The sequence below is a fragment of the Theobroma cacao genome, chromosome 5 (genome assembly GCF_053813885.1).
Source record: "Theobroma cacao isolate CCN51 chromosome 5, ASM5381388v1, whole genome shotgun sequence".
NCBI lineage: Eukaryota > Viridiplantae > Streptophyta > Magnoliopsida > Malvales > Malvaceae > Theobroma > Theobroma cacao.
Window position 1 is genome coordinate 43,229,597 of NC_142643.1, and position 255,690 is coordinate 43,485,286.

Here is a 255,690-nt window from a genome sequence, read left to right on the forward strand (position 1 = left end):
CCAAACACTTAACCATGTCATAGTAATAATAGAACAAAAAAATGACATGTTAAATTGAATTTTTCAATCCACTAATAATATTGTTGATAAGAAATATTGGGTGTCTTGTTGGACCAATTTGGTGATGGGTCGCCATCATTGAATCCACCATTAAATGCTATTTATGAGCAACTATCAGCTAAATTTGGTAGATGGGCATGCTATAAACTAGAAAACATTGTTACTTACTGGTATAATACCTAAAAAATCTTTTCAATTATTTAAAAAAATTCAAATGTCACTTATCATTCTATACCACTTGATATTGATGTGGTGTGTTGATGTAAATAATATGACATATATGATATTTTTTACTTTTCATATTATCATTATGTGAATATAAAATAATAAGTAGTATTGTTATTAATGATAATTACTAAATTCTTAATCATAAAATCTTATTTAATTAAAAAACATAAATATAAAAATTTAATCAAACTTAATAAAAGAATAAAATTTTATTTAAATTTTTTTTCAAGTATTATACCTTATTTAATTTAAATTTTGAAAATAGGTAAGAGTTTGTTTGTTAATAAACTCTAAGTTCTAATTAAGTTCAAACCATTTTGTGAGTGTTTTATAGATGTCAAGCAACAATGGCATAATGTCAGGAAGCCTTGGCATCTTTCACCTAATTATGGGTTCAAAGTTACGGCATAGGCCATTGATGCTTAAAGCTACCCAACATCATGTGAAATTTTTATGATGTTAGGAATCTTTAGCACCTTTCACTTTATATAGTTTTGACGTTGAAGTTTCAAATCATGACAATCTCATTGTTATCTTGATAATAAAAATTTATTTAATTTAAATAATAATAAAAAATAAAATTTATATTAATTAAATGATTTTTTTAAAAACTTTGATATAAATTATAAAGGCATAATATTTAAAAAATTTCTTAAATTATTTAAAAATTCAACAAAATTTTATATATTTTTATGTTTAATCAATTTTTTATATTTTTATTTTAAGTTAAATAAATCTTTATATTTTTATTTTGAATCAAATAATATTTGATAATTAATGATTGATTTAGTTAAAATATCACTTATCATTTTCTGTTACGTAGTATTGATGTAGCATTAATGTGACATGTTGATATATTATAACAGATAATGATATGACTTATTAATATGATATGATGATATAATCATATCACATTTTTCATTTTTCATATTAGTACTTATAAAATGATAAGGATTATTTTGATTAATGATAATTAATTAACTATTAGTTATAAAAACTAATTTGTTTTAAAATAAAAATATAAAAACTTGATTGAATGTAAAAAAAAAATAAAAATTTATTTAAAGTTTTTTAAATAGTTCAAGAAATTTTTGGAGCATTATGTCAATTCTAAATCATATAAATATGACTCTTGGGCCTTCGAAAATAATTGATTTGAAAACGGTCCAAAAATGGTCTTATTAGGACAACAAAAAACGTGCTTCAAGAATAAGACAGACACACAGCAAATTACTAGACTATCAATCTATCATCAGTTCTGTATAAGAAGGGCTTTAAATTGGGCTTTCTCTTCTGTCCTTAACCCTGTTACAAACTCAGATCCAATCCATTATCTTTAAACCTTTTCTTTTTGGGCTTTGCACTGGGAATATGGGTCGGATTAATGGATCCAAATCCATTATTATAGCCTTAATTTTGAAATTAAGTTAATTGAAAATTTCAATTACACTGGCAAAAGCTGTCTGTTAAATTATGTCTAGCCAAAACCCCAAAAATCATCTTCGAACACTGTTCTCTTCTCTCCTTCAAGCTTGAAAGCCCTCAACTGGGGTTTTTGAATTTTTAAAATTAGTTTCCTAATTAACGGATTTTTTCTTTCTGCCCAATTTTCATTCTATTAACTTCAGTTTAATAATCTTCGTGAAGAAGAAGAACAAGAAGAAGAGGAAGGACTGGAGAGATGGTTGCACAGAAAAAGGGCGCAACCGCTAGGGTGTCGGAGGACCCCGAGGAGCTCGCACGTCATCCATTGCAAGCCATTCTTTTAGCCGATAGCTTCACCACCAAGTTCCGTCCAATCACCCTTGAACGCCCCAAGGTATCCGTATAAAAATCCGTATTTATATTCGTATACTTATTTACTCAAAGGTTGTTAATTGTTTTAGTTATGAACATCATTTCTTTTGTTGAAGGTGTTGTTGCCATTAGCGAATATCCCGATGATAGACTACACATTAGCGTGGCTTGAATCCGCGGGAGTGGAGGAGGTTTTTGTGTTCTGCTGTGCTCATTCGAAACAAGTCATTGATTATTTGGAGAGTTCGGATTGGTCTTCTCAGCCGAATTTTTTGGTTGCAACGATCGAATCTCACAATTCCATTAGTGCTGGTGATGCTTTGCGTTTGATTTACGAACGCCATGTGGTAATGTTGTATTTTTTAGTCTTTTTCAGAAATGTGTTAATAAGATTGAAATGCATTTTAATTGAAATTAAACACTGTCAAGTAATGTGGAAAATCTACTTCATAAGGTTGTTGAAATTTAAAGAATCATTGCACCAGTTTGTTCACAGGTGCTTCTGGAGAATAGAAACAAATATTATAGAAAGCAAATGTCTAATGAATACCAAATTATCCAACACCATGTTAAAATTTTTCGACTGCCAAAATCCATGTGAAATTGACAACAGGCTTATGTTTTAATTAGAAACTCTTGGATTATCATTACAACTTTGGCATGACTTGAAGGCCTATGGATGTAGCTATCGGATTGCCTCTTGTGTGATGTTTGGGTCCTACGTTTCTGTTGCCTAGACTATGCAGATGCGTTAATGTTGGAATTTGGAGCATTGAGCTATTAATCTTTGACCATCATGGATCACCTCTAATTAAATGTGAACAGTCACCATCATTAGCATTTCACAGTCATTGCTGTGGGCAGTTAACGTTTTTTCTTTTCTTTTTTTTTTTGTTTTTTTAAATGTAGACAAGTTTTCTATGTAAAGGTAATGAGGACCACATTACTAGAGTTCTTTTTGGTTGAACCTCATTTCTCAATAGGTTTAGATCTTTTGTAGAGTTTATAGTTGGGATGCTGCTTTTTTTTGTAGATTTTTGGTGATTTATAATCTCATGTTTGGACCTTCCTTACAACATTCATGATTTGGAGCTTGTTTCACTCATTACCTCCTGTTTTTTCTTCTTATCTTTTCAGATACATGGAGATTTTGTTCTTATTAGTGGAGATACAGTGAGCAACATGTCACTTACTCAGGCACTTCAAGAACATAAGGAGAGAAGGAAAAAGGACGCCAATGCAATAATGACCATGGTTGTTAAACAGTCAAAGCCTTCTCCAATTACTCAGCAGTCTAGACTTGGCACTGATGAACTCTTTATGGCTATAAATCCCGACACGAAACAGCTTTTATGTTATGAGGATAAAGCAGAATATTCAAAAGGGTTTATATCTCTTGACAAAACACTGATAGCTGATAATCCTTCTACCGTTCTGCACAATGATAAGCAGGTTCATTCTTCAGATCATCCCATGAAATTCTCTGGTTGTTTTTCAGATTACCCTTTATGCCATCATTAATTCTTCTCACACACAGACACTAAAAGGGAAGTTGTTAATATGTTAGTGAAAAATTTGATCTTTTTTTGGTTTTGGTGTAACTCTTTGCAAATTCTAGTTGCTTCTCATGGTAGTGAACAGAATCATTTCTAAATAATGATAACATAGATATAATGTGTGTGAACTTTTACTTGGTTGGCAAGTTTTTGATGCCATAAAATTCTTGCTTATTTCAATTTATAGGCAGCAGTCAATATGTCTGTTTCTGTGCTACTATATATTTGTTATGAAGTTGTTTGCTTATCTCCAATGGCTCTTTGTAACAATACTTTGTTCTTCATTCATTATTCACTCTGAAATTTTGATACATTTTATTGTAGACAGTCTTTACCCTCTTTCTCTATAGGGTTTTAACTGTTTTGATTGGCACTTTGATTCTCCCAGAATTAGAAAGAATTTTAAACCTTGACTTCAACCTAGGCCCATTTTAAGATTCTAACTTTTTCCATGCTACAACACTTGAAACCTTTTGCTACTGGTACCTGCATTTGTAAACAATGTCTTTCAGTTGGTGACATTAGTCAATAGCCCAAATTCTTTATTTTCATTTTAACATATTACCTGGATAAAGGTTAAACATATATGATATATGCTATTTCTCTTTAGTCGATAATTGTTCACTAAATAGTTAGGTTTTGGTTTTGCAGGATTGTTATATTGACATATGCTCTGAAGAAGTACTAAGTCTTTTTACAGACAATTTTGACTATCAACATCTACGACGTCATTTTGTAAAAGGATTGCTGGTTGATGATGTACGTGCTACGTATTATACTCTTTTATCATCCCTTGCCTACAACAAAAAGAAAATATGTGCATGAACACAAAGGAAAGTTAAAAAAAATAAGACATGGAAGAACTTGGAGGGTTGTCTTTATACACCCAAATGTCTGGATAAGCATAACCATATGATAGCTGTGCAGGAAGCTTTATTCTAGATCTTTGCATTAGAATTTAGAAAGCAACTTTTTTTTCCCCTAAACTATCATGCTTCCTTTAATTTTATATTTTTTCATGCAAGCATCTTTGCTTATTTTACTGCTTCTTGGATTAGGTAAACATGTGTTGCAACTTCATAAAAACAATGAATTATTGTTTCTTCACTAAATGTAGGCATTTGTAGTCATTATAATGCTCAGTTTTAATTGGTATATTTATACCCCTAAATACTGATAAATTCACAAAAATATAAAAATCAACAAAATTACAGGAATTATAGAAATTCCTAGGATTTTGGAATGAAAGTTACATACATTTATGTGTATCTTAGTATAATGCTATGCAAGTAACATACAAAAATGTCATACATTGTATATGATGTAGTACTTATGATAAACAGAAGCATAGAACTTGAGAAATATTCCATTTGCTAATTGCGACCAGACTGAATATTGTAAGATTCAGTATGTTATTGCTTTCCAGTCCTAACGCTAATTATTTACGGCTGCAGATTATGGGTTACAAGATTTTTACTCATGAAATTCACTCAAGTTATGCGGCTAGGATAGATAACTTTCGAAGCTATGATACCATTAGCAAGGACATAATTCAGAGGTGGACTTATCCGTTTGTGCCAGATGTACTCTGTGGAAATTCTGCAATAAGAGTTGAGAGGCGGGGAACTTACCGAGCATCAGGTATAGGTAGAAAGGAATTAAGGTTTTGTATTTGACTGCAATAAAAATTTTCACGCTTTAAACGTGTAGGTTTGCATCACTAATATTTTTACCTATTTGATTTGTTTTTTATTGAGGAATTTCACTGGAAGTGGTTAAATTAACATTTTCTTTTTCTTATAACTTTTTTTTTTTTTTCAGAAATCACACTGTCACGTTCTGCACAAATAGGTCCATTCATTGTCATTGGACAAGGCACCGAAATAGGGAATGACACAAAAATCTCTCATTCTGTCATTGGAGAAGGGTGTACTATTGGATCAAATGTTACAATAGAAGGCTCCTATATATGGAATAATGTTACCATTGAAGATGGCTGTGAATTAAGGCATGCAATAGTATGTGATGGCGTGACAATGAAGTCAGGAGCAGTTTTGGAACCTGGTGTTGTTTTATCTTTCAAGGTATGCATCCCTTCAAACATTTTAGATCCATTGTTGACGTGTCAAATCTTATAATATTAGTATAAGGATTAGTTTCAAATAAATGGTTATATGCTGTCATAAGGAGTTGCATCATGCCCCAAGATATATGCTGGTTCAAATATTAATAAGTGATTTAGACTTAAAATTTTGGGATATATTGCAGCAATATCATTATGAGCTGTCTCCCAACTGAAGTAACTCAAAACTTTTGAGTTTTGTTGGCCTTGTTCTCATTCCGGTCTGGAGTGCAGCTTCTAATTTCTTGCTACTATTGAAACATCAGGTCAACCAGATTTACTCTTTGTGGGATTTAAAACGTTTTACTATGTATGCACAAAAAAGGCTCTACTTAAAATGTTAGTAATTGCTATATGAGTAATTATTATTTTTTGTGGTTATGCTTCATCCTCCTTTAATACAATGTCATGTCTTATTACAAAAGTCAATCTAATCCCTACCCTTCCCAAAGTCCTAGCTACACCCTTTGAGTTTGTTTATTATTATCTGTTTTGCAACCTACCCATGGTCATTCTCGCTCTTCTCCCAGGTCCTATTGTTAATGGAAGCCGGAGGTTCGAAACAGTATGCCTAATATAGATCCTTGTGTTTTCCTTTTTCTTATACATTCATCAACATTTTCTCCAGTTAATAATGCTTTTTCTATAGTTCAAAGGAATTGTTCTCTGCTTATTTGTTGATTGCAAGAGATCTTAACTTTCTTTTCTCCAGGTTGTAGTTGGACAACAGTTTGTTGTTCCTGCGTATTCAATGGTTTCTTTACTTCAACAGCCAACCCAGCAAGATAGTGATGAGGAATTGGAATATGCTGACAGTAGTAGTGGCAATGTAGAGCTTCCATGTAAGTTCCAAGCGTATATAAGTTCCTAATTTCTTCTCTTGCTTTTTTTGTTTTTTTTTTCTTTTTTAAAACAATTGTTTAAGGTCTTCAGTGGATACTGTGATACTGCAACTTGATTTTATTTTAAACATAGCACATGAGGTCTACTTATTTGTCCACTTTTTATCAATGAAATCTCATCTAACATATTATGTGTCTAGAATCTATAGATATGACATATTATGGGCTGGTACTTTGTAGTGACAAATGAAGAAGCCTTTCCAATATCATGCAGGTTTATGGATTTAGATATATCAGTCAGAACTAATTTCTTCGTTGATCTATTCTTTCTTTCAGTTGAGGGCAGTGTTTTATTTTTCTATTTCTTTTGGTTGTCACTATTTGCAGTCTATCTTGTATATACTTGACATCGGTGCCTGAGACATATTGTTTCAACTTTTTTCTTGGAAATAAAATTTTGCAATTTATTTATAACTGATAAGCAACCAGAGCTTTATGCACCTTTTTCTTGCAAAAAAGTACATGGGAGTTAGACTCAAGAGTCTATTTTCAAATTTAATTAAAACTACCATTCTTCTGTTCTTTATCATCTTTGAAATTCTTGCTCTTGTATATATCCCCTTTATGAAGTTTCCCCGTAATAGATAAAAAAATAAAAAGGCAATATAAGACACATATAACCAAAAGAAACAGGAAATGTGTTGGAATTGGTTGCATATAGCAAAGTGTTTTGATGTCTAAGAGAAGGATGCTTGTCCTGCTGAAAGAAATTCTATTGAGTGGTGGTGTTGAGTATTTGCAGTTACAATATTGTATGTGCGTAAATGTGGTCTGAATGAGAATTGCCCTGTAAGAAGGTGGGATTCTAGTCATTCGGCATAATTTGAGAGAAAGTTGTCCGAAGTGGTTTCATTATGGACAGCATAGGTGTAGGAATATGCTGATTAGGTTTGGTTGAATGGGTGAAAACTAATGACAGAACACAAATCACTTTGGTTGAAACTTGTGGAAAACGATTTGATTCTGTGCAGATTGTTCAAAAAAAAAAATATTATGTGGTTTGTCCTACCTTTGACTACAGTGAGGTTAGTTGGCTTGAGTCTAATTTTTGTCATTTGCTGTGTCTGATTCTTTGAGATGCTATATGCATTGCATTTTTTAGTTGTTTCCTTATTTGTTTTATACTTCCAGATTACATGGTTAGTACTGCCTTTCTCGCTTCCTCTTGGTATAAAATATTGGTGCACATGGATATGGAGATGTGGAGTTTCTCTCTGCTGCTAAGGAAGTAGAAATGAAATATAGCTTGATTTTGGTTATTGTTTTTGGCAGAGTTCTTTATATTTCAGCACATACCTCTTTCTATGTCCTGTTTATTGATTGATAATTTGTGCCCATGATCTTTTTTCTTTTATACTTGTGGTAAGCTATGGTTTATCTTCTGTAAAAGAGAGATCTTCATCATTATATCTCCGTATAGAAGTTAACAAAGCAATTATTGATGCAGCAGCTAAATTGAATGGGGATATAACATCTGATTTATCCGAGACACGACATGGGCCCACATCTGAGGTTAGATCTTTGGCTTGCTTCTGATATTACTTTAAGGCATTGTTACTGGTTTCGCTTGCAAATTGGTGCAGAGTGAATTTGGAGAAAGTATGAATTAATAATGTAATTCAAGAGTATTGTGAAATAGGAAAAAAAAATTCATGATTTATCTATCTTGATATTATTAAATAGCACATCATGTTGAATATGAATGTGTCTATGACATAGACTTTTGTTTATCTCTTTCTCTCTCTCACACGCTTCTTTGGCAATTAAATAATAACCCTCATGATGCAATTGTATATGGATTATCAGCTTGGTACCGGTGGAGTTGGTTATATTTGGTCAATCTTTGAAGGAGGGCATGATGAGGAATGGAGGCATTCAGTTGCACCCATTCCCTCAGATAAACTGGCAAAGATAATGCTAGATAAAGATGAGGATGAGGAATTGTTAACTCAAGATGGCAATGTTCTCTCACCTTCAGGAGAGCTGAAATCTGATTCTGATGCTAATGATTCCGAAGATGGTGATAATGAAGGCTCTAGAGATGACTATGTTTCCTTTGAGAAAGAGGTAGTGTTTTGACTGGATTGCTGGTAATAGGATGTAGTGCAAAGAATTATTTACAGTTTCCATTCTGGTTTGCAGGTGGAAGCGACCTTTTTAAGGGCTGTTCATGAAAATGTCAAAGTAGACCATGTAATCTTAGAGGTGAATGCACTTCGGTAAGTTCTGTTTATTTAAATCTCTGAGCAAGTCAAGGCCGTAAACCTAGTGATGGACCTCACAACTAAAATTTTTTAATCTTTTCCTAAATTGTCTGTGTTAAAAGTCCTCTCCTTTTACATTATTTGAAAGTATAAAACCTAAAATTGGAACTTTTTCCAAAAATGGATATAGTTTGTATCATGTAAGTTTTGCTGTTAACAATGGCTCTTCTTTTTGCTATTGCTTATCATGGTTTACGGGTGCATGTTAAAATGGCTTCTTATTTAGCAGGGCCACATTTTTTTTTGAGTTATATTTTGTCTGATTCAGCCTTGTTTATCCCTCCTAGTCTGATGCCTGTTTAGCAACAGAAAGGTGCTTGACAAGTTCAACAGAATTACCACTTATCTCTCACAGACCATCCTTGATTCCATCTCCCTGGGGGGATCGCCAATAACTTTTAGCATTGATTTTCTTCTTTTATTGCTTCAAAGATCTGTTCAGACTTAACTTTTGTTGTAATTCTCATTGAAGATTAGTTATGGACTAATATGTTGCCTGACTTGTTTCCTACTATTTCTTCAGATTGTCTTACAACATGGCATCTGTGGATTGTGCTGGAGCAATATTTTACTCAATGATGAAATTGGCAGTAGAATCTCCACATAGCTCTTCTAGTAAGTGTATTATTAACGTATTCATTTCTTTTCGTTTAATTTGTTTTTCTTTCATGGCTAGTTTGGTGGCACTATCTTTTACACTGAATTGATGCAAAGAAACCCGATTTGATCATGCATGCTTAAATGATTGAATTCAATATTCATACGGATGCATATATGTACACACAAGTAGGCTTCTAGCTTCCATTTTTACAGACCTAAAAATTGCAAAGCGGTTGTAATGGTCACATTAGTGGACAGTGAGTTGTTTGCATCTAAAAAATTTTGATCTAACTCATCCATCCTAGGAGCCCCAAATTACAGCATTTTCTAAATTATTATAGCACCATTAACCAATTCCTTCTTGTCATGAATGTTGGTCTCATTGGAATGCTAGAGGGGGGTGAATAATACTAAAAATTTTAAGATCAGTCTTTTTTGAATTGTAGACTTTTAATCAATTTGAGAGAGAGATTTAAAGCTTGTAGTGGCTAAAAGACACCAAGTAAGGAAGGGTAGAGAGAAGTGAACAATGCAAGAGAATTTATAGTGGTTTGGTACCCTTGACTTACATCCACTACCTTGATCTCTCAATCAAGGATTTTCAACCTAACTTCACTATTCCAGTGGAATTAACAACTTCCACCAAACTTTTACAAAGTAAGCTTCTAACATAAGCTTTAATCTCTTACAATGACTTTTAGAGTTCTTCCCACACTCTAAATTCTCAAGAAAAATGAGTACAATTTCTGTCTTTATAAATATGGAAAGATTACAAGTAAGCTTAAATACTTTTTCTAGAATAAAAATGCAGAGCAGGTGTTTTTGGTGTGAAGGATATTCGACTTTTTGCTCAAAATGGTTCTTTTTTGGTTCAATCACCCTTCTTTGACCGTTGGAGCTTCCTTTTATACTTGGGGGATAGATTTTATTGTTCAAAACAGATTCTAGTCGTTAGGGACAACTTTGATGCCATTTTAACCGTTATTTTGTCTTCTAGTATTTAAATTCAAATGGGTATACAGAGTTTGGCTGACTGGTTACAGGCAGCTTTAACCGATTATAGCTTTTCTGTCTTACACTATCTTGCTGCTGTGTACTTTGCGTTAACTGATTACAGGAGACTCTAACCGAGTAAGAGATCTCTGTTTTCATGATTCTTTACTCAGTAGGCTTCCCTTAATTGGTTAACTCTCTCTTTAACTGATTGACGCTTCACTTCCTTCAATCTTAACCGATTAACACAAGCTCTTATCAATTAAAAAACTTTTGAATTTGAATTTCTCTTTTTTGGCTCCCTTCAACAGTCATACTTATTTGAAATTTGAATTTTGGCGCTTGGAGGTTCTTCAAGTTTTGTGCTCTAATCAATTAACCCATGCCTTAACTGATTAGCACACTTCTGTTTTTCTTTGTCCGATACTTTCTTAATCAGTTAAGCCTAGTGCTAATGAATTAAGATTTTTTTATTTTGCTTCAACTTGTTACTCGGTTATGTCTTCACTAACCTTTTTCATCTTTCTCACTTTTACTGATTAACCTATCTATTTTGTGACCTTGCCTTTAAACACTAATTTTATTGAGGAGGTTAAGTTTTTCCTCTACACTTAAATAGTGAAGTTAGACATTAATGAAAGAGGAATGTTATGTTATCATAAAAAACATATGAAGTCAACAATGATATGTTAGGTCTTAGTGATTTATATTCTTAATCTTTAAATCATGTTCAAGTCTGTTTACCATGGACCAAGTTTAGTGGTTGCATATTGATTTTGTAGTTCAATTTTAGTTGTCTTACTGGCAGTCACACATGATGTGTTCAAAACAACAATGATGATAGCCCTCTAATCTTCTCAGAAGTTGTGTAAAATCTTTGTTGACTTTATAATGCTGTTTCTTGATGATTTTGATTGGTCTGCTAGAGTGACAACACTGGTAGCATGGAGCCATATCCTTGGATTTAACTTGAAAAATTATTTGGAAAATGTTGAAGCTGTCTCCCATGTGTTAGCAGAATTGTTAGCCATGAGTGCAAATACTGTGCAGTATAGGACAGAAGTGGACAGTAGATGATTCTCCTAACTATACTTATTTTACCTTAATCGTCTTTTCTGCATTTCTGCTGAGTGGTTCAATTATTTCAGCTATGTATCTGCATAAATGTGCATGCTTGCGAATTGTCTATAATACAAGCGCACGTCTTTCTCTTGTCAATCCTTTGATGCTCTTTCCCACTGAAAAAACACCAATAGATCAGTTTATCTTTTATTTTTGACATCAGCCTCCATGCTTAACATTTTTGTAACTACTAAGTCTTCAATCTATTGCGCAGGTGAATTACATAGAAATGCTGCAGATGTGATCACGACATGGCAAAACCTTTTGAAGTCTTTCCTGCATGATATAGATGAGGAGGTTTGTGTTGTTGATCTGGCAGAAATTTCCATATGTTGTATCTGATTAAATAATAATTATAAGATGAAGAAAATAATATTTGTTGTGGACTGATACATCTAATTTCATTTTTTGTATCATTCATTAGATGGGTGGGGTAACTTCTCAGTTTTTGTACCATGTCAAAATCAATGCACACTTTTCCTGTCATCACTGCCTGTCTATCTATAACTGTAATTTTCTGGGGATTATCCTTGCCTTGTCATCAATCTAGACATGGCTAGAACTGATCTAAGATTCCTTATGTAAATGAGCCAAGCATTCATATTTGCTGATTTGACAAAATAAAGTTGGTGTGGTTCATGCCAAGACAGCAAATTTTAAACATTTGGCTCATTTTATTGGGGGAACATGAGGAAAATGATTTAAGGAACCTACAGAAAAGTCTTGTCCTTAGGCATTGTCATTTTGCCTGTTAATTGTTTATGCCCTTGTTATTTTGGCTATTAATTATGCCTCAATTTGGGATGGCTACTTTTGATTTTGCGTTTTCGTCTGGAATTTTTTTAATCTCTATTTTGATTGATGAGCTTTAATGTGTATATATTCTAATTGTGCTAATATTTTTTATGGTATTGCCTGACAGATTGAGGTTATCTTGAAATTTGAAGAAATATGCCTGGAATCTGCGAAGGAGTTCTCCCCATTGTTTGCACAGGTATTTCTAATGATATACCTAGATGTAGTGGGGTTTAAATGTGTAGAGAGAGATAGGTTGATAAGATCTGGCTAGTAAGGTTTCACAAAGTTTCTGTAGCCAATCTCGCAATTAAATAGCTAACCTTTTAACGCTAAACAACTAAAAGCATATTGTAATTACTCCATGATTTGTCTTAGTCAGTATTCAATAACCTTTTATGGTAAACCTGATTTGATTGATAAATGAGAATAGGTCCAGACCTAGACGGCAATAGCGGGGTAACTAGTCTAGCTCCTATGTTTAAGATGTCTTAATAGGTTGGTGATGAAATTTGCATGGCAATTGCCCTTTATTTGTGTATTTGCGTGCTTCTTGACTAGAGAAAGCAGCATGAGATCCAGATTAGTATACAAGAAAATGGAGCATATGAGTTTGAATGTAACATGCTGTTCATGTGATTTTTTCCTTCACAGATTTTGCATCTTCTTTATGATAAAGACATTCTAGAAGAAGATGCTATTTTAAGGTGGGCTGATGAGAAGGAAGGGGCAGATGAATCGGATAAAGTTTTTGTTCAGCGTGCAGAAAAGTTTCTACAGGTAAGAAATGAGCTAATAATGTTTATAAGGGTGTGCATCTGGCTTCTATGATTGTCAAATGAACATCACTGCTCTGCTCATGTATCCCCTGGCTTTTATTGTAGTGGTTGAGAGAGGCAGAAGAAGAAGAAGACTGAGACGGATCATGAGTGGCTGCTGTTCTCAAGGAATTCTTGCATGGCCAACCCTTGGTGCATTTTTGCAATTTTGCTTTCATGTGGCTAATAAAATAAATCTTCCAATTAGCCATCATGCATGTTGTATTGAAACAGTGCAAGCTGTCCATATATGCATATTAACTTATCCTGATGATTTTATAATTCTTTGTTTTTAACTAGTTTAATAATCTTTTTTTGTCTGACATTCAAAATTTCATAACTATTGCCTTTTCTTTTTTGTAGACGAAGAAAACAATGGTGTGCTAAAATAAATTAAACTCACAAATAAAAGTAGAATAGGCATTCAAATTAAACTCAGAGGCACATGTTTTAGAATTTTATTTGCATGTGCATAAATGGCGTCATAAATCATGATTTACAACTAGAAAAGAAACAGAGTGACAGAAAAATGGAAAGGGGCTGATTAAAAAGGTCGTGGCCCAGGAGGTCCAGGTGGCCCACCGAACATTGGCCCACAGCAGCTTTCAAAGATGCAGCAACAGCACAGCACATAAAAACTACAAAAAAGAGAAAAGCAAAAAAAAAAGTTAGCCTAATAATAATAATAATAATAATAATATTAACATAAAAAACATGATAAAGAAGTGAAAATGCACTAATTACGAAAATTATTGATGATTCTCTTGATATAGGTGGAAATGTTTCTTAAATATTTGAGCTCAAATTGTGATCCAGTTTAATGTATTATTTCATATATTCACTTTTAAGTTCATGCATACCACATTTAGAACTTGTGTTATATAAATTAATAATTATTTATAACAGGAAACAAAAGAACTAAGCTCAAGTGCAGCATTACTTTAGAAATATGAATTTGATTTAAGGATTTTGTTTTTTACATAAATTAACTATATATTGGTAATTTTTTCCTTTCTTAAGAATTGATGGTGTTAGGAATCCAAGCAACTCTAGCAATATTATCAAACAGCAACATACTACAAACTCAATTTAATCTCGCAAGAACAACATGATCATTATCAAGCAACATAACCCAATGGCTAGCTTTGGGAATGAAATGATACCAACAACTCACCATGAAGATATAAGACGGCAAATACCACCACAAAGAAAATCAAAGCAGCCACATATTCCGGGAGGCCCTGGCGGTCCTCCTGGCGGCGGTCCCCATCCTGGTGGCGGCATCTCTCTTTCTCTTTCTTTTCTCCTCTTTACCCTCTCTCTCTAGAAACGTAATGAAGATGATGAAATTGAACAATGCATGTAGTTGTATATTTATACACTTAAATCCAATAAAAAGGAAAGGAACTTACTGGCTAAGGATTCCTGAAAGTTCCTAGTGTACCCGGTGTTGGACCAGTAAGTATAATACCATCTGCTATTCTTACTTTCAAGTTCCACCTACTCTTCAAACTTGAAACAGTTTGTATGCAAAACGTGGATGCCTTCAAATCATGGCCATCAACACAGTACACATGGAATTGGGTCATTGTTATTATTGGCAATTGCAACAAATTGGGTGGAAGGAATGAACATATTTTGTGATGAACTTCTAGTAGACAAAGTGATTTTTACTTTTGGAATTGAATATATGGGCACGAGCGGTTTACCGGTACAATATAAAAATGTTTATAATTATTGTAAGCATTGGCATGCTATTCCAAGATAATGTTTAATCTGTGGGCTACAACCATGTGATCAGGCTGGACTTAACTAAATACTTGTGATGAAATTGGTTGGCATTTAGTACCTAATTGATAATCAAATGATTATATATATATATATGAATATGATTTGGTGATAATTAAAACCAACCAGCAGACTGTTGTAGCCATTTAGGTAGGCGTGTCGGCAATATGCTTTGCTTATCTGTTAAGTCTCCAATTCATTCTTAGACAGTGTAAATGGAAAAAATTGCTTCACACTTTAGATTCAAATAATTCAATAAGGTTAGGCCAATAGTTTCAATGAGTTGGATTTCATTTGCTTTCTGGTTAAAGCAATTTCCATGATGAAGGGCAATTGATTATCAATTTACTTTAGTGATTTATTTGTTTTTTGGTTATGGATTTTTTTAAGGATTATAGGCCCATTCAAAACCTCCCAAACCCAAAATTTGAAGCCCAAATAACCCCAAAAAACCAAGGAAGAAGAAGATCCCAAAAGCCCAAGGAAACAAACCCTTTAGGCCCTTTTCTCACTGGGCAGTTGTGAGGCAAATACCACGTGGCAGCTATTTACGGGCTATCTCTCCCATAAACCTCTGACTCTCTTCCACTCTCAACAAAAACTCCCCTTCTTAAAACCCTTCGAACCAAAAGTCTCAAGCTCAGAGTCTCAGGGGCCTCTTGTGGAGGGGTTTTGGATTTGGTCTCAGAAACATTGAAAAAAATAATAATAATTAACAAAAGGGGAGAAAACGCAATGGCAAATTCAAACCCTCGAACCAATTTGCGTTGCCATCACTGCGCTGGCCCTCTTTCCAAAGAGATGGTAATAATGTTTACTTTCATCTTTTTCTTTCTATTTTTTTTTTCAAATTTTGTTTTAATTTTAGAAGTTTTTTTTTTCTCTTTCGTGTTTTATGGTGCAGGAAACAAGTGAATGGACTGTTGCTCCACTTGTGAGGGATAGTTTTTCTATGGTAAGAATTCCCTTCCCTTTTCTTCTCTTTTTTCCATTTTACATATTTTTTTCTTGTGGCAATTTCGGATATGTTTTGCTGATGCTAATTCTGACCCTTTTTTTGGTATTTTATTTAATGGGTTTGTGGAAATTTGGATAGTTTTTCAGTTTAATAGAACTGGGTTTCCAATATTACAATGTTCTTGCAGTTTTTGCTTCTCTATTTGTTGGTACTTTATACTTCTAAGGGGTGCCGTAGTTTGAATGTTTGTTCTTGTTATTTTAGATTGGCTCTGCTGTTGGCGGTACTACAAGTGCATTCTACGGATTCAACCATGGTATAATGTTCTGTTTCTTCTTTGTGGGCTCGTTAGATGTAGTTCAGTTCATGTGATTTGATCATATTACTGTAACTTAAGTTTCTGTGTAACTGTCCTGGCTTCTTCAATGGTCTTTTTTAGTGCATTGCCTTCTATAGACTTTTGCCCTTTAAGAAACTTTCATTTAGGTGATAATTGTTTCCACATTGCTTCAGAAGAGTTAACTTTCAAATAAGTCTTTGACATTTACAATTTCTGTCAATGATTGGTTTTTAAATAATTCAAGCACAAATGAAGTTCACTAGCTAAGTTTGTAAAATATGTTTCACTCGTCTTACCTCTGACATATGAATTATGAATCTTACTCTGTTGGTATATTGTTATAATCTATTTATGCGTTTACTATGCATGGTTGTTGCTGTTGGATGTCTAATTGACATACTTTATAAGACTATAACTCTATCCCACCATTTCAGTAGTTATTTTTGATGCACCACATGTAAAGAACAGAGTTTAGTTTGTATTTCTGACTTGTGTTTTTTGGCGCAGTGATGCCACTTGTCAGGAGGTGGGTTAAAGGACCCATGTGGGTACATTTCCTCATTGGAGTAAGTTCTTTAATATGCCAAATTTCTTGCTATTTTAATGCGTGTTTTGAGTTGTTTTCCAATCTTTGGACATAGATTTACATTTTAAGTCTTGAGTAGATACTTGAGCAGAGCTTGATAGTCATCATATGATCTTGAATTTGCTAGTAGTTGGGTTTACTTTGCTGCATTTTAGACCCCTTCTTCTATGATAACTGATGAGATGCAAACTGTCCTTATTTAGTTGCTGTACCTTGTTTGCAATTATGACCTGATCAAGGGTGATTCCTGTCCATTAATGCTTTGGATGAGTTGTTTGTCAAGGTTAATACATTTTCATTTTCTTGTGGTGCTGCCTGCTTGTCAAGAACCATTTGGTTTATGGCTGTTCCTGCTGGTTCACCACTCACCTTTCTTGTGGTGCTGCCTGCTGAACTTTCTGTACTGCATACTATGTTCATCTTTCTCATCAATGGAAAAGGATAACTTACAAAATATCTTTATTTACATACAGGCTCCACCTGTTATAGTGTTCTCTTCTGCTTGTGCAGGGTTGGCAGGTTAGAAATTTTCTCTTCAATGGCTATCTTATGTATTTGTGACTTAAAATGATTTGCGACTTTCTTAATAACATTTTATGCAACAAAAAAAAAGGTTTGTTTTTAGTATTATTTTGTCTCTTTCATGTTTGCTCAAGCTCCTTTGGTATCATGTTTACTTAACTAGTGAATTAAAGTTTCTTAACTTAGACTGTAAAGAGTGTCTTGGAAAATTTTGTGCTTCCTAAGATTTCCTGATGTTCATTCCCTTAAAATATTGGACAAATATGTTCTATGATTGTCATGGGAATGCCTCGGTACTGCACAAAACCTAGTTATTATTAAACAATGGTCAACGATCTAAAGTTTGACCTTCCTCTGCCTGAAATCCACTTTGCAAAAAGTATGTTTTTCTCTCTCTTCTTCTTGCACCCTGACAATTTTAACTTGTCAGGATCCATGTTGAGTTTACATTTGGTAGTTCAAGTAACTGCTGTCCAAATTTTGACAATCTGTCTTGATTGCATCTTTGGCTAAATAATTTTTAGGATAGATACCGTTTACAAGTTTTGTTATTGGTAGGTTATTCGGTTAGCATTTTGGCATTTGCATTGGGAGTATATATTATTTATTCTCTGAGAAAATAGAATCATTTCCTGTGAAATCTTGTTTCATGAAATTATAATAGCTTGATTTTAAATCATATTAACTTGTTTTTATGGTTGCCACTTGATATCTCTGACAGTACCTCTCTTGAAAAACTCTACAGGTGGTGCTGTTCCAGCCCTTGCTCAACTTGCATCTTCGTCTTACCGTGCTGCATTCTCATCTTCTTCATTGCCTCCATCTTCACAGGAAGATAAGATGCATAAGTCTAGGACTTCTAATATTTTGTAATTATATATATAGTTTTCTCTTTTCATAAATGCTGTTTTTGATAGATAAAGGTTTACCGTTGAAGCTAGTTACCTTGAAATGTTGTAATGTTTCTGGATACAAGCTCTTTCCCTTTTGGGTTTTGTACTTTGGCTCATTTTGTAATGTAGGTTTATGTTGATATTTAATTATTTTTCTGTTATGATTATTATGTTTTGTATTATATAATAAAAAGAATTTACATTTTTTTTTTGAATTAATTATTCTCATCTCTCAACCCTGTTTAGAGTTTCTTTCGCCATTTATAAATAAACAAATACCACATTTTGGCATGATAAAACCCCTGTTCCCGAACTCCATCCTCAAAGTGCAGGAATCGGAACTAAGAATGTAAAAGACCCAAATCGGGGAGTTACCTTCTGTGTCATCAATGTTACTAAATTTTTACCCCTATAAATTATTTTTTTTTAAAAAAATTAAATCACATAGCCATTCTATATTTGAAAAAAAATACTTGATTAAGTTTTTTTTTTTTCATTCAATTCCATATTTAGATATCTTAGACATTACCTATTAAATATTTTATTAAATACTTGATTAAATTAAATTTATGTATATTATTAATAAAAATTAAATTAATAAATTAAAATTAATTCATAAAAAATGAATTAAAATTTAAAAATGATATTTAAAATAATTAATAAAATATATATTAATTATAAAAAATTTATTAACAAGAAATGATATGTATAAAATTAACAGTTAATATTAACAAGTTCCGGTAATTGATATTCCATGATCATTGCTTGAACTCTATTATACTCATGATAAATAATAATTTTGCTATCCGAAAGATAATTTAATCTTATTGATTAAGTTCAAATCGGATAATGTAAACTAATCGATTATAAGTCATCGACTCACATTAATATAGTAAAATAAACCATTAAAAACAACATCTCCTTTCCCCATGTCCTACATGGTTATTTTCTGATCCGTTGAAGTCCTGGGTTTTATCGCCACTGTTGTGTCTTTTTCTTTCTTCAGATCAAGCCAGTCTCAAACTTAAAAACCTTCACGTCAAAAACAACTCAAAAAATTTTCCAGGCATCGTCAACTTTAATCCCATTCTTCGAAAATGAAACTCACCCTTTCTTTTATCTCTCCTTCTTTAACCATCTCCTCCTTAATAATTCCATCCCATGCATCATCTTCTTCGCTTCCTTCCAATTCCTTCCTTGGAATTGCTCCTCAAGGTACACATTTTTTTCTCTTTTCCCTTTAAAGTTTCATCCTTTTGGGATAATATATTTGTAATGAAAACTGGGTTATTTGTTTGTTGGATGAAATGAAACCAAAAAAAAAAAACCAGATGAAGATTACTTCAAAGGAGAGATAATAAAGTGCAAGAATGGATCAAAGACGTTCACAAAAACCCAACTCAATGATGATTTCTGTGACTGTTCAGATGGCACTGATGAGCCAGGTCCGTCTCTCTCCTTTTTTTTTCTTTTAATTTCTGAATGCTTTGATAGATTTTTTGGGTTTTTGTTTATTTGAAGTAATAATGAAACATGCTGGTTGAGAAATTTGGATGTCTTGTTTATGTTAGAGTTTACTTGTTTTTTTTTTTCCGTGCTTTTGCTGTTTGTCAATATTCTTTAATTTCTTAAAATGTTTGTTTCAGGAACATCAGCCTGTCCACAAGGAAAGTTTTATTGTAGGAATGCTGGGCATTCTTCTTCTTTGCTGTTTTCCTCCAGAGTCAATGATGGCATTTGTGGTATGTTTTGTTTTTAGCAATCTGAAATCTTTGGATCGTCTGTTTAATTGTTTTTGCCTTTTGAATCCCCTTAGTTTCTTTGTTTGAGCACAGGAATGTTATCTTTTTATATTTTATTCTGGTGTACTCAATATGATTAATATAGCTGAATATCTCCCACTTTTGTTATTTGCCTTTTCTAAAACTTGTTGAAGTAAATTTTCCCTGCCTTGCGTGTGGCCTTTTGGATGTGTAGTTAGTTCTATTGATTATTTTGATATATGAATAAAAAGAGCAGATTGCTGTGATGGGAGTGATGAGTATGATGGTAAAGTGAAATGTCCTAATACATGCTGGGAGGCTGGCAAAGTAGCCAGGGACAAGTTGAAGAAAAAGATTGAAATGTATCACAAAGGTGTTGCCTTGCGGAGAGAAGAAAATAAGCAAGCAAAACAAGCAATAGCCAGAGACAGAGAAGAATTGTTGGCACTGAAAAATGAAAAGGACGTTCTTGAAAATCTTGTTAAGCAGCTCGAAGGTATAATTCTGATTTGTTTGTCCTTAAATATTTATGTTTTATGGTCTATATCTCTATGATGTTCAGCAAATGTAATCATTTTTATCATGATTATTCCAAAAGAGCTCTGGCCTTCTACCTAATGTATATTTTCTAAATTCCCATTATTAATGCCTTATATGAGTTTAATAGTATTATAGAAGCAGTAAACAATATAAATATAAAAACTGTGCATATGTCTGGGAGAAGATTGCTTCCAGGTCATTGTTGCTTCATGAATTCATATATATGCAAAATAGCATAACTTTGCTAAGTGATCGATAATGTATTATGTCCATGCTAGATATCTTGTTTATTTAATTTCCAAAATATTACATGAAGGGCAAATTCAGAAGTTGGAGCAGGAAGAGCACCTAGAGAAAGAAGAGAAGATGAAAGAAGCTTCAAATGAGAAAGTTGAAAAGGAAAAGAGTGAAACTGAGGAGAAAGTTGACAGCCAAAAAGAACCTTTGAAAACATCAGATGAGGAGAAAATGGGGCTGTCATGGAAATCTCCATCCAATCAGGTTGGATGTAAAAGCAAGTCAAATTGATCCCTTCCTTCTACCTCCTACTCTTAATTTCTTTTTCAATTATATGTTTATATTTTCCCATACCTCATTTCTACTTGTGTTGTCAGCTAATGTTGCTTTCCCTTTCCTTATTCTATCTCTCTTGGTCTTTCTGTTTTAGAATTCAGCCTATCTGTTCATGTTTTTCTCTCTTTTTAGTTTTGCTTGAAAGATTTTCCCTATGCAAGTTTGGTTCCTCCTTACTTAAGGGAAAACTGAGAGAAAAAGGATATGCAAAATCTTTGCTAAGACAATGAAACTGATTGCATGATGAAGAACTAAGAACAAGATATTGGCTAAAGTGTGAAACTATGAGGAAAATGTATAGTGTATTATTGAGGGATAGCAAAAGCATGGTTCACAACTAGATTGCTTCCTAAATCCTCTATAGCGACAATCTTTTAGGAGAAGTAATAATATAGATGGAAATGGTTTATTGACTCTAGATGAGTTTTTAATAACACCCTTCCCTCCACTTTTCCTCTCGCACTTTGTTCCATTTGACTGAACTAGTGTCATATTATTTAAACAATGATAACTGAAAGTTGACGTATCCAAACTTTTTGCTAATGACTCTTTTGAATTTCAATGCGGAATTGTTCACTATTGATTGAATATTGGATACCATTAACTCTTGGAGGAGTGTCAATATGATCTTGATATTTAAAGCGTAAGCATTGTAGGTTAACATAGAAAATCTAGAAGGTTAAACTTACAGATGGGCAAACAGTTGGGTCTTTTAACACTATGATCTGCTTGATTTAGTGCTAGGGAAATAATTTGTTTGAGAATATTGTCATTACTGTATATTGAATCTATTGGTTTCAGAATGAGAAAGATGAATTTCAAAGTACTGAAGGATTGTCTAGAGAAGAGCTTGGTCGTCTCGTTGCATCACGCTGGACTGGGAAAAAGACTGAGGACCAAGTTGAGGAGATTGATACAGCTAAAAGGGACTATGTAGGCAACAGGGAGAAAGAAGAGAGTGCACATGATGAACATTCGATTAATAATGCTTTACAATTCAATGAAAATACTCAAAAGCATCATGAGAAAGGCAGAAATGATGCTGGAGATGAAGAGTCTGTAGCAGATGATGTTGGTAGTTCGAGCACCCACTACAACATTCGCTTAGAAGATCGTGAGAACTCCTCAGGTTTTAGCTCTTCTGAAGCAGTTGGGCAAAGTATCACTTGCATGTTTATATCTAGTAAACTTTTTCATTTTTGGTTTCTTGATTCTTCAGATATAGCAACTCCAAGTCATCAATCTTGGTTGGTTAAGATACAAGAAACTGCTCAGAATATACTACAGTCAGTTAACTTCTATCCAACCCCTGTCCCTAATTTAGGTAAATGAATTTACGGTTGCCTATATTCAATGTTCTATAAGAATTAATAAACACATAATATGCATAATATCTTGCATTTTGGTTTTTCTAGATGCAAATCAGGTTCGGAATGAGTACAATAACTACACTACAAGATTGGATGATATAGAGTCAAGGATTTCAACTTTGACAGAAAAGGTCAAATATGATTTTGGTAAGTCATAGATATAATTTGGTGACTTTTATATCATACATAAGTTATACAAGAATTGTATTAGTACTTTTTCTCCACTTGTTGACTTTTGCTTTTAAATTCCAGGAATAGATAATGAATTCTATTTATTCTATGATCGTTGCTTTGAGTCAAAGCAGGACAAGTAAGAATAAAGCTTACCTTGTGCTTGTGCTAACGCTTGGTTTTATTACTCTCTCAATGTTGTTGCTTTGGGAAATGGATTTTTTGGTTTTAGGTATGTGTATAAAGTTTGTCCATTTAAACATGCAATACAAGAGGAAGGCAGGAGTGAAACCCGATTGGGGTATGTGTTTCCTTTTCTTTTCATAATTGCTTCCATAAGTGCAGAATGTTGGGGGTACCATATAGAATTTATCTGTTGTCAGAGTTACCATATATTTTTGCTGCAAATTAGATTGATCACAAAAAAATGGTTGTAAATAACAAGGCAGAATAGACGAAGATGCTGAAATAATTGCTAGAATATTACTTCCTGTTCTGATTTATGGATATGATAATTAGTTGCATAATAATATCTCAGAAGCAAAGAAGAAATATGAATATGGACAGCTCAATAGAGATTTTGAAAATCAATGATTCCTTTTGCAGAGTTATTGTCAACAATTCTACAGTATGAGGTCAAAATATATCAAGTTTAGATTGCAATTAAGTAGTTTGACAGAATGCATATCTTTAAATGGATAGATGGGGTCGCACTGCTTTGACCTTCAATCACGAACAAGTAGATGCAAATAGGTGTTGATACAACAACATTCAAATCTAAAAATGTTGAGGGTAGTGGGAAAACATTGACAAAAGAAAACGATGGAACTGGGAGAAGACGGCTTGTGGGTTCACTTACATCTTCAATATGAATTTCAATTTAAGGCACAGCAATCTCTTGGAAAGGCCAAACACTTGAGAATTTTGTAGTTTGGCTGGTTGATGCCTTTTTTTCTTCTCAATAAATAGTTCTGTTCTAATAAAATTTAACCTTTCCCCCTTGTTGTAGCAACTGGGAGAAGTTTGGGAGTTCATATAGAATGATGCTGTTCTCAAATGGAGATGGATGCTGGAATGGACCTGATAGAAGCTTAGAGGTAAGATTTATATGTTTTTTTTTTTTAATTAAAGTATTATATGTTGAAAAATAGTGATATTGTACAGAACCGTAAAAGTTTTCCTCCATTTGCGGTCCATGTTAGCTATATGAATGGTATTTGATTACAGATTAAATTATGGGTTGATCCTGAAGAAAAGTTGCACCACTTTGAAATATAATCAAATTGGCTGAATCAAGCTGGCTGAAAGGCTTGTCATTGAGAAGCATTCTTTTTAGATGCAAAATTCTGAGCAGTGATCCTTTTGTTTTTACAGGTCAAGCTAAGGTGTGGACTAAAAACTGAATTAACTAGTGTGGATGAACCAAGCCGCTGCGAGTATCTCTCTCTCTCTCTCTCTCTCTCTTGTGCACACACACACAAACAGGCACACATGTGCGGCATGCACTTGAAAAATTATGCCATCTAAGTCTGCTTTGTCATGGCAGATATGTTGCTCTCATGTATACCCCTGCCCTTTGCCTAGAGGAAAAGCTCAAGGTAATTTTTATTGCAGAAGAAGCTATCATGTATTTTTGCTTTTATTCTGTATCTTCTATAAAATGGTGGATCTGGCAGGAACTTAAACAGAAACTAGAATCAATGAACAGAGAACAACCATGGAGTCATGATGAGCTTTGATTTGCCAACATCTACTTAAATCCCGGTGGGTATTTGGACAGTCTATTCATTCTTTCAATGGTAATTCTTGATAATCGTACTTGGGGTTGGTTATCTGATTGTCTTCCATGCTTTATTTCAGAGTGGCCAACTGATATCTTTGTCTATGAGCTAACTTAATGTAACAGCTGTAGTTTCTCCAAAGAGTGGATCTGAAGCTTGTCTATGAGCTAACTTCATGTGACAGCTGTAGTTCTCCCAAAGAGTGGATCAGAAACTTGAAGCAGATTGCAATTTGCAAGAGATACACCAAATAGTTTACCTTCTTAACTTCCGACAACTGTTAGTATCATGTAATTTTTTGTATTTCTTTTGCGGCTGAGAAACAGGATCAAGATTTTTGTCGTGCCTAATAGGTTAGACGGTGTTAGATTTCCTAGAAAGACGTGTATCATTTGTTTCGAACTCCATAACATTCTCTCCGGGAACAAGATGAGCTAGGCTAATTTTGAAAATACAAGAATTGAGACTTGATATCATGGTCTTGTCTTCGTTTCCTAAGGAATGGTGAATGTACTACATGAGTGGAGCTATTCACGCTCTCTTGTTGTCATAACTGCATCATTTTTTTTTTGCGAAGGGCCAAAAGTTATAACAGACATATGAACAAGTGAAGCTACTGAATGTGGAGAACAAATGGTGGGACAAAGCATTTATGTTTTTTAATGATTATGCTTCACTCGCACGCACTGAATAAATTCCAGGATGCCAAAACTTTTGTTTATAGGCAGCGATACCCGTCTTTCAGCACTAGGTCTTCTGGTCTGATACCTTACCTTCCACCGTCACCCCCGAACGAGGCTACATTCTTAGCCATTAATGTTGTTTCTGGATTGAAACATTGGAGTAATGTTTGATTTCCTTCTTGAAAGAGAGAATTTTTAGTTCAAAAGATTTTGATGCCTGTTGAGGCGTTCCCCTCCCCAGATGCCATTCAAGAGTAAAAGAAAACACTTGCTATGATATGAAAAGAAGAAAATCCTGACCAGGAAGCATATACCATTAAGTGATCACAAATATGCTTAGGAATATGTGGCCAATTGAGCTATTTGTTCAAACTATTCCAAGTCACACTACTATAATCGAATGCCAGAAATTTTAAGAAAAGTGGGATTTTAAAGAATTATGCTTGACATTATTATAGGGAACGAAACCTAGCTATATACATATATATATATATATATATATATATATATATATATATATCATTTTATATTACACAAAGAATGGTGTTAGTTGTGCTTTTGTATATATTCTTAATTCTTGGCTCTGTCTTATTGGAGGCTATAGCTCTTTGAAAAGCTTTCACTTTCTACTGACTGGGGCAGGCGTTAAATTGGAATATAATATATACATATATATATATATATATATATATATATATATGTATGCATGAGAATATCACAACAGCTAATCATAAATAAAAAAAAATTAAACCAAATCTAAGGTCAGAAATCAATGATAAATTTGTTAATTTTTGGACCAATATATAATCAGAAGACCAATAGTTTGATGTTTTATAATAAAATCAAATAAAAATATTGATTCTATTTCTTTCTTTTTTTTCCTTTTATAATATTTAAAACATATTGAAATTCATACTCTTTAGGCAATCTACTATTATATATAAACTTATATAGCCAGCAACATAAATATTGAAACTTTAAACATACGTAAGTTGTCAGTCAAAGTTAGTAATTTTTAATTGTTCAAATGGTAAAATCATAGTTACTTATATATAAAGAATATTTATTTGGAAAATAATGAAAACCGGTAATCAAATATTTATTTACTTATGAAATTCATCGTACAAACAAAATTGTTAAATGCAGTTATTTATTGAGAAAATTATGAAGAATAACCTTTCTTGATAAGGGCATTTTAAAAATAATCATCAAAATAAATTTAATTATTTTTAATTATATTTAGCCATAACTTTACAAAAATACCTTGAAACTATTTCAAATAAATTAAACCATTCATCAAAATTTTTCCCTATTTGTGTTGTCGATTTCACTCTCACCATCCCATTCTCTCTAATTTTATCTATTTCTCTCTTCGGTATTTATCTGCTATGCTCTCGATTTCTCTCTCTCGCGCTTTCAGATTTTTTTTTCTTACGTTTTTAAGACACTAAGTGATGGTTTTGATGTGCTTGAGCTGATGACTATTTAGAGAATTTGATTTTTAGGTATTTTGAATAAAACTAAAACGGTAGAAATGATTACAGATGCTTGAAATAATTTTTAATTGGATTAATTTGAGACCTAGACACCAATAAACTCAAAAATTTGAAATTTATAAACTTAGGTTTTCAAAGAAATTTTTTTTCGATTTTTAGTTGAAATAGGTGTTTTAAATAAGAAAATTTGTATTTTGATTTATGAAAACATGTTGAAAACACTGTAATCGGTATCAAATTGTAAAAAATAAAAAATAAAAAGAAATAAAGAGAGTTGAGAGGATTTGAAGTTTTGATTTATAAGTAACAACAACATTTTGGTATTAAAATATAATAAAATATTTTTAAATATGACGTGCAATAATAATTTTTTTTCATTATGGCGTGTAACAATAATATTTTTTTTCAACATGGTGTGTAATAACATTTTTTAAGCATGGGGTGTAACATGTTTTTGTATATGATGTGTAACAACAGTATTTTTTTTAACATAACGTGTAATAATTTAACCATGACGTATAACATATTTTTGTACATGACGTGTAATTTCATTAAAGATAATTTTATCCAATTTAACTAAAAATAGTTAAAATTATAAAAGGAGATATTTTTAAAAATATTTTATCTTTAAAGATTGTTTTTAAAAATATCCCTTATTTATTACTAGTTATTACAAACAATGTTTTGGTTTGGTAGGGAAAGAAGACTTCAGTTAGGAAAAGGAAATAAAAATTTAGAACTTTTTTCCTTGACCTCCAAGGAGCCTGACTCTCTTCAGTCCTTTGTTTAGTGAAACACTATATATATATAAAACACAACCTCTAGCCAAAACCATCCACAATAATTAAAACCCTAAATTCCTCCAAAAACTTCCCATTACGACTCCCCCACGAAACCCTAAACCTTGGTTGCTTTTGTGTGTTTTTTTTTTTTCGTCATAGCTATGGAGAACGTGATTCTAACAGGAGTAGAGGGAATGGTGAGGCCAAAGACAAAGATCGTTTGCACCTTAGGGCCAGCTTCGAGGTCGGTTGAGATGATTGAGAAGCTTTTGAAAGCTGGCATGAACGTCGCTCGTTTCAACTTCTCGCATGGTTCCCATGCATACCACCAGGAAACCTTGGACAATCTAAGGACTGCCATGAACAACACCTGCATTCCTTGTGCTGTCATGTTGGATACTAAGGTACCCTTCTGTTTTTTTTCTCTAGTGTTCCTTCTCAAGATTCTCATTATAACCTGTTTTTGATCTATGGATTGTTACTATGATTAATGTTGTACAATTCTTTGGCCAAATATTTTATTAAAAAGAAGTTGCATGCGGTTCGGTTTGAATGACAGTCTTTTCTTTATGATTGAACTTTACTGAAAAGGGTCTTTTTGTTCATAAATATAATATGGAGTATGGACCTCTATTTTTCTTCCCAAGTTTCAAAACAATGGAAAGAGATTCCGCCAGTTCATGTTCTCTCTACTAGAAGGCATTTAACTTATATTAGATAGAAACTGTCCGTCATGCTTCAAGCTGATCTTTTTATTTAAATAGCTTTCTTCTTTTCAATGAATTTTTATTTTATTTCAGAAAACTATTAATAACTTGCTGCACTGCCTTCTTTTTAATCTTCTCAAGGATAATGTTGTAGTTACGTAATTTGCTTGTGGAATTTTAAAAGTTCTAGGGCATAATATGGGGAATTTGTCGAGGCAATGCTTTTTTACTTTTTTCTTTTCTGCAAATATTTTAGGGACCAGAGATTCGAACTGGCTTTTTGAGGGATGGGAAGCCCATACAACTCACTCAGGGTGAAAAGATTACTATTACCACTGACTATAGCATAAAGGGTGATGAGAATCTGATCTCCATGAGTTACAAGAAGTTGGCTGAAGATTTAAAGCCTGGGAGCGTTATTTTGTGTTCCGATGGGACAATTACATTCACTGTCTTGGCTTGTGACAAGGAATTGGGATTGGTCCATTGCCGTTGTGAGAACTCTGCAGTTCTGGGTGAAAGGAAGAATGTCAATCTTCCAGGAGTTGTGGTTGATCTTCCAACCTTAACAGAGAAGGACAAAGAAGATATCCTGCAATGGGGTGTTCCAAACAAGATAGACATAATCGCCTTGTCTTTTGTTCGTAAAGGTTCAGACCTTGTAGAGGTCAGAAAGCTGCTGGGAGAGCATGGAAATAGCATTATTCTCATGTCAAAGGTTTGTCATGTTTTTAACAGACAATAAGACTTGTAGACCACATGCTGACAAACTTAGCACTTAATGTGTTTTTCTCCATTTTAACATTTTTGTTGTGCATTGGCAGGTTGAAAATCAAGAAGGAGTTGCTAATTTTGATGATATTCTAGCAAATTCTGATGCATTTATGGTTGCAAGAGGTGATTTGGGAATGGAGATCCCAATTGAGAAGATATTCCTGGCTCAGAAAATGATGATTATGAAGGCCAATATATTGGGAAAGCCTGTGGTAACTGCAACTCAGATGCTGGAGTCCATGATCAAATCTCCGAGGCCAACTCGAGCTGAAGCTACCGATGTTGCCAATGCAGTTCTCGATGGTACTGACTGTGTGATGCTAAGTGGAGAAACTGCTGCTGGATCCTACCCTGACCTTGCTGTTCAAACCATGGCCAGAATTTGCAAAGAGGCAGAAAACTTTATAAACTATGGAGATCTTTTCAAGAGAATAATGGAAACTGCATCCACGCCTATGAGCCCATTAGAAAGTCTGGCTTCCTCAGCTGTGAGGACAGGCAATTGCATTAAAGCATCTATAATTTTGGTCCTAACCAGAACTGGAACCACAGCAAAGCTAGTGGCCAAGTATAGGCCAAGTATGCCTATTTTGTCTATGATCATCCCAGAGATAACGACAGATTCCCTTGACTGGTCATGCAGTGATGAAGCTCCAGCAAGGCATTGCCTTATTTTCAGGGGTCTGATCCCTGTTTTGAGCTCTGGCTCTGCAAAAGCTTCTTACAGTGAGTCTATTGAGGAAACAACCAAGTTTGCCCTTCAACATGCAAAGGAAAGAGGACTTTGCAAACCTGGAGATTCAATTGTGGCATTGCACCCTTCAGTGATTAAGATTTTGACAGTTTGATAGAGAGTTTAGATTTTAGCGGCTTCTAACTGTTGATACCTTCTTTCTAGCTTAGGTTGGTAGCTTCTTCAACAAACAAGTTTGATTGAGTGTTGGAGGACAATTTCACATGAATGTTATGTCATAGCAATCTTTGTAACGAAATATTTAATCAATTCATCCTTTTCATTTCAATTAATTTTCAAGAGCTTATTGATACAGTATACAAATCCTTTTGAGTTCTGGTTGTTCTGAATGCCAATTCTGGGATGTTTAGTGATGGTCATATTTGCACGATATGCTGTATGGCTTTCTACTATGTCTCTGGTCCAATTTTCTGGGTCGATGCTAGATTTGTCGGGTGTGTGGGTGCGCTTATAGTGGCTGAATTTGATGTAAGGTTGACTGATTGTTGATGTCCTGTTTTATGTAGATTCAGTGATGGTAGGTTGTGAGAGGGTAATTATCTTTTGCATGGGCTACCCCATTATTCTACCAGATGTAACAAGCTGGTTTACCGGCACAGATCAATGGAATATTTGCTTGTCAAAAAATAAAACAAAATCTTTTTGTTTTTTGCTTTTTATTTTTGGAATAAAACAAATTTACAACAGCAGCAAAGAGACCACCTCAATGCAGCAAAATATATGCTGCAGAAAGTTTTCAGGCTAGGCCAGAAGAGGCATTATTAGCTTAGGTAATCCTGTACATTACATAACAGGAGTAAGAAAAAGTGTCAAGTATCTTCTGTCTGACCTGCACTTGCACTTCCTGGCATGGCCCCTGATGAGGGAGCTGAAGTAGAACCATTTTGCGATCCTGGTAAGGTGAGCAAACCATCATAAGGCCATGGAATAGGGATCCAATACCTTCTTCCAGTTCCTACCCCGCTACCACTTTGGGTATCATTAGTGCCAACTCTTCCTTCACTATTTCTGCTCACATTTGCTTCAATCTTGGAATCATCCGAAGGCAACTGGTACCTGCATACTGGGCAAGAGCTGTGAAGTTCCAGCCACGGAACAATACACCCACCATGGAATTTATGTTTACATGGCATCTCCTTTGCTTCACTTCCAATCTCAATATCTTCCAAGCATATAGAACACTGCACATTGTCCTCTACAGTCACAGTTGGCATTGCTTCAACTGTCTCTTTCTGTGCTGGTGGGGTTCCATAGCGGTTAGGGTCATTCTCTGCCAAATACCGTAACAGCAGATCCCAACCAGGTCCAATCAGGTAATCACCAAAAGAGCTGGCTGCCCTATGAGTTGAGTTTTGTCCTTGGTTAAAACCAAATGAACCTTGAACAATTAAGGCCTCATCGTTGAATGGATCGAATAAGATCATTCTGCCACTTCTCTCTCTGCCATTTTCAGAATTCTCTGATTCAGAAGCTGCTACAGTACGCATCTCCTGAAGCATCCGAAGAGCTGAAGCAGAGGTTCTCCTCCTCCTCCTAAGCAAGGATTCAAATTCTCTTCCTAGTTCATCTTCCACTGCATCTTGTGAGTTGCTATCATTGATTTGCTCCCTGCCTGTGATACGCAACTGCGCAGAACCTAAACCACCAATCAAACCAAGCAAGATTGGAGCCCAAAGGGAAAGAGTGTTCATTGATCCTAAATCAACTCCATTGTCGTTGGAGTATTGTCTCATGCTGGTCATTTCTTCCACAAATCCGGTCTCGCAAAAAGGGCATTTGGTCTCAGGTTCTATCGTTGGATTCACCATCTGAGAGCACATGTAACACCAATATCTACCTACCATCCTATCCCCCATCTTTCTCTACAACCTACTTCAATTTCACAAACAAAAATATAAGTAGACAAAGAAAGAGAATAGGGCTAAGAAATTAAGATAACAGGAAACCAAATAACCTACTCAGAACAAGCTACTTCCCATAGTGAAAACCTCCACCAAAGAACCCCTTTATGTTCCTATATTCTCTTCATAATCATCCGCAACAAACTTACCTTGACCTTCTCCTAATGCACCAAATTTCTTTTTCTAATTTTATGGGAAGAGATAAATGGATGCTTTGTTTCTTCTTAGAAGTAAAACTAAGAATTATATTTGGCAGCTCCATTATACAATTAAAAAATGGCAATGGTATAGGATTAGAAAGGAAGAGAGGAAGCATAAAAAAAAAGGCAACCATGTCAAAGGAAACAGTTCAGAGAATGAACAAGATTAAAGTTGAGTTCTTCAATGTTGAGAATATAATATTTGATTAGCAATTTATTTCATTCAAAGAAGAATAATACAACAATCATCAGGGGAAAATTATTCGAAGTATTGTTTGCTTAATATTATTTTCAAACACCGACTTATGCATTGTAAAGGAAAAACAAGACAAATTAAGAAAAACATTAAGAAATTCAGATATCATTAAAAAACATGGTGAAAAGAGAGGATGTTTCTCTGGTACCTTTTAGATAGAGAATGAGGGAGTTGATGTGAATTATGATTTGGAAAAGATCATGAAATGAGCTCAAGAGGTAAAAGAAAAGGGTAGACAAAAGGAATGGTGTCCTCTCTTTTTTTTATTATCTAAACTTGCCCTGTGGAGGACGTATTTAATTCAATACTTTGCCAATCAGTTTGTAAGCTTCAACTGCATACTATAGTTAATGTCAAAACAGTTTGTACTTAAATATAGAGTTTTTGTTCGCTTTTCTTGTAAGGAGTAATGGGGCAATTGGTTGGTAGTATTTCACCTTCCATGAAGGTAACTCAGCACCTCTAATTTACTTTTGGAATGTTGAAATGTGATCTCCTCACAAAATGACAAATGGCATTGGCCACTGCAACATTGTAAAACCTCCCCTTAAACTCCAACGGTTTGTATTGTGCTCTCTTTGGCCTTAACTTCCTTCTAGGTCTGGGCTTTGGATAGTGGTCTTTATGGATCAACCCAATCCATTACCAGCCCAAACTATATGGATATTTTAGGTATATTAATGTGGCAAAACTAGGGCTTTTCACCGTACTATAAAATGGGGAAGGGAAGCCGAAACCTAGGCAACTCACTGCTTGATCTTATCTGAGCAGAGAACTCAGGGCTCCCTTCTCTCTGAGCCACCCTGCGCCTTAGAGCGTTGCTGGAGGCTCTGCTTTAGGGCAAAAAGAGAGTGGGTTTTTAGCCTTTCTGTTTTCTGCAGTGAAGACTGCCCGCAGTCAGAGCCCTCAATGTCAAATACTGATCATTGCTTGGGCTGTGATGGCCTTCGCGGGCTAAATCCCAAGTTCAAAATTTTACTAAATTGTCAACTGTAAACTCAGCAGTGACGGGTCCAGGATATCAGTTTCACTGGGATAAGAAAATCTTCAGATTTATCTTGAAAAAATGTCGGTTTCTGAAAGTAGTTTAGATGGGTCCAAATCTAAGGGCGAGTTTGTTTAAAACTGAGACAAAATAAGATAAAGGAACTTCTATCCATTTGGAGAACATAAGAAAATAATTTAGGATTGTTTACATGGCCACATTCATTACCTTAGTCATTGACAGGGTTTCTTCTCTGCCGTCCAATATTTATTACTGAAATAACCCTTTGATAACATCAACCGTGATCATTATCATTATCCCAAATAATGAAATAATTTCACCAAATACTCGATTGTCTTTCATTGCCAAGTGGTTTCACCCTTAATTGCCATGATGGTAATTACCAAAAATCCTTTTGTTAGGGGAGAGCAGCATAATTAGCAATTACTGGTGGAGTCATAGTAATGATAGAAAGGGTATTCGTTGGCTCAGAGAATAAATTTTCTTTCTCGAAAGCTGATGGAGGAATGGGATTCCAAGATATGGACAATTTTATTAAGGTTGGAGACTCTTGACGAACACAGTTACTGCGGCACGACCATTCTGGAAAGCAAAATAAATTTCATAAGAAGAAGCAGCGTTGCGTCGGACTAAAATATTTCAAGTCGGCTGTGGGCAGTCCGTAAGGACCCTGAAAACGTTATTTGCTCTTTCAATTACAGAGCAGCAGACAAGACAATTCTGGTCAGGTACGCGCACCTGAAACTCAAGCTAATACCGTTGATGAAAACATTTAGACTAAATTGGGTGGGGTGCGCCAGGCCAAAACTGTAGTGCAACGCTTAGGCGACGCGCGAAAGCTCCAGCAGCAAGCTACTGTGGTGAGCCCTCCCCCTCAAAAAATTAATTTAATATCATGTGGACCGATGGCCCACGTATCAGATATTAAACTGATAAGAACAGATACTACACTTGATCTTAGCCAAAAGGCCGAGAAAGGTATGCCTGAACCAACCGAAGCCCACTTGGTTTATAGGCAATCTCCTGTCCCTTCTTGTCTTTGCTGGCCTGTGTGGGACGGTCACATGAAATTGGGTGCAGCAAACGTTAAAAACATAAGAACCCTCTTTGACCAAACTCTGTTCTGCATGAAATCTCCCTTTCAATTTCAATTTCATTCAAGTTTGAGAATGTTCATTTTGTGTTGAAATCTACCTCTAGGACCATGGTTGCTGGTCAAGAAATAATTGGAATGTAGAAAACTATGTCCTTGTAACATATTCATTTACAAACTAGTATAAGAATTAAATAGCATTTGAGTTCTACAGACCAATGAGGAAAAAGCATGTTAGCCATCACAACTTAGACATGTACGTCAGTAAGTGATTCAATTAGTATTTGGATTATATTTGCTCATTTCTAATATGGTGATCTTATCTACATAAATATCTTTTATCACTGTCAAAGAAAATATAAGCAAGTGAAAGAGGAAACAACAAAGGGCAAACGCTTTTTCTTGTGAGGAGAAAAACAAGCTTTGGTTTTGTAAGCCTTGTTCCCTGTCTATGTTGCTGCTTTGTTGATCAATTTGTTCATTGTTACAACAAATATATCATTTTTGCCACTACACTCTCTTCATATCGAAATTAGTATTAGAATTTTCTTAATTTATTAATCTTAAAAGAATCACAGAAAATCATTTTTAAAAATTTTTCATGTTGTCATGAATGTTGGTAATTAATTTTATGCGTAGTCATCCAAATATTCACACATATAAGACCTCAAGTACAGTATTTTCAAACTTGACAGTATAAAAAAAAGTTGCATAGCACCCTGATCATTAACAAACAAAGTTTACGTCGACATTGGTCCAAGTTTGAAAACAAACTGCAATCTTACAAACAAAATTAAAATCAACATACGAGCCTTACAAGAGAAGATGTACCTATAGAACCTCTTCATCACACTTCCAACAAGAACTAGTTTGCTGCAATGAGAAAACTTGTCAAACATTCTTTAACATAAGCTACTACTTCCAGACTTCAAGTCTGTTGAAACAATCCTTTAATTGTTATTCTACCACAAACGTGACTGAAGATACCTAACCACATTTTCATCCAGTTGGAAAGCCTTACTAAGAACATCAGGATTAATGCGTGATTTTGATCCGAACACTGCATTTGCAATGGTAATTACTCCAGGATTCTGGCTGCTAAGACCAGCAAAGGCAATTGCATTAGTTTTCCCTATGTTGAACTGAAAGTGAATTAGACCAACTGGGAAAACGAAAACGTCTCCAGGGTATAGGACTTTAGTGATGAGATGATTGTTCGGATTAGATGTAACAAAGCCAACATAGAGAGTGCCTTCCATGACTACTAGGATCTCGCTAGCCCGAGGGTGAGTGTGAGGAGGGTTTAAGCCACCATAAGGTGCATAGTCAATTCGAGCCAGAGATATACCAAGAGTGTTAAGTCCTGGTATTTGTTCTACATTGACTAGAGTGACATTTGATCCTAGTTGGTTTGATGTGTTTCCTGGCATGTTGAGTCCTGAAAAGAAGAAGTCTTCTGCTTTGACGATCTTTGGATCCTTACAGAACTTACCATTAACAAACACTGCATTAAAATGATAGAAATGTGAGTTGATGTACATCATGCATTGCAAAAGATAGAGATTCTAATTAGAGAGTATAACTGTTCACAAATTCTGGTTCTTTGTAGAATGTCTTTAATTTAGAGTTTTAGACATTAATTTAAATACTTTCAACAAAAATAAAGGGAGAACATAGCACCATTTTGGGCGTCCCTGAGGGCTACACAAAAGTCCTGAAGAGGGCTAGGATCAGAGGCAGTGGCAAATGAGAAAGCCAGAACCAACAGGGAAATTGGTACAAGGATTTTAAAACCTTCCATTGCAAAAAAGGCAGCTTTCTAGCTCAAAAACTTCCGAGTTTTAATGCTTGGTGAGAGGCGAGAAATCTTGATTGAACAACTTGCCCATTTATAGTTGGAGTCATTGAACTAGTCTTAGCTTGTTCTTTCTTTATTAAAATTTCTTCCCAAGAAGCAGATGCAACACTTGCCAAGTCTAAAGTGATCTTTTTCCTGCTATTTTCTGGATTTACCTCATGGAGTTCCTTCTTCCAATGCTTCACTTCATTGACTTCAACACAGTTCTGAAGTTGCAATGGGAAGCCGGCGCTGCAGGCATTCAACTTACAAATGAAATTAAGTTGACAATGGTTAATGTTGACATCTTCTAGACTTCTATATACGTATTTATTGGAGTAGTTTACATAGGAAGCTTCTCTATTTAACACATGGCATTTATGTCAGCTAGCAAATAACTTTGTATATTTACAAAAAAAATGAAAATCGAAAAGGACTGTTGATGAGTCTTTCATACCTCCTATTTGAATTCAACTCTTCAATTCAAGCTTAATTAAGATACTCGCTTTAACATGGTGGTTTCTTGATGAAAACATTTTATCTCCCAAATTGTTTGAAACAGGTCAATAACACATAGCTGATAGGAATTTGTAACTGTAACAATTCAAATGAATGGTGCGATTAAGGAGCACTGAAATAACAGAAGTCTGAAGTCCCATGCAGATTCCGGACCTTGTGGCTGATCACAATCTCAGATTCATACTAAAATTTTAACACAAAAAAACCAACAGCCATCGACAGAGGAAGCTAGACTCTCACAGAGCCATCTGGAGTAAGAGATTCAAGTAGAATTGATCCCAACATTTGTTTATTTTTCTTTGTAAATCAGAGACTTTTATCACTTGAATTTAGAACATTGAAACTGGGATTGGGGGAGGTGCGCCAGGCCCGAGCTCTAGTGCAACGCTTGGGCGACGCTCGAGAGCCCCAGCAGCAAGCTACTGTTATGGGCCCTCCCCTTCAAAAAATTAATTTAATATCATGTGGACCGATGGCCCACGTATCAGATATTAAACTGATAAGAACAGATACTACACTTGATCTTAGCCAAAAGGCCGAGAAAGGTATGCTTTGCTCAGACCAAGCCCGCTTCTTTTAAAGGGAGCTTCTCACCCCTTGGCACGTCGCGTTTGGTAATGTGGGATTGTGCTCGCATGAACCTGAATAGGCTACTTCTGAGGCCCTTAGTGACTTGTTACGAATCAAAGCACAACCAAAGAAATGTAGAAAATTGTGGATTAGGTGCCAGAGTAGCATCTGGGGTTACTGTCTTTGGGCGATTGTAGAGTTTGGGCGTTTTCATTTGGCATGGAAACTCCCTTGTCAATTATGAGCGCAGTCAAGAAATGATGAGGATATAGAAGAACTGTCTTTGGTGCAGATTGATAGTTGGTGCAAATTCCCATTTTAAGTAGGTGGAAGAAACAGGTGAACTATAACTACTTGGAACCTTGAACAGATTCTTTTCTTAATCATTGTTATAATTGGCTCACCATGGTTGCCTTGCATTGAACAACAATGAAGAAATAGATTGCAGGTTCGGGAGAATTCTATAGTGTTTGCATTGGAAAAACAAGGTTTGCTCGTTGCTGGGTATAAAAGAGCAGCTAAACATCTTTGACTTAATTGCTTTGCTAAAGACTATTAGTGGCAGAATGGCAATGCAGGAATCACACCAAATTCATCAAAACTGTTCACAATAACTTCAAGTGCTTCATCAAGAAAACAGCTGGGAACTTGGTATACACAGGCATTGTTTTTAGAAACCACTTTTCTTTATTAAGGTAGTTGTTAGTATTACCTCAAAGAAAAAGATATTTGATAGAATTGACCTTAAAGAAAGTAAGTAATTATATATATTTATATGTGCTTCAGTCGATTTGGACACACTTAACTGAATATGCAAAATATAGTTGGGGAGGGGGGGGGCGGGCATTAACGAGTTGCCAATCCACGAGTTAAATAGCTCTATGTATTTTTGCAGTATTTCCCACATAACAGCTCTCTTCTTAGCTTTGTCTTGCTAAGCAATTTGTGAATTTATTTTGTTCTGGCATATAGGAGTGGAACTTTCTTAACAATTTTACCAATTGAAAGAAGCACAAGCAAGGGTTCATTGGAACTAGGGATAGCTAGTTTTATGTTATTAGTCTAGATATTTTACAAAATTGATACCTTGAACTGTGATTATGCTTAAACTCTTCCTAGTTTTATCACTTTGTTGAGGGTTGTGAAATCTTGAATAGGAGCATGCTAATTTACAGGTTGGAGTCATTGAATTTCATTTATTTTTGGGCTTCAAAAACCAGAAGGTAGACCAATCCTGCAATCATTTTCTTTTTCTTTCATGTTTTTGGGTGAATCACTTTGATTAGCAATCCTCTGGTCATTGAATTCCCTCTCTCCCTATGCTTATTGCTTGTATCAGTAGATTTTGAAATCAAACTAGTAATTTTTCACATATTATTGAATATTTCCGTTCTTTCTTAACTGTGATTATGAATTTAAAATGAGCCACTTCATTGTCATTAGCATAATTCTAAAGCTGCTGTGGGCAACCGGCTGCAATTGTAATCAACCTTTTGCCGCTTTACTACAATTAAATATAGTAACATGCCAGCTATGCTTCTTCAATTCTATAGGGCATTCAACTAGGCATCACAGCTTGGAATTCATATGGCTTTCATGGGCTATTTGATCTGATAATATTGAAATCTGTCAATATACACATGAATAAGACAGTGCAAAATTCTATTTAATCTTTGACCACATGGATTCTTATCCAATGGCATGGCATGGCATGCATATAAAAAAATCTTCTTTCTTTCTTCTTTCTGCAGCCAGGCTGAATGATAGTCACAAGAAGTTGAAACTGTAACTGGTTTTTTCACCTAATGAAACTAGTTAAATCTCTAAAACAGTTAAAACTCTGGAGGGTATCCAGTGATGGGTCTGTATCACCTACTAGTCCAATTTAAGCTAATTAATGCCTTTAGTCCTTTTGAATTTCACCTTCCCCATGTAAAAAAAAACCATCTAATATCAGGAATTGTAGCAACGTTCCACGGGCAGGCAAACTTGAGCTAGAACTCAAAATAAAAAATAGTAAGACTTTGAGTCCTGATGCAGCAAAACTGCAAAGACTTAGAATATTGCCTTCATTGACAGAGCTAATCTTGAAAGTGTTCTTGGACATTCAAAGAACGGGCTGCAGGCCTACATCAAATTATCACCAGTGGGGGTGGGGGGGGGGGGGGGGGGGGGGGGGGGGGGCGGGGGGGAGAAGAATTATCACCGGTACTCTATAGATAGAAAATTATGGATATCTCTGGTTCACATGCATAACCAATTAACCATCTTTATTTTCCACCTGGCCCAATCGGTGGTTAGGCCTTGCACTCATTCATAGCCTTATTTCTATGGTTTTTTAGATGAAAACATAAAGGACAAGGAGATCCCAATTCAACCACAAACCTTTACATTAACCACTGTTAAATTAACGGATCAAAAGTCAAGAATGAAGACCCACCTTTTCAGTTTTCCCCAAACTTGCCCCCCTGAGATGAACTTGTTATTTCCACAAGAATATTTTATTAGGAGTTCCGAGTCTCCGCCTATAAATAAACCTCCTTCCTGCAGCTTCCTCGAAACCCCCTTGCCCTCTTTCGTGGCATCTTCGTCGTCCCCTCTCTCTCTCTCTCTCTCTTTACTTTTCCTTTTTCTTTTTTATCAGAGTCTAGAAGCTGATGATTTAGACGCTAGAATCTTTCAACTTTCTTTTATACATATGGTGAGATATCTGCTATAATTTCAGTTTTACTCTCTCTTCCTTTTTTTTTTTAAATTTCATTCATTTATCAATAACCAAAAAACAAGGTTTTACAAAGATTTCAGTTTCACTCTCTCTTCCTTTTTTTTTTTTAATTTCATTCATTTATCAATAACTAAAAAGAAAAAAGAAAAAGGTTTTACAAATTGAAGGTTGAAGCTTTTAAGTGTTTCAACTTTCAAGTGATAAGGCAAAGCTTTTTCTTCCACTTTTTTTGCCACTAATATTTGGGGTTGTTGCTTCTTACCGGAGGCTGTCTCCGTTTGAATGTGTGGGCAATTTCGATCAGTCCTGTAAGCCCCATCATGGTCTTTAAGCTAGGACCGATGGCAGGGCTTGGACCATAAAATGAAACTTATGTGCTGAAGCATAAAATGAAACTTATATTTTACACTTATTTTAGTCTTGAATTCAAAACCTTGATTTTTCATAAACTTTAATCCATAAATATTTCTGGGATATGATATATCTTCTATTGATCTTGAGACTATACAATATCTATGTATAACTTATCTTTTTTAGATTATATTCAAAGGGAAAAAATTTTATTCTTAGATCAAATTCAATCCTGAAATGAATGAATTTTTCCCCCCTGATGTGAGAAACGGCCGATAAGTTGGCAAAGGGCGTAGGTTTGAAGTTCTCTAATTTATGATTCCCTGGTTTCTGAAAATTCTGGTCTTACTGCTAGGCCTAATTCTTTTGACTAATCCTGAAACTTAAGTGAAGCCCTTTCTCTTTTCAAATGGAAGTGTTGAGTCAACTAAAATATCACTATTGATGAATCATTGCGCATTGATCACTTTCGTAGGCTTATTTTCAATCGACATTAATCTCGATGGTGTCGTTGTTATCATTGTCAGCCATCGCTCGATTAATGTAAGGGTTCGTGCGATAGATTGATAATGTATGTTGTCTTTTTGTTTTTCTTTAACGAAGTTTATGTTTAACGTAAGCTATTTTCCATCTGATCCCATCATCACTTCATCATTGATACATGTTGTTTATGATGAAGACAAAACTTTCGCTCTCCAGACCCTACCATGTCAATGTCCATGATGTTCGTCCGCAATCGTAAGATTTCTACAGGCTTGAAGCAAGTGATCGTGCGATGATAGGCCGTTCGTGGTAAAGTCAAGCTTTCAGCCTCAATCCAACTGCCAACCATAATCTCTTTGTTGGCAGTCACTCCATTTGTAGGTACTTACCGCTAGTGATCGCACGTTATATGGACCTTTACCTCGATTTTCATAGAATTTATGCAAGCCTTCAACGATTCACACGATGGATTGACAACATTGATTAATGTGTTCTAGAATCTTCAATCTGTTGGTTAATTTATCCTAATGCATTTTCCTTCCTGCCAATAAAAAAAAAGTAAAACCAAAAAAGAAAAAGAAGCAAGTTGCTAAGCATAAATCCACATCATTGATTCATTTCTTAATTTATAAATTCTTCCTTGCTGACCTCTCCCCCCCCCCCCCCCCCCAAAAAAAAAAAAAGAAGAAGAAGAAGAAGAAGAAGAATAACACATGATTAAACTTTTCCTTCTTTTGTAAATAATTGCACAAGATTAAGGGAGAAAAAGAAGAAAAAATAGATTGGAACAGACTATATATGAGCCCTTAGAAGAAGAGCAACAATATAACTAAGCCAAATTCGAATTTTCATAATTCACCAAATAAGTATTTAATTGATTTTAAACCATGTTGAGATTGTTTTATAGTGAGGGCAATTACAAAGATCATGAAATCTTTGGTTTTGCAGCCCTTTTCACTACAGACAAAACATGAATGAGTTAAGCCATATACTAATAATGGAGTTTTTTTTCCTCTGACGTTTTGAAAAAATTGATTTGGTTCTTTCTTATTAAAGGAGACAACGAGAATCTAAACTTTGTTCAATAGTTAGCATATATATATATATATATATATATATATATATATATATATATTGCACAAAAATTATTATTCAAAATCTTATGCGAAGTTAATTTTAATGTGACATTAGAATCTAAGGATGATATGTTGTTATTGTAGTGCACTGAAAACAAAGAAAAAATATACTAATAGTATTCAGAATATGGCCATATCCTTATTTTTAATTTACAAAGTAATTTAACCTCCTTATAAGCTTAGTTCGGCTTAATTTACATTTCTTTATAAAAATATAGTAGAGGGGTTTTGTGACCTCTAAACCTCTATGGCTCTACCTTTAATGCACCAATTAAATGACATTTGAAAAATTATTTTTGCCTTCGATATATGAAAAGGTGTAGATGGTCATGTAGTTGAACATTTTTAATTGACCTTGAAATAATGTTTGTTGTGTGTGTATATATATATAAATTATATTTAATACTTTTTTCACTAGCAGTACTCTGCAAATAAATATACTGTGTTTAACTTAGAAAAGGTAAAAATATGAATGTTGAAAAAAATAAATTGTGAGATAATAACCTAATACTATAATGCCAAGGAATTGATAACGACCCGAGCCTAAGTTACTTTTCGAAGAAAATGAGCTAACGTCATCATACTTTCTGCCTATAAAAAGCAGAGCACATCGTTTTAATTGGAAAGCTTCTATGACGAGAGGGATTGCAAAGATTCATGCAAAATCAGGGCACGTCAAGCAGAGGGTAGTTGAAAAATCCCCGTTTACTTTATAAAATTTGTTCAACTGTTGAATTCTTGTAAATTTCTCACATCTTCGTTTATTCTTTCCCCAGAAAAGATCAGATATGAAAACACTGCAATCAGAGATGGAAATGATAAGCGAGGAACAAAGAGGCAAGGCAGGGAAAAGGTTAGTCCAAGGAAAAGTGCAAAAAGACAACAACCAATGTTTACTTTGGTTCATTGCTTTATTATTATTATTATTATTATTATTCTTTTGGGTGATACCAAAACCTGTGGAGCTGTGGCCTCCTGGTCGGATAGGTCTGGGTTTTTGGTGTTTTCAACAGTTCAAAACCCGATCAGGTTAAGTTCAGTTAAAACTTTAAACAAAGATTAAACCGAAATCACCGGACTTGTCTCCCTGGAGAACTTCAATCGATCCCCGCCGGCCAAGTTGGAATCAGAAATGGATGGCGATCTTTGCCGCCAAATTTCACACTATGAATAGCAAAGCCAGGGGAATGTTCGTCGCGTCCTTACTCCCATCCCAAGCCATAGAATTTTCCATTTTCTTTCTTTTTTAATGCGATATAATACCATCTTTTTTATAAAATATAAAGCAGACATTGTCTTCAACAGTAACAATCAAGGAAGGAGTGAGATCTTCTTTTTCTTTTTTGTATTAACCCTGTTTCCCTACATTTGAGTTGATATTACATCACTGCCTTGTGAGTTGTGATTAAGTATCACCTTTGAAATCTTAATTTAAATGAATTTATGGAAAAAAATTATTAATTTCAAATGTGGGTCCTACTTAATTAATTTTTATAATAAATCACAAGAGGTTAAAGCCTAAACTATCTTATTATTATAATTATTTTTCTCAAATCAATTGAAGAAAATAAAAAAGACATGTGCTTTCTACATTGATTTGCATTTCTATAACTCCAATCTGCTTTCAGGTCATATGGGAATCAAGGCAGGAAGAACTTTCCATTTTCGAGCAGGGAAACCAGCAGGCTCGGTAAGATTAATTTCTTCGTCCAACATCCTAAAAAATTATTGATATTTTCTACAAGGATTACTTGTTTCTATATATACTCCATAATCATCCTTAATTTAATAAATATCTCTTGAGTTTTTAATTAATTGTAAAAGAGGACTTTCGTTAAGGAACAAACAGCAGGTCACATCCTTGAGGGGGAAAATAGCGTGGTCTTGAGGCCCAAAATAATTTTGATGTCTTTTGTCTTCTCTCAAAGAATGACTACTAAACTTCCAGTTTTGTTGATACTTTATTTATAGTTAAATATAAATATTTATATTTGTGGTACCTAAACTGCCTACTAAACATGGGCAATGGAGGATGTGTATCTCAAAAGAATTTTTTTATCCTTTTTTAAGTTGAAAGTTTATTTTGAGTAAAATATACTTACTTTTAACTTTTAGTCATAATTTCATATAAATTTATTAATTTTAGAATTCTAAAAAAAATCTTTTACAAGATATATAAATTCAACAGTTAATTAATAATTAACATTTCCATTTGTTTGATGATGTGATAATATTAAAAGGATAATTTTACTTTTTATTAATTTTAAAAATATAATTATATAAAATTTTTAAAATAAATATTTCAATAAAATATCAGATCTGATGAGTGTTTATTTCAAAAATAATGGAATTATGTGAAATTATAATTAGAAGTTAAAAAAGTGAGAATATTTTACCTTTTTATTTTAGAAATAGAAAACTCAATAAAGTAATTATTTAATTTTAATTATTCCTTAGCTAAAATTCTTTACCGAAGCAAATATGTTCTGTCTCACTCAAATTTTTAATTGTCGGTCGTCTGCAAACAAGTTAAAGGGGAGTGCCCCAGAGTTGTTCGAAAGAAGCTGCGCCTCCAATCCAGGCTCCTGCAGGCTGAGGTGATGGAAGCCGACTTGGCAAAGTTGGAAGTGCAGATGAGGGACTCGGCTGAGACACTAATGGCAGCAAGAGAAGCAGCTGATCTGACCGAGTCAGAATTCGCACTGCTCATCAGGAGAAGAAATGGGCTGATGGATAACCTAATGAGGAGAAAGAATAAGTTTTTGAAAATGAAGGGAATTGAAGCTTTCCTGATGCTTAAGCTTGGTTTCCTTTGAATGGGAGAATAAGTGAATTAACCTTATATTAGAACCAAATATTAGAATGTACTTCAGCTTAATGTACGGTTAATAACTGCTGAAGTACTAGAGACTTTGACTTGGGTTTTATGAAGTTTATGTTTGCTTTTGTTTCTGTAATAAACCAATTAAAAGCGCCATTTTTAAACTGTTGTCCGAAACAACAATAAACCAATAACATAACCCAAAGCCCATACAGAAGCACGCCACAATTACAGCAATTAACTGCAAAATTCCTACAAGTTGGAGCCATTGAAAACCTTACTTTTATCTTTTTCTTTTCTTCAAAGTTGGATTTTATTACTGGACTAAACATTGGCATGCCATAACAAGTCTTTAACCATATTGGTAAAAGACTCCTCTTGGCATAAAGGACTAGCTTTTGAGGAAACTTAAGCTTGCACATTTACAAAAGGGTCAGCTGTTCAAAAAGGTATTCGGCAGCACAACAAAGAGGTAAATATCCCCTGTACAAAAGAAAGATCGGCTAACACTATCTCTAGACTAATTAAACTTAATTCCTACATAATTCTACATGAACACAAAAGGGTTGACCTCCAAGACAGCTGGTCCCATCATAACAAGAAGTTCTCATGCTTACAAAATCGTATTCAGGCCAACATCTGGAAGACCAGTCCTGACCTCCTCTGGTCAGCCACTATCCAATGAGAGTCCCACTGCTTCAGCCTGTGAGCAGTAAAAAACCTGCAATCCAGTCCACCTTACGATGCAAAGCCACTAGCCACCTAACCCAACGACCACAACCTAGACAAACCTACCAAACCGTACCAAACCGTACCAAACATAAGCAGTCATCCTAAAAAACAGCCTTGGCACTCCTCTATTTGGCCTTAGCCTCACCTCCACCCCCATGAAGCTCTCCCCAAGGTACCTCACTGTCACCCTCCCCACCACCCCCGCCTACTTAAACACCCTCCTCCCCGCCATAGCTCAACCCACCATCCACAAAGTCAAAACAGATCAAAAGGAGACCATGCACCTGGGCCAAACCCACTCCTGCTCTCCTTTGCAACCAGCAGCCACCTTAAGACACCAAAGTACACTCATGTCTGAACAAACAATCAACAGAAGCAACAAAAAAAGCAACCCACACAGGCAACAGAATATCAGCCCACGAAGATCATTACACACCAAGGCAAAACTCAATGTCTATACAACACAAACCACAAAGGCAACAAACAAGCAAACCACAAAAAAAAAAAAAAAAATATAGGTAGTGCCAGAGTGAAACAAGTCCTAAAACTCAAAATCTGTTGATGGTGGTGGTGTTTTTTTTTTTTTTTCTCTCTCTTTTTCCTTACTTTTATCTAATGTAATGTAATTGATTGTTGGATTCTCTTTCTACACCAAAAAAATCAAAATTCCATATATAGTTGGATTCACTTTGCTACTTGAATTTTATTTTTACTTTTAGATGAAAACCCTAAGTTAACTTAATTCTGAACTTTACAATCAAAGAATCAAAAGTCAAGAGTCAAGACCGACCTTTTCAGTTTTCACCAAAACAAAATTCCAGACTCAGGCCCCACACGCACCTCCTCGCTTATCGATAACTCTGGTAGCCTCCTCGAGGCCCCTGCTCCCTCCTTCTTGGCAGTTTCCACTTTTTTACTTTTTATCATTATTTTTCCATGTACATGTGAAAAGAAATGAGGACGATTATTATAGAAATATAATATAACAATTTGCTCCTTTTTTTTTTTCACATTCAATAATTACAACTATACAACTATACAACGAATCATAATTTTTAGATAAAATAAAACAATAATCTAATTTGATAGCGGCAATAAGATGGTACTTAAGTACTCTTACAAAAAAAAATTGATTAGGTTAATTAGCAAATATAATTCACACTCGAATATTTAATTTATTAATTGGTGTAAGATTTTTCTACTTAAAGAGTAGAGATTGAATCCCATTCTCTCAAGTCCAAAAAAAAATTAACAAGTATAATTCATAAAAATTATCATTTAAAATCTGTTGAGAAGTTAATTTCAATAATATTAGATTCTAATGATAATATATAGTTATTGTAATGCGAACAAAAAGATCTACTACGGTTTTCAGAAAGTGGCCATGTCCTTTATTTTTAATCTACATTTAAAGTAATTCACACTCCTTCTTATAAGCTTAATTAGGCTTATTTCCCTTTTTTTATAGATGTAAAAGTATAGTAAAACGATTTTGTGACCTCTAAATCTCTATTCCTACCTTCAATGCACGAATTAAATGACATTTGAAAATTTATTCTAGCCCGAAAAAGTGTGGATGGTCATGTAGTTGAACATTTTCAATTGATCTTGAAATAATGTTTATTGTGAGTATATATAACTTTATTTAATTATATTTTTAGTATTAGTTTCCAAATAATCATTATTGTGTTTAAGTTAAAAATAAAAAGAGGTAAAAATACCTATATTGAAAAAAAAAAACTAATAAGATAGCCCTAAGATAGTATCACTTACTAGCCGCAAATGGATGACTTAAAAGTCTGATTACTGACTTGCCGAAAGTAAATTCAAGTCTCAGCAGCACAGAAGCTTCGATATGACATATTCATGCGAGACAAATCCCATCTTCACGTTAAAAAAAAAAAAAAAAACCCGCGTTCGTTATAAAATTTGTTGAATTCCATTTCCTATACAAATGAATTCTTTGTAAGTTTTACACATCTCTGTTCATTCTTTCCCCAGAAAAGAGAAGATATGAAAACGCTGAAAAGAGGCAAGCCACGGAAAAGGTTAGTCTGGGAAAAACTGCAAAAACAGAGTTAGCCATATTTACTTTGTTTTTTTTTCTTTTTGGTTCTTTTGGGTCATGCGAAACCAAAACATGTGGAGCTGTGGCCTCACTGTGAAATCCAGATGGGAGAGTTTTGGGTTTTTGGTGTTTTAAACCGAAATCTCCGGACTTGTCTCCCTAGAGAACTTTGATCGATCCCCGCCGGCCGAGTGGAATCAGAAATGGACGGTCATCTTCGCCGCCAAATTCCACAAAGCCAGAGGAATGCTCCTCGTGTCCCTACTCCCATCCCAAGCCATTAAATTTTCCTTTTTATTTTTTTAATGCAAAATATTTTTTTTTATAAACTATAAACGAGTCATTGTCTCAACAGCAAGGAATTAACGAATAAGGAATGAGTGAGATCTCTACGTGCTAAGTTTAAGCATCCCATTCCACCCGTTAGTTTGATCCAATCTTCTTATATTTGCTGTTCTATTTCATTTGCTTCATGTAATTAATAAGTATATTATATATTTTGAATTTCTTTTTATTCGTGATTCTAATTTACATAATAAGAAGTAATCTTTTCGGTCTATTAATTTCACTTCTTAATTTAAAGTTTGAACTAAAATCTCAAAATTTAAATTTAAATTTTAACCATAAGATATTCTATTGAAGATATCTTAAGGATTAATATATAATATCATGATATTCATCTCTTTAATTTCTTTAAATATTGTATTTTGTATGGTACTGTTAAAATACTATTATTTGTATTGGGTTGTTACACTCGAGCAAATTTTTGAACTATTTGTCGATGTTAATATATTTTAAATATTCTTAAATCATTTATTAATTAATTAAAGTTTAATTATTTGTACTTCTAAAAAAAAGTTCAATTATTTATGTTTTTAGTTTTATATTTAAAAAATTTTGCTGAAAATATATTCAAATACAAATACTACATACAACGTATATGATCACTACTTTTCTTTTGCAGGGATATGATCACTAATTAATCTATATTAAAAGTGATTACAAATTCGGATTATTTCAATTGAAGTGTCATTCAATTGGGCCCATTATAGGTTTTTTTTTTTTTTTAGTTTTTATAGGATGGCCTCTTTAAGATTGTGAGTTTTTTAAAACTATTTTTATCTTTTCAATATCAATTTTTCCTTTGTCTTAAGGGCATTTTCCGATTTTTAATATATTTATATGTTATTTTGGTCTTTTTAATTACCGAGCTTCTACATTTTTTCCTGCCTCGGTCTCTCTACCCTCTCACATTTTTTTCTTGATTTCATCTTCTTCTGCTCTTTTTCCATTGCATTTTTTTATTTTGTTTTGTTTTGTTTTTTTTGGTGTTTGTTGTTGCTCTTTGATTTGTTGAGGTGTTGTTTTTTTATTTCTTTACTTTTTTGTATTTTGATTTGTATTTTTTTCTTTTTTCTTGTCCTTTGGTGTGGTGTTGTTATTGATTTTTTAAATTTTAACTTTAGCTTTTGCTTCGTAGGTTAGTTTGGTTGGTTATTTGTTTTGATTTAGTTGTTTACTCAATGTTTCAGATTTGATTTAGTTTGGTTTATTTTTTTGCTTTATTGATTTACTTTAGTTGTATATATAAAGAATTATTGTTCCTTGATTAAAAAAATCGACACCCACTAAAAGCAGGGCACCACTCTAGCAACTAGTAACCAATGAGTTGAATATCTTAATTTAAATTGAATTCTAAAAGAAATCTTAGTTTAAATGGAAAAGGAATTGTTAGTTTACAACACGGATCATACTTAATTAATTTTTACAAAAAATCACAAGCAATTACAGCATAAACTACCTATTTTTATGATTATTTTTCTTAAATTAATTGAAGAAAATAAAAACGTGTATTTTTTCTACATTGATTGCATTTCTATGACTCCAATCTGCTTTCAGGTCATACGGGAACCATGGCAGGAAGAACTCTTCATTTTCAAGCACGGAAACCGGCAGTCTCGGTAAGACTAATTTCTTCCTCAAACACCTTAAGAAATTGATGATATTGGGGATTAAATTCCTAGATTTGATATGGTTCAACTTTGTGATGAACATTTTAAATTTTATATTGTTTTGAAACTTTTTAAATTATTTAAAATTTTTAAATAAATTTTTATTCTTTTATAACTTACAATTAAACTCATTTACTTTAATTTTTAGTTAAATAAATTCTTATAATTAACAAATTTATCATTTTTTTATCTACGTGACACGAATGTAGTATTGAGATAGATGAATGTATCATATGACTATATCATCATAGTGCATCAATATGTTACGTAATCATCCACTATAACATGTCAGTATGTCACACCAGTATCATGTGATATAAAATTATATGTAGTATTTCGACTAAAGATATTTAGTCAATGATTAGTTATAAAAGCTCATTTAACTTAAAATAAAAATATAAAAAAGTGATTAAACATAATAAAAACATAAATACTAATTTAAATTTTTGTGAATTGTTTAAGAATTTTTATAAATATTATACATTTGTAATTTTATAAATAACATTTCCAATTTTATCTTTAATTTTCAAAAAGTCAAATTACAAACTTCTAAATAATATATATACGCCGTAATGCCCCTTAATTAAATAAATATCTCTTTGAGTTTTTAATTAATCGTAAAAGATAACTTTGATAAGGAACAAACAGCAGGTCACATCCTTGAGGGGGAAAATAGCATGGTCTTGGTGCCGAGAATAATTTTGATGTCTTTGTCTTCTCTCAAGAATGACTAATAAATTTTGAGTTTTGTGGATACTTTATTTATAGTTAAAAATTAATATTAATTTTTGGGGTACTAGGCTACCTACTAAACATGGTCAATCGATGCTGTATATCTCCTATTTGTATTTTTTTGGCTCAGCAAGACAAAGGCCTGCTTCTTTTTATTTTGGTAACAAAAAACCCAATAAAGTAGTAATTGTTCAGTGTTTAACAATTTATCATACAAATCCATCAAGTTTATACAAATTTTTTGTTTAAATATTCGTTAACACTATTCTTTACTGAAGCAATTATTTCTTCTGTCTAACTCAAATTTATTTGCAGGCCGCTGCAAACAAATTAACGGGAGCAGCCCCAAAGTCGTTGGAAAGAAGCTGTGCCTCCAATCCAGGCCGCAGCAGGTTAAGCTGACGAAAACCTATTTGGTAAAGCTGAAAGTGCAAATGAGGGACTCGGCTGAGTCGCTAATGGCAGCACAAAAAGCAGCTAATCTGACCGAGGCAGAATTTGCGCAGATGATTATGAGAAGGAATGAGGTGATGGATATCCTGCTTACGGGAATGAATGAGCTTCTGAAAATGAAGGAAATTGAAGCTTTTCTGATGCTCAAGCTGGGTCTCCTTTGAATCGGAGAATAAGTGAATGACCTTATTTGGAATGCAGTTAATAAGTGCCGCAGTGCTAGAGGCTTGAGAGTTGGGTTGTATGAAGTTTATGTTTGCTTTTGTTGCGGTATATGGACCATGGGACCGCGTGTGCTTTGTTTCAATTTTAAAACTTAAACGAGCTTTGACTAATATGTACAGGGACTCGAAGCTCCAAACCTAGAATTTTCATGCCATCTAAAAGTCTTTGGTTAATATGTTCAATATCTGGGGTGACATATTTGGTTAACGTGTGTGATGTGTCACTTGTACATTTTAAGTACTATCATGTGCTCCATGGCTTCAAGCCTGGTTTTGTTATGTTCACGTCCTCTTTTGTTAGGAGCAAAAATGCTGGTCCCACAACTTCTATTGCCAACGGGTAAAAGCGTCACTTTTTATTTTTTTTTTAAAAAAGCAAGCATCACTTGCTCTTAGTCAAAATAAGAGGCTTGTAAATAACTTCTCAAATTTATAAATTAAGAGTAGCTCGGTATGATCCTCTACCCCTCTCTCTTTCTCTGTCCCTGAAATTCTTGCTAGATTGTGAGATTTCCCTTTGATTTTTTGGTGTCAATCTTGTTTACACAGCAAACAAGGGAGAAAAAGTTATCTTATGAAAATTAAGCGTTGAAGCTGTGGTTTTTAGGCCTTACTTAGTGAAGCCACCAATTAGACATGGTTGCCGCCTTCTCTGCGTAATTGTACAGACTTCACTCCTCTCACCATCGCTTATGCCATGAGAGTCTTTTGCAGTCAAGCTTAAGACTTGAAGTGGCATGTCGAAGAGGTGATCAATAAAACCTACTTTTCAAAAAAAAAAAAGCGTTGAAGCTGTGGTGTTAATTGGTTGAAGATTGGCGTCTACAGGTGGGTATTTTAAGCTATACCGCTCTGAATAAGGCCTTTCTATCCTGGCAATTAAGTTTCGGGGTTGCCGGCAGCTACAGCGGCAACCCTGGTTGGAGTGACGGCATTCGATTTTTATATGGGGATTGTCTCTACCCGAGATCTGGTACATATGCTTGGTCAAAATTGAGGCGAAGCCATCTATATAATACATTATAATTTTGATCGGTTGAAAGCAGAAATATAACCTTTTATGATCATAATTATATGTTCTTCACTAGTACAAAATTTTCCGACCAAACCCTGCCCATCCTTACCCTCATGTTATGATCTTTTTCCATTTTGAAGCTTAGATAAACAGTTTGAAGTGTTTCCTTTCAAATGAATTAAAAAAAAATGAAAAAGATGAATACGTGGATATCCATATCAGGGAACGTGCTTCGGTGTATGGGATTAGTTTAACGTGCTCCTGGGCTACAATCTTTCAACTACTTATAATTGTTTTGTAAGAGGCGTGTTTATATTCTTCTGGTTGACCTCAATTTTGCAGGGATGGTAAATAGCAGGATAATTCATTATGTTCTTCTGCTGAGAAACAATGATATTCTGGTAGTGAATGATGTTACATGAGGCCGGTACTCTGCTGTAACAAGTCTTCTGCCATTGTTGGAGGTTAAAGACTTCATCAGCATTTTGTATCTCTGCTGGAATTAGTACATAACATATTGGAGGTTAAAGACTTCTTTGTACGGTATAGCTTTGTTGGGGCGGTCTCTTAGAGATGCCTGAAGGCATCTATATGCAAGACTTACGTTTGCTTGATTTTCTCAAGCATTTATCTAATGAGTTCGATGGCGCCTTGGTAAAAAATTAAAAAGGAATTTTTAACCAATTCAAATCCTCTGTCCCCATTTTATGACTCATCTTTCATAAATTTCCACATTTCTATATTTATTTCTGATTTTTTTCTTCTTTCTCTACTGGCAGATGGTAAAGTAAACTTCTTTCTTCTTTTACTTCTTGTTGTAGTCTTCTCCATATGTTGTTGTTCCAGCAGGGAAAGCAGATGAATCACGGCTTTCAAGTCTGGTGCGTAATTCCATCGTCATCGGTGACCAAGATAGTTGGCCTCTGGTCAAAGCTGTTAGAATCAACCTTTTCTAGACAAATATTTCATATGTTATTTCAGTGTCTGCTTTAGCTTCTTACAGAATTTAAAAATAGGCAAAGTTGCATTGTTTAAGATATGCCTATTGTGAGTTATAAAATTTCTTGGAGTGAACGTCCACAATTACAGGGTAGTTGGCTTTCAAGAAAAAGGAGTTGGTAGTTGTCCCATCGGGTGATTAGGACGATCGGGGTGAGGATCACAGCAAGGAGTGGGTAGAGGAGGCTGCTGAAGCGGGAGTTTCATCACCGGAGATCGGTTTAGTACCTATTTGATCTAGATTATTTTTAGCTTATTTATTTTTTAAAAGTAAAAATTGAATTAAATAGTATTTTGTAAGAAACTTTTAAAAATTTTTTTAAAGAGTAAAATTTTTTAAATAAAGAACTTAAAAAAAGGTTTCAAATAAAAGCTTTCTATTCTCTTATTCTTTTAAAAAAAATACATTAGGTTTTTAGGAGAGTTTTTTTTTTTTCAAAAAAATCCTTTCTCAAAAAATACTTCTTACCTCCCTCCTCATCGATCTCCTTCTTCTCTCCCCCTCTGTAAATCATCATCCTTTCAGTTTTTTTTTTGTTCTTACAAAAATTTAAAAAAAAATCTAAAATTCAAAACTACGTTTAAGTACTATTTCTTCTTTTTCTTTTTATTTTGTTTTTCATTTTATTTTCTATCGTTCTTTTTTTTGCTTTGAAAACTCTTTTTATTGTTTAATATTTCTCAATTTATTGTTAAATATGATAATTATGTGATGTTTATTTGTTCTTAACTTCTTTCTGGTGTATATAATATTTGTTGATTATAACTGAAATAATTCGTCAAAAAGTCAATTATTGTTCGTAACATCAATTTTGTTCAACTCTAAATGTCACAAATTTTAAGCCAATCTTTGAAAAATAACAACAAATATTATTTTTATATTCTTCTTTTATCTTTAAGCAATTCATAATATTATAAGAAAAATTATCTTTTTTCACACTCATCTTTTTTTGTTTGATTCAATTCTTTTCCTAATTTATTAAATACTCTTTATAGTAATTTTAATCAAAATTAAAATTTATATAAGTTCTTTTACTAAATAGCTTATTTATAAAAAAAGTTTATAAAAAATAAATTTACCAAACAACTTTAACTTAATTTTAAAAGTTATTATTTTTTATAAAAGCTTTATAATAGTTTTTAAGTAAAAAAAAAAAAAAACAGGTCAAACATGCTCTAAGATTGGGATATGGAAGATAGAGAAAGGGGAGAAAAATATGAGAGAGAAAGAAGGGAAAAAATTAAAATTAAACATGTATTAATCAGTAGTTAAAAAATAGACAATTGATAATTTATGAGAAGTGAAACATAATAAGGGACAAGAGATGGGACAGAGGATTTGGATTCAAAATGAACTTTACATTAAGCATGCATACAGACATTTATATATATATATATATATTTGAAAATGACAATTTGATTTTAGCCACTAGAAGATTACAGCAGATTATAGGCTAACAGTTTCTTCAAGCCAGGCGGGGAAGAAGTGAACTGATAAGGTGGACTCAAACCTCTCCCAGGCTGACATGCGACACGGTGCATACTCAAAGCCCACAATGTGCGAAACTGACATGCTAAAGAAAGCAAATAGGTACTCTTTTCTGACTTTATGACCCTCTACCTTTTGATTTGAATATCTTGTTTGATAGTGGTTTAGGTTTTGTTAGGTAGGTTTTAAAGCCTTTCTTTTGTTTATTTCCTTTTTTTCGATCAGCAACGGGGCAAAAGCCCTAAAGAAAATTAACAATCTTCAATTCTAGGAAAAAGCAACTCCAACACATCCGCCATTAACAGGTTAATGGCTGCATTTTTCTGCAGCACCCACATTAAAAAAAAAAAAAAGGTCATGGGAAATGCATCCTTGTTGTGCAGTTATTCCGACTTGATCTATTCGTGTGTCTAGCACCCTTAGGGTGATTGGGGATGGTGATAGTACCTTGCAATGAGTGTCAAATAATATTTGATCAAATTAATTAGGATTAAAATACTCTAGAAATGAGTTCAGATCATCTTTAGCTTACATGAATATTTTCTTTAATCATCTAATGATGATTAAAGATGATGATAGATAGTACCTTTATAAATAAGTATTGGACACTATTCGATGAAACATGCTATTTGGTTTTTACTTAACTCAATTAAGTAAAATTAAAATATCTTATAAAAAAATTAGGATAATTTTCTCTCAAGATGAATATTTTTGTGAACTTAACTCTAACAACAATAGAAAACAGTGCTAATAGATTATAAATGGGTATTCAATATTATTAATTTGATCTGATAAAATAAAATTAAAATATTTTATAAATGAATTTGAATTGCGTTCTCTTGACATAAATATTTTCAGGAATGTAATTCTACTAGCGATTAGGGATGTGCTAATGCCAATTTGAGTTTGTACAAGGCAACCCTAACGAGGTTGATTCTATGGTATAAGTACTGAATATCCATCAACATTTTACATGATTGTCTTGGCGTCTTTTATTTTTTGTAGATATGGTTATCTCGATGCCAATATCGTGCGGAACACTCAAGAGTTCTGTGGACTTATGTAGGTATTTGCCTTATAGTATAAAATTATTAATGATTGTTACTTACAATTTGGTTTAGTTTAATGCATTACCCTGCAGCACAAGAAAGAAAAATAATAAAAATATTAATAGGGAAAGCATGGTTTCTGGTAAGCAATCACTTTCATATGATGCTTCATTAAGATCTAAATGTTTTCAAATTGTAATAAAAAAAATGTGTAAAGATTAGAAATCCTGTGTCTTCCAATTTGAGAATCCTTTTTATGATTTGCCAATCGTCGCGAGCAGTGGAACGATTCTCGGCAGACTCGTTAAACTGTCGTGCGATGAATCGTTAGAGGCAGCGGTCTCGTTGATCATGCCAATGTCAATTGACTGGTCATATCCATCTGGATTTGATGAGACTGCCTCAAAAGATAAGATCAAAAAATTTGTTGGGGGAGAAATAGAATTGAAGGGTAATTGGAAGGGAAAAATATTGGGTTTGTGTGCGTCACGGATTGCATCAGATTAGATAAGGCTAAATTCGTGCATGACCAATTCAGTCTAGCCAATCAGGTAATTTGCTTACCTCAACAAGCTGGACGTGTGTTTTTCGGCTCTATATTGTAAACCCCATCTGTTGCATTGACAGTGTGGGCTACCGGAGCTAGTCCAAGTTTTTTCTTAGAGTTGTACAAGGACAGCCCGAGTCACGTCGAGTCTTAAATAATAATTATTTATTTATTTTAACAATTTTCTCCCCTATGAATGAAATTCCAACTAGGAAATTTAGTTAAAAACTTAAGAGACAAAAACAGCAAATATGATTTTCCTTCACATAGTTCATTTCCTTTTTTAATAAATGAAATATTATCTTTTACCCTAGTACGTACCTACCCATTTCTTTGTTCTTATTCCCCCAATTTTTAATGAATTATTGTTTCATCTTCAAATTTGCTGGCTTAGTCCACAGGAGCCAACTACCCACTCCTTTGTTCTTATTCCCCCAGTTTTTAATTGAATTATTGTTTCTTCTTCAAATTTGCTTGCTTATTCTATACGAGCTACCCACCCCTTCTTTTAGTCAATTCTTTTATTTTTTTTTAACATTGCAATTCATTTCTCACTGGTGAACCAAATTGCTGAGGGTCACAAAATTCAATTGAATGAATTTTTAACTAATTAAGCAAAAATCATGCTTAGGTCTGGACACCAACTCATAAATTCGACTTTCTCTGGGCTTTTGTATTAGAATTTAAATATAAAAATTAGATTTGGGGTGATTTTTTTTGTCCTAAAAAATAAGGTATTTTTAAAAATAATTTTTAATTAAGATAAAAGATTTTTAGATAAAATTATCTTTAATGAAGTTTCCTCATATCAAAAGCACGTGTTGAAAAAAATGTTGTTATACGTCAGTTTAAGGTATTTAACTCTAAAAGTTTATATTTGAGTGAAATACAAAGATAGAGATTAAATTACAAACCATATTAAAAAAATATTTTTACATACCATGTTGAAAAAAAAAATTATTACACTTCATATTTAAGGTGTTTAACTCTAAGAGTTCATGTTTTAGTGAAATACAAAAATAGAAATCAAATTACATGCTATGTTCAAAACAATGTTGTTACATGTCATGTTAAAAAAAAATTGTTACATACCAGTTGTTTAACTTTAAGAGTTTATATTTTAGTAAAATACAAATATAGAGACCAAGTTACACGCTATGTTGACAAAAACATATTCTTACGTGTCATGTTGAAAAAAAAAGTTATTATATTCTGTGTTTAAAGTGTTTAACTCTAAGAGTTTGTGTCCTTATGCAATACAAAGATAGAGACTAAGTTACACATCATGTTGAAAAAAAAAATTGTAATATGTCATATTTAAAGTGTTTAACTCCAAGAGTTTATATTCTAATGAAATGCAAATATAGAAACCAAGTTAAACGCCATATTTAAAAAATATTTGTGTTACATGTCATATTCAAAAATAATTATTACATGTCATGTTGAAAAAAAAAATTGTTACACGTCATATTTAAAGTATTTAAATCTAAGAGTTTGTGTCATAGTGAAATACAAATATAGAAACCAAGTTAAACATCATATTTAAGATATTTAACTCTAAGTGTTTATGTCCTAGTGAAATATATAGATAGAGATAAAGTTACATGCTATGTTTAAACCATATCATATGTAATAGATTTGTTACACGTCAAGTGCAATAGAGTTGCTACATATAGGCATAACATGTAATAACTCTGAACAATGTTCTAATTTACAAATTTCACTTGCAACTTCAACCCATCAACTTTAGAGTTCTGTGAATGTAAACCAATAAACTTAAGAATATACATTGATGTCATTTTTATTCTTTGATCTGTAGATTGACGACGATATGATGAAAAATAAACAGAGAGAGATGGCAATGGTAGTAAAATTAACTAGAGCTGGATAGCGGGAGAAAGAAAATCGAGAGCATAACAAATGAATACGAGAGAGAGAAATCTATAAAATTAGAGAGAATTGGATGACGAGAGAAAGAAATTAAGAAGGGAAGTTTTGATAAATGGTTTAATTTGTTCGAAACGACTTCAAGGGAATTTTTGTCAAGTCATAACAAAAATTGGATAAAAATAATAGTTAGGGATTATTTTTGAAATGGTTTTATGAGATTGACCATTTCTCACAATTTTCTCATTAGATTTTATTTTATCAACTTATTATTATATTTTGAAAAGATTGATGATCAATGACCATGTGAACTTTACGATAAACATCTAATCTAAAATAAATTAATAATAAGTGGAAAGACTTTTGTTATATTTAAGTTCTTAAAATTATTTAAATTTAATTGATTGAATTTTTTTTGTCACCACTCCAATGTTTCTCCTCATGTGTAGAGACCACGGACTTATCATTTGACATAAATCAATGAAAAGAGAATCTATGGAAGGGACAAGGAATAGGGGCCCTTGTTATAATTATATGTATAAGCTTAATTTAACAGATGTAAGATTTCTTTTCTCAATTCTCACCTCTTCAATAATACGAGAGCATTAAAGTGGTGATAGTCTCACATCTCTTAAATTGGGGTACCTTATCATACAAATATAACATGCCTACTTTACTTATTACAAATTAATTTTAATTTAGACGTTTGTCCTAAAAATTTAACAAGAAATTAGAGCATGTGTTCCCTTATTTATTGGCCCATCTGTGAGTTTCTCTTTTGTAAATTCATGCCACGTGATAGGTTTATGGTCCTTACACATGAAGGGAAGTTTTAAAGTGGTTATAATCCCATATTAGTTATATTGGGAGGTGTATTGGACGTATAAACATAACAATGGTCCATGATCTATTGCAAATTGGTTTTAGGTTGGAGGTCCATCTAAAATTTAATAAAAATTTAGTATCGTACTAGAGCAATCACGTGACATGAATTAACAGAGGAGGGATCCATGGAAGAGCCAAAGAATAATGCCTGCTTTGATATCATTTTGAATTTTTAAGACAAGTATCCAACTTAAAATCAATTGTAATAAGTGGATAGGCCCTTGTTATATTTATATGTCCAAAATATTTGTGATTTATATTTATATGTCCAAAATATTTGTGATTATCACCTTTTTAATACTTCTCCTTACATAAAAGGATCACTATAACCTATCACGAATTTTTAAGATAAGCATCTAACCAAAAATCAATTGGCAATAGGTGGAAATACATCCAATTTAATAACATGTTAAATTTTTATTAAATTTTAGATAAACATTTAATCAAAAATCAATTAGCAATAAATGAAGAGACTCTTGTTTTATTTATATATTCAGATACTCCAATTTAATAGATGTGGGACTATCATTATTTTATTACTCTCTTTCACTTAGAAAGATCACAAACCTATCACGTGGAATAAATCAATCGAAGGGAGACACACATTAAGGCCAACGAATAGGGACAACGCTTAACTTTGATACCATTTTAAATTTTCAAAACGAACATTTAATCTAAAATCAATTGATAATAGATGTAGATGCCCTTATTATATATTATATCATCAAGATAACTCTATATTCATAGAAATGAAACATTATCACTTTGATACTTTTCTTTACATGAAAAGATTACGTACTTATCACATGACATAAATCAATAAAAGTAAAACCTACGAAGGGGTCAACGAGTGGGTAACACTTATATTAATACCATGTTGAAGTTTTAGGACTAATATCTAACTTAAAACCAATTGGTAATAAATGGGGAGACCCTTGTTATATTTAGATACCCTTAAAACTCTCAATTTAAATTGACATGGGACTATAATTAATTTAATATAATAAAAATCTCTCGAGTTATTATCAATTAATTTTAAAATAGAAACACGTCCTTAAAATTCAGCTAATGATCTTACTATTTGTCTACATGATACAAGAACTTTAATAAAATAAAAACCCCGTTATGAATCGTGACGTCCTCTATATATACAACTATCCACACCTCTTATAATAAAACTCTCTGTTCCGTACAAGAAGAAACTCAAAAATTCACAGCAATGGCAGTAAACGTAAATCAGTCTCCTCTCACAATTGTTAAAACACAATCATCGCAGATCAAGCAAAGGGTGCTTCAAGAACCCTATTCGTTCATAATTTAATTTCTCTTTCATACCCCGACTACTACTACTACTATTATTATTATATCGATGCTGTTGTTCATTTGGATTATTGTTAATTTTGTTCCTGACTGACGCCCGTCTTTGCTTTCTTGCCCCAGAAGAGAAGGAGGCTGCAGGCATGCTGTCAGGTGGAAGTAATTAGAGATGAACAAGAATGTAAAGAAGCGCAAAGGTTAGAAGAAAAATGCAAAGCCATTTCAATCTGATCAATTATTCCAGCAACTCCGCCTTCTTTAGTAGTTGACCTAACAACCCGAATCCCAACTTGCAACCATTTCTCCCTATACAGAAAACCCATCCCCAGCTTAATTCGCTTCAGCTTGATGTTTCAATGAAAACAATGAGAGCAAAAAGATTTTACTCATATCATAAGCCTTAAATTACTTGACTTCCACCCCATGATTTCTTTTCCTAGCTCCTCCGTGGCTTATTATTTGGTTTGGTTTAGAGAATTGAAAGCTTTGATTTCAATTTGGTTTTTAAAGTTTTTAAAAAAGAGACCAAACTGAAAACTGAATTTTAGTAATAACAAGTATTATATAAGGTTTATAATATTTTGATATATATATATATATATATACTATAAATAATAATATTTTTACTAGCAGTATATTTATTTTGTGCTTGTAAGAGTTTTGTAGCGATTAATTTTTGCTTAGGTTATTAGTAGCTTATTTAAATTCTTATGTTGCACTTAATTGAATTGTTGGTATTTAACTTGAACGCTGTGGGTCATTTTAATTTATTAATTAATTTGAATGTTAAATTTAGAGTCTGTTTGGTGTAGTTATTTTTCATTTACAAGTTATTATAAAGTTCTTATGAAAAATAATAGCTTTTAAAATTAAGTTAAAATTATTTGGTAAACCGTTTAGTAAAATAAATTATATATGCTCTAATTTTGATTAAAATTATCATAACGGATATTCATATAATCTTTAATCACCTAATAAGTCAAAGTATAATAAGAATACTTATATACGATTTTAGATATTAAATCAAAGAAATTTATAAAGAAACGAAATAATTCTTAAACTTGTATAGTAGTAATAATATTAAATATTTTGATGAAGAAGAGAGAAAACTTTTAAATAGTATCTGATTGTAGCTTTAAATTTTGAGTTTTCTTTTCTTTTAATCTTTGTAAAAATAAAAAAATCTTAAATTTTACAAATCTATTGTTAGGTCTTCTATTTTTTTTTCTAGTAGTTTTTGTAAAGAGAGATAAAGGAGATGGAAATAGTGATTTTACGTTGGAGAAGGATGATTTGCAGAATAAGGGAGAGAATAGGGAGATTGATTGAGAGAAAGAGGTATTTTCTAAAAAGCTTAAATGTTTTTGAGCGAAGAGAAGAGAAAACTCTTATTTGGAGTTTTTCTTTAAGTTTTTTTTTTAAAATTTATTCTTTATAAATAAGTTATTTTTTAAAAGTTTCTCAAAAATCTTATTTGATTTGAAATCTGTTTTTATGAGATAGATAAGCTAATAAAAAAAAAAATCAAACAGGCACTTAGTAGAAAATGCCATTAAAAAACTAGTAGAAACATTTTTTAGGCTTATTAAAAAGGTCCAATTCGGACAAGAGACCAAAAAAAATCAAATTTATTGTATCAATTATTTATTTTCATGTGGTTTTTGTTGAAATTTGATTTTTTTTTAAATTACGTTTTAAGACAATTCAAGCTCAAGTCCGACTGATAATATTTTTTTAAAAAAAAAATTACGTTTGAAGCAACATTTTTTATTTGGTTTGGGTTCTTGATTGGATTCTCCATTGCATGTTTTCTTTCGTTTTTGTTTTTTGGTTAGAAAAGGGGTTGTTTTGACATATGACAATTTGGTTGAACTTGGGATTATGGGTTAGAGAAGATGTGCTTGACAAATTTTTGAGTGTATGTTGTTTCTCTATACAGAGCAGGTTTTTAGGTAGAGGGTAGAGAGCTTTCTTTTGTTTCCTTTGCTTAGGTTTGGGAAGGAAATTGATATTCACATTTGTGAAGCAGTTTTCCCATGCAATTGTATATGTTTTTTATTTTGCACAAGTTAGAGGTCTTGTGCCACTAGAAGTTTTTAACAAACAGTTAAAGATTTCAAATGACATGGTGACTTAGTGTTAATAAAATCACATTTTAAAAAAAAAGTCAAACCGATCATGTCATGCGAGTCGTACCTATCTTCAATTTAATTATATGCTTTAAAAGAAGGATTAATCCAAAAATGGAGTCGTCTACCAATACAACTAATTGGAAATGTGGGTTGGTGTTATTTTTTCAATTCCTATCATGTCGGGTTCTGGTAAGTTCTAAATAGATTCATGTTGAGTTGGAGTACTCCAGTTATTCCAAGTTTGAGACACCCTTTGGTATATTTTGAGGTTGAAAGTGGCTTTTGAGTTCACAGCTCCATATGCCACACCTCTCAAATGAAACACAATCAAAATTTTTGACAGTGATTTCCAGCTTAGCTAGATAGCTATACATAACATATGCATGTTTGAATATATATATATATAACAACTAGATAGCTATTTAATTATTTTCTTAAAAAAGGTAAAAAAAAAGAAATGAAATAGAAAAAAAATTGAAACTTATGATTGGTAGTATATTTTTCTCTGGTGTATATTTGTTTTCTTATTCAAATTATAATACTAATAGAGGTGTTTATGAATCGAGTCACAGTATTAAATATCTCCCGTTAAATGTTAAGTTTAAGTTTCATAAAGTTTGCATTTAGTTATTTTATTTTTAGAAAATATAATATTAAGTTAATATTAATATTTTAATAATTTAAATATATTTTTTATTTTAATATTAAAGATATATTATTTATTAATATTAATGGAGTTGATTCAAACCCAAAAAATTCATGGCAAACTCGACCCAAATTGAATCGAGCTCATGGGCCTGGGTAGATATCCTAGAAGCTAACAAAATAGAAGATTCACACCTTCTTCTCTACTGGGCATGATATAATTATATATGAGAGAAGGAAAATATTAAACAGAGAAAAAGCCTTATAATTGCAAATTTACAATCATATATCTATGCTCTCTTCAAGTAGGTATTACTAACTTCGATTGAGTTGAAGTAGCTCATGTCAACCTTTATATCACATGACAGAAAAATCATGAAATTAGAGTTATCCATCCCCAGATGAAAAAGATACACTCAGTCAAAATTATATCCATGTATATATATATATAATTATAATTATATATAATTGTATACTAAAGAATATTAAGAACAAGTGCATTTTCTTCATATACAGTGATCGGATTATAATTAATTTGTAACTTCAATCTGTCTACAGTTCATATGGTTCCTTTTCGAGAAGAGAAAAACAGAAATGTCCATCTTATTCTTCCTCCAATGGCATGAAAATAGGTGAGTTTTATTCTTACATTGAGAAGTCAAAGAGGTGGACATATTAAGTCATTTTAGGTTTTGTTTTTCGGGATATTCCTTTTTATATTTAGTTCCAGTTCTAGGTCATTGTCTTTCAGATCAGTTTTGCTTAAAATCAATCGGGAGGGTTTTCTAGTTCTTTTGCTTTCGGGTTCGAATGATTTCTGATTCAAATCATTCTAGATAGGTTCTAGTCAGTAAATTTAATTGTTTTGAGTGTGTTATTTCAAATTCCAATTTCTCTTTATCTTCTGTTTACTTATTTGGTTTTCTACTTAATTTTAAACGTTAAATGCTTCCATAACTTACTTTTATTCAGCATTGACATATACTCAACCAAACTAGTAAAAACCCACTTCGGTTGGAATTAATGTTTTTACAAAAATTGGTTCGAATAGCTCAAAAGCAAAGCATGCATCCACTTGCACCTTTCAATAATTAAAAGTTATATGTATAAATTAGTAACAACGTGCATGGTTTGAGATTTCGTTTTCAAAATTGGGTCTACTGCTCATAATATAAGCAAGACTCTATTTATCTACCTATTATCTTTCATGAAAAAAAAACTAAAGATTGAAACACACACATACACGATTGCAATTTTTTTTGTTTCTCACCTTAATCAATTATGAAAAACTGTGTACACAGAAAAGCGGCCAGCAGGAGAAGAAATAACTGCACAAGCAAAAAGGAGCGCCCAGCCCAATTCAGGCCTTAAGGTATCGTATGACTAATTTTTATTTCTGAGCCTCCAACTTGTTAGAACATTATGTTAAACTATAAACTTTATTTGTGGTGTTTGAACCTTTCATTTGCCTGCCCTAGCAGAAAGCAAAGAAGCGCCTAAAGAGAATGAAAATTGAAGTGGCAGAGAGGAGAGGGGAGACAACGTTGATGATGGAGTTGCTAAAGAATGAAAAAAAAGAGACGGAAATTGCTGTTGGAAAGATTCAGAATGATATTGAGAGAATGAAGAGAGAAAATCTGCTAAAGCTCGAAAAGGATGAATGCACCCGACAATTTGTTAATCATATGCTGGTTATCTTTGAAGCCGAGGACAACCTCATGGTTGATTAATTATCGACTTCAACTATTGGACGAATAAAAGTTTGTGTTTATCAAGCAGTATACACAGAAATCACCATGTGCTGCTTGATAAGTGTCTCTGAAAAGTTCTGGCTTTGTTTCTCTGAGGACCGTGTTTGCTGCTGCATAGTAAAAATCCATCCGTTTGGGTCACCATTTCTACTGCTTTTCTTTTCCATGACAAAACATTATTGCTCCTACTGTTCACCCAACCTTAAATTTTGACTTGATACAATTTTCTTTTTTGCACTTAGCTTGACTAAATTAGTAAAAAGAACTGGAATTCGATTATTAATGCAAATAAATAGCAAAAATCGGAGCGTTGTACAAGGCAGCTGGTTCAAAGAATGGACTATAGCAAATCAATCACTAGATTAACCAAGCAACAGGCCTATAATTGTAATTGTGGTTCAATATCAACTAGGTCGGCTTGGTTTACAGGCCTAACCATCTAAAAATAAGTACATCAAGGGATGGAATTTGCTTGCTAGTTGCTGCTTATTTGCTTAGGACATAAGGCCCAACTCAGTTAACAAACAGCTTGGGCTTGAGTTCAGTTGGGTGCTTCAGGTTCGCCGTGGTAGTTCAAAGCTTGGGCGAGCCTTGAGAAACTCAATGGCCTATGTCATGCTACGGTGACGTTTCACCTAAGTTTCTAAAACGTGGACCAAGTCTCTTAGATGGACTCGAAGTCAAAACCTTTTTAGCGTTGTTATGTTCACCTAATTGTTTACGCGACACTCACATCTAGGTCCCACGCTCCTCTTGCCAGAAGGTGGTGCTCCGAGTCATAAAAGAGGCGCATAAATAACTTCCCCAACTATATATTTGGGGTGTTTAAGAGAGTTCATATTAATTTTTGTGAAGTATTATCTGTTTTGATTCACTAGTTTTATGATTTTATTCTATAAAAAGAACCTCACAAGTTGAATGTGTTGTGAATTTTTATATTTTTAGTATCATTATAATATATAATCGATGTAAGATTTATGATTTTTAAGTATTATCTTGATGATGTGAAATTTATGTCCACGCGAGGATAGTTAATATTCAAGACACTAATTGTTAAAATCCATATTAACCTTTGTGAGTTATTAACTGTTTTAACCAATTAGCTTCATGATTTTATCTCACAAAAAATATCTCATAAATTAAAAATAATATAAATTTTTATATTTTTAATATCATTCTGGTATATATATCGATGTGAAATTCTTAATTCCTCTTTTTTCTTGTTAAGAATTTCTCTTCGATGTTTCTCTTTGTTAGAAACCTATCTTTTACCTTGATAGATCTCGAAGATACAAAATTTGTACTACTTTTATGGTAATCTTTATATGTTTCTTAGTACTTGTATTTTTTGAGCTACGGTACAGCATATTCATAGGGGTGGCATAGGCGTTTGCTTACTTGTATATAGCTAAAGTCTGGTACAATATAAGCGTAGGGGTGGCCGATGCTCTTACTTATATATATATATATATATATATAGTTACGTATTTTCCTAGCAAGCCATCTTGACCACGACAACAGTATGTTGGGGATCTTTTATAATTTAGAACCATCATCTAGCTTCTGTTTTAAATGTCTTTTCTGATAAATTGTTTAGGTTACTTTAAGATAGATTCCACTTCCAAAGCTTTAATTGTTTAATAAAGTGGCCGGGTTGTTTGCTGTTACCAGCACCTACCCTTGTTGGAGCATCAGCAATCGATTTTCACTATCACCTTGTCACAAGCCAACATCTGATGATGGGTTGGATCGGAGGCAGAGGGAGGGGGGCCTAGTAGGGGCCCCCGCTCTCCAAAAATTCCAAAATTTATATATTTTATTTTTAAATTTTATATTTATTTTTTAAAAATTTTATAATTTCAACTTTTTAAATATTAAAATTTTCATTTTTACCCTCTCAAACTTCAAATTCTAATTTCGCCAATGAGTTTGATGATCCCATCAGACCAAATGGCAGAATCAAGAGATTTGCTTTGGTCAAATTTATGGCCAAGCCATCGGATAGAAACCTAATGATTGGCGCCATCGAATTCGAGGGATATTAACATTTACTTGGTTATGTTTAGGATTATGTGTTTCTAACCGAGCTAGCAAGCCCCGTCTTGACCTTGGATGATAACCATCTTGGCGGCCCTACTGGCTTTTACTACGTTCTGTTTTTGCCCTTTCAAAATTTTTTCTGTTTTCTTTTCCCCCCATGACATAAAACTTAGGAGGGTATCCGGTGATGGGTCTGTATCACCTACTAATTCCAATTTAAGCTAATTAATGCCTTTAGTCCTTTTGAATTTCACTTTCCCTATATAAAAAACCATCTAATATCAGGAATTGTAGCAGCGTTCCACAGGCAGGCAAACTTAAGCTGGAACTCAAAATAAAAACTAGTAAGACTTTGCGTCCTGATGTAGCAAAACTGCAAAGACTTGAATATTGCCTTCATTGACAGAAGCTAACTTGAAAGTGTTCTTGGACAGTCAAAGAACGGGCTGCAGGCCTACAGCAAATTATCACCAGTATTTTTTTTTCGGGGGAAGAATTATCACCAGTTCTCTATAGATAGAAAATTATGGACATCCCTGGTTCACATACATAACCAATTAACCATCTTTATTTTCCAGCTGGCCCAATTAATCGATGGTTAGGCCTTGCAGCCCACAGCCAAAGTCTATAGTCTACAGATAACAATTGCACTCATTCGTAACCTTAATTTTATGTTTTTTTAAATGAAAACATTAAGCACATTTAATTCGTCGAATAGATAAAAATAAAATAAATTAATTATTACGTGAGAATAGAATGAAATAAAAATAAAATATAATAAATATTATATAATTTGGTATGATGAATGAAATAGAGCAGGAATGATTATTATGACTTATTACAGTATTTGACTGGTGATAATAACTTTGAAATAAAAAAAAAATATAAAAAGATAAAATACATTTTATTATATAAATAATTATTTTATTTTATTTTATTTTTAAATATTAATATTTTATTTTTAAATATTAATATTTTATTTATAATCTAATCATTAATATTATAAAATACTAATGTTTTATTTATAATTTAAATATTATTATAATTATTTTTAAATTATTTTATTTTTAAACATTAATAATGTATAATTTATTTAAAATATTAAAATTTGATTGTTTAAATATTAATATTTTATTTATATTTTAATCATTAATATTAAATATTATCATGATTATTTATTTTTGTTTTATTTTATTCTTAAATATTAGTAATTTATATTTTATTTATAATATTTATAATATATAATTTAAATATTAATATTTGATTTATAAATTAATTATTAATTTTTTAAATATAAAATATTTTATTTATAATTTAAATTTTATTATGATTATTTATTTTTATTTAATTTTATCTTTTAAATAGTAATAATTTATATTTTTAAAATATTAATAGTTGGTTATTTAAGTATTAATATTTTATTTATAATTTAATCATTAATATTATAAAATACTATATTTTATTTATAATTTAAATGTTATTATGATTATTTGTTTTTATTTTATTTTTTAAATAATAATAATTTATAATTGATTGAAAATATTAATAATTGGTAATTAAATTTATAATTTAAATATTATTATGATTAAAATATTATACTTTTAATAAAATTTTAAATTCAAAATATTTTATAATATATAATTAATAACTTAACCTTTTTATTATAATAAGATTTATTTTTCTCTATTTGCATTTTTCATTTTTTAATTTAAATTTCACTTAATAATTTAAAAATTAATATTTTAAAAAATTAATATTTTTTATAATTTAAATATGTTATAATTAAAGTATGAAAATATTAATATTTTTTAATTTTAATTTAAAATATTAATTTTATAAATTTAAGTTTGTAATTTTTAAAAATAAATAAAGATATTTTAGTTCAAAATATTTAAATTTTATTTCTATAAATGTGAAATAGTTAATATTATGAAAAAAGATGATATTAGCTATTCTAAACTTTTGTCTAATTTTAAAGAATAATTATTTTTTAAAAAATAATTTTTTTTAATAACAAATCAAATAAAAAAATAAAATTTTATAAAAAATAAAAAAAATACTTAACTATTCTTCTTACCAAACAAGACCACCTAAGGATAAGGACAAAGGTTACATCAACTACTGTTAAATTAGGGGATCAAAAGTCAAGAGTGAAGACCCACCTTTCCAGTTTTCACCAAACTTGTTATTTGCGCAAGAATATTTTATTAGGAACTAGCACGCCAGCTCCAGGCCTCGAGTGCGGCCTATAAATAAACCTCCTTCCTGGCAGCTTCCTCGAAGCCCCCTTGCTCTCTTTCCTGGCAGCTTCGTCCTCCCCTGTCTCACTCAGTTCGATTCCTTTTTCTCTTTTATCAGAGTTTAGAAGCCGATGATTTAGACGCTTGAATCTCTCACCGTTCTTTTATACATATGGTGAGATATCTGCTACAATTTCAGTTTCACTTTCTTTTCCTTTTTTTTTTAATTTCATTCATTTATCAATAACCAAAAAAAAAAAAAGGAAGTTTTACTAAGATTTCAGTTTCACTCTCTCTTTTTTTTTTTTTTTAATTTCATTCATTTATCAATAACTAAAAAGAAAAAAGAAAAAGGTTTTACAAATTGAAGGTTGAAGCTTAAGTGTTTCAACTTCCAAGTGATAAGGCAAAGCTTTTTCTTCCACTTCTTTTGCTACTAATATTTTGGGTTGTTGCTTCTTACCGGAGGCTGTCTCCGTTTGAATATGTGGGCAATTTCGATCAGTCCTATAAGCCCCATCATGGTCTTTAAGCTAGGACCGATGGCAGGGCTTAGACCATAAAATGAAACTCTTGTGCTGAAGCAAATTTGTGTTACGTGCTGAAGCATAAAATGAAAATTATATTTTACACTTATTTTATCTTGAAGCCAAAACCCTGATTTTTCATTAACGTTAATCTATAAATATCCTCTTACCCTTCTGGGATATGATATATCTTCTGTTGATCTTGAGACTATACAATATTTATATATCACTTACATTCAAAGAAAAAGTTTATCTTAGATAAAATTTAATTCTGAAATGAATGAACTTTTCCCCTATGATATGAGAAACGGCTGATATGTTGGCATAGGCTGTAGGTTTGAATATCTCTAATTTATGATTCCATGGATTTTGAAAATTCTGGCCTTACTGCTATGCTTAAATTTTTTGACTAATCCCTAAAGTTATGTTAGGCCCTATATTTTTATTCAAACGGAAGTATTGAAATCAACTTAAATATCACTTTTGATAAATTATTGTTCGTTGAACACTTTTCATTGGATTATTTTCAATCGACATTAATCACGATGGTGACTTTGTTATCATTGTCAGCTATCGCTCGATTTGTGTAGACTTTTGCAAGGGTTCGTGCGATCGATTGATGATGTATGTTGTCTTTTTGTTTTTGCTTTAACGAAGTTTATGTTTAAGTGGAGCTATTTACCATTTGAACCCATCATTTCATCATTGAAACATGTTGCCTATAATGAAGGCAAAACTTTCGCTCCCCAGACCCTACAATTTAAATGTTGATGATGTTTATCGGCAATCGTAAGATTTCTAGAGAGTTGAAGCAAGTGATCGCGCGATGATAGCCCGTTGCTCCATATTTAATATACTTTTGCAACTGTTTGCATATTAATCAATATATTGGTTTTTTTAATGAATTAATGTTTATTTATGGCTATATATTCCATCGTCTTCGTGATAAAGTCAAGCTTTCAGCCTCAATCCAACTGCCAACCATGATCTCTCTGTTGGCAGTCACTCCATTTGTAGGTACTTACAGCTAGCGATCGCACGATATATGGACCTGTACTTCGATTTTCATATACTTTATGCAAGTTTTCACACGATGGATCGATAGCAATGATTAATGTGTTTTTAGAATCTTCGATCTTTTGGTGTATCCTAATGCATTTTCTTTTCAGCCAATGAAAAAAAGTTAAAAAAAAAAGAAGCAAGTTGCTAAGCATAAATCCACATCATTGATTCATTTCTTAATTTATAAATTCTTCCTTTCTGAACCCCCCCGCCCCCCCCCCCCCCCCCCCCCCAAAAAAAAAAAGAAGAAGAATATTAACACATGATTAACTCTTTCCTGCTTTTGTATATAATTGCACAAGATTAACGGAGAAAAAATAAAGATTTGAGCAGACCATTTATGAACCTTCAGAAGAAGAGCAACAATATTAAGCCAAATTCAAATTTTGATCATTCACCAAATAAGTATTTAATGGATTTTAAACCATGTTGAAATTGTTTTATAGTGAGGGCAATTACAAAGGTCATGAAATCTTTGGTTTTGTAGCCCTTTTCACTACAGACAGAACATGAATGAGTTAAGCCATGTACTTGTAATGGAGGTTTTTTTTCCTCTAATTTTTTGAAAAATTTGATTTGGTTTATTCTTAAAAATGGAGACAACGAGAATCTAAACTTTGTCCAATTAGTTAGCATATATATTTCACAAAAATTATCATTCAAAATCTTATGCTAACTAAATTTTAATGTGACGTTAGAATCTGATGATTATATGTTGTTATTGTTGTGCACTGAAAACAAAAAAGAATATATTAATAGTATTCAGAAATTGGCCATGTCCTTTATTTTTAATTTACATTTAAAGTAATTTAACCTCCTTATAAGCTTAATTAGGCATATTTCCTCCTTTTTTTGTCCTTATAAATAAATAGTAAAAGGATTTTGTGACCTCTAAACCAGTAAACCTCTATAGCTCTACCTTCAAAGCACGAATTAAATGACATATGAAAACTTATTCTAGCCTTCGATAAATGAAAAAGTGTGGATGGTCATTTAGGTCAACATTTTCAATTGACCTCGAAATAATGTTGTTTTGGGATAGGGTTTGAACAAATCTTGCGTGTGTATATAACTTTATTTAGTACTATTTTTAGTAGTAGTAGTTTCCAAATAATCATTATTGTGTGTAATTTAAAAAAAGGTAAAAATACCAATTTTGACAAAAAGAAGAAAAATAACTTTTAAGAATTTCAACTCTTACTTTGATAGTAAATAAGTTGAAGTCACGACTTGTTGATGCCTGTCCATCCTTATATAAAGGCAGAGCATTTGATTGGAAGGCTTCTATCACGGAGAGAATGACCAGAGGGATTGCAAAGATTCAAACAAAATCAGGGAACATCAAGCAAAGGGTACTTAAAAATAATCCCATTTACTTTATAAAGTTTGTTCAATTCCATTTCATACAAAATCCGTATATTTTTTTTTCTGTTGATTTCTAGTTAATTTCTCACATATCTTTTGATTCTTTCCCCAGAAAAGAGCGGGCATGAAGACGCTGAAAAGAGGCGAGGCACGGAAAAGGTTAGTCTGAGAAAAACGGCAAAAACAGAGTTGCCCATATTTCCTTTGGGTTTTTCTTTTTTTTTTTTTTTTTTCTTTTAGTCACCCATATTTGTCAATGTTAATATAATCACATCACTCCCTTGTGAATTGTGAGTAGTGATCTAAGTATAAATTTTGATTTAAATGGAAAAAAAAATCTTAATTTACAACATCAGATCATACTTGATTAATTTTAACGATAAATAACAAGAGGTTAAATCCTAAACTATTTATTTTTATAATTATTTTTCTCAAATGATTTGTGAAAAATAAAACACACATCTTTTTCCCCATTGAATTCCATTTCCATAGCTCCACTTTAATCTTTCAGGTCATATGGGCATCAAGGCAGGAAGAACTTTCCATTTTCGAGCAGGGAAAGCCGTAGTCTCGGTAAGATTAATTTCTTCCTCCATCCTAAAAAATTGTTGATATTTTCTATAAGGATTACTTGTTTCAATAGACATCCTTAATTTAATAAATATCTTTTGACGTTTTAATTAATTGTAAAAGAGGACTTTGTTAAGGAACAAACAGGCAGGTCACATCCTTGAGGGGGAAAATAGCATGGTCTACGGGCCCAAAATAATTATATGTCTTTTTGTCTTCTCTCAAACAGTGGCTACTAAACTTTGATACTTTATATGTAGTTAAATATAAATATTTATATTTGTGGTACCTAGACTACCTACTAAACATGGTCGATAAAGGATGTGTACCTCAAAAGAATTTTCTTATCCTTGTCGAAGTTGCAAGACAAAGGCATGCAACTTTTTATTTTGGTAATAGAAAACCCAATAAAGTAATTATTTAGTTTTAATTATTCCTTAGCTAAAATTCTTTACTGAAGCAATTATGTTTTCTGTCTCAATCAAATTTTTATTTGTTGGCCGTTTGCAAACAAATTTAAGGGAAGAGCCCCAGAGTTGTTGGAAAGAAGCTGCGCCTCCAATCCAGGCTCCTGCAGGTTGAGGTGATGGAAGCCGAATTGGCAAAGATGAAAGTGCTGATGAGGGACTCGGCTGAGTCGCTAATGGCAGCAAGAGAAGCAGCCGATCTGTCCGACTCAGAATTCGCACTGCTCATCAGAAGAAGAAATGAGCTGGTGGATAACCTGATTAGGAGAAAAAATGAGCTTTTGACAATGAAGGGAATTGAAGCTTTCCTGATGCTTAAGCTGGGTTTCCTTTGAATCGGAGAATGAGTGAATTAACCTTATTTTAAAATGTACTTCAGCTTGACGTATAAAATTAATAACTGCCGGAGTGCCAGAGACTTGACTTGTCTTTCATGAAATCTGTGTTTGCTTTTGCTGCTGTATCATAGTATGCCAAATTTCTAAAGTTTAGGCATTGACATAGGAACATGTTATAACCAAAGCCCCACGCTAAAACATTAAAAAAAAAAAAAAAAGGAAAAGACCTTTGCGTCATTTAGGGAGGGCTCCCAAAGAAGGCTAGGATCTGAGGCATTGGCAAATGAGGAGACCAAAGCCAACAGTAAAAAAATGATACGAGGAATTGAACACCTTTCATTGTTACAACCTATAAGTCAGCTTTCTAGCTTAATTTTTCGTAGTTTTATTACTTGTTGAGGTTTGAGAAATTCTGATTAAGAGCATGGCAATTTTCTAGTTCAAAATATCCTGATTAAGTAGACTAGATAAGCATTGTATTTTTCAAGCCAAAGCATAACGTGCATATCTGGTTGCTTTCAAAATTCATTGTCCAAGACCACAGCAAAGAGAATTGATGTTGCAACTAAAGCTGTCTATGAAGCCCTGCCCAGTTGGAGATGGGCCTACACCGAATAACCGAAGAGGCCCGAAAAACCTAAGCTATGAATGGGACCGATATTCTTTGAGATAATCTGTTTCTTTAGGGCTTCATCTAAGACCAATCTCTGATCTTCACTCTATGGCTGCACTTGAGCATTGAAAAATACAAAATAAACAGCTTTTGTTACGTTCACGTCTTCTTTTGTTAGGAGCAAAAATGCGGGTCCCACATCTCCTTTTGCCAAAAGGAAAGACATCCGCTTGCTCTTAGTCAAAAAGGAGGCGAGTGAACAGCTCCTCCACTATAAAAGGGTCTGACAGCAAAGAAATTCAGCGATCATTAGCTGGGATAAGGACCCACTTCCGAGGTTCAGTTCTTTCTCCAGTTATGAGATTTCCCTCTGTTGTTTGGTTTGAATCTTGTTTACACCGAAAAAAAAGGAGAAAAAGTCATCTTATGCAAATTAAGCGTTGAAGCTGTGGTGTTAGTTGGTTGAAGAATGGTGTCTGCAGGTGGAAATTGTAAGCTATGTCCGCCCTGAATAAGGCCTTTTTAGTGTGTTCCTGGCAATTACAACTCGGGTTGCCCTGTTACCGGAGGCTAACCCTGGTCGGAGTGTCGGCATTCAATTTTTATATCGGGTTTGTCTCTACCCGAGATTTTGTATATATATTTTTGACTAATTGATTAGTGTACGACTTAAAAGTAAATTTTAATTTTTTTCTTTTTAATTATAAAAAAAAATATTAAGATCAAATTATCTATAAAAACCAATTATAATATGGATTGGTGGAAAAACAGAAATATGAACTTTTATGAACATAATTATACGTTCTTCACTAGTGCAAAATTTCCAAGCAAGCCCTGCCCATCCTTACCCTCGTCTTTATGATAAAAGTTAAAAATGTTTCTTTTTCAAGGTATTAAAATTATAGAAAGGAATACATGGAAATCGAGATCAAGGAAGGAAAAATCAACCCAAAATTAAGCATATATATATATATATATATATTTGAAAATGACAATTTCATTTTAGCAACAAGAAGATTTCAGCAGATCATAGGCTAACAGTTCCTTAATTTAAGCCAGGTGGGGAAGAAGTGAACTGTTAAGGTAGAGACAAAACTCTCCCAGACTGGCATGCGACGGGGTGCATATTCAACGAAGGCACAATGTGCGAAGCTGACATGCCAAAGAAAGCAAATAGGTACTCTTTTATGACTCAATGCTCCTCTACCTTCTGATTTGAATATCTTGTTTGATAATGGTTTAGGGTTGTCAGATAGATTTTAAAGCTTTTCTTTTCTTTATTTTCCATTTTTTGGTTAGCAATGGTGCACGCTAAAGCAAATTAACGAGTAACAATTCTAGGAAAAGCAACTCCTACTGCATCCGCCATTAACAAGTTAATGACTCAACGTGGAGCTTCATTAACTTTAGGAAATGGCTGAATTTTTCTTTAGCACCCACATTAAAAAAAAAGGTCATATGATATTCATCCATGTTGTGCAGTTGTTTCAACTTGAATTATTCGTGAATCTAGCACCCTAATGGTGATTGGGGATGGTGACGTTACCTTTTAACAAGTGTCTAATATTACTTTTTTTTCTTTGAAAGGTAAGCGTCTAATATTACTTGATGAGATTAGGTAGGAGTAAAATAAAATACTCTAGAAATGGATTCAAATCATCTTCCTCTTACATGAATATTTTCTTTAATGTAGCTTCAACAGTTGGCTGGGTTCCTTACAAATATGCATATGATAGATTAGGATACTTTCTAAACCTTGCAAATCAAACCCCTGAATATTTTCTTTCACACAGCACCAATAATGATTAGGGAGGGTGATGGTACCTTATAAATGTGTATCCAACATTACCTTATGATATGTCATAAACAGAGTCAGGATCAAGTGCTCTCAACATGAATAATTTTGTGAACCCAGCTCTATGGTGATCGAAGATGGTGATGGCAGATCAATGAATTTTCAAAAATTTTCCAAAAAAAAAAGGCCAAGAGAAGTTCTATCCGTTACAACCATCTCTCCTTGTGATGAACAGGTCATTCTCCATCAATAATATACATGATTATCTCAGTGTTTTTTATTTTTTTTGTAGATAGGGTTATCTTGATGTCAATATCGTGCGGAAACACTAGATCACTGTGGACTTGTGCTGGTATTTGCCTTATATTATAAATTGATGATGCTTGTTGCATGCAATTCGGTTTAGTTTAATTCATTTCCCTGCAGCACAAGAAAGAAAAGAATAATAATAATAAGAAGAAACCATGTTTCAGGTAAGGGATCACTTTCGGATGATGCTGTATTAATAGCTAAATGTTTTCAAATTGTAATAAAAAAGACTAAAGATTAGAAATCCCGTAACTTTCAACTTAAGAGCCCATCAATGGGCGGTTTTAATTATGATTTGTCAATTGTCGCAAGCAGTCGGACGATTTTCGACAGACCTGTGGAAATGGCGCGCGATGAATCAGTAGAGGTAGCCGCCTCCTAAATGCCAACGACAGATCATCTCCCTCTAGATTGGATGAGACTGCCTCAATCAAAAGATAAGATAAAAAACTTTCTAAGAATTCAGTGTGTAATTGGAAGGAAAAAAATATTGTTTCTGTGTGTGTCACGGATTGCATCAGATTAGATGCGGCTAAATCCGTCCATTACTTATTGGATCTAGCCAAGCAGGCCGTTGCCCTCCTTAACAGGCTAGATTTGAATTTCGCTTGAGTCGGCAGGATGAGTTTGATTGGCTTTGCCACAAAATTAATTATTCTTATCATTGTTTTAACCGACACAAAACATATAATAGTATATACAGGTATGTACGCTGTATGCATAACGCATGCATGTATAATCAGGTATTAGTCAAAATTGCTCGGTCAAGTATGTGAAAATGGATTTTGAGGGATGTGAAAAGAAATCTGGTTTGATATATCCTTAGGTGAAAAGAGGAAAGAATAAACCCAAAGGTAAACATGTGTCAAAAAGATAAAGAATTGTCTTCGAAAAATCAGATAACATTGCAATTAAACTGTGAAGCAATCAAATCTAAAAGTTTTAACTCATTAAGCAAAAATGGGGTCGAAAGAGTACACTCATAACTTTGACTTTTCCAAGTTTGCTTTTGTATTGGAATTTAAATATAAAAATTAGATTTTATTTTATCTGCTTATTATCATACATTAGAAACCTGTGATGATCATCCTGCTATTTGTTTAAATGATGTATAAGAACTTTTGTAAAATAAAAGCCCTCTAAGTCTCTATATATACTACACCCTCGATGCCACTTTTCAGTCAAGGAAGAATCTAAAAAATTCACAGCAATGGCACTAAACACAAAGCAGTCTCCACTCACAACAGTTCAAGCACAGTCATCGCAGATCAAGCAAAGGGTGCTCAAAGATTCCTATTCATTCATACTATTACTTATTTTCATTACTCAATTCTACTACTAATATTGTTATTATTGTTATCATATCGTTGCTGTGTTCATTTGGATTCTTGTTCCTGACTGACGCCTGCTTTACTTTCTTGCCCCCAGAAGAGAAGAAGGCTGCAGGTATGCTGTCAGGTGGAAGTAATTAGAGATGAACAAGAATGTCAACAGACGCAAAGGTTAGAGAAAAATGCCAAGCCACTGCAATCTCATCAATTATTCCAGCAACTCCGCTTTCTTTAGTGGCTGACTAAACAACCCGGAACCCAACTTGCACTGGTTTCTCTCTATACAGAAAACCCATCCCCAGCTTCGCCTCAGCTGGATGTTTCGATGAAAACAAAGAGAGCAAAAAGGATTTCACTCAAACCATCAACCTCAATTAGTTGGCTTCCTCCCATGATTTCTTTGCCTAGCTCGTCCGTGGCTCATTATTTAGTTTGGTCTAGAGAACCAAAAAACCCCGAGCTTTGGTTTCAATTTGGTTTTTAAACATTTTGACCAAACTGAAAACTGAATTTTAGTAGTAAAAAGTAAAGGCTTATAATATTTTGGTATATATACTATAAATTTTTTTTATTTTTTATTTGTAATATATTTATTTTGTGCTTGTAAGAGTTTTGTAGGGATTACTTTTTGCTTGTGTTACTAGTAGCTTATTTAAATTCTTGTCTTGTACTTAATTGAACTGTTGGTATTGGACTTGAACTATGTGGGCCATTTTAATTAATTTGAATTTTAAGTTTTAGTAGAAATTTTTTGGAGGTCGAAGTGCCCTATAGTTGTTTGTATTATGAGTTTTTTGTTAATTTTATCCCTTAATCCAAAGTTGGTTAATTTAACCATGTATTATGAGATTTTATACAATCAAATCTCCTCCCCCAACGTCGTTTAAATTGACTGTTAATGGTGTTGATGTGATTTTAATATGTCAGATTATGCTGATGTGACAATGATCACATGGTACGTTCGATTTTTTTTTTGCGAAAATGTTTTTTTCCATGTTAGTTTTTTTATGTTATATCATAAAGACTAAATTAAATAAAAATATAGAATACATGAATTATATTGAACAAAATTATAGAGTACAATGATTAAATTAAACAAAATTATAGAATACAATGACTAAATTAATTGTTGAAGTACCTAAAAATAATGTTTATATTGACACAAGATAATAGTGTATCAATTAATTATTCTTCTTTGGTTTTTGTTCAAATATGATTTAATATAATCTTTGGGATAATTTAAGTCCGGCCCACCACTTGCAAAAGCTTTTGGTTGTCTTGCCTAGTGTTGCTAATTGTTTGTCGAGCAGCTCTTATTTTTTTTGTAAGTGTATAGGGTTACTTTCTACCAAAATTAGTTTTCTTATGTCAAGAGGAATCTTTTGCCACTCTACTTCAAGACTTGTTGTGACATTTTAATTATTGGCTCAATAAATAAATCGTTTTTTTTTTTAAATCCAACCCATTACGTACATGATCTTCACTTTAATTATATACTTTTAAAGAAGGATTAATCCAAAAATAGAGTCCTCTGCCAATACAATGAATTGGAAATGTGGATTGGTGTTATTTTTTCCGATTCCGATCATGTAGGGTTATGCTAAGTTATAAATAGATTCATGTTGGGTTGGAATACCAAAAATTATTTGAAGTTTGAGACTTCCCTTGCATATTTTGAGGTTGAAAGTAGCTTTTGAGTTCACACCTCCATATGCCACACACCTTTCGAATGAAACACGATCAAATTTTTTTACAGTGATTTCCAGCTCAGCTACATAGCTATACATATGCATATACATGTTTGAATATATACTTATGCATATATATATATGATGATTAGATAGCTTGTTAATTATTTTTTTAAAAATTAAATAAAAGAAATGAAATAGGCAAACAATTGGAACTTGTGACTGGTAGTATATTTTTCTCGTGTATACTTGTTTTATTATCCAAGCTATAATACTAATAGAAGTGTTTATAGAATAAGTTGAGTCAAGCTTAATGAATCTCTTTTTTAATGTCAAATTTAGGTTTCGTATAGTTCATCATTTAGTAATTTTATATTAAAAATAAATGATATTTTTATATTGATTTTTAATATTTTTAATATTAAAATTAATATATAATATTATTTATTAATATAAAAATATTTAATTGAGCTCACTCAAACTTAAAAGTTCATGTCCAACTTGACCCAAATTAAATTGGGTTCATGGGCCTGGGTGGATAATCTCGCCCTTGCACACCTCTGATGGTACACTCCTTTATTATCTTTTTGTGTGCAACTGATAATACACTCCTTTATTATTTTTTTGCTAATACTATTTATGGTATTAAACAGAGAAAAAGCCTTATGATTACAAACTTACAATCATAAATCGTTGCTCTCTTCAAAATTAAATCTGATTTTGTCACAGCAACCAGGTATTACTAATTGTAAAGTATAGAAAAGAACAAGGGCATTTTCTTCGAATATACTGATCGGATATTATATTTGTGACTTCAATCTGTATACAGCTCAAATGGTTCCTCTTCAAGAATAGAGAAACAGAAATGTCCAACTTATTCCTCCTCTAATGGCATGAAAATAGGTGAGTTTTATTCTTAAATTGAGAACTTAAAGAGGTGAATTATATCAGATAATTTTGAGTTTTGTTTTTTGGGATCACTATATATAATATATAATTCCAGTTTTAGGTCATTTTCTTTTGAAATCAAATTGGCTTAAAATCAATAGGAAGGGTTTTCTAGTTCTTTTGTCTTAGTTTTTTTGTGTTTGGATTCGAATGATTTTTTATTCAATTCATTCTGTATAGGTTATAGTTGGTAAAATGTTTAATAAACGTGTTGGACAGGTTTAATATGAAATTCCAATTTCTCTTTGTTTTCTTATTACTTATTTGGTTTTCTACTTTTACGTTAAATGCTTCCATTGATTTTGTTTTATTCAATATTGAAATATACTTAACCAAAAGCAAAGCATGCTTCTACTTACACCTTTCAATAATTAAAAGTTAAATGTATAAATTAGTAACAACGTGCATGGTTTGGGACTGCCTTTTCGAAATTGGGTCTACGTACCGCTTATGATATAAGCAAAACTCCATTTATCTACTTATACTTCCATGAAAAAAATAAAAAATAAAGATTAAAACACAGGACTCGATTGCAATTTTTTTTCTTTCCTCTTAATCAATTATGTAAAACATGTATCACGACTGTGTACACAGAAAAGCGGCCAGCAGGAGAAGAAATCATTGCACAAACAAAAAGAAGCAGCTCTCTGCCCAATTCAGGCCTTAAGGTATTGTATGACTAAATATTTATTTCTGAGCCTCCAACTTGTCAGAACATTTTCTTAAACTATAAAATTTATTTATGGTGTTTGAACCTTTCATTTGCCTACCCTAGCAGAAGGCGAAGAAGAGCCTAAAGAGAATGAAAGTTGAAGTGGCAGAGAAGAGAGGGGAGACAAGGTTGATGATGGAGTTGCTAAAGGAAGAAGCAAAAGCAAAGGGGATTGCAATTGAAAAGATTCAGACTGATAATGAGAGAATGAAGAGACAAAATGTGCTAAAGCTCGAGAAGGATGAATGCATCCGACAATTTATTAATCATATGCTGGTTATCTTTGAAGCCGAGGACAACGTCCTCATGCTTGATTAATTATCTACTTCAACTATTGGACGTATAAAAGTTCGTGTTTATGAAGCAGTATGCACAAAAAACACCATGTGCTGCTTGATAAGTATCTATGAAAACTTTCGGCTTTGTTTCTCTGAGGACCGTGTTTGCTGTTGCATAATAATAATACAAATCCATCTGTTTGGGTCTCCATTTCTACTGTTTTTTCTTTTCCATGACAAAACATTATTGCTCCTACTGATCACCCAAAATTAAATTTTGACTTGATACAATATTCTTTTTTGCACTTAGCTTAACTAAATTAGTAAAAAGAACTGGAATTCAATTATTAATGCAAACAAATAGCAAAAATCGGAGTGTTGTACAAGGCAGCTGGTTCAAAGCATGGGCTATTGCGAATCAATCACTAGATGAACCAAGCAACAGGCCTATCATTGTAATTGTGGTTCAATATCAACTAGGTCGGGTTGTTTTACAGGCTTAACCACCTAAATTCATCAGGAATGGAATTTGCTTGCTAGTTGCTGCTTATTTGCTTAGGACAAAGGGCCCAACCCAGCAAACAAGCAGCCAAAGCTTGACTTCAGTTGGGTGCATCTGGGAAGGCGTGGTGGTTCAAAGCTTGGGCTAGCCTGGAGAAACTCAATGGCCTATATCAAGCTACGGTGACGTTTCACCTAATTTTGTAAAACAATATGTGGACCAAGTCCCTTAGATGAACTGAAGTCAATGCCCTTTTAGCGTTGTTATGTTCACCTAATTTTTTTTGGGGCACTCACATCCTGGTCCCACGCCCGCCTTTCCAAAAGGTTGTGCTCTTAGTCTTAAAGCAGGCGCGCAAATAACTTCCCCAACTATATATTCGGGTGTGCGAGGGAGTCATTCTTGCCCAAGGGCCTCAAAGAAATTTCCGCTCTCTCTCTTTCTCAGTCTCTTTCATTGTGTCCTAGGCCAAAAGCGCCTTATTTAGACGCTCAATTCTTTCTAAGATGGTGAGATTTCTCTTTTCAGCTTCAGCAATTGTAGTTTGGCTTCAGTACTATTAGTAGTTGCAATAAGTACCCTATAGGCACTTATCTTCTTCACTTATTGAAGGAGAAAAATAAGTTAAAAATAGTATCTTCCACAAATAGAAATTTTTTTCTTGGTCGAAGTTTAGTGTCTGCAGGTGGATATATAAACTAAGGCTAAGCTATGTCCGCCAAGAATAAGGTTCCGGGTTGTTGCTGGTTAACAGAGGCTACCCTGGCTTGAGCATCAGCATTCGCTCGCCAGCTCTGCTTTGGTCAAACTTAAGACCAATTCCGGGGATGGAAACCTATCTTTTGGCTTGATAGATCTGGAAGATTAAATTTGTACTACTTTTATATATACGGTTATCTTTATATGTCTCTCGTGCTAGTATTTTTTGAGCTACGGCACAACATATTCATAGGGGTGGCATAGGCGTTCGCTTACTTATATATATAGCTAAAGTCCGATACATGATAAGCGTAGGGGTGGCATACGCTTTCGCTTATATATATATCGATGAAGGTCAGAAGTGGTGGCAAATGATCTTTTAGTTCCGTATTTTCCTAGCAAGCCATTTTGACCTCGATAACAATTATGTTGGAAATCTGTTATAATTTATAACCCTCCTCTACCCTCTGTTTTAAATGTCTTTTCTGATAAATTGTTTAGGATATTGTATGATAGATTTCATTTCTGAGGCTTTAATTGTTTAATAAGGTGGCCGGGTTGTTTGCTGTTACCAGCGCCTACCCTGGTTGGATCATCAGCGTTCGATTTTCACTCCCACCTTGTCCCTTGCCAACATCTGATAATGGGTTGGATGATCGATGATTCTGATCAGACCAAAATAGCTGAATAGAAACCTAACGCGATTGACTCCATGGAATTCGAAGATATTAACATTTACTTGGTTATGTTTAGGATTATGTGTTTCTAACCGAGCTAGCTAGCCCCGTCTTGACCTTGGATGATAACCATCTTGGCTACCCTACCGGCTTTTACAACGTTCTGTTTTTGCCCTTTCAAAATTTTTGACTTAAAACTTGGTATCCCTTCTTGGGTTGCATATATATACTTATATGTATGATATATATTTGTTTAGGATAAGATTATCGTCATGAATTATTTTGAGCTTTACAGAAATAGAGAAATTCCGTTGGAAAGGAGATATGAGTATGAAGCAATCCTGCGCGGTGGAGTTTATACTTCTTTCCCTTCGAAATGAAAAAAAAGGGGTATTGGTGGGGTAACATGGGTGGAGGGCCCTCAATGGAATTTAAACTCATAAATTGTTACTTCTAATGCACTCATACGAGGCAGGAAGCCAATACTCTGTCTCATGCTTTAGTCAGGATTGAGTGCAATAAGGATTGTCATAGAGTTTGGTGAGGATGATTCCCTGAACTTTTACGTAATCTGGAGTTTCTTTGATTGTCCATAGCTTTTTAAAAGTTTAAAAAAAATGACTGATTTAATTTTAATTAATAAATACATGAAACTGATTTTATCTTTTTGTTATCTAGTCGGATTTAAATCAAGTTTGAGTATTAGGTTTTAATTATTTTTTGACATAAACTTAGTGTTAATTTTTAAATGAATTCAAGTAGTGTAGTTTTTAATCAATCATATGATTCTGGTGATGTCAATAATCATGAGCACCCCTTCAATACACTTGGACTTAAGCAAATATGTGCCCAATAGTGATGATCTATGTCAGTGCTTACAATATAAATTGATGATATCAATTTGTCACTTACAATTATTTGTTTTAGCTTAATGCATTACCCTACAGCACAAGAAAGAAAAAACTGAATAATAAAGGAAGCAAGTGGCTGGTAAGAGATAAGTCTATGCTATTGATTCTTGTCCATTGACATAAAGTTCATGAGACTTTAAACTTGGAATTAAAAAGACCCTGTAGCTTTCCACCGACGTGGGGAAAAAGAGTCTACGAAGAAGATAAGGAAAAAGAACAATTAAGAGAAAAGTTATGCCGAATGGACGGTTATGATATTTTAATTTTCGCAAGTAATCGAACGATATCGTCAGACTTGTGCTAGTGATCGGTCGACCAGAAGAGGTTCAGGCCGACGACTTTGCATCTCTTCTCTGCATCTGAAGAACAACTGTAATGTTAGATGAAGTATGCTTTCTTCAGTTGGACCTACCGACCCATCTTTTTGACTAACTGTTACCTTTTTGCTTTTTTGTTTTTTTAATATTATGGGGGTTTGATAGGCTTTATCTTTTCTTTGACATCTACGTGTACGTATATGTAAACATGTATATACAACACAAAGAAAATCATTTCAAAACTGTAAATTTTAAAATTTTATCTCCAATATGTAAAGTATTAATCTAACTATGGCAATGGCCATGAACTCTTCAATTTCGTCAAGTACTCAAGCGAAGCTCAACTCTCATACGTTTGACTTTTAAAATTTGTTTTTGTATTATGTAGTTTTAAATATAAATTTTTTCTTTTTTACTAACGTAATATTTAAAGTTGATGGGATCACCCACCAATAGATATACAAAAACTGTTTTTTAGGTACATGTTAAACTGTCATGGAGAAAATCCAAGTTTACTATAAACAAGCCGCTCGTGTTGTCTTGCCATTGAAGATATTCAGAAATTCACAGCTTTGATTGCAGATATGAAGCAAACGGTGCTCAATTAATTAAGCAAAAGTTATATGTTTCTTTTCGTTAGTGTTCATCCTTTCTTTTATGTGAATTATTATTCTTAATTTTGTCTTGTTATCTCAGAAGAGACGGACGCAGGTAGGCAGAAAAACTTTAAAGGCAAATCAAATGGAGGTGATTAGCGAGGAGCAACAACGTGAGCAAGAGCAAAGGTTAGAGCAAAGTGCCAGGTCTTTGAATTATTCGCTTTCTTCTCCCCCAAATGCAGACACATAGATGGAAATTCGCCTTCATTAAACCTATTGGTTGCCTTGGGTTATGTATATCTATTGAATGATGATTTTTTTTTACTACGAGCTACGTCACCTTCTTCTTGTCAATAAGGGATTCAAGGTTAAGGTGAAGTAGCTGGTAAAAGAAGTCAAGCAACGAAATTAACCCAACCTTATAGTTCTTGAATCCCTTCAAGCTCAAATTACTATTTCAATAAAAGAAACTTTTTGTTTTGTTTTTTGAGAAAATCAATAAAAGAAACTTGTATGTAAGCTAAATTACGATTTCAAATACTTTCGCAGAAGCAAATGCTTCAAATAGCTTAAGAGTTAAGACCTAAAACTTATTCGCATGTTTTAAGGAATTACAGCGTCATATGCAATCCTTCTTAATGATTATAGAAGCTCTTGAAAATAAAATCTGTTTATGTTTTTTTTTTCCTGAAAAAACCCATCGTATTAAATGCCTCCTGATGTATATATGTCTTTACTAGGCTTTTTATGTTCGGACGAAGGAGCACAAATACATTTTTATTTTACTTAAATTTAAGAATATTTAAAATAGTATTTAAATTATTTAGTAAATTCTAAATAAATTTCTATTCTTTAATTATATTTAATTAAATTCTTATATTTTTATTTTAAGTCGAATTTTATTTCTTTTTGAACCAAATAAATTATTGATTTAATAAAAATATCACTTTTCATATTATATTATATGACGCTAATGTAACATATTAACATGTTATAATAAATGATGATATGGTATGTTGATGTGAGTATATAATATTTTTCAATTTTCACATCAACTGTAGACACATAAATTAAAAAATAAAAGAAATATAAATAAAATAAAATAAAATAAAATAAAATAAACAAAAAAAAATGAAAAAAAAATCGGGACGGCTCTTTAAAACCCTACACAAAAGAGAAACAAACACAGCAGTTAGCCACAAAAAGGGGAGAGAAAGAACACAAAGAAAAACAAGGAGAAAAGGGTGAGATCCGGGAGAAAAGGGAGAGGCCGACGGAAGGGGAGATCCGAGCGAAGAGAGAGAGAGATCGACGGAAGGTTCAGATCTGAGCGAAGAGAGAGAGAGGCCGACGGGAATAGGGAAGAATCGTCCAACGGAAGGCGAAGTGATTCTCCGGGTAAAAAAGACAACCGAGAAAAGAGGGGAGGACGCCGGCGCCGGCGAAGGGAGAAAAAAAATTTTTTAAAGAGAAGGGAGAGGGTGCAGTCTAGAGAGAGAAACAAAAATGAATAAAAAAGGTTGAAAAAGGATTTTATAGCCAGAGGAAGCACGCCTAAACGGCGCCGTTTCAGTGAAGTGAAGGATTCCAAGGGTCGACGCCTAAACGACGTCGTTTGAGGGAGTCTTCTGAGCCCAAAACGGTGCGTTTAGGAGAAGCCCAAGCGGACCAAGGAAGCGGGCCAGGCAGACCTCCGCGCAGCCCAGACCACTTGGGCCATCCTTCCGGCCCAAGCAAGGTGAGGCCTTACCCATCTCTTGTGGATTTGGGCTCATCTAGTTTAGTTTATTTTAATTATTTGTTTAGCTTTAATAAAGATATGTAAATAATAAAAAAAATATTAATATTATAAATATATTTCAAGGCTTGCAAAAGAATAAAATAAATAATAATATTAATAGTAATTCATGATGCAAATATACGTATATATATTATATTATATTTAAAAAATAAAAAAAAATAAAAAAAATAAAAAAATAAAAAATAATAATAAAATGATGATAATAATAAAATGAAAAATAAATAAATAATAATAATAAATAATATAATTGGAATAAATATTTGAGTATTACCACCAAAAAGGAGGTAAAGAGTTGCCTCTTTTCGGTGGATATTTTCGGGTGCGAAGTTCGAGACGGATTTTCACCGAAGCGTCGGGATAAGTCCGAACTCTAAACTCCAATACCCGTTAAGTCAAATAGTCATTGTTAAAAAATAATATATGTAGGAAAATTTTGTTACATTCGAATTAATTTAAATAAATATTACTAAATAAAGTTAATCCAATCGTTTAAAAATTAATTAATTATTTATTAGATAAGCTTTGAAATCAAGTAAAAAATTGACCAACAACAAATATGGATTTAAATAGAAGACCAAAAAATAAAGTATATATATAAATAAAAAATAAAAAATAACAAATAATCAAAAATTTTAAATAATCAATAAACGCGTACATGTACATACCATCCTTTTATAATGTCATTGCATGCCACTCTTATTTTGCAAATGGCGCGGGAATCCCGATGATGGGATTTCCCCGAGGAGCTCGTAGAGACGAGTTCTTCCGGGGATATCTCTAGGTGAGGAGAATTTCGAGACTTCACCAAAGCGTTGGGATAGTCTTCGAATAATTTTTAAATAAAAGATTACCGACTCCATCATTTAAAATAAACAAGTCACGACATCATTCTACGCTTGCATCATATGCATACGCAAGACCAAAGTGAAAAACTCAGTCTGACAATTCAATAAAATTTTTAATTAATAAAATAGGGATTAAACTAAGAAAAGGCTATATTAAGATAACTTAAGATTAAATGGTACCGTTCGTAGAACGGGCGTCACGGAGGTGCTAATCCTTCTCCGTGCGTAACCGCACTCCCGAACCCATTTCTAAAAAACGTGGACCAGTTCTCGTTCTTTCGACGGACCTAAAATTAATTTAGGACTTCGTCGATTAAGAATCGGGTTAATAGGTGACCAATCACACCTTAAAAAAAGGATTGGTGGCGACTCCCACACCTTTGAGATTTTTAATTATCGCCCGCGTCTGGCGGACGGGTTCCCGGACCCGCACGTCACGACAAACACCACGTGATTATAAAATAATAAGAGGTATTTTGATTAATGATAATTAATCAAATATTAATTATAAAAATTTATTTGATTTAAAATAAAAATATATTAACTTGGTTAAACACAATATCAAAATAAAGATTTATTTCAATTTTTTAAATAATTTAAAATTTTATTCAAGTATTATACCACATTTACCACTTCTCTATGAAAAAAAATCCATCAAACTAGGACCATAATGGGTGATTTTCTACATATTTCCAATGAAGTTATTCGAGTATCTATAATTCCCTTTTCTCTTACAGTTCATATGGAACCTTGTCAATAAAACAGAAGCAAGGTACTAAGTGTTTGTGCAGTCGCTTGATTGGTGAATTGCAGATTGCTTGGTGGTAGAAGGCTTCTGTTGTAGTCCATGAGAAAAAGGGTTTTAAGGTTTTCTTGGGTTGTTAGTCAAGAGTTTGTGCTAGAAGTTAGGTGTTTTTGTTTTAAGTTGATTGTTTTTGGATGTAATGGCATGGTTTAGAATTTCTTGAGTTGTGATCTTTGCATAATCTGAGAAGTTTTTTAAAAGTTGGAAAGGTCAGTTCTTTGAGGGTTCTAATAGCTAATGTGGAGTCACCAATTTTTTTTTAAGGGGTCGAATCCTTTTGTAATTCTGCTGCTATCTTTCTTTATAGTTTGATTGATATGCCATTACAAGTTTTTTATTTTTAATATTCAAGACTTGATATGACATTCAAGCTATGTGAAACTAAAAATTTCGCTTTTTAGAAAGAAAAAAAATTCTCCATCCTCTTTTGGCGGCATCACTAGTACTAATAAGATTTCTCCATTACCAAACACCGGGCAAATTGGTCAGATTTCATCCCAATCTCTCTTTGCTTTCCAATTATTTGGTTGATTGAAATTTATTTTCAACTTTCAAAACATAGAAAACCAAATATTAAGCTAACCAAATAAACATACATATATCTTGACTCTACATAGAGAACCCAGAAGGAGAAATTAGGATGATAAAGAAAAAGGAGGAAAGCAGCCCCAGAGTTTTAAAGAAAAAGCTACACAACTCAAGCGTACTTAAGGTATATTGCTGGCTGCCCTACCGGTAATTAGGATTCTTTTGATCAATTTAGTTTATGGTTAATTCTGAATTAATAATCTTGAGTTTGCCTTGCCAAAATGGAAAGCAAGGAAGTCTATGAAGAAGCTAGAAGTTGAAGTAATAGAGAAGAGAGGATACACAATGTGCTTGAAACAGTTGCTAAAGGAAGAAGCAACAGTCAAGGAAGGTGCAATTCAAGAGATGGAAACAAAACTTGCACGAATGAAGAGAAAGAAAGAGATACTTTCTTCAAAGAATGAATGCGTCGAGCAGTTTATTACTTGTATGCTTGTTGTTTTTCAAGCTGAGGATCGCTTCATCTGAGATTCTACTACTTCTGCAAAGCATGACGAGAGAAGAAAATAGATACTTTTTAAGACGGAATAATCATGAAGTTTAATACTTCCAATCTGATTCTCATAGCTGTGTGGTTCATTTCAAGTTTGCTTTGGATATTCCCATGCAAAAAATAAATGCTATTAAAACTCTTTCATAATGCTTTACATAGTTATATTTTTTGCTTTATATTCTTCCTCATGAGTCTTTGCTAACGAAAAATTCAATTAAGACTTAATTTAATAATTGTCATCTTTATAGAAACAGATAAGGATCGAAATTCAATTGGCTCCCTCCTTTTAAAGTTTCTTACAAGACTACTGGTCCTTGGAACAAAAGCTATAGAACCCAATTCAAATCGGGCCCAGAATACATAACTTTTTTGTCGGATAAGGGAATCCTATTCTCAGACAAGAAAGAAAGGAAGATAAAGCTAGGCTGTCACAACCCAACTTGATAAGAACTAGTTAAGTATTCCGAACCACAAGTTGTTCTTGTTTAGTCCAGAAGTCACGCTCAAGCTAAAACCCCTCTATAAATTCAACCCATGTCCTCATAGATCCCCACTCCTCTTTCCTCACACCTTCGTCCTCAATGTGCTACTTTTCTTCTTTCTATTCTTTATATCCTGCTCCCCAATTTTGACTCTCAATTCTTTCAATTTTTCCTCAAAATTGGTACAGTTCTTATATTATTGAAGTAGTGTTGTTTTGATGTTTGCAGGTTATATGTATATAATAAGTATGGCAAAGCTGATTCCATATTTTGTTACTATATATTACTATTTGGATTGATACTTGTCACCGGAGGCTCTATATGTCCAATTTCGAGTATGTATATTTGGTCTTACCTGTACGTTCACAGGAACCGAAGCAAGGTCCGATGGCAGGGATTGGACGAAAATGGCAAAAACCTGAAAGCCTGAAATTTCTATACAGAAGAATTACACCAATCTTTTCTGAACTTTGATCTTTTTAACTGACATCTTCATATTCTTTCCAGCTTTCCAGGTTTAATTTCTTTATACATAATTAATTATTTTGACATTTTGGCTTTAATATAGGCATGGATTCTTTTACTGATCATAAAACTTAAATAAAGCCTGTAAGATGAAAAGGTGAAAATCAACCCGAAACAAGAGTATATATCAAGGCGGGCAAGTAGACCTGAATGACACTGCAATCAACCCGAAACAAGAATATATAGCTTCCCTATGCCGATTAAGAAAACCTGTGATGACTCTCCTATAGATAGTTTGTGCTTTTCAAAGGATTGTAAAATCATCAATTGAACCGAATAGCTTGACTAGTAGGAAAAATTTTTGTTAGGACTCTCCTCCACTTTGTGATTTATAGGGGATTGGCAGATGGGTTGTAAGGCTTTTGCTTGAGTGATTCCCTGGTTCTTTGTAGCTCCATGGGGAAAAAGTGGAAAAACAAGTAGCTAGTAGCCTCTTTTATCTTCTGATAAAGTATGTTTTGGTGAAGTATTGTTTATTAATATAATATGATGATGAATTCGTTTGTCACATTCAATGAACATTCAGGATAGGGCCAATGCTTATCTTTGTTAGCGCACGTCAAACCTTTACTAGTCGCGAGTTTGGGCTCAATGCTAGTCGATGATTGGCAGCAATGAAGTCAGCAACCGCGCGATGAGCGACTGAGCAGTGGCATTGCGACGGTAGGTATATTTGTCACCACTCCATCACAGCTAGAGTTAACCTTTAATTTCCCATTCTGTCTTTCGTGGCTTCTTTTCTGTACAAAAGAAATAAAGCAATAATCGACGAATTTCACTTTTGACAATCCCACTTTTCATTTTTTAATATTTTAAATCACTATATTACAAATGTTATGATCTTCTAGAGAACCTCATTTCACTATACTTTTTTTAATTTTTTATTTGATAAAGAATATGTATTTTTATTTGAATTTTTATAATTAATATTTTAATATTTAAATAAATATTTTTTTATTATATTTTTATTTTAAATCACATACGTTGATTAAAAATTAACTATAATTAATCAAAAAGTCATATGTCACATAATATTAATATGATGTATTAACATATTATAATAAATATAAAAATTAATATATATATATATATTATTCATCTACTTTATTTACAAAACCTATAATTGTAATTCGTATGCAGCTACATAATATAAAAATAATATTTTATAGTATTTGACAAATTTTTAGTGTGGTTAACTGTTGCTACTTGCTATATAGATGTTTGGAATTTTTATCTTGGTTTTAATAAGTTACCTAGGTTTAATTTAAGTAATACCTTTTTTTATGCAAATGAATTACTTGATAATTTTTTTTTCATTTTTTTAGTATTTTTTGGCCAATGAAAATGTCTCCTTCTTGGCAAAGTTACAAAGATATTGCCGATATAATATGCGTCAACTTCACTCTCCCAAAAAAACATAAAATCTTTTTCTTTTTTCTTCTTCTTCTACTAGCGTTCGATCAGCGTAACTTAGTCGGAAGTGGATCGTTCGGTCCGCACGGTCGAGAAGCAGTTAGCAGTGCATACTCCAAAAAAACCCATAAAATCTAAGACCCTTTCCCCCTTTTAGCTTAAATCTAATCAAGTAATCCTCCAAGAAAAGAAACATTTCTTGCTTTTTTGGGCTAAAAATCTCTCTCAAATGGCCGTTTTTTTCTTTCACCGTTTTGGACTGAATCGCTATCAAAACATGGTCAGATTACTCTCTCTTCGATTTCAGTTAGAGTACTTTTCTTTCTCTGTTTATCATACTATTGATCCAAAAAAGGTTGAACTTTTATGAATTAAAAGCTTTGCAGCTGAAATTAAACTCTTATAGTTTTGAAAATTGCTTGTCCAAACAGGGTCGTCGCTTGAGGGCTATGAGAGTGAGACTGGCAAAGAAGAGAAGGGCTATCAGGCGTATGAGACAGTCGCTAAGTGCTTCGCAAATCGCAGCTGAACAGATTGAGCGAGACCACGAGCGGATGTTTGCAGCTGAACAGATTGAGCGACGGAACCGGCGAATTATTGCAGAGAATGCTCTCATTGATCAATTGGTTTACGATCTTCTGGCTGAGCTTGAAAACGATCCTTTAATCAGGAGCGCTGCTGAAGCAATCCGTGCTGAGAATCTTGATGGAAGGAACATTATTATAAACCAAGCTCCACCTCCCGGCGGCGGCCGCCCTCGGCGGCGCCGATGACCATCGTAAGTGGTGTGATGGCGGGCTTTATTACTCTAGAGGTGGTGGTGGAGCTTAAGGTTTTATGGGTTTTTTTTCTTGCTTTTTTTTCCCATAACCCCACCCCTCCTACCTTAAAAGCAATATTCAAATTTGAGAATTTTTCTTGTTTTTTTGTTTTTTATTTATACCATAATCAAGCCCGCCCTTGCTTCTACAGCCACTGCTTTAATGATTATATAATTATGGATTTTGAATTTATGGCTTTTTAGAAGTACTTCTAATTATTGGGACTTGTTTGTTATTACTAATACTTGGCTTTTTGTTGATTTGTTATTAAATCGGTTAAAGAGCATTTAAGGAATATTTTGAGTGGATTAAATTTAGAAGTTGCTGCTGATACTAGGTGGTTGGTAGAGTATAGATTTATTATAGGAAGTTGGTGTGCTTGGAGGAATGGGATACAGGGATAGTGTTGGACTGAGCGATAACTAGGGATTTGCTCCATTTTAATTATTCTAGAGGGATTCAATGTGATTCAATAATGGATAAGTACTTCCAGAGAAGTGATAATTAAATTGGGAAGGAATTAATGCTGGGCTAAAGAATTTGTTGTAAAGGTTAGGCTTTAATGGTTGTGAGTCATTCAGTAGAGTAGAATTCAAATTTACTTGGGTTGGTAGGTCTATTTAATTTAAAAAAAATTAAATTGTTAACTATGGGCTTTGAGATTATGGCCAAGGTAGAGATGAAAGGGGTTATGCTTGTTGTGTGCTTGGGTCGGTGTAAAAAGCTATAGCCACACTAGTCAAGTGTTCTAAATGGAATAGCTACTGCCTTGTTTGGTTTATATATTGACTTAATTGAAGTTATTTAGGTAGAGGTTTAATATAGTTGTACTTATGTGATTTAACTATATACATGATGCTAAAGGAATACAAAACTTTTGATTACCTTAGTTGATGAGAATGAAATTTTTGTTGGATGCTTGGGATTGTTTCTTTGCAGGTATAATAAGGTGAAATGCACAATTTTCAGGGGAAACTCTTGCAAAAATTTTGTAGGACTCTCCCCTGAAATCTTGACCATATTGAGATAAATACGAAAAGAAACTTCTTTTCGTGACCAAAAGAATTGTGGAGTGACCGTGCCATGAGAATTGTGGCTTATGTGTGTTTGACTTAATGATTGCTGGTGTTTCTTTTTGGTTTTTATTATTGCTCTTTTACCAGTACGTAAACTTTGAAGATAAAAGGGGAAGGTTCGAGGACAAAAAGAAAAGAGAACAGTGGGACCCCAATCTCACTCCCTTTCATTACCTAGGCTAAGTCAAGTGAGCTAGTCGGCTTTGCCACTTACATGCAAACACATAATTGCATAGTGAAACACCATTTGATTGGCATTGTCCTCCATTTGTATTGCTTATTCTGTCTCAGCACTAATCAATATCAGTTTATTTTTAGTACTACTAGTATTTAAAAAAAAAAGAAAAGAAAAGAGAAAGACTAGTCATTACACTTTTTTACACAAGAGTTAAGAGAAGAAGGGGAAAAAAAGCCAAGAGGGTGCTTAATTAAAGAATTAGAAGATTGAAAAGATGGTATCCGAACAACTGATTAAAACCAATTTCTTTTAGTAGTGGTAATTTTTGTCAATCACTTTCGTCAATAGGAATCGGGCATTATCCCTTAAAGCTATAGATTAATATATTTAAATGCTTGTATCAATTTTATCCATAAGGGGCAAGAGAAAATGACATATATACGGTCGTCAATTCCCTACTCTCATACTTCAATTCAGTTGAATTAGTTTCAAGTTAATGTTTGAAAAGGTTGGGGCATTCAATTTCTAGCATGTTGTTCAAACTCAAAAGGTCCAGAGTTAATTACTTTTAAATGGTTTTTAATTAAAAATAATAAATATAATCACTGTTTCATAATACTAGTGTTTAATATGTCAAAAAAAAATGACCCTACGTCCAAATTATAAAGCTTAAACTTACCTTGCAAGAAACTATACGACAAGGGTTCTTCCAAGTTAGAAGTGTTCGTTACAACAAGGGTTCTTCCAAGTTAGAAAGTTGATGTCAATTTGTTCACTGGGCTGATGCAGCCTTGTCTCGGTGTTTTGTGACGATCTTTTCTGGTGCTGCTGGTGTGTTACTCGTGTGGTCTTTTGCTGCTCTTCTGTTTTGCCTCTAATGGTGGGGCCAGTGGGATGGTTCCGAGGGCATGCTAGTAATTTTGATAGAGCTCTCATTGCTATCTCTCAGTGTTGTTTCAGCAAGCTTCAGCTTAGTATAAATTTTTGTTGTTGCCTCTCTGGCTGCCTTCTGTCTTTTGTCTAGGGGCTGTCTTGTCTTTGGATAGCTGCAGCTTTTTCCTGATAAGCAGCTGCTTCGTTTTTTGTATATGGTTCGGCCTCTTTTTTGCAAGCTAGCTGTCTTATGCTAATACGAGTCTTCTACCTCCATGGTTCAAGACCCATCAGGGCATCCTACCTGCATGATTAATAAATCAATCACTTTTCACAAAAAAAAAGAAAAAACTCACGAACTTGAACTAATTAAGATTGAAATTTAGACATTATTCTTTCGGCACAAATTCATTTTAATTCGAAAAAATATTATATATTAAATAAATAATATATTTGTAAAATTATAAATTTTAATTTTAAAAAACTGGCCCTTGATTTATGGTTCAAGATGTGAATCCGGTTTGGTCTGGCCACAAACATCGGTATTCCACGACAACGTGGACCCATTATATATGTAACTGTTTATGGCTTCGGCAGCAAGGGTAGGGCCTAGGGGTGAAATGTCGGTTTTGTGGCTAAGACTGTGGGACCGCCCAACCCATATCAAATTAAATGCTCTCTCTGTGTGGCTTTCAGTATCATTGGCGCAAGCCAAATGACTTTGATAACCGTAAGATACCTAAGAACGTGACATCTAAGAGGCATGCGTCTCATATTTTGGGTTTGGTTAGAATTTTTTTAAAATTAAAAAATTCTCTTAAGAGAATTGATAAATAAAATTAAAATTAAATAATATATTTGATATTATAACAGCGTGTACAAGAAAACTAATGTGATAGGATAATCGTTAAATAACTTTTAAATTTATTTATTTACTTTATGTTATTTAAAATAGTAACAAGAGTTTCTCACAATAATATTTTTATTTTGTAATTAGTAAATTCTGGTATTACGATGTTTTGGTAATTGAGTAGTGATTTGAATATCATGCCATGCATGTACTCAAACTTATATTAAAAAACGACTAGATAATTTAGAGTAATTAATTCGAACAAGTTGTCGATCCAATTTAAGTAAACTTTGTTAGTTACGATTTTAAGTTTTAGATCCAATTTCAACAAAATTCTAAATCTGATTTGCACCCAAAGAAAGAAACGCAATAGTAGGATTTCCAATCATATCATATCTTTGTCGAACTCCACGTGGGACGACATCCACAAGCAAACCTGATGAAACCTTGTCCTCACATATATGAGGAATTATGTTAGAAAAAGAAAACCACAAGTACTTTCTTTATCACCGATATACGCGGGTTCGGCACAAAAAGAAAGGGGGGTTCTCTCTCTTTTTCGATACAGTACAAGAGGCCACAGACAAAATTCTCACACCAATCAAAAATCAATACACCAATCTCACTCCACCTTTATCTCTGTGAAGCAAAAGCCAAATTGGGGTCGTTGGCTTTGCCAGTTGCATGCAGAGACATAATGCATAGTGAAACGCCCTGCGATTGGAATTGTTCTCAGCACTAATCAATTTCAGTTTATTTTTAGTACTATTAGTATTGAAAAAAAAAATGAACAGAAAAGAGAAAGACTAGGCATTACACTGTTTACATAAGAGTTGAGAGCAAAAGGGGAAAACGCCAAAAGGGTGCTTAATTAAAGAATTAAGAAGATCGAAAAGCTGGTATCAAAACGACTGATTAAAACCCATTTCTTTTAGAAGTGGTAATTTTTGTCAATCACTTCCGTCAATAAGAACCGGGCATTATCCCTTAAAGCTAAAGATTAATATATTTAGATGCTGGTGTCAATTTTATCCATAAAGGACAAGAGAAAATGACATATGGTAGTCAATTCCCTACTTTCATACTTCAATTCAGTTAAATTAGTTTCAAGTTAATGTTTGAAAAGGTTGGGGCATTCAATTTCTAGCATGTTGTTCAAACTCAAAAGGTCAAGAGTTAATTTAGCAAGATTTAATTACTTTTAAATGGTTTTTTAATTAAAAATAATAAATATAATCACTGTTTTATAGTATTAGTATTTAATATGACAAAAAAAAAAAAGGATTCCTAAATATAAAGCTTAAACATACATTGTAAGAAAATATACAACGACAATTCTTTCAAGTTAGAATTGTTCGAAGTTATTCATCAGCTCATGAACTTGGATTAATTAAGATTGAAATTTAGACATTATTCTTTTGGCACCAATCCGTTTTGATTTGAAAAAAATTATTATATGTTAAATAAATTTAATATATAATATACAACAATATTTAATTTTAAAAAGCTGGCTGATTTAAGGTTCAAAATGTGAATCCAGTTTGGTGTGGCCACAAATCTCGCTATTCGAAGGTGACGTGGACCAATTACCTATGTACGTACTGGTGGCTTCGCCAGCAAGTCTAGGAGCTAGGGGCTAGGAGTGAAACGTCGGCTTCATAGCCCCCCCCCCCCCGCCCCCAATCATATCCAAGCAAATGCTCTCTCTGCGTGGCTTTCGGTGCCGTTGGCGCAAGTCCAATTGCTTTGATAATAATTTTGATTAAATGATATTTTTAATTAATTTTGATTTAAAATTAATATAATAAATTAATAATTTATAAAATTTATAAAATAATATATTTTTAAATACATATATTTTACTTTATATATAAATTAATAATTTTTTATATATCAAAATTATATATATACTTATCTCAATTAAAATTTTTTTGTAAAATATGATTCAAATGATATTTATTTCGTCTTGAAATTCATGTAGCTTTAGATTTCATTTTTAACTTTTTTTCGTGTATTAAGAAGTTTTAGTGTAATAAGAGGCAGAGTGGCCCTTGTGAATGGAAAATTTTAAAAATTTCTTTATATTACATATATTTTTTAATGAGCTCTAAAATATTTTTTTATTAAATTATTAATACAATATGTTATACATATTTTAATGGACCCTTAAAATAATTTTTTATTAAATTATTAATACAAATAAAAAATAATAAAATAACTATATAAATCCATTTAACGTTACCTAACTCTTAAATTTTCTCTTTTTAAGTTTCTTCACATCTCTTTTCATCTTTTTCTTTTTGTGTTCTTTCTCTTTTTTTTTTCATTGTAAAATTACAAAAAAGTAAAATTTTGTTATCTATCTTTTTTTATTTATATTATTATTATTATTTAAATTTGTTTATTTTTTTCAATTTTATTCTATTTGATCATATATTTTAAGTTTTTATAAATTTTTTTCAAATTTTTACGAATCATTAATTATATTCTTCTTTTTTGTTATGTAGTTTTATTTTTTACTTGTCATATTTTTTTTTGTTATGTGTTTTCAATGATTTTGTCTTTAAAAATTAAAAAATTATTACGTAATTCTCAAATATATGGTAGAGCATTACATTATTGATTGTTGCTTAAAATTTTATCAATAAATTATTTTTTATTAATCTTGATTATATAAGATATTTTTTTAATGTGTTTTATACTCTATGTTTAGTTGAAAGAAAATTATCTTTGAGTATTTAGTCTTTAAATAATACTAATATATCAGAAGAAATTACTAATTTTGTATATCATATTTAATTATTTATATTTTATGTATTATTTCTCTTCATCTTTGACCCCCTAATAAAAGTTGACTAGTTCCATCTTCTAGGTGTAGTGTTCTCGTATTGCATGAGAAAATTGATATTGATTGATAAATGCTTTGATGACCTCCTAATCATGTTTAATATTGTTCCTTGGCTCATTTGTAAGTTAAACTTTTTTGACACTTATTATTACAATTGTTTTTGGATACAATTTGGATTTTTTATGTTGAATCCACACAATACTTTATACATTTTATCTATTATTATTGATTTCTTTACACTTTTGAGATGAAAAATCATTACTTTAGTTTTACTATTTGTGATACTGTATGATTTTTTTAGATGTTTTTACATGACTTAATATTTATGGGTATATTAATTAAGTATACATCTAATGTAATTTTAGTTTGTTGTAAAAATAGATAGATTCATGACTTCTATTTAATAAGACTAATTACATTTATAAACTTATGTTGATTAAACAAATATATAGAATAATTATAATTCGTAATAGATAATTTGTTAATATTTGTATAATCACAATATACAATAGATGTATTAATTTTAATGTTTTGAAAAAAATAAATAAAGAATATCTTCATAAATTAATTTTTTGTTAATTAATATATAAATTAATAATGATTAATTTATCAACTAAATAATGTTTTAATTAATTAATAAATTTTCATAGTTCCAACAGTCTTAATTTATAAGGTTTTACTGTATCTCATATTTTTGGGTTGGGTTAGAATTGTTTTTAAATTTAGAAAAAAAAATCTCTTAAGAGAATTGACAAATAAAATTAAACTTAAAAGATAGATTTCAATTATATAAACATCTAAAGTTTCTTTCTCTTCTTGAAGCCCATCCAAACTTGCTCTTTTTCTCCACCTCTCTCTCTTCTTCTCTCTCTTTGTTAGCGTTTAGTTGTCGTGGAGAAAAATAAGTTAGATATAGTACTTGAAACAACCCATAAAATCTACTACCGTTTCCCCCTTTTAGCTTGAATCTAATCAAGTAATCCTCCAGGAAAAGGCAACAATTTTTACATTTTTGGGCTAAATCTCTCTCAAATGACGGGATTCTTCTTTCATCATTTCTGCCTGAATCGCTCTCAGAGCATGGTCAGATAACTCTCTCTTCGATTTCAGTTAGAGAACTTTCCTTTTTCTGTTTATCAAATTATTGATCCAAATAAGGTTAAAACTTTTACATATTAAAAGCTTTGCAACTGAACTTAAACTCTTTATAATTTGGGAAATTGCTTGTCCAAACAGGGTCGTCACTTGAGGGCTATGAGAGTGAGATTGGCAAGGAAAAGAAGGGCCATCAGGCGTATGCGGCAGTCGCTAAGTGCTCTGCGAATTGCAGCTGAACAGATTGACCGACGGAACGAGCGAATGATTGCTGAGAATGCTCTCATTGATCAATTGGTTTACAATCTTCTGGCTGAGATTGAAAACAATCCTTTAATCAGGAACGCTTTTGAAGGAATCGATGCTCAGAATCTTGATGAAAGGAACCAAGCTCAACTTCCCCGTGGCGGCGGCGGAGTCGATGACCGCCGTGAATAGTGTGATGGTGGGCTTTATTACACTAGAGGTGGTGGTGGAGCTTAAGGTTTTATGGGGCCTTTCTCTTTTCTTGTGTCTTGTTGTTTATTTATACCATAATGATGGCTCCCCTTGAGTCTATAATAACTGCTTCAATGATTATATGATTATTGATTATGGCTTCTTATGGCGAATTCCTGTGTTGATGTAATTGCAAAAGGAGGGGTGGATAAGGAAGAACTGTTTGTGGCTTGGATCTAAGAAGGTCGAACAGGTACAAGATAGGTGGATTCACTCTGTTTGGGCCGGTGTATGGTGCAGGTTGAGGATTGGAAGCTAATGTCTCTGTTGACATGTGCATGGAATCTGCATTCTGGTTCTGCTTGTGTTGTTTGCCTGTTTAGTGTGTGGTGCATTGCAGTTATTGACGAGGATGTAATCTGGAACTGTCTATTGTCGGGGTATCTCCTCCTGTTGGTGGTTTACGAAGCTTGTGGCAGGGGCCGTATGCTGTTATTGTATTGGATTCTGTTATATGTAGGGGGGATATTAACGTGGGATTAATGTTTGTGTGATGTAATTGGGGGTCTGCTCTTGATATGTAGGTCTGCTTTTGTGAGGTATTTTGACATTGGCCGGGTGTGATATTTTCTGATGTATTGGCCTTAAGCCGAGAGGCTTATGCTGCTGATGTTATTCATCATGATCAATAAAATGAATTGGCTTATCAAACAAAAGTTCCCGATTGATCAACTTAATTAAATTTTCTAATACAGTGGTTCCACACATGGAGTGGCAACTACGTACAGGGCATGCTTAATTAACTTTGCTAATTACTCTAGTGTTGTTGACAAATCATGCAGATTAATATTTTCTAATGCTAGATATTATGGAAAGAGGGACATTAGAAACCCATGTTTAAGAAAAAGATTAGAAATTTCTATAGCAAAAAATTGAAATTTTCATTTTTAATATAGAACTTCTTGATTTGTTATTGATAATTGGAAATTGTTTACAACTACTTACACTTGGTTTTGTGTTGATGTGTTATTAAATGGATTAACAAGCATTTAAGGAATATTTTGAGTAGATTAAATCTAGAAGTTGCTGCTGAAACTAGGTAGTTATTACAGCAAGTTAGCGTGCTTGGAGGAGCGGAATACAAGAATGGTGTTGGATTGAATAGTATGTAGGGATTTTTCCCATTTTAAATTATTCTAGATGGACTTAAATTAGATTCCAAAAATGTTTTAATTTAGCTTATTGACTTAAATGAATATTGAGCATTGAAGACGGTATTTAAGGGAAGGGTTGATCCTTCCCTTACCACTGTAATTGCTAAGCTATCTAATAGACTCATAGATGCTTTCTTTTCGGATACAATAGGCCAAAGAAGAGGGAAACACGGATCTAATTCCACCGCTCAGCCTGAGTGAGGTAGGTGGCAGAGGAAGAGTGACTGGTTAACGTTTGAAAAGGTTGGGTTTTGAATTTCTAGAATGTTGACACAACTTGGCATATTCTCAATACTTTTAAATGGTTTTTTTAATTAAAAATAATTAATGAGCTCGTGGCGGCGAGGCTAGGGCCAAGGGTCAAACCCAGGCTTCATGGCTAAGGTTCCCTAGAGGAGTGACGAAATTCCCGCGCCAGGTGGATAAGGCATTGACCATTTAACTAAGCTTTGGCTTTGACAACCCCACCCTCCAAACCATCTGTCGTCATGGCTCTCACTATTGGCTCATTGCATGTGAAGCACGAGCTAAATGACTTGATAACTTCATGTGAGCTTTTTGAGTCACCAATCATAAATGGTGTTTTTTTTTTCAGCTAAGTTGTTGGAGACAATTAGTCTGTCATGATTGAACTGTGACAAACATGTACATTTAAGATAACCTACGCATGTGACATCTGGGCTGCATCTACGTCATATCTTTGAATAGTTTGGTTTCTTTTGAATTTTCATTCTTTTAAATTAAAAAAAAGTACTCTTAAGAGAATTAATCTTTTTATTTTCCCCACAAAAATCATTTTATGATTTTTTAAAAAAATCATGTTTTATTTATGTTTTTTCTTTTTAAACAAAATCAACCTTACATACTAGATTTGATACCAAAAGAATTAATGTGATATCATAACATTAGAAGATTTATTTGCTTTATGTTATTTAAAATATTAGCAAGAGTTTCTCATAATAATATTTTTATTTTAATAATTAGTAAATTCTGGTATTGCAATATTTTGATAATTAAGGAGTGATTTGAATGCCATGGTCTTGCATGTACGCAAACCTATATAGAAAAACACGATTAAATTTAGAATAATTAATTCGAACAGGTTTTAGATCCAATTCAAGTAAACTTTGTTAACTTCGATTTTAGGTTTTACATCCAACTTTAAGAAAATTCTAAATCAAAATTTAGACCAATTTTAGGAGTTGACGATGACTTTCTTTTTCGTTGCCTCTTCTTTTCAAACCATAGTGTATTTTTGTCTTAAGTCCACGTGGGGCGACATCCACTATCGTGTTACATTGAAACAAGGGACACGTGGTTCCGTCTCAGAAGCTAAACTCCAAAGGTGGGGCCGCCATCTCTGGCGTTGCTGACCACAAATATCTGAGGCACTTTGTATTGCTTCCCATCTCTTCTTTTTAATTCTTCATCAGTATCCAATCACACCTCAGTTCTTGGAACTCTTTCGTCTCACCTTTGTCTTTTGACCCAATCTTTTTCCCCGATGGTTAGATCTCTATCTAATACAGTGGTTCCCAATTGGTCAACTTAACTAAATTTTCTAGTACAGTGGTGTTGGATTGAATAGTATGTAGGGATTTTTTCCATTTTAAATTATTCTAGATGGACTTAAATTAGATTCCAAAATTGTTTTAATTTGCTTTATTGACTTAAATGAATATTGAGCATTGAAGACGGTATTTAAGGGAAGGGTTGATCCTTCCCTTAAATACCATCTTCAATTTTCTAGCATCAATCCTTCCCTTAAATACCATCTTCGATCCTCAATAATAAATAGGCATGAGAATTGTTGTTTATGTGTGTTTGGCTTAAAATTTGAAATTAAAATGAAAAGGTAATGTCGTTACACTATAGTAACAAGTCACGACAAAATCGAATTACAAAGCTAATTTTGCCAACGAAACTGTCCATCTCTTACCACTGTAATTGCTAAGATATCTAGTATACTCATAGATGCTTTCTTTTCGGAAACAAGAGGCCAAAGAAGAGGGAAACGCGGATCTAATTCCACCGCTGAGCCAAAGTGAGGAGGATGGCAGAGGAAGAGCGACTGGTTAACGTTTGGAAAGGTTGGGCTTTGACTTTCTAGAATGTTGACTCAATTTGGCAATATTTTTTAATTAAAGATAATAAATCAGCTTATGACATTGGCGGCGAGGACAGGGCCAAGGCCCAAGGGTCAAACCCATTTCATAGCCAAGGGCTCGCTAGAGGAGTGAAGTGATGAAATTCCCACGCTAGGTGGATAAGACATTGACCATTTAACTAAGCATTGGTTTGGACACCCCCCTCCCCCGCCCAATCACCAAATCATCTCTCCTCGTGGCTCGCAGTATTGGCTTATTGCATGTGAAGCACAAGCTAATTGACTTTGATAACTGTCATGTGCCGCTTCTTCAGTCACCAATCATAAATGATGGGTTTTTTCAGCTAAAACTCTTGGAGACAATAAGTTTGTCATCATTGAACTGTGACAAACATGTACATTTAAGATACCTACGCAGGTGACATCCCGGCTGCATATACGTCATATCTTTAAATAGTTTGATTTGGTTTGAATTTTCATTCTTTTAAATTAAAAAAAGTACTCTTCAGAGAATAAATCTTTTTATTTTCCCCATTAAAATCATTTTAGGATTTTTAAAAAAAATCATTTTTTATTTATGCTTTTTCTTTTTAAACAAGATCAACCTTAAATAATAGATTTGATACCAAAAGAATTAATTTGATATCATAGCATTAGAAGATTTAGTAAGTGTACTTATCCGTAAGTATCTTTTAAATTTATTTATTTGCTTTATGTTATTTAAAATATTAGCAAGAGTTTCTCATAGTAATATTTTTATTTTAATAATTACTAAATTCTGGTATTGCAATATTTTGATAATTAAGGAGTGATTTGAATGCCATGGTCATGCATGTACGCAAACCTATATAGAAAAACACGATTAAATTTAGAATAATTAATTCGAACAAGTTTTAAATCCAATTCAAGTAAACTTTGTTAATTTCGATTTTAGGTTTTGCATCCAATTTTAAGAAAACTCTAAATCGAAATTTTGAGCAATGTTGACGATGACTTTCGTTTTGCTGTCCTCTTCTTTTCAAACCATACCCTATCTTTGTCTTAACTCCACCTGGGACGACATCCACGACCGTGTCACTTTCAAACAAGGGACACGTGTTACGTGCTCAAACGCTAAACTCCAAAAGGAGGGGCCGCCATCTCTGGCGTTGCTGACCACAAATATCTAAGGCACTTTTTATTGCTTCCCCTCTCTTCTTTTTCATTCTTCAACAGTATCCAATCACACCTCAGTTCTTGCAACTCTTTCGTCTCGCCTTTGTCTTTTGACCCAATCTTTTTCCCCGATGGTTAGATCTCTATCTCTAAGATTTCATTTTCTGTATTTGGTTTTATTCATTCATCAACAAACAAAGGAAAGTGATTAGTTTTCCCAAATGTTATTGATCCAATTAAATTAAGCTTGCATTTTAGTGGGCAATATGAAATTTGAAGCTATGCAGGTGGTATTGAGCTTATGAATGTGGTACTTGCTCAAAATTTGAAGCTGAACTGTTAATAAATGTTGCTAATCTGCTTTGCCTGATCGAACAGGACCCCCGAGATTTCATTGCTGTTGCTCTGGAATTTGAATTGGAGATGCAGAGGGAGAAGAAAAGGGAGATGGAAGAGTCTCTAAGGGCTGCCCAAGTTGCTCTAAGAAAGAAGGAGAGAGGGCTTTCTGTGCGTAGGAGAAAGACGCAGGGAATGCGTGCAAAGGAAGCGGCCAAAGAGAAATTGATTGTTGATTTCATGGTTTTCGTTGAAGCGGTTGAGAATAACGATCTCGAGACTGCTCAGAAATTTGATGAAAATGCTATGATGAAAGCTATTGTTACTATGATGGGCAGTAACGGTGGCGATGGCGGCGACCGTGGAGGATTTGCAGGCGGATACGGTAAATTTTTTTTTAAAAAAAAAAGCCCGAAGAAAAAATCACGTGCCGTTTTCCAGAACTCGATCGACCTGGCTGGTTGAAAGGGAAACCGGGCACTTGTTTGGAACACATTATTAATTAAACTGGTTGCTATCAAAAGTTGGTACAAATTGGTTGATGGATTTTGGTTTTTGCTTATGCAGGAGACGGTAACGTTACTGAAATCGGTCTGAATCCTGAAGAAAAGGCTGTGATGGATGCAACTGTAGCTACGGTGAACGTTGGCAACTATGGCGGCCACGATGGAGGATTCGTCGGTGACTACGGTAAAAAGAAAAACCTGGAAAAAGAATAATGCTTTACAAACTGGATTTGACACTGGCCAATTGAACCAGTTGGATTAAAGCCGATCAATTATTGGGTCAGAACATATAATTAAACCGGTTGTAGTCAAAACCAATCAAAAGCCTTTACAAATTGGCTAAAAGTTTTATGGTTGTTGTGCACAGGAGGGATTAGCAACAATCTTGAAAAGGCTCAGAATATCGATGAGGAAGCTATGATGGCAGCCGGTATTGAAGAAAGAAACAGTGACGCCAGTGAAGGCAGCAACGGCGGTGGATATGGCGGGTGTGTCAGTGGTAACCGCCGCGAGTAGACTGATGGTGGGTCCTGTTAATTACTTTCATATGGAAAGATACGCATGTCCTGTTTTTTGTATTAGTTTATTGTTTTAGTTTTACAACTTTCTTTTACTTCGGGTGTGTTGATAATAATTGGATCAAATCTATATAGTGGGATTGATTGAAATATAGATATCCCAGCTTTCACTTTATTAGTAATAGCAAGTTGTTGATGGGATAGTGTTTGATTGAAATATCCATTTTAATTGTTCCTTGATGAATTTAAATTAGATTTTAGCTTGATATTCTTAGAGAAGTAATATTTATATTGTGAAGCACTTAATGTTGAATTTTTATAAAGGTTATGTATTATTGGTTTTGAGTTACTCAACAGAATGGAATTGAAAATATATTTGTGTTGGTAAGTCCATTTAAGTGAATGCCCAACAAAGTATTTATATGGAGAAACATTGATTAGATAATTAAATTGTGAAGTATAGGCTTTGAGGTTACGAGCAAGTATTCATGATTTTTTTTCCCTTTTGCTAGTTCAATAAATGCATTAAGTCATTTAATAATGATGTTGTTCTGGGGAAAAGAAAAGAAAAAAAAAGGAAGAAGAGAGAAAAAGAGTAAACACAGAAGACAAAATTCTGGGAAATATTGGGAGGGAGTGAGGTGAAAAAGGGGCTCAGTAGGGGAGAGTGCGAGAGCTGACCACTGATGCTGGTGGCATGACTGAAGCTGAACTTTTTAGTCAGTGGGGGGCAGGGTCAGTAGAGACATGGCAAAAAAATGAGGGGGTGGAAACGTAGTGAGTGTTGGAAGAATTTTTCCAACTTCGTGATGGGCTTGTGGCATTTCATGAAGCTAGACTAAGAGGGGTTGAGATGCAGGATAGGATTACGGGGAGAGCAGGGGATCTATGGTCGGGGGTAGGTATGAGAGATGCAGATCAGATGTGTGTTGAGGAAGACAAAATTGGGGAAAGGAAGGGCGAGAGTGAAGCAAGGTGCAGGAGGTGTCAATGGAGCGGTAAAAGATGAGCCTTTGTGGATGGGAAGACCAGCCTTTTTCTTCAGGCTGTTTGATTGTGTATCATAGTGAGCTGCTGCTCTGTTTTTTGTTATGAATGAGAAAACCCAGATTCTGAGTTTTAGAGCTCCCTGATTTTGGCATGGGTTGCTATTGCTAAATTAATGCTGCCGGGATTGGCAGTCCATGAACAACCTTGATATGATGTTAAAACCGGGTAGCGCAGGAGGAGGAGGGAGGGTCAATACTGGTGACCCGGTTTGCGATAATGGATGTTTTGATTGGATTCCGTTTATTGGTTTTTGTAAGCTCAGAATAGTTCCGTTCTCAGCATGTGTAGTTTTGTGTCTGTTAACCAGTTTGACAAGGTATAGGGTGTTGAGGATCCATTCTTTTGGGTTCACTGAGTTAGGATATAACTAGCTGGAACGACTTGTGGGTTGTGTCTTGCTATTGCTATCTGGAGGTGAACAAATTAAAACCGCAATGATGTCTGAGCGGTAAAGGGTGTTGAATGTACAGAATCCAAAGCCCTCAAGCCAGCCCTTTTAAACGCCACCAGTAGCCTTCTGCCTATAAGGCTCCAGACCTCTAATGACATGCTGGATTAGAGATTTAATGATTGTATGGAGTAAGGACAACTTCGAACAATGGTTGCTGATAGTAAATACACCAATCAAGTGTTCCAAAAATGGAAATAGCTACTGCCTTAGTTTTAATTCGGTTCAATTACTTGATTGTAGGTTGAGGTAATTTAATTAGAATGTTGTAAAACAGATGGAAAGGAGAAGTTCATTGCTAATTGGAATGGGTTCATTGCTAATTTAACTATATGACGCTAAAGGGATTAATACAACCTTGTGATTGCTTGAATTTAGAATGCAACTCTTTGTTGGATGCTTGGGACTTGAGAACGGACTCTAATTTCTTTGCAGGTACCGTAAAGGGAAATGTCCAATTGCAGGGAAAACTCCGTCAAAATTTGTATAGGTCTGAGTCTCCCCTGAATTAATATAACATGCATTGAATGAATAGCCATGCATGAGAATTGTGGTTTTATGCGTTTGGCTTAAACGATTGCTACAAGTATTGTTTGGGAAATAGGGCAAAAACGGTGCTTAGAGAAATGAGGAGCATGAAAAGATGGTTATGGAAACAATTTCCTTTAATTTTATTATCTTAGTAATGCATTGTATCCTTCAAGCCAAAGAATAATGTGCATATAGTGGTTGCAGTCAAAACTCATCGCCCATAATCTGACCTACACTCCATGGCTGCACTTTGAGCACTAAAAGACACAAAAGTTTTTCCACCTATATGCAATTTGCAAGGGCAAGTATTTTCGGTCTTGTGAAGACTAGAGAGGACCAAGTCAAATCTCTCTTCCCATTTTAGTCATTGTACGTTTGCCTTGAAGAGAGCAGCTGTCAAGCGTTGGATTCTTTAGTTGGGATATATAGTTCTTTACTGTTTAGTAGTACCAAAAACAAAAATTGTTCATTACTTTATTATAATATCAGGAGCGAAATTATGGTCAGAGAAGGATTTGGACAACACTTCTATCAGACAACTCAGTAATACTCATTCTATGTAATTTCACATACAGCATGGCATATTACATAAGAAACTGAATCGTAACACCTTACAACGTTAGCTCTCTGTTACAACGGTGGAACCCAAACATAACCCCACCAATTCGCAATACAATACCAAACCGACCATGCAAATTCACAATTGATTAGAATATGCAAAATCACTTCCTCATGCAACCCACATCAACCAAAAATAATATTATCATTCTCAAAAGAAATGCCTCTAAATTTTAAGAAACATGTAGTGGGAATACACTCCATGATTACCATCCACAAGAAACTTTGTATATATTTTGGGAGGTGCTGTATACTTCCAAATAGAGAAGAATCATATTTTTTACCCTCCCTGTCGAAGTTGATTACTCAAGGCTGCATTGGCACTTTTAACCAAGAAAAGGTCTTCGCTGTCCTATTCTCATAATAGTTGATCCCTCTTACTACTCACTAGGAACACTCCTTGAAGTGATTGCAATAGCTCGGCAAGTGCATCCTTTTCACTTTCGAAAAGGGCCCTCTTAAATTCAAACTTCCAAATCCCATTACCTTCCCACACTACCACCACCCTCTCTTTATTTTTTACAAGGAAGAAATAATCTAGGGCAAATTTCATTCAAGGAAGAGCTTGAAATCCACCTATCAAGCCAAAAAGAGAGAGAAGGACCATCACCCAACACCCATGGGCACCCTCCCAAGCTTACAATTTTTTCAACCCCGTCCATCTCCAATAAGCAAACGATACTTCTCCAAAAACCGATCATTCTACCCTTATGTTCACATGAGGTAAACCAACTCAATGCACCCTCCCTATATTTTTTAGCACAAAAATCTCCTCCAAATTGAATTTTGTTCGGTCCCATTTTTCCACCATTCCTTAGCAAAGCGATATTCTTTTGGACTGAATTTGAGATTCCCAATCCACCTCTAGCCTTGGATTGACACACCGCACTCCATTTCACCTTTGCAAGTTTCTTTTTGTTTTCACTTTCCCCCATAAAGATCTTGTTTTCTCTTATTGTTTAATCACCCCTGTTGGTGCTTGAAAGATGGACAAGTAGTATAAAGACAAAGAGCTCAACACCGAGTTAATGAGAGTAATTCGCCTACTACTTCTCTCTACACCTCTCCCCACATTTTTTTATCCCTTTCACCCACATTTTTCCAACCCTAAGTATGTGAACAAAGTTTTGAAAAGTTTTTTGTGGATCTGTAAAATATTTTTTACTCTTCTTCAAGTCACATGTAAGAGATTCACTCTGTTACCTTACTGGGAGAACCATAGAAAAACATAAGAGAGCTCAACACCAAGTTAATGAGAGTAATTCGCCTACTACTTCTCTCTACACCTCTCCCCACATTTTTTTATCCCTTTCACCCACATTTTTCTAAGCCTACGTGTGTGAACAAGGTTTTGAAAAGTGTTTTGTGGATCTGTAAAATATTTTTTACTCTTCTTCAAGTCACATGTAAGAGATTCACTCTGTTACCTTATTGGGAGAACCATAGAAAAACATAAGATTTTGGTTTGAAAAGGAAAAATTCAGAGTGTCCTTTTTTTTTTCATGTGAAGTTTACTTTTATTTTTTAATGAATGGCTCTTAAATATTGAGACTTTTTTCTCCATTTTCAGTTTCACGTATTATTTCTTTTTAACGTTTATCAATAGGAAGAAACACAATTGTTTTTGCGAATTATTGGCATGAATTACTGTATAATTAATTAATTATTAATGTTGCCTTGTTGGAAATTTTATTGATCTTGACGAGAGGAGCATTGTTATGAACCAAGCTTTATTTAATTAGAATTTCATCTGATGGTGGTCCCGTTACTCTAGAGGTGGTGGTGAAGCTTAACGTTGGTAATTAAAATAAATTGATAATATCAAATAAAAGAATGACACCTTGTCCCTTATATAATTTAAACAAGTTGATCCGATGTTTTACATTTTTTTAATTTTAAAAAAAGAAATTTAAATTTTTTAAAATATCAGATATATATCATTAAATCGAATATTCGATACATTTTTTTACATTTGATTTTGATTGCTTGTTAGTGATTGAATATACTACTCTTAATGCCTTTACATAAAAAAAATTGTATAAAGAATATTATCCCTTTTCTTTTGGATTGCTCAATCCATTTTACACTCCAACCACCCAAAAAAAAAAAGGGAAAAATGGATGGAGCCAGGCTGTGACAGAGCCAAAGTCAAGACCCTATTGGTTAATAAAGAACTTGTTAGGTAAAACCAGGTTTTGCCCTAGGCCTGCTCTTGGTGGAAGAAAATGACACGAGGTTGCTGATCTTATCCCAAAAGACTTGTCAAGCAGTACCCCCTACCCTGGAACGCCTATAAATTGGATAACATTTTTGCAGTAGCTGCGCATAACACTTTCCTCCGCCTCTCTTTCCTACTACCTTCTTCCTCCTAAAGACCTTTCTCATTATTTTTCTTTCTTTTCTTTGCATCGGCCTCTCTAAGATTTTTGACTCTCAATTCTTTCAATTCCATTCTCACTTGGAGACGAGTGAGAAACAAATTGAAAGAGTTAAGTATCAAATGAAAGAGAAAAGAACCGTGGGGAGCGTTTCTCTCCAGTAACTTGTATTTTTCAATATCTTTCGTTTTTCTTTCTTAATCACTAACTGAGAAAAGAAACCAGTTTGCATCAAAACAAATCGTTTTTGCAGGTTATATATAGCAAAGCTGTTACCCTTTGGTGTACATTACCATCGGACTGTTGCTTGTTACAGGAGCCTATCTGTTCGAGTAGTTTGGTGACTTGATCTGACCACAGGATTTCAAGGCAGGGCTTGGACCAAATGCCTGAAAACCTTAACTTGTGTGGACAAAATCACTGACAAAAGTTTCTGAATATCATATATTTGACTGAAATCTCCTATCTTCTTTGCTAGTAGAGAATAAGCTGGCATCTAATCACATAGGTTCTAGGTTTAATTTATCTAATTTATAAATATTAGTTTTTTCGGTAATTTTGGTCTTAATTATGATGGGCTTATAATTTTATTATTTAATGCTTAAATAAAATGGTTAGTCTTTCTGTCTCATTTTTTTATTTATTTTCCATTTTTAGATTATTCTCAAATTAGGTCTTTTCTTTTCATTTGTTTTCAAATTTGCTAATAATTTTATTTTTGAAATTTAAAATAAGAACTGTAAAAAAAATTAAATGTTCAATATATATTTTATTAAAATTAAAAATTTATTTTTCTTTATTGTTGTTTTAGGTCAAATATGTAAAGGAAGAGGATGAAGATCGGAAGGAAGATTTCTTTATTTGAAAATAATGAATTAGTGTTCAACATAAAAAAAGTTTTTACCTAAGTTGGAAAAATTAAAATCAAACCTAATTAAAACAGGAATATATTGAATTTGAAACCAACCAAGTAGCTTTCCCAACCAGTTACGGAATCTGTTCAGAGTCTCCTCTGAGCTTGATTGCTGTTGATCTCTTTGCATAAACTAGTTAAAGGAAAAAGATATATAAAAACTTACGACACATTTAGTTCACGAAATGTCATAAAAAACATAAATTTAACTTTTTTCGAACTTATTTTGGTAAAGCATTTATTTATAACTCCATGATTATGAATTCATCATTAGGGCACTTCCAATCAAAATAAGGTTGATGTTTATCTTTGTCAGCACGTCGTAGGTGCTCATATAATAGAAATGAGATGAGATTAATTTAATTTGACATTTTAGGTAGGTTGGAGTCGTAATGCTTCTGCCTTTGCAAAACAAAACAATGCCATCGGATTGTCCTAACATTGGCTTGTCACCGTGTGATGGTGGAAATGATTTCTTGACTTTTTTGACCATGCCCTAAACCGTTAAGCAATAATTATCAATCTACTTGCTATGCTTTGTTTGTTTTTTATTTTTTTTTGAAAAGCATGATCATTTTATTTCCATAGACGAGTCAGTTCCCCCTTTAAATTTACATCAGGGATTCATCAAGCGGGGTCAATAGGATATTGGTTAATATGCTCCCATTGAAAGCATAAGTCCCCAATATCCTTTGATTTACCACCTGTTCATCAATTTCAACCTAAAGCCTGACAGCATGTCCAAAAACCACCCTACAAAAAGAAACCACAAACAGTTCCTGTATCAATCAAAAACAAAAACATCAGGAAACATACTTCCACCTAAACGTTCCTTTACAGCCATTCAACACCAGAAGCCATACACCCAAAACACAAAATACAACCCTAAAAACACCCATCCAAACCCATCCTTGGCAACCAAACTCAAAGCCCCTTCCAGCAACGGCTGTGCTTTTTTTGTTGCCTTGTTTGCTTCTTAAATTTATTATTATTATCTTATCATCTTTTCTTTATATCAATTTGGACCATACATTACATGATTGGTTCCTAGTTCTATACTCTATTATAATTATATAATTATAATTAATAATTATAGTGCTCCCTACTAATCATGATTCAATTGTGCCAAGCATGTGTTTTCTATACACACCAAGAAACACAAGGATGAGAATAAAAAACTTTCCAATTCCCTACCAAAATTTGAAAATTTTATGATCTCCTAGCCTCTATCATACTTTTGTTTATTTAATAAAGTCTACACTGCCTATATTTATTGTTTATGAGAAATTAGTAGCGTGGTTTGCTATATATGTTCAAATTCTTTTAACTTTTTAGGAAAAAATATTACCCTTTTAAATTTTATGGAATTATGTATTACAGTTAATTATTACTTAAAAAAAACAAAATACCAGTTGAGTTTCCCTCTTTTACATTCACTAGTACTATTTTTATAGTAGTAAACTGGTGTGTCTCAGGAAAAAAGTAATGAAAAAAAATTAGGGAAGTGACTTAAGAATACTTATTTTTTATTTATATAATTTTACCTCATGTATTTAATTTTATGTTAAATTGTAGATTATAATTCATAAATCATAATTCTTAAAAAAGATTAAATAATTAATCATAAAAAAAATTTAAATTAAAAATTTACGAAATACGTTACATGAAATTAGACAAAAATTTTTGCTCAAATCTATTTGTCTTTTTTTTTTCTATGATTAGTATATTAAATTTTTTTTGCGACATACGATCTTTGTGTTTAGAACGCTCCACGTCAGACTTGGACGCGCGATCGTGTCTAAAAGCCAGAAGCAGGTCGGAAGATTAAGTTCTGGAAAGAAGGGCCCCACAACAGGCTTCCCAAGCCACAAATATCTAAACCCTTTTGCCTTTGGCCTTTTGCCTTTTACCTTGTAGCTTTGGGGTTTTAGACTCTCCTCTCCCCATTTTTCTGATAGTAACTAACGGTCTCGGGATCACAACATCAGTTCTTTCAGCTTTAATTTCTTTTGTGCTGAATCTTCCTGAAATGGTTAGATTCCTTTTTCTATAATTGATTAAATTCAGTTTCAATAATTCCTTTTCATTTATTATACATCAAAATTAGAATACCATGATCATCTCACTAGCTTTCCTTTATTTTTCTTTATTTGTTTGTTTTTTGTTTTTAAATACAAAACAGGATCCACAGGCACGATATCTGGTTGAGGCTTTCATGCGCGCTTTAGAGGTTGTATTGGCAAAGGAAAGAGAGAGGACAAGGCTCATGAAAAAGCGTCTAAGGGCCAGTCAAGCTAAACTGAAAGCGAAGGAGGGAGAATGTTCGATGCTTAGGACGGAGAAGGATCGACTGCTTGCACTCAAAGAAGAGGAAGAAAAACTGGTTGCTGGTTTCCTTGAAGCGGAAGGTAAGGAGTACTTTAATGATCAGAAAGCTATGATCAACAGTGGCGGCGGCGGCGGCGGCAAGGGTGGAGGATTTGATGGCGTTTACGGTAAAAAAATCTAATATAACCTGGAAAACAAAATAAATGTTTTCAAAGCCAGACCGGTTGAACTGATTGGATCGAAAACAGGTCACTTGTTTGAGCCGAAACTTATCATTAAACCGGTTGTGGTCAAAACTCAGAGCTCCATTAAGATTGACTAATGGTTTTATGGTTGTTGTTGGTGCAGGAAGGGGTATTAACTATCTTGAAAACTCTCAGAATCTTGATGAGAAAGCCGTGATAGCAACTGTTAAAGGAACAAACAGCGACGGGAGTGGTAGCAGCCACGGTGGTGGAAACGGAGGCGGCGGCGGCAAGGGTGGAGGATTTGATGGCGTTGACGGTAAAAAAAATAATATAACCTGGAAACAAAATAAATGTTTTCAAAATCAGACTGGTTGAACTGATTGAATAGAAAACAGGTCACTTGTTTGTGCCGGAAATTATTATTAAACCAGCTGTGGTCAAAACTCAGAACTCCATTAAAATTGGCTAATGTTTTTGTGGTTGTTGTTGGTGCAGGAGGGGGTATTAACGATCTTGAAAACGCTCAGAATCTTGATGAGGAAGCCGTGTTAGCAACTGTTAAAGGAACAAACAGCGACGGGGATGGTAGCAGTCACGGTGGTGGAGGCAGCGGCGGTTACGGTGTTTAACCACCGTGAATAGGGTGATGGTCTATCCCTTTACTCTTCCGTTAAGGAGAAACCTCGTTTCAACTTGTTTACAACGTACTGCTTGTACTTTGGTTTGTTTAAGATACTGAAGAAATGTTTTATGTGTGTTAATTATTAAACCTAGTAGTTGCCACTGGAACCATTTTGAGTGATTATCAGTAGTAGTAGTAGTAGTAGTAGTAGTAAGTTGGTGCTTGAAGAAATGGGGATGGTGTTGGATTGGATTGAATACTAAGCTAGCTGCAACCTCCATTTTAATTGATTCTAGGTGAACTTAAATGAGATTGTTCTAGCTGAATATTTCAGTGGAAGTGAAGTACGTACTTTCTGTTTGAGATTTTACGAAGGTTCAGCTTTTCTTGTTATTAGTTGAAAGAATTTAAAGTTATTTGGGCTGATAAGTTCATTTAAATGAATGTCTGGGAAGGTAATTTATTGGATAAACATAGATATCGTATGTTAATTGTTAAGATAGGCTTTGAGATTATGAGCAAGTTGTAGATGCAGGCAAATTCTTTTTTCTTTTTCTTCTTTAGTTAGTTCAATACATGCATTCACCCAAAGAATTTTTTTTTTTTGTGATAGGAATACTTAATAAGCTATATTTTAGAGATGAAATGCTTATAAGGACAACTTCAAACATCGGTTTGATAATGGCTGTTGCCTAACTAGAATGTTTAAAATGGGAACAAAAATATAAGGAAAGGACAGAACATTAAGGGGTTATATCACTGATGAAGCACTGTGAGGAAATCTTGGAAGTGTAATACTATAATGAGTTACTTTTGATAATATATATGATCCCAAATGAATACAACCTTGTGATTGCTTTAATTGAGAAGTGAATTTTTGTTGGGTGCTTGAGGTTTGAGAATGGACCTTCTTTGCAGTTGTAATAAGGTTAAATGTCTGATTTTCAAGGGAAACTCTGTCGAGATTTTTGTGTAGGCCTAGGTCTCCCCTAAAATATCGACCATATGAGATAAATACCAAAACATAGGCTTAGCTAACAAGAAGAAGTAAATTCATGACAATGCTACCATCATGGTTAATCCAATAACCATGTGAATTACCAATGGTTTGTAAGGACATCAGGGTGCTTAGAGAATTAAGAAGATTGAAAAGATGGTTATGGAAACATGCAAGTTCCTTAATGTTTACATTGTCTTAGTTGATAAACAAGAGACAGGCATTGTATCGTTCAAGCCAAAGATGAATGTGCAGATGTTGCTGTCCAAATTCATCGTCCAAAACCACAACAAAGAGAATGTTGCAACAAGATCAGCTGCCTATGCAACACCTGCCCAATTGAGGGAAAAACCTTAGCTATAGTGGGATCGATCGTTATTATTTAAGAAAAACTGTTTCTTTAGGGATTCATCTAGGAGTAATATCTAATAATCGTGGCTGCATTTGAGCGTTGAAAAGATACAAAATTTTCTCAGCTTCATGCAATTTGCAAAGCGCAAATATTTTCTAGTAGTGGAGAGGACCGAGTCAAACTTCTCTTCCACATTTTAGTCATTGTGCGTTTGCCTTCAAAGAAAGAGCACGTGTGAAGCTTTGATTTAAATATCATAGCACATTTGCCTCCAAAATTGTCTTTCAAACTTGGACAACGGAAAATAACATATTCTACTTAATTTCCTACTCTCTTGCTTTTTCCTCCATTAAAATTCATATTCCCTTATTTAAAAGAAAAAAACCAAAGGAAGCCACGAAAATAAAATAAATGAATATGTGAATAGGTACATAAGAGTAAATTTAGATTTTTTTTTGGTTAGTATATATGAATTTAAAAAGCTACTATACTAAATAATTTTAAAATATGGTAATATATTTATTTATATATTTTGGAGGACAACCGGTAGAAAACACATGTGCCGTATGTAGCACAATTCAGATTACACAACATCCTTTCAGGGGAGCTCGAACAACCACAATTAAACAATGCAGTCCCACAGTATCATAAGATAATGCAGAGTAGAAATGAATAAAGATACCAAGGAGGGCACGCATTTTCTCCATGCGTAAAAGATTTCTGTTCGGTCCATGTCAAATTTTGCAAGGTCATTGGCAAAGACATTGGCTTCTCTTTGAGTCTTTCCAATTGTTACTTTTATTTGGAATGTGCGATTTATCCCTAGGACTTAACTCCAAGTTAGAGACGGAGCAAAGCTAACGTTATTTTGGAGTCCGATTCAATGATCATTTAATTCGAATTAACAAAGGTGAGGAGGAGAATAAGTGGACTGCATCTTTAATTGTCATGAACTCGGCAAAGTTTGAATTCCGGATGTCCAAAGGACCAAAGAAAATACAAAAAACAAAACTAAGTCCCTAAAAACACCACCTCAGACTACGGATCCAGGTTTACCCTGGCAGACCTATCAACATTAAATTTAGACTCTCCATCCATCTAGTGAAAAATTTCATGAAACTCCCAATCAAGTGTGACTTGGAGTCCAGACAACGTTCAGTTTTCACACTATTAACGTCATCAAAAGTGTCATTTCTTTCATCGGCTTTAATCTTTGTTTCATTGGCTTTCCTTCCCACACACATGTTTACATGTGTTACTTAATCATTAGCTAGATCTTAATTACGTGGATGATGATGAAAAGCATATGAGAAAGTAGTGAGTTAATTAGAAAAACTAAGAGTACCCGCGTTACCTAATGGGTTTGTAAAATTTTATAAATAATCGATTTTAAAAATTTTATATATAAGTTTAAAGTTATAGAAGACAGAATTAATTATAAAGTAAATTTAAGTCGTTTTCATTACTTTAAGTTATCCTAGTATTTGTATGCTGTGTGCAATGTTTGTTTATCGTCACTTTAGAAGTTAATTAACAAAGATAATCAGTTTTCAACGCAAAAAATTCAACTCTATTAACTCAATTTGTATGAATTTCACAACATTGTATGAGTTTCATGGCATTGAAGGTATATAACAAAAAGAATTTTTTAAAAATTTTTTAAAAGTTTTTTTAGAGTAATATTTTTTTTGTTTTCACTTTTTTTTATCACTTGTTTTGCGGTTTCAAAGCAGGGGAAATAAATAACCAAAAGAAAAAAAATCTCTAAAAAGAGAAGAAGCAATGAAAGTTAAAAAAACTCTAAAAAATGGGGAAGTAAAATAAGTGTGAAACAAGGAAAGGAAAGGAAGGGCACAAAAACATGAGATTTTGATTAGAGGATGTGGTGAGGAAAAAATTTAAAAATTGAGCTCAAGAGAAATTAAACCTAAACCAATTAATGGTTTTACTAGGAAGCTTACACTATTCTAAAAGAAGTTGTTTAATTTAAGTAGGGGTGGTAAAAATATATATCTTAAATTTTATATATATTATTTTTAAAAAATTTAAAAATTGAGAGGTGGCAGCTGCCGCCCTTCTCCCTCCACCCTCGAGTATAGTTACTAATTTTATTATTTACCTCATATCTTTTTTGTATAAATCGCGTTTCTCAACATCATTTGTTCTATGATTCAACTGAACTTGTTCAACTCTGGTCATTGATCTTATAAGTCCAAGAGTAACATTATATAGGGTAGTTGTCAATACAAAAGCAATAAAGTATATTTAGACACATAAAACCGCTGAAATAAAATGAATCACAAATATATGAGAGAAATTTTGGTATTTAATAGGCATGAAAGTTTTCGTAACTAAACTTACTCGTGAATATAATGACATTAGAACATATGCAAAAACATAAAACTAATTAAATAAGACAATTTATCTAATTAAAAATACACAAAATAAATAAAAAATTTGTTGAAAATTAAACTTCACATCCTCATCAAAAAAAAAAAAAAAAAGAATTCACATGTCTACTGGTCCTTTGCTATTTGCTATGAGACAAACCTGGTGTGACATATATAATCTAAACATCAATGTGTTTGGATGAGGGAATGGAATAGTCATTCCTTTCTTATTCCTAAACCCTCTCTAATAAATTGTTTGCTTCAAGAATGACCAATAGACCTTATCAAAGAAGATCTTGGTAATAGCTATTCCACGAGTAATGAATAGATCCAAAACTTTGTTTGACAAAATTACCTTTAAATAAATTTAAAAATTACCATAATTTAGTAGGGAATAGGTTAAAAAATTTATTAGACAAAATCACCCTTAAATAAATTTTAAAATTACCATAATTTATAATATAGATTTTCTTCAATTTTCAGATCTTCTTTCTAGTGCTAGAACTTAAGCTCAATTAAACTCTTAAAATTGAGTTTAAGTAAGTCTTAAAGTAACGAAAATAAATTATAAATGAGGAGAAGGGACCTATTTATAAGCTAATGGTCTCCTTTGTTAGATAAGATTAGGTTACAAGATAGAGATAAGGTAGTATAAGATAAGAGATAAAATTCAAATTAAATGTAAATCCTAATCTTATCTAGTAAATCTACATCTAAATCTAGATATATATTAACAAATCTAAGAGTTCAAATTAGATTACACTATGTGGGTTGGGCCCGTTGTTTGGCCTATTTGGATTGCCTGGTTTGTCTGGGCTATCTAGCCTGCTTGGACTGTTTGGCTTGCCTGGACTAGCCTAAACTCTTGAGACATGACATCTTCTACTTCTCTCCTTTGCTTTCTAAAATTCCATAATGGAGGACGACAGTGGCACCATGTCGACTATCGGAAGTGCCGATTAGCATTCCCTCACCATATCTAGTTGTGGAAATGTTGATTTGACACTATTTGGCCAGATCCAGTCGTGGGAAGTGCCGATCTAGCACTTTAGTGGCTATTACGCCAACCACATCTTTGGTGATCAACTAGTGAGAAGAAAGAAAAAACAAAATAAAATAAAATAATAGAATGAAGAAAAAAAAAAAAAGAAGAGTTAAAAATTAATATTTTATATTTTAAAATTAAAATTAAATATTAATTATAAAAAATTAATATTTAAAATTTTAATTATAAATTTTTAATATTTTCATAATTTAAAAATAAAATTAAAAATAAAATAATTATATATTATAATAAAAAATATTTTTGTCATTTATTATTTATTTCTTAGTTTTTTCTAAAACTATTCCTACCAACCAAGTAATAGAATGAGTCATAATAGTAATTCTTGTCCTATTTCATTTTGATGAACCAAACTATATAATAATATTCTCACCCTATTCCATTCTATGAACCAAACATACACTAAGGGATTCTTTATTTCTTACCTCGAAAACTTCAACAACAATGATTAATTTTTGGAGTACATTTTGAATTAAAGATGATCACCCTAAAAGGATCAAGAATATTTATATAGTATTTAGCAATAGCATTGTTAATTTTACTAAAAATATTGTACGTCCACTCTAAATAAAATGTTCACTTTCCAAATGACAAAATTTTAGGATTAATGATCAATTTTGGTTTTTAACTTAACAACTATTACTCTAAAAAATTGTAGAAATAAAAAAAATCATTTAAAGTTAGTATTTCATTAAAAAGTAACATTAAAAAAACTATTTTTATTTTGAAAAAGTAGATATTATTTCAAAATTAATATCTTGAAATAGAAAGATAGATATTCAATTTGAAAAGAAAAAGGTAATAGTTAAATTTCAATTAAAATAAGCTTAATTAGACTTCACTCTTCTTTTTGAATTTTTTTCCTTTTAAAAATTAAGAACTTACCCTCTATGTACATCTCACCGAGGAAACCTATCTTCACATCCTTCCCCTCTAAAGTTTTAAGTAAAAATGAGCCACCAGACCCAAGCAAAAAAACAAAAACAAGGCAAAGTCCAAAAAGCGAAAACGCGGTTTCGTACATTTGCCTTTCACTACACGTAAAGAGGTTACTAAGACTCCCGGCTCACTATGCTCTATATATATATAGCCACTCACTACCCATATATAGCATCTCTCTCCGCCTCCTCTACTTTGCAATTTTTAACACTTAATTCTCTCGATCCTCTGTTGTTTGTTTTTGACGACTGTTTCTCAGATGGTGAGATTTCTCCTTACAATTTTAGTTTCAGTGTCTTCTTTGTTTCATTTTATCGAAATCTAATTATTCATCTAAAAAGAATAACTGGCAGGTAGTGTATAATTCTGTTATTGTCCTGTCGAGCGTCCATCCTTGATCCGACTCGCTCGCCTTTTTGCATTTTTTAACATATAGTATAAATTTATTCAGAATTTTTCCTGTCCAATACAGGATGCAGGGAACGTCCTTGAGGCCATGAAAGCTGAATTGGAAATGATGCGAGAGGAGAAAATATGCATGGACGAATGCCTAGCAGCTGCAGAAATTGAACTTGAAGAAACTAAGAGAGTGATTGAAGAGTACAAAGACATGGAAAAATTGGCTAAGGATTTGCTGGACTTTGTCCTTGGAGCAGGAGGGAATGACGTTCACGACAACCGTCAGGTTAATCTTGACGAGGAAACCATCAAGGCCTTGCTAGAGGAAACTGTGAGGGACTTTGCAGAAGAGATTAACAAAGCTCACTCTCGCGGAAGCCGCCCGTAAATGGCGGCAACGGTGGAGGGTATGACGATGGTATTGGTGACAAGAATCTTGATGGAAGCAATACTGATGTGACCGGTGGTGGTGGCAGCAGCAAGGGTGGCAACAGTGGTGGCCGCCCTGAGTAGGGGTGAGCGGTTTAGGAGTTTATCTGGTTGGGTCAAGGTTGTGGTTTAGGAGTTTATGTGTGTTGGTAACGTTAAATTTTTATTTGGGTCAAACTTGTGGGTTATGTGTTAGTTGGAAGGTTTTAATTTATTATAATGAGTGCATTTAAGAAGTTAATAAAAGAATGAAATGCTATTAAGTTAAACTATAGTTCTATATATATCTCTCTTATTATAATGAGTGCATTAAAAAGTTAATAAAACAATGAAATACTATTAAGTTAAACTATAGTTCCATTTACATAGTTCCATTTATGAAATTCCCGTGCTTAGGAAAATTATCCTTAAATTTATATCTCTCTTATTTCGATTATCAATTTTCAATCGGTAATGACTAAGTTAGCAAATTAATTAAAAATTCTTTGAACATTTGTTATGTCAAGAAAATCTGTTCATATAAATAAGCATCCGGCTAATTTGTCATGTCATGTGAAATGGCAAATGGCAACCATTTTCTTTTTCAAAATTTAATTTGTAGAACTTGGTCTTCTTATTTAATCCACTCTAGCTAGTTCCTCCTTAAAATCAGTTGTTGCCATACTTGGCCCAAAATCTAATGACCACATTCTCCCCTCTCAAATTCCTATTGCCTATTTCCCATTAAAAATTCATAAAAAGTTAACCCAAGAGAGACGTAGAGAGAAAGAATTCTCAATTTTTTTTAAAAAAACAAGAATTTGGATATAATATAATGAAATGGTTATAATGTAACATGTCAAAATGGGATGGATGCATGCATTTTCATTATTTAATTTAAACGGATTCTATTGGCATAATAACATGCATGCCGTTACGAATAGACAAGTTTTTTGATATGGAAGTATTGGAATGTCCACATTAATCTCACGTCTGACGTCTGAGGAGACCTGTTATATCAAAGTATTGAAAAGACACGTTAAATGGTATAGATGACATGTTATATCCATCCATTAACATTTATTTGAACGGATTTTATTAGTCTGACTTGGAAGGGATGATGTTAGCTAGCGTGAGACGGTAATTAGCTAGAGTGTCGACATTTATTGATGACAATTAGTTGTCAATCACATTTCCCCAATAGAATTTGGATTAGGATTTAGGAGTGTTAGCAGGAGACAAAAACTTTTGAGTCAATTTAGATTGTTTGCCCCACTGACAATTAAAAGATACCTTTGTAGTTCAATCTTTGACAAATAAAAGTAAAATGTTTGGATCAAATGTAAAAAAAATGGCTGTTGAAAATTTTTGAAACAGTAAAAAGTGCACGGTACTTTGCTAACTTCTTTTGGTTTGAATTTCTTTATCCAAATATGGTGTCTTTATTTTTACCTCTTCATTTAATTTAGATTGTCTTTATTTTATAGTTTCACTTTCCTTTCACAGATTTATTTAGTTTGTTTATTTTATTGCTAATTTATTTATTTTTAGATTCTATCAATTATTGTTTATTCAATTGTTTGTTGTATAAAAATTGATGAATAGAATAGTTTGATGAAAATTTTGTTAGAGATATTTTTTAAAACGTGTTACATTGAAGTTGTACAGAAATATATTTTTTTATGAGATCTTTATTGCAGTACTGATAGCAATTTCTGTTTAGATGAATTAGTTAGTGAAGTCCTTTGACAATATATTGGTTGCTCTTTATTATTTTATCTGAAAATATTTAGAAAAAAATTATGTTCAAAAATCTTTTTTCCTTTTTTTACAAATACTTAATAAAATTTTAATATTTTAATTCATTAAAAGGATTCAATCAATTGTTAAGGATTTGGTAGAAATCTAGAGCTTGGGTAACCAATGGGGTAGAAAAAGGGGCAGGGATTTCCATTTGCCTTTGAGCCACGTCAGAGACAAAACCTTGCCCACTTGCTCCGAAGCCAAATTTTTTCTTAACCTGTTGGCCTCACACGCCTAATTTGCTAATTTGCTCCGAAGCCCACGTCAGTTCCCACGTGTGACGTGTTCCCTTCTCTTACGATTGAAACGCCCTCACACTCTGATTCCTGGCCATCCTACAAAGTACCTTTGTTATTGCAAGTATTCGTTACTCTGTTTGCAGAATCTTTCTGACATGTCTCAATAGAATAGTATTTCATTGAAAAGTAATATTAAAAAAGCCAAAATAAGCTTAATTAGACTTCACTCTTTCCTTTTTGACCTTTTTTTTTTTAATTTAGAACTTTTGATCCTAATTGATTTAATGTGTTTCCTGGCTTGGTGAGTCTTGAAAAGAAGTCGTCTTTGGCTTTGACGGCCTTTGGATACCTGCAAAATTATTTTTTATTTTGGAAATATGGATATTATTTTAAAATAGGAATATTACTATTCAATTAGGAACTTAGCTAAATTAGACTTTTTTTTTAAAAAAAAAAAAGAACTTAACTAAATGTATATCTAAGCAGTAGATAAAAAGTCAATTTTCAAACAAAGAATCAAACATTTAGAGGAAAACACGAAAACCTTATTCTTGTTGTCATTGAACCACCTATCGAATAATAAGAAATTTTAGATTGAATGCGAACACATCAATTTATAATGGACATTTAAACTTAAAATTCAATATAGAAGTTAAAGAGTAGCCACCAAAAGCTTAGATTATCCTGATGAGCCCTTAGGAAGCAGAAACAAAATCTCAGTGCACTCAATGTGGAATTCTAGAAACATCAATAGGAAATCCATTTTTCAAAATGAAAACCAACACAAAAATGCGTTTTCCTACGTTGCATTTCTCTCACACTTAAAAGAGCTTAACACGTTATGCAATAAATTTCTTTCTTCCTTAGTTTATTAGGCAATTTTTAACACTCAATTCTTTGGATTTTCTCTTTCTGGTTTTTGATGACTCTTTCTCACATGGTGAGATTTTTCTTTATAATTTTACTTTCAGTGTCTTCATTTTCTGGTTTAATTGAAAGTTAATTATCCACCGGATAGAGATAGGAATTATGATATATTGAAAGTTATTTCTAAAATATAATTACGAAGTTGATCATTTTCCACGATTTATTCTAAAAAAAATTGTATTTTATATAATAAAAGTTTAGGTAATACCTACACTACTTTTTGTGGTTTAAACTTCTCTTACACTACATTTAGTGATTTATTTTTTCACCTCTGTTCAAAGAGAGAAAGTGTGTGTCCGATTGGCTTTTGTCATTTTGACATTTCTGTATACCGACGAGAGAGAGTTTGACTTTTGATGGAGTTGTGAGAAACTTGTATACTCTTGAAAATGTATTGAGACATTGGATTGATGTCTGTCAAGTAGCTTCTTAAATTGTCCTAGTTCAGTCAAGAGTCTTTACGATCATTATTATGTCAGCATCACGTTAAAATCCCCACTGACCACCTGACCCTCCTGTTACAAACTATTGTTCCCCCTCTCTCTGATTCCCCGCCATCGTCAAAAGTACTACCTTTTCTTCTTGTTCTTTCCTTACATAGCTCTGCTATTGCAAGTGTCTGTTACTCTGTTTCCTAAATCTTTCTGACATGGTCAGCTTCCTATCTCTATGATTTCAATTTCAGTATTTGTTTTCTCAAATTTCATTTTCCAAAATACCAGTATGTTTATCCAAATTAAGCTAAAACTTTTACAAATTCGAAGCTTTTCTGGTGAAATTAAACTCATTTTATACTTGGTGGCATTTGGTAGCACCAGCGGTGCGGTTGAGGTTCCTCACCGCCCTTACCCTGATTTTCTCTATTGAACTGGGTCGTTTAATTTTACTGTTTTTTTTTAATAGAATCTGTTCAAACAGGACGCAGGAAATTACCTTGAGGCGATCGCTATGCGAGTTGCATTGGAATGGGAGAGAGAAAAGACCAGGGTTATGAAAGAGTCGTTGAGAGATGATGAAGTTGCACTTCTAGAGAAGGCGCTAGAACACTCCATGCTAATGGGAAAGAAGGAGGAAACGCTTGCAGAGATAGAATTACGGGAAAAACTGATTGATGATTTCATGGTTTTCATTGGAGCTGTTGAGAATAACTATGTCGAGATTGCTCAGAATTTTGATGAGAAAGCTATGATGGACGCAACTGTTGCTATGCTGAACAGTGATGGCAACTCTGGCGGGAACGGTGAAGGACTTGGCGGCGCTTACGGTAAAGAAAAGAAAAAAGTTTCTGCACTATTTTCATAATCGGAAAGTTACTTCTGTTTGACCCCGTTGAACTGACTGGATTGACAAAAAGAACACACGTTCGTTCCGGAACTAAACATTAAACCGGTTGTGTGGTGATAACTCTGTTTCGAATTCGCTAACGGTTTTATGGTTGTTGTTGGTGCAGGCGGGCATAACGATCTTGATGTGGCTATTGAAGGAACAGAGCGTGACGGCGGTGAAGGCAGCAAAGCTGGTGGAGAGGGCGGCAGTTGCAACGGTGACCGCCGTAAGTAGGGTCGTTGGCGGGAGTTGCGATGGTGACCACGGTAAGTAAGGTCATGGGTCATTGGTGGGTTATGGAGAACTCGTTTTTGATGATCTATTTTTGTAATAATTAATCTTGTCTACATGCACTTGTACTTGGCTTTGCGCTGATTAAACTTGGATTTCTTGAAGTGCGTTGAAGGTATGTTTTGTGTGGATTTAAGCCTATAAATTGCTGCTAAAGTGATTGAAATATGACTTAATGTTGAATTTTCCTTAAAATTTGGCTTTATTTACTCAAATATTAGAGTAGAATTGAAATGTATTCGGGTAAAGTCCATTGGAGTGAATGCACAGTGAGGTATACATTAGAGAAATATAGATTAAATAATTAAACTGTTAAGTATAGGCTTTGATGAGATTATGACCAAGTTGGAGAGATGTATTTTTTGTGTGTGTTGATTGGTGTGAAAAGGCTAGAAAATTCATGATTTTTTTTCTTTTGTTAGTTTAGTAAATGTGTTAAGCAATTATGAGGTTGTTCTGTGGTGGAAAAACTTGACAAATATGGGAGATTAAATTGTTGCAAGGACAAATTAAGACATGGGTTGACATTAATTACTCAAGTCAACTATTTTGAATGGGAATAGACTACTGCATCATTACTATATTGAGTTACTTCTGACAGTTTAACTATATGATCATGTAAAATGAATACAACCTTTGTGATTGCTTGAATTGAAAATGAAAATTTTCTTAGATGTTTGAGGTTTGAGAATAGACTTTCTTTACGGATACAATATGCGAAAATGTCCAATTTTCAGGGGAAATTCTGTCCAAGTTTCGATGTGCCTATCCCTAAAATCTTGCCTATCTAAGATAGATACCAAAACATATAGGAAGTACTAGAATATAGCTAAGAAAAAGAATTTAAATTCATGACCATTTATAACCAAGGGTTTATTGTGTTTGAGTTAATGGGACCCCAATCTATTTTTTCAGTTCACAGTAATAATGGGTAAGGATCAGACAAAGACCTATTTTTAATGCAAATTGTCCTAGTGATGAAAATATGATTAACCATTTTGCTGAAATTAAAACTCTATCTATTCTACTTCTCCTCTCATCCCCTCAAAGCATGTACATCTCTTTCCTTTTAATGAAGATTTGCAAACTCCCCTTCTTCGATAAACCTGTTGAACTCTTCCACAAATGTTCTCACACAATGTTGTCTCTTACTGTATTCATTTCTCCATCTTGGTCTCTCACTTTAATGGCATCTTTATTCTATTTTTCCTAACTACCGTTTTCACAATCTCTCTTTTTGTATCATTCCCCACCACTCAACATTCCAAGACAATAATCTCAAATTTTCCTACAATTGTATAATTCCTCACTTTAATTAGCCGTCCGTCACTATCTCTTTTTCTGCCCCCTTTTTCTTTTTTCTTGTCTCTTCCCTGTTTCTTTGTTTTAGGATTTTTTTCTTTTCTTTTTTTTTTTTAAATGGGCATGTGAACCTTCGATTTTTAATTCAATTCAAGCTGAAATAATTGGTTTGCTTTAATATTTAGGCTATCTTTTTTAAAAAAACATTTCATCTACCGAATAGTTTGAAACACGTGGGCAACACTTTGTTGATTGGAGTTTAGAACTGAAACAATTCAAATGAATGGTGCAATTGAAGGAGTACTGAAATTACAAAAGTTCAAAGCAGATTCCAGAGGCTTTTTAATCACAATAATGTTGCCTTCATATTAAAATATTAACTCAAAAATCTCAAACGTTTTAGGAAGGACAATGTAGTAAATGCCCAAGCTAAAATGCAACTAGAAATCTACTGTGGGTGGACCTTTCCTCTTAAAAAAATTAATTTAATATCATGTGAGTCCATGAAAAAGTTGATCAAAGACGAACGGTATTATAATTATTTGAAAAAAATTTGTTTCTTTTAGGGATTCATCTAGGGCTAGTCACCGAACATCATGGCTGCCTTTAGGCATTAAAAAGATACAAAGTTTTCCCAACCATATGTAATTTAGCAAGGACAAATAATAAAGAGAGGACCAAGTCAAAGCTTCCTTTTTCCACATTGTCGTCGTTATGCGTTTGCCTTGAAAGAGAAAAGCAAGTCTCAAGCGTTTGATCCAAATAACATATGCAATTTGCACTCACAGCATCACATGGTTACATTCCTAGTAATCTAAACAAGAAAAAAATATCAATACTTTAAGTTCAGTTGGGTCCAATTTTTATACTGAAAATTATTGCCTATACTTTTCTGCTTGGACAAACACCTGATCAAACCAAAAGAATAATAAAGAGAAATTAATAAAAAAGAAATATGTTATAACCCGTCCTATTGCCTGGTCTAAGCTGAGATTTATATATAAAATAATGATAAGTTGTTGATTGCTAGACTCAAACTAATTTGGTAAATATTTAATTTTTTGTATGATATTTTTAGTTTAAATATTGAATTATTACTATTACATCAAACGCAACTTTTTTTAAAAAAAAAATTTAAATTCATCAATTTGGTCAATAAAATCTATCACTTCAACACGACAAGGGCATTCCTGTGACTTTTCACGTAACAAAACTAAATGGGTTTGGACACTTGAATATTGAAGTGGGAAAAAAAAAGGATTAAGGTAAAATTCATATCTCCAGAATCTATATCTTGTATGTGTTTCAGGTTGTTAGACATATCTAGCATATGTGTTGGTTGTTGTAGAGATGAATAGTACTAATGGTCCATCTTCTACAATGCCTAAAGGACACGTTATACATATAGATATAAATATTCCATTATTTAATAATAATTCAAGCAAGATTCAGAAAACCCTTTTTGCCTGGTAACATATAAATGGTTCTAATGGTAGGCAACCAAATGGAAATGGCTACCTATTAATAAAAATTTCTTAGGCCCATCTGATTCCTTGCCGCCTTAAATACCAACTTTTCTTCTTTTTCTTTCTTGGTGTTAACAGTGTCAGATATATCTTTAGCTATTTCAAATAATGCGTTAGCTAGGCCGTTAGAAATGGAAAAACTTGCAACGATAATAGGATGAAATGATTGCAACTTGTAAGGCAATTTGAAACAATGGTTATTATAAAGTTATTAATTAACCAGTACACTAGCCAAAGTGTAATTGCGAAGTTACTTCCTCCTTGCTTTAATTCGGTTAAATAACATGGTTGGAGACATGAGGTAATTTACTTAGGATGGTTAAAATGGAAATAAGTCAATAATGTAACATATATAAAGGGGTTGTATTAGTGACAAGAGGTACATCTAATAGTATTTTTTTTCTATTTGTCATTGGGGAAAAGGTGACAACTGCCAAATGGTATTAACTACTTATAATTTATAAATTCCACAAGAAATCATTTTTTCTCAGTAGTGTCATAATGTGGGGTTCGAGAACTCGACTATTCAATGTTGAATAGTTGGGAGTCATCTTCAATATTTTTTATAAAGTGTGATTAATTATTTATTAAATTTATTATATTTAATGAGATCTTAAATTAATTTTAGATTTATCTAAATAATAAAACCTTAACTTACGAATTTCAGAATTGGTATTACGATTACACATAAAGAAGGATTACTATTCCGTAACATCTGTTTTATGAACAATATCATTTAATAATATATTATTTTATTTTAATGTTAACTTTTAATTTTATTCTTATATTTCTTTAATCATTGTTTATTATTCTATTTTTTATTTTATTTGCAATCTAAAATCCATTATTCAATTTTATAGGTGTAACGTGCATATGATGCAATTATAGAATGCATGGCATAAATCTCGATAATTATTAAATAAAAATCTTTTATTGAGAATATTTATCGAATTCGCCTATCATACTGATAAGAATAAAGATATTCTCTCACCTAGAAAATTACTCAATAAAACTCGTATTCGTAAGCTTATCAAGCAAATTCCATCATCGGGGTGACCATTTGCAAGTAAAAATGATGTTTTCGTGAAATGCCAACCTTAATAAAAGTAAAAGTCTTTTATTAAGAAACATTTTCCAAACCCTCCTAACATATTAGTGGGATTTAAAGTTATTTTTTCACCTAGAAGATTTTTCAAGAAAACTCGCTTTAGCAAGCTTCTCCGAAAGTCTCATAATTAAAGCCTCAACTCATATACAAAATATATAGAAATGAATACAAGGACATATAAATGATGTAATGATAACATGTTATAAATTTTTATATTAATCATCATTTATGCCATATATTTAATATTATTGTTATTATTATTTTTATTAATATCCTTTTATTTATATTAAAAAATATTTTATTTGAATTAAAATATTGAAACTTAATATTAAAACCTTCTCATCATATTGGTAGAATTTAAATTAAATCTTTCACCTAAGAAGATTAAACCGAGATTGCTACTTTTTTCTTCCCAGGTAAAAATTTCATATTTTGTATGATCCAAATAACATGTTTTATATCATTATGTATATTTTTTAAAAAGCATAAGTATTTTATATTTCTATTCTAAGCCTACAACATTCTCTATTTTTTATTAATTGATTTAAAATATTATTCGGATTAAAAAATATCGAGACTTAAAAACTAAAGCCCTCTCATCATATTGATAGAGCTTTAGTTAAATCTCTCACTTTAGAAAATTAATACAAAATTACGACTTCTCACGTCTCGAGTAAAGATTATGTAATCCAAATATCACATTTTATATATATACACATGTGTGTGTGAAGGAAATAAAAATATTATTGTATTTACATAAAAAAAAAGTTACCAAACACTGTAAAAAAAAAGTTACCAAACAGAGAAAATCAAATAAGAAAAAAAAACAGATAAAAATCAAGGCCAATAGCCAGCTAAACCAACATTCAAAGGGAGGTCAGCTACCTCACAGGCCAGTGCAGGGCCAAAGATTCAACAAGACTTTTATTTGTTTGTGCGGCCAGAAAGATCGCTATTCCACGACAACATAGACCCATTACACTAGGGGCTAGGGGTGAAACGTAGGCTTCACGCTTAAGACAGTGGGCCCCCAAGTCAAGTCAAATGACTTTCAAATCGTATTAAAGATAATACGCTTGTCATGACTGAACCGTCACAAACATGTACGTTTAAGACACCTAAGGAAACCGTATTTTCACTGTCAGACCTCCACAGAAAATAGGGACAGGGACACTAAAAGATAGATGAAGGAGGTGGTATGGAGTTCAGGGGACAAACTTGCAGGTGAACGGCTAGGATTCCGGGCGGCCAGAGGAAGAAATAAACTGAAAACGAAATAGTCATTCCGTAAGATAGATGAATAACTATGATAGAGTTGATCCATGAAAATAGAATAAAATATAAATTGTTAGTATAAAGTATTTTAATATTTGGTTGGCAATAACACGTATAAGATAAATTATAAAACTATTTATTATTATAATATTTAGTTTTTAAATTAAAATATTTATTATTTTAATAATTTATTATATATTTTTTAAAATTATGTAATTTTATTGCTAAGATTCTTAGCTAATTTAGTAATGGATTTTATGAGTACAAATAATAAAAATACCTTTTATTACAATAAAATACTTTTAGGATAAATACTTTTAGAAATAATTTAAAACTAAGTGATAACTGATAAAAGTATTTTTATTATAATATTTAATTTTTAAATTAAAATATTTTTATTTTAATAATTTATTATAAATATTTTTTTGAAAATTACATAATTTGATTACTAAGATGCATAGCTAATTTAGCTATGGATTTTATGAGTACAAATAATTAAGCTAAAACAGTAATTAAATACAAGAAAATAACCCCATGCTCCTAATAGCTGGGTCTTGAATAATAGCTGTCCAAATTCAAACAGACCCCAATGCTATTGTCTATTCTCATGTGTGAATTTGGTCACATTGAAAATATTCCCAAGTATCGCACAGCACAATCACGTCCCCTCAGCTTTTTGAATTTCAAGTAAAGAGTTGGAATCCTATTTCAATTCAATCTCTCAAAATCAAAAGCATGCAGACATGATCGAATATAACCTTTTCAAACTGTTCAATTTGAAAGAGAGACACGTGACAATCGACAATCATGAGTCCAATATTTCCAAGAATTCCACATCACGCCCGACTCTATCCTTTGCTAACTTGTTATCTTCTACATTATCTTCTCGTAAAATGTGTGATATTTTCCAGCATATAATTAATGATTGAAAAACATAAAGTTGTACCATACATTGCCTACATCTCCACGGAGCTTATGTAGGCTTAGTAATCCATAAAACCACATTGATCATGGTTCATGGAGTCACTTTCTATCCATAGATTAACTCCTTTATTCTTCTTATAATTTGCAAATAAGAAAAAACCGTCTTTAGTTGTTTAAAGTTTCGCATAATTCAAGTCACACCCATTAATTGATTTAAAAAATTTAATAAGAAAGGATCTATTGTTATCTCATAGTAAACTTTCAATTCCAGCTGGTCTCACGTTCTGAGAAACAGTACCATCAACATTAAATTTAACCCATTCTTGTAGTGGAGTTTGCAATTGAACATTTGGTCTAATTGATATTGGTCTTTGTAACAATGTCACTGTATTTGGACTTCGAAACATACCACCTATTTTTTCAGTCAAGTTCGGCCAGATTTGTCTTACTCCAAAGCCACATATAACTTGATTAAATCATAAATTTGAAAAGCATCCCAAAATTTTCTATCAAAAACTATCTCATTACGAAATAACCAAATTATCCAACCAATAACATAAAAGGCTAGCAGCCATACCTTGTGATTATTACAGAAGCACAAATTAAGGACCCTCCATGATAGGAAAAAATTCCTATGAACTTCATGAGCAACCCATTTTATTCCCAAATCATTGCAACACGTGTTCCATATTCTCCAAGACTCGTCACAAGAGAAAACTGATGAAGAATGTCCTCTGCCTTCTTTTTACTCAAAACACAATTTACCTGGTCATCTCTAATCAATTTTCTTCTTAATAGTTCTGATTTAACATGAATTGTTTGCTACATCAATTGCCAAACAAATACCTCAACTCTGTAAGGAGCACATCCAAGCCATATCTTTGACCATAAATCTCTGTTCGCAAAGTATTGATTGCATACAAGTTGACAAAATGATTGGGATGAGAATTTTTCACTTAACGTAGCCTCCCAAATAACACCATCGTTAAAATTTTTACCAAGTGTAAACAATTTGAGAAAACTCTGAAATTCCCAACCAAAAAGATTCCTTCTAAGTTCTGTTTTCCATTGTCATCCACCATCATTCCAATTCCTATTCCTGTAATCACAAAGCTTGCCCTATTTTTGAATTGACAATGCAAACATCTTTGGAAATTCATTTTTTAGGAATTTATTATAAATATTAATAAATTGTTATTCTAATGTTAATATGATTTTTTATTTTAATTTATAACTTATTAATTATTTATATTTCATTTAAAATATTAATATATATAATTAATGAAAATTACCAATATTTTAATCATAATATAATTTAAATTATAAATAAAATATTAATGTTTTAAATTGTTAACGATTAAATTATAAATAAAATATTAATATTTAAATTTATAATTATTAATATATTATAAAAAGGAAAAAAGTTTAAATTTTTTAATTATATATTATAAAAATATTTTAAATTTAACCATTAATTAAAATGATTAATATTTTAATTCTAACAACATTTAAATTATAAATAGAATATTAATATTTTAAAATATTAATGTTTAAATTATAAATAAAATATTAATATTTAAATTATCAATTATTCATGTTTAAATTAATTTAATTTATTAATGTTTAAAAAGAAAATAAAAATACATAATCACATATTATAATAAAGTAATTTTGTCTTTTTATTTTCTATTTCTTGGTGATTAGAAAATTATTTTTATCAACCAGATATTGTAATAAATTATAATAACAATTCATATCTTATTTTATTTTATCAACCAAACTACATAATAATATTTTTATTTTATTTTTACTTTATTCTATTTCATTTAATTTTATTCTACGAATCAAACATGCAAATAGAGATTTTTTTCATTTTAAATTATTCTAGGTGGGCTGAAATTAGATTCCAGAAATGTTTTAATTGGTTTATTGACTTCAGTGAATAGGCATGAGAATTGTGGATCATGTGTGTTTGGCTTAAAATTTGAAAATAAAACGAGAATGTATAGTAATATATCTTCTTTAGAGGGAAAAACGATTGCTTTCTTTTCGGACACAAGAGGCCGAGGACGAGGGAAGCACCAAATCTCATTCCACCGCTAAGCCTAAGTGAGGTGGACGTCATAGGAACAGTGACTGGTCAATGTTTCAAAAGGTTAGGCTTTGAATTTCTAGAACTAGTGCTACCCCGTTCCGCCTGGGTGTTGAAATTTTTATATCTGAATATATGTTAATGCTGGTATAATCATATTTTGTTAATTACATGATTTTAATAGTCAAATAAAATTCATATTGAGAAAATATAATATATTTAAAGTAATTATTGATAAGCTACATTTGTTTGGTTCTCATATGCTCCAAAGAATAGCTATTCCTCTAGAATGGTTATTCCCTAAAATAAGTTAAAATTAAGAAATAGCTAATAGTCCCCATGGTATTAGCTATTTTCAAAAAAAAAATGATAAAAGATCAAAATGTTCTTTTTAAGTTTGAAAAACTAAATATTATATATTATAAAATATAATATTTTAAATTAAAATTATTAATATTTGAATTATAATAACATTTAAATTATAAATAAAATATTAATATTTTAAAATGATAATGATTAAATTATAAATAAAATATTAATATTTAAATTATTTATTATTAACATTATTATAAAAAAGAAAAAGTTTAAATTTTTAATTATATATTATAAAAATAACATTTTAATTTTAAAAATTAATTAAATTTATTTATATTTCACTCATAATAACATTTCAATTGTAAATAAAATATTAATATTTTAAAATGTTAATGATTAAATTATAAATCAATTATTAATATTTAAATTATCAATTATTAATATTATTATAAAAAGAAAAAAGTTTAAATTTTAAAAATATATTATAAAAATATATTTTTAATTTAAAAATTGATTAAAATTATCAATATTTTAATCATAATATCATTTAAATTATAAATAAAATATTAATATTTAAATGATCAACTATTAGTATTTTAAATTAATTATAAATTATTAATATTAAAAAATAAAATAAAATAAAAATAAACAATGAGAATAATATTTAATATTTTGAAATATTAATTATTAAATTATAATTAAAATATTAATATTTAAATTATAAACTATGAATATTTTAAATAAATTATAAAAAAATTAATATTTTAAAAATTAAATAAAAATAAATAATCAAAATAATATTTAAATTATAAATAAAAATATTAATATTTAAATGATCAATTATTAATATTTTAAATAAATTATAAATTATTAATATTTAATAAATAATATAAATAAAAATAAATAATCATATATATTATAAATGATATTTTTATCTTTTTCTACTCTATTTTTTTTTATTTCAAAATTATATTTACCTTTCAAATACTACAATAAATTATAATAATTATTCTTAATATATTTCATTTATCATATCAAATTACGTAATAATTATTTTATTTTATTTTATTTTCACAAAATTTTATAAACCATAACTTATGGTTTGTAAATCTGTTGAGGATATTCATGGTTTGGAGTTACCGTAAAAGACTTTTATATACTATAATTTTCTTCAGTGCCGTAGATTTATTAATTGTGGACTCTATCATTTTTAAGAAAATCAATGTCATTGGATGAATTTTTTGACGTAATTGCCATCCTGATGATTTTTTTTTTTTTTTCTTTATTGACAATTGAAAGCTTCCATTTAATAGAACTTGGCGTGGCCATCTTTTTACTCTACATGTGAGAGAACGAGGAAGCTCCTGCAGACTCTACTTTTTAAGTATGTTACAGATGTTCACTCAATTTGGCATATTTTAAATACTTTTGAATGGCACATTTCCAGGTTTACCCTTGTCAGAGTCAGACCCGTCCATACCAAATTTAAAGTGTCCATCTACTGAGAAATTCCACGAAACTCCCACTCAAGTGTGAAAAGAAGTCCAGACAAAGCTCAATTTTCACACTGTTAACGTTATCAAAAGTGTCATTTCTTTCATCGGCTTTAATCCTTCTTTCATTGGCTTTCCATCCCATACGCATGTTTACATGTGTTAATTAATCATTAGCCAGATCTTAATTAAGTGGATGATGAGGATAAGCACAGAAGCAAGTAGTGAATTACAAACATATTTGAAAGAATTGTATCTTGTTTGCATTTATTTAAATTTTTTAAAAAATTAAATTATTTATATGAAAATTTAAACTTGACTCGCTATAATGATGATAAATCCATCACAAAAAGAGCCATGATTAAACCAACAAGGAATACAATTCGTATCACTGAACATTCATAAACAACAAAACCTACAAATAGTACAAATTAAATTAGTAAGTATAGCTTGATGGAAATTGCTTTAATAAATGGTTGGCACCTTTGATGAGCGGTTTGCGCATATCATAGTGAAATATGTATGATATTCTTTTGATGAGACAAATGTGGTGTGGATAAAACTTCATTGACAATAGTGTTAAATTTTTTTAGTACATAATGACATAAAGATTATAGGCCTTGTTATTGAGACAAAACTTCATTATTAATGACGGATAAATTTTTTTTAGTTTTAGTTTAGGGGTTTATGGGTTTTGGGTCAAAGTTGTGGTTTAGGGTTTATGTGTGTCGTCAAAGTTGTGTGGTGTCAGGGGTTTAAACTCGTGTATGAATCAAACTTGTGGGTTATATGCTATGTGGGAGGGTTTAATCTATTATCATGTGTGCATTTAAAAAATTTGTCCCCTTCATATATGATCCCTGGTGATGACTTTAGTTGCGAATATCATTTCATGCCAGCAATTTGGGCTGAAACATACTGTATAGTCATTTCATGACTAGAGAAGCATGCCTTGATCCTATGGGGTAAATAAATAAAATTAGTCGCATTAGCAGACAAAGAGTTTTAGTGTGACTCAATTAGATTTTTACCGTACTCATTGACTTAATTAGATTTGAATAACTAGGAGGCAAGGTTTTTTTTTTTTTTTGAAAAGTAATTGATTTATATATCTCGGAGCTAGAATGCCATGGAGATAGAAGACTCATCTAGCTTTGCAAAAACGATAATGTCCGAACCAAATAGAAAAACGATCAACTGCTCATCAAACATGAGGCCACACCTGGCACACTAATTAAGTGATTAAAGCGCGGAAGCAAACATGAGCCCACACTTAGGATCCCACCATCGGCCCATCAGCCACGTTCAGCACGTGACACATGCAACCTATGCTATGTTATATATATATATATATATTCGCCTGGCCAGCCACTCACAATCTATATTTAAATCTCTTTCTTCGTCCTCGACTTGGCAATTTTTAACGCTCAATTCTTTCGATCCTCTGTTCTTGGTTTTTGACGACTCTTTCTCAGATGGTGAGATTTCTCTTTATAATTTTAGTTTCAGTGTCTTCTTTGTTTCATTTGATCGAAATCTAATTATTCATCTAAATAGATTAACTGGCAGGTATTGTATAGTTCTGTTATTGTCCTGTTGAACGTTCATCCATGATCCGACTCGCTAGCTTTTTTGCATGTTTTAACATGTAGTATAAGTTTATTCAGAATTTTGCCTGTCCAATACAGGATGCAGAGAACGTCCTTGAGGCCAAGAAAGCTGAAATGGCAATGATGCAGGAGGAGAAAATATGCGTGGAAGAATGGCTAACAGCTGCGGAAATTGAACTTGAAGAAACCAAGAGAGAGCATGCAAAGTATAAAGACATGGAAAAATTGGCTAATGACTTGCAGGACTTTGTCCTTGAAGCAGGAGGGAATGACGTTCACGACAACCGTCAGATTAATCTGGACGAGGACACCATGAAGGCCTTGCTAGAGGAAGCTGTGAGAGACTTTGCTGAAGAGATGAACAAAGCTCACTCTCGTGGGTGCCGCCCCGCAGATGGCGACAACGGTGGTGGTGGCAGGGAGGGTGGCAACGGTGGTGGCCGTCCAGAGTAGGGGTGAATGGTTTAGGGGTTTATCGGGTTGGGTCAAAGTTGTGGTTTTAGGGGTTTAATAACGTTGGGGTTTTTGTTGTTTAAACTTTAATCATCTTTGGGTCAAACTTGTGGGTTATGTGTTAGTTGGAAGGTTTTAATATATGATAATGAGTGCAGTTAAGAAGTTAATAAAACAATCAAATAGTATTAAGTTAAACTATATAGTTCCATTTATGAAAATTATCACGCATAGGAAAATGATCCTTAATCTTATATATCTCTTATTGTAATTATAAATTTTCAATTTTTACCAATTGCACATAATTAAGTTATCAAATTAATTAATCCGTAGAACTTAGTCTCTCTATTTAATCCACTCTACCTAGTACCCCCTTAAAATAGATTGTTTCCATACTCAGGCCCCAAATCTAATAACCACATACTCCCACATCTCAAATCCATATCGCAGATGTTGTTTCAATTGATTATGAAATGGAATCAATAAAAGGTGAAGTTTTTCTTTTGAAAGGCGAAATATCAACTTCCATTACTGAACAGGGTCATTACAAAGGGCTACTGATAAGAGGTAGTGATGCAATAAGCACATGAAGAGGGAAAGGACCCCCAACTTGGTGTGAACTGTGTATAGGAACCAAAAACAATCCAATTTAGTTGCACTTGGGATCAATTTTTTTTTAAAAAAATAAAATACTTTCACTTCTTAAAATTTTAATCGAAATTACATGAAAATTTATTAATTTTTAAAATAAACACTCCATTATAAAAAAATATTTTCTGTTAAATACATAGATTCTGTCGTTAGTCAACCGATAGAATATATTTCCGTTAATTTAATGGTGTGCCAAAGGTTAAAAAATAATTTTATCTTTTAATTAATTTTTAAAATTACTATTATATAATTTTATTAATTAAAAAAAAAACTTTCATACGAGGAGCACCAAAACTCCCCTGCCTCCCTTGGGAGCACCGATTTGATGTTGCCCTCCTTTGGGGAACACCAGTTGGTGCTCTCCTTCGTTGGGTGCTATCTTTTTTTTTTTTAATATAATAATAATTTTTTAAATTAGTAAAAAATAATACTTTAATCTTTTCATAATTTCTTTTATCAATATTTGTACTTTTAAGATAGAGTGTTTATTTTAAAAATTAATAAATTTACTTAAAATTTTGATTAAAATTTAAAGTCGAAGTATTTTATATATAAAAAAAAAGAAACCCTTCAACAACCCTCCCTAAACATACAATTCAAAATCTCAAGAGAGTCCTTTAGAATCATCCCATAACAACCAAAAATCCCGCAAGATTTCTGTAGATACTAGATTTTGGTTAATACTGTTACTCTAAAGAATTATGTTATAACATAATATTGTATAGAGAACAACCAGAACAAGTAAAGTGTTACTTCACGCAGAATAACTATAACAAGTGAAGCGTTACTTCACGCAGAACAAGTGAAGCGCTACTTCACGCAGAACAAGTGAAGCGCTACTTCAAGTATTACTTAAAGCAGAACAATTAGAAAAAGTAAAGTATTACTCCATATGGAATAACTAATACAAGTAGAACAACCACTTTGAATAGAATAACCGCTTCACTTGGATGACAGTGAAAGTAACTCAGAATAAGTGACAGGGTTCATGGGTTACTTTCATCTTGGGATGTTTCAGAGAGTTTGGCTTGGTGGCTGAGATATGGAGGTAGTTAAGAGGTCTTCCTCTTAACCCTTTCCTGAAGTACAAGTGTTTCACCCTCTTATCTTATTCTCGTATACTTATTCATGTACAGCTTATTCTCTTGTACCTATTCTCATACAGCTTCTTCTCTCGTACCTATTCTTGTACACCTCTTTTCTATTACCTTTACTTGAGAACAAATCTTACTACATTCAATTACAATAACGGTTACTTACATTAATATTCTTCATAATAATGTCATTCATTAGGCGCATTAAAGCCTATTCTTATGTAACCGTCACTTTTAACACTATATATAGAGCCTCACAATTCATTTTGAAATGACTCTTCTTTCCCTCTCCAAGCTAACACATTCTCAACTTGAGAGCTTCTCTCTCTAAATTCTCTCTCTAATTATCTTGTACTCTCTAAGTCTCTTTAAGTCTTTTCTTATTGTCTTCCACCTGTCACAGCACTTAGTACTTCAGGAACTGCTTCAATCTTCCTCTCTGCCTCCTCTGGCACATCCTTTTACTTGTTTGCAACACTTCCTCTCCCTATCACAAGAATCCCCTTTACAATTTCTATACTCAGAATCAGCAAAAACAATATCTGCACTTTTGTAGGAATTCGCGTTTAGCTATACCGCCCGCACACCCTGCGGACAACATCATCACTAATCCTCTAACTCACACTTTAGGCAAGCTTTACCTTATTGTCAACCACATTCCCATTACAATGGTTTGCTAGCCCTCTAGCTATAGCTAGCTAAACTGGTGCTAACTTGCGTTGGTAAACCAAGTACCCATCAACAGTGACATGCAGCAGATAGTATGGTATGAGACATTTTTTCCTCTTGATCAGTCGTGCCTCTAGCCAATCCCTTTAATCTCCAATACACAGCTTCTACCTTTGCTATTCCCTCCAATTTTTTTAGCTTTACCAAGATCAAGCTTTTTACAGAATTTTCTGTCAAAACAAGGCTTTTTCCTATCTTCCTCCAAAATCACCTTGTCAAAGTGACTCGTTTGTTATCTTTATTCTCAAGTTTTCCTCCCCTTTCCACTATTCTCTTCTGCTTATTGCCTTTCTTGCTTCTATTTTTACTTCTTTGTATTTCGTTTCCTGATAACTTGTCCTCCACCTCTCTTAGTAATCTGAATTTTTTTCTCCTTATCTTTCCAACCAGTGGTAGTTTTGGTGTGGTGTTTTTACTCACTAAATCTAGTGAGTTTAATGAAGACATCCTGCCGAGTTGAATCTCCTTACCCTTTTCTTCATTTTTTGCGTTGGGACTATCATTGTTGTCTTTCAAACCTTTTCCATACTCTATGGGCTCCCTCGTATTTGTCCATGGGACCTATTGTCTTTGTCTCTTCTGTCACGGCCTCACGAGTTTCTCAACATTCTTACCCTTTTTCCTTTCTTTTCTTTTCACGGTACTTGCTGGTACAATCAACCGCTGCAATGTCTGCTGCTTCAAAGCTATTGATATCCTTTCACTTTAGCCGTATCCCCTAAAACCATGTCAACGTCATACTTTACACTGTCTTTTTTTCTGTCACACCTGCATGGGGAAGCTGAATACTCCAAATTTGAATTTTGAAGTTGTCTCCGTTCTCCTTATTCAACCTCTAGCGCTCTCCTACTATCCTTGTACTGAGCATAAGGACTATTTTCTTTGACATTCTCCAAAATACAACCTGGGTTTTGAGAATAACTTGTCCCGGAGGACAATGCTACCTTATACCTATATCGTCAATCTTGCTGCTACTCCTTAAAGCTGTTAGAAATTGTTTTTCCCCTTTAACTTCATAAGCATGGACTTTGACCTCTTTACCAGCCACCAAAAGATCAATACATCCATCTATAACTGTGTTACTTTCGATAAGAACCTGCACAACACCAAAACTGAAATCATTTTGCTCTTGCATGCTTTCTTCCATTAATATCAGCTCACCCCAACCTTCGGCAATGGCCTTGAATGTGTTATGGTTCCATACATGCAATGGAACACCTTGAACTATCACCCATTTGCTTTGGTATTTCAGTTGAAAGTCTTCTGTCCAACGTTCCACATAAATGAACCACTTATTTAACCAATCCCAATCTTTAATCTTCAGCTCTTCATATAGTTCTTTGTCTTCAAATGATAATAAGAACTGTTTGGGTGACAAGCATCTCACCGCCAGCCCTGATATCCCTTCCACTCTAAACAGCTCAAAAATGATTGAGGTGTCTGCTGCAAATTTGGTTGTTGCCACTAATGATTTTTCCCTGACAGCTTCCTTCTCTTGCTTTTTTGAGGATTTTCCTTGCTCACCTGCACCTATAACTACTTGAGCATAGGACATCTTAGATTGGTTAGCCGCTCCACCCTCATGTTTCCCTCTCTGTTGATACTCAACTCACCATGCGTTGCTATGCCATGATTCCCATCATATGCCCTTCTCCAAAATGCTCCTCGGCTGCCTTATCTCACCATGTTTGCTCCCAATTTTTTATTCAACAGCCACATTCCATCCAGGTTTTGAATGGCTCTTCTTGCTTCTTGATCAAAACCATATCTGATAAAACCAAACCTACTCCATTTTGACTTCTTTTTCTTCCTATGAACACATCTATGACCTTACCAAACTGTTCTATCCTTTTCAACCACCACCAATCAACTCTTAATGGGATATTATGAACAAACACTAAAAACACCCTAGTCTATCCTAATCTGATCACCATGAGAAACAAGGTATATATGCAGTAGCATCCGTTCACGCAGATTCTTGCATGCGATAGAGAAACTCAGGCTCTTCCCCAAGTAAAAGAGCCTTGGCTATGGTATTTCACTCTTTCCCTTCAATAGAACGTGAAGTTAATTGAAGGAATTAATGCATCATCGACCTATTTATCCATCAACATTTATTTGAATGGATTTTATAGTCTGACTTTGATGTGACCTGAAAGGGATGGACAATTAGCTAGCATGAGATGGTAATTAGCTTCAGTGTCGACATTTATTGACCATTAGTCTCATTATTTGGATTGAAATATAGTGTACACCAAATATTGTGGTTAATTCCGGAGATGGATTCATTGATTTGGATTCAAACACAATATTAGCAGGAGACAAATGATAGTTTTTTAGTTCAATTGTTGACCAGGTGGGTTAGCTTTGTTCATTTTCTATGCCTTTCCTACAGGGTCATTTTTTCTTCCTCGAGGCTGATGTCTACTGGACTTTTGTTAGTCTGCACAGTAGTTAGTTTGTTGCTTGTTTAAGGGCTCCTTCCAGGATACCGTTTGCATATGCAAACACAAATGCGAATGAACAGGGTAACCTCGCCCCCCTACTAGTTCAAATAATGCGTTAGGCCATTGGAAATGGAAAAACTTGTCAAGGTATTAGGATGATATGGTTGTAACTTGTAATGCAATTTCAAATATTGGTTGATATTAAGTTACAAGTTAACTACACTATCCAAAGCCTAATTTGGAAGTTGCTTCCTCCTTGTTTTAGGTAATTTACTTACGATGATTAAAATGGAGATAAATCAAGAATCTAACATATATGAAGGGTTCTCTTAGTTGTGCTGCTTTGTTTGTTGGATGCTTGAGGTTTGAGAATGGACTTTCTCTGCAGGTGGAATGAAGGGGAAATGCCTGATTTTCTGGGGAAACTCAATCAAAATTTTGGTAAGGCTCTCCCCTGAAATCTCAACCATATATGATGCATTGCGAAAGATAGGAACCATGATATACAGGCTTAAGCTAACTAAAAGAATTAGATTCATGACCATGTATACCCTGAGTTGAGTGAATTGCCAAGACAGAAAAGGTTTATGTGTTTGGGATAATCATCGCTAGTTTGATTTGTCTGACTGTTGGAGAAAAGGCCGAAAGGTGGCTTAGAAAATTGGGGATGAAGAGATGGTCATCAAACAACAGAAAACAATTTGGCAAGGGCCTAGACTAAATCGTAAGAGGAGAAAATTCTTTAGTTAGTTCAATAAAAGCATCAACCAAATGGGCATGTTTGACCTATAGTGGGAAATGAATACTTTGTGTTTGTATGGGTTTTACACAGCCCTTTGCATTCACCCTATTCCCCCATCTATCCATTAGGAATTGAATACTATGTGTAATAAATTCAAATTAAAAAACAATATCATTTGTATATTCTTTTTTTCATTTTTTTAATGTTCCAAATTGATATGTTTCCTGTTTTAAAAACTTTAATGTTCTTAATTTTTGGGGTAAACTACCCCCACCTTCTAAGTTTTAATTGAAATTTCAAGTGGATCCATTAGTTGTTTTTTTTTTATATAATTGGAGGAGGGGAGAGAGTGGATCAATTAGTTTTTGAAATAGACACTTTGTTCAAAAAATACAAACACCGTTAATAAAGATTAAGAAAAAACTAAAATACCTTTTCTTTTTGTATTAATTAAAAAAATTATTATCATATTTTTTAAAAAAATTAAAAAAAAAAAGAGTATCGATTGATGCTCCCCAATTCCCCAAGAAAGGGGAGCCCAATGCTCCCTTGGGGAGCCTCAATCATGCTCCCCTTAGGAAGCACCAAATCTGGTGCTCTCTTGGAAGTCCTGATCTAGCTTCCCATCTAGAGAGGGTTTTTTTTTTAATTAATAAAATTATATAATAATAATTTTAAAAATTAATTAAAGATAAAATTTTATTTTTACCCTTGTCAAGTCATAAATTGAGGAAAAATACTAACGATTATCTAACGGTTGGATTTAAGTGTTTACCAAAAAATATTTTTTTGAGACAAAATGTTTATTTTAAAAATTAATAAATATCTGTATAATTTCAATAAAAATTTAAAAATAAAGATATTTTACTTTAATTTTTTATATTTTAAATAATTATTTCATGATTTCTTTTTACTTTTTGATATTAAAAAGCATAGAACGTTGATTTTATAAAAAATTAAAATTTTTATATAAAATATTACTAAAATCAATATTTTTTTCTCAATATCGACCAGAGAGAGAGATTGCATTCACATTCGCTTTGTTGAGGAGAGACAGAATTGATTTTTGTTCTCTTGAAAATGCATGGAGAAATGGTTTTTATATAAAATGAATCTTTGATTGATGTCAGTCAAAGAGTTTCTTAAATTGTCCTACTGCAATCAAGATTCAAAGTATTGCGTCAGGCTTACGTCTTGCCCACCTGTCCCTCCTTCAGATACTATTGTCCCCCCTCTCTCCGAGCCCCTGCCATCCTCAAAGGCAACACATTTTCTTCTTTTTCTTTCCTTACATTACGTAGCTCTGTTATTCCAACTGTCTGTTATTCTGTTTCCTAAATCTTTCTGGCATGGTCAGCTTCCTATCTCTATGATTTCAATTTCAGTACTTGTTTTCTCAAATTTCATTTGCCAAAATACAAGTACGCTTATCCAAATTAAGCTAAAACTTTTACAAATTCGAAGCTTTTCTGGTGAAATTAAACTCATTTTATACTTGGTGGCATTTGGTAGCACAGGCGGTGCGGTTGAGGCTCCTCACCGCCCTTACCCTGATTTTCTCTATTTAATTTTACTGTTTTTTTTAATAGAAGCTGTTCAAACAGGATGCAGGAAATTACCTTGAGGCGATCGCTATGCGAGTTGCATTGGAATGGGAGAGAGAAAAGACCAGTGTTATGAAAGAGTCGTTGAGAGATGATGAAGTTGCACTTCTAGAGAAGGCGCTAGAACACTCAATGCTAATGGGAAAGAAGGAGGAAACGCTTGCAGAGATAGAATTACGGGAAAAACTGATTGACGATTTCATGGTTTTTGTTGGAGCTGTTGAGAATAACGATGTCGAGATTGCTCAGACTTTTGATGAGAAAGCTATGATGGACGCTATTTTTGCTATGCTGAACAGTGATGGCAACTCTGGCGGGAACGGTGAAGGACTTGGCGGCGCTTACGGTAAAGAAAAGAAAAAAGTTTCTGCAATATTTTCATAATCGGAAAGTTACTTCCGTTTGACCGGTTGAACTGACTGGATTGAAAAAAAAAAACACACGTTGGATCCGGAACTAAACATTAAACCGGTTGTGTGGTGATAACTCTGTTTTTGGAATTCGCTAACTGTTTTACGGTTGTTGTTGGTGCAGGCGGGCATAACGACCTTGATGTCGCTATTGAAGGAACAGGGCGTGACGGCGGTGAAGGCAGCAAAGCTGGTGGAGAGGGCGGCAGTTGCAACGGTGACCACCGTAAGTAGGGTCGTTGGTGCAAATGGCGGCAGTTGCGATGGTGACAACCGTCAGTTGGGTCATTGGTTATTCGTGGGTAATGGAGAACTGGTTTTTAATGATCTGTTTTTGTAATAATTATGAGTAACTTGTTTTCAGATACCTATACTTGGCTTTGTGCTGATAAAACTTGGATTTCTTGAAGTGCGTTAAAGGAATGTTTTGTGTGGATTTAATTCAATAAATTTCTGCTGGAAAGTGATTGAAATATGAATTAATGTTGTATTTTCCCTTAAGATTTGACTTTATTTACTGAAATATTAGAATACAATTGATATTTATTTGGGTATATTCCATTTAAGTGAATACCCAGGAAAGTATTTAATAGAGAAACCTATGTTAAATAATTAAACTGTTAAGTATAGGCTTTGATGAGATTATGAACAAGTTGGAGATGTATTTTTTGTGTGTTCATTGGTGTGAAAAGGATACAAAACTCATGATTTTTTTTTTCTTTTGCTAGTTCAGTAAATTTATTAAGCAGTTATGAGGTTGCTCTGTGCTGGAAAAACTTGACAAATATGAGAGATTAAATGATTATAAGGACAAATTCAGACATGGGTTCACATTATCTACTCTAGGCAACTATTCTGAATGGAAACAGACTACTACATTATTACTATATAGAGTTACTTTTGACATTTTAACTATATGATCAGGCCAGATGATTACAACCTTTGTGATTGCTTGAACTGAAAATGGAAAATTTCTTGGATGCTTGAGGTTTGAGAATGGATTTTCTTTTCGGGTACAAAATGAGGAAATGTCCAATTTTCAGGGGAAAATTTCGAAATGCCTATCCCTAGAATCTTGCCCATGTGAGATAGATACCAAACGATAGGAAGTACTAGAATATATCTAGGAAAAAGAATTTAAACTCATGACCATTTATAACCTAAGGGTTTATTGTGTTTGAGTTAATGGGGCCCCAATCTATTTTTTCAGTCAACAGTAATAATGGGCAATACAAAGACTTGTATAATGCAAATTGTCCTAATTATGGTGAAATTAGAATTCTATCTGTTCTACTTCTCCTCTCATCCCCTCAAAACATGTAAATCTCTTTCCTTTAAACGAAGATTTACAAACTCCCCTTCTTCAATAAACCTATTGTGCTCTTCCACAAATGTTCTCACACAATGCTGTCTCTCAGTGTCTTTTTAATTCTCATTTCTCCATCTTAGCCTTTAATAGCATCTCTATTCTATTTTTCCTAACTACCCTTTTCACAATCTCTCTTTTTGTATCACTCCCCGTCACCAAACATTCCAAGACAATAAATCTCAAACTTCCCTACAATTGTATAATTCCTTACTTTAGCCGTCCATCACGATCTCCTTATCTGCTTCCTTCTTTTTCTTGTCCCTTCTCTGTTTCTGTTTTAGGTTTTTTTTTTCTTTTCTTTTTTTTAATGGGTTTGTGAACCTTCTATTTTTAATTCAATTCAAGCTGAAATAATTGGGTTGCTTTAATATTTAGGCAATTTTTTTTGGGAAAGCATTTAGTCTACCGAACTGTTTGAAATAGGTGCCTTTTTTATCACAATATTGTTGCCTTCATATTAAAATTTTAACTCAAAAACCTCGAACGCTTTAGGAAAGACAATATAGTGAATGCCCAAGCTACAATGCAACTAGAAAGCTACTGTGGGTGGACCTTTCCTGTTAAAAAAAGTACTTTAATATCATGTGAGTCCATGAATAACTTACGTATTAACTATTAAATTAAATTGATAAGAATAAATCTACACTTGATCAATGAAGAATGGTGTTATAATTATTTGAAACAAAACATTGTTTCTTTTAGGGATTCATCCAGGACTAGTCACCAAACATCATGCCTGTCTTTAGGCATTAAAAAGACACAAAGTTTTCCCAACCAAGGGCCAATAATAAAGAGAGGACCAGGTCAAAACTTTCTTTTTGCCACATTATAGTCTTTGTGCCTTTGCCTCGAAAGAGAAAAGCAAGTCTCAAGCGTTTGATCCAAATATCATATGCAACTTGCACTCACAGCATCACATGCTTACATTCTTAGTAATCTAAAGAAGAAAAAAACTCAAAAGTTAAAGTTTGGTTGGGTCCCATTTATAGACTGAAAAGTATTGCCTATACTTTTCTGCTTTGGACAAACACCTAATCAAACCAAAAGAATAATAAAGTGAAATTAGTAAACAGGAAATATGTTATAACCCGTCCTATTGCCTTGTTTAAGCTGAGATTTATATATATATATAAGTTGTTGATTGCTAGACTCAAACTAATTTGGCGAATATTTAATTTTTTGTATGATATTTTTAGTTTAAATATTGAATTATTATGATTATTATTATTATTATATCAAATACAATCTTTTGAAAATATTTTAAATTCATCAATTTCGTCAATTATTATTAAATTTTGATGAAATCTATGACTTCAACACCGCAATGGCATTCATGTGACTTTTCACATGACAAAAATAATTGGGTTTGGACACTGGAATATTCAAGTGGGAAAACAAAGGATTAAAATAAAATTCATATCTTCAGAATTTAGATCTTGTAAATGTTCCAGGTGGTTAGACATATCTATCATATGTCTTGGTTGTACTAATAGTTCGTCTTTTTCTATGCCTAAAGGACACGTTATATATAATATATATTCCATTATTTAATAATAATTCAATAAAGATTAGAAAACCCTTTTTGTCTGGTAATATATAAATGGTTACCTATTAATAAAAATTCCTTTGGCCCATCTGATTCCTTGCATGCCACCTTAAATACCAACTTGTCTTCTTTTTCTTTCGGTGTCCGACATAGCTCTGCTAATTGCAAGTTCTGTTACATTTTTTGCTGATTTTAATGAGTTTCTGTTTGCTCCTTTTTTGTTCCCCTTTTTTAAGAACTTCTTTATGCTTCTAATGTGAAAAGCAAGAAAATTCATCATTTATAATATTTATCATTATCTTAAGATGCAGTATGATATTAGTAAAAAATAATATGTATTTATAATTATATTATATTTAATTAAATATCAAAATATATTGTACGATACGCGATATGTATTTTACAATACGAAAACATATGATATGATACCATTGATACAATTTTTATAAATTTATATTTTATTAATTATTAAAAAATTTAATTTATTATTTTTTTTGTCTTGAAATATGAAAAATTATATTTTATGAGTTTTAATTTTTTAAAAAAATAAAAAAAATTGAATTTCTTTTTAATTTAACATGATAAATGTTTTTTAATTTTTGATTAATAAAGTAATATGATAAAATGTATATTTTATTTAAAAATATATATTACCAAAGAATATGTTGAACGTGTAAATTAAAAAAATAATTATCTTTTCCATTTACATTTTATAGTCTTTATTTTGTTAACAAAATAATATTTTTTAATTTTTTTCTTTATTTTACATAAATAAATATTATTTATAATTAATTTAAAAATATTTTATCATATCTTATAATACGATACAATACAATATTGATATTAAAAAATAAAATTTCGATACATGATATGTATTTCAATTCAACAACTAAGTGATTTTTATCTTTAGTTAAGTTCAAGTAATGCATTACGCCATTAGGTGTTTTATTAGCGATAAGAGGTACCTCTAATATAATAGCATTTTCTTCGATTTGCCATTGGGGAAGACGTGTCCAACTGCCAAAATGGTCCACCCTATTAACTGCTTATAATTTATAAATTCCACAGGAAATCATTCTTATCGCATTAGCTTTCTTCTTCAAGAGTGGCTGCCGCCCTCAGTAGGGGTTTTATGGGTTTTGGTCAAAGTTGTGATTTAATTAGCCATATTGTGGATTATGTTCTGTTGTTGGAGAGTTTAATTTACTATCATGGGTGCAATGACGTATTTAATTAATAATGAAATCCTATTAAGTTAAAATATATAGCTCCATTTATGAAAATTTTAAATTCCGTTACCATGCATATACAGTAAATTAACCCTTAAACTTGCATCTCTCTTATTTTATTAATCAAATTTCAATTTTACCATTGACAATGATTAAGTTATCAAATTAATTGAATTGTATCAGTTATTGTTATGTCAATGAAATCTATTAAAAAAAACGTATAGATGAAATGGCATGGCATCCACCTAAGTTGTCATGTCATTTCGGATATCTCATGGGGACCATGTATTTTGTATTCGTCATATCAAATATTGTTGATGGATTATATGTTTTTGGGAAGAGTGGACAATCGGACATATAGTGTGACAACAACCCTGCATTTGGTAGGAATAGGAATTTAATACTACTAGTAATTAGAGTCAGAAAACGGGATAAGTTCAGTTGGCACTGAAATTTATCCCTTCAAAATGAGAGCGGACCACTCATGCTTCCATTGGTTATCAATGTCGTTTCACGAAAGCAATTTCGATTGAAATTATATTACTACAAATTGTGTGGATGGATTCATTGTGGGGGCCATGGGGTCCACTTTAATCCAAGAAGAAAAGGATTCGTAGTATTAGTAGATGACAAATATTTTGTGTGTGTAGACATTGAAGGCTTGTTTTGAGCGTGCCTATGAATATTTAATTGATTGCCACGTGTCATGCTTAGTTGGTTAATATTTGACCTTCAATTGGGTTGGTTAGATTTTCAATTGAGGCATGCAATTGGGTATTGCTTGCCTCGGCTATTGATTGACTTGGTTAAGGATTTGAGGTAATTTACTGAGGATGGTTAATTAAGAACATGACATGTATAAAAGGGTTATATGAGTTATGCTGCTTAATTTGTTGGATGCTTTGAGGTTTGAGAATGGATTTTCTTGGTAGGTGCAATAAAGGGGAAAGGTCTGAGTTTCTGGGGAAACTTTGTCAAAATTTTGGTAGGACCCTCCCCTGTAATCTCAACCATATATGATATTAATTAATGTTGAAATATATAGCATTAATCTTAGATATAAGCCTTTGTTTCCAAAATGTTAAAAAATATGTTTTATAATTTGTCTCTCTTACCATCCTTACTTTTCCTGAAATAGGACATAAGAGTATATAATTAAATACAAATGTGTTTAATTTTCACATACATAAAACAAACTATATGCTTCCATTAAAAAGTTATAATAGTGTAATAGTTTCAAATGAAAAAACAATACTGTCATAGGAACTTTAGCTACTTTATACTCCCCTCTTTATCATTTTTTTTAAATGTTCCAAATTGTTATTTCTCTTTTTTCAAAAACTTAATATTCTTAATTCTTTTTTATTTCAATTTTTTTTTCATGATTTTTTATCCTATTTGATTTTTTTTTTCCAAATTGTTATTTTTTATTTTTTCAAAAATTTAATATTCTTAATTCTTTTTTATTGTAATTTTTTTCATGATTTTTTTCTTATTTGATTTTTTTAATTCAAGAAAAAAATTCAAACTTTATATTTTAAGTAAAAAGATTATACATTAACCAATAAACCAAATTATCGGGTACTTTTTCTTATATGATGTTAAGAAGCATAGAACATTAATTTTATAAAAATTAAATTTATATAAAAATACACTAAAATCAACAATTTTTTCTTTAATTCGGTGAATATCAATTATGAATAAAAAAGTAATGTTAGTTGCTATGCAAACTTTTGTTTAAATTAGGGAGATTCCTTTTTAACCACATTTACATATGGGAGAGAGAATGTCCCGATTCCCAAAATGATGTTAGTTCTCCACTTCTTTTTGACATTTCTCTTTACTGACCAGAGAGCAAGAGATATTGCATTATCCTTTCCTAAATCTTGTCATTTAAGGCTAATGTCCCCCATGTGTTACTTCTTGACTTTTGTTTATATGACATTTCTCTTTGCTGACAAGAGAGAGAAACTCTTTTGATTTTCTTTTCCGAAGGATTTTGTTTCTTTTTTGCTATCATCCAATAATGTGTGTGGATCCCTAATGCTTTCTTTAGTTGTCAAATCTTTTCACATATATGTACTGAATAAATTGGGTGGTCGATGCCGGAGAATGATGGATTCATCCTGGGGGCAATGGGCTCTACTGCAATCCAACCAAAAGAAATAAAGATTAATAGTATTAGTAGTAGACATTTTTTGTGTGTGTAGACATTGAAGGCTTGTTTTTTGTGTAGGTAAAAATATTCTACAAGTTGCCTCTGGAACAATTGGGGGTTGATTATTAAAATAAAAATACAGCTTTATTAGTAGTAGCAAGTCGGTGTTTGTGGACATGGGATAGTGTAGGATTGGCTTTTAATTGATGATGCGTTTCAAGACAAGTTACTTTCTTAATGCTTGACTTACTCTATCAAAATTTTGATAGGGCTGTCCCCTGAAATCTCAACCATATTATAAAGGCTTAAGCGAACTAAAAGGATTAGATTCATGATCAAAAGAGAAATGTATGGCTACGCGAATTAAAGTTTCTGGGATAATGATTACTACTTTTATTATATGTCTAGACTGTTAGGGAAAAGGCCAAAAGGGTCTTAGAAAATTGAGAAGGATGAAAAGATGTAACGTCTGGACTTTTTTAGTTTTTATGACATTTCCCTTAACTGACAAGAGAGAGAGAGAGATATGCTTTTGATTTTTTTTCAGAAGGGTTTTGTTTCTTTTTTGGTATCCAATAATTCGAGATTACGTCCTTTGAAAAAAGAGGAAAGAAACATACAAGTAAAAGATATAAACATGATTTATTAAATTAAGAATAGAACACTTAAAACAGTAGAGGTTATTCTGAAGTATGAAAAGTGAGATCATAATCACAGAAATAGACTTTGAGTTCTGGTGGATTGCAAGAAAATTCTCTACTCTTAAAAATGTCAAGCACATGGGATTTTTCTCATTTTTTGTAATTTGCCAAATGTATGCTCTGTTTCTTTTGTTTGTTTTGGTTGCTTGAATCTGGTTTTCTGTATCATGGTGTGATTTTTTTTTTTCGAAAGTTGTATGATGATGTGATTCTGGTTAAGGCTTTTTTCTTATATTGTCAGGACCATTCAGGTTTGGTCAATCCTGACCTTGCCAATTGCCATTTTTTTGTATCAGACTTCTGATACTTAATAAAAAATCTGATATATCGAGAGAAAAAAAGTACTTGTACTTGCTTCGTGCTGATAAAACTTGGATTTATTGGAGTGCGTTTTTGCAGCAGGAAAGTGATTGAAACATAGATACAGGTTTATTAGTAATAGCAAGTTGGTGCTTGCAGAAATGGGATAATGTCGGAACGATTGCGTAAGAAGCTAGCAGGAACCCATCCTGATTTATTCGCTAGTACGAAGTCCATTGAAGAGAAATGCCCAACAACTAGAGCTGCCCATGGAAACCTGGCCCAATTTGGCACGGGTTTAGACCAAATAATTGAAAGAGAATCCAAGCCCGATTGAGAAGTGCCTTTTGACAGTAGAACAAATAAAAAACTCGTACTTGGGGTCCTGCGTGAACAAAACGACAAATGCTTGCCGCTCCTTAGTCAAAGAAACAAGTCGTTTATAAATACGTTTCCAAACCTTTCGTGCCTATAAATAGAGCCAAATGTTTTGCATCCTTGCCACTTCCTCCCTAGTGAGAACGCCTTATTTCTGTCTCCCTTGTTATTAGGATTAGAACAGGCCATCAAGCTCAATTCTTTCTCAGATGTTGAGAAAGGAGTGCTTCTTTTTTTCTTCTTTTTTCCAGGAGAAGTTTTGGTGTTGATTTGATCCAAGGGTTAGTTTGTCGCAGTTGTGTTGAGCTGAACCTGGGTGTTCAATTATCAGCTCGTTGCGTCAATAGCAGCCTGCCTGATCAGTTCGATCAAGCCATTAGGTTCAATTTTTTTTGTTGGGATGAGCAGATATTTACAAGCCTAGATCATTCATAATATTTCTCGATCTAACACTATTAACTCATCATTTCACAATAGGTCCTATGTTCAGTGATGCTACCAAAATCTTGTGAGTAACTGGCTCATTTTAGGCTTCTTTATATGTATAAAGCTGTTTATTGAGCCTTGATATATATATATATATTATTTTACAAACATTAGAAGGTTGGTCATAGAATGAAATTAGGCCGAATCATAGGTACACTTTTGATCAATTTTAAGGCCAAGCAAAGTAGCCAATTAAAGAATTGCCATAGGCACGCATCTATCCCTGCATGCATTTTGCAATTTAAAACATTAATATTCCCTCCATCTTCTTTGTTTTTAAACACCTAATGTTTTTATTTTTATTTGTTATATTGATGAGTTTTATGATTATTTTTTTTTAATTTTTTAAGTCTTAAAAACTATGAATTCTTTTTTTAATTTTAAAATAAAACCATTAAAATGAAATGTTTCCTAACCTACCTAATAAGTTAAACATATAAAAGAGAAAATGACAAATATGATAAGAAATCAAACAATTTCGTTAAATAATTAGAAAGTCTTAAAATTATAAAAAATCTTTTTGTTCTTCCTTTAAGGATAGATTAGAACCTAAAAAACGGAAAGAAAGAAAGAAAGAAAGAAAGAAAGAAAGAACAAAGGGAGAAAAACCAAGGAATTCATCATGGAAAGTTTGTGTGAAACCGAGAGAAATGACCCAGAAAATTAGAGTTGGCTGTACAGTAGGCTTTCGGTTCAGTTGGACGGCATTTTCCTTAAGCATCCTAACAGAGCATGTCATTTACTACTACTCATGAGGTTGGTAATAATCGCCTATCTATCTGGGAAGCAATCGCTCGATTGCGGTAAAATCGTGCAAGCATTGGCCCTATAGACGGGCGACTATATTAGCAAAAGCAATTACTCCATTTGCTTGACTTTTCTGAAGATGCATGTGCATTGTTTTGCTCCATTTTGTCTACCATTTGCCTTCTGTCAATCTTTTCTCGATTTCACTTCATTTTTTCTTCTCGAAAGTCTTGGTCGGTGGCATATTTTGACCGATGACAGCTGGTCAGTGGTCTTATGCAAATTTTTCTACAAGCAAATCGTACACCTTACTATAATTTTTTATATTTTTTCAACGAATTAGTAGATAGAGGAGCTACAATTTTTTTTCACTTTAATATTACAATTGTTTATATGTAAGATTATGCCAAAACTCACACTTATATATGATTAAAATTTTATTAATATATATAATTATTTGATGATATCTTGCTGTCAAGTGAAATAATGAGCATTAGATTTTTTTTAAATGAAAACAAACCTAAATTTCTTTTCTTTTTTTTTTTTGAATAAATTGATACAAACGTCCACTCTCAATTCAACTGTCCATCTGTTGGATTTCTTCATTCTACTTTTCTTCTTCCTCTTTTGTTTCTCCCTCCCACCTTTCTTTAAATAATTTCAAGATCGGTTGATTCTTATTCTCACAAAATTTTCTTTTCCAGATTGAAGTAAATCGAAAATCAATTTTTTTTTTTATAATACTTACAGGCTTTCTCCTTTGGGTTGATATTCCGACTGATTTTTTTTTTTGTTTTTTTGCCGTGTCATGGATGTTTATAATTTTTCTTTCACAATATTAATGACATTTTTTGACATTTTTTTAAAAAATAAATCGCTATGGCTAATTGCAAAGAAATTGAGAATAATTTCTATTTGAGTGTTACTTACATCTATCGCTTTTTCTCCTTGCTTCAATATTTAATTAATAATTTTTTAATTGTAGTTAATCAAAGATAATTAAGTGAATGAGAGTCAATTTAGTGTTAATTGTATGATTTTGTTTACACTTTTTTTTTAAAAAAAGTATATTTATTAGCCTCGAGAACTAATATGTCATTTTAAATCTTTTGCTTAATTGGTAAGAGACTTTTCATGGTATAAAGACCTGATTGTGGCAAAGAAAACCTATACAATTACCAAAAAGAATTATTGCTCAAAAAGCTATTGGTGGTTATTGTGAGTATGGTGACTTTGTTTCCAATGGCATTTAATTCTTTTTAGGTGATGGTAGTAAAATCAATTTTTGGGAAGAGAAATGGATCACGGCTTCATTCTCAAATCTGTTTTTTCACGAGTCTTTGCACTTGCACTTAAAAAAGACAAGAAGATTTGTGATTTTGGGGAATGGTCCAAGAATAGTTGGGCTTGAAAAATTGAACTTCAAAGAAATGTCTTTGGTTAGGAATGTGAGTAGTGGGACTGCTTCAAATCTCTTCTTCATGATCAAGTGATGGACAAAGATTTTCAAGACAAACTCATTTGGAAATGAACCCCTCAAGGTAATTATTCTTCCAAATCTTTATGTTGCCAAGTTTTACTTACTAACACTCATGCAGATCACTGGAAGATGATATGGTCTGGTCTAGCACCTTTCAAAATTGAGGTCTTTTGTTGACAGTTCATGGAAAGACGCTTGGCTATTAGAGAGACACTTGCAAAGAGAGGTATGATTAATTCCAATGCTGCCACTTGCCTAATATGTAGAAGTGAGCTTGAAACGGTACATCACCTTTTCTTTGCTTGTGAAAAAACTTGGTTAATTTGAAAATTATGGTGTGCTTTGTGGAATATTGACTGGGTCTCACACCATAACCTCGTTAATTGTTTCCTTAGCTGGTTTGGGTTTGCTAACAACTTAAAAAATGGTATAAATTGGAAAATGGGCTGGTATGCTATAACTTGGGCAATTTGGATTGCTAAGAATGACATTGTCCTTAGGGGCAAAGAATAGGACGAGTGCTTGGTGGACTAACACTAAATGGCCTCACCTTAACCTTCCTATTTGCTATCTTGTAAGATTCCTTAAAGTCGATTACGTCCCTAGTAAAGTCAGCAATGTTAAGAAAACTAAAATGTAGACTAGACCACAAGTTAGGGTCCTAAAATTCAACATTGATGGAGCTTCAAGAGGCTGCCCAGGAGATTTTGGTGTTGGTGGCATTGATAACTCTATGATATAGAGTTATTTGGGCTTAATTTTGAAAGTAATTTAACTTAGTTCTTGTCGTAATGCATAAAAATTAATAGATTTTATTTAATTATTTTAAATTAGTTAATTTAGGTAAGCAATTTTAATAAAAGAATGAGAGCAATTTTGAGGTACAGACCTCCACTGCATATATTTCGGTATTTTAACCATAACTCTCTTTACAGAGCTCCAAATGAAGTGATTCTTAAGTCATTGGAAAGCAAAGAGAAAAAGCTAAAACTTTCATATTTACCACTTTGCCTAGTTTGGCCTCAAAGGAGGCTAAAAATCTTATCGAAGATAAAGTATTGTAGTAGTCATAGAGTAATTACGATTTTTACAAATTAATTGGTCGATACCGTAACCCATGTCGTTTAATGAGGAAATTTTGATTGGAATTGACTTCTTTCTTCACCAACTTGGCCTTACTTCAAAGCTTTATAAAAATAGCCTTTCGGAAGACTTTTAGGAAAGAGCAAAACACCATACTGACAATTGAGAATCAAGCTACATAGTCATTAAAGCTCAGAAGAATGTGAAGGATTCAAGAAGACTTGAAAGATCAATGTTACAATTATTGAGTTTATCTTTTTGTTATTCTTTTATTTTCTTAGTTTGTTTTTATTATTTGAACTTCAGTTAATGATGATGTGTGACTTGATGAGGAACTAATATATTTATTTAATACTATGATTGAACTCAATATGTAATCTGATTTATTTATCATTTTTTTGCTTATGTTTGATGGATTTAAGTCGTTTATTTTATTTTGTTCTTAATGCTTCTAATTGCCTGATCACCAATTAAATTAAATTAGAAACAAAAGTTAAACCTTGACGAAAGAGATTTAGATAGATTTTGAATAGAATAACGTATGATCGAATGCACTTAGTTGATTAGGTGGTTTAATTTGCATATATGGTAGATATACACCTATAGCCTTACATAGTCAAAATTAGATAACAAAATTAATGAATCTTTTTTGAATTTAATTTGTATAGATATATAGTAAATTAATGGAGAGAGATATTTTTATGAGAAACTCGACAGAAATTTATAAATAATTTAAAACTCTAGATTAACAATTTAATCCATTAAACTAAGTTAAGAGAGAGATAATAATTAGATGAACTATTGAGAGACATTATAATTTTAAATTTGGTAGTTAAGTGAGTTTTATTTATCATTTAATTTTAATTTATTAATTTTAATTTTTCTTTGGCTTTGGGATTTTTTTTGGAGGAGGGGGTTCTCTTTTGGGAGGAGCCTTTTCTCCTGGGATGGGCTTCCTGATGGGAGTTTCCCCGGTGGGTGGGGTGTGAGTCCAATGGGGCAGGTGCCGGGGGGGGGGGGCGTGGTTTGGGGTGGGTGTCTTTCTGCAGCGCTCTTCCTTTGGGATTGGATTTTGCCTTGTCCCTTGAGAGAAGGCTGACAAAAGTTCTTCAATATCATCTATTTGACTGAACTCCCCGATCTTCTTTGCTAGTAGAGAATAAGCTGGCATCTCATAACATAGGTTCTATATTTAACTTATTTAATTTATAAATATTAATTTTTTTTGGTAATTTTGGTCTTAATTATGGGTTTATGATTTTTAATTTAAAGCTTAAGCTTAAAACAATGGTTGTTCTCTTTGTGTCTCATTTCTTCTGTTTATTTTCCAGTTTTAGATTATTCTCAAATTAGGTCTTTTCTTTTCATTTTTTATTTTTCAAATTTGCCAATAATTTTATTTTTTGAAATTAGAAAATAAAAACTGTAAAAAAAATTAAATGTTCAATATATATTTATATTAAAAATTAAAAATTTATTTTTCTTCGTTGTTGCTTTAAGTCAAATATGAAAAGGGAAAGGATGAAGATTGGAAGGAAGATTTCTGTATTTGAAAATAATGAAGTGTTCAACAGACAAAAAGTTTTTATCTAAGTTGGAAAATTAAAATCAACCCTAACTATAACAGGAATATATTGAATTTGAAACCAACCAATTAGCAGCTCTCCTAGCTAGTCACAAAATCTGTTCTGAGTCTCCTCTTAGCTTCATTGCCGTTGATAGCTGGCTAAAGGGGAAAAAATGCTTGAAACTTACCACACCACGCGTTTACGAAATGGAATAAAAGTGAATTGATTTAACTTTTTTTGAACTTATGTTTTGATAAGGCATTTTTATAACTTCATGTTTATGAATTCAACACACTTCCAATCAAGATAGGGTTAACATTTATTTTTGTCAGCACTTCGTACATGCTCATATAATAAAAATGAGATGAGATTAATTTAATTTGACATTTTAGATAGGTTGGAGTCGTAATGGTTTTTGCCTATGCAAAACAAAACAAAAGGTATTGGATTGTGTCACCATGTACCATGTGATGGTGGAAATGACTTCTTGACTTTTATGACCATGCCCCCTAAACCGTTAAGCAATAATTATCGAACTACTTGCTATGCTTTGTTTTGTTGCCTTGTTTGCTTCTTAAATTTATTAGAATTATCTTTTCACCTTTTTCTTTATATCAATTTGGACCGTACCTTACATGATTGGTTCCTAGTTCCATACTTTATTATAATTATATAATTATAGTGCTCCCTACTACTCATGATTCAATTGTGCCAAGCCTGTGTTTTCTATACACGCCAAGAAACACAAGGATGAGAATAGAAAACTTTCCAATTCCCTACCAAAATTTGAAAATTTTATGATCTCGTAGTCTTTACAGAAGACCTGCAGTACTGCAAAATTCTTCTGCAGGAGAGGTAAGGCAGTCCACAGAGAGAGGGGACTAACCTTCTAACAAGAAACGCTATACAAAATATTCTGTACATAAGAAAACTCCATATCAAGGTAAAAAATAAAAGGGCAGCAAGGAGAGGGAGAGGCTGTGCAAACTACTCATCCTGGTTAGGCAGCCCAGTGGAATTAATGTGCTGCTTCGTCAATGACCCATAAAAAATCAGTTGGCCTTATGACTGCATCTTTGACCAGGGAATCAGCCTCACCGGTCGTCCATCTGGATGTGTTTGATGTGCCAAGTATTAAATTTAGCAAGTGCATTATGAGTTTGCATAACCAAAGTTCTTAATCGCAAAGGCACATTAACAGTACTAGATATGCCAACTATTTATCGTACTTTTGTTTATTTAAAAAAATCTACAGTGCCTATATTTTTTGTTTATGAGAAATTATAAGTCTCAATATCTTGAAAGCAATTATAACAAACTAAAGGACCTAAGCATAAATTGTGTACTCAAAACATAAAAATAAACAGGTTTTACAAATTAACCGCTCACACAGTTCCAACCATCTTTTGCCTTAATATCTTTTCATGCTTTACAATGAAGATGAAAATCTGGCCAGTACCACACATGAGGACTGCATCAGCTAAGTTTCACTTCCTATATGGATCAGAAATATGAATGACGAATTTACAAATACAACTTACCGTACTGCCCAGGAATCAAAATGCATGCATCTCATCCTCATCAAGTAAAAAGCTGAAAGCAGATATTATTAGCCAGCAAATTGGAGGCTATTATCAGCATGTATAACGGAGAGAGAGAGAGAGAGAGAGAGATAGCTCCTTCAATAAGGCAGAAACAAAGAGATAAAGAAACTAATTAACAAAGAAAACTCTTCAAACTAAAAGGTCTTAAACATCAAACAATCTATTTCTCTAAAATACAAACCTTTTCTCAGCAATAATATCCTTCAACATTTGATAGTTATAAAATCCGACAAGCACCTGGAAAGAAACAGCAGAAACAAATGCAAGGGTGTGCAGTATTTCATTCTTTTGCATTTAGATGAACAGGCAAGAAAGTTTCAGATTTCTACAGTAAATAACAATTTAAAAAAAATAAGATAGTGAAAATCAACGAAAAAGAGTCCACTGAATAAACAGCTAATCACTCACCTTCCATGATCCAAGTAATATGTCAAAAGGGCAAAAGTAAATGAAATCCATAATAAAACCCCGTCAATTCCTCGGCAGCGATGTAGGCGGTGATTGGCACGAAACCCAAAAACCTTAACAGGGAATGAAAAGAAGAGGAAGAGCAAGAGAAAGAGGCAGAAAGCAAGAATGAAAGAAGCATGTACGGGAAAGAGGACTAAGTGGGAAAAGGAAAGAGAGAGGCGGCAAAAGCAAGGGGAGACAAATGACAGAGGCGGCAAAACCAGTGGGGGCTGATCAGTGAAAAAAAACCAAAAAAGAAAAAGTTGAAAGCCCGAAATTACCCTCCCATTTTTACAGTAAAAATGCGAAAATATCCCTAAATTTGTAAATGAAAAGTCGAAAATGCCCTCTCCAAATAACCAAGACACCTATCAACCAAACAAAAACCCGAAACTATTCCTGACAACGCCACGTCGAGCTCTGAGGTGGTTTGCACGTTAAAATCATTGTACATAATAATAATAAGATAAGATAAGATTCTTTTAACTTTGTAGGAAAAAGTATTACCCTTTTAAATTTTATGGAATTATGTATTACAGTTATTACTTACTAAATAAAAACAAAATACCAGTTAAGGTTCCCTCTTTTACTATTGCTAGTACTATTTTTATAGTGATAAACTGGTGTGTCTTAGTAAAAAAGTAACGAAAAAAATTAGCAAAGTGACTCAAGAATACTTATTTTTTATTTTTATAATTTTACCTTATGTATTTAATTTTATGTTAAATTATAGATTATAAATCATAAGTCATAATTCTTAAAAAAATTAAATAATTTAATCATAAAAATTATTTTTTAAAATTAAAAATTTACGAAATACGTTACATGAAATTATACAAAAATTTTTGCTCAAATTTATTTGTCCATTTTTTTTCTATGATTAAGTATATTAAATTAATCTTTGTCTTTAACCTTGCACGCGCGATGGTATCGCCACTCTCCACCATAAGCTGGTCGGAAGAAAAGAGGAGGGTCCCACAACAGCTTCCCAAGATACAAATATCTAGCTTATGGCCGTGTAGCGTTGAGGTTTTAGTCTCTCTTCTTCCTTTATTTCTGACAGTAACTAACAGTCCCAGGATCACAGCATCAGTTCTTTCAGCTATAATTTCTTGTCTGCTGAATCTTCATGAAATGGTTAGATCCTTTTTCTATAATTGATTAAATTCAGTTTGAATAATTCCTTCTCGTTTATTATAGATCAAAATGAAAATATCATGATTGCCTTAAGTTCAGTTGAATATGGCGGTGTTTTACATCACAACTAACTAGTTTTTCTTCTTTTTTTTTTATACGAACTCGTTCAAACAGGATCCACAGGGACAAAATCTCGTTGAGGCTATCTTGCTCGCTTTGGAGGTTGCATTGGCAAAGGAAAGAGATAACACAAGGCTCATGGAAGAGCGTCTAAGGGCTGGTCAAGCTGCTCTGAAAGCGAAGGGGAGAGAACGTTCGATGCTTACGACAGAGAAGGATCGAGTGCTTGCACTCAAAGAAGACGGAGAAAAACTGGTTTCTGATTTCCTTGAAGCGGATGGTAAGAAGAACTTTGATGATCAGAAAGCTATGATGGACGTTGTCGTTGCTATGATCAACAGTGGCGGCGGCGATGGAGGCAAGGGTGGAGGATTTGATGGCTTTTACGGTAAAAAAACTAACATAAACTGGAAAAAAAATATATGCTTTCAAAACCAGACCGGTTAAACTGATTGGATCGAACACAGATCACTTGTTTGAGCCGGAACTTATCATTAAACCGGTTGTGGTCAAAACTCAGAACTCCATTAAAATTGGCTAATGGTTTATGGTTGTTGTTGGTGCAGAACGGGGTATTAACTATCTTGAAAATGCTCCGAATCTTAACGAGAAAGCCGTTTTAGCAACTGTTAAAGGAACAAACAGCGACGGGAATGATAACAGCCACGGTGGTGGAAATGGCGGCGATGGCCGCAAGGGTGGAGGGTTTGATGGCGTTTACGGTAAAAAAAAACTAATATAACCTGGAAACAAAATAAATGTTTTCAAAACCAGACCGGTTGAACTGATTGGATGAAAACAGGTCACTTGTTTGAGCCGACCTTATCATCAAACCGGTTGTGGTCAAAACCGAGAACTCCATTAAAATTGGCTAATGGTTTTATGGTTGTACTTGGTGCAGGAGGGCCTATTAACGATCTTGAAAACGCTCAGATTCTTGATGAGGAAGCCGTGATAGCAACTGCTAAAGGAACAAACAGCGACGGGAATGGTAGCAGCCACGGTGGTGGAAACGGCGGCGGTTACGGTGTTTAAGCACCGTGACTAGGGAGATGGTCTATCCCTTTACTTTTCCACGAAGGAAAAACCTCGTTTCAACTTGTTTACAACGTGCTGCTTGTACTTTGGTTTGTTCAAGATACTGAAAGCTTGTTATATGTGTGTTAATTATTAAACCTAGAAGTTCCCACTGGAACAAGTTCGAGTGATTATCAGTAGTAGTAGTAGTAGTAAGTTGGTGCTTGAAGAAATGGGATAGGGTTTGATTGGATTGAGTACTAAGCTAGCTGGAACCTCTATTTTATTTCATTCTTGGTGAACTTAAATGAGATTGATCTAGCTGAATATTTTAGAGGAAGTGAAGTACTTTCTGTTAAGATTTGACAAAGGTTCAGCATTACTTGTTATGAGTTCATTTAAATGAATGTCTGGGAAGGTAATTTATTGGATAAATATTTATATATTTTATGTTAAGTTAATTGTTAAGATAGGCTTTTGGATTATAAGCAAGTTGTAGATGTAGGAAAATTCTTGATTTTTCTTTTCTTCTTTAGTCATTCACCCAATACAATTCTTTTCCGTGATAGGAATACTTGACAAGCTATATTTTAGAGATGAAATAGTTGTCAGGACAACTTCAAACATGGGTTTGATATTAGCTATTGCCTTGTTTTACTTGGGTTATAATTAAGTGACATTGGTTGAGGTGTGTGAGCTCCTTGTGCCCTTGTTGTTGATGATTCAGGTTGGACAGCTTGGGACTGGCTGCTTCTTTGCGACTTTGGGGTCCTTCTTTTTTATTTAACTTAGGTGATCCACTTGTTTAGATTAGGATTATAGTTTTCTCTCTTGCTCTTTTGTTGCCCCATTTTTGTTGTCAGGGGCGTTTTTTTTGTGCTGTCAAAGGCTTTTTGTGCGGCTCTTCTCTCTTTTGTAAGCTTGCGTTCTATGCCAGGAGGAGTCTTCCACTAGTACGGTGCTAGACATGTTAAGGCATTCAAGCTTTTTGCTCTAATAAAATCTACCTTTCAAAAAAATAAAAAGTGACTTTGGTTGAGGTAATTTAACCAGAATGTTTAAACAAAAATGTAAGGAAAGGACAGAACTTTAAGGGGTTGTATTACTGATAAAGCACTGTGAGGAAATCTTGGAAGTGTAACCCTATAATGAGTTACTTTTGATAATATAGATGATGCCAAATGAATACAACCTTGTGATTGCTTTAATTGAGAATGGAATTTTTGTTGGGTGCTAGAGGTTTGAAAATAGACCTTCTTTGCAGGTGTAATAAGGTTAAATGTCTGATTCTCAGGGGAAACTCTGTCGAGATTTTTGTGTAGGCCTAGGTCTCCCCTAAAATATCGACCATATGAGATAAATACCAAAACATAGGCTTAGCTAACAAGAAGAAGTAAATTCATGACAATGCTACCATCATGGTTAATCCAATAACCATGTGAATTACCAATGGTTTGTAAGGACATCAGGGTGCTTAGAGAATTAAGAAGATTGAAAATAAGGTTATGGAAACAAGTTCCTTAATTTTAACATTGTCTTAGTTCATAAACAAGAGACAGGCATTGTATCGTTCAAGCCAAAGATGAATGTGCAGATGTTGCTGTCAAAATTCATCGTCCAAAACCACAACAAAGAGAATGTTGCAACAAGATCAGCTGCCTATGCAACACCTGCCCAATTGAGGGAAAAACCTTAGCTTGTAATAAAACTCATCCTAGGGGATGAGTAATAAAACTAGCCGTATCAACAGAAGACAAGGAGTTGTAGTGTGACTTAAGTCTATTGTTGCCCCCCACCAATTGACCAAACACTTCTGTTCAATAGATTTAAATAAATTTGTCGGCTGTAGGATAACGCTTTTAATTTCCAAATAGAACTTAAAACTTCCCATGATTACCAATTAAGTGATCCAAGTACGGAAGTAAACATGAGCCAACGCCTAGCACCCCACCATCACGTGAACATGCACCCTATGCTTTCGAATTACCAATTTAGTAAGTACAGCTTTAGATTAACGGTGGGAATTTTTTTTTTTTTGAAAAGCATAAGGAGATTTCATTGATAAGAATGGGAAGAGGACTTCCCCTTTACAAAACCCATGGCAGACTTCCATAGTAAAAAAAACAAAAAGAGTATTGGTTAGAATGCCCATTCCCAGTAAGGGTATACTTTCCCAATACACCCATTCAAAGCCAAGGATCAAAAGACTTAACACCAAGGCAATCAGAATCAAACAAAAAGACACAAGTAATTAGTAATCAACAAGGAGCAAAAAGAGCAGAAAAGTGATTCAGGAACCAGGACAAAGTCGACGCATAAAAACCTTTAGACCAACCAGCATAACGCTTCCTCTTCTGAAGCCACATTGCCTCTCCGCAAGGTAAAAAAGGAGGTGACCTTCCTCATCCGGGCCCCGCCGAACCATCAGTAGCTAAGCTCTCAAACTTGCCTTGAAAACAATAAGAAGGAACACCAAGAATGTCCAATAGTTCTGCTCATCAACATTAGTTATCCATAAAAGCAGTCCAAAAACAAGGGAGACAAAAACTCGATCCATTCAGTGCCAGAAACCATAAGTAATCAAAGAAGTGTCACCCATAGGTTATAGACACAGAAGAGACAGATCCACAAACAAGAACACGAATTTTCAACCTTCATTGGCGAGAGTAACAGGGAAACATCTGCCCAAAAAGCGACAAACTTACCTAGGGTGGTAAATTTCAACGAGGTCAACTTCTCTGCCCACTCCCTCCTTGGCCAGGGGATCGGCTTCCTTATTCCCTTCCCTTGTGTAGAGAGAGTGTGTGTCCGGTGTCACTTTTGCCTTTTTGACATTGCTCTATGCTGACAAAAACCAAGATTCAAAGATGCCTTCCAATTTCTTGTACTTGGCTTTGTGCTAATAAAACTTGGATCTCTTGAAGTGCGCCATGTTTAGTGTGGATTTAATTCTATAAATTGCTGCTTGAAAGTGATTGAAATATGAGTTAATGTTGAATTTTCCCTTCAGATTTGGCTTTATTTACTCAAATATTAGAGTAGAATTGAAATTTACTCGGGTAAAGTCCATTGAAGTGAATGCCCTGTAAGGTATTTATTAGACAAGTATAGGTTAAATAATTAAACTGTTAGGTATAGGCTTAGATGAGATTATGAACAAGTTGGAGAGATGTATTTTTTGTGTGTTGATTGGTGTGAAAAGGCTAGAAAATTCATGATTTTTTTTCTTTTGCAGTTCAGTAAATGTGTTAAGCAATTAATTATGAGGTTGTTCTGAGTAAGTGGGATACGTTTTTGGCGCCTGCTTATGTGCAGAGCTCTTGTGAATTTTTGTCCCTTTTGATGTTTCTTGTTTTGGTGCTGTTGAGTATTAGATATGGATTGAAATGGTACTTGATCTCACAGGCAACTAGGATTGCTCTTTGCCAAGTCATGTCCCTGGCTGTGCAGGGGTGATGCTCCCACTCCTGTCCCCTATCCCTTCCTGGTGGGGATAGACTTTAGTAAATTCATATTACTAGGCCTTTCAAAAAAAATTATGAAGTTGTTCTGTGGTGGAAAAACTTGACAAATAAGAGAGATTAAATTGTTTTAAGGACAAATTAAGACATGAGTTGACATTAATTACTCTAGGCAACTATTTTGAACGGAAATAGACTACTGCATTATTACTGTATTAAGTTACTTTTGACAGTTTAACTCTATGATCATGTCAAATGAATACAACCTTTCTGATTGCTTGAATTGAAACTGGAAATTTCTTGGATGCTTGAAGTTTGTGAATGGACTTTCTTTACGAGTACAATACCAGAAAATGTTCAATTTTCAAGGTAAATTCTGTCAAAATTTCGAAATGCCTATCCCTAAAATCTTGCCCATGTGAGATAGATACCAAAAGATAGGAAGTACTAGAATATAGCTAAAAAAAATAATTTAAATTCACGACCATTTATATCCTAAGGGTTTATTGTGTTTGAGCTAATGGGACCCCAATCTATTATTTCAGTGCGCAATAGTAATGGGACCCCCAATCTATTTATAACATCATGGCCGCATTTAGGCATTAAAAAGGATACAAAGGGCAGATAACAAAGAGAGGACCAAGTCAAAACTTCTCTTTTCCACATTATAATCATTGTGCGTTTGCCTTGACAGAGAAAAACAACTCTCAAGCGTTGATCCACATATCATATGCAATTTGCACTGGCAGCATCACATGGTTACGTTCTTTTTTTTTTTTAAAGAGCAGAATTCATTTCATGTCATGATAGAAGAAACAAAAGACAGACACTAGAGGAAATAAATCTCCAGCCACCAACAATACAGACCTACCGAACCCCAAAAAATACATCTGCGGGGACAAGATCCTCCTGCAAACCCCAGCATCCGACATTTACAACCCCCCATACCTCATAGAGATTAGCATAGCCTCGTACCAAACATTCAGACGATCTAGCGAACTGAACAAAACAGAAACTAACCCCTGTGCATCATAGAGAAAGCATTCACAGAAAAAAAATCAATACTTAAAGTTTGGTGGGTCCCATTTTATAGACTGCAAAGTATTGCCTATTGCCCTGTTTAAGCTGACATTTATATATTAGAAAAATGATAAGCTGTTGATCGCTAGACTCAAACTAATTTGGTGAATATTTAATTTTTCGCATGATATTTTTAATTCAAATATTGAATTATTATTATTATTATTATTATTATTATATTAAATGCAATTTTAAAAAAAAAATTAAATTCATCAATTTCATCAATTATTATTAAAATTTGATGAAATCTATCACTTCAACACCGTACAGGCATTCATGTGACTTTTCACGTAATAAAAATAAATGGGTTTGGACACTTGAATATTCAAGTGGGAAAAAAGAAGCATTAAGGTAAAATTCTTATCTTCAGAATCTAGATCTTTTGTGTTTGTGTTTCAGGTTGTTAGACATATCTATCATATGTCTTGGTTGTTGTACAGATCAATAGTACTAACGGTCCATCTTTTTCCATGCCTAAAAGACACGTTATATATATAGAGATATAATTATTCCATTATTTAATAACAATTCAATATAGATTCAGAAAACCCTTTTTGTCTGGTAATATTTAAATGGTTCCAATAGTAGGCAACCAAATGGAAATGGTTACCTATTAATAAAAATTTCTTTGGCCCATCTGATTCCTTGCATGTCACCTTAAATACCAACTTTTCTTCTTTTTCTTTCTTTATGTTAACAGTGTCAGATATAGCTCTGCTACTGCAAGTGTCTGTTACGCAGTTTGCTGAATTTAATGGGTTTCTGTGTGCTCCTGTTGGTGTGGAAAGCAAGAAAATTCATGATTTATATATCTTTAGCTAGTTCAAATAATGCGTTAGCTAGGGCATTCGAAGTGGAAAAACTTGCAACAATATTAGGATGAAATGGTTGTTACTTGTAAGGCAATTTGAAACAATGTTTATTATTAAGTTATTAATTAACCAGTACACTAGCCAAAGTGTAATTGTGAACTTGCTTCCTCCTTGCTTTAATTCGGTTAAATAACATGATTGGGGACTTTAGGCAATTTACTTAGGATGGTTAAAATGGAAATAAGTCAAGAATATAACATATATAAAGGGGGACAAGAGTTGCATCTAATATAATAGTATTTTCTTCGATCGGCCATTGTGGAAAAGGTAACCAACTGCCAAAATGGTCCACTCTATTAACTGCTTATAATTCAAAAATTCCACAGGAAACCATTCTTTCACATTAGCTGCTTTCTTCTTTGTGAGTGGTCGCCGCCCTGAGTAGGGGTTTATGGGTTTGGGTCAAAGTTGTGATTTAATTAAACCCATCGTGGATTATGTGCTATTGTTGGAGGGTTTAATGTACTATCATGGGTACATTTATAACGTGATCAATTAATAATGAAATACAATTAAGTTAAAATATATAGCTCCATTTATGAAAATTTTAAATTTCGCTACCCTGCATATATAGGAAATAAATTAAGAATATAACATATATAAAGGGGTTGTATGAGTTATGATGCTTAATTTGTTGAATGCTTCGAGGTTTGAGAATGGACTTTCTTGGCAGGTGTAATGAAGGGGAAATGTCTGATTTTCTAGGGAAACTTTGTCGACTCTCGATCCCCTGAAATCTCAAACATATATGATACTAATTAATGTTGAAATATATAGCATTAATCTTAGATATAAGCTTTTGTTTCGAAAATGATAACATTATCATATTGTCTTTGTAAAAAAAAATATATGTTTTATAATTTGTCTCTCTAACCATCCTTACTTTTTCTGAAATAGGACATAAGAGTAAATAATAAAATACAAATGTGTTCATTTTTCACGTACATAAAACAAACTTTATGCTTCCATTCGAAAGTTAACTAGTGTAATAGTTTCAAATGAAAAAACAATATTGTCATAAGAACTTTAGCTACTTTATACTTCCTCTTTATCATTTTTTTTAAATGTTCCAAATTGTTATTTTTCCCTTTTCAAAAACTTAATATTCTTAATTCTTTTTTATTCCAATTTTTTTCATAATTCTTTTTCCTATTTGACGTTATAAAAAGCATAGAACATTAGTTTTATAAAAAATAAGATTTATATAAAAATACAATTAAATCCATAATTTTTTCTTCAATTCTGTGAAAATCAATTATGAATAAAAAAGTAATGTTCATTGCCGTGCAAATTTTTATTTTTTTAAATTAATAAGAAACATTTGAATTTTATTTTTTAAATAAAAGATTATATATTAATTAATAAGTAAAATACTCGAATAACGTGTAAATTTTTATTTAAATTTGAGAGATTTCCTTTTAACCAAACTAGAGAAATGTACCAACCTAAACCCTGTGGAGTGCAAGTTTTTATTATTCATATTTCAGAAGCCATGCAGAAATTTCAAACGCTTTTTTTAAGGCTGGGCGCATGTGACTGACAGAGGTCTAAACCTCCCAGGTTCAAAAAGTGGCTTCACCGACTATGGGCAAGAGGGATCTGAGTTTAACAGACTCATGGGCTCTTGTTTTTTCTTTTGCAAAGTTTGACTCACATGGGTTGAGAGATTGAAAACGTGGCCATTCTCCTATCTTACATGTGGCAGAATGAGGAAGCCTGTTGGGACTTTCTTTTATGTAATAGATATATATGAGAGAGAATGTCCCGATTCCCAAACCGAAGTTACTTCTCCACTTCATTTTGACATTTCTCTTCACTGACAAGAGAGCAAGAGATACTGCATTGTCCTTTCCTAAATAATGTCCCCCATGTGTTACTTCTTGACTTTTGTCTTTGTGACATTTCTCTTTACTGACAGGAAAGAGAGAGAGAGAGAGAGAAATTCTTTTGATTTTCTTTTTAGAAGGATTTTGTTTCATTTTTTGCATCAAGTGTATCACATCCAATAACGTGAGTGGATCCCTAATGCTTTCCTTATTTGTCAACACCTTTTCACGTATATGTACTGTATAAATTGGGTTGTCGATGCCGGAGATTGATGGATTCATCTTGGGGGCAATGTGGTCTACCGCAATCCCGCCAAAAGAAATAAAGATTAATTGTATTAGTAGTAGACAATTTTTGTGTGTGTAGACATCGAAGGCTTGTTTTTTATGTAGGTAAAAATATTCTACAAGTTGCCTCCGAAACAATTGGGAGTTGATTATTAAAACATAAATACAGCTTTATGAGTAGTAGCAAGTTGGTGTTTGTGGAAATGGGATAGTGTTGGATTGGCTTTTAACTGATGATATATTTCAAGACAAGTTATGTTCTTAATGACTTGACTTATTCTGTACTGCTTAATCTGTTGGATGGTTGAGGTTTGAGAATGCACTTTCTTTGCATCTGTAATAAAGGTCAGATGAAACTCTGTCAAAATGTTGGCATGGCTCTCTCCTGAAATCTCAATCATAATATAAAGGCTTAGGATAACTAAAGCACTACTTTTATAAAATGTCTAGACTGCTAGGGAAAAGGCCAAAAGGGTTTGAGTAGGGACTTTTTTAGTTTTTATGACATTTCTCGACTGACAAGAAAGAGAGAGAGAGAGATGCTTTTGATTTTTTTTTTCAGAAGGATTTTGTTTCTTTTTTGGTATCCAATACTTTGAGATTACATCCTTTAAAAAAGATAAGAGAAACATACAAGTAAAGATATGAGCATGGTTTTTAAATTAAGAATAGAACACCTTAAAAGGGTATAGGTTATTCTAATTCTATATCGTGATCTGAGGCATGAAAAGTGAGATCATAGTCACAGCAATAGAATTGAGTTTTGGTGGGTTTTGAGAAACTTATCTACTCCTGAAAATGTCAAGCACAAGGAATATTTATAAATTCAATCATTTAATAACAATTGTTTGACTGGATATTTGTAAAGGCCTTCTTGTCGGTCACGAATTGAATGTATAGATGGTTCCAATATATATATCTTTGTCGTATAACCTCTTTTACATAGGATAGCACTTCTAGAGATAGTAATGGGTATTTTGTCATAGGGTATGATATCTAACTCGCTTATATTAAATTAAGGTAGTCCATAATCAGGTTTAGAATGGGTTACTTGTACTAGATTTGGGTATCACCCTTTGAGTATCTACTATCTAAACCTCATTATCATTTATAAATATTTTATTATTATTTCAATAATTAAATTAAAAATGTATAATTTTTACAAATTTTACAAGTAATTCTTTTTTTGTTAAAAACTAATAATATATGAAAAATATGATTACTCTAATTATTAATGTGATGACATTAATATTTTTAAATTAAAAAATTATTAAATTATTAATTATGTTTAAATAATATGATTATTATATCATATAAAAACATAAATATGTTTACTTTCTATTTTATGTTAATATTACAAAATTTATAACTTATAAAATTATTAATTATAATATATATACCATTGTTTATATAAACTTATATTATATATATATATATATACTTAAAGAGAGCTTTTGATATTAGAATAGTTTTGGAACCTAACTATTTTTTTTAATTTCATGAAATTAAGGACAAATCCATATAGTTAATTAAATTAATTCATAAAACTATGATTATTAATTAACTTGTAATGTTTTTTAATATATGTAGTTTATATATTATGTTCATTTATAAGAAATATAATTACTATTATATATACACTAAAATATTTTTAGTATATATATATATATATATTTTAGTATATATATACTTTAAAGATAAACATATTTACTTTTTGTTTTATGTTAACATTACAAAAATTTTAACTTATAAATTATTAACTATAATATATATATATATATATATATATATATATATATATATATATATACACACCTTTATTTATATAAATTTATAATATATAAATCTAAAGAGAAGTTGTGAGATTAGAACAATTTTATTTTTTTTAATTTCATATAATTAAGGACAAACTTATATAATTAATTAAGTAATTCATGAAACTATAATCATTAATTAACTTGTAATATCTTTAATTTATATACTTTATATATATTAGGTTCATTTATAAGAAATATAATTACTATTATATATATTAAAATACTTTTAGTATATATATATATATATATATATATATATATATATATATGAACTTTAAATGTAAACATTTTTACTTTCTATTTTGTGTTAATATTACAAAAATTATAATTTATGAAATTATTAATTATAATATGTATATATTTGTTTGTATAAACTTATAATATATAAATTTAAAATGGAAGTTGTGAGATTTGAAACCTAGTTTTTTTAAAAAATTTCATATAATTAAGGACAAATACATAGAGTTAATTAAATTAATTAATGAAATTATGATTATTCATTGATTTGTAATGTTTTTTAATATATATTTTTTATTCATTAGATTTATTTATAAAAAATATAATTATTATATTTATTAAAATACTTTTAATATATATACACTTTAAATATAAATATATTTACTTTCTATTTTTTATTAACCTTACAAAAATTATAACTTATAAAATTATTAATTATGTTTGAGATATTAGTTTTTAATTATTTAAATTTAAATTTTACTATTTGTGTTTTTTATTAATTTAATTAATCGGTACTCTAACGTTCAACGCTTAGCACTCAGAAGCTAAGAGAAAGTGGGCCCCTTGCCTAATGTGCACACCTCATCCGATTCCTTCTCACTCCCGAAAACGCCGCCCCCACCTGCTCCCTTGTCTTACTATTTAAACTCCTCCATCCTCGTCTCCAAGGTACGGTCTTTTCTTTTTCTTTCTTTTAAGTTAACAGTTTCCGACATAGCTCTGTTCTTGCAGGTGGTGTGTTATTCTGTTTGCTAAATCTTTCGGAAAATGGTCAGTTTTCTATTCCTATGATTTCAGTTGCAGTACTTGTTTTTTCAATTTTCATTGGCCAAATCATTACAACTTACAAGTACGTTTATCCAAATAAAGCTGAACTTTTCCAAATTAAAATTCCAAGCTTTGCGTGGCATTTGGTAACAGGGGCGGTGCGGTTGAGGTTACTCACCGCACTGACCCTGATTTTCTCTATTGAACTGTGTAGCTTAATTTATCTGTTTTTATTTTTAATAGAGATCTGTTAAAACAGGATGCAGGAAATATCCTTGAGGCAATCGCTGTGGGGCTTGCATTGGAATGGGAGAGAGAAAGGACAAGGCTTATGAAAGAGTTGCTGAGAAATTATGAAGGTGCTCTTCTGGAGAAGGCTCTAAAGCGCTCGATGCTAATGGCAAAGAAGAAGGAAATGCTTGCAGAGATAGAAAGCCAGGAAAAATTGATTGATGATTTCATGGTTTTCATTGAAGCTGTTGAGAATAACGATGTGGAGATTGCTCAGAATTTTGATGAGAAAGCTATGATGGACGCTATTGTTCGTATGCTGAACGGTGATGGCAACTCTGGCGGGAACGGTGAAGGATTTGGCGGCGTTTATGGTAAAGAAAAAAAAAAAACGTTTTTGCATTATTTTCATAATTGGAAGGTTACTTAGCTTTTGAATTAAAAAAAAAGGATCACGCGTTGGTGTCGGAACCAAACGTTAAACCGGTTGCATTGAAAACTCTGTTTTGGTTTCGCTAAGAGTTTTATGGTTGTTGTTGCAGGAGGGAATAACGATCTTGAGGTCGCTATTGAGGGAACAGGGCGTGACTGCGGTGAAGGCAGCAACGCTGGTGGAGAGGGCGGCAGTCGCAAGGGTGACTGCCGTGAATAGGGTCATTGGTGCAAATGACGGCTGCCCGCCGTAAGTAGCGTCGTTGCCGATTGGTGGGTCTGGTCGCATTTAATGATCTATTTTTGTAATAAATATGAAAATTTTGTTTACTAGTACTTGTCTTTCACTCTGCGGGGTTCAATCTGTTTGGAGGAGTGGTGCACTTATACGTTGGCTGGATTGGAAAAAAGGATCTAAGTTTTTTCAGGTGATGTCTAGGGTCTGTCCCTTATTGGAGCTGTTAAGGCATTGGCAGTTTTAAGTGTGTCTGTAATATGCCAAATGTATGCTCTGTTTCTTTTGTCCGTTTTGATTGCTCGAATCTGGTTTTCTGTATCATGAGGTGATTCTGTTTTGATTGCTAAATCTGTTTCTTTTGTCTGTTTTGTTTGGTCAATCCCGACCTTGCCATGGTTTTGTATCAGACTTCTGATACTTAATAAAAAATCTGATTGATCGAGAGCCAAAAGGTACTTGTACTTGATCCGTGCCGATTAAACTTGGATTTATTGGCTTGCGTTTTTGCAGCAGGGAAGTGATTGAAACATAGATACAGGTTTATTAGTAATAGCAAGTAGGTGCTTGTAGAAATGGGCTAGCGTTGGAGCGATTGAGTAACAAGCTAGCAGGAACCTTCATTTTAATTGATCCTGGTTTATTCGTTATTACGAAGTCCATTTACGTGAAAGCCCAGCAACTAGAGGTGCCGACGGAAACGTGGCCCAATCTGGCACGGGTTTAGACCAAATAATTGACGAGAACATCCTTTGCTCCCAAGCCCGATTGAGGAGTGCCTTTTTTGGCAGTAGGAGAAATAAAAAACTCGCACATAGAGTCCGACGTGAACAAAACGACAAATGCTTGCTGCTCCATGGTCAAAGAAGCAAATGGATTATAAATAAGTTTCCAAACCTTCCGTGCCTATAAATAGAGCTAAATGTTTTGCATAGCGAGAACGCCTTATTTCTGTTTCTCTTGTCATTAGGGTTAGAACAGGCCATCAAGCTCAATTCTTTCTCAGAGGTTGAGAAAGAAGTGCTTCTGTTTTTTTTTCTTTCTTTTTTCCAGGAGAAGTTTTGGTGTTGATTTGATCCAAGGGTTAGTTTTGTCGCAGCTGTGTTGAGTTGAACCTGGGTGTTGAATCATCAGCTTGTTGCTTCAATAGCAGCCTGCCTGATCAGTTCGATCAAGCCATTAGGTTCAAATTTTTTCCTTGGGATGATCAGATATTTACAAGCCTAGATCATTCATAAAGTTTCTCGATCTAACACCATTAACTCATCATTTCATTATATATATATATCTGTTTATTGAGTCTTGAATTATACTATATATATATATATATATATATATATATAACTGTTTATTGAGTCTTGAATTATACTATATATATACATATATATATTAGTTTACAAACATTAGAAGCTGGTCATAGAAAGAAATTAAGCCAAACCATAAGTATACTTCTGATCAATTCTAAGGCCAAACAAAGTAACCTATTAAAGAAATGCCTTAGGCACCCATCTACCTAAATATGCATTTTGCAATTTAAAAATTTAATTTTCCCTCCTCCTTCTTTGTTTTTAAACACCTAATGTTTTTATTTTAATTTGTTAAATTGAGTTTTATGATTTTTTTTAAAAAAAATTTAAGTCTAAAGATTATGAAATTTTTTTCAATTTCAATAAAAAACCATTAAAATGAAAAATTTTCTAATCTCCACAATAAGTTAAACATATAAAGAAGAAAATGACAAATATGATAAGATATCAAACTCATTATGGAAAGTAAAGGTGAAACCGAGAAAAATGAGCCACAAAAGTAGAGTTGATTGTACATTTATTCAAGGCTTTGGGTTCAGTTGGACGGCATTTTCCTTCAGCATCCTAAGAGCAAAAAACAAAGCAAAGCATGGGCATTTGCTACTATGCATGAGGTTGGTGTAATCGCCTAGCTATCCTGGGGAGCAATCGCTCGATTCTCTTAAATTCGTGCGAGCATTGGCCCCATAGACGGACGATTAGCAAAGCAATTACTCCATTTGCTTGACTTTTCTCAAGTTGTACGTGCATCGTTTTGCTCCATTTTCTTTGTCTATTATGTCTTGCTTTTTTTTTTTTAATATTTTATCTAATTGAATTAATTTGTTCTTTCCAAAAGTGTCGGTCACTCGTTAGACCAACGGTGGCGTGTTTTGACCAATGAACCATTGGCGTGTTTTGCCCGATAACAGGTCGGTTGTCTTTTTGAAATTTTTTCTAAAGCCAAAACTTACACCTTATTATAATATTTTATTTTTATTAACGAATTAGCGGATTCAGTTGGTACAATTTTTTTTCTCTTTAATATTACAATTGTTTGTATGTAATATTACAATTTTTTTCTCTAATCTATTTAAAAGTTTATATTTTTTAATTTTTTTAAATTTAATCTCTTAACATTTTAATTTTATTCAATTTAATCTATATATTATATATTTTTATTTAATTTAACCTTTATAGTATGGTACAAAAAATTTTTGATTTGTCATGTGATACTAACATGTCAATACCACGTCATCATATTAATACAACATGATATTGTCACGTCATCATGTCTGTGTCATATGACATACCACATTATCATGTGGATGCGATATCATCAAAATATGTCACATCAATACTGATATTAACACTGATATCATCATTTTAAAGGTAAAATTAGATGTGAAAAATTAAATTAAAGTAATTTTTAAAATTAAGAGATAAAATTGATTCAATTTTTAGTACATGAATTAAATTAAATAAAATACATAAGTATAGAGACTTTGTGGTTATTTTAATCGTTTTTTAGGTATAGGATTAAGATCTTGTGGAGTTTGCTTGCTGTCAATTCCTTATTGTGTAGGGTCGAGATTTTGTAAGTATATGGATGTTTACCCATGTCAGATCATTTTCGGCCGAGTAAAATATTTTCTCAAACAGACTAAAAATTTGATATGACATATTGATAATGGAAGAATAAAGTTATACTTTTGAAAAAAAAATATTTGGTCTTATTGTTCATCAGTTGGTTTTCTTCGATCTATTGTTCTTCTTCCTCTTTTGTTTCTCCCTCCCACCTTTCTTTATATAATTTCAAGATTGGTTGATTCCTATTTTCAAAAAATTTTCTTTTCCAGTTTGAAGCAAATTAAAAATCAATTTTTGTTTGATGATAGCAATAGGCTTTCTCCTTTGGGATGATATTCTGACTTTTTTTTCTTGTTTTTTTTTTTGGCAGTTTCATGGACATTTATAATTTTTCTTTCACAATATTAATGAAATATTTTGACATTTGAAAAAAAATTACACTGCTAATTATAAAGAAATTGAGAATAATTTCTATTGAGTTTTAGTTATATTTATTGCTTTTTCTCTTTACTTTAATATTGAATTAATAATATTTTAATTGTAGTTAATCAAATATAATTGAGAGTTAATTTAGTGTTAATTATATGATCTCGTTTACACCTTATTAATAGTTTGTTTTCAACAGCCGGTTCGTGATAACTAGGCAATTTGTTGCCAGCAACTGAATTTCTCTTGAACGGTGGCCTAATCCTAATGCGCGACGTCGCACAGTAAACCAATTTCTCAGCTTCGGATTTTTGTTGCCTTTAATTTAGCCTTTCTCTCAATAATTGAAATTATAAGGAATAAAGCCATCTAGTTTGGATGATATTATATTTTTTTTAATTGCAAGTTTCTTAAATTTGATTGATTAAAATGTCCACAAAGACCTTGTACTTATACATTTTGTTTAATTTAATCATTGTATTTAAAATCAAAGCAATTTAATTCATTGATTTTTAGAATTATTTTAATTTAATCTATTTTCTTAATGATATCTAATTATGTCGTTAAAAGGGATGACGTCAACATTAACGTGACACAATTTTAATGATGTGACATGTCATGTGGCACGTATCTGATAATGTAGTAGTGCTATGTGGTATTAATATGCTAAAATGACAATACTGACGTGTCGATGGCATGTGACAAATTAAAAAAAATTGTGCGAGATAATAAGAATTAAATTGAATAAAAATATATGATACAGAAACAATGAAATAATGAGTGAAATTAAAAGAATCAGATAAGAAGAAGAAGAATAGAAGTAACAATGAATTAATGGGTGAAATTAGTTGACTAATCAATGAAATTAGTGAGAAAGGAGAATGGAGAAAGAAGAAGAATTGATGAAGAGAAGAAAGGGGTTTGTAGTGCGGCAAAAAAGATCCAAATGAAAAGAAAACAAAAGAAAAAAATAAGATTTGGGTGTTATTAAAATAATTATTTAAAATTATTTAAATAAAATTAAAATAATTTTTAATTATTAATTTTAACGAATTGATAAACGTGTGATGAATACACGTTTAAAAATGATAATACCAAATGCTTTGTCTTGATTTTGAAATTTGCTTCTCCTAGTTTTTTTTTTTCTTTATTTTGTCTTGACGATTCTTTGTTTGAAATAGGGGCTGTTTCCGTTTCTGCCTTTGATGGCCCTGCTTATCTTGGGTTTTTGGGTTTTTTGGATTAGTTGTTGCTGTGTTGGTTGAAACCTTGAGTTCTTGTCAATTTTTGTATTGCACTCTAGGTGATGGGTACAGGGCTACCCTTCTTCTATGTAGCTCACAGTAGGAACGGAAACTGTAACGGAACTTGTCATGCTGTTTCCCCTTCAATATGTACATATCTTTTTTCACAAGTCAGATGTTTTATGTCAAGGAGAATCTTTAACAAACAGTTAAAAGACTTTTAATGTTATGATGATTTAGTGTTGATAAAATAATTTAAAAAATATAATTAATTAAATATATTTAAATGTTTAATATAATTAAAAAATAAAATATAATAATTTTAAATTTAAATTTATTTAATTTTATATTTTTTCGTGTCATATTATCATATAAATTACCAAATCTAATTACTATGATACAAAAGGCGCAGTTGTAAGAACAATAGACAAAACCCGCTTAAAGAACAAAAGTCAAGTAATGCCAAGTACTCCGTCTTCTCCGCCACATCACAATAAGATTCCTAAACCCGACACAAAAAACCAAAGAGAGAGAGGGGCCCCTCAGAAGCCAAAACATAAAAATTAAAAAATTAGATAGAAAAAAAAAATCCAAGCTCAACCAGAGCTATGTTAGTGTGTTGATTTGTTTGTTATTTGTTCATTGATTTCTAATATATAGATGTAATAATTTGTTAATGGTTCGGAGAAGAAATTATTAAATATTCCTTCCTATTTTGAAATATGCCAAAATTATCCTTCGACTTATTTTTGGTGTATAAAAGTTATTATCTTTTTTGGATTTTATTTCAAATATATAGCATTTTCATTTTTTGATATATTGATATATTTTGAACTTAGAATGAAAATAGGTAAAAAATATAAGTATTTATTTTCTAGCTGGAAGTAATTTAAATTTTTTATGAAAATCTAAAAATTATCTTTCCGTATAAATTTTTAAAATTGAATTTCTCACAATAATGTCAGACTAGGTCTCAGTGTATTAGACCCACAATTTTCGCAGTGCCTTGAGGCTAAAAATTTCCTTGGTCAGCGTAGTTTCCCACCAAGTACAAGCTAAGTTAACATTTTGAACTTTGGTTTTGTTCTAGCAGCAGTCTTTGAGTCATCTTTGTGTGCTCTGCTGGTTTTTAGGTGGTAATGTGAGCTGGGGTCTTCTTTTGATTGGCTGCACTATTTTTACCTATAAATAAAAATTTATTTAAAAATTTTAAAATAATATAAAAATTTATTTGAGCAGTATACCATCTCATGCTAATGCCTTTGAAGAAAGAGTTTAGTGGGGTTGCCAGGCCTGAGTTTGCAATCACTTTATCCTAGCTTAAAATCAGCCAAATAACACATTATCAAATGCTAGGATTTGCAATTATATAATAATTATTATTCTATTAGAAGTTAAAACCAGCTGCTGGGTTTTGAGCAAGTCAAATCTTGCCAACAGAACTTGATAACAGTTTGTTATTTCCGCTTCTATTTCTGTTAGGAACAAGCCTGCTCCTACTACAATGAAAACAGCAGACGCCTGCTCTTTGTTGCAAAAGAGGCGCCCAAATAACTATTTCCTCTTTAAATTCGACAACAATCCAGCAATCTTTCTGCAGGAGCACTACCGCCTTCTCCACCCTACCTGGCTGCTCTCTCTCTCTCCCTCTCCCTCTCTATCAAGTTCTTCGAACTGGTGTTAGAAACATTGATCTCTATCAAGTTCTTCGAACCAGTCTTAGAACCTTTGATCTTTCAATCTCTTCTTCGATGGTGAGGGTTCCTATCTATAATTTTGACGTTCTATCCTTACAATTTCTTTCTCAAATAATAACATCGTTTTCTTATAATTGTGTTTTATTCAACGAAAGAAGAAATGATTTCGTTTTCACAACATAAACAAGCTTTTTTTTTTTTACCACGCGTTTTGTTTAAGTGAAAAATAATTATTCCAATTTTTTTAGCTCAATCAAATCTTTAATTATGCTGATCGGACTAACCATTTTATTTTTTTGTAAAGTAATGACTTATTAAGTTATTTCTGATGAATTTGGAATTATTATTTTGATTCTGTAGGAAAAAAATTATTTAGATCCCAAAAGAAAGGGCTAATTGGTTTTATGACCATTTTGTCCATGTATCTTTTATAAAATTGTAGTCTCATCTGGATCTAAGATGAGAAAAGGTCTACCAGCCACGTTATGTTAGCCGACAACTAGCTTGGGCCTGTTAGTAGTTAGATCTGGTCGTTGGCAGTGCCCTGTTGGCTCGATAGCGATCAGATCTAGCACTAAATTGGTGCGTTGGTGGCATCTAGCCACCATATAACTGTTTTTCCTTTTTTCTTTTCTTAATTGTCTTCCCTCTATTTGGTTCCATGAATAATTCCATTGTTAATCTGATACGTGACGTTATGGCAGATCTTTTTCCGCTTCCTAATTGATATTATTGTGGGGGTTCTTACTTACCCGGTTACAAATATTGAGTTTTTTTTTTATATTTATTTATTTATCATTTTTATACTATATTTTAGGCTGCATATAACTTGTAATTGATAGATTACTTATTAGATTTCATAATTTTTTAAATATAGATTTTATTGGATTGCATTGTTTTCACTCTATTAATAAATTGCATGTAATTTACACTCAAGCATTGCATTTATTAATTAATGCATAATTGTTTGTTTAAAGAGTATAATTTAATTTTTTTAAAAAAGATAAATAAATAAATAAACTTGGATGTTATTTAACTTAGTTAAAGTAATGATTGAATTAAAGTAATGATTGTCAACGCATTGGGATGAAAATATATTTTTTGTTCAATTGAAAGCAATCCACACACAACCATCCTAATGACCAGTGGCGTGGCTTTCCATTGTTGTGGGGGCTATAGTTTCCCAAAATTTTTAAAATTTTCTATATATTATATATCTTTTTAATAAATCTCTAAAAGTAATTTTTTATTAAATAATTAATATAAATAATAAAATAATAAAATAACTTTACAATCTCATTCAATTTTATTCTAATTCTTAAATTTTTTCCTTAACTCTTTAAGTTTCTCTATACCTATATCCCTCCCTTTCTTTTTTTCTTTCTCTTCTTTTTTTGTCTCTTCATTGTGAAATTATAAAAAAAGTAAAATTTTTGTTAATTTTTTATTTTTATTTATTTATTTTTTTCAATTATATTCTTCCTTATATATTCTAAGTTTTTATAGATTTTATCTTTTCCAAATTTCTAAAAACCATCAACCATATTTTTTTTATTATGTAGGTTCTATCTTCCACTTGTTATGTTCATCCTTTTTTTTGTTATGTGAATTTTATTTTTAATAATTTTTATTTTTTAAAATTAAAAAATTATTATGTAATTCTTAAATATAAGTTCTAATGCTGCATTATTAGTTGTTAGTTAAAATTTTATCAATATATAACTTTTTTTATTAATCCTAATTGCATAAGAAGAAATTATCTTAAGTATATTTTTTTGATGTACCTTACGTTTTATATTTAGTTAAAAGTAAATTATCTTGAATATTTATTCTTTAAACCATCTTAATTATATAAGAAGAAATTATTAATTCTATATATCATATTTAACTATTTATATTTTATGCATTATAATTTAATATTAAGTATTTTAAATTTAAATAAGAATAAAATAAAAATATTGTATGTTGACTGTATTAATTTTTAGTTGTTATATTAAAAAAGACAAGATTTCGAAATAAAATGGATAATGAGTTTCTTGTAAATAATTTAATCGTTTATATTAAGAAAAACATTACCATGGTGGAATAAAATTTTTCTAGAGGACTATTATAAGTTTTTTTTATTTACATGTTATATAAAATTATTATCTATTATGAATTTTTTGATTATTAATAGTTTAGTTCAACATATTAGTTTTAAAAAATTTTTAATCTTTATTGTTCTTCATCTTTGACCTCTCAATAAAAATTAGTTAATTCTACCCTTGCTAATGACTTGCGAAAGCAAAACCAACATTTTTTAAAATGTTTTAAAAATATTCGTTATAATTAGTATTAAGCTGCTATATATATATGGGGACGAAGCGTCCCTTCACAATAGGGGGTCGTGGCCTCTTCAAAAATTTTAAAATTTTCTATATATTATTTATATTTTTTAATGAGCCTCTAAAATAATTTTTTATTAAACTATTAATATAAATAAAAAATAATAAAATGATTTTATAAATTCATTTAACTTTATCTTAACTTTTAAATTTTTCCCTTTTAAGTTTCTTCACACCTAAAAAAAAAAAAAAGTTTCTTCACACCTCTTTCAATCTCTTTCTTTTGTTTTCTCTTCTCCTTTCTCCTTTCACTGTGAAATTACAAAGAAGTAAATCATTTTTTATCTTTTTTTCAATTTATATTTCTTTATTTTTTTCAATTCTATTCTATTTGATCATATGTTTTAAGTTTTTATAGATTTTCTTCTCCAAATTTCTACGAATCATCAACTATATTTTTTTTTCTTTTTTGTTATTGAGTTCTATCTTTTACTTGCCATATTCTTTTTTTTTTTTGGTTATGTATTCTCAATGATTTTAGTCTTTAATAATTAAAAAATTATTATATAATTCTCAAATTTACGTTGTAGCGTTGCATTATTGATTATTGCTTAAAATTTCAATATTATATCATTTTTTATGAAGATATTTTTTTATGTATTTTATGTTTTATATTTAGTTGAAAGTAAATTATCTTTGAGTATTTTGTCTTTAAACAATACTGATTATATAAGAGAAACTTATTAATCTTGTATATCATATTTAATTATTTATATTTTGTGCATTATTTCTCTCCTTCTTTAACCTTCCAAAAATTATTAACTAGTTCCATCCCTATATATATATATTTATATTCTCAGCGTGCAAGTTATACTTTGTTATTAGTATTATTTCGATTTTTGTTTTAGTATTAGCAACAAAAGCCTCAAGTTTTTTAATTTATAGACATTAGAGTATGCAATTATTTTTTTTATTCATATATTCTTTTTATGGATTTTATTTCCATATTAAGTCTCTAGTTTACTGGATGGTCCTTAAGCAAACAAACAATCATGGACCAACAATAAAAATGAGGATTTAATATTTTTTTTGGAAAGCAATGAATTAATTGATTTTAATAAACTGTATAGCAAAACACCATGGCAAAAACCCAACACTTGTAAGTCAAGCTGCCCTTTACAGAACCTCCGATGGGCCATTACGAAGAGATATCGTTGCCATACACCAAATTCAAATCACACACCAAGACTTAGCAACACAATTTACTTTACACGGCTTTGATCGAGATACAGCCTAAACCCTGCCAGACAAACACACCACAGCTATGCATCAACATGACAGATAGAAGTATAAGATCAGCAGAAGCAGAGTATTGCAACTAGGGATATGTAATTGGTTATCAACTTATCTCATATCGGGATTTATATCCGTAAGTATCTGACTCTATTATATAGGGTTCGGGGTACTTTATATTTGGGTTTGAGATGAGTATGGACAAGAATTTTGTTACTCATCTTGAGTTGGAATATGGGATGGATATTACTCTTTAAATATTCGATAACCAAACTCAATTATATATTTATACTTTCCAGGGGATTGGGGGGATCAAACTTGGGCAATGCAATTAGAAAACCAAAAGCATTGCCAATTTAACCAAATCTTCTTTTTTATACCATATGATTAGAATTTATATTCATTGTTTTCTCACTTAACCAAAGAAATATATATTGTTTTTTTTTCTCAAACCCTAACACAACCCTTTTTACAGCTTTACTTCCTTCCTTCCTTTCTCCTCCTAGTGGGCACACTTTTTTATTTTTTTGAAAATTGGGTAATTTATTAATCAAGAGGAATGAGAGAGCTCCCTAAAACTATACGATAGCAATTAGATTTTAAAATGCTATGTTACAATTGTAGCTCAAAATCCTAGTTCATCATCTCAGCATCATATCCGTAAAACCTTATTTCAAACCCAAAAATAGAACATACCTGTACATAAATTCTAAAAAGTATGTAGTTTTCCAACATCCTATGGGACTCATCAATGGAGCTCCAAAGCAAACCAATAAGAAAAACAAAGGATATCAGAGGGCAAACTTAGGCTAACAAGCCTTAGATTCTTAGAGACAAACACCTTCAACTTTAACCCCACTAGGATTCATGATTTTATCCCATAAAAAGTGTTTCACATATCAAAGTTGATTTGAACACTTAAATACTCAATCTCACTCTAGTACACAACTAATGTTAGATTCGTGACTCCCATCTAAGACCGTGACACTTAGCATGTCAGCATCCTAGCAACTCCTTCTTTTGCTAACTTATCAGCATCTTGATTCCCTTACCTTAAGGTATGATTGATCAGCCATCTTTTTACTTCGTGTTTCAAACCTTCAATTTGCAGCAACCATTTTCTCATCCGACAAGGGGCTTTGTTTGAATTTTGCACCTAGTGCATTGCATTTACTAAGTCGCTTTCAATTATGAATGCATGAGAACTAACGTATTGTGAAGCTACAAAAACCAGAAGAGCTTCTTTGATCACAAGCAAGTCAACGAGGATTGAATCATCTACCCCAATGGAATTTGAAACGATGTCCAAAGGACCCCTCATGCATATGCCTGAAGATCCCCTTCCCCTCTAATTCTAGCATCTCTCGAGCATCCATTGACTGAGGCGTCAACATTAAATTTAAAGTACGCTTCACTTGGTTGGCACACTTTGCTCTTCCTTTCCTTTTTTTGGTGATCTTTCTCTTTTCTTCTCCTTGTTTTCTTTCCACTTTTCATTAAACTTCTCCTTTTCACTCTTGGAAAACATTTTCCCATTATAAACCATATCATTTTTATATAACCATATAGACCATAAAATGACAAAGAAAGCAATCCTTCATACCTTATCTCTCCTTACGCAAGTCTCAATGATGTTCCACACCATTAAGAAACAAATTACCTCCTTCAAGATTGTCTAAGTGAGCCTTTACAAATTGCACCATAATGACTAGATTTTCCAAGTTTCAAAACATGTAAAGAATAAATGATTTACCATTTCAACCTCATTATGGAAAAGAGCACAAATGGTCAAGTTGCTACACAACAACCCTCTTCTCACTAACTCATTTTTATGGAGTTTCTACCTTTAAGTACCTACCAATAAAACACTTAAACTTCAAAGGAGAAAATCAATCCATATTGATTTTCGTAAGTCCTAATTTTCCCTATTCTTATCCTACACAATTATGTAGAAAGAATTTGCCAAATACACACCACTAATAGACCATTTCCATATAAGTTTGTCTTGCAAGACTTTTATAAGGAAGGTATCTCTAGGGGCCTGTTGCCATTGTATCAATTGGCTAGTTTGACAATCGAGTTCTCCTTCTCATCATCATTCCCCCATTATCCCGACTTGTTTAAAGTGTTAGCCTTGTTAATCGCAAACGTGAAAATACGTGAAAAGGCAATATGGAGTATCATTCCATTAATCCACTCCCCCTACCACCACCTTAGAGAGATGTTACTACTAGTACCAACCACGAATCCCATCCCTACAAACACAAAACAAAATTAATTGTTAGTTAAGAATAAAAGGCTCGATATGTTTTAAATATACCGATACAAAGGGATTGAGCATACCCATCTAATACACCTACAGGTGCTAAATAAAAGAACTTTACCCTCCAATACAAACCCGACCTTCTTACGACTATTTTCATGTGGAATCAAAGCCAAAGGGTTTCCACCATTATGAATCTCCATAGGTTGTTGTGTTCCTCCCCATATCAGAGGTTCGTAATCTTAAGCCCTCTATACCCTTTGTGCATGTGTCACAGATTCTACATTAGTAAATGACGGGGTGAATCTTGGATATATAAATATAGATTTTCTTTCACTTATTAAACATGTTTTTTGGGTTGGAAATGTGAATCCGTTACAAGTAGTATCAGAACAAACTCAAATCTTCACTTCTATGAGACTTCTATGAGAGATACATAAGGGTTAAGGTAAATTTGGATCGGCGTAAGAATCCCTCTTCTCTATGGGTAAAGACCCTTGCCTTAACCTCACCTCATAGAATTTCATCAAACGCATTAAAATTTCATTTGTAGGGGCCAATGTACTTATTAATGTAATTAATTATTAATTTTAAAATTACATGCAAAGGAATTAGATGTGTAAATTTTCAAATACAAAACAATGTATACTCTTCGATAATTATATAGTGTTTTTGACAAGTTTAGAAATTTTATTTCAGAATCTTTCAATTGTCTTATGAAAAATTAGCAAAGTTCCACTTAGTTGACTTTCAAAATTTCAGGGGAAGGAGTAGTACTGCAGTCCAGTTTTAAAAATTTAACATATATTTTGTGTTAAGAGCCATAAATATAGAATTTTGACATTTGAAAGGGAAAGAATTCTTTGATAGTTTAAGAATTAAAGTTTAAATTCTAAATCTTAAAACTTAAACTCTTGACCTTAAATAAATCGACAACAATCAATTCTAAATGTCTTTAAACGTAATTTTGTAATAAATTCCAATTATTTTGGATTATATAATTTTCAAAACGTTAAAATTTATAAACTTTAAAGTTTTTTTTTGAAAGGTAACTTTAAAAATTATTAGTTTATACATTTACAATAAAATTTCTCAATTACACTTTCTATTTTCTTTAGTAAATGTGTTCTTTAGCTGCACATTAATTACCAAAGGAACCATTAACTTTGACTATGAATTAACTTATATTAGCTACACATTCATTTTTCTATTTTCTTTGGTACATGTGCTTTTCTACTTGTTCCTTCTTCTTTTTTCTTTTTTTTTTATAAGTTTATTAGTAATAAATAGTTTTGTATATTTTGCTTGCCCAATCAGGATGTACCAAACGTTCTTGAGGCTGTGGGGGTTGAATTGGCAAGGACGAAAGCCGAGAATAGACGCTTGGCGATGCGGGTAAGGGCAAAGAAACTCTCAGTTAAATGGAAGAAGAAAGAATTGCGGAGGATTAGGAGAGTGAACCAGCTACTTATTGCGGAGAATAAACGCATGCAAGAATTGGTCGACGATTTTCTGCTTACGGCTGAGGTAGATAACGATCATGTTCGCCAGATGAATGAAGCTATCCAAGGAATGAATGATCTCAACCTCCATGGAAACTATAATATTACTACTGTGAACCAAGTTCAACCTTGCTGTAGCAGTGGCAACGCGGCTGATGGCGACAACAACGGTTATAACCGTGGTGGTGGAGACGGAAACAACGGTGGTGGACACCATGAGTAGGGTGACGTTGGAGCCCGTTTCACTGTGACTGCCTCTCTTGTGGCAGTAAATAATGGTGCAGGTCTTAAGGTTAGAGTTTCAATAATTTGTTGTGTTTGAGCCAAAAGGTAGCCGCTGGCTAGTGTTACTGTTTTCTTTTTGGGTGAATTGGCTGTTTGAGTTCTTTGACCATGCTGTTTTACTGGTGTAGTTTAACCAGTTACAATCATCAGTCAAAGTATTATTAATTTTAAGAAATCTTCTATAAGTAACTTGTTAATCAGTCTCCTGGAGCAATTCTTTATATATATATATTTTTTGTGAATGATGCTATGTACTATAATAAAACAAAGTAGATCAACGACCAAGACAAAATTTAGATAAGCTTTTCTTAACTGAAGTTCCTTTTATTCTTTGGATTCAATTAACGGGTATATATTTAATTACAAGTATTGGTTAAGGTTAATTAAAATATTATTTCTAAATTTTTTTTTCATATAAGGCACCATGTATTCTCATCAATTTTTTTTAAAAAGATAATATAGATTGTCTTAATTCATTATGAATAGTTAACTGATACAATTTTTTTTTTCATATTTTGTAGTTTACACAGAGTAATTCAGTTGATAAAAAAAGTTTTTTTTTTTGGATCAAGTTCGATCTTTATGAGAAGTATTTTGAAAATAAAATCTTGAATGCACAAGACATACTTAAAACTTAGAAATACCTTGACCTTATTAAAAAAATATTATCCTGTCCGTAATTAAAAGGAAGAGAAACTGTTTTAAATGGAATTTAAAATAAGCAAGTCAATATAAATAATTTCAACGATCCAGATGAACCCCAAAGCCCAAAACAGAGGACCTATGCTAGCTTATAGTGAAGTCCGTTAAAGCCATGTTTTGTGTGGATTTAAGTGCATAAATCGCTGCTGGAAAGTGATTGAAACATAGATACAGCAATATAACAGCATCATTAGTAAAAACAAGTTGGTGCTGGTAGAAATGGCATAATGCTAGTTCAGTAAATGTATTAAGCAAATATGATGTTGTTCTGTGGTGGAAAAAACTTGACAAATATGAGACATTAAATGGTTGTAAGGAGAAATTCAGACTTTGGTTGACATTAACTACTCTTAATGGAAATAGACTAGTGCATCAATTTTTCTGTGTTAAAATTTTTTCAATTTATCAAAGAGAATGGTATTATTAGCTAATGTATAGATAATCGGTGTCAAAGTTAATTCATCGTCGGAAACCAAAAGAGAGAGAAAGTTACAATTAGAGCTGCCTATGGAAGCCTGGCCCAATTTGGCAGGAGCTTAGGCCTAACAACTGAAAGAGAACCTTCTTTGCTCCCAAGCCCGATTGCAGTGCTTTTTTCGAAAAAAATCAAATAAAAAACTTGTATTGGGAGTCAGGCGTGAACAAAACGACAAAGTGCTCTGTGGTCAAAGAAACAAGTGGCTTGTAATTAAGTTTTCAAGCCTTTGGCGTCTATAAATACAGGGAATGCGTTGCGCCATGGCTTCACAACGGCGCTATCACTTCCTCCTTGGTGATAACGCCTTATTTCTTTGTCTCTTGTCAATACGACTAAAACAGGCCATCAAGCTCAATTCTTTCTTGTTTCTTGGATATTGAGAAAGGACTGTTCCTTTTTTTTTTTCCAGGAGAAGCTCTGGTGTTGATTTGATCCAAGGGTTAGCTTTGTCGTAGCTGTGTTGAGTCCTGGATGTTCAATTACCGGCTTGTTGCTCCAACGTCAACCTGCCTCAGTTCGATCAAGCCATTCCGTTCAATTTTTTTCCTTGGAATGATCAGATATTATACTCACAATCCTAGATCATTCATAATGTTTCTCCACCTAACACCATTAGCTCATCATTTCATTTATATATATAACTGTTTATTGAGTCTTGAATTATAGTATAGAGATAGATTTTTTTTATCTCGTATATCATATTTTATGCATTTGAATTACAGACTTCTAAAACATGGATGTTAGTATACTAACATTAGACTGAAACTAGGCCGAACCAAAAGTATACTTTTGATCAATTCTAAGGCCAAACAAAAATTTAAAAATTTAAGATTGCCTCCATCTTCTTGTTTTTAAACACCTAATGTTTTTATTTTTATTTGTTATATAGAATTTTATGAGATTTTTTTTAATTTTTTAAGTTTTAAATTTATGAAATTTTTTTTAACTTTAATATAAAACCATTAAAATGAAAATTTTCTCAATCCACATAATAAGTTAAACATATAAGCGAGAAATGACAAACAAGATAAGAAATCAAATAATTTTGTTAAATAGTTAGAAAATCTCAAATTATTCAAAACTTTTTATTTTTTTAAATAAAAAGAAATTTTTTCGATGTTGGAGCGTAAAAAAAAAAAAAGAAACAAGGGAATTCATTATGGAAAGTTAAGGTGAAACCGAGAAAAATGACCCACAAAAGTAGAGTTCATTGTACATTACTTGACCGTATTTTCCTTTTAACATCCTAAAAAAACCCCAAAACAAAGCAAAGCATGTCATTGGCTATTACTCATGAAGGTATCTTGGGGAGCAGTCGCTCGATTTTGGTAAAATCGTGCGAGCATTGGCCCCATAAACGGACGACTATAGTGCCAAAGCAATTACTCCATTTGCTTGCACTTTTTGCAAGTTGCATGTGCATTTTGTCCATTATGTCTTGCTTTTCTTTTCTTTTTTTATAATTTTTATATTTTCTCGATTATATTTAATCTTCTCTTTCCGAAAGTCTTGGTCGCCAATCAACTTTTAAGTGTTTCGACGGATGACAGGTCGGTTGTCTTTTGATTTACGTAATGCAAATTTTTTCTAGAAGCGAATATTTCATCTTGTTATAATATTTTATTTTTTTTATTACCGAATTACTAGATTAAGTAGCTACAAGTTTTTTAACTTTAATATTACAATGGTTCAATTTTAATTGTTTATATTGTGGAGATCATATCAAAACCCACGGTTAAGATGATTAAAATTTTATTACTATATATATATAATTATTTGATGATATGTTTTTGTCAAATGAAATAATTCATGATTATTAGATTTTTTTTAACCAAAACAAACAAAAATTTCTTTTTTTTTAATAAATGAAAACAAACTTTCACTCTTAGAGCCTGTTTGGCTTGATTTTTTTTAACTTAAAAATTATTATGAAGCTCTTATAAAAAATAATAATTTTTAAAATTAAGCTAAAATTATTTGGTAAATTATTTTTATAAGTTTTTTTTATAAATTATAATTTTTGTTAAAATTATCATAGAAGGTATTTCTTTTTTTATAGGGTAATATTGTAATTATTTTTAACAAATGAAGATATTTTTGAAACAAAAATAAAATTTTTTTTATATTTTTAAAAGAAGAGAAGAAAAAACTCATTTTTGAAGGTTTTTTTTAAGCTCTTTTTTTAAAAAATTTTATTCTTAAAAAAAAGTTATTTTTTTTTAAAACTTCTCAAAAAATCATGTTTGGCTTAATTTTTCCTTTTAAAATATAAATAAATTGAAAAAAAATTAAGCCAAATATGCACTTAATCCAACTGTTAATATTATTGGGTCTTATTGTCCTCATTCTATTGTTCTTCCTTCCTCTTTTGTTTCTCCTTCCCACCTTTCTTTAAATAATTTCAAGGTTGGCCGATTCCTATTTTCACAAATTTTTTTTTTCAGTTTGAAGCAAATTAAAAATCAATTTTGTCTGAGGATAGCTTTAGACTTTTTCTTTTGGATGATATTTTGACTGTTTTCTTTCTTTTGCAGTTTCATAGACTGTTATAATTTTTTCATCACAATAATTAAATCTTAGGAAATTTCTTTTTTAAAAAAATTAATTTCTATGGATAATTGTAGAGAACTTGAGAATAATTTCTATTGAGTTTTAGTTATATTTATTGCTTTTTCTCATTACTTTAATATTTAATTAATAGTTTTTTAATTATAGTTAATCATAGATAATTGAGTGAATAAGTAGTGTTAATTATATGATTCCAATTACACATTTTTGATAGATTATTTTCAATGGCTGATTGTGATAAGTAGGCGATTGTTACCAACAACCGCACATCTCTTGACCGACTCTGGATTTTAGTTATCTTTAGTTTCATGTCTCTCACAATAATTGAAATTATAAGAAATGAAGCGATCTACTTTGAATGATATTATATATTTATATAAATAATTTGAAGTTTCTTAAATTGATTAAAGGCAAGGTGTTAATATAAGGGATGTTGAATATTTACCTTTCTTTGTTAAGACAAAGCCCATAGCTTAGCCATTTTTTGAAGAGTTATTCAAAGGTCAGCTCCGCCTCTCATTCTCCTGTATATGGTGTTACTGGCAGTAAGTTACTGCTCATGGAAAAGCTGGTCTTCGTCATGAGTTAACCCTCACAACCAGACAAGTCTACAAAGAGGCAATTTTACGGACAGATGGATAAATAAATGGTGTGGGTGATCCATTCATGGAGAGAATTAAATTCATAAGCTTAATTTAAGAATATGATAATTAATTTAATCTATACTTAATACAATTATTAAAATTACATTAACAATTTTGAATTTAGAAAAAAAACGCCATACAATGATATGGCTTGATTAGATTTTTGTTAATTTGGAACTGTTTCTTCAGAATGACTAATTTCTACAATTTAAGGTTACATTTGAATAGTAAAACATGTACCAATTTCTCACCTTTGTCTTCCTTTGCTTCTATTCCCTGTATCAATGCCCTTTAGTAAAACCCTTTTTCCTCTGCTCTGACCTTTCAGACTTTCCATCCTTTCCCTCCCTCTTCTTTTTTCTTTTCCGTGTATTGAGGAAGAAAACATATCAGGGAGTTAGCTAGACTTCCAAAATGCAACCTTTAGTAACGAATGCAATGCCGGAACATATTATTATTTGAATGTAAAAGCACTTTTTGATAACAATTTGAATTGAGTATAGTCAGAACTAAACAGATTATTGTTGGCTGCTCGCCGGTGGATTCATGACGTGATTCTTGCCGTGACTCCTGGCGATTGCCGCCCTGTTGTGGTTCAATTTGAATGGCTCATGATGTACCTGATTAGGATGACCAGTTTGGTCCTGGTATTAATTTACTATAGCCAGAACTAAACTTTTGTATTAGGAGCTATCCCTTTTGAGGATGCTGCCAATTGCTTTTGAGCAGCCACTCTCTTTGCAACTGTACAGATCAAACTCTTTCCAAAGCTAGCTTCTATGCCAATGGGAGTCTTCTTCATAAAAGCTGAAGACTCTTCATGGTATTCTAGCTCTTCTCATCAATAAATATCAATTTTAAAAAAAAAATAAAAATTGGATCCAATCCTAAAACCCTTGGAAGATACTTTTGAAGTATATAAACTATATTCTTTTACACTCGATCATTTAATTTATTTTCTTTGTTGAATTTTATTTCAAATATATAACATTATCATTTTTTTATATATTGATATGTTTTAAACTTAAAATGAAAACATATGAAAAAAGTATAAGTATTTATTTTCTAAGTGGAAGTAATTTAAATTTTTAAGATGAAAATCTGAGAATTGTATTTTTGTATAAACTTTTGATACTAAATTTCACAATAATGCATTTTTAAATACATCCTAATAATAATTTACTTAAATACTATTGAAAACTGACATATTATTTACTTTTCATCAACATCCTGTTGTTTCTAGATATTTTAACTCTTCATAGCACTTTTAAATAGTAATGTCATATACTTAAAATTTCAAAATTACAAATTTTTACTATAATATCTTAAAATGCTTTCCAAACACACCTTTCCTCAACCACAACAATAATATCCAAAACCATTATCTTCTTATTAATGAAATATTAGGCTTAACCAAAAAAAAAAAATCTAAATAGGTCTTAGTGTATTTGACCCACAAAGCTTGAAATTTCCTTTGTCAGCTTAGATTCCCACCAAGTAACAAGCCAAGGTAACAACAGAGCCTGGAAGTCTTCTGTTGCTGGTTTCTTGGAAGCCTTGTGGCTACTGGCTTTGTTCCACAAGCAGTTTTCTTAGCATTTTAGGTGGTGTTTCAGTTGGGTCGGTCCCCTTTTGATGGTCTCATCTATAGTCCATGAATAGAATACTTATGCCTTTTAAAACAGGTTTAGTGGGACAATTCAATTAAACATGGAAAGAATAATGAGTTAAATGTTCAAATAAGTTTTAGAAAATAATACCAAATTCAATTCGTTTAGAAAATAATAAGTGTTATTATTCTACCTAATTAGAGTTAGTTTATTAAGGGGTGCTGTGTATATACAATAAATAACTTATAAATAGATGAAATGTTAGATAATTATTTGGTTATCTAGTGGGAGACATTAAATGTTAGGGTTTGCAATTATATTATTATTTTATATATATTGGAATCTAAAACCAGCTGCTGTGCTGGGTGTTGAGCAAGGCCATTTGCCAAACCACAGGTCGTTATTTCCGCGTCTATTTCTGTTAGTACCACGCATGCTCCTTATTACAATGACAAAGGCAAATGCTTGCCTTTTGTTGCAAAAGAGGCGCCCAAATAACTTTTCCTTCTATAAATCAATCAGCTTCCCACCCCATTCAACCACACCCATCTCTCTTTCTCTCTCAAATACCATAGTCTCCGAACCTGTCTTTTGATCGTTTGAGCTTTTCAATTTCTTCTTAGAGATGGTGAGGTTTCTATCCGTTCAATTTCTTTCTCAAATGTTGACATCGTTTCTTATAATTTTTGTTTTTCATTTATCAAGCAAACGAGTCCAGGTTTTGTATTGACAACATAAGCAGTTGAAGATTTACATGTGCTTTGGAACCAATCTTTGGTTCAGTCTTTGTGTTGACACATATGTTATCTTTTGCTTCAATCTTCCGGCCATTGAAGACCATCAATCGACGGAAAAGAAGGAACCTGATGAAAGAGAAAAACGAGGAAAAAATTAAAACCAAACTCTTCCAATGATTGAAGACCAAAGAAGGGAAAGTATGAAAGAGACAAGTGTCTTACCCAAACCAAACTCTTCCGGCGATTGAAAACCATCTGCCAAAGGAAAAAGAGGGGAAAAATATGAAAGAGAAAAACCATAAAAAAAAATTTGTTGGCTTTTGACATGGCTGAGACCTCACCATCATATCCTCCCTGGACCTCACCTGGATATGGCTATTTGCCTTCCATGTGTAGGGCAAAAGATGGGAAATTATGAGAGAGAAAAAGAAAAACGAGAAAAAAATTGTTCGCTTTTTCTGTGGCCGAGACCTTTGACCTCTCCGCGACATCCTGTGTTCGTTTTTGCTCTGGCTGAGACCCTTGATCTCACCATAACATATTTTCTTGACTCCTTTCTGAGATCTTCCTTTGGCTCCTGCATTGACATATCCTCCCTTGCCTTCTTTTTGGGATCTTCGCTTGGCTCCCACTTGAACATCTTTTCCTTAGCTACTCTGTTCGCTTTTGCTCTGGCTGAGACCCTTTTGACTTGACCTCACCTTGACATCCTCCTTGGCTCCTCTCTGAGATCTTCCGTTAGCTCTCACACTGACATATCCTCCCTTGGCTCCTCTGTTCACTTTTGCTCTGGCTGAGATCCATGACCTCACCATAACATCCTCCTTTACCTCTTCTTTGAGATATTTTCTTAGCTCTCACATTGACATATCCTCCTTGGGCTCCTCTCTGGGATCTTCTCTTGACTCCCACGTCGACATCCTCCCTTAGCTACTCTGTTCGCTTTTGCTCTGGCTAAGACGCTTGACCTCACCATGACATCCTTCCCTTGGCTTCCACATCAACATTCTCTCTCGGCTCTCATCATGACATCCTCCTTGGCTCTTCTCCGGAATCTTCCCTTGGCTCTCACATTGACATATCCTTTCCTTCGCTCCTCTTTGGTATTTTTCCCTTGGCTCCCACATCGATATCCGCGTTTGGCTCCTTTGTTCGCTTTTGCTGTAATTGAGATCCATGACCTCACCATGATATCCTTCCTTGCCTCGTCTCTGGGATCTTCCGTTGACTCCCACATCGACATCCTCCCTTGGCTCCTCTGTTCGCTTTTGGCTCTCTCTAGGACCATTGACCTCACCATGACATCTTTCCCTTCGCTTCCATATCGACAACCTCCCTTGGCTCTCACCACGCCATCCTCTTGGCTCTTCTCTGGGATCTTTCCTTGGCTCTCACAGTAGTAATATTCGCTTTGTTTAAAAGAAATATATCACAAATTGAAAGCTGGGCGAATCTTTAAATATCTAGTGTCACTTTCATACACAATTAATGTAAAATTCATGACTTTTTATGAGATCATGAAATTCTCTCTTGACTCACCCTAGGAACTTCTCTTCAGTATGAGATTTATGGTTCAACTTGTTGGGAGCATACAATCTTCTTGATATGAGATTCACATTACTCTACATTGAACCCATGACACTCAATCTCACTCTCATTAGAACTATGATATCCAATAAAACGCATGGCTCTCATTAAGATAATGACATAGAAGATTTATATTAGCAAAATTTTATATATTTTAAAATTTTAAATTATTTTGTGTTGAGAGTCATAAATATAAAATTTTGAGATTTGAAAAGGAAAAGAAATCAATGCCTAAACCTAAAATTTTAAATCTTAAAATCCAAACTCTAAATCCTAAATAAGTCCACGACACTCAATACTAAATGTCTTTAAACATAGTTTTATAATAAAATTTCAATTGTTTTGGACTATAAAATTTTCGAAATGTAAACTTTTATTTATTTTATACAGTAACAATAGAAAATTCTTAATTAAACTTTCTTTTAGAGTTTAAAGACATGTTTAACCTTGCAACTTAATATTTCCTATTTTTTGTGGTACATGCTCTTTTCTATTTGTTTTTTTTTTTTTGTTAATATATAAGTTTATTAGTAATATGAATATTTTGCTTGCCCAATCAGAATGGACCAAACGTTCTTGAGGACGTCGGGGTTGAATTGGCAAGGACGAAAGCCGAGAATAGACGCATGGCGAGGTGGCTAAGGGCAAAGAAACTCTCAGTTAGACGGAAGAAGAAAGAATTGCGGAGGATAAAGAGAGTGAAGCAGCTACTTATTGCGGCGAATAAACGCATGCAAGAATTGGTCGACGATTTTCTGTTTACGGCTGAAGCAGATAACAAACATGTTCGCCAGATGAATGAAGCTATCCAAGGAATGAATGATCTCAGCCTCGATGGAAACTATAATATTACTACTGTGAACCAAGTTCAACCTTGCTGTAACAGTGGCAGCACCACTGATGGCGACAACAACAGTTATAATCATGGGGGAGGAGGTGGAAACAGCAGAGGTTATGGCGGTGGCCACGATGGTAGACGCCATGAGTAGGGTGATGTTGGAGCCCGTTTAACTGTGACTGCCTCTCTAGTGGCAGTAAATAATGTTGCAGGTCTTAAGGTCAGAGTTCGAACAATTTGTTGTGTTTGAGTCAAACGGTAGCTGCTGGCTAGTGTTACTGCTTTCTTTTTTTGGTGAATCTGTCTGTTTGAGTTCTTGGACTGATGTTTTACTGGTATAGTTTAACCAGTTGCAATCATCAGTCAAAAGTGTTATTAATTTTAAGAAATCTTCCATAAGTAAATTGTTAATCAGTCTCCTGAAGCACACCTTTATATTTTTTTCATGGATGATGCTATATACTACAATGAAACAATTGATAAAAACATTAAATTCTCTAATGCTTAACAAGGTTATTCTCATTCTATGCCTTTATATATAAAATTAAGTAGATCAATGACCAAGGCAAAATTTAGATAAGCTTTTCTTAACTGAAGTTCCTTTTATTCTTTGGGTTCGATTAACGGGTATATATTTACAAGTATTGATTAAGATAAATTAAAATATTATTTCTAAAAAATATTTTTCATGTAATTCACCATGTATTCTCATCAATTTTTTTAAAAAAGACAATACAGATTATGTTAATTTATTATAAATCGGTAACGGATACAATTTCTTCATTTTTTTTGTATGTTTTATACTTCACACAGATTAATTCAGTTGATAAAGAAAAGAATTTTTTTTTATCAAGTTCGATATTTAAGAGAAGTATTTTGAGAAGAAAATCTTGAATGCACATGACACACATAAAACTTAGAAATACCTTGATCTTATTAAAAAATATTATCCTTTCCGTAATTAAGAAACTATTTTAAATGAAATTTAAAATAAGCAAGTCAATATAAATAATTTCAACAATCCAAATGAAGCCCAAAGTCCAAAACAGAGGACCCATGCTTAGAGTGAAGTGCGTTAAAAGCATGTTTTGTGTGGATTTAAGTGTATAAATTGCTGCTGGAAAGTGATTGAAACATAGATACAGCATTATTAGTGATAACGAGTTGGTGCTGGTGGAAATGGCATAATGCTAGTTCAGTAAATGCATTAAGCAGTTATGATGTTGTTCTGTGGTGGAAAAAACTTGACAAATATGAGACATTAAATGGTTGTAAGGAGAAATTCAGACTTGGGTTGACATTAACTACTCTTAATGGAATTAGACTAGTGCATTCATTTTTCTGTGTTAAAATTTTTTCAATTTAGCTAATGTATAGATAATTGGTGTCAAAGTTAATCATCGTCGGAAACCAAAACAGAGAGAAAGTTGCAACTTGAGCTGCCTATGGAAGCCTGGCCCAATTTGGCACGGGCTTAGGCCTAATAATTGAAAGAGAACCTTCTTTGCTCTCAAGCCCGATTCTTCTAAACGATATTAAATTGGTAAGATTAGATTCTACACAGAATGGTATTATTACTAATTGAGACAAAACTATTTCTTTAGGACTTCATCTAGGATTTGACACTTAATGATCATGGCTGCATTTAGGCATTAAAAAGATACAAAGTATTCCAAACCATATGCAATTTGCAAAAGGCAAATAATTTCAAAAGTGTGGAGAGAGGACCAAGTCAAATTCCTTTTTCCACATTTAAGACATTGTGCGTTTGATCCAAATATCATAGCACATTTGCCTCGATTCTATGAAACTGGAAAACAATAAATACCCCTAATTAATTTCCCACTCTCTTGCTTGTTCCTTGAGTAAAATTCATTTAAAAAAAAAAAAGAGGGCAAGAAAAAAAACCAAAAGGAACAAGTAAATTAGTGCATCAGAGTAATGTTGAAATTTTTTGGGCAGCATATGTGAACTGAAAAAGCTACTACTAATTAATTTTAAAATATATAGCATTGATCTTCGTTATAAGCCTTAATTTGTAACCAAAATGATGATATTACTTAATCTTCAAAAATAAAAATGTGTATCTTATCTATCACTGTCACGATCCTTTATTCTTCTACACTAATCTGGGAGAGCCAATTCCCAACTCTTCTGCAAGAATTACTGATGGCCAGTTCCTCTGGAGCTTGAACAAATGCCTGGACTCCTCTTGGTTAGTCCAGAGTTCTACCTGCTAACCAATCAGCAATATTATTTTCCTGTCTCGGCAGATGGATGAGGCGCCAATTCCAGCTATTGTCAAAAAGTTTCTGTATCGCTCTCACAGTTGAAGCTAAAGGGTGGAAATTGGACACGCCATGCTCTATCAAGATGGCTGAGTTTAAGAGAATCAGATTCAGTACCATGGCATTTGACGTCCAGGGTTTTAGCGAGACTAATCCCGTGGAAAATGGCCCACAACTCAGCAAGGTCAATTCAGAAATGACCCAGGAAAATATGAAGCCTGTCACCCAATACCCGGATTTTCTTCAAAGGAGTTCTCCTCCAGCTCCGGCTTCGCTTTTTTTGCTGATCCCAGCTACCATCAATATAAAGTTCATGCCAACCCTTTTCTGGTTCGCTCCAACACCTCCGTTTTCTTGTTTCGAGTATTTTCACGTCCTCGAAGACAAATTCAGATCAAACCAGTCTGAGTGATTTCTGTTGTAGAGCCTCTCTTGCTGACTTCCTGTTAGGATTTTGTTTCAGATTGGCTTTGCCTCCGGGCAATCTCTTAATATATGTAAGGCACTCTCTATGGCTCCCCCACAACCGGTGCGGCTAGTATCCTCGCACATATTTATTTTCATTTGATGGAATTTTGTTTTCCGGATTGTTTTGAGCACAAGGCAACTTTATGCCTATATATTCAAAAGTTAAATAGTGTAATGAATTCAAATGAAAAAACAATATTATCATAATAAAAATTCCTATATAATATGTATACATGGGTCAAAAACTAGAAAGTAATAGTAGTAACTATTAAACCAATTGCAAGTGTAAAACCTTCTAAATTGACATTTACGCGAACCTCAATTATGTAGACCCAATTGATGTTTTTGACACTGATCTATGACTTGGAAAAAGACTTTGACTCCAAATAGTTTTTTGTAAATGAGTCAAGACTATAGAAGTAATAATAAGTTGATTCTTCTTTGTTTTTGATAAATATAATAATATATGACTCCATTCGCACCATGCTAAGCACCTTTCAACGGGTGTTCAAGATCGTCTCTCTCTCTCTCTCTGGCAATCGTCGCGAGCAAACCGCACGTTTTTGACTGATGGACTGGCCGCCCGCGTAACAGATTATCAAACCCCTTAAACAATGAAAAACATAAAAAGAAGTATTATTTTTTCCGTTAACATAACTATTGCCATCTTTGAAAAACCACAAATATATAAATATAAACGGTGTATATTAAATAATTAAATACAAATGTGTTTAATTTTCACCTACATAAAACAAAGTTTATGCTTCCATTCAAAAGTTAAATAGTGTAATAGTTTCAAATGAAAAAACAATATTGTCATAGGAACTTTAGCTGCTTTATACTCCCTCCGTATCATTTTTTTTGCGTCCATTTTTTTTAATGTTCCAAATTGGTTTTTTTTTCCTTTGTCAAAAACTTAATATTCTTAATTCTTTTTTATTCCAATTTTTTTCATTATTCTTTTCCTATTTGATGTTATAAAAAGCATAGGACATTAGTTTTATAAAAATTAAGATTTATATAAAATACACTAAAATCAATAATTTTTTCTAAAATTCCGTGAGAATCAATTATGAATAAAAAAGCAATGTTAGGTGCCATGCAAACTTTTGTTTAAATTAGGGAGATTCCTTTTTAACCAAATATATATGAGAGTGAGAGAGAGAGAGAGAGAGAATGTCCCGCTTCCCAAAATGATGTTATTTCTCCACTTCTTTTTGACATTTCTCTTTACTGACCAGAAAGCAAGAGATATTGCATTATCCTTTCCTAAATCTTGTCATTTAAGGCTAAGGTCCCCCATGTGTTACTTCTTATCTTTTCATTTATGACGTATCTCGTTATGACAGAAAAGTGACAGAGAAATTCTTTTGATTTTCCTCCTTATAGAAGGATTTTTTTTCATTTTTTGTATCAAGTTTATCACATCCAATAATGTGAGTGGATCCCTAATGCTTTCCTTATTTGTCAACATCTTTTCAAGTATATATACTGAATAAATCGGGTGGTCGATGTCGCAGAATGATGGATTCATCCTGGGGGCAATGGGGCCTACTGCAATCCAACCAAAAGAAATAAAGATTAATAGTATTAGTAGTAGACAATATTTGCGTGTGTAGACATCGAAGGCATGTTTTTTATGTAGGTAAAAATATTCTACAAGTTGCCTCTGAAACAATTGGGAGTTGATTATTAAAACATAAATACAGCTTTATTAGTAGTAGCAAGTTGGTGTTTGTGGAAATGGGATAGTGTTGGATTGGCTTTTAATTGACGATATATTTCAAGACAAGTTATGTTCTTAATGACTTGACTTACTCTGTACTGCTTAATCTGTTGGATGGTTGAGGCTTGAGAATGCACTTTCTTTGCATCTGTGATAAAGGTCAGGTGAAACTCCGTCAAAATTTTGACATGGCTCTCCCCTGAAGTCTAAATCATAATATAAAGGCTTAAGTTAACTAAAACACTACTTTTCTTATATGTCTAGACTGTTAGGGAAAAGGCCAAAAGGGTCTTTAAAAATTGAGTTGGGACTTTTTGTAGTTTTTATGACGTTTCTCTTGACTGACAAGAGAGAGAGAGAGAGAGAGAGAGAGATGCTTTTGATTTTTTTTCCCAGAGGATTCTGTTTCTTTTTCAGTAACCAATAATTTGAGATTTTTTTTAATAATTGAAGAGATTCTTGCTTGAAATACTATATCAATTAATAAATTAAATATTCAAATACAATCAATAATTTTAGACTACATTTTTTAAAAAAGATAAAAAGAAACATACAAGTAAAAGATAGGAGCATGATTTTTTAAATTAAGAATAGAACTTTTTAAAAGGGTATAGGTTATTCTAATTTTTTATAGTGATCTGGAAGTTTGAAAAGTGAGATCATAGTCACAGAAGTAGAATTGAGAATTGGTGGGTTGTGAGAAAATTCTCTACTCCTGAAAATGTCAAGCACAAGGAATATTTATAAATTCAATCATTTAATAACAATTGTCTGACTTGATATTCGTAAAGGCCTTTTTGTCTGGCAGAAATGGAACGTATAGATGGTTCCAATATATAGATCTTTGGACCTATTATCGCTTTTGCATAAGACAGCACTTTTAAAGAAGGCCATGGGTACCCTGTACAGGGTACCTACAGAGTTAAGTTAATTATAGAGCAATAGACTGTATTAAGATTAAGATTAGGATAATAATTTTAAAAAATAATCAGATAATTAATAAAATTCAAATACTTCTTTTTCTTATAAGATCAGAATTCTGATGGTTGAAAATTAATTGGTACTCTACCGTCCAACGCTTAGCACCCAGAAGCTAAGAGAAAGTAGGCCCCCTGCCTAATTTGCACACCTCATCCATTTCCTTTTCACTCCCCGAGACTCAGCCCCCACCTGCTTCCTTGTCTTACTATTTAAACTCCCCCATCCCCGTCACCAAGGTACGGCCTTTTCTTTTTCTTTCTTTTAAGTTAACAGTTTCCGACATAGCTCTGTTATTGCAAGAGCTCTGTTACTCTGTTTGCTAAATCTTTCGGAAAATGGTCAGCTCTCTATCCCTATGATTTCAGTTTCAGTACTTGTTTTTTCAATTTCATTTGCCAAATTATTACAACTTACAAGTACGTTTATTCAAATAAAGCTGAACTTTTCCAAATTAAAATTCCAAGCTTTGCGTGGCATTTGGTAACAGGGGCGGTGCGGTTGAGGTTACTCACCGCACTGACCCTGATTTTCTCTATTGAACTGTGTTGCTTAATTTATCTGTTTTTATTTTTAATAGAAATTTGTTAAAACAGGATGCAGGAAATTTCCTTGAGGCGATTGCTATGGGGCTGCATTGGAATGGGAGAGAGAAAAGACAAGGCTTATGAAAGAGTCGCTGAGAAATTATGAAGTTGCTCTTCTAGAGAAGGCGCTAAAGCGCTCGAAGCTAATGGAAAAGAAGAAGGAAATGCTTGCAGAGATAGAAATCCAGGAAAAATTGATTGATGATTTCATGGTTTTCATTGAAGCTGTTGAGAATAACGATGTGGAGATTGCTCAGAATTTTGATGAGAAAGCTATGATGGACGCTATTGTTCCTATGCTGAACGGTGATGGCAACTCTGGCTGGAACGGTGAAGGATTTGGCGGCGTTTATGGTAAAGAAAAAAAAAACGTTTTTGCAATATTTTCATAATCGGAAGGTTACTTAGCTTTTGAATTATAAAAAAAAAAAGGATCACGCGTTGGTTCCGGAACCAAACATTAAACCGGTTGTATTGAAAGCTCTGTTTTGGTTTCGCTAAGAGTTTTATGGTTGTTGTTGCATGAGGGAATAACGATCTTGAGGTCGCTATTGAAGGAACAGGGCGTGACTGCGGTGAAGGCAGCAACGCTGGTGGAGAGGGCGGCAGTCGCAACGGTGATTGCCGTGAATAGGGTCATTGGTGCAAATGACTGCTGCCCGCCGTAAGTAGTGTTGTTGCCGATTGGTGGGTCCGGTCACATTTTTTGTAATAAATATGAAAATTTTGTTTACTAGCTCTTGTCTTTCACTATGCGGGGTTCAATCTGTTTGGAGGAGTGGTGCACTTATACATTGGTTGGATTGAAAAAAGATCCAGGTTTTTTCAGGTGATGTCTAGTGTCATAGTTCACGTCAATTCCTGTGAGTTATTATCCGTTTGATTTGTTAGTCTCACCATTTTATCTCACAAAAGAACTTTACAAGTTAAAATGATATGAATCTTTATATTTTTAATATCATTTTAGTACATACTCTATGTGAGATTTATGACTTTTTTTTTTAAGATCATGACATCAATCTTTATTCTCTGTTAAAAAATTTTTTTTGGTGTGAGATTTTGTGGCTTACCCGCTAAGAGTATTATGTCGACAATGTGAGATTTATGTCTAAGTGAGAACCGTTACATTCTTTCTCATTTCAACAAGGGTTCACGTTTACGCGAGAATCGTGACATTTTCTTCCATTTTAATAAAGATCTATTGTTCTCAGTGGCACATTGTTAGGACTTAGAGTCCGTTCTGATATCAATTGTCACGATCCACATCAACTCTTGTGAGGTATTGTCTGTTGTTCTCACGGTTTTGTCTCACAAAATGGACTCACAAATTAAAAGTGATATGAACTTTTATATTTTCAGTATCACTTTAATATATAACTCATATGAAATTCATGACTCATTTATCTAAGACCATGACATCCACCTTTACTTCTTATTAAGAGTTTTTATTCGATGTGAGATTTTATAATTCACCCAAGCATTATCTCGAAAAAATAAGATTCACGTCTACGCGAGAATTGTAACATATAGGATCTGTCCCTTATTGAAGCTGTTAAGGCATTGGCAGTTTTAAGTGTTTTTGTAATTTGCCAAGAGTATGCTCTGTTTCTTTTTATCTGTTTTGATTGCTCGAATCTGGTTTTTTGTATCATGATGTGATTCTGGTTAAGGCTTTTTTCTTCTATTGTCAGGACCATTCAGGTTTGCTCAATCCTGACCCTGCCATGGTTTTGTATCAGACTTCTGATACTTCATAAAAAATCTGACTGATCGAGAGAGAAAAAGTACTTGCACTTACTTCGTGCCGATAAAACTTGGATTTATTGGCGTGCGTTTTTGCAGCTGGAAAGTGATTGAAACATAGATACAGGTTTATTAATAATAGCAAGTTTGGTGCTTGTAGAAATGGGATAGTGTTGGAACGATCGAGTAAGAAGCTAGCAGGAACATCCATTTTAATTGATCCTAATTTATTCGTTGTTACGAAGTCCATTTAAGTGGCTGCCCAACAACTAGAGCTGCCCATGGAAGCCTGGCCCAATTTGTCACGGGTTTAGACCAAATAATTGACAGGGAACTTTCCCTACTCCCAAGCCCGATTTAAAAGTGCTTTTTTGACAGTAGAAGAAATAAAAAACTCGTTCTTGGAGTCTTAGTCAAAGAAACAAGTGGCCTGTTGTTTCTATAAATTGAGCAGGTCAGTATTTGGCATCCTTGCTACTTCCTCCTTATGGAGGACGCTGTACTTCTGTCTCTCTTGTCATTAGGATTAGAACAGGCCATCAGGCTCAATTCTTTCTCAGATGTTGAGAAAGCCAGACTTCTGTTTTTTTTTTCTTTTTTCCAGGAGAAGTTTTGGTGTTGATTTGATCCAAGGGTTGGTTTTGTCGCAGCTGTGTTGAGTTGAACCTGGGTGTTCAATTAGCAGCTCGTTGCTTCAATAGTAGCCTGCCTGATCAGTTCGATCAAGCCATTAGGTCCAATTTTTTTCCTTGGGATGATCGGCTACAAGCCTAGATCATTCATAAAGTTTCTCGATCTAACACCATTAACTCATCATTTCATTTTTGGTATATATACACTTATTAGTTTACAAACATTAGAAGCTGGTCAGAGAATGAATTTAGGCCGAACCATAAGTATACTTCTGATGAATTCTAAGGCCAAACAAAGTAACCAATTAAAGAAATGCCTTAGGCACCCATCTACCTAAATATGCATTTCGCAATTTAAAAATTTAATATTCCCTCCTTCTTCTTTGTTTTAAGCACCTAATGTTTTTATTTTTATTTGTTATATTGAGTTTTATTTTTTTTAAAAAAATTTAAGTCTGAAGATTATGAAATTTTTTTAATTTTAATAAAAAACCATTAAAATGAAATTTTTTCTATGTACATAATAAGTTAAACATATAACGAAGAAAATGATAAATATGATAAGAAATCAAAACTCATTATGGAAAGTAAAGGTAAAACCGAGAAAAATGAGCCACAAAAGTAGAGTTGATTGTACATTTATTCAAGGCTTTGGGTTGAGTTGGACGGTGTTTGACCAATGAACCATTGGCGTGTTTTGACCGATAACAGGTCGGTTGTCTTATTGAATAGGCCCTGTGGATGCTGAAGTGTAATTAAAGGATTTGTTTGTAGGCAAAGATGTCAAATTCATTCCTTGTGTTTCATGGATAACGTTGAATGAATCTATGGTAAGTCTAGTATTGAGAAGTTGAACGAAGTTGTCTCCAACTCACCATTAGAATTGACAGTTGAACAAACAGTAACATGGTTAGCAATAGATAAATCAATAGTGTTTAATGATTGATTATGTTGTTGAAGATGAGTAAGCGTTTCAACATTTTTATGTGATGAAAAAGTCGTTCGATTACAATTTGGACTATTGTCTTTAGATATAAGTGGATGATTTATAAAGTTTTTTTTAATTTTAGATAATTTTTTTGTTCTAAGTATTTTTAATCTATGATGTCTATTTTGTTTTGTTATCTTTAGTTTATCCATAGTTTTAAAAATAAATCCTAAATTCTTAAAAATATTTCTTATATTATTATTTAAGAAAGTCACAGATTAAACAAACTTATACTGAAATTTTATATTATCAATTTAGTTAATCAGATAAGTAATATGTGTAAGCAAAAACTTCAAACAAATAGGTTCAGAAATGAAATTAGTAAAAAATATAAAAAATGTACCGATAAGAGGTCAAATGAAGTGAAAACACATTACAACGTATGGCGTGCTCCCTTGGAAACCTTTGATTAACACCAGGTCAAATTTTGGATTTAATGGATAGTTATAAATTGCTCGATGCAGTTAAGAGAGACAAAATGAGAATTGGCTGCAAGCAAAAAATGTAGAAACCAATGTGAAAACTGTTGATTCATAAATGAAATGAATAGTTTTACAAAAAATAAGAAAAAATACTTGTTAATAGGTAGATGATATGAATTATAAGAAACAAAAACAAAAGTTCTTAAAATTGTAAGCTCAACAATAACGAAGTGTTTAATAATGAATAACAAAGAACATAAGATAAAAAAGTAAATATCTATACAAAAAAGTTGATGTAATGTTGACCACAAAGTGAATCATTGTTACATGGTTGTTCACAAATTTATGTATTTATTTTCAACCAATTGAGAAAAAGTTAATGCTTATGAAAAAAATTAAGATAAAATATGAATTGTTATCAATCAGAATGATACTGTTTCGTTACTATAAAAGTTGTTAAAGTAATTTCGTAAGTTAAGTAGTTTCTATTAAATTTAATAAGTAGTAGAGTATAATGATTTGATCAATGTATTCCTAACATTACTGTTATATATTAACTTAATTAAGAATAGAGTAACCTGTTTTTCATAAAACAAAAGCAACAAATTTGAACAAAATTAAATAAATATCTAAATAAGTTATATACAAAAAAAAGTGAAAAAAAAGAACAAATTTTTTTTTGCTCAAATAGAAAGATAGGAAAGAAACATAAGGAGGTAGAAAAGAAATTAGTTAAGAAATACCGAACAATTCCATTTTAGATAAAATTTTGTAACTTTCATGTGCTTTTGTGAATAAATTTCTTACAAATTATTTATAGAAATAATTAGATAGTTGTAATATTAAAGAGGCTAATGAGGATAGCAGAACACTGAAAAATAGTTTGTGAATCTTTGATGCTATCTGCTTTGACTTGAGCATGTTAAATAAATTAAGATATTGCATAGATCTTTTTTGACAACCAATAATCCATGAATTATAATATAAAAGCTCAATCAATGTAAATCAAAGCTCATAAAATAACTAAATGATTATAAATGAGCAACAAATAAGGAACCAAACAAATAAAAAATTACAATCAAATAAGGCAAGCCAAAATAATAGAAAGGAAAGAAACAGAGAAAAAACCATTGTTACATAGACATAGAAAGTGAAAACCTGATTATAACTAAAAATAATGAAAACAGGAACATGTGATCATAAAATATATTACCATAGATTGTGACAATCTTTGTGTTCGGACGTGTAACTTGGTAGTTAATAGAAACTTATAATTAAGAGGAGTGAGATAAAGATTAGAGAGAAATATTTGAATCACCTTGACCTGCGCTTCTTTTTGGGTGCTCTTACTTCGCACTAAATTGTTTCTTTTGATGCTTAGCCAGTCTTTGTCTATCACGAAGAAATAATTCAGAACATCAAATTAAAAATGCTGATAAATGTAAATGTCAACAAAAAAATAAGGGATGTCTAAAATAAATGTAAATAGGTTTGTCACTTAGACGAGCAGCAAATAAATAATTTGACTAAGCAAAGATGTATAGAAACATATAAGTTGAAGTTAAAAACCTTAGGCTGAATTAATTGGACATCCTTGACCACAAATTGTGCAGCTCTGTTATGATCTTCTCTTTCAAAGACGGATCATACATTGCTAGCCAGAGCCTGCTCAAAGTTTCAGCCACAAACGCTATCAAATCATTATCTCTATAAGAAAGATACATCCTCAAGGGACTGATCCAAATGGAATTACTTGTAATAAATACAAATAAAATAAATAATAAACATCTATTAAAACTGTTGAGTAATTGATATTCAAGGTTTTGACGTTCATGATTGCATCAATAAATAACTAATGAAAAACTATAAGAGTCTATTCTCAAAAAATTGAAGATGAAAGTACGCAAAAAAAATGATGAAAAGGCTCATTCATTCACCACAACTTGATGCTGCATTTTCCAAAGGGAATTGGTAGGACAAACTAAATTAGCAAATCTATTCTATGAATATCAAAAATGAAACTAAAATAGATCCAATTGTATAAAGATGTCAAAATAAACCAGTTGCTTCCCATCATGAAAGGTGTAGAGATGTGCAAACTATCATGTGATTTAAGAGGGTTATCAAAATTATATCTTTTTGACAATGAAAGTGTTTAATTTTGTCCAATAAAGTATAATTAAATCATATCATTTTACTTGTATGGCTGTATGTTTCGTATACAAACTTCCTTTAATATATGAATGCATTGTGTTTTTATTCCCTTTTAATCTAAATTCTTAATTTAATTTATAATTTTGGAGAATAGGAAAAAAATTTTGTATATGTCAAAAAAATATATGAAGAGGGGAAAAAAAGATTACAAATTAGGTAAAAGTACAGAATTGTAAATTAGCGAAAATCATAGAACTCTTTTAATAGTATATGTTTTTTTTCTCAAATCATTAGGCATAAAAGTGGAGCGAACTATTAAATACATGAATTTGAAAGAATAAGCTAAGAGTGATGTGAAGTAAACAATTCTTTTTATGCTAACGAAAACTCACATGTGTGGATAATGTTATGTTAGAATGCATCTAATCCCTTCAAAATCACAATCCATTAAAATTTAATCTAAGATCTTTTGGGAAAATAAAAATATCCATATAAAAAATAATACATTAAATAGAAAATAAATAAATTGTAGATTAAATTTTGTAAATATTCTTTACTTTTTAGATGACTTATTGTAGAATAAATAAACATGAATGGATTAAAGAATATAATAGAAGTAAAATTAAAAAGATTTATCAAATTAAAATTACCTGATTGAATAGATAATGAGAGAAAGATAAAGGAAATTTTTTTTTATTTTTTAAAGAGATGGCTGAAATGGATAGGATAAATTATTTTGTATTTAGAGAGATTTTAGAGTGAAGGAGACGTTCCACTTGGAGAAGAAGGGTGGCTATATTTGTTGAAAAATAAAGTAAATTGGCAACAGGAGAAAGACAAAGAGAAGAAAACAGGGAAGGGAATGAAAGAGGGAATTAGTGCTGGAAATGTGTAAGCTGTTGAAGTTGACGTGTTGGAGTGAAAATAAAGGGCAGAGCATTTAGAGAAATGGGCTGATTGGTAGGCTGAATCGGATAAGAAGAAGGAGAAGGCAAAAGTCAACAAAAGAGAAAGAAAAAGAAGAAAATGAAGAGTTGGGTTGAATTGACCCAAGACCAAACGGGTTCAAGTTTAGGCTTAGTTAATTAATTTGAATAATGTTTTTTTTTTAATTGTTATGGATGAGTTGAATGTATTTAATTATTTAAAAAAGAAAGATAAGAATAGAAGAATGAAAAGATAAAAAAGAATTAATAATCGATTTAATAAAGAAAAAATATTTTTATTAATGTATGATCATATATAAATAATTTATATCCATATTTTATGTATTAAAAATTTGTTTTCTTATTTTTTTTAAATGGTTTATTTAATTATGAAGAATTAATATTAATTAATTTCATTGACCAATTGTGTGCCTACAGTTTGAAGAGATTCTTGAGATATCTGATGGAGTTATACAATGATGTTTAGCAGATTCAGACTTGGCTTAGGGAGTCTGTGGAAAGGGGATTGACTCCAACCACTGTCCAAGAATAGGTCCATACTTGCAGGATGCTATACCTGATGATTCAAAAGGCCTGTTGAAAGTTCAAAGTAATGCTAGGTCCTAAAGAGATTTTTTGTTGAGGGTTTTTCTAGCATTTTGTGAATGGTTAAAAGCTCGAACTAACAAAGTTAAAAGTTTGAAGTCTGAAAGACTAATGGTTTGAGGAAATGGTATTCTTGTTAAGAAATATGGGAAAAGAAAGAAACAGAAAAGAGCTGGCTCTTTTCCATAATCTAACAGAGGAAAGTCTCGACATTGCAAATGTGCGGATGACGTGTACAGACACATTGAGATAAATAAATTCAAGCAAGGAGCTTCAGGGCTTTGCAGTTTTCTACCTCCGGCTGATTCCCGTTAAAGTGGGAGAGCAGTTTGTTTCTAAATTGGTCACAGGCTCAGAGAGAGAGTTGATATCAAAAAAAATTTTTCTTTATACTTTCCAGATTGATTGTTTTATTTCATTGCTTGTTAATGAAGAGAAATGGTGCTTTTCAAATGTATTATATTTATAACACAAATAAAAAATGCTTGTGTAGACACTAAATTAAAAATATAATAAACAAAAAATGATGAAAAAAAGGGGGAGAGAGGTACGACTGGCAGGGTGCGGACGCACCCTGCCAGGCACCTCTCTCACCTGCCAGACGCGAAGAATTCGCGTCTGGCAGGATAGTGGAACTTGCCCCTGGGTGCCCAGGGACAAGGCAATGGGGCGTGCCCCCTCCAGAACCCGAGAATCGGGTATAAAGGAGAGGGGGCACTGTAGCATTTCGGGGGGGGAGAGGAACCTGCAACAAAAATCCCAGCAGCCACACAAAAATTCCACAAAAAGAAATCGAAGAGAGATATCCAAAAAAGAACCGAAAAGGAGAAAGCGTGTTCAGGGAGAGGGAAAAAGGGAGTCCGGCCAGAGAAGACCGATCGACGCCGCCAGATCTGTCGCCGGAAGGAAGAGCCGACCCAGGCGAGGAGCGACGCCACCGGTTGGGGAGGCCGACCGTAAGAGAACCCGTCGCGCCACCAGATCTGTCGCCGGTTGGGGAGAGCCGACTTGACCCACGCCGCAAGGAAGAGTTCGCCGACGCGAGAAGGAGCCCGACCATCGACGCCGCCAGATCTGTCGCCGGAAGGAAGAGCCGACCCAGGCGAGGAGCGACGCTACCGGTTGGGGAGGCCGACCGTAAGAGAACCCGTCGCGCCACCAGATCTGTCGCCGGTTGGGGAGAGCCGACTTGACCCACGCCGCAAGGAAGAGTTCGCCGACGCGAGAAGGGGCCCCGACCATCGACGCCACCAGATCTGTCGCCGGAAAGAAGAGTGTAGAGAGAAGTCAGAGAGTTTATAGGTAGAGAGAGAAAATGAAAGGGAGAAATGGGAAGAAAAGAAAAAATAGGGGGGTTTTATAATTAGTGCTTAAAGCTAAACGGTGTCGTTTTGGGGAATACGTTTGGGCAGTTCAAGGACATTCAAAACGACCGCGTTTTGGCTCAAGAAGGCTGAATACTTGGGGCATGCTCATGGGCTTTCTGCCGGACTGATGCGTACTGGGCTAAGTCGGGCTTGAATCTTGGGTAAGTTTTAAATCTTGGGCTTTTGTTTATGATAGTTATGATAATTTGCTTAATGTAGCATTTTGTTAGTAAAATAATGAGAACATAGTATAATAACACGGTAATATAGATTAAAAATATAAAAAAATAATAATAAATAAAAAATCAAAATCATTAAAATAGAAAACATAAAAAAATAGGTAAATAACAAAAACAACAATAATAATATAATAATATAAATGAATAAAACAAACGATAGGCTAAAATATTAAATTAAGAAATTAAAAAATTATTATTAGATTAAGCACTAAAAATAATAAAATAGGTATGAGAATCAATATTGTAAAGTTAACTCTTTTAAAAATATGTATATATAATTAATAAAATGATTTGCCGATGATGGGATAATCGATCGAGATGCGAGAAGTCGCAATCCCGAGTTTATGTTCCCTAGGCTCGGAATCCGAATCAAGGCCCCACCAGTATGATGGGAGGGTCTCGATTTCAAGATTCCGAAATCCTTAGTAAATAAAGAGCTTGATTATACAAAAAATTACTTGATAAAATTACTTGATAAAAATAAATAATAAGTAATAAATAATGATAAAGTAATAACAATTCAAACATATGATAAATAATTAATTTACGGAAATATAATATACATGACATTAAATAAATAAATAAATAAATAAATAAATAATAATAAAAATAACTAATTTAAAATTAAATATTGAGCATTAAGTGGCATAAACTATAAGAAATGTGAAGATAAAGATAAAAAATAAAAATAATATATATATGAAGTAAGATCTTAGGCATTAGGTTTCAATAAAAGATTGCTTATGAAAAATATATAATAATAAAAATATAAAAAATATATATAAAATAAAAATAATATAATAAAAAATATATAATTTTTATTCACTAAAATAATATAGAATTATAAGCAATTTGTCTAAGTATAAATGGAAAACATAAGAACTTAGAACAAAAAATGTAAAGATAAAGATAAAAAAATAATAATAATAAGAAATAAAAATAGGAAATATGATAATAAAATATATAATAAAATAAAAATAATTAATAATAACAAAAAATATAGATAATTGCATTAGCATAGCATATATGTATTGCATCATACATATCATTGCATATAAATATTTCTGTTTTCGAGTTTAAGCCCCGATGATGGGATCTTTCGGGGATCCTGCGAAGGCGGGTATTTCTCGAAAAGTTTCTTAGGTGAAAAGATGTCCTCGGGTCCCACCAGTATGATGGGAGGGCTCGAGAACCATCTTTAATAAAAGGCTTTTGCCCGAATTAGGTTCATTATGCACAAAAATATTATTTTAAAAAGAAAACGTACGATGACCCCGATGACGGGAATTATTCGTCGAATTTGCGAAGGCGAGTTTCTCGGATAATTCCTTAGGTGAGAGAATATCCCGAGTCCCACCAGTATGATGGGCGGATTCGGAAAATATCCTCGATAAAAGGTTATTTGTCCGGCATTTTTATCTCACGTCATGCATTTCATCTCACCACCCATTTGCATTCCATTTTAGGTTAAATAGGAGATAAAATAAAAAATAATAATTAAGGAAATCTAGTGAAATTAAAAATTAAAGCCCAATAGGATAATCTAAAAATGGTACCGTTCATGGAATGGGCGTCCGAGGGGTGCTAATCCTTCCCCGGGCGCAACCGTACTCCCGAACCTAGATCCAGAAAATTGTAGACCGGTTTAAGGTTCTTTTCGGTGGGCTTAAAATTAATTTAAGTTTTCATCGATTAGAATCGAGTCAAATAGGTGGCCAATCACACCTAGTAAAATATAAAAAAAAAAAGATTGGTGGCGACTCCTAGTTAAATTTTTTAGTGAGTTTTCACATTCACGTCTAGCGGTCGGGTTCTCGGACCCGCACGTTACGACAGCTTGATTGTACAGTCTGCTATGAAAGGTGAAAGTTTGAATGAGAAGACCTTTCAAAAAAAATATTAATTCATTTCATTAATGTAATTGACTATATTAATGTAATCGTTATTAATAGAATATTTTTCAAACAACAATTGTAACATATGGAATGATGAATATTGAATAGATTAAAAATAAGTAAGTCATTAACAATTAAAAAAAACAATATGACTTGTTAGTACATATGTTTATTTGTATAAATTAAAGTTCGCGTATTAAGTAGGTTACAGAAATGAATATTTATTTGTTAAGTGGTTTCTATTGTTTTCGTACAAAAAATATGAGACATTGTTTACAACTTGTGCACATCCATCGTTACAAACTTTAGAAAAAGTCAATGCCCTACAGCTATATTTACACAAAAACTTAACATTAGATACCATCATATGCACCATTGCCTAACAACAAAAAATATAACGCAAGCTCGGGCATGACTGAAAACAAAATTCCAAAGGTTTTTTGTCATTTAGGTGGGTTCAACAGTCTTCAGCAGCCAACTTCTTTGATTGTTGTGTACTCTTGGCCAATGGTGTGCTGCAATTATGAACAAACAATAAGTTAACCATAACAATAAATTTATTTTTATGCAAATTGAATTTATATGCTATCAACATGCAATGGTTTAATTTATCTGCAAGAAAAAAAAGAGAATAAAATAAATCTATTAAATATTGCAAGAAGATAATTAATTCAAAAAAAAACCAAAATGAAAACAATTCTTAACAAAATTTTCCATTTTGATAATAATCAAGGTTTCGATTCTTAATAGCAAGTTCTCATAGGGAAAGAAGGGTTAAAATATGACTTGTATTGTTTTCCTAGGCTTAGAAAGAATGCATAAGTGGGAAAATTTAAAAGCATAGGTAACTATTGAAATTTTTTGCATTAATCTTGATGAAGCATTTTTACTCAAAAAGCTGACATGAATGTTTTCCTAAAGGTGTATTGGTCACTGTTGAATGTTGATAGGCTGCTATAAACGTCCTGTGAACTTGATGACATAGACAACACAGCAAATTACTCTATCATGAATGCAATCAGTTGCTAGCTATTGCACCATCTTTAGTAATAAACTTTTAATATTTAATATTGTGTTATTCTTAATACACGTCCTCATTACTTTGTTTGAGTTTTGGTATTTAAATTGCTACTGATGTACTGCTTGTTGTACCTATCAAGTGCAAACTTGATCCCATCGAATAAATGAAATGATTTGACTCCAATCCAATAAACTTCATTTTATATTTATTGCACAAACATTATTTTGTGCAACATCTACAGTTTTCTATGATGTAGTACAGTGATGATGGGTATGCAAATATCACAACATTATATCAAAGTGTGGATATGACAAACAATACTGTTTATGCATGTTTTTCCAATCATTTGTATTTTATATTATTAAAGATTTAAAGCAATAATTCATTCTAAGTATGTGTAGAAAGAGACACTTTCTTTTGTTTACATATAATCAATTTTATTTAATAATGGACTTAGAAAAATTCCTTCTTATCTTTGACATTAGACATGCATTACAGATTTTTTGTGACAATTAGTATTATATTAGAATTCATAATGAAGAGTTAAAAGACACAAAAGCATAGTATGAAATGTTGAAAGCATTATCCACAAATTAGAAGGAAGAGTAATATGAGCGTATTAGTACATTATGTACAATCACACTACTGGCTATACATTTGATCGGATATACAATTTCATATCAAACCAGTTTCCAAACAATTCTAGCATTTAAACATTGCTTTTTAAACAATAAATAATGAGCTAGTTAAGCTACTTAAGTGGCAGTTCTTAGGTTAAATAACAAAATTGTGTTTTTTAAGAGCAATTTGGAAAGGCCAAATTTCTAAAGGGTTTTTTAAAATGGACAGCATAAATGTGTTTCAATGAACGAATATCAATTATGATGTATAACAGAAACATGGACTATTAATTAATAAAGTGTATATATATTATGTTACCTTGTGCTGTCAATACCTTCCAAATGAAGTGATTACTTAAAAAAGAGATTATGAATTAATCCTAAAAGTCTACGTTTTAATCTTTTCACTTCGTTTTTGTTTTTTGTTGCTGTCTAGTTATGGGGAAATTCCTTCCAACATCTTATAGTCACATGCTATTTTTGGTATTTGTAAATGGATCAGGACAATTCCTATAGTTGTTAATCATCTCTTTTGCTGTCTAATAATATGGTTGAAAGTATGATTTCTTTTTAATATTAGTCTTAAATAAATTTCATCAAATAAAGTTGTTAAGTAACTTTGCTAAATGATAGGTTAATTATTTTGAGCTGACAGTATTCTTGTTCCCATTGAACTAAATTCATATAAGCTTTCTATAAAAATTATAAGCTTCTTTTTTGTATATAAAAAGATTTAAAGTTTGTGTTTTATGCATGTCCTACAATTGTTTTAATTGATAAAGTTAAAACAATTCAAGCAGATAGGATAGTTATACATACAGGTAGAGAATTAAAATCTAAGTTAAAAATGAAAAACCAAAGATACTACCTAATTTAATTAAGGCAAGCATTATTTTCTTTTTCAAAATAAAAAGTAAGAAGTTTTATGAAGGTATGTATGAAACATATCTGGTTTTGTATTTTTTGGTTGGCGATTGTTCTCCCTTGGTCAGGATAAATTGTTTCTCAGGTGTAGACACTGGAAAAACCTCTCTATTCATTTCTGCTTTCATTAGTATTGGCAAAAGTTGCTCCTTTGCTTTTTCAATTGTGACTTTGGATGCTGATGATCCTAAGGTGAGAGGTGGAGGTGTTGATGATTTTGAGGTAGTTGCAGCGATTCCGGTGTGCCATTCTTGGTCCTTCAAGTCAATAGAATCAAATATCTTATAATTGGCAAATCCACTTTTGATTCCCTTATTTGTTAAACCAATAGTAAAAAATTTCTCTCAATCGATCAAGGCTTTAAGGGGTCCAAGTAGTGTCATCCGATCGATTGATTGAAATGTTGCTAAATTGATGATCGATGCACCAACCAATTTTTCTGCAGGCTGACCAAATGCAACCAAACTCATTTGAGCAGTATTGTCTTCGATGATAAGTTGTATGCAATATCTGAAATAAATTGTGCATAATTGATAATTTCCATGAGAGTTGATAATAAGAATAATGAGTTGTATACAAATTAGGTTTTGCATAGAGCTATCATAGAAAAAATAAACAAAAATCTCATTAACATCTGATAGATTGTATATTTTATGAGCAACAAATCTCGACATGACTATATGTAGAAAATGATAACAGCAACATTTAAAGGATATTGTTACCGATGTACTTAATTGAAAATTTTAAACAATTTGAATTATATGATATGTTATGTATAGGGATACGATACAATGTGTAAACTGAATCGTCTATAATATGAAATATTGATGACAATTTGCTAGCAATAAAAATATATATATGAATATATGTAATAAATGATAATTATAAAATATTGTAGACACCTAAAAAAAATAAATAAAATAATTATAATAAAATAAAATAATTTAAAAAAAAATGAATGGCTGGGCGTACTCCTAGCCATCCCTCCCCCCAACCACCCTGAATGATGGGGGTTCTGACTACCAATTCCTTGGTGCCAGAACCCCATTACCGGGTTGTCCAAAAATGGCTTCAAAAGATGGACAACCTGCAAAACGAGGGGAGGGAAAAAAAATCAGAGAGGAAGAACCAAAAAAAGCCAAAAAACAATAAAAAAACGTTTTCAAAAAAACCAAATAGTCTCTAGCAGCCAAAGAACCACAATCAAACACAAAAAATAGAGCAAAAAAAAAAAGGAAGAAGACGATAGAGAGAAGAGGAAGAGAGAAGAGGAGAAGGGTGTGACGCCGGCAGGGAGAAAGGAGAGAAAGAGAAGGAGAAAGAAAGAAAGAGGAAAAGAAAGAAGAAGCCAACGGGATGAGAGAAAGGAAAGGAAAGGAAGATAAGGAAAAAAAGAAAAAAAAAAGAAAAAGCCGACAGGGAGAGAGAAAGGAAAGGAAGAAGGAAATAAGGGAGAGAAAGAAAGATTAAAAAAAAAAAAGAAAAATGAGAAATGAGGTAGAGATTTGTAACAAAAAGGGACTCTTCACGGCATTTTTTGGAGAGCAAGTTGTTGTACCTTTGGTGGCTTGCATTGGCCCACATAATTTTATTCTTTTTGAGTTAATCTAAATCTACACAAGGTAAGATCTAACTTGCATGCTTTTTTACTTTAATATTTTTTTTATTTATTGTGGTGGCTCAATTGTTTATGTTAAAAACATATTATTAGGAGCATAAAAATAATTTAATTAAGACAAAAAATATATTATGTAGAGATTATGTGATATTTTAAAATAGAAAAATAATAATAAAATATAAAGTGGTAAATGAAAATATGGGTAAATATTTGATAAAAAAATAAATATAAACAAATATTTGAACAAAAAAATACAAAAAAAAATAATAATAAAAAGAGATGATAATGGTTGTAATAGTAAAAAATATATATATATATATATAATTGGGATCAATATTCATATTTATGAGAGTTATTAGGTTTGGTCTAAAAAATCAATAAATGAATAAGAATAGAAATAACAAAAAAATAAAAAAACAATGATAGTCATAATAAAAAAATAGTAAAGATACATAGTTTAGAAGAACATATATACATATATACATAAAATAAATAGTAAGAAAACTAATCATAGGTTTAGTCTATGTTAAAAATAGTAATGATAATAAACAAATGAAAGGAATAAAAAAAAAGAAAGAAATATTCATATTTAGATACTTGTAAATAAATATATATAAACAAAAAAAAAAACAACAACATGATACAAATATAAAAATTATAAGAAAAATGAGATGATTGTTTAAGAAACTCCACCTAAGAAAGGCAAAGAGTTGCCTCTTTTAAGTGGATTTTTTTTGGTGCAAAGTTTGAGACGGATTTTCACCGAAGCGTCGGGATAAATCCGAACTCTAAACTCCAACACCCATTAAGTCAAATAGTCATTGTTAAAAAAAATAAATTTACATAATGTTGCATCCAAACTTAAATTAGTTAATTAGCTTAAATAAATATTACTAAATAAAGTTAATTTAATCGTTTGAAAAAATTAATTAATTGTTTATTTGATAAGTTATATAATCAAGTTAAATGTTAATCAACAATTTTAATTAAAAGATATGGATCTAAATAGAAAATAAAAAAAAAACAAAAAATAATAATAATAAAAAATAAATAAATAATCCATGAAAAAAAATGACAAAATAAATATATAAATAAGGTGATAAATTATTAAACACATAATTGGATGAATTATGAACCGCTTAAGTCAATAAACGCGTGCATGTAGACATCGTCACTTTATCCTGTCATAGCACGTCACATTTATCTTGCAAATGGTGTGGAAATTTCGATGATGGGATTTCCCCGAAGAGCTTGTAGAGATGAGTTCTTCTAGGGATATCTCTAGGTGAGAAAAATTTCGAGACTTCACCAAAGCGTTGGGATGGTCTTCGAATAATTTTTCAATAAAAGATTACCGACCCCATTATTTAAAATAAACGAGTCATGACATCATTTTACGCTTGCATCATGTGCATACGTAAAATCAAATAAAAGACTCAAGTAGTCAGTTTAATAAAAATTTAGTTAATAAGTAGGGATTAAATCAAAAGTAGGCTATAATAGGATAACTTAAGATTAAATGGTACCGTTCATGGAACGGGCGCCACGGAAGTGCTAACCCTTTTCCATGCGTAACCGCATTTCCGAACCCATCTTTAAAAAGATGTGGATCAGTTCTCGTTCTTTCAACGGACTTAAAATTAATTTAGGACTTTGTCGATTAGAATCGGGTTAATAGATGACCAATCACACCTAGATAAAAAAAGATTAGTGGCGACTCCTAAACCATTTAATTTTCATCGACGTCTAGCGGTCGGGTTCCCGGACCCGCACGTTACGAAAAATATAAAACATGGAATGAAGTTCTTTTTTATTTACTTATGTTGGCAGAGGTGTTTTTTTTTCATGTTTTGTGCACCAATATTTGCCTGCACAAAACCGAAGAGCCATCCCACATTCGTTGCACTAATTGTAAAACCAGCCGTTTGAACAATCAATGTCAACAATTGTACCTTTGACTCTAAACTTAGTTTCCTGGAATGTTCATGAATTGTTAATATTTATACTTTGTTGTAGCCTTGGTTAAAATCATATTAAGAATAATCTTTTTATCTGCACTTCTGTTGGATCAGCATTGTTGATGTCTGCAAGGGTTGAATCTTTGATTTCATATTCTTTTGTTGACAATTGTTGGGGAGACATGTGTATGTTGATGATTTGCACACTAAATGGCTCTTTTTCATACCTGCATATTAATGTATTATTACATAATATGGAATTGATAATTTTATGATTATCATTTTAGGTATAAACATAACCTTTGCTTGTGTAGCATTGTTTCGGGAATATTAAGGTCCATATAAAACTTTGTAGCTGAATAGGAAGCAAGGTATGTTGTGTTTGAAATTAAAAAAAAAAAAAGTAAGGGAAATGTTGATTATGATATATTATTTTAGGATTTCATATGCATAGCAAACTAACTCATGTATTTTTTGATAGTTGTTGCGGCAACAATTACAATCGGGCTGATGAATTTGTCCAGCAACTGATCTTCGTCAATGGCTTCAGCTTTATCACCATAAAGAACAACTTTTAACGTATTGCCACTGCAATTTAAAAGAATAATTGATCAAATAATTTGAAAGTCAAAATATAAAGAATCGTTAGTTTTTTCATACCTCAAATCTTCTATATAAAGGTCGCGTTTCTTCACATCACTTGTCCGATTTTGTAAACGGACTTTTTCAATGGTGGTAATTGATTTGAGAGCTCCGATAAAATCTTGGAAGAAACAATAAACAAAAAAAGAAAATTAAACATGATGATTCAAAAACTAATTAAATAAAAAGTTAAAGTAAGACTTGTTGAAAACAATCTAATCTGTCAAAATTGTATCATTACGAATTCGTGACTTAAGTTGGTCAATAGATGCAAAAGAAAAAAAACTTGCAGGGTATGCATCTAGGTTATCTTGAATTGTTTGGATGACAGTGTTCTTGGTAAAGATGCCCATAATATTCGACGGAATGGGATTGAAAGCAGTCTTCTTATTATTAATTTGGAACTTCTTGATTGAATAGAGACACCCTTCTTTCAGTTGAGGTCGAAATTGTGATGCATCAGAACTCCTTATCATGAAATGCATTGCACCTCTCTGGTCATAATTTGCGTAATCATAGAGAAAATCAATGATAAGCTAATAATAGATAATGAATTTAATATCAACTAATTTAATATATATTGGTTTATTCTATAAGTATAAGAAAATTTTCTATACCTGGGCATCAATAGCTAAGAAATCGAGACTAAGCAAAGTGTCAGGTCGAGAAGGATCAATTGATTCCCAGATACGAACGATCCTTACTTTTACAAATATACCTTGTTGGAATGGTCGTAAATTGCATAGATATTGATCCGACATATTTAAGCTGGAAGAAGAATTAATTAGCAATGTATGAAAATGGTAAAAAAAAACTGTTAAATTTGAAAATAAGAAATTATTAAATAAAAAAATCTAGCAATTATGGAGAAACTGTATACTAAAAATAAGTTATGATAACATTAAGATAAAATGCAATCAATAATCTTGTAGTGGAACAAGCAGGTATTGGTCAATGCTACTTTCTACTAAGTTAATATAAATTAAAGATAATTTTCTCAATAATTTAAACTATTTTTTTCAAGAAAAAAAACTAAATTTAAATGCATATTCATCATTCATCTTAAATTATCAAATTAGTAAAAAAAAAAATATTGTCCTATTTATGCTGAGTTATCATGTCTAATTCTTCCTCTCTCTCAACAATTCAACAAATCTTAAATAAAAAAAGAATAGAATAACCCCCTAAGTATAAAAACAATATATGTGAGGATGTTTGGAATGTTCGGATCCAAAAAAAATGCCCAAAAACCTCACCCAAACCTTAGGCACAATATACCAAACTAAGACATGGATTATTAAAAACGTAGAATATCCACTTGGAAAGAAGCCGTGTCCAAACTGGACAGAAATGCCCAAGTTCAGACCACATACTGGCAGCAGCGTGAATATGTTAGACATTATCCAGACATCAGCAACTTAATTTTTTGAAATAAAAGATCCTTTCAAGGACGGAATCCATCAGTATTCAAAACTTAAATGAATACTCCTAGCAGTAGAAATCTTCTAGCTCGTTATCAACAATCAGACTCCTTCTCCCATAATAATTCCCAACTACCCCAACACCACCTACATAAAATCAACATCTCTCAAGACTCCTTTACTTAGTCCATCTGCAATACTATTCCCTACCTTCTTTATATGTTTCACCGTCCAACAATAAATTTTATTACAAAGATACTCAATTTACAATAAAACCTACCTGAATCTCTATGGAGCATTCTGTGTATTATTGACCCAACTTACAGTATTGAGAGAATCACTATTTATTCAAAAATTCTGTTAACACTGAGTCATTAAACCAACAACCAATTGAAAAGCTTCATTTATTGTAAGTATTTCAGCTAAATTTGAATCTCCATGTCCTATGCATTTCAAGAATTTCAAAAGCATATTAACTTCCGCATAAAACAAATAGCCAACACAGATCTGAAATTCAAGACAAGATCTCAAAATTTTAGAACTTTCCTTTTACTTATGTTATAGATTTGAAAAGAATTTGAACGAATTTTTCATTCGATTTGACAAAACCAGTTGATTTAGTAGTTTATTTTGAAAATTAATTAATTTAGTATATTAACTTCCAGCCCACCTCTGCTCTAACCGACCTTGATAAGGTATGACTCTTTAATTGGTTTGACTAACTTATTTATAAGATTTGAAAGACAATAATGTCAAGACTTAAGCAAGAAAAGAGATGAATAAATTAAAACTATAGAGCAAATAACAAAAAATTGTAACTAAAACTTAATGTAATCATAAGATATTACACTTTTCAGCAGCAACTTGTACCAACAAAGAATTTGATATTGACAAACGCACTGCAAGGCCAAAAGCATAAGAGAAAAAAAACAACATTAATTTTAAGTGAGTAAGAGAATTCAATCAGAATTCATAAGGTGATTTTGATGTTGTTTAACATCAATTTTAATTACATAGATATAAAATAAAAAAACAATAAATTGAATGATCAAATTGTAACAGGAATTTTAAATATAAATCTCACACTAAAATAAACAAAAGGGAAAACACACAACGACAACAAGAAACATGAACAACACTTTAAATCAAAGCAAAGGTCTTAGAAACAACTAATAACTTAAAACTTCTTTAAACATGAGAATTCATAAAAACTCAATTAAAAAAAAGAAAAACAGATGAGTGCAAAAAATAGAAAGGAAATCAACATGAGCAGTCAAAAATCAATTATCTATGTAGAGTAATGACAAAACTCAAATTGAACAATGGTAAAATTAAAGTAGGAAAAAAGAAAGACAGATATGAGAAAGGACCTTAAACTAAAAACTTGTTCTAATCTAAGAAGTGCTAAACATTGACGTGAAGAATAATAAGCAAGATAGAACAAAAAACAAAATAGACATATGGCAAGAACCAATAGGCTAGACACGGCACTCATATCAGACCACACACGTCCTCACAGCGTACAAAATTCAAAGGCCAAAATGAAATCTGAAAAAACAAACAGAGCATTCAATTGTAAAAATTCAAACTCTTTGACCAAAATCTATGATCAAATATTCAAAATTCATGATTCCCTATTGTTCACCAAGCCGACCCAACAGCAAGCTTGAAGTATAGTGTAGATCAGAGGGAAAGCCGACAATGAGGAAAGGTGAAAAGATGAAAACAATCAAGTAGATCTAAGCTGAGGAGTCAAAGAATAGGGGATGCGAATGCACAGAGAAATACGACCAAGATCAAAGGACTTACTACTGTAGGCATATTGGATTTTGTTTCAGAATCCATGCTAGAGATTTCAAGCCCTTCTTTCAACTTTCACAGGTTCAATACTCTTTTTTAGAAAACGTAACTTCTCTGGTTACGAAGAAAAGAGATATGAATTGTTGACCGATGGAGAAACGTGGGCTGACTGATTGTTTTTTAAAGTTGGACTCACTAATGATTGTTATTATTATTCTATTGGAAGCTAAAACCAGCTGCTGGGTTTTGAGCAAGTCATATTTTGCCCACGGGCCTCGATAACAGTTTGTTATTTCCGCTTCTATTTCTGTTAGGAACAAGCCTTTTCTTACACCAATGAAAACAGCAGATGCCTGTTCTTCGTTGCAAAAGAGGCGCCCAGATAACTATTTGCTCTTTAAATACGGAGACAAACAAGGCAGTCTTCTGCAGCAGCATCTACCCCTCACTTCCGCCTCCTTCCTACCTGGCTGCGTAACCCATCTCTCTGTCCCTTTCTCTCCCTCTCTATCAAGTTCTTCGAATCTCTTCTTCGATGGTGAGGGTTCCTATCTATAATTTTGACGTTCTATCCTTTCAATTTCCTTCTCAAATAATAACATCTTTTTCTTATAATTGTGTTTTATTCAACGAAAGAAGAAATGATTTTGTTTTCACAACATAAACAAGCCTTATTTTTTTTTTACAGGCGTTTTGTATAAATGAAAAATAATTATTCCAATTTTTTTAGCTCAATCAAATCTTTAACTATTCTGATCGGACTAACCATGCTATTTTTTTGTACAGTAATGACTTATTAAGTTTTTTCTGATGAATTTGGAATAATTATGTTGATTCTGTAGGGAAAAATTTATTTAGATCCCAAAAACAAAAGGATAATTGGTTTTATAACCATTTTGTCCATGTATTTTTTATAAAATTGTAGTCACGTCTGGATCTAAGATGAGGAAAGGTCTACCAACCAGGTTATGTTTGCCGACAGCTAGCTTGGGCCTATTAATGGTTAGATCTGGTTGGTGGCAGTGCCCTGTTGGCTGGATAGCAATCAGATCTAGCACTTAATTGGTGCGTTGGTGGCATCTAGGCACTATATAACTGTTTTTTCTTTTTTTTTTCTTAATAGTGTTCCCTCTATTTGGTTCCATGAATAATTCTGTTAACGTGAGACGTGACGTTCTGTCAGATCTTTGTCCGCTTCCTAATTGACATTATTGTGGGGGTTCTTACTTACCCGGTAACAAATATTGAGTTTTTTTTTTATATTTATTTATTTGTCATTTTTATACTATATTTTAGGCTGTATATAACTTGTAATCGATACATTACTTATTAGATTTCATATTTTTTTTAAATATAGATTTTATTGGATTGCATTGTTGTCATTTTGTTAATAAATTGCATGCAATTTACACTTGGATATTGGACACATTAATTAATGCATAATTTTTTATTAAAAAAGTATAATTCAATTTTTTTAATAAATAAATAAATAAATTTGAACGTAATTTAACTTAATTAAAGTAACAATTGTGAACGCATTAGACTGAAAATATATATTTTGCTCAATTGAAAGCTATCCACACACAACCATACTATTGACCAAAGGCGGAGCGTCCCCTTGTTAGCTCCCAAAAATTTTTAAATTTTTTTATATACTATCTATATTTTTAATGATTCTCTTAAAATAAATTTTTATTAAATAATTAATATAAATAAAAAATAATAAAATAACTTTACAATCTCAATCAATTTTATTTTAATTTTTAAATTTTTTCCTTAACTCTTTAAATTTCTTCCCACCTCTTTCCCTCACTTTTTTTTTTCTTTCTTTTCTTTTTTGACTTTTCATTATGAAATTATAAGGAAGTAAAGTTTTTTTTTTTAATTTTTTAGAACATTTTTAGAACTGAGTATTGCAACTAGGGATATGTAATTGGTTATCAACTTATCTCATATCCAGATTTATATTCGTAAGTATCCGATTCTATTGCATAGGGTTCGAGGTACTCTATATTTGGATTTGAGATGAGTATGGACAAAAATTTTGTTACTTATCTTGAGTTCGAATAGCGTATGGACATTACTCTTTGGATATACGATAACCAAACTCAATTATATATTTATGCTTCCAAGGGGATTGGGAAGATCAAACTTGGGCAATGCAATTGGACAACCAAAAGCATTGTCAATTTTATCAAATCTTCTTTTTTATACCATATGATTAGAAGTTATATTTATTGTTTCTCACTTAAGTAAAAAAATATATATTGTTTGTTTTTCTCCAACCCTAACACAACTCTTTTTACAGATTTACTTGCTTCCCTCCTCTCTCCTCCTGGTGGGCACACTTTTTTATTTTTTTTTAAATTGGGTAATTTATTGAGCAAGAGGAAAGAGAGAGTTCCCTAAAACTATACAATAGCAATTGGATTTTAAAATGCTATGTTATAAAAATGGCATAGCAGCTCAAAATCCTAGTTCATCATCTCAGCATCATATTCGTAAAACCTAATTTGAAACCCAAAAATAGAACATATTTGTACATAAATTCTAAAAAATATGTAGTTTTCCAACATCCTATGGGACTCATCATTGGAGCTCCAAAGCAAACCAATAAGAAAAACAAAGGATAATAGAGGGCGAACTTAGGCTAACAAGCCTTAGATTCTTAGGGACAAACACCTTCAACTTTGACGCTACTAAGCTTCACGGTTTTGTCCTACAAAAAAGAGTCTCACAAATTGAAGTGGATGTGAACACTCAAATACTCAATCTCACTCTAATACATAACTGATATTGGATTCATGACCCCCATCTAACATCGTGACACTTAGCATGTCAGCATCCCAACAACTCTTTCCTTTGCCAACCTACCAGCATCTTGGTTTCCCTTCCTTAAGGTATGGTTGATCAGCCATCTTTTCACTTCTCGTTTCGAAGCTTCAATTTGCAGTAACCATTTTCTCATCTGACAAGGTGGTTTGTCTGAATTTTGCACCTAATACACTACATTTACTATGTCACTTTCAATTATGAATGCATGAGAACTAACGTATTGTGAACCTATAAAAACCAAAAGCGTTTCTTTGATTGTAAGCAGGTCAACAAGGTTTGAATCATCCACCCCAATGGAATTTGAAACGATGGTCGAAGGTCCCCTCATGCCTATGCCTGAAGATACCCTCCCCCTCTAATTCTAGCATCTTTCGAGCATCCATTCACTGAGGCATCAACATTAAATTTAAATTACGTTTCACCTGGTTGGCACACTTTACTCTTCCTTTCCTTTTTTTGGTGATCTTTCTCTTTTTTCCTCATTGTTTTCTTTCCATTCTTCATTCAACTTCTCTTCTTCACTCTTGGAAAATATTTTTCCATTAAAAACCATATCATTTTTTTATATCCAATCGACCATAAAATGACAAAGAAAGCAACCCTTCATACCTTATCTTGCCTTACCAAGTCTCAATGATGTCCCACACCATCAAGAAATAAATTATCTCCCTTGAGATTGTCTAAGTGAGCCTTTACAAATTGCACCATAATGACTAGATTTTCCAAGTTTCAAAGCATGTAAAGAATAAATGCTTTACCATTTCAACCTCCTTATGGAAAAGAGCACAAATGGTCAAGTTGCTGCACAACAACCCTCTTCTCACTAACTCATTTTTTATGGAGACTTTACCTTTAAGCACCTACGAATAGAATACTTAGACTTTAGAGGAGAAAAATCAATCCATATTGATTTTCATAAGTCCTTATTTTCCCCATTCTTACCCACCACAATTATGTAGAAAGAATTTGCCAAATATGCACCACTAATAGATCATTTCCATATGAGTTTGTCTTGTAAGACTTTTATAAGGAAGGTACCTCTAAGGGCCTGTTGCCATTGTATCAATTGGCTAGTTTTACAGTCAAAAGTTCTCCTTTTCAGTATCATTCCCCCATGACCTAGACTTGTTTAAAATGTCAACCTTGTTAATTGCAAGCATGAAAATATATGGAAAGGCAATATGGAGTGTCACTCCATCAATCCACTCCCCCTGCCACCTTAGAGAGATGTTACTATTATTACCAACCATGAATCCCATCCTTACAAACACAAAACAAAATTAATTGTTAGTTGAGATGAAGGGCTCGATATGTTTTAGTATGCAGATACAAAGGGATCGGGGGCAAACCCCTCCAATACACCTACAGGTGCAAAACAAAAGAACTTGACCCTCCAATACAAACCTGACCTTCTTACAACCGTCTTCATGTGGAATCAAAGACAAAGGGATTCCACCATTCTTTTCCACCACTATGAATCTCCATAGGTTGTTGAGTTCCTCCCCATATCGGAGGTTCGTAATCTTAAGCCCTTTATAACCTTTGTGCATGTGTCACGGATTTCACATAAGTAAATGATAGGATGGGTTTTTGGTATATTAAACATGAACCTTCCTCCATCTATCAATCTTATCTTTATGTTGAAAATATGAACTCGTGACAAGTAGTATCTGAACAAACTCAAATCTTCACTTTTATGAGATCTTTATAAAAGATACATAAGAGTTAAGGTTGATTTGGATCAGTGTAAGAGTCCCTCTCTTCTATGGCTAAAGACCTTGTGAGAGAGATGTATATGGGTTGCAGTAGATTCAGATCAATGAAAGGGTCCCTCTCCTGGATAGGTAAAGAGCCAATGCAACGAAAATGTTGCACAATTTGGTGAAGTAAAATGTCACAAATCTCACATCAGTAAAAGATGAGTGAATCTTGGGTATGTAAATATGAATTTTTCTCTACCTAACATATATGTTTTAGGGTTAGAATTGTAGGTCCATGACACATGCATATAGACCCGGAATCGACCAAGTGATCAATTTTTGTCCTTGCCTCAACCTCACCTCATAGAATTTCATCAATCGCATTAAAATTTCATTTGTAAGGGTCAATGTGCTTATTAATGTAATTAATTATTAATTTTAAAATTACATGCAAAGGAATTAAATGTGTAAATTTTCAATTACAAAACAATGTATACTTTTTGATAATTATATAGTGTTTTTGACAAGTTTAGAAATTTTATTTCAGCATCTTTCAATTTTCCTATGAAAAATTTAGCAAAGTTCCACTTAGTTGACTATCAAAATTTCAGGGGAAGGAACAGTACTGCAATCCAGTTTTAAAATTGTAAAATATATTTTGTGTTAAGAGCCATAAATATAGAATTTTGACATTTGAAAGGGAAAGAATTCTTTGATAGTTTAAGAATTAAAGTTTAAATTCTAAATCTTAAAACTTAAACTCTTGACCCTAAATAAATCGACAACAATCAATTCTAAATGTCTTTAAACATAATTTTGTAATAAATTCCAATTATTTTGGATTATATAATTTTCAAAACGTAAAATTTTATAAACTTTAAAGTTTTTTTTTTGAAAGGTAACTTTAAAAATTATTATTTTATACATTAACAATAAAATTTCTTAATTACACTTTCTATTTTCTTTGGTACATGTGTTCTTTAGCTACACATTAATTACCAAAGGCACCATTAACTTTGACTATGAATTAACTTATATTAGCTACACATTCATTTTTCTATTTTCTTTGGTACATGTGCTTTTCTACTTGTTCCTTCTTCTTTTTTCTCTTTTTTTATAAGTTTATTAGTAATAAATAGTTTTGTATATTTTGCTTGCCCAATCAGGAAGTACCAAACGTTCTTGAGGCTGTCGGGGTTGAATTGGCAAGGACGAAAGCCGAGAATAGACGCAAGGCGATGTGGCTAAGGGCAAAGAAACTCTCAGTTAAATGGAAGAAGAGAGAATTGCGGAGGATTAGGAGAGTGAACCAGCTACTTATTGCGGAGAATAAACGCATGCAAGAATTGGTCGACGATTTTCTGCTTACGGCTGAGGTAGATAACAATCATGTTCCCCAGATGAATGAAGCTATCCAAGGAATGAATGATCTCAACCTCGATGGAAACTATAATATTACTACTGTGAACCAAGTTCAACCTTGCTGTAGCAGTGGCAGCGCGGCTGATGGCGACAACAACGGTTATAACCGTGGTGGTGGAGACGGAAACAACGGTGGTGGACACCATGAGTAGGGTGACGTTGGAGCCCGTTTCACTGTGACTGCCTCTCTTGTGGTAGAAAATAATGGTGCAGGTCTTAAGGTTAGAGTTTCAATAATTTGTTGTGTTTGAGCCAAAAGGTAGCTGCTGGCTAGTGTTACTGTTTTCTTTTTTGGTGAATTGGCTGTTTAAGTTCTTTGACCATGCTGTTTTACTGGTGTAGTTTAACCAGTTACAATCATCAGTCAAAGTATTATTAATTTTAAGAAATCTTTTATAAGTAACTTGTTAATCAGTCTCCTGGAGCAATTCTTTATATATATATATATTTTTTTTGTGAATGATGCTATGTACTATAATAAAACAAAGTAGATCAACGACCAAGACAAAATTTAGATAAGCTTTTCTTAACTGAAGTTCCTTTTATTCTATGGATTCAATTAAGGGGTATATATTTAATTACAAGTATTGGTTAAGGTTAATTAAAATATTATTTCTAAATTTTTTTTTCATATAACGCACCATGTATTCTCATCAATTTTTTTTTTAAAAAAAGATAATATAGATTGTCTTAATTCATTATGAATAGGTAACTGATACAATTTTTTTTTTTTCGTATTTTGTAGTTCACACAGAGTAATTCAATTGATAAAAAAAAAATTTTTCTGATCAAGTTTAATCTTTATGAGAAGTATTTTGAGAATAAAATCTTGAATGCACAAGACATACTTAAAACTTAGAAATACCTTGATCTTATTAAAAAATATATTATCCTGTCCGTAATTAAGAGGAAGAGAAACTGTTTTAAATGGAATGTAAAATAAGCAAGTCAATATAAATAATTTCAACGATCCAAATGAACCCCAAAGCCCAAAACAGAGGAACTATGCTAGCTTATAGTGAAGTCCGTTAAAGCCATGTTTTGTGTGGATTTAAGTGCATAAATCGCTGCTGGAAAGTGATTGAAACATAGATACAGCAATATAACAGCATCATTAGTAAAAACAAGTTGGTGCTGGTAGAACTGGCATAATGCTAGTTCAGTAAATGTATTAAGCAAATATGATGTTGTTCTGTGGTGGAAAAAACTTGACAAATATGAGACATTAAATGGTTGTAAGGAGAAATTCAGACTTTGGTTGACATTAACTACTCTTAATGGAAATAGAGTAGTGCATCAATTTTTCTGTGTTAAAATTTTATCAATTTATCAAAGAGAATGGTATTATTAGCTAATGTATAGATAATCGGTGTCAAAGTTAATTCATCGTCGGAAACCAAAAGAGAGAGAAAGTTGCAACTAGAGCTGCCTATGGAAGCCTGGCCCAATTTGGCACGAGCTTAGGCCTAACAACTGAAAGAGAACCTTCTTTGCTCCCAAGCCCGATTGAAGTGCTTTTTTCGAAAAAAATCAAATAAAAAACTTGTATTGGGAGTCAGGCGTGAACAAAACGACAAAGTGCTCTGTGGTCAAAGAAACAAGTGGCTTGTAATTAAGTTTTCAAGCCTTTGGCGTCTATAAATACAGGGAAATGCGTTGCACCATGGCTTCACAACGGCGCTATCACTTCCTCCTTGGTGATAACGCCTTATTTCTTTGTCTCTTGTCAATACGACTAAAACAGGCCATCAAGCTCAATTCTTTCTTGTTTCTTGGATATTGAGAAAGGACTGTTCCTTCTTTTTTTTTCCAGGAGAAGCTCTGGTGTTGATTTGATCCAAGGGTTAGCTTTGTCGTAGCTGTGTTGAGTCCTGGATGTTCAATTACTGGCTTGTTGCTCCAACGTCAACCTGCCTCAGTTCGATCAAGCCATTCCGTTCAATTTTTTTCCTTGGAATGATCAGATATTATATTCACAATCCTAGATCATTCATAATGTTTCTCCACCTAACACCATTAACTCATCATTTCATTTATATATATAACTGTTTATTGAGTCTTGAATTATAGTATAGAGATAGATTTTTTTTATCTCGTATATCATATTTTATGCATTTGAATTACAGACTTCTAAAACATGGATGTTAGTATACTAACATTAGACTGAAACTAGGCCGAACCAAAAGTATACTTTTGATCAATTCTAAGGCCAAACAAAAATTTAAAAATTTAAGATTGCCTCCATCTTCTTGTTTTTAAACACCTAATGTTTTTATTTTTATTTGTTATATAGAATTTTATGAGATTTTTTTAATTTTTTAAGTTTTAAAATTATGAAAAAATTTTTAACTTTAATATAAAACCATTAAAATGAAAATTTTCTCAATCCACATAATAAGTTAAACATATAAGCGAGAAATGACAAACAAGATAAGAAATCAAATAATTTTGTTAAATAGTTAGAAATTTTCAAATTATTCAAAACTTTTTATTTTTTTAAATAAAAAGAAATTTTTTCGATGTTGGAGCGTAAAAAAAAAAAAAGAAACAAGGGAATTCATTATGGAAAGTTAAGGTGAAACCGAGAAAAATGACCCACAAAAGTAGAGTTCATTGTACATTACTTGACCGTATTTTCCTTTTAACACCCTAAAAAAACCCAAAACAAAGCAAAGCATGTCATTTGCTATTACTCATGAAGGTATCTTGAGGAGCAATCGCTCGATTTTGGTAAAATCGTACGAGCATTGGCCCCGTAAACGGACGACTATAGTGCCAAAGCAATTACTCCATTTGCTTGCACTTTTTTCAAGTTGCATGTGCATTTTGTCCATTATGTCTTGCTTTTCTTTTCTTTTTTTTTTTATAATTTTTATCTTTTCTCGATTATATTTAATCTTTTCTTTCCGAAAGTCTTGGTCGCCAATCAACTTTTAAGTGTTTTGACGGATGACAGGTCGGTTGTCTTTTGATTTACGTAATGCAAATTTTTTCTAGAAGCGAATATTACATCTTATTATAATATTTTATTTTTTTTATTACCGAATTACTAGATTAAGTAGCTACAAGTTTTTTAACTTTAATATTACAATGGTTCAATATAATTTTATTACTATATATATAATTATTTGATGATATGTTTTTGTCAAATGAAATAATTCATGATTATTAGATTTTTTTTAACCAAAACAAACAAAAATTACTTTTTTTTTTAATAAATGAAAACAAACTTTTACTCTTAGAGCCTGTTTGGCTTGATTTTTTTTTAACTTAAAATTTATTATGAAGCTCTTATAAAAAATAATAATTTTTAAAATTAAGTTAAAGTTGTTTGGTAAATTTTTTTTATAAGTTTTTTTTATAAATTATAATTTTTGTTAAAATTATCATAAAAGGTATTTCTTTTTTTTATAGAGTAATATTGTAATTATTTTTAACAAATGAAGATATTTTTGAAACAAAAATAAAAATTCTTTTATATTTTTAAAATAAGAGAAGAAAAAGCTCCTCCTTGAAGGTTTTTTTTAAGCTCTTTTTTTTTAAATTTTATTCTTAAAAAAAAGTAATTTTTTTTTAAAAATTTCTCAAAAAATCATGTTTGGCTTGATTTTTTCTTTTAAAATATAAATAAATTAAAAAAAAATTAGGCCAAACATGCACTTAATCCAACTGTCAATATTATTGGGTCTTATTGTCCTCATTCTATTGTTCTTCCTTCCTCTTTTGTTTCTCCTTCCCACCTTTCTTTAAATAATTTCAAGGTTGGCCGATTCCTATTTTCACAAATTTTTTTTTTTCAGTTTGAAGCAAATTAAAAATCAATTTTGTCTGAGGATAGCTTTAGACTTTTTTCTTTTGGATGATATTTTGACTGTTTTCTTTCTTTTGCAGTTTCATAGACTGTTATAATTTTTTCATCACAATAATTAAATCTTAGGAAATTTCTTTTTCTAAAAAATTAATTTCTATGGATAATTGTAGAGAACTTGAGAATAATTTCTATTGAGTTTTAGTTATATTTATTGCTTTTTCTCATTACTTTAATATTTAATTAATAGTTTTTTAATTATAGTTAATCATAGATAATTGAGTGAATAAGTAGTGTTAATTATATGATTCCAATTATACATTTTTGATAGATTATTTTCAATGGCTGATCGTGATAAGTAGGCGATTGTTACCAACAACCGCACATCTCTTGACCGACTCTGGATTTTAGTTATCTTTAGTTTCATGTTTCTCACAATAATTGAAATTATAAGAAATGAAGCGATCTACTTTGAATGATATTATATATTTATATAAATAATTTCAAGTTTCTTAAATTGATTAAAGGCAAGGTGTTAATATAAGGGATGTTGAATATTTACCTTTCTTTGTTAAGACAAAGCCCATAGCTTAGCCATATTTTGAAGAGCTATTCAAAGGTCAGCTCCGCCCCTCATTCTCCTGTATATGGTGTTACTGGCAGTAAGTTACTGCTCATGGAGAAGCTGGTCTTCGTCATGAGTTAACCCTCACAACCAGACAAGTCTACAAAGAGGCAATTTTACGGACAGATGGATAAATAAATGGTGTGGGTGATCCATTCATGGAGAGAATTAAATTCATAAGCTTAATTTAAGAATATGATAATTAATTTAATTATATTTTAACTCTTCATAGCACTTTTAAATAGTAATGTCATATACTTAAAATTTCAAAATTACAAATTTTTACTATAATATCTTAAAATGCTTTCCAAACACACCTTTCCTCAACCACAACAATAATATCCAAAACCATTATCTTCTTATTAATGAAATATTAGGCTTAACAAAAAAAAAATCTAAATAGGTCTTAGTGTATTTGACCCACAAAGCTTGAAATTTCCTTTGTCAGCTTAGATTCCCACCAAGTAACAAGCCAAGGTAACAATAGAGCCTGGAAGTCTTCTGTTGCTGGTTTCTTGGAAGCCTTGTGGCTACTGGCTTTGTTCCACAAGCAGTTTTCTTAGCATTTTAGGTGGTGTTTGAGTTGGGTCGGTCCCCTTTTGATGGTCTCATCTATAGTCCATGAATAGAATACTTATGCCTTTTAAAACAGGTTTAGTGGGACAATTCAATTAAACATGGAAAGATATAATGAGTTAAATGTTCAAATAAGTTTTAGAAAATAATGCCAAATTCAATTCGTTTAGAAAATAATAAGTGTTATTATTCTACCTAATTAGAGTTAGTTTATTAAGGGGTGCTGTGTATATACAATAAATAACTTATAAATAGATGAAATGTTAGATAATTATTTGGTTATCTAGTGGGACACATTAAATGTTAGGGTTTGCAATTATATTATTATTTTATATATATTGGAATCTAAAACCAGCTGCTGTGCTGGGTGTTGAGCAAGGCCATTTGCCAAACCACAGGTCGTTATTTCCGCGTCTATTTCTGTTAGGACCACGCATGCTCCTTATTACAATGACAAAGGCAAATGCTTGCCTTTTGTTGCAAAAGAGGCGCCCAAATAACTTTTCCTTCTATAAATCAATCAGCTTCCCACCCCATTCTACCACACCCATATCTCTCTCTCTCTCTCAAACGCCATAGTCTCCGAACCAGTTTTAGAGATGGTGAGGTTTCTATCCGTTCAATTTCTTTCTCAAATGTTGATATCGTTTCTTATAATTTTTGTTTTTCATTTATCAAGCAAACGAGTCCAGGTTTTGTATTGACAACATAAGCAGTTGAAGATTTACATGTGCTTTGGAACCAATCTTTGGTTCAGTCTTTGTGTTGACACATGTGTTATCTTTTGCTTCAATCTTCCGGCCATTGAAGACCATCAATCGACGGAAAAGAAGGAACCTGATGAAAGAGAAAAACGAGGAAAAAATTAAAACCAAACTCTTCCAATGATTGAAGACCAAAGAAGGGAAAGTATGAAAGAGACAAGTGTCTTACCTAAACCAAACTCTTCCGGCGATTGAAAACCATCTGCCAAAGGAAAAAGAGGGGAAAAATATGAAAGAGAAAAACCATAAAAAAAAATTTGTTGGCTTTTGACATGGCTGAGACCTCACCATCATATCCTCCCTGGACCTCACCTGGATATGGCTATTTGCCTTCCATGTGCAGGGCAAAAGATGGGAAATTATGAGAGAGAAAAAGAAAAACGAGAAAAAAATTGTTCGCTTTTTCTGTGGCCGAGACCTTTGACCTCTCCGCGATATCCTACGTTCGTTTTTGCTCTGGCTGAGACCCGTGATATCTTCCTTTGGCTCCTACATTGACATATCCTCCCTTGCCTCCTTTTTGGGATCTTCCCTTGGCTCCCACTTGGACATCTTTTCCTTAGCTACTCTGTTCGCTTTTGCTCTGGCTGAGACCCTTTTGACTTGACCTCACCATGACATCCTCCTTGGCTCCTCTCTGAGATCTTCCCTTGGCTCTCACACTAATATTTCCTCCCTTGGCTCCTCTGTTCACTTTTGCTCTGGCTGAGATCCAAGACCTTACCATAACATCCTCCTTTACCTCTTCTTTGAGATCTTTTCTTAGCTCTCACATTGGCATATCCTCCTTGGGCTCCTCTCTGGGATCTTCTCTTGACTCCCACGTCGACATCCTCCCTTAGCTACTCTGTTCGCTTTTGCTCTGGCTAAGACGCTTGACCTCACCATGACATCCTTCCCTTTGGCTTCCACATCAACATTCTCTCTCGGCTCTCATCATGACATCCTCCTTGGCTCTTCTCCGGGATCTTCCCTTGGCTCTCACATTGACATATCCTTTCCTTCGCTCCTCTTTGGTATTTTTCCCTTGGCTCCCACATCGATATCCGCGTTTGGCTCCTTTGTTCGCTTTTGCTGTAATTGAGATCCATGACCTCACCATGATATCCTTCCTTGCCTCGTCTCTGGGATCTTCCGTTGACTCCCACATCGACATCCTCCCTTGGCTCCTCTGTTCGCTTTTGGCTCTCTCTAGGACCATTGACCTCACCATGACATCTTTCCCTTCGCTTCCATATCGACAACCTCCCTTGGCTCTCACCACGCCATCCTCTTGGCTCTTCTCTGGGATCTTTCCTTGGCTCTCACAGTAGTAATATTCGCTTTGTTTAAAAGAAATATATCACAAATTGAAAGCTGGGCGAATCTTTAAATATCTAGTGTCACTTTCATACACAATTAATGTAAAATTCATGACTTTTTATGAGATCATGAAATTCTCTCTTGACTCACCCTAGGAACTTCTCTTCAGTATGAGATTTATGGTTCAACTTGTTGGGAGCATACAATCTTCTTGATATGAGATTCACATTACTCTACATTGAAACCATGACACTCAATCTCACTCTCATTAGAACTATGATATCCAATAAAACGCATGGCTCTCATTAAGATAATGACATAGAAGATTTATATTAGCAAAATTTTATATATTTTAAAATTTTAAATTATTTTGTGTTGAGAGTCATAAATATAAAATTTTGAGATTTGAAAAGGAAAAGAAATCAATGCCTAAAACTAAAATTTTAAATCTTAAAATCCAAACTCTAAATCCTAAATAAGTCCACGACACTCAATACTAAATGTCTTTAAACATAGTTTTATAATAAAATTTCAATTGTTTTGGATTATAAAATTTTCGAAATGTAAACTTTTATTTATTTTATACAGTAACAATAGAAAATTCTTAATTAAACTTTCTTTTACAGTTTAAAGACATGTTTAACCTTGCAACTTAATTTTTCCTATTTTTTGTGGTACATGCGCTTTTCTATTTGTTTTTTTTTTTTTTGTTAATATATAAGTTTATTAGTAATATGAATATTTTGCTTGCCCAATCAGAATGGACCAAACGTTCTTGAGGACGTCGGGGTTGAATTGGCAAGGACGAAAGCCGAGAATAGACGCATGGCGAGGTGGCTAAGGGCAAAGAAACTCTCAGTTAGACGGAAGAAGAAAGAATTGCGGAGGATAAAGAGAGTGAAGCAGCTACTTATTGCGGCGAATAAACGCATGCAAGAATTGGTCGACGATTTTCTGTTTACGGCTGAAGCAGATAACAATCATGTTCGCCAGATGAATGAAGCTATCCAAGGAATGAATGATCTCAGCCTCGATGGAAACTATAATATTACTACTGTGAACCAAGTTCAACCTTGCTGTAACAGTGGCAGCACCACTGATGGCGACAACAACAGTTATTATCCTGGGGGAGGAGGCGGAAACAGCAGAGGTCATGGCGGTGGCCACGATGGTGGACGCCATGAGTAGGGTGATGTTGGAGCCCGTTTAACTGTGACTGCCTCTCTAGTGGCAGTAAATAATGTTGCAGGTCTTAAGGTCAGAGTTCGAACAATTTGTTGTGTTTGAGTCAAACGGTAGCTGCTGGCTAGTGTTACTGCTTTCTTTTTTTGGTGAATCTGTCTGTTTGAGTTCTTGGACTGATGTTTTACTGGTATAGTTTAACCAGTTGCAATCATCAGTCAAAAGTGTTATTAATTTTAAGAAATCTTCCATAAGTAACTTGTTAATCAGTCTCCTGAAGCACACCTTTATATTTTTTTCATGGATGATGCTATATACTACAATGAAACAATTGATAAAAACATTAAATTCTCTAATGCTTAACAAGGTTATTCTCATTCTATGCCTTTATATATAAAATTAAGTAGATCAATGACCAAGGCAAAATTTAGATAAGCTTTTCTTAACTGAAGTTCCTTTTATTCTTTGGGTTCGATTAACGGGTATATATTTACAAGTATTGATTAAGATAAATTAAAATATTATTTCTAAAAAATATTTTTCATGTAATTCACCATGTATTCTCATCAATTTTTTTAAAAAAGACAATACAGATTATGTTAATTTATTATAAATCGGTAACGGATACAATTTCTTCATTTTTTTTTTATGTTTTATACTTCACACAGATTAATTCAGTTGATACAGAAAAGAATTTTTTTTTATCAAGTTCGATATTTAAGAGAAGTATTTTGAGAAGAAAATCTTGAATGCACATGACACACGTAAAACTTAGAAATACCTTGATCTTATTAAAAAATATTATCCTTTCCGTAATTAAGAAACTATTTTAAATGAAATTTAAAATAAGCAAGTCAATATAAATAATTTCAACAATCCAAATGAAGCCCAAAGTCCAAAACAGAGGACCCATGCTTAGAGTGAAGTGCGTTAAAAGCATGTTTTGTGTGGATTTAAGCGTATAAAGTGCTGCTGGAAAGTGATTGAAACATAGATACAGCATTATTAGTGATAACGAGTTGGTGCTGGTGGAAATGGCATAATGCTAGTTCAGTAAATGCATTAAGCAGTTATGATGTTGTTCTGTGGTGGAAAAAACTTGACAAATATGAGACATTAAGTGGTTGTAAGGAGAAATTCAGACTTGGGTTGACATTAACTACTCTTAATGGAATTAGACTAGTGCATTCATTTTTCTGTGTTAAAATTTTTTCAATTTAGCTAATGTATAGATAATTGGTGTCAAAGTTAATCATCGTCGGAAACCAAAACAGAGAGAAAGTTGCAACTTGAGCTGCCTATGGAAGCCTGGCCCAATTTGGCACGGGCTTAGGCCTAATAATTGAAAGAGAACCTTCTTTGCTCTCAAGCCCGATTCTTCTAAACGATATTAAATTGGTAAGATTAGATTCTACACAGAATGGTATTATTACTAATTGAGACAAAACTATTTCTTTAGGACTTCATCTAGGATTTGACACTTAATGATCATGGCTGCATTTAGGCATTAAAAAGATACAAAGTATTCCAAACCATATGCAATTTGCAAAAGGCAAATAATTTCAAAAGTGTGGAGAGAGGACCAAGTCAAATTCCTTTTTCCACATTTAAGACATTGTGCGTTTGATCCAAATATCATAGCACATTTGCCTCGATTCTATGAAACTGGAAAACAATAAATACCCCTAATTAATTTCCCACTCTCTTGCTTGTTCCTTGAGTAAAATTCATTTAAAAAAAAAAAAGAGGGCAAGAAGAAAAACCAAAAGGAACAAGTAAATTAGTGCATCAGAGTAATGTTGAAATTTTTTTGGTCAGCATATGGGAACTGAAAAAGCTACTACTAATTAATTTTAAAATACATAGCATTGATCTTAGTTATAAGCCTTAATTTGTAACCAAAATGATGATATTACTTAATCGTCAAAAATAAAAATGTGTTTCTTATCTATCACTGTCACGATCCATTATTCTTCTACACTAATCTGGGAGAGCCAATTCCCAACTCTTCTGCAAGAATCACTGATGGCCAGTTCCTCTGGAGCTTGAGCAAATACCTGGACTCCTCTTGGTTAGTCCAGAGTTCTACCTGCTAACCAATCAGCAATATTATTTTCCTGTCTAGGCACATGGATGAGGCGCTAATTCCAGCTATTGTCAAAAAGTTTCTGTATCGCTCTCACAATTTGAAGCTAAAGGGTGGAAATTGGACACACCATGCTTTATCAAGATGGCTGAGTTTAAGAGAATCAGATTCAGTATCATGGCAGTTGAGGTCCATGGTTGCACCTAGACTAATCCCGTGGAAAATGGCCCACAACTTAGCAAGTTCAATTCAGAAATCACCAAGGAAAATATGAAGCCTGTCACCCAATACCCGGATTTTCCTCTGAGGAGTTCTCCTCCGGCTCCGGCTTTGTTTTTTGGCTGATCCCAGCTACCATCAATATAAAGTTCATGCCAACCCTTTTCTGGTTCCCTCCAACACCTCCGTTTTCTTGTTTCTTGATTATTTTCACGTCCTCGAAGACAAATTCAGATCAAACCAGTCTGAGTGATTTCTGTTGTAGAACCTCTCTTGCTGACTTCCTGTTAGGATTTTGTTCCAGATCGGCTTTGCCTCCGGGCAATCTCTTAATATATGTAAGGCAATCTCTATGGTTCCCCCACAACCGGTGCGGCTAGCATCCTCGCACATATTTCTTTTCATTTGATTGAATTTTGTTTTCCGTATTGTTTTGAGCACAAGGCAACTTTATGCTTATATATTCAAAAGTTAAATAGTGCAATGAATTCAAATGAAAAAACAATATTATCATAATAAAAATTCCTATATAATATGTATACATGGGTCAAAAACTAGAAAGTAATAGTAGTAACTATTAAACCAATTGCAAGTTTAAAACCTTTTAAATTGACATTTACGTGAACCTTAATTATGTAGACCCAATTGATGTTTTTGACGCTGATCTATGACTTGAGAAAAGACTACCCATAAGACTTTTTTGTAAATGAGTTAAGACTATAGAAGTAATAATAAATTGACTCTTCTTTTGTTTTTGATAAATATAATAATATATAACTCCATTCACACCATGCTAAGTAGTTTTCAATGGGTGTTCATTATCGTCTCCCTATGGCAATCGTCGCAAGCAAACCGCACTATTTTGACTGATGGACAGGCTGCCCGTTTAACAGATTTCCAAACCCCTTTAAAAAAATGAAAAACAAAAAAAGAAGTAGTATTTTTTCCGTTAACATAATTATTACCATCTTTGAAAAACCACAAAATATATAAATATAAACGGTTTATATTATTTTCTGAGTTTCTTAAATTGATTGAAAAGTTGAAGTTTTGGAGTAGTAATAGTGTTTTTAGTTTGAATATGGCCTTCATTTCTTGAACATGTCAAATAAAAATGACGATAATTATTAGAGAAAGGAGAGTTTTTTTTTTTTTTTGGCTAAAACGGTAAAGTTTGATCTCTTCTTTCTTTTTCTTTTTTTTTAAGAATCATATTCAATATATACAATCCACAATTCCGTAAGAAAAAAAATAGTTAATTGCAAAAGCTATCAAGCTATCTATTATGCAAACTATGAAAATGGACACCATTTGTTTGTTTTTCTTTTTAAGTATTTTCAACAGTACTTCCCAACTAGTTCTAATTTTAGGGTATCTCTCTCTTTTTGTAGGAGGCAAGGGAATGGGCCGGGAAAAAGAGGGAAAGAGAGGACTCGGGTTATCATCCTAAAGATCATTATCCCTCAGTACAGTCAACACGCTAAGGAAGCTTTCTCACTTCATGTGCCAAATGAAAAAGTGAGAGTTAAAGAAGGAATATTATGTCTGGACTTTTGTTTTTATATCTTTTCTCTCGCAGAGAGAGAGAGATTCTTTTCTTTTTTTTTTTTGTTTTTCTTGTTTATGCTATCAGTCTATCACATTCAATAATTTGGGATTTCATTCTTTTAAAAATATAAAAAAAAACATATAAATAAAAGAGTATATGAGTTATGAGATTAAAAACCTAAGTGCTTTTCTAATTTTATTTTTTATACAGTGATTTTCCGTATGAAAAGTGATATAATAGAAATAGAACTGACTTTTGGTGGAGTTGTGAGAAACTTTTCTACTATTAAAAATGTATAGTGATCGTGGATTGATGTTTGTCAAATACTTTCGTAATTATTTTATGCAGATGCCAAAAAAAAATATGTATATAAGTTCCACCATTCAATAATGATTGCCTGGCTTCAATCAAGATTTTGGAAAGCCTTTTTGTCATGCGCAAAATGGAATAGATAAAAAGGTGCCGTATTAGATCGTTAAGCTTTAAGCTTTAAAAATGGAATCGTATCGGGAATTATTACAAGGAAGACTAGAAATCCCCTGTTCCTTTATGTGCCCCCTTAGGTGTCCTCTTTTTGATTTAACGTAAAGTGTCCTACACCATCCTACCATGACATCACGTTAATCTTTCACTCTCTCCCTCTCCTTTAACTAAAAGAAGAAAACAGAATACTGAAAACCATAACTTATCATCATCTTAGCTTTAGCATTAAGTTCACCAAGACTTGATAAAATTTCTAGAGAAAGAGCCAAAAAACCAAGGTGTTAACAAAGTCAAATTGAAAATCAAGCTCGCCTACCCATTATTTCATTAATCTTTAACATCCAACCAAAAAGAAAAAAACAAAAAGAGACATAGGATAGTAGGTCTAAGCTTGAGCTCCCCATTCGCAAAGCTTGAACCCAAACAAGGCGGCGCGCGTGGTTTGCAACGATGAAACTCCCCGCAGATCCCCCATTTCCAAAGTTGGAACCCAAACTAGGCGCGTGAGTGCAACGATGAAACTGTCCATACTTCCTCATTTGTAACGCTGGAACCCAGGGTATAAAAGTCTCAGCGGATCCTTATTTTTTGCCATCCTCAGAAGGCAGAAGTATAACCTTTTCTTTCTCTTCCAAGAGCGTGTCCGACTCGGGCATAGCTCTGTTATTACAAGTGTCTGTTACTCTATTTGCTCAATCTTTCTGACATGGTCAGCTTTCTATCTCTACAATTTCAGTTCCTTTATTTGTTTTTTAATTCTCATTTGCCAAGTTGTTACGAGTATGTTTATCCCAATAAAGCTAAACTTTTCCAAATTAAAATTCAATGCTTTGGTATGGCACGGGCGGTGCGGTTGAAGCTCCTCACCGCACTTACCCTGATTTTCTCTATTAAACCGGGTAGCTTAATTTTTCTGTTTCTTTTCTTTTTCCTAATAGAAATTTGGTGAAACAGGATGCAGGAAATTTCCTTGAGGCGATCCCTATGGGTCTCGCATTGGAATGGGAGAGAGAGAAGACAAGGCTTATGAAAGAGTCGCTGAAACATGATGAAGTTGCATTTCTAGAGAAGGAGCTAGAACGCTCGATGCTAATAGTAAAGAGGGAGGAGATGCTTCAAGAGATAAAAATTGAGGAAAAATTGGTTGATGATTTCATGGTTTTCATTGGAGCTGTTGAGAATAACGATGTCGAGATTGCTCAGAATTTTGATGAGAAAGCTATGATGGACGCTATTATTTCTATGCTGAAGGGTGATGGCAACTCTGGCTGGAACGGTGAAGGATTTGGCGGCATTTACGGTAAAAAGAAAAAGTTTCTGCAATATTTTCATAAGCGGAAGGTTACTTCAGTTTGATCGGTTGAACCGATTGGATTGAAAAAACGATCACCTGCCGGAGCTAAACATTAAACCGGCTGTGTGGTGAACACTCTGTTTTGAATTTGCTAACGGTTTTATGGTTGTTGTTGGTGCAGGAGAGAGTTACGATCTTGATGTCACTATTGAAGGAGCAGAGCGTGACGGCGGTGAAGGCAGCAACTCTGGTGGAGAGGGCGGCAGTTGCGATGGTGACCGCCTTAAGTAGGATCATTGGTGCAAATGGCGGCTGCGCGCCGTAAGTAGGGTCATGGGTCATTGGTGGGTTATGGAAAACTCTATTTAATGATCTATTTTAGGAATAATTATGAAAAAATAGTGTACAAGTACTTGTACTCTGCTTGGTGCTGATAAAATTTGGATTTCTTCAAGTGCGTTAAAGGCATGTTTTGTGTTTATTTAAGTCTATAAATTGCTGCTTGAAACACAGGTACAGCTTTATTATTAGTACTTAGTAGCAAGTTGGTGCTTGTAGAAATGGGATAGTGTTGGATCCATTCAGTAACAAGCTAGCCGGAACCTCCATTTTCTATAGATCCTAAATAAACTTAAATGTGCTTCTAGCTTTGATAGTCCAATACAAGTGATAATTCTATTCTCAACTTAATGTTGAATTTTTTTCCTTAAAATTAGGTTTTATTTACTCATATTTGAGTAGAATTGAAATATATTTGGGTTACAAAGTCTATGTAAGTGAATACCCAACAAGATGTTTATTGAAGAAATATAAATTGAATTCTTAAGTATAGGCTTTGAGATTATGAACAAGTCGGAGATGTAAGGCTTTGAGGTTATATTCTTTCCTTTTTAACCGTTTGGTAGTAATTAAACAGCGTCATTCATAGACAAGCATGGTACTTTTAGTTACTGGTGTCAAAAGTTAATTTATGGTCCTGAAACTAAAACAGAGAGAAAGTTCCAACTAGAGCTGCCCATGGAAACCTGGCCCAATTTGGCACGGGCTTAGACCTCATAATTGAAAGAGGAAATTATTTGCTCCCAAAAGCCCGATTCTTGTAAAAGATGGCTTCTCATACGTGGGAATTGAAGGAAAAAACCGGGCATACGATTGCTTTACAGTTTGCTCCTGGATTATTAAAACAAACCTTTCTTAATTGTAAATTCCTTCAGGATCTTAATATCTGCGGAGCTCGATAAATGCTTCAGTTCGAATCAGAGAACAGCCATGCCATGCTGGGTCTTTTTACAGTTCACTCGGAACAGGGCTCGCTTGGTAAGTGCCCTTTTGCCGTCTTCCGGCTGAAGAAAAAATAAAAAACTCAATACTAGGAGGCCGAGTGAACAAAACGACAAAATGCTTGGCTGCTCTTACTTTAAAAAATAAAAAAATATATATAAGTGGCTTGGATTGTAAATAAATTTCTAAACCTTTCATTCCTATATATATACCATATGGTTGGAGCGAAATGTTTTGCATCATTGCCTCACAACCGCGCTCTCACTTCCTCCTCAGAGGTATCGCCTTATTTCTTTCTCTCTTGTCATTAGGATTAAGACAGGCCTGCAAGCTCAACTCTTTCTTACATGTTGAGAAAGGACTACTGTTCCTTTATGCTCCTTTTTATCTGTGTTCTGTAAAAGAACCTTTGTCTAGTTTTAGCACAGAAAAAGCTGAGCTTTGGTGTTGATATGATCAAAGGGTTAGTTTTGTCGCAGCTGTGTTGAGTTGAACCTGAGTGTTCAATTACCGGCTTGTCGCTCCAACAGCGGCCTGCCTCAGTTCGATCAAGCCATTAGGTTCAATTTTTTTCCTTGGGATGATCAGATATTCACAAGCTTAGATCATTCATAATGTTTCTCCATCTAACACCCTTAACTCATCATTTCATTCTTGTTTGACGTTAAAACCTCAAAAAAAAAAAAAAAAAAAAAAGAAAGGAATTGATCATGGAAGGTTACGATGAAACCGAGAAAAATGACCCACAAAATTAGAGTTGGTTAAGGCTTCTGTTTTTGTTGCTAGTTTGGTTTTTGTATAGGTCATGGAAATGATAGCCTGTTCCCTATGGCTTATTGTGCAGCAAAATCTTTTGCAAGTGTACAGTTTTTTTGCCCATTCCCCTTTTAGCATCCTAACAAAAGCATGTCATTTGCTACTACTCATGAGGTTGGAATAATCACCTAAAGCTATCTTGGGGAGAATCGCTCGATTTTGGTAAATTCGTGCGAGCATTGGCCCCATAGACGGACGACTATGTTAGCAAAGCAATTGCTCCATTTGCTTGACTTTTCTCAAGTTGCATCTGCATTTGTTTTGCTGCATTTTGTCTATTATATCTTTTTTTTTTATCTTTTTTCGATTAGACTTAATTTTTTCTTTCCAAAAGTCTTGGTCGCCAATGGTGGGCGTGCTGTGACCAATGGTATTGGCGTGTTTTGACAGATAACAGGTCAATTTTTTTCTAGAAACGAATATTACACCTTATTATAATCTTTTATTTTTTATTACCGAATTAGTAGATTAAGTAGCTACAATGTTTTTCACTTTAATATTACAATCGTTCAATTTTACTTGTTTATTGTGGAGATTATAGCAAAACCCACACTTATACATGATTAAATTTTTTTTGATGATATGTTTCTGTCAAATGAAATAATGGGTATTATATTTTTTTTGAACTAAAACAAACAAATTTTCTTTCTTTTTTTTTAATAAATGAAAACAAACTTTCGCTCTCAATCCAACTGTCAATGTTATTTGGTCTTTATTGTTCATCGGTTGGTTTTCTTCATTCTATTGTTCTTCTCCCTAGTTTGTTTCTCCCTCTCACCTTCCTTTTAAATAATTTCAGGAATGGTTTTTTTTTCTTCATAATGGGAAAAAAGAATCTTACTCTTTAAGTAAAAAATTATGCATTAACTAATAAATCAAATACACAAATACAATTTCAAAACTGGTTGAATCCTATTTTCACAAAATTTTCTTTTAAAGTTTGAAGCAAATTAAAAATTAGTTTTTTTTTGCAGTTTCATGGACTTTTATAATTTTTCTTCACAATAATGAAATCTTTGGACATTTTTTAAAAAAAATTAATCACTATGGCTAATTATAAAGAAATTGAGAATATGTTTTTCAAAAAAAATAAAGAAATTGAGAAAATTTTGTATTGAGTTTTAGTTATATCTATTGCCTTTTCTCCTTACTTTAATATTGAATTAATAATATTTTAATTATAGCTAATCAAAGAAAATTGAATGAATGAGAGTTAATTTGGTGTTAATTATATGATTTTGTTTACACCTTATTCATAGTTTATTTTCAATAGCCGGTGGTGATAACGAGGCAATTGTCAACAGCAACCGCACTTGACCAGCAGACTAGTCCAAACGCGCCACGTCGCACGGTAAACTGATTTCTCAGCTCCGGATTTTAGTTGCCTTCAATTTCCCCTTTCTCACGATAGTCGAAATTACAAGGAATGGAGCCATCTACTTTGAATGATATTTTTTTTTATTTTTAAGTATCTTAAATTGATTAAAGAAGGGGGCTAAAATAAGGGATGTTGAAAATTTACCTTTTTTTTTTTAAATTGATTCCGTTAACACTTCTTTGTGTTGACTAAAACTAGCTCCGTGAAGAACTTTATAAAAAAGGGAGAGTGAGAGAAAGAAGTTGAGAGAGATAGTAGATAAGAGAGCAAGAGAAAAATAAGCATATAAATTTTTTTGTACTTTTCTCTGCTTGAGAACTTAATTGGTTTTTCTCTCTTTAAATAGGTTACAAATTATATTATATAAGGAAACTTTGTCCAACAATAAGGAGAGATTATAGGGTCAATGATGGTGTATCAATCTTTCAAAATTGGTTCAATGTCTCTTTACCGAAAATATTGTAACACATGTCGCTAATCTTGCTGTTGACCTGTTGTCATGTCTACTGCTGATTTGCTGTTGATTTATGAGTGATTTGGTGTTGTTTTGTGAGAGATTTCTCGTTGGTTTGTGATTGATTTATTATTGGTTTGTGGGAGATGATAATGTTCAACTCTCCCCCTCAAACTTGACATGGAAGGAGACCATAGTCCAAGTTTGCCACGAAATGCTTCAAAAGTGTGTCGAGGTAATGCCTTAGTGAGAATGTCAGCTACTTGTAGCTTTGAAGAAATAAACTTGGTTTCGAGAGGTCCTAAGGCCACTTTTTCCCAAACAAAGTGATAGTCAATCTTTATGTGTTTTGTTCTAGCATGAAACATTGGATTAATAGTGAGATAAAGAGTTGATATGTTGTCACAGAAGCGTAAGGCTGGGTAAACCATATAGAGACCAAGATCACACAATAAGTAGGATAACCAAGTGAGTTCTGTTGCTATTGAGGCTAAAGCTCGATATTCAGCTTCAGCACTAGATTGAGCCATAGTAGATTGCTTCTTAAAACTCCAAGAAATACAATTACCACTTAGAAATGTGCAGAAGCCAGTAGTGGATCGTCATGTGGAAGGACAGCTTGCCTAATCTGCAACTAAATAAGCACAAAGAACTAAAGGATCTTGAGATATTAATCAAATAATGAATGACATAGTGCCCTTAACATATCTAAGAATTCTTTTAACAAGTTGAAAATGGTATTTAGAGGGTGAATGCATAAATTGAGATACAGTTAAAACTAAAGCTAATATCTGGTCTAATTAATGTTAAATATTGTAAGCCACCAACAATGCTTCGATAAAGATGGTGATCTTTAGAAAGTTCAGTGGTGGGGAAGAGATGTTTTGATGGAAGTGGGGTAAAGATTGGTTACAATCAAGCATTTGGGCATTGGTAAGAAGATCAATAGCATATTTTGTTTGATTGAGAAAAGACCCTAAGAATACTTATGAACTTTTACACCTAAAAAGTAATGAATGAATCTAAGATCTTTCATTGAAAATTCTTTGTTTAATGTTTAAAAAAAATCATGTAAGGAGTTTGTATCACTACTTGTGAGAAGAATGTCATTAACATATACAAGGAGATAAATGATGTTGTGTGTGTTGTGTTTAATGAAAAGTGAAGAATTTGCAGTACTACAAGAAAAACCAATTGAAAGAAGGAATAAGCTAAAAAGATCAAACCAGCCACGTGGAGCTTGACGAAGACCATATAAGGCTTTCTTTAGTTTGCAAACATGATTGGGTCTACTAGTGTCTTGAAATCCAAGTGGTTGCTCAAGATAGACAACTTCAAAGTTGATGCCATGGAGGAAGGCATTCTTTACATCCAATTGTCCAATATCCCACTTATGTACTAAAGCACTAGTTAAAACACTTTGATAGTAGCTGGTTTAATGACAGGAGAGAAAGTCTCTAAAAAATCTAAGCCCTGCACTTGCTAGTATCTTTTTGCCACGAATCAAGCTTTCAATCTTTATAAAGTGCCATCTGACTTAAGTTTTGTCTTGTAAACCCATTTACTTCCAATGACATTCATATCAAATTTTCGTGGAATAAGTTCCCAAGTTTCATTGGCATGAAGTGCTACAATATCTTCTTCCATTGTAACAAGCCATCCTAGATGTTGAAGGGCAGTTTTAAGCATTTTAGGTTCAAGAGGTATGTGAGCTAGGAATGTGTGTGATAGCGATGCACATTTAGGGTTTTGTTTGACAATTTCACTTTTAGGTCTAGTGGTCATTGTATGTGATTTTGTTTGAGTGCATGATAGAGGATGAGTTGTAGGTGAGAAATATTCATTAAAATTGGGTAGTAAAAGGAGACTATTAGTTTGTGTTGTTGAGGAAGAGGATATGATAGTTGAAGAGAATTCATGGTTAAGTTAGTCTAAGGGATTATCATGGGTAGAAAAGTGTTGTTGTGGATTGAAAGGTTCTTTTATGGTTGACAAGTTGTGATCAAATTGTATGAAGGTGGATGATGGGATTGTATCTGGTGAGGACTCAAGATGAAATTGGTTTAAGTGTATATCCTAGATAGAAGTAGGAGGTTCCATGTCGTTTTCTTCGAGACTAGTCTATTGGTCTTGCTCATAAACAACTGGTAGAAATCTGGAATGGGGTATTGTTGATGATGTTGTGATGAATTTTGTTGTACCTACACATATATACCACTCACTGAAAGAAGTAACTTCATTAGTAGTCCAATTGTTAGAGATAGCTTGGTTGGTTCCTGAAAATGATATATTTCCTCATCAAAAACTACATGTCGAGATATAAACATTCTTTTTGTTGAAGGATAATAACACTTATATCTTTTGCATACTTCACTGTATCTAATAAATACACATGGTAAGGAGTGAGGGTCAAGTTTGGTTTTGTTGTAGGGTCTTAAATAAGGGAAGCAATGAAAACCAAAAACTCTCAAGGATGAATAGTTAGGTTTTTTATTATATAAAAGCTCATGAGGGTTCTTCTACTATAATATTCTAGAAGGTTGTCTATTAATCAATCAGACTGTAACTCCAAAAGCCTTATTCCACAAGTAATTGGGAATTCCTTTATAAAACATCACAGTTTGGCCTAATTTAGTTATGTTCTTATATTTTCTTTTGCAATCCCATTTTGTGGTGATGTATGAAGACAAGACATTTGGTGTTTAATGCCAAACTTGGATAGATAGGCATTAAACTTGGTGTCTTTGAGTTCTCCCCCACCATCAGATTTAAACACTTTGATCTTTTTTTCAAACTAATTTTCAACATATTTATGGAAATCAATAAAACATTGTAAAAAATCAAATTTATTCTTCAAAGGAAAATACTATGTAAACCTTGTGCATTCATCAATAAAAATAACATAATAATTGAAGTGATAATACAAAGCAACAGGTGTTTTCTCCCACAAGTCACAATAAATGATAGAAAAAGGTTCCTTACTTAAATCCTTTCTACTTAGAAATGGTAGCCTACATACTTTGGCCATTTGACACCTAAAGCAAATTTGTTCTTTATTGCTATAAATAGTCTTACTGGAGATTAAATCTTGATCTTTGAGCATATCAATGACAATCATTTAAAGATGTCTTAGCCGTGCATGCCAAACTTCTATTGAAGTAATTTGAAATCTGTTAGAGAATAATGTTGTTATTTTTGTTGAACTGTTATCTGGTTGCAAGGCATAAAGTCCTCCACTTCTATTTCTTGTTGTTATGACCTACTTTGTCTCCTTGTCCTTTATCACAAATTCATTAGATGAGAATTTACAAGTGTAAGGATAATCAGAGGTTAATTGACTGACAGATAATAATTTTTTCTTAATTTGAGGTACAACAAGAACATTATTTAAATGTCGATTATTTTTTTTTCAATTTTAAGTGATGCAGATCCTATGTGGGTAATGTCTAGCATGTGTCCATCACCTACCATAGTTTTGTTAGGTCCATGATATGAAGTGAATTTATTTAGCTTACCAATGTCAGAAATCATATGAGATAAGGCTCCATTGTCTAGATGCTAGGTTTCATATTAAATATCTGATATATTGATGGCCACTAGAGCTTGTAAGGGAATTTCAGGTTGTTAAAAGTTGATTAAAGCATTGCCAGCAATTAAGGGCAGTATGCCTTGGTTTGTTGCAGATTTAACTGTAGGCTTAAGTGTCTTGGTCTTGCTTGGCAGAGACATTTGCTGCAGATGTGAAGGGTTTTGCACCTAGAATGCCATCCTTGAGATGAGAAATTAATCTGTGGTTGTCGAGGTCTATTGTGGAAGATCCTTAAATTAGATTAATGTTGAGAATGTTGGCTAACAAAAGCCATAGTTTGATTTAAAAAACCAAAACTATTAGGAAAGTTGACAGATTTCATTGTCTCATGTCCTTGAAGTAAAGAAACAATTTTGCAAAATGATGGTATTGGAGTTTTCATCGTAGTTATTACAAATGACTCATATTCATGACCAAGACCCCTGAGCAATTGAACCACTTTGGTTCAATCACTTATTGGTTTTCTAATAACAGCCAAGTCATCACAAATTGCTTTAAACTTTCTGATGTAGTCAGGAATGGAGAGATTATCTTTTCTATTAGTTTGTAGAGTTTGTAAAAGATAAAACTCCATTTTTTGTGATTCTTGGGCAAAGGCATCCATTAAGGCATTCCACATATCTAACAATGTTTCTAATCCAACAACAAGTCCAAGCACTCCTTTAGACTAGTTTCTTGTGATTCTTGTGATTCTTCAGATAATGTACTGTTATCCAACCTCCAACCTTGTAAAAGAGAATTTAATTTTTTCCAAAGCATATACTCTGGACTAGTCTGATCGGGCATGGCATATTTACCATCCAAAAAAGCAAGCATATCTTGACTTTTAACTAATCCCATGATCTGAGTCTTTCATAAAAAAAAAAAATTGTCTGGTTAAGATGGATATAAACAAAATTTCCCACATTCAATGTTGAAGGGTAAGGGTATTTAATAGATGCGGCCATTGAAGGAGTAGATATAGTAAGGTAATTTAAGAATGGTCAAGAAAATATAGAAATGTGATGATAGTAGAAATTTAGAAATAGTAATAGAGGCTTGATAGTAAAAGAAATAAAAAAAAGTGTGAGGATATTAGTAGTTTAAAAAAAATAGTAGAGGAGATGTGAACTAACATAATAGTAAGAATAATAAGTAAAAATAAATAAATAAATAATGATAGTGAAATTTCAATAGAGATAGAGATTGAGATTGGGTAAAAGTTTATCAAATAGCTAGAAGTGTTGGTTTGACTTTGAATTTAGATAGTTAAGGAAGAATTTAGAATGGAAGAATGATTAAATCACCAAGTAGTAGAATGACAGAATTATAAGATAAGAAGAACAATTAGGATAAGATTAGGATGATAGAATGATATGAAGAAAATCAGAAAAAGAGTTATAAGAAATAGAAGATTTTAACTCAAGTAAGGCCGAAGACAAAAAAAAACCGCTCACATGACGTGGTAGACTGAAGAAACAACTTAAGTAAGGTAGTAGGCAAAAGAAACAACTTTGAAAACAGAAGAAAAAAAATTAGAATTCACCTAGAAATTGCTCTAATACCATGAAGAACTTTATAAAAAAGGGAGAGGGAAAGAAAGAAGTTGAGAGAGACAGTAGATAAGAAAGGAGGAGAAAAATAAACGTATTAATTTTTTTGTATTTTTTTCTTCTTGAGAACTTAGTTGGTTCTCCACTCTTTAAATAGGTTACAAACTATGTTATATAAGGAAACTTTGTCCAACAATAGGGAGAGATTATAGGGTCAATCATGGTGTAGCAATCTTCCAAAATGGGTGCAACGTCTCTTTACAAAAAAATATTGCAACACATGCTGTTAATCTTGCTATTGATCTGTTGTCGTATCTACTGCTGATTTGGTGTTGTTTTGTGAGAGATTTCCTGCTGGTTTGTGCAAGATGATAGTGTTCAACACCTCGACCCTCTCATTCTCGTATGGCCTTACTATTCAAACGAGTTGAAAGCAATTCATGATAAATGGAGAAGTCAATCTTGGTCAAGAGTGAACACACCCACGAGCCAGACAAGTGTGCAGAAAAAGATACTTTTACAGACAATTGGATAAATAAATGCTAAGGATGGATATAATCTATAATTTATACAATCATTATAATGACATTACTAATTTTAAAATTTAAAATAAAATAGTCATATAATTATATGTGTCACGGTTTTTGCGTGGACGTAAATCTCACATAGTCAAGATATGCTCCCAGCTTGTTAAGCCATAAAGTCCCACATCAAAGAAAAGCTCCCAGTGGGGAGTAAGGGAAGATGTCATGATAACCATGAATCCCACATCGATTGTGTACTAAAATGATACTTGGCATATAAGGGTTCATACCACTTTTAATTTGTGAGGTGTTTCTTGTGAGATAAAATCGTAAAATCAACGAGTCAAAGCAAACAATACCAAAGGGATTGGTGTGGATAATTAGATTTTGGACTAATTTCTCCAATCCATGGCCACATTTGAATAGTAAAACATGTACCAATTTTTCACCTTGGTGTAATATGCTACCGCGAAGATATTTGAAGCGTGTAGGAAGGGGGCTAAATCATTTTCTTCACCATGTTTAATTAACACATTTTCCTAAGAGAAGAATATAGTTGAAGGTAAGGTTTGTTGATGAAAGTATGTATTTGGGTATCATATTCGAGACTTTGATACGAAGAAAGCAAGATAGGGCGAAGAGGATTTAAAAAGTCCATGAGAGAGCAGAGAGGGTCACAATCGGCGGAAGTTGCAAGGAAGAGAGGGCGAGGGGAGGGGGCAGTCGGCTCTACCCCACGCGGAATTTGATTTCATGGTTTTTTTTTTCTGCCTTTATTATCTACTAACTACTTATGGGAACAATATTAGTATTACCAATCTCTTATATTGGTGCTGTAAAAGTTGAAATTCAACTCCTACAATCACACAATACAAGAAAACTTGACCATTCTTTGGCTGGCTTTGTTTTTTCTTTTGCTTATGGATCAAAGTAATGGTCAACCTTTATCTTATATAACCACTACTGCTTTTCTCTTCCTTTGCTTCAATTCCGCGTATCAATGCCCTTTAATATTAATAATAATAATAATACTAGTAAATACTAAACACCCTTTCGCCTCTGCCCTGACCTTTCCATCCCTCCCCTCTCATCTTTTTTCTTTTCTGTAATTACAATTTTTTACTATAATTGCTCAAAATACTTTTCAAACACACTTGTTTCAAATACAAAAATATAATATCGAAAACCATTCTCTTCTTATTAATGAAATGTTTGGCTTAACAAAAAATAAACACTAATATCTAAATAGGTCTTGCTGCTTTAGACCCACAATTTTAGCAGGCTTAAAATTTCCGCTGGTCACGTTAGATTCCCACCAAGTACAAGCTAAGGTAACAATTTTAGAGCCTGGAAGTCCGGTGCTGCTGGCTTGTTGCAAGCCTTAGTAGCTTGTTCTTTCTGTGGCTGCTATTGTCAGAGTCTGCGTGCTGCTGGTTTTTGTTCCACTAGCAGTTTTTCTAGTTGTTTAATTAAGGTGGTTTTTGAGCTGGGGTCCCCTTTTGATTGTCTCCATGTATGATTTTGATTGGCGGATCTTTTTCTTCTATACATCGATCACCATTGCACCACCTTCCCGAACTCTCTCTCTCTCTCTCTCTCTTGATTGGCATATCTTTTTCTTCCATACATCGATCACCATTGCACCACCTTCCCCAACTCTCTCTCCCTCTCTCTCTCTCTCTCTCTCTTGATTGGCATATCTTTTTCTTCCATACATCGATCACAATTGCACCCCCTTCCCCAACCCTTTATTTCTCTCTCTCTCTCTCTCGATTGGCATATCTTTTTCTTCTATACATAGATCACAATTGCACCCCCTTCCCCAACTCTCTCTCTCTCTCTCTCTCTCTTGATTGGTAGATCTTTTTCTTCTATACATCGATCACAATTGCACCCCCTACCCATCTCTCTCTCTGTCTCTTCGAACTGATCATCTCAAATGGTGAGATCTTTTCCTATAATTTTGTTTTAGTGTTTATTTTTCACTTAACAATAAAAGAAGAAAAGATTGTTTCCACAGCTAAGGCTTTTGAGGAGCTGG

The 255,690-nt window shown here is 32.7% G+C and overlaps 22 protein-coding genes, 7 long non-coding RNA genes, 2 other non-coding genes and 3 pseudogenes across 59 annotated transcripts; 26 read left to right on the plus strand and 8 right to left on the minus strand.

The window, feature by feature from the left end:
* Positions 1-1,735: 1,735 nt before the first annotated feature.
* On the plus strand, positions 1,736-13,539 carry LOC18599906 (uncharacterized). Of its 2 annotated transcripts, none has more exons than XM_007030095.3 (15): positions 1,736-2,107; positions 2,202-2,432; positions 3,223-3,537; positions 4,293-4,400; positions 5,096-5,282; positions 5,463-5,725; positions 6,476-6,605; positions 8,113-8,177; positions 8,472-8,732; positions 8,808-8,884; positions 9,453-9,544; positions 11,859-11,941; positions 12,567-12,638; positions 13,094-13,219; positions 13,324-13,539. In XM_007030095.3, the coding sequence occupies exons 1-15, from the start codon at positions 1,970-1,972 to the stop codon at positions 13,354-13,356; spliced, it is 2,181 nt and encodes a 726-aa protein (XP_007030157.3). In that variant the 5' UTR covers positions 1,736-1,969; the 3' UTR covers positions 13,357-13,539. The 2 variants fall into 2 exon arrangements, with proteins under 2 accessions (XP_007030157.3, XP_007030159.3); XM_007030097.3 differs by having other exon boundaries at positions 8,116-8,177.
* Positions 13,540-13,663: 124 nt separating this feature from the next.
* Positions 13,664-15,030, minus strand: LOC18599907 (uncharacterized). The gene is made up of 2 exons (XR_001928177.2): positions 14,432-15,030; positions 13,664-13,895 (listed from the first exon to the last, which is right to left on the minus strand). It is a non-coding gene; the product is annotated as an uncharacterized LOC18599907 (long non-coding RNA).
* A 596-nt stretch (positions 15,031-15,626) lies between these two features.
* LOC18599908 (uncharacterized) lies at positions 15,627-18,505 on the plus strand. Of its 2 annotated transcripts, XM_018120789.2 has the most exons (6): positions 15,627-15,849; positions 15,950-16,000; positions 16,268-16,319; positions 16,851-16,909; positions 17,403-17,448; positions 18,197-18,505. In XM_018120789.2, exons 1-6 carry the CDS (start codon positions 15,781-15,783, stop codon positions 18,322-18,324), a joined length of 405 nt encoding a protein of 134 aa, XP_017976278.2. In that variant the 5' UTR covers positions 15,627-15,780; the 3' UTR covers positions 18,325-18,505. The 2 variants fall into 2 exon arrangements, with proteins under 2 accessions (XP_017976278.2, XP_088662311.1); XM_088806185.1 differs by lacking the exon at positions 17,403-17,448 and having other exon boundaries at positions 15,647-15,849.
* A 756-nt stretch (positions 18,506-19,261) lies between these two features.
* LOC18599909 (glucosidase 2 subunit beta-like) lies at positions 19,262-25,018 on the plus strand. Of its 9 annotated transcripts, none has more exons than XR_016026267.1 (15): positions 19,262-19,559; positions 19,676-19,789; positions 19,991-20,086; positions 20,364-20,603; positions 20,964-21,148; positions 22,022-22,349; positions 22,440-22,544; positions 22,636-22,737; positions 22,843-22,900; positions 22,994-23,062; positions 23,771-23,858; positions 24,136-24,193; positions 24,308-24,359; positions 24,438-24,525; positions 24,622-25,018. XR_016026267.1 is itself a non-coding variant. In XM_007030106.3 (15 exons), the coding sequence occupies exons 1-14, from the start codon at positions 19,442-19,444 to the stop codon at positions 24,498-24,500; spliced, it is 1,680 nt and encodes a 559-aa protein (XP_007030168.3). In that variant the 5' UTR covers positions 19,262-19,441; the 3' UTR covers positions 24,501-24,525; positions 24,622-25,018. The 9 variants fall into 9 exon arrangements, 4 of the variants coding, with proteins under 4 accessions (XP_007030168.3, XP_007030172.3, XP_088662375.1 ...); XR_016026268.1 differs by having other exon boundaries at positions 24,668-25,018; XR_016026269.1 differs by having other exon boundaries at positions 24,450-24,525.
* A 2,595-nt stretch (positions 25,019-27,613) lies between these two features.
* On the plus strand, positions 27,614-30,011 carry LOC18599910 (pyruvate kinase, cytosolic isozyme-like). Its single transcript, XM_018121235.2, has 3 exons — positions 27,614-27,907; positions 28,467-28,928; positions 29,035-30,011. The coding sequence occupies exons 1-3, from the start codon at positions 27,665-27,667 to the stop codon at positions 29,830-29,832; spliced, it is 1,503 nt and encodes a 500-aa protein (XP_017976724.2). The 5' UTR covers positions 27,614-27,664; the 3' UTR covers positions 29,833-30,011.
* A 354-nt stretch (positions 30,012-30,365) lies between these two features.
* On the minus strand, positions 30,366-33,066 carry LOC18599911 (E3 ubiquitin-protein ligase SIRP1 pseudogene; annotated as a pseudogene). 2 transcript variants are annotated; one of them, XR_016026219.1, is made up of 2 exons: positions 32,244-33,066; positions 30,366-31,610 (listed from the first exon to the last, which is right to left on the minus strand). The product of XR_016026219.1 is annotated as an E3 ubiquitin-protein ligase SIRP1 pseudogene, transcript variant X2 (transcript). The 2 variants fall into 2 exon arrangements; XR_016026218.1 differs by having other exon boundaries at positions 30,366-31,607; positions 32,244-33,065.
* Positions 33,067-33,887: 821 nt separating this feature from the next.
* On the minus strand, positions 33,888-34,083 carry LOC148762958 (U2 spliceosomal RNA). The gene has a single exon (XR_016026757.1). It is a non-coding gene; the product is annotated as a U2 spliceosomal RNA (small nuclear RNA).
* A 1,061-nt stretch (positions 34,084-35,144) lies between these two features.
* LOC18599913 (germin-like protein subfamily 1 member 13) lies at positions 35,145-36,195 on the minus strand (annotated as a pseudogene).
* Positions 36,196-36,903: 708 nt separating this feature from the next.
* LOC148762959 (U2 spliceosomal RNA) lies at positions 36,904-37,099 on the minus strand. Its single transcript, XR_016026756.1, has one exon. It is a non-coding gene; the product is annotated as a U2 spliceosomal RNA (small nuclear RNA).
* Positions 37,100-39,696: 2,597 nt separating this feature from the next.
* LOC148762960 (uncharacterized) lies at positions 39,697-41,279 on the plus strand. Its single transcript, XR_016026257.1, has 2 exons — positions 39,697-39,821; positions 40,672-41,279. It is a non-coding gene; the product is annotated as an uncharacterized LOC148762960 (long non-coding RNA).
* Positions 41,280-42,426: 1,147 nt separating this feature from the next.
* Positions 42,427-44,794, plus strand: LOC18599914 (uncharacterized). Of its 2 annotated transcripts, none has more exons than XM_018121245.2 (4): positions 42,427-42,501; positions 42,592-42,668; positions 43,444-43,505; positions 44,345-44,794. In XM_018121245.2, the coding sequence occupies exons 1-4, from the start codon at positions 42,448-42,450 to the stop codon at positions 44,629-44,631; spliced, it is 480 nt and encodes a 159-aa protein (XP_017976734.2). In that variant the 5' UTR covers positions 42,427-42,447; the 3' UTR covers positions 44,632-44,794. The 2 variants fall into 2 exon arrangements, with proteins under 2 accessions (XP_017976734.2, XP_017976735.2); XM_018121246.2 differs by having other exon boundaries at positions 44,351-44,794.
* Positions 44,795-47,197: 2,403 nt separating this feature from the next.
* LOC148762961 (uncharacterized) lies at positions 47,198-52,562 on the plus strand. 2 transcript variants are annotated; one of them, XR_016026504.1, is made up of 4 exons: positions 47,198-47,416; positions 49,336-49,397; positions 50,496-51,685; positions 52,215-52,562. XR_016026504.1 is itself a non-coding variant. In XM_088806903.1 (3 exons), exons 1-3 carry the CDS (start codon positions 47,382-47,384, stop codon positions 50,795-50,797), a joined length of 399 nt encoding a protein of 132 aa, XP_088663029.1. In that variant the 5' UTR covers positions 47,198-47,381; the 3' UTR covers positions 50,798-52,562. The 2 variants fall into 2 exon arrangements, 1 of the variants encoding a protein (XP_088663029.1); XM_088806903.1 differs by having other exon boundaries at positions 50,496-52,562.
* A 7,332-nt stretch (positions 52,563-59,894) lies between these two features.
* Positions 59,895-64,714, plus strand: LOC18599915 (uncharacterized). Its single transcript, XM_018120833.2, has 5 exons — positions 59,895-60,016; positions 60,169-60,242; positions 63,381-63,454; positions 64,124-64,194; positions 64,304-64,714. Exons 1-5 carry the CDS (start codon positions 59,948-59,950, stop codon positions 64,550-64,552), a joined length of 537 nt encoding a protein of 178 aa, XP_017976322.2. The 5' UTR covers positions 59,895-59,947; the 3' UTR covers positions 64,553-64,714.
* A 4,112-nt stretch (positions 64,715-68,826) lies between these two features.
* On the plus strand, positions 68,827-73,283 carry LOC18599918 (uncharacterized). Of its 4 annotated transcripts, XM_088806675.1 has the most exons (6): positions 68,827-69,028; positions 69,951-70,004; positions 71,703-71,794; positions 71,920-71,966; positions 72,319-72,380; positions 72,899-73,283. In XM_088806675.1, exons 3-6 carry the CDS (start codon positions 71,741-71,743, stop codon positions 73,177-73,179), a joined length of 444 nt encoding a protein of 147 aa, XP_088662801.1. In that variant the 5' UTR covers positions 68,827-69,028; positions 69,951-70,004; positions 71,703-71,740; the 3' UTR covers positions 73,180-73,283. The 4 variants fall into 4 exon arrangements, with proteins under 4 accessions (XP_088662801.1, XP_088662800.1, XP_088662803.1 ...); XM_088806674.1 differs by having other exon boundaries at positions 68,827-70,004; XM_088806677.1 differs by lacking the exon at positions 69,951-70,004.
* Positions 73,284-73,846: 563 nt separating this feature from the next.
* Positions 73,847-81,063, plus strand: LOC108661860 (uncharacterized). Of its 5 annotated transcripts, none has more exons than XM_088806669.1 (7): positions 73,847-74,406; positions 74,855-74,972; positions 75,711-75,825; positions 77,328-77,401; positions 79,748-79,821; positions 80,461-80,534; positions 80,642-81,063. In XM_088806669.1, the coding sequence occupies exons 2-7, from the start codon at positions 74,938-74,940 to the stop codon at positions 80,894-80,896; spliced, it is 627 nt and encodes a 208-aa protein (XP_088662795.1). In that variant the 5' UTR covers positions 73,847-74,406; positions 74,855-74,937; the 3' UTR covers positions 80,897-81,063. The 5 variants fall into 5 exon arrangements, with proteins under 5 accessions (XP_088662795.1, XP_088662797.1, XP_088662796.1 ...); XM_088806671.1 differs by having other exon boundaries at positions 73,852-74,406; positions 75,666-75,825; XM_088806670.1 differs by having other exon boundaries at positions 73,854-74,406; positions 80,645-81,063.
* A 706-nt stretch (positions 81,064-81,769) lies between these two features.
* Positions 81,770-85,045, plus strand: LOC108661866 (uncharacterized). The gene is made up of 2 exons (XR_016026559.1): positions 81,770-81,867; positions 84,659-85,045. It is a non-coding gene; the product is annotated as an uncharacterized LOC108661866 (long non-coding RNA).
* Positions 85,046-88,619: 3,574 nt separating this feature from the next.
* Positions 88,620-89,213, plus strand: LOC148762962 (uncharacterized; the record flags this gene model as incomplete). Its single annotated transcript, XM_088806986.1, has 2 exons — positions 88,620-88,724; positions 88,808-89,213. Coding segments are annotated over 2 exons (366 nt in total), but the record flags the coding sequence as incomplete, so codon positions are not given.
* Positions 89,214-89,652: 439 nt separating this feature from the next.
* Positions 89,653-92,522, plus strand: LOC18599921 (uncharacterized). 5 transcript variants are annotated; one of them, XM_007030122.3, is made up of 4 exons: positions 89,655-90,090; positions 90,627-90,763; positions 91,554-91,793; positions 91,945-92,522. In XM_007030122.3, the coding sequence occupies exons 3-4, from the start codon at positions 91,743-91,745 to the stop codon at positions 92,284-92,286; spliced, it is 393 nt and encodes a 130-aa protein (XP_007030184.2). In that variant the 5' UTR covers positions 89,655-90,090; positions 90,627-90,763; positions 91,554-91,742; the 3' UTR covers positions 92,287-92,522. The 5 variants fall into 5 exon arrangements, with proteins under 5 accessions (XP_017976013.1, XP_007030184.2, XP_017976012.2 ...); XM_088806955.1 differs by having other exon boundaries at positions 89,739-89,757; XM_018120523.2 differs by having other exon boundaries at positions 89,655-90,767.
* A 6,479-nt stretch (positions 92,523-99,001) lies between these two features.
* On the plus strand, positions 99,002-100,408 carry LOC18599923 (uncharacterized). The gene is made up of 2 exons (XM_018120775.2): positions 99,002-99,242; positions 99,396-100,408. Exons 1-2 carry the CDS (start codon positions 99,192-99,194, stop codon positions 99,690-99,692), a joined length of 348 nt encoding a protein of 115 aa, XP_017976264.1. The 5' UTR covers positions 99,002-99,191; the 3' UTR covers positions 99,693-100,408.
* A 3,919-nt stretch (positions 100,409-104,327) lies between these two features.
* LOC18599924 (uncharacterized) lies at positions 104,328-105,877 on the plus strand. 2 transcript variants are annotated; one of them, XR_016026170.1, is made up of 4 exons: positions 104,328-104,455; positions 104,547-104,889; positions 105,072-105,289; positions 105,378-105,518. XR_016026170.1 is itself a non-coding variant. In XM_018121185.2 (4 exons), exons 1-4 carry the CDS (start codon positions 104,435-104,437, stop codon positions 105,524-105,526), a joined length of 636 nt encoding a protein of 211 aa, XP_017976674.2. In that variant the 5' UTR covers positions 104,328-104,434; the 3' UTR covers positions 105,527-105,877. The 2 variants fall into 2 exon arrangements, 1 of the variants encoding a protein (XP_017976674.2); XM_018121185.2 differs by having other exon boundaries at positions 105,072-105,194; positions 105,378-105,877.
* A 7,325-nt stretch (positions 105,878-113,202) lies between these two features.
* Positions 113,203-114,967, plus strand: LOC148762963 (uncharacterized). Of its 2 annotated transcripts, none has more exons than XM_088806096.1 (4): positions 113,203-113,498; positions 113,649-113,961; positions 114,143-114,377; positions 114,478-114,601. In XM_088806096.1, exons 1-3 carry the CDS (start codon positions 113,496-113,498, stop codon positions 114,355-114,357), a joined length of 531 nt encoding a protein of 176 aa, XP_088662222.1. In that variant the 5' UTR covers positions 113,203-113,495; the 3' UTR covers positions 114,358-114,377; positions 114,478-114,601. The 2 variants fall into 2 exon arrangements, with proteins under 2 accessions (XP_088662222.1, XP_088662220.1); XM_088806094.1 differs by having other exon boundaries at positions 113,210-113,498; positions 114,143-114,298; positions 114,478-114,967.
* Positions 114,968-120,505: 5,538 nt separating this feature from the next.
* LOC18599926 (uncharacterized) lies at positions 120,506-121,393 on the plus strand (annotated as a pseudogene). Its single transcript, XR_016026398.1, has 2 exons — positions 120,506-120,607; positions 120,818-121,393. The product of XR_016026398.1 is annotated as an uncharacterized LOC18599926 (transcript).
* A 3,185-nt stretch (positions 121,394-124,578) lies between these two features.
* Positions 124,579-125,842, plus strand: LOC18599927 (uncharacterized). Its single transcript, XM_088806238.1, has 3 exons — positions 124,579-124,687; positions 125,040-125,385; positions 125,572-125,842. The coding sequence occupies exons 2-3, from the start codon at positions 125,070-125,072 to the stop codon at positions 125,679-125,681; spliced, it is 426 nt and encodes a 141-aa protein (XP_088662364.1). The 5' UTR covers positions 124,579-124,687; positions 125,040-125,069; the 3' UTR covers positions 125,682-125,842.
* LOC18599929 (uncharacterized) lies at positions 125,702-146,014 on the plus strand. The gene is made up of 6 exons (XM_088806681.1): positions 125,702-125,713; positions 137,462-137,832; positions 143,146-143,198; positions 144,630-144,760; positions 145,089-145,449; positions 145,638-146,014. Exons 1-6 carry the CDS (start codon positions 125,702-125,704, stop codon positions 145,745-145,747), a joined length of 1,038 nt encoding a protein of 345 aa, XP_088662807.1. The 3' UTR covers positions 145,748-146,014.
* Positions 146,015-159,311: 13,297 nt separating this feature from the next.
* Positions 159,312-160,804, minus strand: LOC18599931 (uncharacterized). The gene is made up of 2 exons (XR_016026397.1): positions 160,344-160,804; positions 159,312-160,237 (listed from the first exon to the last, which is right to left on the minus strand). It is a non-coding gene; the product is annotated as an uncharacterized LOC18599931 (long non-coding RNA).
* Positions 160,805-161,536: 732 nt separating this feature from the next.
* On the plus strand, positions 161,537-163,347 carry LOC18599932 (uncharacterized). The gene is made up of 4 exons (XM_007030134.3): positions 161,537-161,749; positions 161,924-162,257; positions 162,436-162,591; positions 162,771-163,347. The coding sequence occupies exons 1-4, from the start codon at positions 161,537-161,539 to the stop codon at positions 162,902-162,904; spliced, it is 837 nt and encodes a 278-aa protein (XP_007030196.3). The 3' UTR covers positions 162,905-163,347.
* Positions 163,348-173,141: 9,794 nt separating this feature from the next.
* On the plus strand, positions 173,142-174,452 carry LOC18599933 (uncharacterized). The gene is made up of 3 exons (XM_018121220.2): positions 173,142-173,238; positions 173,495-173,840; positions 174,009-174,452. The coding sequence occupies exons 1-3, from the start codon at positions 173,236-173,238 to the stop codon at positions 174,116-174,118; spliced, it is 459 nt and encodes a 152-aa protein (XP_017976709.2). The 5' UTR covers positions 173,142-173,235; the 3' UTR covers positions 174,119-174,452.
* A 5,777-nt stretch (positions 174,453-180,229) lies between these two features.
* Positions 180,230-188,193, plus strand: LOC18599934 (uncharacterized). Its single transcript, XM_018121255.2, has 2 exons — positions 180,230-180,433; positions 187,574-188,193. The coding sequence occupies exons 1-2, from the start codon at positions 180,431-180,433 to the stop codon at positions 187,979-187,981; spliced, it is 411 nt and encodes a 136-aa protein (XP_017976744.2). The 5' UTR covers positions 180,230-180,430; the 3' UTR covers positions 187,982-188,193.
* Positions 188,194-194,596: 6,403 nt separating this feature from the next.
* On the plus strand, positions 194,597-197,634 carry LOC148762964 (uncharacterized). The gene is made up of 2 exons (XR_016026208.1): positions 194,597-194,673; positions 196,930-197,634. It is a non-coding gene; the product is annotated as an uncharacterized LOC148762964 (long non-coding RNA).
* Positions 197,635-206,968: 9,334 nt separating this feature from the next.
* LOC18599940 (uncharacterized) lies at positions 206,969-210,014 on the minus strand. The gene is made up of 4 exons (XR_016026327.1): positions 209,844-210,014; positions 208,609-208,704; positions 208,358-208,431; positions 206,969-207,106 (listed from the first exon to the last, which is right to left on the minus strand). It is a non-coding gene; the product is annotated as an uncharacterized LOC18599940 (long non-coding RNA).
* A 4,413-nt stretch (positions 210,015-214,427) lies between these two features.
* LOC148762965 (uncharacterized) lies at positions 214,428-218,364 on the minus strand. The gene is made up of 2 exons (XR_016026328.1): positions 217,764-218,364; positions 214,428-214,741 (listed from the first exon to the last, which is right to left on the minus strand). It is a non-coding gene; the product is annotated as an uncharacterized LOC148762965 (long non-coding RNA).
* Positions 218,365-224,512: 6,148 nt separating this feature from the next.
* LOC148762966 (uncharacterized) lies at positions 224,513-230,590 on the plus strand. Its single transcript, XM_088806438.1, has 3 exons — positions 224,513-224,768; positions 225,414-225,464; positions 229,932-230,590. The coding sequence occupies exons 1-3, from the start codon at positions 224,766-224,768 to the stop codon at positions 230,337-230,339; spliced, it is 462 nt and encodes a 153-aa protein (XP_088662564.1). The 5' UTR covers positions 224,513-224,765; the 3' UTR covers positions 230,340-230,590.
* Positions 230,591-235,751: 5,161 nt separating this feature from the next.
* LOC18599942 (uncharacterized) lies at positions 235,752-238,713 on the plus strand. The gene is made up of 2 exons (XM_018120648.2): positions 235,752-235,798; positions 238,022-238,713. The coding sequence occupies exons 1-2, from the start codon at positions 235,796-235,798 to the stop codon at positions 238,448-238,450; spliced, it is 432 nt and encodes a 143-aa protein (XP_017976137.1). The 5' UTR covers positions 235,752-235,795; the 3' UTR covers positions 238,451-238,713.
* A 4,282-nt stretch (positions 238,714-242,995) lies between these two features.
* LOC18599943 (uncharacterized) lies at positions 242,996-244,585 on the plus strand. The gene is made up of 3 exons (XM_007030145.3): positions 242,996-243,490; positions 243,736-244,081; positions 244,257-244,585. The coding sequence occupies exons 1-3, from the start codon at positions 243,488-243,490 to the stop codon at positions 244,364-244,366; spliced, it is 459 nt and encodes a 152-aa protein (XP_007030207.3). The 5' UTR covers positions 242,996-243,487; the 3' UTR covers positions 244,367-244,585.
* The last annotated feature ends 11,105 nt before the right edge of the window (positions 244,586-255,690 follow it).

Bases quoted from the DNA above. Each gene is read 5' to 3' on its own strand.
- LOC18599906 (XM_007030095.3), top strand. From the start codon at position 1,970: ATGGTTGCACAGAAAAAGGGCGCAACCGCTAGGGTGTCGGAGGACCCC. The intron at 2,433-3,222 runs GTAATGTTGTAT...TTATCTTTTCAG, and splicing joins TGATTTACGAACGCCATGTG to ATACATGGAGATTTTGTTCT. The intron at 13,220-13,323 runs GTAAGAAATGAG...CTTTTATTGTAG, and splicing joins GTGCAGAAAAGTTTCTACAG to TGGTTGAGAGAGGCAGAAGA.
- LOC18599908 (XM_018120789.2), top strand. From the start codon at position 15,781: ATGGCAAATTCAAACCCTCGAACCAATTTGCGTTGCCATCACTGCGCT. The intron at 15,850-15,949 runs GTAATAATGTTT...TTTATGGTGCAG, and splicing joins GCCCTCTTTCCAAAGAGATG to GAAACAAGTGAATGGACTGT. The intron at 16,001-16,267 runs GTAAGAATTCCC...TTGTTATTTTAG, and splicing joins TGAGGGATAGTTTTTCTATG to ATTGGCTCTGCTGTTGGCGG.
- LOC18599909 (XM_007030106.3), top strand. From the start codon at position 19,442: ATGAAACTCACCCTTTCTTTTATCTCTCCTTCTTTAACCATCTCCTCC. The intron at 20,087-20,363 runs GTATGTTTTGTT...TAAAAAGAGCAG, and splicing joins AGTCAATGATGGCATTTGTG to ATTGCTGTGATGGGAGTGAT. The intron at 23,859-24,135 runs GTAAGATTTATA...TTGTTTTTACAG, and splicing joins GACCTGATAGAAGCTTAGAG to GTCAAGCTAAGGTGTGGACT.
- LOC18599910 (XM_018121235.2), top strand. From the start codon at position 27,665: ATGGAGAACGTGATTCTAACAGGAGTAGAGGGAATGGTGAGGCCAAAG. The intron at 27,908-28,466 runs GTACCCTTCTGT...CAAATATTTTAG, and splicing joins CTGTCATGTTGGATACTAAG to GGACCAGAGATTCGAACTGG. The intron at 28,929-29,034 runs GTTTGTCATGTT...GTGCATTGGCAG, and splicing joins GCATTATTCTCATGTCAAAG to GTTGAAAATCAAGAAGGAGT.
- LOC18599914 (XM_018121245.2), top strand. From the start codon at position 42,448: ATGACGAGAGGGATTGCAAAGATTCATGCAAAATCAGGGCACGTCAAG. The intron at 42,502-42,591 runs GTAGTTGAAAAA...TTCTTTCCCCAG, and splicing joins CAGGGCACGTCAAGCAGAGG to AAAAGATCAGATATGAAAAC. The intron at 43,506-44,344 runs GTAAGATTAATT...TCTGCAAACAAG, and splicing joins CAGGGAAACCAGCAGGCTCG to TTAAAGGGGAGTGCCCCAGA.
- LOC148762961 (XM_088806903.1), top strand. From the start codon at position 47,382: ATGAAAACGCTGAAAAGAGGCAAGCCACGGAAAAG. The intron at 47,417-49,335 runs GTTAGTCTGGGA...ATCTGCTTTCAG, and splicing joins AGAGGCAAGCCACGGAAAAG to GTCATACGGGAACCATGGCA. The intron at 49,398-50,495 runs GTAAGACTAATT...ATTTATTTGCAG, and splicing joins CACGGAAACCGGCAGTCTCG to GCCGCTGCAAACAAATTAAC.
- LOC18599915 (XM_018120833.2), top strand. From the start codon at position 59,948: ATGGCAGTAAACGTAAATCAGTCTCCTCTCACAATTGTTAAAACACAA. The intron at 60,017-60,168 runs GTGCTTCAAGAA...TTCTTGCCCCAG, and splicing joins CATCGCAGATCAAGCAAAGG to AAGAGAAGGAGGCTGCAGGC. The intron at 64,195-64,303 runs GTATCGTATGAC...CTGCCCTAGCAG, and splicing joins AGCCCAATTCAGGCCTTAAG to AAAGCAAAGAAGCGCCTAAA.
- LOC18599918 (XM_088806674.1), top strand. From the start codon at position 71,741: ATGACCAGAGGGATTGCAAAGATTCAAACAAAATCAGGGAACATCAAG. The intron at 71,795-71,919 runs GTACTTAAAAAT...TTCTTTCCCCAG, and splicing joins CAGGGAACATCAAGCAAAGG to AAAAGAGCGGGCATGAAGAC. The intron at 71,967-72,318 runs GTTAGTCTGAGA...TTAATCTTTCAG, and splicing joins AGAGGCGAGGCACGGAAAAG to GTCATATGGGCATCAAGGCA.
- LOC108661860 (XM_088806669.1), top strand. From the start codon at position 74,938: ATGTGCGAAGCTGACATGCCAAAGAAAGCAAATAG. The intron at 74,973-75,710 runs GTACTCTTTTAT...TTGTGAACCCAG, and splicing joins ATGCCAAAGAAAGCAAATAG to CTCTATGGTGATCGAAGATG. The intron at 77,402-79,747 runs GTTAGAGAAAAA...ATCTGTATACAG, and splicing joins GAATGTCAACAGACGCAAAG to CTCAAATGGTTCCTCTTCAA.
- LOC18599921 (XM_018120523.2), top strand. From the start codon at position 91,743: ATGGCCGTTTTTTTCTTTCACCGTTTTGGACTGAATCGCTATCAAAAC. The intron at 91,794-91,944 runs GTCAGATTACTC...TTGTCCAAACAG, and splicing joins TGAATCGCTATCAAAACATG to GGTCGTCGCTTGAGGGCTAT.
- LOC18599923 (XM_018120775.2), top strand. From the start codon at position 99,192: ATGACGGGATTCTTCTTTCATCATTTCTGCCTGAATCGCTCTCAGAGC. The intron at 99,243-99,395 runs GTCAGATAACTC...TTGTCCAAACAG, and splicing joins TGAATCGCTCTCAGAGCATG to GGTCGTCACTTGAGGGCTAT.
- LOC18599924 (XM_018121185.2), top strand. From the start codon at position 104,435: ATGAAATTTGAAGCTATGCAG. The intron at 104,456-104,546 runs GTGGTATTGAGC...CTGATCGAACAG, and splicing joins TGAAATTTGAAGCTATGCAG to GACCCCCGAGATTTCATTGC. The intron at 105,195-105,377 runs GTAAAAAGAAAA...TGTTGTGCACAG, and splicing joins AGGATTCGTCGGTGACTACG to GAGGGATTAGCAACAATCTT.
- LOC148762963 (XM_088806094.1), top strand. The intron at 113,962-114,142 runs GTAAAAAAATCT...TTGTTGGTGCAG, and splicing joins AGGATTTGATGGCGTTTACG to GAAGGGGTATTAACTATCTT. The intron at 114,299-114,477 runs GTAAAAAAAATA...TTGTTGGTGCAG, and splicing joins AGGATTTGATGGCGTTGACG to GAGGGGGTATTAACGATCTT.
- LOC18599927 (XM_088806238.1), top strand. From the start codon at position 125,070: ATGCGAGTTGCATTGGAATGGGAGAGAGAAAAGACCAGGGTTATGAAA. The intron at 125,386-125,571 runs GTAAAGAAAAGA...TTGTTGGTGCAG, and splicing joins AGGACTTGGCGGCGCTTACG to GCGGGCATAACGATCTTGAT.
- LOC18599929 (XM_088806681.1), top strand. The intron at 137,833-143,145 runs GTAGGGGTGAAT...CTTTCTCTGCAG, and splicing joins AACGGTGGTGGCCGTCCAGA to GTGGAATGAAGGGGAAATGC. The intron at 145,450-145,637 runs GTAAAGAAAAGA...TTGTTGGTGCAG, and splicing joins AGGACTTGGCGGCGCTTACG to GCGGGCATAACGACCTTGAT.
- LOC18599932 (XM_007030134.3), top strand. From the start codon at position 161,537: ATGGTATCGCCACTCTCCACCATAAGCTGGTCGGAAGAAAAGAGGAGG. The intron at 161,750-161,923 runs GTTAGATCCTTT...TCGTTCAAACAG, and splicing joins TGCTGAATCTTCATGAAATG to GATCCACAGGGACAAAATCT. The intron at 162,592-162,770 runs GTAAAAAAAAAC...TACTTGGTGCAG, and splicing joins AGGGTTTGATGGCGTTTACG to GAGGGCCTATTAACGATCTT.
- LOC18599933 (XM_018121220.2), top strand. The intron at 173,841-174,008 runs GTAAAGAAAAAA...TTGTTGTTGCAG, and splicing joins AGGATTTGGCGGCGTTTATG to GAGGGAATAACGATCTTGAG.
- LOC148762966 (XM_088806438.1), top strand. The intron at 225,465-229,931 runs GTAACAAATATT...TTGCCCAATCAG, and splicing joins TGGGGGTTCTTACTTACCCG to GAAGTACCAAACGTTCTTGA.
- LOC18599943 (XM_007030145.3), top strand. The intron at 244,082-244,256 runs GTAAAAAGAAAA...TTGTTGGTGCAG, and splicing joins AGGATTTGGCGGCATTTACG to GAGAGAGTTACGATCTTGAT.